General features: G+C 47.4%; 2 protein-coding genes and 1 long non-coding RNA gene across 19 annotated transcripts; 2 read left to right on the forward strand and 1 right to left on the reverse strand.

Annotated features, from left to right (window-relative positions):
- The first annotated feature begins 11,313 nt into the window (after positions 1-11,313).
- SCN3B (sodium voltage-gated channel beta subunit 3) lies at positions 11,314-38,344 on the forward strand. 5 transcript variants are annotated; one of them, XM_006041855.4, is made up of 6 exons: positions 11,314-11,452; positions 12,644-12,820; positions 21,329-21,492; positions 24,656-24,881; positions 30,725-30,863; positions 33,987-38,344. In XM_006041855.4, exons 2-6 carry the CDS (start codon positions 12,766-12,768, stop codon positions 34,048-34,050), a joined length of 648 nt encoding a protein of 215 aa, XP_006041917.1. In that variant the 5' UTR covers positions 11,314-11,452; positions 12,644-12,765; the 3' UTR covers positions 34,051-38,344. The 5 variants fall into 5 exon arrangements, with proteins under 5 accessions (XP_006041917.1, XP_025122519.1, XP_044785530.1 ...); XM_025266734.3 differs by lacking the exon at positions 11,314-11,452 and having other exon boundaries at positions 11,910-12,820; positions 33,987-34,066; positions 34,426-38,344; XM_044929595.2 differs by lacking the exon at positions 11,314-11,452 and having other exon boundaries at positions 11,910-12,820; positions 33,987-34,066; positions 34,594-38,344.
- A 1,036-nt stretch (positions 38,345-39,380) lies between these two features.
- Positions 39,381-226,859, reverse strand: GRAMD1B (GRAM domain containing 1B). Of its 13 annotated transcripts, XR_006545350.2 has the most exons (21): positions 225,988-226,859; positions 178,768-178,857; positions 87,765-87,975; positions 81,018-81,038; positions 71,426-71,510; positions 70,753-70,856; positions 69,576-69,671; positions 67,959-68,039; positions 64,507-64,622; positions 62,629-62,785; positions 61,173-61,362; positions 58,817-58,960; positions 57,724-57,842; positions 57,337-57,479; positions 55,178-55,281; positions 54,156-54,359; positions 52,904-52,994; positions 48,766-48,873; positions 48,373-48,490; positions 48,126-48,251; positions 39,381-44,540 (listed from the first exon to the last, which is right to left on the reverse strand). XR_006545350.2 is itself a non-coding variant. In XM_006041850.4 (20 exons), exons 1-20 carry the CDS (start codon positions 226,359-226,361, stop codon positions 44,451-44,453), a joined length of 2,634 nt encoding a protein of 877 aa, XP_006041912.3. In that variant the 5' UTR covers positions 226,362-226,857; the 3' UTR covers positions 39,381-44,450. The 13 variants fall into 13 exon arrangements, 12 of the variants coding, with proteins under 12 accessions (XP_006041912.3, XP_044785519.2, XP_006041911.3 ...); XM_006041850.4 differs by lacking the exon at positions 48,126-48,251 and having other exon boundaries at positions 178,768-178,845; positions 225,988-226,857; XM_044929584.2 differs by lacking the exon at positions 48,126-48,251 and having other exon boundaries at positions 178,768-178,854; positions 225,988-226,857.
- A 51,088-nt stretch (positions 226,860-277,947) lies between these two features.
- On the forward strand, positions 277,948-279,869 carry LOC123329629. Its single transcript, XR_006545161.1, has 2 exons — positions 277,948-277,997; positions 279,770-279,869. It is a non-coding gene; the product is annotated as an uncharacterized LOC123329629 (long non-coding RNA).
- Positions 279,870-288,358: the final 8,489 nt, after the last annotated feature.

Here is a 288,358-nt window from a genome sequence, read left to right on the forward strand (position 1 = left end):
GGCAGGAGGAGAAGGGGACGACAGAGGATGAGATGGCTGGATGGCATCACTGACTTGATGGATGTGAGGTTGATTGAACTCCGGGAGTTGGTGATGGACAGGGGGACCTGGCCTGCTGCAATTCATGGGGTCACAAAGAGTCGGACACAACTGAGTGACTAAACTGAACTGACTTTCTATATAGTCCACTCTCACATGCATACATGACTACTGGAAAAACTATAGCTTTGACTAGATGTGTCTTTGTTGACAAAGTAATGTCTCTGCTTTTTAATATATTTTCTAGGTTGGTCGTAGCTTTTCTTCTAAGGAGCAAGCATCTTTTAATTTCATGGCTGCATGAAATTAAATCATCTGCAGTGATTTTGGAGCCCCCTAAAATAAAGTCTGTCACTGTTTCCCCATCTATTTGCCATGAAGTGATTGGATTGGATGCCATGATCTTAGTTTTCTGATGTTAAGCTTTAAGCCAGCTTTTTCACTCTCCTCTTTTACTTTTACCAAGAGTCTCCTCAGTTCCTCTTCACTTTCTGCCATAAGGGTGGTGTCATCTGCATATCTGAGGTTATTGATATTTCTCCTGGCAATCTTGATTCCAGCTTGTGCTTTATCCAGCCTGGTATTTCACATGATGTACTCTGCATATACAGAGAAGGCAATGGCACCCCACTCCAGTACTCTTGCCTAGAAAATCCCATGGATGGAGGAGAAGGCTGGAGTCCATGGGGTCGCTGAGGGTCAGACACAACTGAGCTACTTCCCTTTCACTTTTCACTTTCATGCATTGGAGAAGGAAATGCAACCCACTCCAGTGTTCTTGCCTGGAGAATCCCAGGGACGGGGGAGGCTGGTGGGCTGCCATCTATGGGGTCGCACAGAGTCAGACACGACTGAAGCGACTTAGCAGCAGCAGCACTCTGCACATAAGTTAAATAACCAGGATGACAATATTCAGCCTTGACAGACTCCTTTCCCGATTTGGAACCACTCTGTTGTTCCATGTCCATTTCTAACTGCTGCTTCTTGACCTGTGTACAGGAGGCAGGTAAGGTGGTCTGGTATTCCCATTTCTTGAAGAATTTTCCACAGTTTGTTGTGATCCACACAGTCAAAGGCTTTGGCATAGTCAATAAAGCAGAAGTAGATGTTTTTCTGGAACTCTCTTGCTTTTTTGATGATCCAACAGATGTTGGCAATTTGACCTCTGGTTCCTCTGCCTTTTCTAAATCCATCTTGAACATCTGGAAGTTCATGGTTCATGCACTGTTGAAGCCTGGCTTGGAGAATTTTGAGCATTACTTCACTAGCGTGTGAGATGAGTGCAATTGTGTGGTAGTTTGAACATTCTTTGGCATTGCCTTTCTTTGGGATTGGAATGAAAACTGACCTTTTCCAGTCCCGTGGCCACTGCTGAATTTTCCAAATTTGCTGGCATATTAAGTGCAGTACTTTAACAGCATCTTTTAGGATTTGAAATAGCTCAGCTGGAATTCATCACCTCCACTAGCTTTGTTCATAGTGATGCTTCCTAAGGCCCACCTGCTTTTGCATTCCAGGATGTCTGGCTCTAGTTGAGTGATCACACCATCATGGTTATCTGGGTCATGAAGATCTTTTTTGTACAGTTCTTCTGTGCATTCTTGCCACCTCTGCTTAGTATCCTCTGCTTAGTATCCTCTGCTTCTGTTAGGTCCAAACCATTTCTGTCCTTCATTGAGCTCATCTTTGTCTGAAATGTTCCCTTGGTATCTCTGATTTTCTTGAAGAGGTCTCTAGTCTTTCCCATTCTATTGTTTATTTTTATTGCTTTGCATTGATCACTTCAGCCATCTCTCCTACACACAAAAACAGGACCAAGGGTGTGTCTCTTCCCTCCCTCATAAAAACAAAAGGCATCTTCTCCTCCCTCTGAGATCTGACTCCACCCTCATGGCCTTTAAGGCCCTCAGGGATTGCTGGCAAGGCACAGATGCTTATTTTGGGGTTGTATTTGGGCACCGTAAGTTGCAGTGTATGTAGGAGGACTATGTTGTTATTAGAATTCATAGACTATGTTTTTATTTGTCCTTTTAGGAACAAACTTCCCCCCAATTTTGACTGTTATGTCTTTCATTTCTATTCACTGAATCTTTTCTTACTTTCTCCCTCAGCTCTCATCAGTACTAATCTTCCTGGAATCCTTTGGAAGGAGGCTGTGTGCTCCACTTACTTCTATTCCCCTGGAAGAGAAGCTCCCAGTTGCCATATTGAGACCATAGTTTTATACAAATGACTCAACTCAACTCCTCCTTTATGGGGCTCATACAGGTCACTTTTCTTGTAGCCTCTTCAAAGTTCTCTGCTGACTTTAGAAATCATCTATCTTCCTTTCCATCTGAGAAAGGCTGTTCTCTTTTCTTATACCACCGTTGCCTTCACGAATGTCAGTAATCCATGCTGATAACCCTTCTTATATTTTGGCCTCACACGTTTTCTTTCTTTTAAATTCCAGAGATCTGCAAACATCCACCAGTTTTCAATCCAGTCCAGCTGACCATTTCGTGAATTTAGTCAAGAATTGTTGACTTGCTGACCTGCATATGAACTTGAGATCTCTTCCTCTGTTTCATTCCTTTGATGCTGTGACTATCTGATTTTTTTTTCTGCCTTGCAGTAATGTTTGCTTGTTGGAAAAATAATGCAAATTTGTAAATAAAAACAACCCATTATCCTGATCACCTTAACTCCAATGTCCTCTATCTACAATGTACCCTGGTCGCTTAACAGGATGCCCACTATACAGACTTGTTTATCCCTCAGTGTGGCTCCATCCCAAAGAGTCCAACCCCCAGTATATCTTCTCTGACAATTATCTCCTGCTCTTCCTTTTCTCTCAGCTGCTTGCAATCCCTAAAACTGCTTCTTATTCTTACTGTCATCACAAGTCACTCTATGATTCTCTTTTAATGTTTATTTTTTTGGCTGTGTCAGGTCTTAGTAGCTGCGGTGCACAGGCTTAGTTGCCCTGCGGCAAGTGGGATCTTCGTTCCCAGACCAGGGCTCGAATCTGAGTCTGCTGCATTGCAAGTTGGATTCTTAACGACTGGACCCCCGGGGAAGTCCCCTTCTATGATTCCTTATCGTCCTTTTCTATCCATCTGTTTGACTTGGCATATAATTTACCATTTCACAAACATACTTACTACCACTCTAGGATGCCTCAACACTTTCAACTTCTGTTCCACCTTGCCACTCCCAGCCTTTGGGAACAGTTGCCTATTGTTATTGGAGAAAGTCTTGAAGTCACTGGAACTGCATTCATCACAAATCCATTATATATATATAATTTATCAATGGCTGCACTGGGTCTTCATTGCTTTGCCCAGGCTTTTCTCTAGTTGTGACAAGCAGGGGCTACTCTCTGTTTGCAGTGCCAGGCCTTCTCACTGTGGTGGCTTCTCTGTTGCAGAGCACAGGCTCTAGGCACACAGGCTTCAGCAGTTGCAGCTCTGGGCTCTAGAGCCCAGGCTCAGCAGCTGTGACACAAGGGCTTAATTGCTCCGAGGCATGTGGAATATTCCCTGGCCAGGAATCTCCCCTAAATCACTCCTGTTATCTTCTGTATAACTTCTAATGACATAAAAAAATTTCCCCACCATTTCCACTGGTGGTCCAGTGGCTAAGACTTCGTGATCCCAATGCAGGGACCAGGGTTTGATCCTTGGTCAAGGAACTAGATCCTACATGCCACAACTAAGATGTGGCTCAGTTAAAAAAAAAAAAAAATATATATATATATATATATATATATATATATATAAAATTTCCCCATTGACCATGACTAGAATGACTTTTCCTCCCTTGCCCCATATCTGTGTGTGTTAGTTGCTCACTTTAGCTCACCAGGCTCCTCTGTCCATGGGGTTCTTCAGGCAAGAATACTGGAGTGAATAGCCGTTCCCTTCTCCAGGGGATCTTCCCAACCCAGGGATCGAACCCTGGTCTCCTGCATTGGAGGCAGATTCTTTACTGTCTGAGCCACCAGGGAAGCCCAACCTCACATCTGGTCATTTGCCAAATCCAATGCCTTTTACCTTCACATTTTCTCCAGGATCAGACCTCTCCCCCCTCACTCCCTCTTACCCCCTCTTACTTCAGCCCCTCCTTCCCTCTTACTACATCTACTGCAGTCATTTTGCCCATTTTTCCCACTCCGTGTCTCCTATTCTGCCAGATTAATTTGCCTAAACTCATTTCCTATCACCTTACTCATATACTTTGAAATCTCCAGTGACTCCCAATTACCTATCAAATCAGACTTTTTAAAAGAGCATTAAAGACTATTTACTTAACTTACTGTTTCAGCATTACCCACCATCATTTCTCTAAATGTGTCCAGTGTTCACATAAACTAAATTGTTCACTTTCCTCATCTCAGATCTGAAACTCTCCTGCCTCTGAGCTTTTCCTCCATTTTGTTTTCCCGTCAAGAATGTCTTGCTTTCCAATTACCTCCTGTTGAGGTCCTATCTTTGCTTTAGGAGGGTTTCAAATGTACCTCCATCATGTTCCTTTTACTGCTTGAGATGTAAACTACCTTGCATCTCTATACGTTACCTTTTTTCTTCTTTTGGCCTCACACTGTGGCTTGCAGAACTTAGTCGAGGAGGGATCAAACCCTCCCCCTCTGTAGTGGAAGCTTGGAGTCTTAACCATAGGACTTCCGGGGGAAGTCCCTGATCCTCTATACTTTACTCTTAATATCCTTTGTATCACAATCATTTGTGAACCCACCTGTTCTCATCACTGATGTCTTATCCTCACTCTAGATTGTATCTTTAGTACTTACCAAGTACTTTGCTAGTTTCTGCAGATTCAAAGATAAAACTTTTTCCTAATTTCCCTGGGAAATTCAAAATGTCTTTACCCAAAAGATATTGGTATTTATGTTTCTCATCTCCCATTTCCCAGCACAGGTTTCTCATTCACCCAGAATTTGAGTGAGTTCCTACTTTTTCTCACACACATAGACACACACAACATTTATCTAAGAACTTTCCATCGCACGATGAGTCATTACCTTTCTGACTGATTTGTACATAGAAGTGCCTTTTGATGGTCAATTTCTCATAGGAGAAGTTAAGTCCTTAAAGTTTTGGAGACAAAGAACCTTATGTTTGGGTCACAGTTCTACCATCTACAAGTTGAGTGAACAAGTCAATTCCTCTTGTTTTTATTTCTCCCAAAAAAGAGAGAGAGAATTATAACAGTACCTACTTCTTAAGATTGTTGTGAGGATTAAATGAATTAATCCATATGAATTACAGTAGCATGGCTCTGGGCCAAAGCATGCCTTCAAATACCATGATGATGAGATACTAATGCTGATGATGATAATGATAACCAAAGTGGTGATAATCATGAAAAGCAGATTATTTCTCACCCTGCTGCTGAAGTTTACAGCTGAGTACATCTCTGTAAGGATTAAAGAAATCATCTAAATAGGAGCCTAATACCTCTTGGTTTTATAGGATTTTACAAGATCCAGAACACATCTACACACACAAGTTCATGTGTGCTCACAGTAAATCTGGGAGGCAGACAATTAGAGACAATCAGTTCAGAGAGGTTAAATGAAAATGTCAGAACTATTCAGAGTACAACTAGGCAAGCAACAGGCCTGTGTCCCAGACCTGGGCCTCATTTTGTGGTTTCTTTCTCTTGTTTTTCAATAGTGTTTCTGATGAGTTCTGTCCCAAATATCAGAACAACAGTAGTATTTAGAAAAGCAGCAAAGGTGGTGATGATACTTATTTCTCCAAGAGATTTTTCTTTCCTACTTAGCTTGAGATTTCCAGCCACATGCCTGCCAGAAATGCATAAAAAATTATGCCAGGCTAACAGAAATAATTGAAAATACCTTATAAGGACTTCCCTGGTAGTTCAGTGGCTAAGAATCCGCCTGCTAACTTGTGGACACAGTGGGGGAAGGAGAGCATGGGACAGATGGAGAGAGTTGGAAACATATACCATATGTCAAATACATATTATATTTACATACACATATTATACATACACATTACATATACATACATATTACAATACATATACATATTACCATATGTAAAATAGATAGCTAGTGGGAATTTGCTATATAACGCAGGGAGCTCAAATCGGTGCTCTGTGACAACTTTGAGGGGTGGCATAGGGTGGGAGGTGGGAAGGAAGTTCAAGAGGGAGGTGAGAAATGTGTACTTATGGCTGATTCCTGTTGGTGTATCCCAGAAACCAACACAATATTGTAAAGCAATTATCTTTCAGTTAATAATAAATAGACTAAAAAGAGAGAGAGAATCCACCTGCCATTGTAGGGGACATGGATTCAGTCCCTGGTCTGAGAAGATTGCACATGCCATTGGCCAACTAAGCCCATGAGCCACAACTACAGAGCCAGCGCTCTGCAATAAGAGAAGCCACTTAATACGAAGCCCGTGCACTGCAATTAGAGAGTGGCCCTGTACAGCTGCAACTAGAGGAAAAAAAGTCTGCACACAGCAACCAAACCTCAACATAACCAAAAATAAAATAAAAAGATACTTTTTTTAAGTTGGAACATAGTACTTAAAAAAAAACCCAACAGAAAAGAAAATACAACTTTTCTTCTGAGGTGAAGTACCTAATCACAGATTATATTTTCTTTTTTCCCATTCAGATGTTTGGATTACCATAACTAATTATTGACAGCTTTCTCACTGATGTGCAACCATGAGTTTCCTGGAGATTGGTTAAGAGCAGTGTGTGCATGCATGCTAATGGCTTCAGTTGTGTCTGACTCTTTGTGACCCCATGGAGTGTGGCCCCGCCAGGCTCCTCTGTCCATGGGATTCTTCAGGCAAGAATACTGGAGTGGGTTGCCATGCCCTCCTCCAGGGGATCTTTTTTTGTACATCGGGTGTATTATGAGTGGTGGGGGGAAGGGTCCTGCTGGGCATCAGGAAAGTTCTGGCTTCCCTAATCATTCAGATGAAATTCAATTCTACTTAAAAAGAAAAAAATAGTTCGGGCCCCACCTTACCTGTCAGATTCTCTGCCATGCGCAGTTCCAGAAAGAGATTGCACAGTCTGGTCACCATGTCACTGTTTCCTGTTCTAATCCCAAACATCCCTTGGCTGGTGACAGTACCCACGCAGCTGGCAGGCTGGATAAGGGAAAGATTTGGGGAAGCTTGATATTTCTCAGTTCCATATGTGCTCTGTGGCCACAGTTTAAAATAAACAGTTTTCTCCCTCTCATCCCATGGGGTGTGCACTATTTTTCAAAATCCATTTAGAATAGCAGAAGCAGGTCACTTGACTTGCCTACACTGGGCTCTGATTTCCACATCTTGACTCTAAGTTCAGGTATGTGTAGATCTCAAAATGCTTCCCTTGGCATCTCTGGGTCAAGAAGGCTCCCGTGGTGATTCCACACCAGTTCTTTTGTCCCCAGTTCCCCTGTCCCTCCCCACCCCCTACTCTCCTGTTTCATCAAGATTTATGTGCATATATATATATATGTGTGTGTGTGTGTGTGTGTGTGTGTGTATGTATCTATTAAGATCTCAGGACTTCCCTGGTGGTCCAGCGATTAACACTCCACCTTTCCAGGGCAGGGGACCCAGGTTCGATTCCTGGTCAGGAAACTAGATCCCACATTCTGCAAATAAAGATCCCACATGCGGCAACAAAGATCCTGTGTGCTGCAACTAAAACATAGTAAATGTTAAAATAATAATAATTAAAAATTTTTAATTAAAAAAAACACATAATTTATCTTTACTCACAGGATCACTGCCACTACTGTTATTAACTCTTCCCCCATAATCTTAGTGAAATGGGTTTCTTTCCTCAGGAAGACTAACTTCTCCATGCATATCTCAGATGTCATTTTTTTCCCCTATCAGAATTATTCCTTCCCTCCATCTCAAAATCTCTGAGAACCTCAGGCTCAATCTGCCCCATTCCACCTCCCCAATCTCTGAGCACAGTTAGCTGAAGCCCCCTCTATGGAGGAGTGTCTCCCAAGTCTATTAATAGAGATTCTCTCTTTCCTTGCCTAGTGTGGCACTGTATCTTTCTACACCTTCTCCCATTCCTTTGACTATTTATCTGTTCCCTCTATTGAGTATGGCTTCTGCTCTTCACTCTTTTTGCACTATCCTGCCATCCTCCATCCACTTATTCATTCATTCATTCATTCATTTATTCAGGATTCCCAGAATATCCTCCTGGTACCAATCTAGGCATAGGGATCCCACAGCAAAAAGGACAAACAAGGTTGGTTTCATAGAATTTTGAGTTGGAAACAGAAAATAAGCAAGTACATAAATTTAAAATAAGATAAATTTGGAGAGTGAGAGAAGATGGGAGGAATAAGGAACAGGGTCATGAGATGCGAGTAGCTTCAGGTGGAGGTGATGGGTAGGAAGCCAGTTTAGACAGTGTGTCCAGGGAATGTTACTCAAGAAGTCATCTGAGGCAAGCGTGGCATGATAAGAAACCAGCCACAGGATGAAGAGCATTCTGCGTAGAGGGGACAGCTCATGCAAAGGCTCTATTATGGGAAAGAGCTTGATAAGTTTGAGGTACATATTTAAAAAGTCAAGTGTAACTGAAACACTGTGGACAAGACAGGGAGTGGTAGACCTGAGTGTGAAGAGACAGGCGGAGTTCAGGGCAGGGCTTGCTAGACCATGGAGAGGAGTCTGGATTTTAATTATTTTATTATCCAGTGAAATGCAACTGAAGGGCTTCAAGCACGAAATGTGCATGATCTCACAGGATACAAAGAGTGCTCTGGCTTCTGTCTGCTCTGGCTTCACCTTCAACTATAAGGGGAAGATAATCATCAAGTTGGAAAAAGGTAAAAATAAAGAAATAAATAAACAATACCACCACCAACAAAAAATAAAAACAGCAAAAAGGGATTGAAGCCAAAATGGCAGAAAGGAGGAAGGGATAACTTATTTTAAATGAATTAAAAACTCTTAGAACAAAGCCAGATGTACCTTAGGGAACTAAAGGTACTTGTGAAAGTGACTGAGGTCTACTGCCAAAAATCAAAGGAAATGTCGGAAGACTGAAAAAACCAAATGCTCCTGTTTTCACTAGAGGGGACACAGGGGAAGTGGCTTGTGCAAACTAGAGGCAAGCACATTCTTCTTAAAATCTCATGTAAAATTTTCAAGGTGGCTATTTAAAATGAGGTTGGAAAATATTTTAAAAAGAACATTGTGATAATTAGGAATCAGCACAAACATGAGACAAAATTATGTAAAATTAAGCCAGTTCGTGCGACAGTGGTGGTGATGGTGTAGTGTAGTGGTTGATAGATTATCAGACTGAGAACATTTCAATCACTCTATATATTTGGGTGAGACTTTCAATAAAATCATTGAATCTCAAAGATGGTTGGAAAAAGGTTTTTTAATATTTGTTTATTTGGCTCCACTGGGTCTTAGTTGTGGCATGTGGGATCTTAGTTCCCTGATGAGGGCTCAAACCCAGGCGCCCTGTATTGGGAGGATGGAGTCTTAACCACTGGACCACCAGGGAAGTCTTTGGCACTTCATCAACAATCCATACCAAAGTTCTAACTTATAGAAGATTTTTTTTCTACAACATCCCAGTAACTCTTTGCATAACAACTGCTTGAACATAACAAAAGGTAATTCATTTCACTCTGGAATGGTTTGAAATATATTGTTGAAAATCTGTTTTTATGTAAATGTAAACCTCTCTTATCTGGATCATTATAAGTCTATTTCCTCTCACATATACCCTTTGTTTTATTGATTGATTGATTTTTTTACCTGAACCTCAAGGCATGTGGGATCTTAGTTCCCTGACTATCATTGAGATGGAACCTATGCCCCATGCAGTGGAAGCACAGAGTCTTCACCAGACCTCCAGGGAAGTCCCATATACCCTTTGTTTTAAATTTTCAGAATGTGTTATGATACAAATATGGAAAATTTGGAAATATGTTTGAGTATTTATTTGCGATTGAGCTATAATCACAATACCAAATATAATCACAATACCAATATAATACCAAAGAAGCCTAATTAGTCAAACTAGAATAAGGTCTCTCAAATCATGCCAAAGAACTCTTTTTTGTTTTTTCCCTATCCATTAAAAAAGTCTATATTTGGATCAAGTGATTGTCAAGCCTAAAGATGAGACAAAGCTAAAGAAAAGAGATGTTGGATAATTAGATCTGGATTCAATACAAGTATTAATAGCATGGGATAATAAACTAATAAATTTTAATAGCAATAAATACAGAAATTTTTCCCCCTAAGATACCCTGTATAACTCCAAGATAACTCTGCAACAGGTTGCGTGAAAAATACTTATGAGAATTTAATTGACCATAGCTCTTTATAAGTGAGATATAGCTGTAAATATAATTGGACAGACACACCATCTAAAGCAAATGTGGCCATTATTCTCCTGGATTTACACTGCCCAGACCTCACAGAAAACATCAGTTCCTCTTCTGAATGTCACTTTGAGAATCATACCAACAAACTAAAAATCCTCCTGAGACAGCGACAGGGTAATTAAGAGCTGGAAACCGACCAGAAAATACACTGAAAGAAACGTATAAAGCTTAACCCCAAACAAAACAGTCTGGGGTGGAGTGTGGGGAAACATAACTCTATTTAAGAAAACAGTTTGTGGACCACTTAATGGAGTTTGGGGAGGAAGGAAGAGTGTACAGAAATCAATAGAATATAAAGAAGAACTTTCTTAAACATTCAAAGGAACCAACTTGTGAAGTAGTAAGCTTTAGCCACTGACAGAGGCCAAATTTGTTCATCAGAAATGTCCCTGAGGCATACAAGAATTAGAAAGGAAGTTGAATTAAGTTGACTTTAACTTCTCATCCAAGTCTAACACACTGATTCAGGGCAGATCTTCAAAGCAACATAGAGTTTATGGCCCGGTGGCTCCCTGCCCAGGAAGAAGGACACTGTTGCTCTGTGATATGTTAGGAGGGAGAATTTCCTGCATGTGGTTCACTTACAGTCAGCTGTTACCCTGCCATTCTGTTTTGAAATATCAATGTCAAGCTTCCCCTTTTGGAAAGCGAGCAGTAGGGAATGGGGGTGGGGTGGGGGGGGGTGGTGGACGGTTCTTGGATTAACCTTTTACTCGGTTCCAAGCATTCCTAATCTATTATGTCAATTGAGTTTATAACTAAATTTGAAGGTTCAGGTTTCCCTTCCAGAGATGGGGCGGGGCATTGAAACAGCTGCTAGGACTAGGGTAAGGCTAATAGTTGGGAGACGCCAAACCCCAATCTATCTGCTTTTAAACTGGGGAGGGGGCAGTGATTAGAGCGAGAAGGAGTTGCCCCACCCCCAACAGCACTGTTGAACCGACATCTGGATCACCTCACTGGGTGAGGAGGCGAACATGGGAACAGGTGCGCCTCACTCTTACCCCATTTCTAAGCAGCGATTATTTTGCTGGGTTCAGTGTGTCCGGAACCAACTGATCAAGGCTAGACAAAGAACACACCGGGAGAAAAGGAGGGGATGGGGTCGCGAGAGAGAAGCCAGGAGCCATGTACATTTCAGATGACGTCACTGATCATTGCCTGCGAGAGATTTGGCCCTCCTCTTCCCGGAGCTAGAGGCTAGCACGTCTGTGCAGGAAGCCGGAGTGGGGTTGTCTGGCGGGTGTGAATGGGTGGGAGGAGGCGTGCCCCTGCTGGGGAGACATGTGGAGATGTGAAAGGGAAACGTGGAGACAGCCGGCGAGCAGAGAAATCGCGGGGGCTGAGGTGTTTGCGCAGCTCCGAGCTCCGCCCCCGCGCTCAGCAGCCGTGATCTGCCCTGGGAGGGGCACGCCTGTTTGGGGGTGGGGAGTGTTGCACGAGGGGGTGGGTCCGTGGTGGCAGTGAGGGTGGAGAGCCGCCTGCGCATGTCAAGGCTGACTGAGCACACACGGTCTAGGGGGCCTTGGAGAAGGGCAGCTGGTCACCTGCCACCCAGGGTCGGGGCCCTTGCATGATCTTGTGGGCGAGCTCCCGGGAAGGGGTCTATCCCCCTTCCATGCCGCCCCACCTCTGAGATCGCCGGCCAAACAGAAGGTTCCACCTTCTTCCTGGCCGCTCCGGATCTCCCCAGGGAGCCTCGGCGGGTGTGGACGGTACCGAGGTGGAACGAATTTTGTAGCTCAGACGGCAGCTCCGTGTTGGTTTCGGGTATATGGGCACGCCCAGTTGGAGAAGCCGCCAGGGCGGATGAAGCCGGCGCTCCCGGGTCTGGGTGGATCCTGGTTGGAGCGTAACTGTTCGTAAGGAGGTGAGAGGTGGATTAACATGGACCCCTTCGACAGCCCAGCCGCCTAGAGCCTGCCGGCTGCTCGGTTCCGAGCCAAGCTTTCCGCGACGCGCAAACAGGAGACTGGAAGTTCCGGGGTGGGCGGGGAAGGCACTGTCCGTGGTGCTGATCCGGATCCCAGCAACGGGCTCTGGGGAGAGTGCCCCGAGCTGCCTATCCGCTCCTTTGAACTGGGGCGGCCCGCTAGAGTGGCTTGAAGCTGAAACCCTCGCTTGGCTCCAAAACCCCGCAGAGCCTCCCCAGTCACCGGCGCTTGGCCTTTATTTCAGTCAGAAAGTCGCCTCCTTGGGCCAGTTCGTCCCAGAGGGTTTCCTCGAAAGTCTCTGAAAGGGAGCGGTTGTTGACCCAGGGAACCTCTGTTTAGCCCCGGAAGCCACCCGCTGAAAAAAAGATGCCTGCCTTCAACAGATTGTTTCCTCTGGCTTCCCTTCTGCTCATCTTGTGGGGTAAGTACCAGCACCCTGCCATGCGAGATGCAGATAACAGTAATAATGTTAACAATAATAACACATTGATATCGTTGGTGACAACAAGGAGCCTGGTTGGCTTCCCTCTGTACATGTCTGCCAGACATGGGATCCAGAAGGATTCCATGAGAGCTAGGATTTTGAGATTGTCAAAAGGCCTCCCTATTCCTCTGATGCTTTATTCCCGAACCTCCCTTGGTGGTTTTCCCACCCTTCCTCCCGTTTCCTGCTAATTACAAAGTATTTTTTTCCCCTTTCCTGTTGCTGAAAGAGAATGCTGTCACGTTCATTATTAAAAAAAAAAAAATATATATATATATATATATATAGGTTGCAGTTGCATTTCATTTCTCAATGAGTTCTTCAAATTAATTTTTATACATTAAAAAATCTGGATGTGTGCATTTTGGGAGTGAAAATACTTTAGTTGTTGATCCTACTGTTTAATTTTAATAAAACTGGCTTCAGCCATTTGCAGTAATATATTAGATGAATAGGCACCTGGGAATTGCATCTTTTTTCTTTTTCATGAACATGGGGAACGAAGGTGCTTTGGTGTTTGGGGAGCTGGATTTTTTTGCCTTCAAAGATAAATAGGTTCTTGTTTATCTATTGTGAAGCAGTGAGGTGACCTTCTCTCTCCAAATAAGGGATTCCTATACTTGGAACAGTAAAGCTGAGCAGAGTGGTCTTAGAGATGGGCTTGAAGTGGGGTGCCTGCTGTGTATGGCAGAAGTTAATGAATCTACATGATAATGTCTGGATGTTCGACTGAGAGAATGCTTAACTGTATTGATGTATATCCCTCAGCGTCTGAATGTATGTGCTAGTTTGTGTTGGAGCATGTTAGCATGGGCATCTGAATGGATTGATGAGGATGTAGTAGTGTGTGTGTGTGTGTGTGTGTGTGTGTGTGCATGTAGTTGTGTGTAGTTGTGTAGTTATGGGCATTCAGTCTTGGTCAAATATACGTGCTCTCCAGTTGATATAATCCCTTGCCATCATCTTAGCTATCTTCCTCCATGCTAAAAATCAATAGCCAGGATAATTAGATGTGAGCATGCCCACCTACCTTACTGAAACTAGGTATGTGGGATTATGCTCTATGATTGGCATGGAACTCATTCTGCTAGTGCAGTGGCAGATATGCTGATGGGAATTGCCTCTTTACCTTATTATCTCTTTATTAAGCCTCCAGGACTAACTCTGGCTGCCAGTGTTATCTGGATTTTGCACGTGACCAGTAGCAGAGCCAAACTTCCTGTTGAACAAAATGCTTGATGAGACAGGCTGTGAAGGACAAAGAGGGAGAGTAAGGCCAGTCCCAAGGGCAGACTCACCGCCATCCATTCCCAGTAGAGTAGACCAGATCTGAACATGAAGCAGACATAATAGGTTGCCAATGATCTCACCTGTCTTGAAGACTAAAGGCTGAGATTTCCTCAGGGGAGGTGAAGACTAGGGACATGAGGCTTAGGAGAGGTTCTTTGGGCTGCGTAAGAAAGAACATGAGTAAAGCAATGACAGGTGAAGCTGTAGAGGAGCTTGGGTGATATTCTACAAAGCCTTTCTTCCCAAACCCTAATTTAAGTTTTTAATGTCTTTACCTGGATTCTAGTGGAGGGGAGAGTATGCTATAGTCTAGGACATTTTGACTAGGACTTACAAAGCCTGGATCAGAGTCTTAGCTCTGCCACTAGCTTTTCATGTCATAACTTGAGAATATTTGTTTCCTCATATATGTGTATTTGGAAATATGTAAGTCTGGAAGTTGGGGCAGATATCTAACATCATTTTTAGCTGCACAGTTGAATGGTAGGGAAATAATTTACAGAATATTGCTAAAATGCCAAAGTGCCCATCTTCCTCTCCACCCCTCAATTCCCCTGCCCCCCAAAAAAAAATCTGTGGAAGAAGTATATGTGTTACACCTATCCTTGTCCATCCTCAGCTTCTGAACATGGTTCACCAAGTTGAGAAGCTACATAAGGGAAAGAGGCACCTCACACCAGTCAGAATGGCCATATCAAATAATCTACAAACAACAAATGGAGAGAATATGGAGAAAAGAGAACCCTCTTGCACTGTTGGTGGGAATGTAGATTGGTACAGCCACTATGGAGAACAGTATGTGTGTGTGTTAGTCACTCAGTTGTGTCTGACTCTTTGCAACCCCATGGACTGTAGCCTGCCAGGCTCCTCTGTCCATGGGATTTTCCAGGCAAAAATACTGGAGTGGGTTGCCATTTCCTTCTCCAAGAACAGTATGGAGATTCCTTAAAAAACTAGGAATAAAACTACCATATGATCCAACAATCCCTCTAGTGGGCATATACCCTGGGAAAACTGTACTTGAAAAAGAAGTATGTACCCCAGTGCTCACAGCAGTGCTGTTTACAATAGCTAGGACATGGAAGCAACCTAAATGTACATTGACAGATGAATGGGTAAAGGAGATATGGTACATATATACAGTGGAATATTACTCAGCCATAAAAAGAACACATTTGAGTCAGTTCCAGTGAAGTGGATGGATCTTGAATCTTGAACAGAGTGAAATAAGTCAGAAAGAGAAAAACAAATATCATATATTAATGCATATATATGGAATCTAGAAAAAATGGTATTGATGAACCTATTTGCAGGGAAGGAATGGAGACTCAGATATAGAGAAAGGACTTGTGGACACAGTAGGGGAAGGAGAGGGTGAGACTAACGGAGAAAGTAGCATCAACCTATATACAGTGCCATGTGTAAAATAGATAGCTGGTGAGAAGTTACTATGTAGCACAGGGAACCTAGTCTGGCAGTCTGTGATGACCTGGAAGGATGGGATGGGGGAAGGGAGCAAGGCTAGGGAGGGAGGGCATGTATGTATAATTATGCCTGATTTGCAATGTTGTACGGCAGGAATCAAAACAACATTGTAAAGCAATTTTCCCCCAATTACAAATAAATTTTAAAAAATAAATTAATTTTAAAAAGGCACACACACCTAAAAAGAGAAAGAGATAGTTCAGGAAACTTTGCCATTAAATGTTAGAGAGAAGGCCTCACTTCACAAATGTGATCTCATTTTATTTGCATGTAATTCCAGTATTGGAAAACACTTAGCTTAGATGCATTCACCCTTCCCGAACTGATTTGTCACATGATGCAAATGTGAATGGAATTTTTCCATTCTTTTATTTTCTGCATGAATTGGGCAAAATTCCACATTTCCTTCATTAAAGTAAATAGTAGTAATAATAATAAATCCACACTGGCCTAGTGCTTCACAGTTTACAAAGCAGTTCTCAAATGAAGATTTGGTCCCCATAGCAATCCAGTGGTGTTAGTCAGGGAAAGTAGTGTCGTTTCCAGTTTAGAGATAAGAAAATAAGTGCAGGGAAGGAGAAAGGACTTGTAGAGAACTCTTATCTCGTGAGTTTGGTCTTCTAGTGCTTGTTGTAGCTCTTATGGTCACACCTGCTGCTCTCTGTACAGGATTGCAAGGTGGGCATCTGTCCTTTCATTTCTCTTTGGAGCCACCCTTCCACTCCTCTCCCAAGCCTAGGGCCTTACTCATCACCTCCTAGTATCTTCTCAGCTCTTCCTCTCCAGGTCTACTCTCCCAGATGTCTGTTGTGCTGGGGAATGTTTTCCTCTTTCCCCCCAGCAACCCATTTTGCATCCCATTCTCTCAAGGCTTTGCTAAGTGACTGGCTAGATCTGATAGACCAAGTCATTTCAGGGTGTTCATATCTACAAATAACGTCATTTATTACCTCTTTCTGGAAAGTTTTACTTTCTAATCAAAGCCTTTATTTTCTTAATACAAAGGAAAGCAGTGTAGAGCAAAGTCAAGAGGGGCAATATAACCAGATAACCAAAGAAGAGAAAGATTAGAGGAGTTGGTTACATATACATTACTATCCACTGCTTAATATAGATAGATTAATGCTATTCCTTAGTTAAATATAATCATAACAAATCTATTCTTCCTTCTCATGTTTCCACATTATTACTATGGAAACAGAAGAGGAGACCAAAGGTCAAATGATTTGGCCAAGATTATTCCAGGAGTTTCTTATTTATAGTCAGCAGGGTGGGTTGAATGTCTACCATACATACAGTCTTTTCTAGAATCTAGAGGATTTCATGAAAAGAGAGGAAGTAGTATACTGGAGACTCACAGGATGGAAAAATAGACTTTACCTCTGGATGGAAGGAGCTGTTGTTCAGTCAGTAAGTTGTGTCCAACTCTAACCACATAAACTGCAGCACGCCAGACTTCCTTGTCCTTCACTATCTCCCAGAATTTGCTCAGACTCATGTGCATTGAGTCGATAATGCCATCCAACCATCTCATCCTCTGTCACCCCCTTCCCCTCTTGCCCTCAATCTTTCCCAGCATCAGGGTCTTTTCCAAGAAGCAAGTCATATTGCAAAGGGAAAGCGAATAAGGATGAGTGGATTTTGTGGCCATTTTTCAATGTCTTATCTGGGACCTCATGAATTTAATTGACCTCATGAGCAGGGTTCTTTCTTAGGACTTCAGACTGGACTTTGGCAAAGAGAAGGTGGTCAGTGGGGCTTACTCTCTGATGATTGCATTACTCAGGGGCATCTCATAACAAAGAGAGGCTTCTATGCCCTGCTGACCATCCTGACTACATATATTCTGCTTTCCCCCCTTTTACTCTAAATGAACCAACTGTGTTTATAGTTAAGGCCAACTCATCCACATGTTCACTGGAGTACATCACCTCACACCTATTCAAGGATGTTAGTCCAGCACACTACATTTTCAAGCCCAGCAGCTCTATTGCTATCTTCATCCAAGCAGAATCACTGAACCATCTCTCAGTCTGATCCATGTACCAGCCTTTTAAGTGTTCTGTTTGCGTCCACCCTGTCCTTCCTCACCTCTTCAGTTTATTCTCAACAGAGCAGTCAGATCATGTTGTGCCGTTCTTCCACTCAGAACCTTGCAGTGCTCCCATGTCATTCAAAGCAGAAGCCAAAGTCCTAGTCATGGTCTACAAGGGCAGCCATGATCTGGTCCTGGTTTATTTCTTCTACCTTGTCTCCTTCTATTCTCACTTTGTTCCCTGTACTTTATTATTATTTTTAAAAATATCTTCGGACTTCCCTGGTGGTATGGTGGATAGGAATCTGCCTGCCCCCATTGTGGGTAACACAAGTTCGATCCCTGGTCTGGGAGGATCCCACGTGCCTCAGAGCAACTAGGCCCATGGACCACAACTACTGAGCCCAGCCTGTGCTTCACAAGAAGAGAAACCACCGCAATGAGAAGCCCAAACACCACAATGAAGAGTAGACCCCGCTCACCACAGGTAGGGAAAGACCACACGCAGCAACGAAGACCCAGTGCAACCCAAAAAAAATCTTACTTATTTTTGGCTGTATCCAGTCTTAGTTGCAGCACAAACCTGAGGCATGTGGGATGTTAGTTGTCGGACCAGGGATTGAACCTGTATTCCTGGCATTGGAAAGCAGATTCTTAATCACTAGCCCCCAGGGAAGTTCCTGTTCCCTGTGGTTTATTGTGCTCTTTGCTTTTGCCAGCACACTCCCATCCTAGGAATCTCGAGTTGCTTTCTCCTCTGTACGCTTTCACACAGATAATTCATTTAGCTTGTTCCCTCCTTTCTTTCATTTGGTGCCTGCTCCGTGTCATCTTCTCAGTGAGGCTATCTCTAATGATCCTTTGTACAGAACATGTTTGTAGAAATCATCCCATAGAGTTTTCATGACAAATTTATTCAATATTATTTCCAGCATTTTGTTGATGAATAAACTGAGTCTCATAGAGATTAAACCGTCTATTAAACTGGGATTTCCATAGCAGTCTAGTGGTCAGGACTTGGTGCTTTCACCGTGGTCCATCTCTGGTTGGGGAACTAAGATCCCACAAGCCACTCGGTGCAGCCAAAAAAGCAAAAACAGTCCATCAAACCCAAGCCTTCAGTTGCCCAGTGCCATCTTCCTCCTGCCTGTATAAGTGTAACTGTACATTACTTGGAACATTTTCTTATTTTGCTCTGAAGTCATCTTCATTGAACTAATTCATCTTTACCACATCTCATTAAATATACATGTGCCTCAAGACTCCCTGCTACATGGGGTTTTCAATGCATAGTCTCGACACTTCTATCCACTCACAAACTTTTGCATAGACCACGCTTTCTTTAAAAAAAAGAAAAACAGAAGAAAACAGGCCTATCCTCAAGACTTCAAATGTATCACATTCTGAAAATGTTTCTGATCAGTTCTCTCTGGATAAGGACCCTCCCCCCGTTAAAGTGATGACCCATATGCAGAAATGTGTGAAATGAATTTGAAATGAGATGAATTTAAGCAAATTCCAGGAGATAGTGAAGGACAGGGGAGCCTGGAGTGCTGCAATCCATGGGGTTGCAGTCAGACACGACTGAGCAACTGAGCAACAACAAATATGCAAAAGCAGGGGAGCCTCTTGCAGGCTGCCCACTAGAGCAGTCCCCTTGCTCAGGGTTTTAAAACCAAACCAATGAAATTTATTTTATCTCAATATGCTAAACTGTATCATAGTGCCTCTAGTTTTTAAATGCTATGTCTAAAAATTTAATTTGTTCCCTTCTAAGTCCGATATTTTCACTCTTAATTAGTTGGCCAATCTCATTTTAAGCTCTGAATACAGCTTTCCTCTACTTTTAGGAAGAACTATCTGACTGAAGAAAAGACTGGCCACTCACAGTGGACCAAGTTTTTAAATGACAGTGTGTATTGTTTCATTTTTAGGGGCTCTGTTTTTATCATTAATGAGAAGGTGGCCTCAGGAGGGGTTAGAAGTCCTAATATAAGAATCCTAGATGCTCCTCTCACTTTTGAACCTTCTGTATAAGATGTAAGCTCTCTTATGAAGAAGTTTTTTTGTATTTGTTAACAGCTTCAGCACCAGAAAAAAAATGTTTTTAATTGAGCAAGACTTACTTTCATGTAACTTTTGGAGCTGGTCAGAATCTATTTTCTCTTCCACAGAAATCTATTTTCTCTTCCTTCAAATATTTGAAGACAGATGTGTCAATGTCCAAGCTAAGCACCCCCAGCCACCCTGCTTTGTTCTTACCAGACTTCGCCCCAGACCCTCTCCATCTTGCCTTCCCCTGCACATGCAAACTTCCTTTTGTAAACTGTGACACCCGGAACTGATCCTCATAGTCCAGATTTGTTCTGAGCAGCACAGAGGAACTGTTCCTCCTTTGTTCTACAGCTACATCTGTTAACACAGCCCACATTTGCACTTGCTTTGTTGGCAGCCACATCCCACTTTTGATTCATTCTGAATTTTCAGTCTGATGTACTTACCCTCTTTAATGGGCCACAAGTTTCTAGGGGGCAGGAACTATAAGTCCAGACCTCCGAGTGGCATGCAAGGTGCCCTCCAATCTGACACCACCCCCTCCAATGTTTTTTGCTTCTACCACTCTGCATTTATTTTTCTATTTTATTTTGTATGTTTTTTGATATAGAAATAACTTACATTTTACAATTCTCTCCCTTTAAGAAATTTGAACATGTTTGTTACTAATCTCCTCTAATTTTATGCATGTCTTTTTTCATGTAATTCTTTTCTATATTTTTGTGTGTGGTGTGAGATTTTGTTACTGTTTGCTTGTTTATTGGAGTGTAATTGCTTTACAATGTCGTGTTAGTTTCCCCCTCTTGATTCTTAACTGTATCTCTCCTCTTCTGCATGAAGTGTCGCCCCAGTCCCACGGTCAGCTCACGTTGTCCTCCTTGCTGCTCTGCCCTCCACCATGCCTCAGAATTACCTACATTTCCCATAAAACACAGATATGCTTACATCTCTCCATGGCTTTGAAACATATGACCCCCTCCTTGTGCAGTACATATAGAGGTCCCCACAACATGGGTCCGATCTCCCTTTCTGGCCTCAAGTCTCACCATCCTTGTCTTCCTCTCTCCCCAGCTCAGCCAGGAATAACTGCCCCTCCTCTGGGAACAGAGCACATTACTAGTATGTCAGTCACCGCGGTCTGGTTTCATGACACTTAGGAGTGTGCGTTCCCTGCTAGACTATAAACGCCTTTGGGGCGTGGTGAGTGTTATGTGCAACTTTGAATCTCAGCATCAGGCCTGTCATAGGGTAGATTTCAGTGGGCACTGGTTCAGTGAAGGGGTGCATGCAGTCAATGGGTGGATGCAGAGGTACCCTGTTTGCACCTAGAAGCTGAGTCTTTGAGGGCAGGGCCAGATACGTGCTGCTCGCAGCTCACTGTTTCCCGTGAGCCTCTCGGTCAACGCCAGCTCCCCTGCCGGTCGGGAGAGTGGGTACTTGGGGAGCTACTTACACGTGCATGCTATTTTCCCGTGTGTCTCATGGTTCTTCCTTCTCTGTCTCTCCTCCCTCCCTTCTTGCTCTCCCTTCCCTCTGCCCAACACCTCCTGGCCCCTCCCTGTCTCCTGGCCTCTCTCTAGTCGGCGTCTGCTTGCCCGTGTGTGTGGAAGTGCCCTCGGAGACCGAGGCGGTTCAGGGCAACCCCATGAAGCTGCGCTGCATCTCCTGCATGAAGAGGGAGGAGGTGGAGGCCACCACGGTGGTGGAATGGTTCTACAGGCCCGAGGGCGGTAAAGATTTCCTTGTATGTCTGACTGCTGACTCTGGTCTTTGCTTTGCTGGCCTCTGCCATTTTGCACCTGGCTCCTGACAGTCTGGGGGAATGACGATCTGACAAACACTGGCTCCTTCTCTCCAAAGAGAGACAGCTCCTCTGCAGATAACTGACAGCTTCAGTGTAGCCCAGCCTCTGAGAAAGGGAGGGCGCCCAGCCAGCTCCAAGCACTCCTGGTTATAAACAGAATAAGGGGGGGAAGACATAAATAGTATTTAGAGCCCACTGTGCGTCAGTCACCCCACTAGGCAGGTGTTTTCATTTAATCTCTGCACCATCCTACTGGATGGATTAAATTAGTAGAAAAACTGAAGGACTTCCCTGGTGGTCTAGTGGTTAAGAATCCACCTGCCAATCCCTGGTCTGGGAAAACCCCACATGCTGCGGGGCAACTCAGCCCGTGTACCACATCTACGGAAGCCCCCGAGCCCTAGAGCCTGTGCTCTACAACAAGAGAAGCCGCTGCAGTGAGAAGCCTGTCCTCCGCTCAGAAGAGAAGCCCCCACATGATGGAACTAGAGAAAGCCCCTGTGCAGCAACGAAGACCCAGCACAGCCAAAAACAATACATTCATTTTAAAAATTAAAATAACGCTAAGTGTTATTAAATGGAATGACATGGGTTTAACTCATTTAAGTCTCACCGTCTCTTCATCTCACCCCTGAAGTGAGAATGTCGGGGTGACCAAAGCTGATGGTCAACTAGTACATGTACATCAGTGGGCAAAGTGTTTGAGCCATCCTGAGTGGTTACTTGTGCTAAACCTCCCTAGTGGCTTCACCACCAACCTTCCCACGAGGAACCTCTGACCTCCTTGTGGTCTGGGAACTGAGGGATCAGCCATGACCAATGTTAGTCTGATTGGCTGGTGCCAGTGCCAAAATGGTGGTTATATAATCTGAGTACCAACTTGGGGATGACAGTTATTCACACTTTCTTTCTCTCTGGGGCCAGGCTGCGTGGGATTGGTTCTTGACTCCACAGCTTATTAACCTGTGTCCTTGGGCAAATTGCTTAACCTCTCTGTACCTCACTTTCCTCATCTCTAAAATGGGGATGTAAACTATAGCTACTTCATAGACTTGTTACCAGGACTCTTGAGCTATAATTTTTATTTATTTCATTTTTGGCTGTATCATGTGGCATGTGGGATCTTAATTCCCTAAAGTGAAATTTGCTCTATTGTGTCCAACTCTGTGACCCCATGGACTATACAGTCCATTGAATTCTCCAGGCTAGATTACTAGAGTGGGTAGCTTTTCCCTTCTCCAGGGGATCTTCCCAACCCAGGGATTGAGCCCAGGTCTCCTGCATTGCAGGCAGATTCTTTATCAGCTGAGCCACAAGGGAAGCCCCTTAATTCCCTGACCAGAGGTCAAAATCATGCCCAGTGCAGTGAAAGTGCTGAGTCTTAACAACTGAACCACCAAGGAAGTCCCATGAGCTATAATTTTTAACATGTTTAAAATAGTTCTGATATAAGAAACACTATATAAGTGTTTGATTAAGAACACACACAAGCACACACACCCATGTGCATGCTCAGTCCAACTCTTTGGGATCCTATGTACTGTAGGCTCCCCCATCCATGGGATTCTCCAGGCAAGAATCCTGGAGTGGGTTGTCATTTCCGCCTCCAGGGGATCTTTCCAATCCAGGGATTGAACCCACGTCTCATGTGTCTCCTGCATTGGCTGGTGGATTCTTACTGCTGAGCCACCCGGAAAGCCCAATACACACGCACACATATACCCAAAAGGGGCAACTAATCAAAGAAGTTTAGTTAATAAAGAGAGCTTAGATATGAAACAGGTTGTCTGAGAGCAGATACAAAGCCCTTTTTACTGTACTGCCTCATCTTCCTGGAGGCAAGTTTTTTCTCCACAAAGACCTAATGGAGACAGCATTAGGATGAAATTGAATTTTGCTTGTTTTGTCTCTAGCTCTCCTAAAGCTGGGCTCATTTCTAATTCTAGCCTGGACATGTCATTCTGAAGTGGCTTTGCTCCAATCAGGTGCCAGGCCTGGGACAGTAGCCTTCCCAGTACCCAGCTCAGGGCTGACCTTGACCAAGGCTAGTGTCCAGGAGCTAGTGCTGCGGGAGCCTGGACATCTTAACCAGGTGGAGAGGTCCCCATGAGCCTCAGGCCTGGTTATATGCCAGCCACCTGCTCTGCTTCCAGGCCTGCCCAAAGTAAAAAGATGGCTCAGATGGAGGAAAAGAAGCTTTAACAGTTGTGCTGGAAATACAGAGTAATGGTAATAGAAATTTTTGCGAGGATGCAAACATCCCATATTCATGCTGTCCAACTCAGAAGCCACCTGGTACAGGTGTCGCTGAACATTTGACACGGGGCTGGTGCCACTGAAAAAAACAGAATTTTACATTTTATTTAATTCCTAGTAATTTGAATTTTAATGTAAGTAGCCATGTGTGGCCAGTAGAGATTAGATGAACTGCACAGCTGTAGAGGGGAAAAAAATAGGTATGTCGGAAGGTGGAAGTGTCAGAGAAAAGAAACATAGAGATCAGCTCTAACTCCACCCAGAGTGGAAGAGCTGATGCACGCACATCACTGGCATCTCTGTGCTCATCTGGGCCACTCGAGCAGCCTGGGTCCCCTTCTTGTGGCCTGGCCACGACTGCCCATGTCCCCTCAGTGGTGATCAACTCTGAGAGTCACATTTGGAGGCTGGAGCTCTCAGATCCTTCATGACAAATGAAGCTGCCTCTCTGCCTCCATCTCTCGCTGGTGGACCCCACGGCACACCTTTCTCTCTTGTTCTTTTTTACCATATCCTTCCAGTCCTTCCTTTCTCTCAGCCTCCTGTATGTGTCACTCATCTTCCTCTGTTCTCTTTCTTTCCACCCCCTTTTCCTGCCTACTCCATCCTTCCACGTCCACGTGCCCTGACCCCCCTGTGCCTTTGCCCGCCCTGCCTTGGCTCTCTTCCCTGCCCCGCTCTGAGCCTCCACCCCACTCCCACATTTGGGGGCTCCTGGTAACATCACCCCCTCCCCCTGTCCATGCACCATCTAGTCCTCTTCTCTGCCCTGTCCTCACCCCTCCCCTGTCCTCACCCCTCCCCTGTCTTCTCTCATGGCCCTCCCCCACCGTTTCTCCACGTACAGATCTACGAGTATCGGAACGGCCACCAGGAGGTGGAGAGCCCCTTCCAGGGGCGCCTGCAGTGGAACGGGAGCAAAGACTTGCAGGACGTGTCCATCACTGTGCTCAACGTCACCCTGAACGACTCCGGCCTCTACACCTGCAACGTCTCCCGGGAGTTTGAGTTCGAGGCACATCGCCCCTTCGTGAAGACCACCCGGCTGATCCCCCTCCGTGTTACTGAGGAGGGTAAGGCTGGGGCCCAGGCTCTCTCAGGGGAGGGAAGACAGTGGGTCTCCACACAAATGAGCCCCTTGAAGAATGCAAACTCCCATGTATTTGGAGTGGTGAGATCTAAAATTGCCACCGCTGGCTTGTCTTCCTGGAGTGGCCAGCTTCCGGCAAGCTGCCCGAGAGCTTGCCTCTCTCTGTGCCTTTCCTCAAAGCAGAAAGGCTTGGGATGATAACGCAGGAATCTTTACCTGGTCCGTGGCCTCGCACCTTCAGAGAAAAAGGACAGCCTCTGCGAAGCCTGAAACTGCCAAGTCAGCTCTGTCTTCTCTGGCCTGTGTTGAATCTCTGATTCCATGGGCTCAGAGAAATCTGAGGATCCCTAGAGGTCATCTACCTTCCTGTCTGTGATCCATACGGACCTCTAAACCGGTGGTGCTCAAACTTCAGCCAGCCTCAGATTTCCCTGCAAGACTTCTTAAACCCAACCTTTCTGAGTCCATACACAGAGCCTGAGAATTTACGTGACTAACAAATTGTCAGGAGATACTGATGCTGCCGGGGAACACGCTTTGAGAACCAGTGCTCCAGACCAAAGTCTGACAGTCTTTGTCATCTGTCTCCCTCTGAATTAATCATATGAGCAACCCCTCCTCCGTGCATGGCGTCTCTCCTTACATAACTTCATGCTCAGCTGGGAGAAGGGGAAAGATGTTTAGCTCTCTAGTCTTTACATTTTTTCAGATTTACCCCAGGTGGTTTCTTGTTAGGCTGGGAAGTCCTTTCATCATTCTAACTCAAATGTTTGTTGCGATTAAGTCCAGAATCGTGAAGGTGAACTTAGAACTGTTTTTGTTCTGCTTTTAATAGACTCGTGTTTGGGGCACCATAGCTCCTCACTCCTTGCAAATTTTCCTTCAGGTGTCAGAAAAGTGGTATATGCATTTCCCTCTCTGTTTTCTCACCCAGGCAAAATGATGATGCCACTGTACCTAGCTTTTCCTAGACCATCCATTTCCAGCACGTGCTCAGCACTTTGGCTGCCCCAAGATGCAGGACGGTGAACACAGACAAAAGCTGTGAGGCAGGAGAGGTGGGAGAGGTCACATTAAAGCCAGGCTCTTCCTATAAAAGGATGCCAGGAATCCTGACTTCCAGGCCACAAATGTATCATGTTATGGTGATAAAGTTCATGACACAAGAGAGTGAACAGCAAGAGAGCGCCATGTCATGATTTAGTCATGATTTAGACTAGACTAAAACGGAAGGTAGGTCAATCCTGATGGTGCACAGGGATGCTCAGGGCACTTGGCTCAGACTTGGTGAACCACTTGCCTTCTGCAAGCCCATCTCTTCTGTGTGCATGGAAGGGCTTGGGCTGAGACCTCCCTAAGGGATCCTCTTCTGTTTACACACTTTTGCTCCCTGGGGGAAGGGAGCCTGGCGCCCTCTACTGTTCACCATCGGGACTGTCAGCTGGTGACTGCCAGACGCTTGGAGACTGCCTCTGTCTCTACCTCTTGCTCTCAAAGGTTTTGCCTCCAGAATGGTGCAGCCAGTGGAAAGTGTGGCGAAGTGGAGCCTGTCTGCCTGCCAGGCACCAGAGCCAGCTTTGAGTGGGAACAGAGGGAGAGTAAGTTTGTTTTCAGAGCCACCGAGCTCCTCAGGCTCTCTTAGGGCTGGAAGAAAGCTTGGCTCTCTTTCAATCTAAGGGTTCTAACCAAAGAACAAGCATTGAAACCCCCCAGGGGGCTTTCCTTCAGTGTAAGTGGCTCTGCACCATTCCTGCAGTATGAGTTCAGCTGGTCGGGGTGCCGTCTGGCGTATGAGTTGAAATGACTCCCCTGGTGATTGGAGGGTGCAGCTCTGGTCCCCCATCCTGTGGCTGGGGGACAGAGCTCTGAAGAGGAAGGCTTGCCCGCACATGAAGCACCTTAGCGCCAGAAGCAGGACTGCAGTCCAGGTCTTTGCCTCTATTTGCTCTATTTCCACTACGTCTTTTCCCCACAGCACCATCCCACTCTCTGCCACTTTTGCTTTCTTCCCCAACCCCTGCAACCCCTTGGCAGCCCCCTCCAGCCCACCCCCAGATATTCACTGCTCTCATGCTGCCCCCCTCCACCATGACACATCCCCATCCACCCCCATGGTCCCAGACCCTCTCCCTTCTCTCTGCTCAAGCTGGACCGGCTCTAAGACAGACATTTTTCTCTTCCCCTAAAGGCTAATGAAGGTACTAAAGACAGCTTCCTACAGTACAACTGCTGGCTACTGCATTCAAAAAAATTATTTTTTTTTACACAGACTCAGAGGCTGCACAAAATGTGGGACCTTAGTTTCCTGACCAGGATCCAAACCTGTGTCCTTTGCCTTAGAAGGCAGATTCTTCACCACTGGACCACCAGGGAAGGCCCTGATTTCTGCACTTAAACAGAGATAGGGGACTTCCCTGGTGATCCTGTCGTGAAGAATCTGCTTGCCAATGCAGGGGACACAGGTTCCATCCTTGAACTGGGAAGATGTCATATGCAGAGGAGCAACTAAGCCTATGCACCAACAATTACCGAGCCCACGCTCTAGGACCCTCGAGCCGCAACTACTGAGGCCGAGTGCTTCAACTCTTGAAGCCTGTGCACCCTAGAGCCCATGCTATGCAAGAGAAACCACCACAACAAGAAGCCTGTGCAATGCAACCGAAGAGTAGCCCTCAGTTCAGTTCAGTTCAGTCGCTCAGTCATGTCTGACTCTCTCAGACCCCATGGACTGCAGCACGCCAGGCTTCCCTGTCCATCACCAACTCCCAGAGCTTACTCATACTCATGTCCATCGAGTCAGTGATGCCATCCAGCCATCTCATCCTCTGTTGTCCCCTTCTCCTCCCGCCTTCAATCTTTCCCAGCATCAGGGTCTTTTCTAATGAGTCAGTTCTTCGCATCAGGTGGCCAAAGTGTTGGAGTTTCAGCTTCAGCATCAGTCCTTCCAATGAATATTCAGGACTGATTTCCTATAGGACTGACTGGTTTGATCTTCTTGCACTCCAAGGGACTCTCAAGAGTCTTCTCCAATACCACAGTTCAAAAGCATCAATTCTTCGGCGCTCAGATTTCTTTATAGTCCAACTCTCACATTCATACATGACCACTGGAAAAACCATAGCTTTGACTAGACAGACCTTTGTTGGCAAAGTAATGTCTCTGGTTTTTAATATGCTGTCTAGGTTGGTCGTAACTTTTCTTCCAAGGAGCAAGCATCTTTTAATTTCATGGCTGCAGTCACCATCTGTAGTAATTTTGGGGATCCCCAAAACAAAGTCTCTCACTGCTTCCATTGTTTCCCCATCTATTTGCCATGAAGCGATGGGACCAGATGCCATGATCTTAGTTTTCTGAATGTTGAGTTTTAGGCCAACTTTTTAACTCTCCTCTTTCACTTTCATCAAGAGTAGCCCTCGCTTGCCACAACTAGAGAAAGCCCATTTGCAGCAAGGAAGACCCAGCACAGCCAAGAAAGAGAGAGAGAGAGATCGCGTGCTTTAAGTTGAGCACATTGCAAATCAGGCTGTAGCCAGCCCGTGAGAGGACATTTAATGTGTATGGCATTCTCCTGTGCCTCCAGCTCCAGTTAGAAAATCTGGGTGCTCCTGTAACACTTGGACTGCTTCTCTGAGCTGAAGGTCATGGCTGTGGCTATGCTGTGCTTTTAATGAGCTAAGCCTTGGGGATGACTTGGGTCCTATGAATAACCAAGGATTGTGAATCTAATTTGCTGCCAAGAGCTAGCAAAGGGAAATCTGAGTGCAGCCTTCCTTCCCACTAGGAAGGAATACATATCAGGACATTTGGCATGTATCATATTTTATTTATTTTTTAATTAAAATAATTTTTTGGCTGTGGCTCACAATTGCGGGATCTTAGTTCCCTGATCAGGGATTGAACGCCAGGCTATGGCATTGAAAAGGCTGAGCCCTAACCATTGGACCACCAGGGAATCCCTGATCATGTTTTAATTGTCATATTTTGGGTTAGGAAACATGGAAGATCAATATTTATTTATATTCTTTCATTCAACAGATACTTATTGAATAATTCAAGTATTCTAGGATTAGACAACAGGATGATCATTCAGAAATAAATATATTCTTAAAAAGCACCCAGTCAGTACAGAAGAGTGATAAAGACATCACAAAACAACTTGGGAAGTGTTATAATGGATGGAAAAGTGCCTGGAGAAGGACATGAGTGATAATTCTGCATGAGAAGTTGAGAAAGGCTTACAGAGGTGGGGGCTTCTGTGGAGCCTAGAGGAATCTGTGGGAGATTGAAAAACAGGAGACAATGTTGGCACAGAGGTAGCAGTGGGGTGTGAGATACAATCTAGGAAGAGGAAGAAGAAATGTTCACAGATTCCAGAAGACCACAGTGTGTATGAGTAGAGAGGTTTTTCTGGCCAAGAGAACGGAAGTGAGGCAAGGAAGGCTTCACGGTGAGTGGCCTTGAGCGCCCGTTGAGCGTTAATCGAGTCAGATCTCTGTCCTGAGGGAGATGTAGAACACTGAAGACTTCTCAACAGGGATACAGCAGAATCAGATCCGTGTTCTGAGGACTTCCGTGGTGGTCCAGTGGCTAGGACGCCACACTTCCAATGCAGGGGGCCCAGGGTCTGATCCCTAGTCAGGGAATAAGATCCCACATGCTGCAATGAAGACTGAAGAGCTCACATGTTGCAACTAAGACCCAGCACAGCCATGTAAATAAATAAACATTAAAAAAAAAAAAAATCTGTGTTCCGGAAGTAGAACTCTGGGGACAGCCTGGTTAATACACAGAATTCTCCAATCCTCATTTCTGTTTGGGTTTGGGATGACCTGAAAGGAAGCTGAGCTGGGGCCGTCCTTGTTTCTAATCCAGGCTTGCAGAGAGCACGCCCAGGAGACTGGGTGGGTTGACAGCACGGGCCTTGTCCCCATTTTCTGATACCCTGTGTCTCAGGACATGACCCTCTGCCACCCCAAGTTCAGAGGACAGAGTCTGTAGACCTATGACATGAGCCTCACACCTGTGCAGACTTTTACATGTTGTTGTTTTTTTTAATTTTATTTATTTACTTATTGTTGGCTGTGCTGGGTCTTTGTTGCTGAGGGCTTTTCTCTAGTTGTGGCGAGCAGGGGCTGCTCTCTAGTTGCGGTGCACAGGCTTCTCTTTGCAGTGGCTTTTCTTGTTGCGGAGCATGGGCTTTAGGTATGCGGGCTTCAGTAGCTATGGCACATGGGCTCAGTAGTTGCAGCTCCCGGGCTCTAGAGCACAGGCCCAATACTTGTGCAACATGGGTTTAGTTGCTCCGAGGCATGTGGGATCTTCCTGGACCGGGGATCGAACCCGTGTCTCCTGCATTGGCAAGCGTATTCTTTATCACTGAGTCACTAGGGAAACCCTTACATCTTACAGATATTCTTAAATACATTAGATGATGTATGGTGTGAATTCTTATCCTTACTTTACAAATTGAGAAGCTGAGTCTTAAATCAAGGAAATGACTATTCATACAGCAAGAAGTAGGAAAATGGGGACTCAGCTGTGCAGTGTATCTCACCCGGCTCCAGGATTCCTTCCGCTGCTCTACGACTTCTTCCCCAAGCCACCCTTCTCCCCCATGTCTCCCTCCAGAGCATCTGAAGAAAGTTAGTGAGAAAGCTGACAGACACAAGAGCTGGAGGATATTAAAGCTCTTTGATAACTTCTCAAGTTCCTTTAGACCATTGCTTATTTAAGACACCTAAAAATAGGCCTCATACATCTCGAAGCTCAGTGACAGCTCTGGGTTTGTTGGACTGTGCATTCTGAGTCTCATTCTCCCCCTTGCAGCTGGAGAGGACTTCACCTCTGTGGTCTCAGAAATCATGATGTACATCCTCCTGGTCTTCCTTACTCTGTGGCTGCTCATTGAGATGATATATTGCTACAGGAAGGTCTCGAAGGCTGAAGAGGCGGCCCAAGAAAATGCGTAAGTCCAAAGATGCCAAAATAGGGATAGCCTGCACCTTCAGAGTGCTTGCTCTCATGGGTAAGGTGGTGAGCGATTTACACAGTCCTCCACTTTCCCTCACAACAACCTTTAAGGTAGGCAGCAGGCATATACCCATTTTACAGATGTGAAAGTTGAGCCCGAGACCCTTTGCCCCAGACCATTATAAGAAGCAAAGCAAAGTTTGATTTCATGCCTTTCATTCTTAGCCATCAGGTAAGCCACCAGTTGCCACTACAATCCCATAAAACTGCATTTTATGACCATTTTCTAGATGCTGAAGCAGCTCACAGAGCCTAAGTGGTTTGCTGAGGCTGCACCTCAGCATGAGGTGGAGAGGAGAGGCTGGAATTTGAACCGAAGAGTATCTAATGTCCATGCTCTTCCCATCACATTCAGCTGTTTGCTGTAAACCACAGAGCTCATCAGGCTACCTGGGCCCTGCCCTTTATTAGCTAAGGAGCTCCAAACATGTTCTTCCCTCTGGAGCTTGGCAGTGACTGAATATCCAGAGAAGGGCTCTACCGCTTCAGTGTTCAGAGGGTGCCCTGGCCATTTTCACCAAGGCTCCAGTATATGGGACAAATGACGGGATCTGAGGGGCCACATTGGCCTCTTATTTGGAGAGAGGAAAGACAGAAAATAACCCTCACAGATGTACATAGCTGAGGTGATAATCAAAATCTAGGCTACTGTCACCTGGAAATGCTTGATAAGCTAAAGTACCATTTTTCATGATATCTGTCATCTCGGGAAAGTAAAAAATTACAATTGACCAAGATATAAAGATGGAAAGAAATGATATGCTGGGGAGGCTGTCAGTCTTGGTGACCTAGGCGATCAGATTTTAGTGCTAGAGCATAGTAAGTGGCCACACCTGGACAGGAAGCCCCACACTTGGACAGGAAATGGCCACCCTTGGACAGGAGGTACCCACAGTTGGGCTAGCATAAGAAACAGAGTTGGAACTGAGGTCACCAGAAGAGCTAGGATCCTCAGAGGGTTACAACTTGTGCAAAGTATTGATCTCAAAATAATCAGTGCACCAGCCCAGCAAAAGCCAAGGAAACATATCTACTTGGTCTGCCTCCAAGTACAATCATAAAAGATTCTTGAGAATTGATAACCACGGATCTGCTCTCACAGTGTTTGGGATTTAAATTTATACTGCCCACATGATCCAGGAGCCTGTAAGCTGAGAAAGTCAATAAAAAAAATTAGTCCCCAGACAGTGATAACTGTGTAAAAACAAATGAAAAACTATCCTGAAGGGACCCACTTTCCGTTGAGGCTTAATAGTGCTCTTCCGATAAAGCACTGCTGAATCTGATTCTACAGTCTGATCCAAAACTATAAGACACAGCAGGAAATAATTCAGCACGAGCAAGAGAAATAACAAATGGCAGGATTAAATCCCAGGAACTTCAGACACAAGAAGGGTCTGGTAAAATACAGAACATAAGTTTGTTTGAAAGAATGAAAACAATAAGAGGAGGAACCAAAGCGTAAGATTAGAATCAGTTGCTAAGAGAAAGGAACAAGCAGTTCTCTCCCAGATTAATCTGCAAGTGCAGTAAAATTCCAATCACAGTACCCATGGGATTGTTCAAGGCCCTCGATAAGCTGATCTTAAAAGTCATACAGGGGCCCAAAGGCTAAAACTAGTTTTAAGCCAGAGGATGGCCAGTAGTAAATATTTTAGGCTTTGCAGGCTACAGAGGGTCTCTTCACCTACTGCTCTTTCATTTTGTTTGTGTGCAACCCTTTAAACAGGTAACAACCATTATTAGCTCATGGGATATAGTTTGCCTATTTTCAAAGAGAAAGTTTTGGGGAAGGATAGGACTCTTCCTATCAGATACAAAGGTTACTTATAGAGCTGGACTGACATAGACATACAACAGGGGTAAACAGAAAAGGCAGAGAGCCCCCAAAAGGTTAATGCCTATATAATAATAATAAAACCCCACTGGAACTTCCTTGGTGGTCCAGTGGCTAAGACTCCAGGCTCCCAATGCAGGGGGCCTGGGTTCTATCCTTAGTCAGGGGACTAGATCCTACATGCTACAACTAAGACCTGGTGCAGCCAATAAATAAATTAAATAAATAAACAAATAAAATAAATATTTTTTTAAAAAAACTGAAGGAAGAATGAACTGTCCAGTAAATAGTATAAGGACAATTCTTTATCCATATAGAAAATAAAACAGACTAAACAAAAATAAGTTGTGAGAGGATTTAAGACAAGATAAAATGTAAAACTATAAAATTCTATTAGGGAATACAAGTGCATGCATGCTATGTTGCTTCAGTCATGTCTGGCTCTTTGCGACCCCACGGACTGTAGCCTGCCAGGCTCCTCTGTCTGGGATTTTCCAGGCAAGTGCAGTGGGTTTCCAAGCCCTCCTCCAGTGGTCTTCCCCACCCAAGGATCAAACTTGCATCTCTTATGCCTTCTGCCTTGGCAGGTGGGTTCTTTACCACTAGTGCCACCTGGGAAGCCCATAGGGGATATAAGAAAATATCTTTATTACCTGAGAAGACAGAATTTCTTAAAATACAAAAGACACAAATCAGAGAGGGGAAAAAATGATAACTTTTATTACACTATAAGTAAAGACAATCAACAGACTGGGAGAAGATATTTTTAGGACATGAAACCATCAAGAAAAAAGATAAATATCTCAGAAGAAAACCTGGGAAAGCAAATGAACAGTCATATCACAGAAGTACACACCCACATTGCTTATATGCTTATGAAAAAGATGCTTAATATCACCAATAGTCAGGAAAATGAAAACATTTTGTTTCCCATCCATCAGTTTGGCTGGTTTAATCTAACAGTATTAAGTTCTTGAGAACAATGTGGATAAATGAGAAGACTCGTGCATTGCGTATGGAAGGAAAAAAACCAAAACTCTTGATTCTAGTCTGCTGAAAGGGCCATTCTCCTTTTCTCTTGGGTAACACGGCCAGGAGGAGATGCAGAGACCTCCTGTTTGAGAGACATCCTTGTTCCTAGGCCCTCGCTCCTTCCCTTTTCCTGTTTCCACTTCTGAATACAAAATGCACTGATTTTCTTCCCTGTCTGTCCTCCAACAGGTCTGACTACCTGGCCATCCCATCGGAGAACAAAGAGAACTCTGCAGTCCCAGTGGAGGAATAGAAGGGGTCAACTTGAGGTGATGTACAGGGAAAGGAGGGGCAGGTAGATAAGGAGGCAGGTGTACAGGTGGCCTTGTTACGCACAGACCAAGGTGACTTGAGATTTGGTCCCTTAGATTTCTACTCTACATCGAGTCCCCATCCTTAGGGTCCATCTTAAAGTTGATGCCCAAGTCATAAAGCTCTGTGCAAGATTCAAGTCCTTCAAAAGGTGAATTGCTTTGGCCTGAGTGTTGGGGGCAACTTGAATTCCTTACACACAGTGACAGAAAGTAATTCCCCTTCTCCCTCGTATGTAAGGATCGTGGATTAGGTCAGTCTTTGGCTGGGATAGACTGGGCTGGCAATTCTCAGTGAGCCGTTTTACCACTGGTAGGTGGCCTGAACACCGAAGGGCTGGCTGTCCAGGTCCAGTGATGTCAACTGCATCAGGAGGGTGCCCCAGGGACCACATCACTTCCCTTCGTGCGTCCATCCTTTCAGTTCATTCTTCATACATCCACTCACCTCTGAACTTTCACCTCTGCCTTGCTAACTCCATCAGACCTCTACACACCTCAAGACTTTGCCAGAACTGAGGAGCCAACATTTCTACATGACTCAATCTCAGCCTGCCCTCACTTTCAAGCAAGTGGCTCTCATGCCAACTGGACCCCTCCTCTGTGCTCCATTCAACTTAGAACATGTGCTGGAGGTGGACACGTGCATCAGCTCCCTCTGGCTAGCGCTGGCTTACTCTCCCATTGCTGTGAGTGGATGTCTTCTTGGAAGGAAGCAGGAGTGATGGATTTGGGTTAAAGCAAAAGTGTCATGAAGTGAGATTTCTTGAAGGAGACTTGGGAAGTCATACAATGTGTTCATGACCCTCCTGGGGGATAACATGTGTGTATCTTCCCAGGTGAGCATACCAACTGAGATGGCTGGGTGGTAGTGGGCACTGGGAGTGAAATCTCAATGTTCTTCTCAAAATTTTTGTGGATCAGTATTATCACGCATTCTATAGGAGGCACCCGAGACTCAACTCTAAGAGACCTTAAATGATAAACTGAAGCAGATATAAGCCCAAGGCACTGCCCACTTTACGCTTCCCAAGATGGGGTAATTTTATGAAAAGACTTCGAGATTGAATTTGGCCATGGCCTTGTCTCTTTCATAAGCACAGAAATGGGTGGATTACCTGGCTGAGGTGAAGTCTGATTCAGGTAACTAGAAACTGGCCAGAAAGGCAGTGGACTTGAAGAATTCCTTTAGTGAAAAGATTTGTGAATCTGAGACATCTTCCAGAAGGACAGTGGATCTGGGAATGGTATTGAACTAAGAAATGTGTTTTTAGTCTGAGACGGATGATGGCAAATGAGTGAGGTGATGGGAGTGGGGCTAACCTGGGAATTCATAATGTCCAGGGTTTGGTTTTTTTTTTTTTCCTAGGTGTTAGGAGAGCAGATGAACACTGCAGAAATCTTAGTCGATATCTCATATTTCACTTTGAATGACTGGTTACGTGTGATGTCCTTCGGCACTCTGTGATGGGAGGGGGAAGGATGCTTTATGGGGGGTGAGAAGATGAAATGACTGGGATCTGATGAACAAGATATCCCCCAGATCAGAGGGAACTTCTGGGGGGAAGATCCTGCTCCCTTGGCCTTGGGTCTCACCTGAGAAACTCAGTTCATCTCTGCCATCCCAGGGAAGAGTACCTGAAATAAGTCCTTGTTCACATATTTGAGTGTTGGATTTTATTGAAGAAAACACGTTCCATAAATTCAAGGCCCTTCTCATTGATAATTTCCCACACAATCCCTCTGAAATAGGAGACAGAATATAGATTTTCCTTACTTTATAGTGAGGAAAATAGGCCTGGATTACTGTGAGGTTTTCCTAGTCATGTGGCTGGTGCATAGAAGCTCCTTTTGACCATGCATCTAACCTGTGATCAAGAGTGCATGTTTGTCTTTTTTCCTTTTCAAAAGCCCAACTCAGGTGTTCCCTGAGTGAATTTTAATGAAGTTGAATGGTACCTCTTTTTTTCTTATTTATCCTCGCAAGTAATCTCCTGATTTCTCAACTCTTCTCATCTTTAATACTTTATTAGGTTATATGACTTACCAAGCATTTTAATTTCAGTTATCTTATTTCTCCTCCATAACTAGCTCTGTGAGGTGGATACTGCAAGTACATTAACAAATGAAGGAATGGGCTGCCTGAGGCTGATAAGCTTTACCAAATCATAAGTTCATACAGGTGGTAATGAACTAGAACCTGGAGAATGAATGAATCTGGAGAACTAGAATCCAGGTCTTCTGAGCTCTCTGCCCAACCCTCTTTCCACAGAGACCACAGCTGCGTCCTTTCCTCTCATCTCTTTACTTCCACCTCATCTTTGCCTCTCCTGCATGTCCTGAGATATTAAACATCTCTCATCCCTAGTCCCACTCAAGCACTCCTCTACCACTTGGCTTCTTGAGCCATGCTAGAAACGTGTTTTCACAGGCTATCTCATTTTGCTTTTCCCCTTTTTGTTGGTTTGTACCTCATTATTTCCTCTGAGTTGCAATTAAACTCCTTCCTGGGAGACTTGATCATGACTATATATCCACAAGATACTGTGATCACCAGCCTACTTCAAATCCTCACCCACTTCCTGTTTCACCACATATCCCTACAAAGGACTCAGATAAATGTGCACTGCTCTGGAAGTTTTACCTGGCATGCTGTTCTTATTAAAGGGCTTAGAAATGTTCTCAAGGGCTATCATCACTCTAGGAACCCCATCTGTTGTATTGGTGCTGGATATTTCCCATGACTGATCCTTAATACAGTTCACTCATGGGCAGTTAGGCTTGGTCTGGTTTTCCCTTTCCGTAACAGCCAGTGAACGTCACCGCTCAACTCGGTTGGCCCTGTAAGCACCTTGCCCTACTGACTTATACCAACAGCTCAGCCTTGCCTCACAGCCCCAGCTCCTGCGTGGAAATAACCTTGAAGGTCTGTTCCCATATCAGCCTTTATTTTCAGTCCATTTAAAAGCATTATCCTTCAGTGCCACCAGCCCTCCAAACACGCACACACCCAGACTTCTGATTCTCTGAGTTTCTGGTTTCTCCTTAGAGGCCAAACTAGGAATGTTAGTCAGAATTTTTCAAAGCAGGAATAGGCTGGAAATATGTTATCGAGTTAAGAATGGTTAACAGAAGAGATAGCTCCTTTTCTTCCCCGCAAATTACTACATCAAAAAGAAAAACACACCCATCTCAGAATGTGGCAAAAATCAGAGAGGAAAGACCATAGAGCTATATCTTGGCAGGAAGAAGCAAGGAGCTAGATAACGTTTCAGAATATATCTTGGTTCCCCTTCCCTTGGGGACCTTGGGCTTCCCTGGTAGCTCAGATGGTGAAGAATCTGCCTACAATGCAGGAGACCACGGTTCAATCCCTGGGTTGGGAAGATCCCCTGGAGAGCAGAATGGGAACCCATTCCAGTATTCTTGCCTAGAGAATTCCATTGACAGACCACGGGGTCGCAGAGTCAGACATGACTGAACGACTAACACACCCCTTCCCAAGTGGAAATGGAAAAATAAAAAAGCACCGTCTTCGCCCCTCCTTTTGTAAATGAAAAACCCCTAACCCTGCGAATCCTCCTAGTTACTGCAAATGTATCCAGATAGTATAGTACCTGGGGCATCATTATGCCCATGATCCATTCATTCTGCATTTCAGCACCCACTCTGTGTCGAGTACCAAGAGAGCCCCTGAGTGTGCCCTGTGCTCTTAGGTTTTTGTTTTTTTTTTAATCATCACTCAGGCCTTTCCTAATCTCTAAAACTCCACCGTGGTAGATGATTCATGTCTAGCTACCCCTCCCTTTCCTTGAGTCTGCGGTAGGACCCAGTAGATGAGCACTTGAAGCAAGTCTGAATTGTAGATCAGATTTAACCCCTATCACAGCCCAGCTAAGCCTCAAAGCTGGTACTATTCTTTTCTTCCCCGCGTGGCAAGAGATGCGGCTGACGGGCAGTGTGTGTGACAGGGAGGGAGGCGCTGAAGGATGAGTGCTTGTAGGTTTGTGAAGCAGCGTCAAACACCATCAGCAAACTCGTGCAGCCGTGGACTTGACGGAACTTGTTACCACGTTATCAGCTTTGCGTGGCTTTTTCTTGATTTTCCACAGCCCATCTTTCCCCGAACTCTAGAAATGTTCTTCCTGACCACTCAAGATTTCAACAACCTAATGCCCGTTGGTAGTGTTTTTCAGTAAACTCCTTGTTCATGTCAATAAAGTATCTCTAAACATGGCTTGCTTCGGTTTTGCTTCACTTTGTCTGCTACACACATTCCGGCTTCTACTTGCTCTCCCAGCCTGCATCAATTCTTAAACTCAAAATCACTGGATACAAGCCCGGAGAATGCAAACTACATTTAATAGTCTAGAATTAAACGCATCATCTCCCCATCTCCCTTCCTTCCTTACCTATCCAAATACACAGGAATCCCAGAGTCTCTGTGTTCTCACCTGAATGACATCACACAAGTCTCCTGCCAGGTGGTGGAGGGGTTCCCAGAAAGGAAGACCTAGTAAAGGAGGGCCCCCCCTTACCAGGTCATCTAACATAAATAAAGTAAAGCTGTCCGCCAATGTCCATCTTCCTAGAAGGGCCAAGGCCCCCAAAGGGAGAAGTTACCCAAGAAACTGTCATTGGTATTCACAGTCTATCATATGCTTCTGTAATAACAACAGTACTGATTAATAATGAAATCAATATAAAATTATCTTAGTATAGTACTAGCCACTATACTAAGAAACACACATACATATACATCAATGTATTTTATATTATCTAAAAATAAACTTAGGCTTGGAGTAAGGGCTGGGGCCCAAGGACAAGCCTGATAAATAGTGATGCTTCAATCTGGACTCAGATCTGATTCCCAGACTTCTTCTCCATTCCACTTCATGAGGCTGCCGCCCTCCCCCTGGAAGGAGGTCTTAGATGTTGAGTGGCTGGCAGTGCGCCTGTCTGAGTGAAGGGGTCCCCAACCTTTCTGGCACCAGGGGATCAGTTTCATTGAAGACAGTTTTTCCATGGACCGGGTGGGGATGGTTTCAGGATGACTCAAGCACATTACACTTATTGTACATTTTATACCATTATTTTTACATCAGCTCCACCTCAGATCATCAAGCATTAGATCCCAGAGGCTGGGAGCCCCTGCCTGAGCTTGTCTGCAAACAGATGCCTTCCAGGCTTGCAGTGACACCTGGGAAGACCAAAAACATCTGGGACAACAAGCAGTGATGAACCAAGCAATGAACACACACACCATTAATGATTCGTAGTTCAGCATTTTTTTCTTTTAATTCATACTGTACTTCCATGGCTCTAGCTACTTTACATTAAGATTGGACCGGGAAGCCTTGAATGTTTCTAGGTACTAGCAGTAAGTTTTCAGACCTTGCGCACAGCGCCAGGCAAAGTAAGTTACAGATCCAAATGCAAATGGCCAGAGAATTCGACTGCAATCAACCTGCATTCCTTCCCTTGTATGGCCCAGTGCAGGTGTTGGGGGCTGCTCCCTCTGCCTCACCCCACTCCACCCCAGGTCAGGGTTATCCAGGGGCCGTGGTGGCCTCTGACCCATCCCTCCCCACCTTGGAGTCCAGGTTGAGTCAGGGGGAAAGCACCATGGGTTTGGGAAGATGATATCGTCCATGCAGAGAGTGGTCTGGCCCTGGAGTGCAGGACAGAGAAACGTGGGAGCCACACACTGGTGCTGGCAACAATGGCTGCTTTTATTCAGCAATCCTGGCGCGCGGCACCCAGGCCTACTCCCCAGATGGAGTCAGCTGTTCCTGCCTGGAGCAGAGGCCCCCATTTTGCTTCTGCAGCGTCTCCTCGTGTTGAGAGAAGTAGGCAGGGCTGAGGGGCAGAAGTGACAACGTCCTTTACGCCTTCACATGTCGGGTACATCATCCGGCATCAAACTCCTAGCAGGCAAGGTGCTTCTCGCCAGCAGCCAAGGCTCCAATCCGGGCTCCCAGGCCTGCTGAGGGCCTCGAGTTACAACAGAAAACAATGCCCAAGACCCCTGAGCTTCACACAGAACATCGGAACAGGGAGCTGGCTGGGCCCGTCATAGCCACGGCCGGAGCAGGAGTGAGGTAACGAGGTGGGCAGAGAGGTGCGGGGGGAGCTCTCTACACCATGTGCAAGTTCCTGCTCCACATCAGGAAAGCAGGGGGGTGAAAAGACAGCCTTCCAGAAAAATGTTCCTCCCGGACCCAAAACCGCATCTTCTGGAAGAAAACTAGAGGTGGAGGGGAGCGGGGCCAGCCCTGCTGGAAGTTGGGGGATGTGGGCAGAGGATGCAAGTGGTGGATGGGGTGATTGTCCCACTGCCTAGAGACGAAGGTTGGAGGAGGAGAGGGTCAGGAAGAGAGGTTCTCAAGCTTCCTAGTGGAGTGGGCAGGTGCAGTCAGGGGATGCCCTGCCACCTGGGGGGAGAGAGGAGAGTGCTATTCTCCTGGGGCCCCTGGGAGGATGGGCTGGCCTTGGCTGCTCTGCAGAGCTAAAGATGAAGCATAGAGGGCACAGGAAAGATCCTGCTGAGACCACACAGTCCAGAAAGATCCTTCCCTTAATCCCGCTTCTAGGATTTCACCCTAGAGATGCTGCCTGCAAACTTATAGACATGGTCAAGCTTGTGTCACAGACACGGCAATGAAGAGAATCCACTTCTCTCAAAGCATTCCTCTAGGTTTCTTGGTCCTCCGCCTTCCTGGTAATCTCAGGTTCTTAGTGTCAGCGTTCTAAGGCAACCCAAGGATTTTAGCCAAAGCTCCATACTTAATCCAAACCCCAGTGAGGTTAGAGACAAAAGAGAGGTGGTTGAATCAGGAATGACTTCTCCCCACCTTTTGCTCTAGCAAAGAGAAAGAAGGATGGACAGATGAAAGGCTTCACAGCCCAGGGATGGAAGACAAGGTTAGTTCAAGATGATGTCCTTCTTCCCACCCTCCTCCTCTTCCCAGCTTACAAAAGTTCCAAGGAAGGAACTCTTCGAAACTAAGACTAGGCCAACAGAGGAAGAAACATCCTCCCAGGTTAACACTGGACAACACAGCAAGCTTGATCTCTCTTTCTCATCTCCCTCTCCCACCCATTCATTGGACCTCCCTAGTCCTCTTAGCCCTTAGAATAAAATTTTACTACCCTGGATTCCCCGGGAACCCTGACACTACCCTACAACTCATCTAAACAGCAGAGAAGCTCTTGTCCAGAAGGCCTGTCCTCTCTTGGCAGGGCGCCTTCCAAGTTTGAGAAAGCCCAGCCTGGCCAGGCTCTGACCCAGCCTCCAAGACCATGTGAAAGCTAGAGCTGACCTTAGGATAGTCTAGGTCAGGCCCTGAAGCTTAGAGGGCGGGTGTGTATGTGTGTGTGACTTGTCCAAAGGCGGGGCCAGGACTCAGGCCCAGGTCTCCTGGCCCTCTCAGACCAGTGCCGTTACCAAGAGCTCCAAACTGCTGATCCTACTGTGCTGCAAAGCTACCCCTTTGTCCCAGGATGGGGACGGGGCAGCAGAGAGTCACAGACATGGTTGGCCTTGCCAACACCAGCCTCGTCAATTCCCCCCCCAGTCAGTGGGAGTGGACTGCAAACCTTACTATTGTTCTCACCTGTCTAGAAACTGCAAAACCTTTTGCAGAAAGTGCAAACACTCACATGTCTCACTACATGATGCAGAAAGACTCCTGTATGACTGAGTTCTTATGTAGGAAAGGGAAAAAAAAGCCCTGGCGAGGAGAAATAACATCAGAAATGGCAGTTTTAACACTCCCTTACAAGCCAGGCTGCCAGCCACAAGTTACCATGTCATTTACATGTTTCACTCCCAGACTGATCTGCAAGAGTGAGGTCCCTTCTCTTTGACAGGTTACCGAGTAAAAGGGAACAGCTTTTGTCTGGGAGTGAACAGAGGTGTTGGTTTTCTCCTGGTTTGAGAAAAGGCCTATAAATGATCCAAGATTCTTAGAAATGAGGCAAGCCAAGAGATGCTTCTCATGTGTACACACTGTCTCCTGCCCAAACCCCCAGAAATCCAGAGGGTTCCTTGCAGAGTTCCCTGTCACTGCTTCTGCCTGAGAGGGGCCTGTGAGCTGAAGCCAAAGTAAAACAATCCCACAGAGTCAGGCCTACTTCCACCACTTTATTGCCAGCAAATAGCCCTTTTCAAGTCACCCTGAAGGTCCCAATACACTACTTTTAATAACTGAATAATTTAAATAAATAAATATGCATGGCATAAATTAGAGAATTTACCATTTGTCCTTTCAAAAGTTTCTGAGAATACTTTTGACTTCTAGCTACTCCAACAAGAAAGTTCTTAGCAGCCTGCACTCTGCTGCTTGGGTCCTGTAAGCTTTGATGCTCATCAGGGTCTCCCATTCAAAGTCCTGGTCAGGGCTGATCTTGACGGGCTGGCCTGTGGGCACATGCACCCTTCACAAGGATTCCATGCAACTCCATTTCCTCATATCTCCTTTTCTAAATGAGGGCTATCAGTTCCAGATGACCCTCATGGAACCTTCTCATCCTACCTAGTTGCAGCATCTTTCTGTCTTCTCTTCCTACCCTTAGGGCAATAACAAGAACCTCTTTTTCAGACAGAATGAAAAGTTAAAAACCTTTTTTTAATTGCCAAAGTGGGATGCTCAGGCCAGTCTACGAGAATATAATATAGCTCTTCTTTTTGGCTAGGTGAGTGATCAACTTTCCCTTCCCTCTGCCTGTTCCATTAAGAGGTCTGCTAGAACAAGAAATCTGGAAGAGCTCTCCTTGCCAAATTGGTATAATCCCTTCCTGATAAGAATCTCTACAAGCCCTGCCTGGGGCTGGCAGGATTCCTTGGGTCATCACAGGAAGAAACAGCAGTTAGTGTGAAGGATGCTAAGCACGTGCAGCAGGGCCCCATGAGGTCAGAAGAATCACGGGTTCTGTAAGCCAGTTCCCAAAGGCCCTCAACAACTCACTTTCCTAACCCATGGCCTTCTTCCTATTCCTTAGTGATCTCGTACCTCTCTGGGGCCAGAGGCCAGGGAAGGCTTTGCTCCTCCTGCTAGAACTTCCATTCCTAACTCAGATAAACAGGGTCTGGAACAGCCCCCAGTGGGGCAGACTTGATTGGCTTTTTCCTGCCCAAACCCATACACTGGGGCCAAATTCATTCCTTCCAAGGCTTAGGTCTTCTTTCATGGGCAAAGTATCTCAGATAGTCATCTCCCTTGACTAAGTAGGTTCCTCAACGAGAGGAAATGATGCTGGCAGCCAGAAAGTGCGTGGATGTTGGTGCTCACTACTCAAAGAGGAGCTCTGTGGTGAGACCCTCCATTCCGTCCATGGCTAATACATTCACCTTCTCAAACCCTGGAGGTCCTAGAACACCCTGATTCACCCTAGAAATCAAAAGACAGCTCAAAGGGAAGGGGTTAGAGCCACAGACCTGACTTGCTTACAATCACTGAAAGAGAAGTTTACAAGATCAAAAACGCTCCACCCTGACTAATAAACAATGTGCTCTTAGGGCACAGAGGAAAAATAGGGCTTTAGGCACTAAAAAGTGACACTTCACCCAGATCCAGCCTGGGAAAAGACCAGAGAGAAGGGGGTGGGGTGGGAAAGGAAGGAACCCCCACCCTTACTGGGTCCACACCCCACGCAGGTTAGAGGAAGGTGCAGGGGGTAATGGAGGAGGATGCCCTTCATCAGAACACCAGCCCTTAGGAGCCTGCAGCCACGAAGCCCAAACCCTTCAGAGACGCCTGCCCAGACGGCCTGCGGGACCCCTTCAAGGGACTCGTGGTGCGCGGTCCACGCACATGGGGCGGCCTTGTACAGTGGAGCTTAGATCGGGCTCCTGCCCTGGACGCTTCCTCTTTCCCAAGAGAACATCTTGGGGGAAGCGTGGGGTAGGGAAGAAAAGATTCTCTTCTGTTTTGGAAACAAACCAAAAGGGGATTCGGGAATGAAGCACCTTAAGCAATGCCCCCCTTGAGACCTCTTCTCGCGACCCCAGGGTCTTCACAGGCATAACTTTGGCTCGACATCTCCCTTCTCAGAGCCGAGAGTGGTCAGCAAGGAAAAGGGTGGGGACGACAGGATGGGGAGCAGGAGGGTCGGGGGAGGTCGGTGCTGAGAGGCGGTCCCTGCCCTCCTCGGCGCTCCGCCGGCCAGCGCAGGGGGCGGCCCTGCTCCTTCTCCCTGGTACATAGGCATTAGCTCTTTTTAAAATCTGTATATAATATATATATTTATATCTGTATATATATATATTTATATATATATTTATATGGTCTCTGTACATGTATTGCACAGGCCTCCTGCAGCCACCCCAGCTCCTGCCTTGTCAGTGGTACCGGTTCCTCTTCTCTTCGCTTTCTGACGTGTAGTCTCGGGACCTGATGCCATTCTGAAGATTGATGAGTGAGTCCTTCATCTGTAAGACAAGGAAGCGCGCCCCAGCCCGGGTTTGTGCCCTCAAGTGGGCTTCTCCATCCAGCAGCACCCACCGTGCCTGAGTATGGGAGGTCCCCTGCCACGCCAGGGAGCTGAAGGGGGCAGGCTCCTAAAAGAGGGTGGTTCTCCAGGGACACAGCCTCAGGGCAAAGGGGGACAGCTGATCTATTAAGAGCACCGGGCACCCCCAGGGTAAGGGTCACTGTGTCACTGAGTCTCACCCTCCCCCTCACCCCATGGTCCTCGTCGCTCTGAATTAAGAATTCTCTCAAAGTTTCCACTGCCATCGGGACCTGCATACAAGGCCCCTGGCTTGGCTGGCTTGGTCTTCTCCTCACTCAAATTGGCTTCCTGCTGATCCCAAGTATACTGCCCTCCTATCCTGGACAGTTGCCACGCTGTCCTCCCCAGCTCAAACACTTCTCTCTTGCCCATCAATCTTATGCATCTACTATTTTTTTTTATAAAGTTTTTTTTTGTTTTTTGATATGGACGCCTTTTAAAAGTCTTTATTGAATTTGTTACAATACTGCTTCTGGGGACTTCCCTGGTTGTCCAGTGGCTAAGACTCCACACTCCCCATGCAGGGAGCCCGGGTTCGATCCCTGGTCAGGGAACTAGATCCCGCATGCCCCAACTAAGACCCAGCACAGCCAAATAATTAAACAAAAGTAAATATTTTTAAAAATATATTGCTTCTGTTTTGTTTCTTGGTTTCTGTGCCATGAGGCATGCAGGATCTTACCTCCCTAACCAGGGATCGAACCCTGTACCCGCTGCGCTGAAAGGAAAAGTCTTAACCACTGGGCCACCAGCGAGGTCCTTCACCCATCTACTGTGAAGGCCCAGAACAAACCCAACTCTCTGTGGCTCACAGCCCTCTCTGTCCCTCCTGGCCTTTCATGTACCACTCCCTAGGGTTCTGCACTGCGGTCATCTTGAATGCCTTTGTTTCAGGCGTGTTGAGACGGCACTGTCCTATCCTTCCTTTATTCACCACGGGTGCCACGCAGGGAGCTGAGAAGGCTCCTGGCTGTACCCATATCACTGAATTAACGGAATCCTAACTGAATTTCTTAACCTCCTGTAAGAAACACACGCATCCCACATCACAGGATGGAGTCTACACGGGGCAATTCCAGCGAGAGAATCCTAAAATGAGGTCCCCCACAACACAACATGTTTCAACCCTGGCTCTGGATAAGCTGCTTTGTTACAGGCCAGGACAGAGGACATTTCACGGGTCAATAGTTAAGGATTTTGAGAACCTCTGATTTCTCTGCTTAATCCACCACTTTCTTCTCTTTAGTTCTCCTGTATCCTCTGCTCAGTAGGGATGAGGGGCTCCTTAATGTTCTTTTAAAGGGAATGGAATGATGGGAATCCCCTGGCGGTCCAGTGGTTAGGATTTGGTGCTTTCACTGCCAGGACCTGAGTTCAATCCCTGGCTGGGGAACTAAGATCATGCAAGCCACAAAGAGTGGCTAAAAAAAGGAAAAAAAAAAAAAAAAGGGGAATAGAACAAGATACTGATTTTTTTTAAAGATTTTTTTGATGTGGACCATTTTTAAAGTCTTTATTGAGTTGCTTCTGTTCTATGTTTTGGATTTTTGGCTGCAAGGCATGTGGGATCTTAGTTCCTTGATCAGGAATGGAGCCCATAGCCTCTGCATTTGAAGCTGAAGTCTTAACCACTGAACTGCCAGAGAAGTTCCAAAACACCAATCTTAATGCTTGTAGAGTCAAGTCTGCATACATACTAAGTCGCTAAGACTCTGCGACCCCATGGATGGTAGCCCTCCAGTCTCCACTGTCCAAGGGATTCTCCAGGCAAGAATACTGGAGTGGGTTGCCATTTCCTCCTCCAGGGAATCTTCCTGACCCAGGGATTGAACCTGCATCTCTTATGTCTCTTACATTGGAAGGCGGGTTCTTTACCATTAGCACCACCAGGGAAGCCCATAGATACGAGTCTACCAGGCTACAGATCTGATGGTCCCAAGCTCCTCCTGAAGGAGACCTGCCCTGAACAGGATTCCACGGCTGGAAGAGGATCAGGTCATCTAGTAACTGCCCCTGCCCCTTTAATCCCTAAGTCCCTCACCCCACGCATCACCTCGTCACCCTGGGAGCACTTTCAGAGATGGAACCACAGTTCTTCGAAGCAGCCCATCCCATTTCTGGACTGCTCTAACCATAAGGCGGAGAAGGCAATGGCAACCCACTCCAGTACTCTTGCCTGGAAAATCCCATGGATGGAGGGGCCTGGTAGGCTGCAGTCCATGGGGTCGCTAAGAGTTGGACACGACTCAGCGACTTCACTTTCACTTTTCACTTTCATGCATTGGAGGAGGAAATGGCAACCTACTCCAGTGTTCTTGCCTGGAGAATCCCAGGGATGGGGGAGCCTGGTGGGCTGCCGTCTATGGGGGTCGCACAGAGTCAGACACGACTAAGCGACTTAGCAGCAGCAGCAGCAACCGTAAGGAGTCTGCTTCTAGTTGATGACTCAGAAATCAGATACCCTGTAACTTCTGGCCCTAGTTCAGTCCCTCTTCTAGCTGTTAGAGCCCAACCTCTGAGACCGTCCTCTTCTGCTCACCCACCCAGTCTTCCCTGTTCCCGAGCACATCTTTAATTCTATCGATCTTCCTGATGCGCCAGAGTTCCAGACTCCTTGCTATGCTGTCTACCCGCTTTTGATAAAAAAAAACGCCTTCCTTAAACGTGGCTCCAGTACTCTAACATGTGATACTTTAAACCCAATGGGGCTTCCCACATGACACAGTGGTAAAGAATCTGCCTGCCAAGGCAAGAGATGCAGGAGACTCAGGTTCAGTCCCTGGATTGGGAAGATCCTCTGGAGAATGAAGTGGCATGGATTCTTGTGAATCCAGTATTCTTGCCTGGAAAGTTCCATGGACAGAGGAGCCTGGTGGGCTACAGTCCATGGGGTCACAAAGAGTCAGACACAACTGAGCGCAGGCTAAACCCATTAAGCTGGATCCTGGTAGTTGAATTAAAATTCTCTCTCCTTAATTGAGAACTAAGAGACCAAACCATGAAGGAGAAAGAAAATTTAATATTAATGAGTGCCTATGTGCCATCAGAGCAAATGTGCAATTTCATGAAGCAACGATTACAATTTCCATTTTATAGATGAAGAAATGGAAGGTCACCCATACAAAATCCTTTACTTAAGGTCAAAAAACTAGTTAGTGGCAAGGGGAGGATCCCACCTTTGTCTGATGAAATGAAGTTAATGATTTCGCCCCAGGAGGACTGTCTTAAATAGATGCATTTAGGTTTCAGATAGCAAGAAGCAGGAAGAAGATGTTACAAAAACAAGACACAGTACAACCTTCTTTTCAGACTCGCAGCACAGCCTCGGAGGAGAAGCCATGTCCTGAAGGCTGGGTGTCGCGTCTGTGTTTTGAGGGCAATAGGTGGTGGAGGACGGATGGAACACATCAAAAGGAACTAGAAAGACATGCTCTCTGGGAAGATAAATCTCAGTAAAAAGGGAGCTATCTCTTTAAATGCCTGTCAGATGGCTATGGCTTACCAAGAGAAAAAAAATAGCTCTCCTTCCATCTAATCTATAGTTTTTTCCTCTTGCAAATCCACTGTGTTATTTCACTGACGTAACTTTGGGGAACCCGGGTGTTTCCAACAGCTCACTCAAGCTGGCCTGGAGAAGAAAGGATGGAGGAGGAGGTCTGGTGGAGGGAGACGGTGCTCCTCTCAGAGCGCAGGGAAGACGGTCTGTGTCTAGAAGCCCGGGGCAAGGAGGGCAGGTAGGGGCCTCTCACCTGGTCAAGAAGCATCACTGAGGATTTGATGATCTCCCTCCATTTCTGGAGCTCAGTATCGTGGTACTTTTGCTGGGACTCTAAGAGCTGGGCCCACTCTGTCTGGGACTGGGGTAACCTGTGGGGTAGGAGAAGGGGTGCCCCAGCAGCTGGAGTTATGTCCCGTGTGCCCAGAGCCCACATCAGGGTGCTCTGTCCTTCGCGTTTCTCCTGCCCCAAACCAGAAACGGACTGAACTGCAGGGACAGCTGTCAGAGCTCATCCACGGGCTCATCCCAAGGGCTACACACCCCCACCCCCACCAAGGGCAGCAGGGCCGTCCCAGAGGCTGAGAGGCAGGCGCTGGGACATGCAGGGGCCAGGGAGGGTGGCGAGGGAAGAGGCTGGTGTTACCTTTCCTGGAGCCGGAGACCCTGCCAGGCAGTGAGGGTCTGGGTGGTGTACTCCAGCATCCAGAGTTTGTAGAAGAGCATCACGTTGAGGATGACCAGCAGCACCAGACTGAGGAGGAGATTGGGGGAGGGGGCAGGGGGTGGAAACAGCAGCCATGAGGAGGAGTCTACGAGGGCACCCTCCCTCTCAGAGGCAGGGATGCGCCCCACCCCAGAGGCCACTGTCCTTGACCACTGGGTCACCTGAAGCACTGCAGTGAGTAAGTGAGCTGGGGAGGTGGGGGGAGGAATGCAGCAAGGGGGAGAGACAGAGAGAGAGAGAGAGACGCACTCTCACCTGCAGGGGCTGGGGCACAGCAGGAGGACCGTGGAGGGGTGTGTGGGGTGCAGGCCTCAGGAAGGAGAGACACACAATCACCCAGAAGTGGGTGCTGGGGGAAGAGAGGTGGATGGAGAGGAAAAGAGATGAGGGGGTGAAAGAAGCGATCAGATAGCACCTGAAACAGATCCTAATGGGAGCAAGGAAGAAAAGTGGGGAGGAGGCAGAGGTTGGAAATAGACTTGTTCGGGGAAGGGGAGGCTGCGCCTAACTTGAGCCAGAGAGAGTGAGAAAGAAACACCAGGAGCAGAGAAAACAGCAGATGAGGACAGTGAGCGAGGAAGGGGTGGGGCAAGTTTAAGTGGACCTTTGGTATCTCAAGGGAGATCAACTGAGAGGAGGTTCCTCCTACCAACCCGAACCGCGGGAGGAATTTCAGGGGGGTTCCCAGCTCTGACCCCCGACACCTCCCAGGTGTTAGCACAGCTGCCCGAGGGCTCCTGGCTCCTCTGTGCATCTGCCAGAGCCCCGCGGGGGGCACAGGGACCAGCCTAGGCTTCCCAGGGATAGGCCAGAGCTACGAGGAGACAGGGAGCTGGGAGGATAAGCAGGGGTCGGACCCAGTGGGGAATGGAGAGTCAGCGAGGGCCTGAGAACTCTATCCTCTCGGCCTCAGCGGCCTCAAGGTTCATGGGATGGAGAGACAGGACATAGACATGCAGAACTGGGCACAAAGCCTGGCTCCCGGCTTTGAAGGCTCTTAACTTCCTATCAAGTTTCCCAATAATACCCACTCTACTGGGGTGACTCTGTGCACAGAGGGGGTGTATGTGAAGCCCCCCATGGAAGGGATGTATGTGAAACCCCTTACGAGGGGTGTGGTTACTTTCATTAAAGGAGGAGGTCCAGACACACAAAATGGGAAGATAAATAGATGGAAAAAAGACCAACAAAGAAAAGAAAATCTTTGCCATGTCTCTGACCTTTCAAAATGTGTGGTACATATGGCATGTGTTTCTGTGTTTCTCACCCTGGCTTCCCGGAACTCGGGAAGGCTGTCTTCCTTAAAGGGGTGCTACAGATCCCTGGGGCTACGCAGCTGTGTTCTTGGGGCTCTGAGCTCTCCACAAGGACTTCTAAGCGATGTACTGAATCTCAACGATACCACCTTTAATTGCACCAGACACCTGGATCTTCTGAAAGCCACCTCTTGAAGATGCCCTGCAACCACTTCAGCACCTGCATTTGGGACTCTGCTTACAGTCTGGCCTGTGCTCAGTGGAGGCCAAGGGACACCCCTTGACGTGGCTCAAGTGAAGGCCTGAGGGTGGTCTAAACAGAGAAAAGATGCGAGGGCTGGATGGCCACAGGGCAGGCTTACGGTGGCGTGGGCCACTTAGACAGACACCCTGCATTGTTCTCGAAGGTTCCACTTGCACACTGGGAGCAGACCCACTGCCCGGACGCTCTAGGGTTGAAAGATGAGGTCTGAATATCCTAAACTATCAGAGCTCCAACGTGACTTAATCCACTATACAATTTACTCAGGCCACCTGATCTTCTCTACTTGCAACAAAACACAGAAAGAGCTGAAACACAGCTAACCCAAGGTTAGAGTTTTCTGTTAAGCAAACCCAACATCAGAGATTCAGTTTTGACGGTGGTAGTAATGACATTAAAATGCTGCTGCTGAAAGTGGATTTTCACTGGTCTTACAGTTGTCTTTGTATTTACTTTTATAAAAATATGTGGGCTGCTTATACATAGTCATAGTCAGAAGACTTGCATCTATTTTTACGCTGCATATTTAGGTGTGGTGAACAAGAGCACCCCCCCTCCTGACACTCACGGGCCCCCTCTTGCCACCTGGTCCCCGGTCTGTCCTCAGCCCGTCCCCCCTCTCGCGCTCCATACTCGCCGCCATGATGATCTCGTGCACACCATGGCTCTGATGCTACTGACAAATGGATCCGCAACTGCAGCCTAAACTCCCCCTCTAAGCTCCAGGTCCACACTGACAGCTATCTGTCTGTCATGTCCATTCGGACAACCTCAGAAACACTGGGGACTGACAGTATCTTCTGCAACATCTTTTCACTAAGTTCCAGGTTTCTGTCCACGACACAACCCTCACGGGCATGTGGACCCGAAAGTCCTCACTTCGCTATGTAACCAGGTGGCACAAGCCTTAACCTCTGGGCCCTCTCAGCCCCTGGCCCTCAGCCCGACCAGCCCCTCCCGCTGAGATCACTGCCATCTGCTCCACTGGCCTCCCCGCCTCCCGCCTGTTCTTGTCTATTCTGTAACAATGCTGCCGTCAGGGTGATATTTTTTTAAGTGCAAATCCAACCATGTCAGTGCAGGGCTTCTTTCCCAGTTTCCTGTGGGCAAAGCTGTGTGCCTGCTTCTGTGTTTCTGAACATGCCTCAGTGAAGGCATGAAGGCTGGGGCGTGGGGTGGGCGTCACAGAGCAGGACAGAGCTACGGACAGTCTAGTGCCTGGTACACACCTGAGAGGGCAGCATCTGGGCAGCTCCTGAGTCCCCAACTCCCTCAGCTGTGCCCCCACATCCCCCAGCACAGCTCCAGGCAGGAAGGGCCAGGCTGTCAGGCAGTGGCCCAACCAAGGGGAGGAGCGGTTAGCACTCAGCTGTCTGAGCTGCTCCTGCCCAAGGTGTACGAAAGTCCTTAGAGCAGGCTCTGGGCTTACCCGTCAGAGAGCTGTGTCCTCCCACTTTGTGTGTGTTAGTTACTCAGTTGTGTCTGACTCTTTGCGACCCCATGGACTGTAACCCACCAGGCTCCTCTGTCCATGGGATTTCCCAGGAGTGGATAGCCATTCCCTTCTCCAGGGGATCTTCCCTACCCAGGAATCAAACCCAGGTCTCCTGTACTGTAGGCAGATTCTGTACCATCTGAGCCTCCAGGGAAGCCCTCCCACCTTACATCCTCATTTCTCTCAATGAACTTCCTGTGCAAGTTACTGAGCCCACAGTTTTATAGCTTATGGCAATGAGTATACATTGCTTACAATAAAATAAGCACGCACTTTTCCTGGACTCCAAAGTCTTGACTTTGTCTGGCCACCCAGTCAAGGGTGGGCCCGTAAGTGCACAGTCCCAATGCCCAGCACAGAGCAGACACCCAGAACACCAGCCACAAACAAAAGGGTGGGCTCCTAAAACGTCTGTGGCATCTCTGTATTAGCATTTATCCAACACTGCTGCTGCTGCTGCTAAGTTGCTTCAGTCGTGTCCTACTCTGTGAGACCCCATAGATGGCAGCCCACCAGGCTCCCCCATCCCTGGGATTCTCCAGGCAAGAACACTGGAGTGGGTTGCCATTTCCTTCTCCAACGAGTGAAAGTGAAAAGCGAAAGTGAAGTCGCTCAGTCGTGTCCAACTCTTCGCGACCCCGTGGACTGCAGCCCACCAGGCTCCTCCGTCCATGGGATTTTCCAGGCACGAGTACTGGAGTGGGGTGCCACTGCCTTCTCCGATCCAGCACTGCAGTAACCATCAATTCCTGCCCGTCTGACCCACTTGAAATTGAGTTCCTGTCACGGATGCTGTATGCAGTGTTTTCTTCTGAGTCCTGAAGGCCTAGCACACAGTAAAGCACTGAATCAAACAGAAAAAAGCAGCAAAGAGGCAAGGAGTGACAGACAGAGCAACGGATCTGGAGAGAGACTAGAGGAGAAAGCAAGAACCGGGGCAGCAGCGAGGCTGTTTGGACGCCTGAGGAGGACAGGTGGGGAGGAGGCGGCAGGCGAGAAAGGAAGGGGCGGGAGCAGGGCTGGGGGAGAGCTGGAGTCCCTTACACACAGCTGATAACCAGTAGCAGCTTGGACACGCTCTGCAGGTGGAAACCGCTGGGGCTGTCCTCGGGGATGTGCCGCGTCTGCGTGGAACCTGTGGGGAGAAGGAAAAGGCCATTATCACGCGGCCTGCGAGCCCACTGCCAGCTGACACGAGGCTGGTCCTGCACAGAGCTGTCTCAGAAACCACGTGCTTCGTGGATAGCCCTCTGCCCTCTGCAACTAGAAGGGAAGTGACTGAACGGATGAGAAAACCACCCTGTAGCTGGGACCTGCAGATGCAGGACGGAGACCTGCAGCCGTGGAGGGCAAACAGCACTGGGCTGGGCCAGAGGCAGCTTTCAGCGCTGGCTTTATCCTTAACCGGCCACGTGATGCTGAGAAAGTCACGTGAACGCTGAGGGTCAGTTTATTCAAGTGAGAAGTTAGTCAGAAGTCCTGTATGTAAAACATACGAATAAGATGGGAGTGCTCCGGCTAAAGCTGGTCGAGGGACATGGAAGGCTGACACCTCCCTCCTCCCCCTGCCTCAACCTGCTCTGATCAACACCCCAGTATCCGGGGAGGGAGGAGCAGAGCATAGCCTGAAAAACCCCTGCTGCAGGTTTCCACGACTGAGCAAAGACAGGAGAGTGTGAACAGTTCCATGGGAGGAGGGAGACACACCGAGGAGGGGGCCACCTTGGACCCCCTGACCTGTTACGAGGTAACACTGGGGTCTGAGCTTCAGCTTCTCCAGGAGCCTTTCCTGAGAATGCGGAAGCTTCAGGCCCAAGCTCATTCAGGGAGCCATGGAGCTCAGGGAACACGGAGGCAAAAACTCAAAAGACACTTTCTGTTCAACAGAGCACATAAGGGGTACAGCAGGGGCTGGGGAGCTTACGGGCAAAAGGAAATAGTGGAGCAGGGGTCCCCAACCTCTGAGATCTAATGCCTGATGTTCGGAGATGGAGCTGATGTAATAATAGTGGAAATAAAGTGCACACTAAATATGATGAGCTTGACTCATTCTGAAACCACCCCGCCCTCCACCCTAGTCCATGGAAAAACTGTCTTCCATGAAACCGGTCCCTGGTGCCGAAAAGGTTGACGACCACTGCAGTACAGCATCCAGAGCCTCAGACTTTGTGAGTCGTGAGCCAGTCACACCCAGTCTATCCCAGGCTGCAGGGTGAGTGTGCCTGTGTGCCTGGTACAGGCTGGGAGCTCTGCCCACAGCCCTGAGACATCCACCCCGCCCCCGCCTCACACGCACCTGCCACATGTTTGATCCTGTGGCCCACGTCCTCATCAGTGGGCGTGGTGACGGGGCTCATCACCTCCTCCAGGTGTGGCACCCGCAGGTGGGCATGGGGCCGTTTTCTCCTCCGCACCGTCGGGGGCTTGCTGGCCTTCTCTTTAGGAGACTGTCTGTGCATCTCCGCCAGGTAGGTGCTCTCTGTTTTGGTCAGCTCACTCTCTGTCAGGGTCAAAAGACCACATAAGAGGCCACGTGCCCTCGCCTCCAACCTAATATACTGACCTCTGGAGCAGCTCTGTCCACTCCTAGCTGAATGCCCTCTAAAAGTACCATGTTCCCATACCGGACTCTGGGGTGTTGCCTGGAGGCCGGAGGTCCCTCAGGCATGCCCCTGAGCCCTAGAAAGTTCTCCTGGGACCCAGCCCAGCCCAAAGCCCTCTTCTGGGTCATTTGACAGTGTGTAGACAAAGGCTTCCAACGCACACCCTCACATATGCAACCCAGGGCACAGCACATTTTCCAGTGGATGCCTTCAGTGGCTATTTCCTTCTCCTAACACTATTACCATCAGTGTGTCTAGATCTCAGGCTCATTCTGGGAGGGTCATGGATCCTTTCAATTGTGGTTTAGTCGCTAAGTTGTGTGCAACTCTTTTGTGACCCCATGGACTACAGCCCTTCAAGCTCCTTTGTCTATGGGATTTCCCAGGCAAGAATACCAAAGTGCCTTGTCATTTTCTCCTCCAGGGAATCTTCCTGACCAAGGGATTGAACCCATGTCTCCTGCATTGGCAGGCGGATTCTCTACCACTGAGCCACCAGGGAAGCCCACCCGTCATGATTACAATCTCATAAAGGCTGCAGTCAGAGTCTCTTGAACATGCACACATTCACATACATGGACCCATTTCTGGGCAGACTCAGGGACCCCGTGAAGCCCCCCTCACCTCCTCCATATCTCCCTGTGTCCCAGGCCCCCTCCTCTGCATGAACGGGGACAGAGGGACGGTTCACCCAGCAGCATCGACAGGTGCTCACCCAGGTGGCGGAAATAGTCCTCCAGCCCACTCCAGAAGTTCTTCTCGATGAACGTTTTCACCAGCCCCCAGGGCTGTTTCCGATAGCGCAGCTCCGTGGAGACCCTGAGGAGCAAGCCAGAACCAAGATCAGCCCTTTCCTGGTGGACCCTCCTCTGCTGGGAACAGGAAACTTCAGGTTTAAGGTCAAAGCAGCCTCATGCTGCCCTTTACAGGTTTGCATCCATGACCTCATGTGACTTTCCTGGGCACCCCGGGAGGCAGGTGAAGCTAGTGGGGTTATCCTCATTTTAGGGATGGGAAAACTGAGTCTGAGAATTTGTAAGCGGACCAAAGACTAACATGAAGGGCCCTGACTCCCAGCTTAGAGCTCACTCGTGACACCATGGGGCCTCCTCCTGGGAGGGCCCAGGGCCCTTCTGTCTGTCTCCAGAGACCTCGAGCCCAAGGCAGAGTCTTGGGCTTCATAGCTTCCACCGTTAAGAGTTTCACTGGCTACCACCCGCCTCCTGCCTTTCCACCTCCCCAGCATTTTGCCAGCTTCTGCTCTGCCTGTGGGCCTCTCGCTGCCTGGTCTCCTGCAGCATCAGCTCCTTCTGCTCCTGCTCAGCCGCTGCTCTGCTCTCCTGAAGGTTCACTTTTACTGCCAACACTCCCCACATCTAAGGCTGCCGGCTCTGCCCTCACAAGGAAGAAGAAGGGACCCCTCCCCAGTCCGATGTGTGCACGCCCATGGCCCCTCACCCCACTCCCAGCAATCACTTCCTGGACTAAGGGTGGGCTCTGTGGGGGGCTAGCTGGACAAGCAGCTACCTCTAAGGGAGCTGGGCAGAAAGGACATCCAGCTGGAAGACCCCCTCCCCAAGGAATCTAGAAGCAAGGAACACAGACCCTGCAGGAGAGGAAGAGAGGGGCTGGAAGGAGGTGAAAGAAGGGAGAGGGTGCGAGAGAGGGAGGAAAAAAGGAAAAAGGAAGGGAGAAGAGAAGGGAGCGGGGAGGGAGAAGAGAAGGAGAAAAAAGAGAAGAGCGGGATGGGAGGGGTTGCTCTCAGAGAAGCCAAAAAGGATTTTTTTTTTGTTAATAAATAGATGAGAAAGATTCAGACCCTTTTCCAAAGTGTGGGTATTTATTTGACCTTCCTGACTCCCCAAAGACCCCTCTGCAACCTTTTATCAAACTCCTCTTCTATTTGAATGAGACGAATGAATTTCTGCTCCATAAAAGATTTTGGTTTAAGATACAGGTACACGACCCAGCTATTCTCAGATGGGTGTGTGTCTTGGCTTTTCAGTCCAACTACAAGCTTCTTGAAATGTCAGAGTCTAAATTTCTTCCATCCTCGAAACGCACATCACAGTGCCCTGGACAGCCATAAACAGCATCGGACTAATCACTCAATCAACACTAACTCCGCTGTGTGCAGGCCCCATCCTGGGCGCTGGGAACAGAGTGATGGGAGGGCTCCTGCTGGCCTGGACGGCTGGAGCCACTGCCACCGGGAAGATGCCTGGAAACTCGCCACATGCCCAGCATTCAGCAGGACAGGAAGGGCAGAGATTCCCTTCTCTAAGACCTGGGTTTCAGTGCTTGTGACTCTTGGAAAACTTACTCATCTTGTAATGAACCTCAGTTTTCTTACCTGAAAAGTGAGGACAAACTCACCTCCTAGGGTTACTCTAAAGAATCCAGTTCATGGAGGTGAAGTAACTACACAATGCTTATAAACTGCAGACAATCAGCAGACAGCAGTGGTTCTGATACCTTTACTAAAGAGAGACACAGAGACTTCCCTGGTGGTCTGGTGGCCAAGACTCCTCCCTCTCAGTGCAGGGGCCTGGGTTTCATCCCTGCTCAGGGAACCAGATCCCATATGCTGCAACTAAGGCCTGGTGCAGCCAAATACATATTTTAACACAAAAGAGACAGAGATACACAGAGGAGTGAAGGAAACGTGGTGGAGAAGCAGGAGCTGTCAGGTTGGGCGGAGGCATGGGGTGGGTCTTGAGGTATTCAGAGAAAGGACAGAATAAAGAATGAGCTCACAGCCAACACCCCCCGCCTCCCTCCTCCTCCTCAGGAGCACATCAGTGCTGTCTGACGCAGCGTCCCCCAGGAACACCAGGGACTTGCTCTGAACCTGCCCGCCCAAAGAGACAGCACCTGAGTCGACTCTTGTTGCGGGCCACGCGGGTGAGCGTGTAGCGGTTGATGGTGTAGAAGTAGTCGTGATACGGCACGTCGTGCGTGAGGACCTCGGCGTCGATCACATAGCACTCACTCTCCTGGCTCGCCTTGTACATGGTCTGCAGGGAAGAAAGGGCGGGGGGACCGGGCTGAAGAGGAGCAAGACAGGAGAAACCCCTCCTTCCCGATGACCTTCCCCAGCTCGCTCCTGACTTCTGAACAGGGACCCAGAACCGAGGGAAACGCAGCATCTAAGCACTGTTTCAGACTGAACATCACTCACGCCCAGATGTTCATCCTGACGTCTCTGTCCTGAATCCTTTACAGCAGAACAGAGGCCATCTCTGCCCGACCTCAGCTCACCTGTGTCTCCCTGACGGTGGCAGTTTTGGGAGCCAGAGGGTTGGTAAGGGTGATGGTGTAAAGGATCACTCGGCTCTGGTTTCCATTCTCCTCCTTCTTCCACGGATGGAAGATGATATCTGAGGGGAGAGGGGAGCCGGGGGATGAGGGAAGGAAAAAGGCCTGCTGTCCCCACCTCTGAGTGGCCCCCTCCAGCGACCTTCTCTCGGCCTGGTTGCCAACTGGCCCCCCCAAAGGAAGTCAAAGGGCCGGGGGAGGAGGCTGAGAGGAGGGGGCCTCCGAGCAGAAAGAGGCTCATTGTAGACTGGCCGAGGACCTACACAGGCTCCGGAATGCGGATTGTTCTGGACTAGGGCAGGAGGTCCTGCGGGCCACCTACAGGGGTGCTGGCAACACTGGAGCTACTGTGATGGGGGCCTGGGATCCTCGGGAAGAAGCCCTCTCCTCTGAGACGCGACCTCCCATTGCCCTTGGCACTCCCCTCCTCCTGGCAGAGGGCTGCGCTGGTGCCCAAGGGCTCCTCCACAGGCTTGGACACTGAGCAGCCTTACTGTTCCCCAGGGAGCTGCAGGGCAGGAGCAAGGAGCATCCGGTGCAAGGCACTGACTCTGAGAGCCCTAGATCTGAATCCCGGTTGGGCCCCTTCTCAGCTGCATGATCTTAGGCAGGTGACAGGGGTCTGAGATCCACCTTCCTCCCTGGTATCATGGGGACCACAATACCAGCACCCAGGGCAGACTGGAGGATTGAATGAGACAAGACAGGGTCATGAGCCTGGTGGGTGGAATGTGCCAACCAGGACATGGCAGCTGCTGCTCTCAGCTAGATGGTGAGCCCTGGGGGTTCCTGTTCGCTGCTGAGCCTTTGGGGGCTGGTACTGAAGGTCCGGGTGCAGAGGACAAGTACAGCCACAGTGGTGTGGGGAGGAGCAGCTGGCAGGGCCCCGGGGAGCTCCAGAACCACGTGCAGCCAGAGAGGGAATGCCCTGGGCCATCAGGTGGCTGGGAAAAGGAGGGTGCATCAGAGGGGAGGAGAGGAAAGCAGAGCAGAGAGGGAAGGGGTGGGAGGCACCAGCCTGGGGAGGGGCACGGACCTGAGAAGCGTCGCTGCTCCATAAAGTCCCGCTGGAAGGGTGAGTCGGTGAACAGGAGGTCATAGAGCTTGTCCACGCTGAAGTTGAAGACTTCGTTCACGTACTGCCGGCCACTCAAGTCCTCGTAGAAGGCCTGGACCTCCCCTGCACAGAGAGGATGAGGAGGGTAGGCAGGGAAGGTAAGGGACACCCCAGGGACACCCCCAGGGTACTTATGTCTCTGTGGCTAATATGGGAATGGCCGCCAAGGCTCAAAGGAGGCCTCGGGTGGGGCGGGGGAGTCCTGGCCTCCACTGTCTGTGGCTTCGTGTCAATTGGCCCCGTTCCTTGGCTGGCACACACACTGGATGCCAATGGGACTAGTGCAACGGGACTCTAGTTGCATCCCATTCACTCATCCTTTAGCTCGTGAATCCACTGTTTGCCCTTATACTTTCAGCCTTCCAAATAAAGTGGTCTTTCAGACCTAAGTTTAAATATAATAAATGACTATTCCCTGGGCCTGCCAGACGGAACCCAGAGGATCAGTTATCAACCATCTGTAAGTTAAACCATGAGTGACAGCAAATGTCATCGCAGCCCAGGGCACAGGTGTGTCCAGGGACGCTTATGAGTCTGTTTATATAAAAGCTTCTAGGTTGGACTACGGGGCGGTGATCTGTGATGTGTAAGGTCTGGTCTCCTTCCATAAAGCAGCCTCTACCCCCATGACTTCATAAACTTCATTTTCTACAAGAAGAAAGTTTCAGAGTACAGGTATGTGCATGCTCAGTCGCTCAGTCATGTCTGACTCTGCAATCCCGTGTATATACAGACTATAGCCAGCCGGGCTCCTGTCCATGGGACTTTCCAAGCAAGAATACTGGAGTGGGTTGCCATTTCCTTCTCCAGGGGATCTTCCCGACCCAGGGATCGAACCCATGTATCCTGCATAGGCAGGCGGATTCTTTACCGCTAAGCCACGCAGGAAGTCCCTCAGGGCACAGGAGAGTTGCTCAAACCCCAGCACTCCTCCTGAGCCCTCAGCACCGCCCAGGCCCTGATCGAGGGACCCGCAAGGGCTGGAGTCTGATCTCAAGCAGGACGCTGACATTTCTGGCATCCCTGTGACCCTGAGAAGGTCAGGGCATCCTGGAGGGTCCATGCCCACGACTGTGCAGGATCAGGACTGTGGAGCACAGTCGGGAGGGACACTCACTTATCAGTTTACAAGAGCGGCACCCCAGTTATCACACAGCGACCACCCGTGCAGCCCTAGACGGCAGTGGCAAACCAACCACAGGTGAGATACTGCTACAGGTGACTCACAGGAGAGACTGACCCCAGACGGAGAAGTGGGCCCTGCTGGCCCAGCCTCACAAGTCCGACCCCACCACCAACTCACGGTGCTCGTCAACCACACTCATGAACACTGAGCATCTGGCCTCTCGCCCCGGAATGTAAGAGGCACCGTGTTCCTGGGTGAGGGTGAGAGGCCAACCCTCTGCAGGAGGGAAGTAAGAAGCCACCTACTTAGAAATGCCAGAGAAGCACCGTCTCCACAGTCTATCTGATGGCAACAGACTAGGTCTGAAACCCTCATGCTGGAGTCAAAGCAAGTGTCTGTTAAAACCTAACTATTTTCCAGGGGCTTCCCTGGTGGTTCAGGTGGTAAAGAATCCGCCTGCCAAGACAGGAGGTGCTGGTTTGATCCCTGGGTCCGGAAGATCCCCTGGAGGAGGAAATGGCAACCCACTCCAGTATTCTTGCCTGGGAAATCCCATGGACAGAGGAGTCTGGGGAGCTACAGTCCATGGGGTCGCAAAAGAGTCGGTCATGACTGAGTGACTAACTTTCTCCATTGACAGTGTTTTTTTTCAAGGCTGCCACTAAATCCCACAGTCAGCTCCTATGGTTGATCAGCTCTTCCTGTCTGAACGCTTTCTACTCTTAGTCTCTAGGAAAACAAGCTCTCAGGTCACAGCTACTTCTTCTCCATCTCTCTGTTGGTCAGACATGACCATGAATTTCCAGGGGCAGAGGGCTGGTACTTTGCTGGTGGCATAAACACTGATGGGCAGAGCTGTAGGAAAGCCAGTGCCAACATGCAATGACAAGACTAAACGGCAGGATAAAGCACTGCCCGCTGAGCAAAGACAGACAACTATGAAACGACAAGGATCCTACACTGAGTACCCCAAAAAAGGGATATTTGCTAATAACAAGAGTATCTTTTTTAAAAAAGAGCTCTATTACCCACACACCCTTCTGCCGGGAAGTCACACTGACTTCCGTCTCCATTATGGGAACATCTGTTAAGCCTTCAAAAACATCTGGAGAGAGGAAGGGCCACAATGCCCCCACTGTTGACGCCCACCTTCGTCGTGGGTGTCTGAAGAGTCACTGAGCTCAGTGGGGAGGTCCTCGTTGTCGTTGAAGTCCAGCGAAGGGGAGTTCACGGGTGCGATGATCTCAATCTTCTCCCCGATGATGTTGTCGATGGCGAGCTCCTTCTCCAGAGACCCGTCGCCCTCTAGCACCTCCTCCTCCAGGGGCAGGCCGTCAAACTGGGGTGGAGACAGAGCAGTCAGCCTGGTTTCCTTTCCAGGGGGAAGTCTAAGAGCTGGCCGAGGAGGCCTGCACGTTCAGAATGCTCAGGAACTGGGGTGTGGGGGCCAGAGTTCTCCCCAGTTCTGCTGTGGAAGACAGAACCCATCAGGAGGCCCTGTCCTTCTCCTGACCCCAAGCCCCACGTGTGGGCACAGCTGGATCCTTTAGTCCCGCTCTTCTCCTGGGTTCAGGCCTCTACCACGTGAGCCTGTCTCCACTATTGCCTGTTTCCTGCGAGGTTCAAAAGGCTTCTCAGCACTATTTGACTCATTCTCCCTTTAGCCCTTCGAGGGAACAGGTACACCTCTTTATATTTTAAAGTTAACCTCAGGGACTTTCCTGGTGGGCCAGCGGTTAAGAATCTGCCTTCTAATACAGAGAATGTGGGTTCAATCCCTGGTCAGGATACTAAGCTACCACATGCCTCCTCAGAGCACCTAAGCCCACACGCTGAAACTAGAGAGCCCATATGCCACAAACTACAGAGCCTGGATGCTGCAACAAAGACCAGTGCCAGTCAAAAAAAAAAAAAAAAAACAAACTCAGACACAATGACTTAAAAAAACAAGTTAACTTCAGAGACAGAAAATGGAGACTAGGCATCGAATGGATGTTTTCATTCTAAGGCCAAGTGGTCTGACTCCTAAACCACTAGAACACAAGGCTCCCTTTTCTGGGAACACTTTCTTCGACCTGCCAGCTCACACCCAGACACTTCCTTCATCCAGCTTCTCCCACTCCATTACCAAGTCCCAGAGGACAGACTCCTTTTTCCATACTGTTATGTCTTTTGCAAAGCCAGCACAGCAGGTAGGTAGCAAGGAAGGTAGCCTTGAGTGTCCATACCAGGGGCTCCATCGCGATTTACAGAATGAATGAACAGAGAGCAGTTGTGCAGTCCTGTACTCATGTGTGACTTTGACTTCAGATCAAGGCAGTGAAAAGAAGACCTGGAATAGTTCTCCACCAGCGGGCTGATCACGGCAGGCCACCAAGGGCAAAGCTCATACAATGGACTTGAAATGAGTCCCATCTGCTAAGCCAAACAAAATCGGTACGCAGACGCACTGAGAACCCAGCTCTGGATTCTACACTCATTCAAATGTGGAGCCTGTCTGCATAAACTGACCATGGTGTAACCAGCCTCCCCTCTACCTGCTCCCCAGGCTGGGAAACACCATCGCTGGGCTGGGGTGGAAGCAAAGTGGGGTCCCTGCCCGCACCGAGACGGGTGCTTCACTGCTCCCCGTGGACGTCAGCGTGCTGTTGGTGATGGATTTCTTGGGCAGCTGCGGACTGGCATCCGGCTTGGTCTCTATGCTGCTTTTGGACGAGCTGTCGTTCACTTCATTCTCCTCTACGGGGATCTCCTCACAGTAGCTGAAAAGAAAGGCAACATGAACCTACGTTAACCTCGGTGGCCAAGACGGCCAGCTCACGAGAAACTCACACTCCTAAAACTATACGGGCGCGTCTGTTTCTTTGCTGTGTCCATGGCCTTCCTCTATCCACTACTTGCCTGTGAACTGACTTCTAAAGCCTCCTTCCCACCCTACCCCTCCTTCCCGTGGTAAAATCTCTATCCCCAAATTCACCTTTTCCAGGCATTCTCTTAAATGTGACCATTATTTGTCTTAAAATTCCTTTTTTGCCCATTGGCACCCCATCCCACCCCAACCTGACCATTTAATGAAACATCTGTGCTCTGAGCATACATCTGATTTCCCATAGCGACTAGGACAGGACTCTGAACGAGTACCCTTTGCTGGTGCTGCCCAGATTCTGGATCATAAATAGCAAACTTCTCTGCATCACACACTGAGGAAAAACCCTCCTTGAGATAAAGGCGGGCACCCTTCTGTGGACACCACAGGTATGCCATTGTAGCTTCTCCCAAGGCAGAGACCATCATTACCATTCTCATCGGCATCTAACCTCTACTCATTACCACATCTGGATGCATTACAACTCTGCGTCAATCATGATATGCGTTTTAGAGACAATCAAGTAGATACACAGTGAAGTGATAATACTATTCAGTGTGAGAAGTGGTACCTGAGCATAGGCCTATGCACTGCACATCTGATGCTCTTTCCTTGCAGTCTATTCTTCTGTGCCTCTCACACGACCATGACATCTCTACCTCAAGCCTGCCTGCACCGCTTTAACCCATCAGTAGCACATGGTACAGCAAAAGCCCCTTCTCTTCACAACATACTTCCCTTGGCTTCCAGAACACGAAATTGCTAGCATCCTCCCACCTCAATGGATGTTCTTTTGTGTTTTCTTTTGCTGCCTCTTTCCCAGGCCCAGTCCCTGAGCTGCTGCTTATGTTAATTCAGTCACCTGGTGATCTCAGCCACTAATAACCTCCGAGGTTATGGCCCGAGCCCAGACCTCCCCACACTCACACACATAAACACCCACGTGACATCTCCACGTGGCTAACAGTCATCCCAAACTCAACTTGCCTAACATCAAGCTCCCAATCTTCCCTCACAGCTGCTCTGCATCTAGTATTGTCCATCTCAGTTCAGAACAACTCTATCCTTCCAGCTGGTGGATCCTTAAAGCCACTTGTGAGTCCTTTCTGACTGATCAGCAAATCCTCCAAAATATGTCTGGTTCTATCTTCCAAATATATTCAGAAACTAACTACTTACTGCTGTTTCTACAGCTACCCTCCTGGTCCAAACCACCATCACCTCTCATCTAAAGGATCTAAATTATTCAGCAGCCTCTTAGCCAGTCTGCCCTGGTTCCCCTTCAGCCTATCTTCAACCCAGGAGACAGAGTGATGTTAAAATTTTAAGTCAGGTCTCATCAGTTATCTATTTGAAGCCTTCCCTGGCTTCTCATCCTCCTCTGAAGAAATCATGCTGGCCCAGCAGCCCTCAGAGTCCAGCCTGACCTCCTGCTCCCCACCTGACCTTGGCTGGCTGGCCCAGCCACCCACTTCCTCCATCTGGGAGGGGTTTCCCACAGCCCCGTCCCAGGTGCCCCCTCGCTTCCCTCAGGGCCTGACTTAGATGCCAGTCTCTGGCCATCCTCGCCCCTCTGGAAGGGCTCCCTGCAGGCGGCCTGCCCCCTGCCCCGCTCACCCCATCGTGTTGAAGTCGTCATCGGGGGGCACGTAGTCCTCGTCGTCACTGGTCAGGCCCAGCTCGTTCCCGTAGCACTGGTGGACAAAGTGCCACAGCTCCTTGGGGCACAGTGGCTGCAGGGGACAGCAGAGAGGCTTGACCCTCCCTTCCTTGGGACTCCACTCTCCACAGACGCACTGAGTTTACCTGGACTCCCTCGAGGGATGAGAAGCCAAACTCTACCCTCCTCGGCTGGATAAGTGGAGAGCGACAGCTCCCTGAAAACCCCACCCCTGCCCTGCCCTCTGCTCCGGATCTGTTTTTCCCCTAAGAACATGGCTTTTAGCAAAGCCAGGAACTTGACCTGTTTCCTCTATTCAGGTCTGCACAGCAGAACCAATGGACCCTTGAACTGCCCGCCTCCTGTTCCTGTGAGTGAGGCCCTGCATTAAGCAGCATAAACCAAGGTACTCTGGGGCCAAAATGATCACAGAGCTTTTGAGCTGGACTCAGAATGAGACAACCTTGACCCAGTCTCCCTAACTCAGCAGGAATCTCCTGATACTAACAGTGGCCTCACAGGCCCCAGTGGATCAGATCCAGGAAAGACGTGACACCTCCAAGGTGGCCCATCCTCAGCTGGGCATCCTGTGCTTGGAAAGAAGCTGCCATTCTCATAGCTTCAGGGGCCTCAAAGGTCACTGCATCCAACTCTCTCTCCACTGCCTGAATACTTCTTTCTTTATCCTTAATCACAATCAGTTCGTCTACAGGTCTATGTATTAGTTCCATATACGGTTTTTCTTATTTCACTGGATGTCTACATATTCTTCTCAAAAGCACTGTCCTAAGAAAAGTTAGCTCTCACTGAGGTTCAGAGTTTCAGGCAAGAGGCAACAGAATGTCAAAGAACAAAGGTCAAAGGTGGAGACCATGGATGAGTCTTGGTTTGCAGAGAGGGAGAGATGCTGGGAGGGATACATATGTGAAAAAGAAAAGTGTTAAGAAAAACAGAAACAGTAAAGAACGTTCCCACCAATAGATCTGATAAGGAATTAAGAGCTTTCTGTTGATGTCACCCTTTTAAGGTATGGGCTTCCCTCGTAGCTCAGTCGGTCAAGAATCTGCCTGAAATGCAGGAGACCCAGGTTCAATTCTTGGGTCGGGAAGATCCCCTGGAGGAGGATATGGCAACCAACTCCAGTATTCTTGCCTGGAGAACCCCATGGACAGAGAAGCCTGGAAGGCTACCGTCCATGGGGTCACAAGAGTCGGACACATCTTAGCGACTAAACCACCACCGGTTTTAAGGTATAGTTTAAGAAGCAGGCAGCTGGCAGGATGCCATGAGCCAGGGTTCCAGGATCCAGTGGAGAAATGCCCAGCATAGCAGGTGGAGTTCTCTCTGAGCCAGCAAGGTCCAGGGTGCACATGTGTGTGTGTGTGTGTGTGTGTGTGTGTGTCGGGGCAGCTCTCTGTGTTCGCTCTCCTGGTCCCAGAGGAAGGCACTTGCTTCTCCTGTACCTGGACCTCCTCCCTCCAGCTTTCATGGACACCGTCCACTGTGCCTGGGACATGCCTGCCTCCCTGCCGGACCACACCCTCCCCACGCAGCCTTCCCTGCCTGAGTTCACCGGGCTCAGCTCATCTGACCATAGCTGGGGCAAGCACAACTGGCAGACTCTGCTCATCAGGCGGAATTCTTGATTATTTTGTGAGAGGTTTTGCAAACCATATGGACGATCCTCTGTCTTAGAAATGACAGTAGTTGTGAGCTGAAAATTCAAACCTGCCAGTGGAGACCCAAATGCATTATCATTTTACCACTATCCATGGCTGATAAAGGTTGGTGATCAACTCAAGTTATCAGGATTTACATGAGGGCTACAGACTTTCAGGTTAGAAAAAGCTCTAAATAACACATCTGTTCAATTTCCTTTAGATGATGGTAAGTCTGGGCTGGAGTCAAGGTAGATACACACATTATACCTAACTATATACATGTCATACATATAATTGGAATTATTATGTAATCATACAATTTCCCTCCCTAAGTTTCTTTCTCTGGCAAGGAGGCTGTTTCTTAACCCCTGCTCCCCGCGCCAACTTTGGCATCTGCATGGGAATTCTCTAACACCTTCAGCCAGGTCTCCTTCATCTACATTTCCAACAGAGTCCCCTTCACTCAGGTGGTCAACTGGTGGCTGTATTAACTCTATTTTCCTACTTTCTGTATTTTTTTAAAAAGGTTTATTTTATCGAAGTATAGTTGACTCATAATATTGTGTTAATTTCTGCTGTTCAGCAAAGTGATTCACATATACCTATATATCAATATGCTCTTTTTCATATTCTTTTCCAGTTTGGTTTATCAGAGGATATTGAATAGAGTTTCCTGTGCTATACAGTAGGACCTTGCTGTTGATCCATTTTATATATACATGATACTTTGCATCTGCTAATCATAAACTTCCAATCCTATTTTCTGTATTTTTTATGTTCTGACATCTAAGGCCTTGCTGACTGTGGAGGGCCTGCCCCTTGCAGGATTAGCTAATTTCTACAGATAAAAATCACCCCATGAGGAAGAACACCTTTTCTAGGTAAAGCCTCCAAGCCAAAGCCACACCCCCAAGGAACTCCCTTTATAGCTCTTACATTCCAGGCCAATTCTCTCTTGCACTAATTACCCCTGGACGGTCTCTCTGGAGAGAAGTCTCTCTATCCTGAAGCCTGATGAAACATTCAAACTAGCCAGTCCTAAACCTGCTTGGGCTTCCCAGGTGGCTCGATGGTAAAGAATCCACCTGCCAATGCGGAGGTGCATGTTTGATCCCTGGATCAAGATGATCCCCTGGAAAGTGAAATGGCAAACTACTCCAAGATTCTTGCCTGGGAATTCCATGGACAGAGGGGCCTGGGTGGGCTACAGTCCATGGGGTTGCAAAAGAGTAGGACACAACTGGGTGACTAAGCAAGAGCAACACTCATTCGTTCCTGTGAAATGAAGGCTCTTGTTCTGCTGTCCCCCCTCACTCTCTCTGCCTCCTGACTAGGAGCTTCCTGTATGGTATGCTGGGCCTCTGCTCCAGGGATCTGTGAGTATAAAACCTTCTTCCTCATGACAGTTATTCCTATTTCTGTGTGTTTTACCATACCTGATTGAAACAAACCCCAGTACATTTTAAAACAGCAGAACTGAGTGCCCTAAGTCAACAGGGCCTCGCTCCAGGCAGCCAGGAGGTTGTTCACTTAACAGGACATGTTACTCCCAGCACCTGAGTCAACAGCAGTGGAGGACACGTTACCGCGAGCCTGGAGGAATTCCGGAACCAGGGGGAAGCAGGGGCTTCCTAAGAGTAGGCCAATGCTGCAGCAAAAGCCATCACCCCAGTGGCCCCCACCCAAGGGGCAGGGACATTCTAGTGGGTGTGCATCCTCAGGCTGAGGAAGGAGCGGGCAGGACTTACCTTTTCCAGGAGAGCATTCTGCCAGAGCCGGAACATCATCATGTACGTCCTATCCCGGGCCCCGAACGAAGTGAAAAAGTGCTGGATTGAAAGAGAGCATGGCAAGAAATGTCTGTGAAGACTTACAAAATAATGGATGGAGACATGGGACTCCTTCCTTTAAAAAAGCTACCAAGGGATCTTCCTGGGGGTCCAGTGTTTAAGACTCCATGCTTCCAACACAGGGGGTGTGGGTTCGATTCCTGGTCGGGGAGCTAAGATCCCACATGCTGCGTAACATGGCCAAAAATTAAAAAAAATATATATATTTAAAAAGCTACTGATCCATCCTCAAATACTGCACCCACGATGACAGCACAGGGCTCTGCAGTGAAAGGGGTCAGTTCGCTGAGTCACCCACTGTCGTCAAGTCCTTTGCCATGGCCCAGGCACCTGGGACCTCTGAGTCACCCACTGTCTCTAAGTCCTTCAATGTTCATCCAACTCAGCTCAGAGCTTCTCTTTCTGGTTTGAAGTTTTCACCTCCATAAAAAGCTTCCTTTGCCTCCGTACATAGACTGGTAAGTGGTGAGCTGGGAACCAGCCCAAAGGAAGGAGAAGGTAAACCCACTAATCACCCTTTGATTCATTAATTCAGCAAACACTTGAATATCAGTGTGTGCCCTCTTCTACATGTACATACACTAACGCATGTGCAAACACTTTTCTACATATTTTGAGCTTAGTAACAAAACAGAAAGAAACTGCTGCTCTTAAGAAGCCTACACATTTGTGGGGACCTTTTATAATATGCGGGAAGAATGCGACAGAAAACCAGATTTTACTGAAGACATTCTAGGTGCTTCACAAATACTACTTCATTTAAACCACACTAAAACCTTGGAAAATAAACACGACTGCTAATATTCAATAAAGAGAAATAGGGTGGTGATGGTAGGTGATCCCTGTAATTACAAAGCTGCTTCATGCTAGAAGCAGAACTCGAAGCAGAGACTATTGGACTTTGAAGTCTCAGGGCTCTTGATCCTGAAGTGCCTGAAGTCAAAGGGTGTTATAGACCTGTGTTCAGTCCATCTCTAGCCCTGAAAGTATCAGTCTTCAGGGCCTGGTTAAAGGTCAAAGATCACAGTGCATTCTCCACTCTAGATTTTATCTACCACATTGTGCCCATGGCAACAATATAGACAATCCGTTTCCTATCAGACTCCTCACTCCTTTTGATGAGCTGTCCTGATACATAATGACACAACTTCCGTTGTTTAGTGCTTTACAATTTAGTGTTTTCAAATGTGGGAGGTCATTCCAAGATTCTGACAAATAGGCATCGCTGGCTCCATTTCACACATAAGAAAACTGAGGCTCAGGTTACATAATGTAGCCACGGGACTCTATTTCAGGTGTTCTGGCTCTAAGTTCAATGTCCCAGCACTCCACTCGTTTCTGCTAGACTCTAAGCACCTGCCCACCACAGAGGTGGTTCCCACAATCCACCTCACTTTGCCACCTCTCACCCCAACCCTACTGGTCTCCCCATTAATGCGACTGAAGGGCAGGAATCCAGGAGTAGAGGGACTGGGGTTTGGGGGAGTAGTAAGTCCAAGATCAGACTCTACTTACCTTTTCTGAGTCAGTGCAAACTTGGATGGCATTGGGGATGAGGCGAGCTGTCTTTTCTTTAGTCATGGAGCAGATGTCTTTCAAACGCACAGTTAGCTGGCATCCACACAGAAACAGAGAAAGGAAAACAAGCAAGAGGCAGCATTAATAGAGTCAGGTGAAGAGTGTTCTCCAGGCACCAGTTCACACAGAGGAAGTCAGATCACAGGCTATATGCTTCTCAACTGCGAAGGAACCTCCTCAGAGATCACTTGGTTGAGTCCCTTATTTCAGAGGCTGTAGAGCAACCCTCATTGGGAGCTCAAGGGTCTATTGATTCTTGGTCCAAGGAGCTTGCTTTCTCATTTCTACACAGCCTGATAAACATGCATGGATCCCATCAGAATCTGCCACTTACAGAAACACAGAACCCTGGCACCAGATGAGACCTTACAGTCACTTATCTATCATTTCTCCCTTTACTTTGTAAGACTAGGAAATAGGCAAATGAAGAATAAAGACTAGCTTCAAATTGCACGGCTAATTGGTTGCAGAATCCAGAAAGTACAAGCCAGTTCTGCTGAGTTGCAAGGTCAAGGTTCCTCTGACTCTTAGGATTCTGCTTCTGTTGTGGTTTAGTCACTTAGTCATGCCCAACTATTGGGACCCCATGGACTGTATAGCCCGCCAGGCTCCTCCATCCATGGGATTTCCCAGGCAAGAATACTGGAGTGGGTTGTCATTTCCTTCTCTTGGGAATCTTTCCTATCCAGGGATCAAACCCGCATCTCTTGAATTGCAGGCGTATTCTTTACCACTGAGCCACCAGAGAAGCCTAAATATTTACCTGCATTTCCCCCAAATCAAATGGTCTCCACACTCTCTTCCACATCCAAGAAGGAGGGAAGAGGGAAAGGCACGGTAGAGAGACCTATCCTTCAAGACTCATGCTTTTGTGAATTATACAAAAGCTTGGGTAGAGCATGAAGTCAACCAAAGAACAAAAGTTGAGGCCACTTCCTCAGCCACAGCCCAGGGGACAGCCTCGGGGAGCAAGTCTCAGGGTTTGTTTGTTTTTTTCCTTAATTTAGTTTTTGGCCGTGCAGCTAGTAGGAGCTTAGGGATCGAACCCATGCACCCCAGCAATGGAAGCTTGGAGTCCTAACCACTGGATCACCAGGGAAGCCCCAGTCTTTACCAGAGTTTCCCAGCGGAAGATGTTGCTGTAGAAGCAGATCCAGTTTTCGGAGAGGTAGAGTCGGCCCTGAAGAAGAATGTCTCTTTGGAGTGCACAGGAGTAATCTGTAGCAGAATATGGGAGACGGAGCTCAGGGACAGGGAGGCTTCTCAGTAAACCGCTACAATTAAGCAAGACACCTCCCACCCCCACCCCACCCCGCACCCCCACCCGCCCGCCTGCCCGCAGCCCCAGGGAGCCCAACTGCCCACCACAGACTAGGTGTGAGAGATACCAGCCTAGCGGCCCAGGGAGTCCCTAGCAGCGTCTGATTGGGAACATGAAGGGTGTGCAACAGGCTACTGCCTGGAGGCAGAGGCAGGGATGAGACAGCAGAGGAAGCAAGAACATTAGAGGCAGAAAGGCCAACATAATTCAGCTAACGCCACTCCCCCTCCATGATTTCCCCAGTCCCCTGCTGGGCCATCTGCAGACACAAGAGTGGCAATGACTCCTCCCAGGCGGGGCTCTCTGGAGACCATCACACACGGGGCTCAGCCCTGAGCCCCCATTACTGGGTCAGCACTCTGGATGTCTCCTCTCCCGGTTCCCAGACAGACGCTCTCACTTGGGGACCCTCTAGTCAGAGAAGCAGCCTTCCTTCCTGCCCCCACACCCAGGTCACCCCGCTCACCAACAATGAGGCGCTCCGTGTCTGGAAGTTGCTTAAAGAGCTTTCTGAAGTCTTCATTTCTCTGCTTGTATGTGGGGCTTAACACCTGAGTGACAATGGCCAAGGTTAGCGGATGCTGCTAGGTTCATGGGCGGGGGAGGAAGGTGCAGGAGGAGAGCCTGCTTGCATATTTAAAGGCAAAGTTGAGGTTCCAGTTAAGGCAGAGACCCCAGGAGGCCAGGCTAGGCAAAGGGGGCTCAGTGTGGAAAAACATGGTGGAGAGAATTTGAAGCTGCCAAGGGCTTCGTACCCAGTGTTACCCAGCATCTATCAGTGAGAAAATGTCAACCCTACTAAGCAGGGCTCACATAACCACATCCCAAGTGGAGAAAGGAAGAGGGGACCACTCTGGGCTTCTGCTGTCCTGCCTTCTGCCAGCAGGAAGCACCAACTGACAGTGAAGTAGGGGCCCAAGGGGACCCCCTACCCCCACAGCAGGACCCAGGATATATGATGGTGCCTAGTGCAGCTTTCAGAAGCTGCCATCGTGAGTAATATAGTAAGCACTTGGCTGGGTCTGAAATTTACGACAGGAAAAAAAAATCATAAAACGTAAGACCAGTACAATGTTATGTCAATTATATCACAATAAAACTGGTGCGGGGAGGGGCAGAACTGCCCTGGGTTTTTAAAAACCCATAAAACTAGGACCGAAAAAGGCACACAAGTAGAGAATTAAAAGCCTAACGCAGCTTGAGGTACTCAAACTTCATTCGCTCACCATCGCGTACAAGACTATCCAATTCAACTCTTTTACATTACCACCAAGGAAACCAAGCTCAGAGGTCCCTGCCCAAGGTCCCCTGGCCAGTCAGGAGCAAATCTCTGGATCCCTGGTTCCGAGTTCACCTCCCGCCACCACCTGAGCTGCCAGACGTCCCTGCATCCACCAACCTTTTTGGTGCCTCAATGCAAACTCCTAATGATAGCAAATCATTCCGGGAAATCCCATAAACCAGTCGATCAGACAGGAATTCTGCTCTTTCTAAGTTTACAATCGTGTGCCCGTAGATGAAAGGAACCCAAGGACAAGCGCACAACCCGGGAAGGTCCAGGTATCATGATACAGACCATCTGAACTCCACTCGGGTGACCTGCTGACCGACTTATGTCAGGAGCACACCCAGGGAGGCAGACTGTCCTGGTGTTGCTGACTGCCGGGTCTTGGCCATTTACACTTTCTCGCCCACTTTCCTGAGAATCCACTAGCTGTGGCAACAATGGAGTGAGCTTCACACTGTTAGCTTTTTGGCTTTTTTGCAGAACCAACAGCCTGCAAGACAGGGACTGCTGCAGTCTGGCCACCCTGGCAGCAGGTTCTGACTCCCTCAGCTCAGTTGACTACCTGTGCCAGAGAGAAGAGGATTTTAGGAAGCTGGAGGAGAGAAAACAGCACGACTTCAGTTTGGGAATGTTTTCCACGTAAGAGAGAAGACAGTGTTTTCAACTACTTTGCCCAGAGTTAATTTGAAATTTAAACTTCTGTTTTGGCTCATGTATAAAATGAGTTGTATTTCCAAGGGGATCCTCTGTTACCTTCCCCAAATAATGACATGCTGTAGAATCCCAAACTTCAAGAATCAGGATCACTCACTGGGAGGGAAAATCTGGAAGCCAGCCCACCCCGTGACTTCGATAGCTAGAAAAGACCTCAGAAGACAACACTCCTCTGACCTACATGTTAGTTTCAAAATGACACAGATATCCAACCTCAATGTGAGGCTCCCTGGCCTCACAGAACAAGAGTCCACACGTTGAAAACCCTTGCCTGACCACCTGTCTGTAAGTTCCTGACCGACCTCGTAGAGCTAACACGGAGTGAGAAATGACCACGCTCCAAGCTCTGTCATAAGCCTTTCACATCCTTTCACCTGACTACAGGGTCGTCTTTATTACCCCATTTTAGACTTGAGGAAACGGAGGCACAGAATTTAAGCAACTTGCCCAAGGCACATGGTTACAAATGAGCGTGTAACCATGGTACTAGAACAGTGTGGTCCACAGCTCCTGGTCTGAGCCGTCACTCTGCACGGCCTTGGGGTTCCTGAGCCAAGAAGGGAACCACCGGGATGCCCCAGCCAAGCACAACCTCTTGGTGATGAGATACTAACTTATGTGGGGGTCCCCACTAGCCTTCCATGCCTACAAGTGGATTTTTTTTTTGGGGGGTATGGTTTCAGTTTTCCAAGTTCCAGAAATTTTATGTACAACAATGTGAACCTACTTAACACTACTGCAATATACATTTAGAAATACCTAAGATGGTAAACTTTATGTTACATGTATTTTAACACAATTTATTTGTGGGTTTTTTTTGCTACACTGTACAGCTTGCAGGATCTTAGTTTCCTGACCAGGGAATGAACCTGGATCCCTGGCAGTGAAAGACCCGTGTCTAACCACTGGACTGCCAGGGAACTCCCACAATTAAAAAAACAATTAGTCGAGTCAGTCTTTATATTTACAAAGTTCCAATATCAGCCTGAGGACCAGCCTACCAGGTGGCCCCAAATCCCCCTCAGTTGAAACTGGACGTCAGACACGCGATTGCCCCCAGCCTGGAAGTCCTCCTGTTGCTAATGCTCTCTCCAAGGAGCTTTGTCAGCCCTGCTCCTCTCACATCCAGTGAGGACTCAGATATCAACAGAGATGCAGGTGCAGGGAGTCGGGCCCTAACCTCCAAACAAGAGGCAAATTGAGGGAGACACCCTCTCCCCTCCTCTCCTCAAACACAGTCCTGGCTGTCAGGAGGGGAGGGCCCATCCAGCCCTGGTCTTGGAGGTCTGCCAGTGCTGCGAGGGCTTCCTGGGGTGTAGGAACCCCTTAACCCAGGCCTGCAAATCAGTGGCCTGATCTGAGCAGGCTGCCAGCATGGAAGGCAGGCCAGCTAGCCTCCCAGGGTCTAAAGTACAGAGATATTAGTCAGCTGCCACCAGCTACCTTACTGACGTGGGAGGCGATGACCCATTCTCCCTGGCGTCCTCGCACTCTTAAAGCCATCTCCTCCCGCAGAAAGAGAAGCAAGGCTCATGCATTTTCATTTTAAATGGCCAAAGAATTTTGGTCCAAGGATTGTCAAACCCAGGGCCCCCAGAGCACAGAGAAGCGAGGACATGCACTCACGGCGGGGATCTCCTCAGACCCGGGCCGGCAGCAGAATTCCGCACCGGCAGGTCCCTCCGTCAGCTTCTTCAGGTGCTGCTGCAAAGGCTGGCTGTCCTGCTCCAGCAGGAGGCTCCAGAGGACCCCCGATTCCGTCAGAGATTCCATCGCTCCCACAGGCTACCTCCCCACGAAACGCTGATCCTTGAGCTCAGATCTTTCACTGTGCTCCCAGGATGCAAACGGTCAGTCTCGCCCGGACTGGACGTGAATGGGTGGCTTCAGGCTCCTCGGCAGAGGGTCTGTGTGACCCTTGATACCTCCTTGGCTTCCCTTGAGCTTGGTTCCCAGCGCCAAGCTTCACAACTGGGCGGGTGTGGTCAGCATGGTTCTCGGGACAGGCTGGCTGGCCAGCCTCCTGTGGCTGGGCTCTGTTTCATCCCACTTGGCCCCCAGTGCAGGTCTCTGGGCTAAGGGTGACCCAGAGAGGACATGATGAAGCCCCTTCTCCAGGTCGGTGTGGACAGCTGCTCTGAGCAGCCGGCAGTGGCCAGGATGCAGACGACGGGGCAGGTGCACGGGGCCACTTGCAGGTCCACCCTGCTGCGGCTCACTCACAGCCCAGTGGCTCGTGGCGGGTCTCAAACTCCCAGGAGGACGGACACCCAACTCCCCAGCGCTGTCTGGCCAGTCCCACAAGGCAGCCTGTTCAACGTGCAATCGCTCCTCTGGGCGGGCGCTGGTGGCTATGACTCACGGTCCTCACCCAGGCAGCACGGCCACGGCTGGCCAAGGCACCACGGCCTGCTCCCACCCCCACCCGTACACACCCCCCTTTTCCTCCCAGGCCGAGCTCCTCTCGGCTGACCAGCAAACAACTTCTTTGTTAGAGTCATCCGTGGCAGGAGGGGGGCGGGGTGGCTGGGCGGGTGAGCGGGCAGGGCCAGAGCCCTACACATGCCTCAAGTTACAGGACCTGGGTGATGGTACCGGCCAATGTCCTGCAGTAACCCCCGGCCGAGCCTGGCCTCCCCAGCAGATGTTTCCTGCAATGGAAAGTAGCTGGCCAAGGCTCCGAGCGGGGGAAGGGTGGGGAGGAGGTGCCAGGGGCACTGCTGTTATGCTAAAATCTAAAATTGAAGACGCAAAACAGCCAGGGACTTCTTGGAGACACATTGGCCCCTCACTGATCCATCCATCCACCGACCTCCCCAGAGCAACAGCAGGAGCCTGGAAGTTGAACTCATCCCATTTCAGAGGTGCAGGTGGGGAGAAGTTGAGGTCAGCAGTTTCCAGGTCCGTCTGAGGCATCTCCTTCCTTCCCGGGGACGCTGTCCTGCCTCCAGTTCTAGCAGGATGGGGATCAAGGCCAGGATGAGGATTCCCAGACAGCCGCTCAGACCTTGGCAGCCAAGGAACCATGCTCTGAGCAGAGAGACTGGGCCGGGTCAAAAGGAGCAGGGAAGTTGAGATCTCTGGCAAGGATGGGAGCCAGGCAGATGGGAACAAGGAGGCCTCCAGAAAGAGAAGCTGGGGGCAGAGGTCAGACAGCACTGGGGCCGGGAAGGTTGGATTCCCAGGAAACGTCAGAACTTTGAGACAAACAGGGCACCTTCCTCGCCCTCCCCAGCTACGTCCAGCCCAGGAGGCTCTCCAGGCTGCACATGATGGAGAACGTTGCCTTCGTCCTGTTTGACTCAGACGTGAGTGTACTTAAAAATGATCTAACAAATGTATGCAAGATACAGATTCTTGCTTCTAGATCCCAAACTTCTGATTCAGAGGAACCTGGCGTCTCCCAGTTATATGGTGCTGGAGGAAGCAGAGGGAGATTCTGAGTCCTTTCCAGGACTTGTGTTCCTGTCTCTCTCTGTGCACACTCTGGATGCAGCCACCATCTCCACCTATCATATCACACAGGGCGATTGTTCCATCAGACTACCACTGTCTCCAGGAACACGCTACGCCTCAAACGATCTCCTCCAGCACTCCGCATGGTGAATTTCAAGTATCAGCTGCTCAAGACCTATTTACCAAATGAATGCATTCCTTATACACCTCTGACACTGTTCCTGTTGACATGGCATCTCGTGTGCACACATCCATACACGTCCTCACTCCTATTAGGCATGGCACCCCAGCACCTAGTCCATGCCAACACTCTCCAAGCCACATATCCTAGCTTCTCTCCACAGTATCATCAGCAGTGGGACAGAAGAACCCAGCAATTCCATGTTACAGGGTGACGGGAATGCCCCTCTCCTGGGCCACCCCAGATCCAACGATCTAGGCAGTAACCAGGACCCATGAGGGCTGAATCCTGGAAACGCTTGAGTATCTCTGGAGCCAGATGAGGGGATGACTGGGCTCCAGCGGGGTGAGTCAGGGACAGGACACACCCAGAAAGATAAGCCCCGGGACCCTTTGTCTCCTACACCCCCTCAAAACTGCCGCCGGGCAGGGCACTGCCAGCTTCCAGCCTGAGGAAAGGGAACTGACCTGGGCTAAATATTAACTCGACGGCAAACACTGGGAGCTGGGACCAAGTGGTACCCGCTCCCTGGGTAGAGCAGCAGGAGGGAGAGGGTGGAGCAGCCCAGGAGAAAAACAGATAGATTTTGGTAGCATGTTGGCCTCGCCTAGGAAGAAAGCCAATTAAGACCCTCAGAAGAAACACTGGACTTTCAACCAAATCCAGGTAGGGAGGAGCCGGATGTGAACTAAGGGGAGATGGGGGAGGTGACTGAGCAAAGGGAGACGGGGAGGGCGAAGGTGTGACAGAGAAACATGAAGGAGCAGGACTGGGAGAGTCTCAGCTGGAGACGGATCACTCCGCAGAGTCAAGATGGCTACTGGGGACACAGGGGTCAGCATGTGGAGGAAGCGGAGTCCATCTTCCCCGGAAAAAAATATCAGGTTGCCAAGGTGTCGCTGGGGATGCCTTCAGCACTCACTCCCACTTTTCTCACCGACGACCTAATCTGAGTTTCATTCCTACAAAGCTCTGTCCTCTTGCTCAGTCATATGTCTGCCAGACATGCCTGGTCACTCCACAGGACTGGCGCCATCCCTCTTCCTCCCAGATGGCCAGCATTGCCCCAACCTGGACCAGCAGGCAACTTGGGCCCCAAAGCCTCAGGGCAGCCACCAGGGTCTGGGCTCCTTCCCTGGGTTGCCTGGAGACAACTGATCCCAGGAAAGAGGCAAGGTACCTCTGTCTACCTGGAGCACCAGGAAGAGACTTCTGTGACTTGGCTTCCTCCCAGATTTGAGTCTGCTACATCCAGCAGGGCCATCTTTGGGGGGCAGATTATTCCCCCTCCTGCCCCCAACTCTCCCCTTGGCTCCCTGTTTCAGCTTATCCCTCCGTGAACTTATCCCCCAAACTAGGCGCCTTGACTAATAAAACTGCGGCGGTCAACGGTGGGTCTGGCGGGGCGGGGAGCAGACGAGGGACTCAGGGCAGCAGATGTGGTCAGCCCTGGGAGGGACTCAGGGCAGCTGCCGACAGCCCCCTCTTCAAGCCCCATTCTTTTGGGCCATGCCGCACAGCATGTGGGATCTTAGTTCCCTGACCAGGTATCGAACCCATATGCCCTGCATTGGGAAGTGCAGAGCCCTAATCACTGAACAGCCAGGGAAGTCCCTCAAACCCCACTCTTGATCTGAAGAGCCCTTGCTGGAGACCAGAGGCTCTTGTCTCAGCATTTCCATGTCTCCCTGGGGTCCAAACACCTCCTTCCACGGGACCCACTCTTTATAAATGCCAAGGTGGTTTGTCACCATGGTGACAGTTCCTCCCCGGATAAATAGAAGAAGAAAATGCAGAAGAGAGGCAGGTAGAGGGGGAGGCTGGGGCAGAGGGCAGGGACGCGTTGGGTTGGCTTCCTCTCTTATCAGACCCAGGCCATGCCAACGGGCTGGAGACATTCTTGCAGCAGTCAGCAAGTCTGCACTGACCCTCCCTGTCCTGGATCCGGCCAGGCACTTCTAACTGTCCCCAGGGCCGAGGACGACAAGGCCTTTGCTCATCCGAAGACTTCCAGAGCCAACGATGGCGCCTCGGGCAGCAGAGCAGCCGGAGAGTCACCAGCGGTGTCAGGAGAGGGGACAGGGAGGGCTGAGGACAAAGCTGAGGAGGAGACACCCACCTCCTTCCTGAAGGTCCGAGTCTAGCCACCTCAGGGCAACGCAGAGGTGGCACAGGAGGACCAAGCAGATGCAGCAAAAAGAGAACCGGGTCAGAGCAACAGAGGCCCAGCAAGCACCTCCGGAGAAACCAGGAATGGAGCACTGGGGGGCAGTGCTGGGGAGAGGGTGTTGAAGGGAAGCTTCCTGGTGGGGCCTCGGCACACAGGCACTGACACAGCACAGTGCTCTGCGGGGGACGGGGCCTGCACGCCCGTGTGCATGGGCTCAGGAGGCTGAGCTCAGGCTCCAGTCGGGGAAGCCCCAGGACCTGGCTTCCTGATCAAGCCAGATCATTCGTCCTGGGAGCACAGCCACGCTCAGGCTGTGCCCGTGGATAAGCACGCTGGTACATCTGAGTGGGCTTCCCAGGTGGCTCAGTGGTGAAGAATCTGTCTGCCCAGCTCTACCATCTCTCACTCATCTGCCAGCAGAACCCCCTGACCCTACAGGGCAGCTGGCCCACCTCCATCATCCAGCCCAGCGGCAGCACCTATTTCTAGCCTGTCACTCTGCTGAGGGCTCGGACACCAGGTCTTCTGAGCGGGGCTGAGGGAGAGATTAGAGGTAAAAGGGTGGGAGGGAGGAAAATCCATTAGAATCAGAGAGAAAGAGACAGCCAGTTGGGATAATCAAGCCAGAAAGGAGCGGCAAGCGGAGGTGGAGAGACGAAAATGGGGGAGTCAGCCAGGAAAGGGGAGGGAAGGACTCTAGGGAAGGCAACGTGAGAAAGAACGGAAAAGCCTGCTGGAAAGAAAAGAGAAGAGCAGGGGAGAGGGAGTGCAACAGGGACGAGGCCCTGCATGTCCAAATCCGGTCGTTTTAACGGTCTCGTGGGTCTGCAGCCACGTGTTTCCTGGTCCCCTGTGAGGCACTAATTTTACAATAGCCCCTCCACCCCTACCCCGGGTGGTGGAAGATTCCGTGAGGGAAAGGATGCTGGAGGTCCCACCCACTCCCAGGAAAGCATTCTCCAGCCTCACCTCCTCCCACAGACAGCAAGCTCCTCTCTCCCCTGGGATGTCAGCCCTAAGCCACGTGAGCCCAGCTGAAGACCACAGTTGGCCCAGGGGGCTGAGGGGCTGCAGCCCCAGGCAGGCTTCTCCTCCAGGTGGGCCATCTCAGCCCTCAACTCCCCTCCCACCCGCGCAGCCCGCCAACCTCCTCCTTTTCTGTGCCATTGTGATGCCAAGGCGGGGATCCAACAGTCCTATCTCAGGGCCAGTCCCCTGAGCAGCAGCGGATCGGAAGCTATAGGGCTGACTGCTGGCTGCTTGATTCTGGGGGAACTGCTGAGCCGTGTGGGAAAACTCCCCCCCGCACCGCCACACACACACACACACACACACACACACAGTGACTCTGACCGGAGCGTCTACGTGAAACCCAAGCCTCTCCCCTCCTCCCCTGACCCAAAGCATCCTCCAAGTCTGTCTCTCAGCTGCCCCCTCTCATATCGTCCCCAGGTCCACCATGCAACAGGCCCTGGTGTCAGGGGAGCGGGAAGCTCGGGGAAGAGCAGGCTCCGGGATGGAAGACAGTGGCTGGAGACCAGTTGGCGGCTATGAACTGCCTGTCCATCCACAGGGCAGGAGGGTGGAGTAGCACGGGGCAGGCGGCTGAGACTTCAGCCTGTGGCTCTTCAGGGGCGAGTTCAAGACCCAGAGGATGTGGCCTCTGCAGGGGGCTGCTTACTCCATAATTGACCTCCCGGTTGGAGCTCCTGGCTGGAGCACCCCCAGGGACGGAGGATGTGTTCTGGGTGGAGCATGCTGGGGTCGACTGAGGTGACCCTGGGGCAGAAGTCACATTCTGTTACATAAGCCAGCCTCTGCTAAACGAAAAGGTTTCTGGCTGCTTGGTTTTTCCTCCAAATGTCTTGGTAAAAGGAGGAAAACTTGGCCTTAAGATCAGGCCCCAGGATGGTGGTCCCCATCCCAAGTCCTGTCTGCACTTTGGGGGGGCCTCCCCAGCCTGGTCTCCTCCATCAGGGCTGGAGGGTGTCCAGGATCCGGGGGTTCGGGGAGACAGTCCACCCCTGCGTGGTCTCCGGGAATTGCACACCCTCCCTCACCAGCAGTCCTGCCTTGCTACAGAAGGTAACTGTGGTCTGGTTTTTGAAGGAGGGGTCTGGTCAGGGGCAAAGCCCACTGTTCTAGGCTCCAAGCCCACAGGGAGACCACAGTGCGCCCCCACGACTCCATCCCCTAAGCACAGCCATCCCCACCCACGCGCCCAACAAGAAGAGAAAAGGGATACTTACATTATACCAGCTCTGGCTTTTCTGAAAGAACAAAGTAAAAGAGAAACAAAGTTAGTGGGGGGAGAGGTGGCAGGAGCAGCCAGAGTGCTCCTGGCTCCAGGGGAAGATACACAAGACAGCGGAGGGCGGGCGGGGAGGAAGAATCCCAAGGCAGCTCAAGGCCCCCCGTGCTGCTGCTCGGGGCAGGGGGCAGGGTCCTCCTTTCTCAAGACAGCTCCCGAAAGGAGGCCCGGGGAGCAGTCCATGCTGGAAGCCCCCATGGCTGGGGTGGCAGGCAGCGCAGCACCAGCGAGAGCTTGACTGGGAGGGAGTCGACCCCATCACAAGGCTCCTCTGATGGGGGTGGGGTGGGGGGGAGGGATGCGCTGCAGGCATCCGAGACCCAGTCCCCAATGGTCCCTGATCAGAAGCAAAGTACCCATGGAGACTAACACAGCCGTCTGCTCCATGTCAGCCCCTCGGAAAGGCTGGGTGGGACGCTCTGGGGTCGGGGATCCAAGGGATCGCTAGAAACTTCCTTCCAACTGGGCAAATTCCTCCTTCCGCCCAACTGGCTGATCCGCAAATAGTGGCCAAGGAGTGATTGGGGCTCTGCCTTGGGAGGACAGGTGGAGCATGTAATTGCTAAAGGTCCTTCCTGACTTTGTGAGGCTCTAAGTCAATACCAACACAGCGGATCCGACCCAACTCCACCATGCAGGTGCCCTCCATTCCCAGCCCTGCTAGAAAGGCTGCTCGTTTTCACGGGAATGGGAAGTTTCTTAGGGAAAGAGGAGGGATGAGTAAGATTGTGCTTGGTCCATCTTCCATCTCACAGGCCAGGAGTCCCTCATACACGGCCCACTTGAAGACAGACAGACAGGCAGACAGAGATAGACAAACACACACCTGTCTAGGCCCCCTGCCTCGAGGGGCTGATCTGACAGGGTCAGCTTGGGTAGACCAGAGTATTTTCAGTTTTAGAAACTTTGCCAAGGGTGTGGTTCTGGAGGAGAACAGCTGGGTGCAAGGAAGCTTTGCCTGCAGGTCCACATCTTAACTACACACACATCTCATTTGATTGCACTTTGAAGATATTGCTTTTTTTTTTTTTTTTAACAAATTGAAGGTGTATGGCAGTCCCATGTCAAGCAAGTCTATTGATGTCATTTTGCCTACAGCATTACATTTTAATTAACATTTTATTTTTAATTATAATTTAATTAAACGTACACTGCTATTTTAAACAGAATGCTATTGTATACTTGACAGGATGAGGCACAAGGTAAACATAACTTTTATACACACTGGTAAATGAGAAAAGCCGCATGACTTGCTGGACTGTAACCTTTGCTTCACTGTGGTGGGCCCTCCGAGGTAGGGCTGTGCATGCAGAGGTGTGGACGCTGGGTGCAGTTAGCAACCTTTATCCCGTCCACCTCGTCCTACGGAGTCTGACTCATAAGGGAAGGAGGAGGCAGTCCCAGGAGGCCTGCTGTCTGGTGGAGCCCAGGGGGTGAGTGTGACTGCAGAGATGAAGCCTGGTCATGCCATCGCTCCCTCTGCTGGTGACCCCATCCTGCCAGAAGAACTCCGTAGAGCTCTTCACCTTCACTCTGAAGAGGAAGAGTGTCAGCAGGAGAAGGACAGGCATTGTGGGGGTGCCGCCTCTATCTGCTCATCGCCACACCCTAGCTCACTGGCCAGGGGGCAGACGGCAGGGCAGGATCTCAACCCTCTTCTCTCTGCAGGATGCTCTCCGTAGTCATCTTCCAACAAAAGCTGTCCCCATGGCCCCATCTGGGAGTCACATATTCACACTATAGCCTTGTCTTCTCCTCCAACCCAAGTCCAAATGTTCAAAACTAATGATTCCATCAAGAAGAGAGTTATTACCACAAGGGAGCTGGGGACTGAGAATTAGCCTCTAGTCATCCTGGAGGAGAGAGGATGGGGCAAGGAGGCTGTGTCAGACTTTACCTGCACCTTGTTGTGGTCTAGTTGCTAAGTCGTGTCCAACTCTTTGTGACCCCATGGACTGTAGCCCACCAGGCTCCTCTGTCCATGGGATCTTCCAGGCAAGAATACTGGAGTGGGTTTCCATTTCCTTCTCCAGGGGATTTTCCAGACCCAGGGATTGAACCCACGTCTTCTGCATGGCAGGTGGATTCTTTACCATTGAGCCACCAGGGAACCCCTACCTGCATCTTAGGGCACCGAAATTCCTGGGTCCTGATTCTGAGCTCACAGGGCATGAGGCTGTGCAGGGATCCATGAGAATGCCTCTCAACAGTGGAAAGGCACATTCTAGGAGCCGCTGGCCTCAACTGCTCGTAGTGTGCCTGCGTTTCACCAAACCAACCCTTCTGAATCTGTCTAGAACAAGGAGATTCAGGACAACTGAGAGCCTGCACCAGGGAAGCCGGGCCCCTCTCTTGTCTCGCTGGGTGGCACCTCTGTATGTTACCTGCTTGTGTAAATTGGGGATAAGAATATGGGTTTGCAGGTACTGCCATGTCGGATACACAGAGCAAGGACTTTTGTCCCTCTGTCTAAGACTCTGCCTCCATCTAGTGCTCCCTGGGCAGCTGGTTACCCGTCACCACTGAGGGTGTCCACCCCTCTGGCCAAATCCACAGCAGCCCCTGGGAAAGAGCCATGTGGGCGTGAGTCCCTGAACTCCAATCAGCCTTGCAAGGGCAAGTTGAATCCCCATGGCTCTGCTTTTGAGGACCGAGTCCTAAAGGAGCTGCTGGGCCAGGAGGGCCTGACTCACAGGGCAGAGAGGCCAGGCCCAGTGGACCTGGAGAGTGCCCCCTGGCACCCGTGAGGTCACTGGCCAGCAGGTTCTCAGCCCCCTCTGTCCTCCGGTGCAGAGAGGGCTGGGGGCGGGAGAAGAACAGAACGAAGGAGTGGGCAAGGACTTTCTAACAGGTTATGTATTAGTGGATTTAGCCAGGAGGGGAGGAGGGGACATCAGGAAAACTGCCCAAAGACTGTTGGGTGAGGGCTGAGCTGAGCAGGCTTCTATGCTTTTCCTAGAAGTCTGCAGAGCAAGCCCCTGGGGGACCCCAAGGCCCCTGGAAACAGCGACTTCCTTACACATCTCCCCAGTGCAAAGGCCCAGGAGTCTGGAGATGGGATGGGGGCAGGGGAGGGACAGAGGAGCGCTACAGTTCTAGGAGTAGGGAGCAAAGAACAGTTTCTTACTTTGATCAGGTAAAGTCTGTCGTACTGGAAAGGAAACCACAAAAATTAGGATCGAAAAACAGGGCAAGGGTCAAAAGGTTAAAGGCACACCAGAGCTACAGAGCCCGTGACACTGCACACCCAGCGCAGGGAGCCACAATGCGGGGCCAGGCAGGGACCGGCCTGGGTCCTGGGTCCTACCAGACAGCTCGGTACCCAGTTCAGGAGCTGGTGGGGCAGGCGACGGCTGCGGGGCTCCCCCTGGTGGCCGCAGGCCAGCACTACAGAGCAGAAGCTGGGAGGTGGCACCAACTAAGGGGTCCTGGAACAGAACTGGGCCTTGATGTCCAGCCCTGGGCTCTGGGCAGGGCTGCCCCAGCCAGGGTCAGCTGCACCAGGATAGCTACAGAGTCACAGGAGCGAGACCTCCCTGGCTACCTAGTCCAACTCCAACTTATTAACACACAAGGAAACGGGGGTGTGGAGAAGGGGAGACAGACACTGTGAGTGAGGTCTGGCTCCAGGGAAAAGTGGGGGCACTTTCCAGTCCATCTGAAGAGTATATGAGGTCATCTCCCCTAAAAGGTGCAGGTGACACAGGGAGAGAGGTGGCCTGGCTGTGAGAACAGTGACGATAGTTCTAGCCGCCAGACCCTCCCTGTGGGTACATGTGGTCAACCTGAGAAAATGCTCCATGGGGGGATGGGGTGTTCCCACCACAAGACCCTCCTCCTCTCTTTCTCTCCCCCTTGTAGCTTTCCCTCGCTCTCTGCTCCAGGCACTGACCTTGCAGAACCTGATTTCTATACTGGTCCTTAGGTGTCATCTTCGAAGTCTGTCCCAGACCGACCACGGCCGCAACCACGTCTCCCTGGGGTGGCAGGGTACCCTCCCCCAACAAGTCAGTCCTTGTTAACTGCTGGGGTGTTGGTGATGAATGGGGTGGGGAGGCGGGGAGCTCGTTCCTTCCCCCTTCAGCTCCTCAGCAGGAAAGGGGCTGAGATGCATTCTGGGTTTACACTCAGGTCCTGGTCCCTTCTGAGGCCCCCTTGTGCCCCTCCACAATCCTACTGGGAGTTCTAGCCCAGCTCTGGGCACCAGCTCCCTGCCTCAGACATGAGCTCTCCCCTGCCTTTGAATTCACGGAGCATCCCAAATACTCCTGTGGTCCTTAAGGTCAGGTTTGGTTTGTGGATAATCTGGGAACAGACAATGTGGATAATCTGTGTTTCTTATCTCTCTTCCCAGACTGGACGCTGCCTGGGGGTGAGAATCTGGTCTTCATATTCCTTTCTTACAGAAGATCTACCACTTACAATTTAAAAAAAAAAACCCTTATTGGATGCTCCTTTCAACCTCATCACCTGACCAAAAGAGGCACTCTGTGAGTGCTATCGACCATAAGTAAGTGTTCTGCTCGCTGAGTGCCTTGGCACAGGGGTAAGAGGGTGAGGAAGCTCAAGGCTTGACCTTAGGATGGCAAAGGTATACGCCCTGTGGGCAGAGGCAGAGGAACAATAACCAGACGCCTTGTCCAGCAGCATCTGCCCTCTCCCCAGCCAGCGGGCTGAGGCATTCTGGAGGGGTGGACAGAGGTCATCTCCAGACCCCGTCCGTCCCACAGCCCTGCACCGTTAAGTCCCAAACCCACAGCAGACTCCTGGGGGCCTGCTCAGTACAGGCACGGTTTCCTCCTCCTGCCCACAGCCAGCAGCCGTCGTTCAAAATCCTTAGAGCTAAGATGAGCTTTTACCCTCAAGGTCACAGACTGCAGGATTAGCCCTGGAACCTCTCGTTCACCCCTCAGGAAGCGGAACAGCTGTTCATCCCGCTGCTCCCCAAAACAGAGGCTTGAGACTATGATTAAGTTCACCTCTCAGCTCTCTTTTCTCCAGGCTGTAGCCACCCGCTTCCCCTGTGGGTATCATTTCCTGAGCCCCGCTGTTCTGAAACACCTACTATTCACCCTCCACTCCCTCTAAGTTCTCCTTAGGCTTCTCAAATCCTGGGGTCCCGGGTAGGCTCTTGGCACAGGCTCCCTGACCTGATCATATCTATGCAGGGCCTGGTAGGGGCTGTCTATGTCCATGACCTTCCAGTGTTGGCACCATGCCCTCTGGGAGAAACGTTCCCCTCTGATCACGAGCCAGGAACCTAAGAACACCACGAGCCGCAGGCTGGACGGTGGGTGGAAGCAGTGAGGAGCACTCAGGCTGAGCAAGCAGAAGGAAGGAGTGGCTAAGGTGAGCTCCTAGGGTCGCTCTACTGCATCAGGGAACTCACGTAGGGGAATCTGTGAGCCTCAATCAACTCACCTGAGCAGCAGGCAGCAGGTCCCACTGCTCCACCAGATCCAGAGCCTCCCTTCCCCAAAGGAATGAAACTAAGCCCCGGCAGGACTCTGCTTCTCAACGGCACCATGTAAGGAGGGGACAGACTCCCTGCCGAGGCAGTGTTTGGGGAGCAGGCAGAGACGGGGTTAGGGGTGGGGTGGGGAGGACGGGGGCGGGTCTGTTCTCTGACTCCAGGTGCAGTGGGAATGGTCCCTTGGTGACATCAGCCAGCCTGCCAGGGGCAGTGGGGCTGGCCCTTCTGGGAAAGGGACCAAGCAAGACACATGGGCCAAACTGGGCAGGGGGCGGAGGGTGGGGTGCGGAGCACTACAGACAATTCAACACCGGAGGGGAGACCGAAGACAGAGACAAAAGATGGCTTACTTTTGAGAGGCGCTTGTGAGACTAAGACCATGCATGCAAAGAAGGTATTTGGGGGATGGTGGGGAAGAAGAGGAAGAACAAGAAATCAAAAGACAAATTCAGCTGGGATGCCAGCTCCCGAGCCTCCCAGGGTCTCCCCACCTCCCCAGGGCCTGTGAGTCAAGAGGGAAAGAGAAGCTCTTTTAAGGAGCTTCAAGGCAGAGACATCGTCTGCCTCCCAAAGGACTAAAGGCGAGGGCGGACGACTCTTTGTGGAAGCATAAGTAGCCCAGGCCCCCTTAGGCAAACGGGGGCTCAGGTGGTAAAAAGGACATACTTGGGAGGGGTGGACAGCCCTGTCGCCCTCTTCTTGGCCAGGTGGGTACCAGGTGGATTATTACCGAAGGTAAGGCTGGGTGATGGCCAAGGCCAAGGTCAATACAGCATTCTGCAATGGTCCCTGAGGACTCCCTTCCCAGCACTGTATTTGTCCCAAATAATGTTCCCTTCCACACCAAATTTGGAAATGGTAGCAGTGCTGAAGAGATGACCCCCGCCTAACCCCCAGAGCTCACCTCCTCCAAATCTCAAGGCTTGTGAGCCTCCCTCGCCCCTAATGAGAGACAGTGGTCATTGTAGAATCCTTTTACTAGCTCCTGGGGCCTCTCTGAGGGCTAAGCTAAGAAGATCAAGATTTAATAGGGGTTCTCCCCTGCCTCCCACTCTCACCTCACAGAACAGAGGCTCTCTCTGGTACACTAGAGCTGGTCAATCACGTCAGGTCCCTCCACGAAGGGGTTCTCTACCTCACTGTTCCCCCAACGCCAGCCTCCCTGCAGCCAGCTAATGAGCAAGGACAGAGTGGCCGGCGGGTCAGGCTCACCTTGGAGTTTTTGCCACCACTGCGGCCGGACTGTGAGGAGCAGCTGCGCTGCACGCCCTGCTCCGGAGTGGACGGCGACTTGTCCGAGGAGTGATCTGAGCCCTTCTCCACCATGGTGTCTCCGTCTACGTTCTGCGGGGTTGGTGAGCGAGACCGCTTTCGGAGGATGGGGGAGCAGGCTGGTGTGCTGCGGTTGGAGTTACTGGCAGTGCTGCAGGGGCAGACGGAGAGAGGGAGTGGGGTGACAGGGAGGGGCAGGAAAGACAAGCTGTCAGTAATTGAGGGCCAAAGACAGGTCCCAAGGAGCCAGCTCAGGGAGCCAGGGTTTGGGGCTGGGGAGAAATAGGGACGAAAGGGCCCAGCTATGGCCCACCTATGGACTGCACAGTAATACTGCTGCTGGCCAGGAGGGGGCGGTGGTGCCCACGTGAAATGGAAATAGCAGTAGGAAGGGGTAAGTAGGGCGATTAGACATTTAGAGATTCGTTCATCCAGCCATCCATCTGTCTGTCCATCCACCAAATTTTGTTAGGACCTACCCTCTCCCCCCATTATATGCCAAGAATTGTCTAGGGAAAACGGAATATAAGAGCTGAGAGACTCATTAGAGATCATTTATCAATACTATCAGCTCATTTTATACATGCTGCAAAATTCAGGTTCTACATTTTTTTGCCTCAGAGATATCTGCCCATAAAAAAATAACAAAAATAATCCCACTTTCCAAAGCATTTAAGGAATCATTTCACCAAGGTAGTAAGGACCAGTGCCACAATTCCTATTTTTAAAATAAAGACCAGTACATGGCAAAGAGAACCAAGTGTCCTCTGATCACAGAGGGCTGAGAAACGAAATCGGGGTCTTCTGACTTGTAACTCGCCCACACGTCTATTTTCTTGCAAGCTATGTTATCTCCCGGAGAAGGCAATGGCACCCCACTCCAGTACTCTTGCTTAGAAAATCCCATGGATGGAGGAGCCTGTTAGGCTGCAATCCATGGGGTCGCTAAGAGTCGGACACGACTGAGCGACTTCACTTTCATTTTTCACTTTCATGCATTGGAGAAGGAAATGGCAACCCACTCCGCTGTTCTTGCCTGGAGAATCCCAGGGATGGGGGAGCCTGGTGGGCTGCCGTCTATGGGGTTGCACAGAGTCGGACACGACTGAAGTGACTTAGCATGTTATCTCCTGCTCCCCTTGCCCAGGGCAAAGGTAAACACAGCGGAAGTTCTTACATGCTATGTCCCCTCCCCCAAATTCATTTCCAACAACTACCTTATACACCCACCAAATCCCCTCATACCAAGGCTTGTGCACTTTATAAATATTTATCTTGTGTTCTTAAAGGACTAGAGGAGATGAAGGAAGGAAGAGGAGAGGAAAACTCGATGCAGCCAAGTTCTAACAGGTGTTTGCTTTGCTCTGAGAAAATGGGGAAAGGAAAGGTTATGTAGGAAAGAGATGGAAAACACACAGGAGACAGGAAGGCCAAAGAAGCACAAGGGGAGGGGCTGAGAAGTGGGCAGTCAGGGCAGCGTCAGGCTTTGGGCACTGCCAGATCCAAGGTCATCGGGGCCCCAGGAAACACTCTGGGCCCTCCCTAAGCGAGTGGAGTGCAGGCTGGGGAACTCTGCTGTTTGCATGAAGATCCAGCTGCAACCTCAGATGGCCCACTGGACCCATTTGCAATGAAAACCATCCGCTTTGGGCAGAACCTTCTACCTGGGGATCCTCGGCAGAGAGGACAGGAGGGGAGCCCCAAAGCCCCAGCCAGCAAGTGTGGGAGGAGGGCAGCAGTGGGACCGGGTGAGCCTTTGCCTCCTGGAAGGAAGCTGACGCAGAAACAGAAGGGAAAAACCAATCGCGAGAGGATGTGTGGAGACACTTGTGGCCAATGCTGTGCTTTATCCCCAAACAGAATTTGAAACTCGTTACAGTACCAACAACAACTAGGATTTACAATAAGCGGCTCTTCCAGGTCTCACCACATTGCCAACATCCTTACCCTCTGCTTCCAAACTCATCCACTACGACAAAACCTGGAGAAAGGAAATTACGTTCCTTTCCCTCAGCTGGAAAAGCCGAACATTAAAACGGTGGCAAGTGGATTCTTGGACCCATCCAAAGAGCGGACTCAGGCGCTCATCTCCCTGGGGCAGCCCCCTTTCTTTCAAGCCAATTTCAACCCATGGCCAAGTACTCCAGGGCTGACACCATCTCCTAAGACTGCTCTGCTGGAACAACAGCCAGGAACTCTGCCCCTAACCTCAACCAGTGTGCTCAGAGAAGGACTAACTAGAGAGTGGATGACACCTTGCGCAAGCCCATCTAAAACATACAAACCCACAGGTGGGCTCCCATCTTTTTCTGAGATAAGACATCCTCACACACGGTCATTCCAGCCTTGGGAACAGAAAGGAGGTCCCTTTATCCTTCCTCAAACTCTGCATCCCTGCTGATAAGTGGCTGTTGAGATTCAAGCAAGGGGTGGGCAAAAAATCCCAACCTGGAGGAAACGTACCCCAACTATCCAAAACCTCCTGACTCTCAGGCACCCAGGATGGACATGTCCATGAGATATCCTCCACCCTTAGTGATCCCATGTCAGCTGACCCTCCATATGTCACCCAAAGATGCTGCTTTCAACATGTCAATCAACAGACAATTTACATGCTCATGTGCCACTTCCATCTCTGTGCTTATAAGGCTGTTGATCATTTGCGTTGCTCTTGAAAATCTCTCCCCTTCTTCCTGATGACACACACCTCTCCTATTCCTCTTCCTGTCTCAGCAATTAGTTCCACTCTCGCCTTTCTGCCTATAATTCAGTTCCTCTCCAAAGGCGGGCTCTTCACCGCCCAAGCCATTTCCTGTTTCCTGTGACTTCAACTATGCCTGGAATCAAAGGACTCCTCTACCTGCTTCTGACCCAAATCACACCTGTTAGCTTCAGCCCAACAACCTGCTGCCAACAGGACAGCTCCTCTAAACAGGTATCTCACGAGCACCTCGGATTCAGAGCCGGGCAGGTGGTCTCTCCTCCCAGCCTCCTCCCACTACGGCCCGTCCTCAGTGGCACCACCACTTCCTAGTCTCTCAGGCTGCAAATTCACCACTTCCATGTTCCCCCACAAAAGGTGAGTCGCTGAATCCCATCAATTCCGTTTCCTTAAAGTTCTGGAATGCATCCTTTCGTTCTTTTCCCAGGGTCCTAGTTCAAGTTCTCAATGCTTCTGCCCCAGAGTTTTCTAATAACCTTCTGAGTGGTTTTCTCCTCGCCTTCCCTCTTTTGTGACCATTCATACCTTTGTCCTTTTTAAAAGTCTTCCTAAATAAAAGCTTGATACTACCTATCTGCCCTCTTGAGACATTCATATGAAAGTCTCAAATCCTCAGAATGGAATTCAAAGTTCTCTACCAAAAATCCTTTGACAGTTACCTAGACCTTGATACTTTCTCTCTGTACTCACTTAAAGAGTCCCCACTGGACTTCCCTGCTGGTCCAGTGGCTAAGAGTCCACCTGCCAACGCAGGGGACATGGATTTGATCCCTGGGCCAGGAAGATTCCACATGCCTCAAGGTCACCAAGCCCAGGGGCCGCAACTATTGAAACCTGAGCACCTAGAGCCCGTGCTCTGCACCAAGAGAAGCCACAGCAATGAGAAGCCCGCACGCCACAACAGAGAGAAGCCCCTGCTCAACGCAACTAGAGGAAGCCTGAGTGCAGCAACGAAGACCCAGATCCAGAAAAAAACAAGAGTTCCTATCTTCCAGGCCTGCTTTCTCCCTCTAGTTTTCTCAGCATGCATCCTCTTTCTGACTCCCCACCTGTTCACCACCTGCGCGGGAAACACTCTCCCTTCACATCTACCCAGTGGAGTCTCATTCATCATTTAGGACCCAATTCAACCCCACCTTCTCCAAAAGGCTTTTCTAAATCTTCACCAATGAACTCACCAAAGCACTGATCACACTCTGCCTGGTGTTAAAGCGAAGACCTGCCACTCCTGGGGGCACGTGCCTCTGCACCTTCCCCACCGTTCACCAGGATGCTCTGTAAGTATTAACAGCATGAGCTCAGCTAACATCTGCACCGAGTCTCCTTCCGGGGCAGCTCTCCACACCACCCACGGCTTTAACAGCCCCCAGGATCACGACAGCTCCCACGTTTGTACCGCCAACCTGCTACTATGAACACAAATAGCTAAGTTTATGAACATTTATGAGCTCCTGGCATAATGGAAAGCACTTATTAAGCATTATCTAATTTAATCTTCCCAACCACCCTGCCAAGTATTTAGGGCTGTTGCTAGTCCTACTTTTCAGGTGCTAAACTGAACAACTGACAGAGTAAGTAGTTCGCCCAGCGTCACACAGATGGGTAAGGGGCAGGAGAGGCCTGATCAAATGTGGGCCTGCTGATTACAGAGCTTGTGCTCAGAACCAAGCATTCAATAATGCTTGTTTATTGAGTAAAGCGAATGTAGGATAGATCACAAGGACTGATAGTGAGCTGGGTGAATGGAAAGAAGAATCAACTTTTTGCCTCCAGGCTTCCATCCATTCCCTATGTTGCTGTCAAAATGAACTTTTTACAAAAAGTAAAGCTGTCATTTTTAGCCACCCTCCTCTCTCTGGTTTTCTACCCTTCTTGGAATAATGTGAACTTCAAACTATGGTCAGAAATTCCCCAACTATCACCTCCAAGTACCCTTGAGAGCTCCTGCTTGGCCGCTCCTCCCCGCACACGCTCTGCCTCAGCCATTGAAGCCTGTCCTCAGATCCCTCCCGTACTCGTCCACCCGACACCAGACCTTCCCACACAATGCTCACGCTCAAGACGAGCCCAAAAGCATTCTTACCCCCTACCCCACGCTCCTCCTCCACTCTGATCCCTCACTAAATGAGAAGAAAATGCTTGGAGTCACTAGAGCCCTCACTCAGCAAAACCACCACCAGATTTGCTAGACTGGAAGGACTGGTGCTGAAGCTGAAGCTCCAATACTCTGGCCACCTGATGTGAAGAGCCAACTGACTAATTAAAAAAGACCCTGATGCTGGGAAAGATTGAAGGCAGGAGGAGAAGGGGATGACAGAGAACAAGATGGTTGGCTGACATCCTGACTCAGTGGACAGGAGTTTGAGCAAGCTCTGGGAGATGGTGAAGGACAGGGAAGCCTGGTGTGCTGCAGTCCATGGGGTCACAACTGAGCAACTGAACAGCAACAACAAAACTCTTTTACTAAGCTTCCCCCCCGCCCCCACTTTGGCCACACTGTGCAGCTCGTAGGATCTTAGTTCCCTGACCAGAGATTGAACCCAGGCCCTTAGCAGGGAAACTGCTAAGTCCTGATCACTGGACTGCCAGGAAATTCCTCCTAAAACTCTTATTTTTTAAAAAAAGTTTTACTGGAGTATAGTTGCTTTAAAATGTGTTAGTTTCTGCTGTATAGCAAAGTGAATCAGCTATACATATACACAGTCCCCTCTTTTTATGGATTTCTTTCCTATTCAGGATACCACAGAGCATTCAGCAGAGTTCCCCCTGCTCTACAGTAGGTTCTCATTAGTTATCTATTTATATATAGTATCAATAATGCGTATCTGTCAATCCCAATTCATCCCACCCCCTTCCCCCACTTGGTGTCAATGCATTTGTTCTCTATGTCCATGTCTCTGTTTCTGCTTTGTAAATAAGACCATCTATATCAATTTTTTCAGATCCCACATATATGCATTAATATACAATATTTGGTTTTCCCCCTAAAACTCTTTTACAGGCACTCCATTCTACAGATTCAGCTGTCCTGCTGAACAAATAAAACCTATTCTGATGAATCTTATAATCTCTAATATTGTCTTTCCAACAAACTCTACAATTTGCCTTTAATCTGATACGGCCATCCTTATTAACAATAGTAATACATTATATTTCAAAATCTGCAGGTTTTAAAGCTAAACATGACTGTAGATTTGCTGTAGAAAGAAAAGGAAGACAAGGATTGGAGGAGCTAGTGGACTAAGAACTCCCCTTGTAGATTTTAGAGTTAATATAACCAACTCTTAATTTCACGTAAGCAACCTGAGCAATAGAAGTTATGTGCCTGGCCTAGGTGACAGAACTTCTTACCTGGGTCTTCTGTTCTACAAACATACACTGAGCACCTGGCATAATCCTAGGTGTTCAAGTTCAGGTTCACACTGGTGAGTGAGAAAGGATCTTTATGCTTGGGACACTGCCATCAGGAAGAGCTAGACACATGTTCCTCTCATTTTAATAAAAGCAACAAGCAGTGTGACAGGAAAGAGGAAAGGCATCTTAGACAGGGGTCCATAAACGCTGCCTTGAAGATATGGTCCTTGGGACTTAAGCTGGGTCCTGGAAAATGTGTCAGAGTGAGCCAGGTGAAGGGCATGGTAGTAGGAAGAGAAGGTTCCTGAAAAATCAAAATATGTAAATAAATAAGCCAAAACATCAGCAAGAACAAAAGTATGAAAGCCTAAAATATAAGAGAGCACGGAGTACATAGCACATTACGAGGAACTGTGTGCCTCTGAAGCATGACGTATGTAAGTGAATACTTAGAAAAAGATTCTTGTCATCATCAGCTTTCCTCAATATTAGGTCAGCTGAGACGACCTCCCCTAGTCACTTTTAACCCATTGCAAGGGGCCCAGAGGTCATTCACTCACTTCCCATCTCTCCTGTTTTAAAACCTCCAACAAGACTATGTTAACTCCTCTCCCGGTTACCTTGCTAACAAACAGTGCTTCCTAAAGTCTGACCACAGTCCCACATGCTATAGTGTGGTCCTGGCTTCCCACAGCTAGGTCTGCCTGAAGTCCCCAAGAAACAGGGGCCCAGGGAAAGAGGACCAAGGCCCTTGGCTTTCTGCGGCGACTTTCCTGGCTGCATCTCCCACCCCCACTGGAGACACGGGAGCCACAGCCCCCGTCCTCTTGGCATCCTGTTCCCATCCTCCCACCCGGTGTGGTTGTGTTGGCCCGGGTAGACAGTACCAGCAAGCCAGCTTCCTGATCAGCTACCCACACAGTCTCAGATCCCCGAGCAGAACAGGTCTGGTGCTCCTCATCTAGGTTAACTCGTTTGCTTGCAGCGAAGTCAACTGTTTCTACCCCAGAGATTTCAAGGTATGTACTGGCCACCCCACCCCCAGCAGCTCCATCCGGGCTCTCTGGCCACAGAGCCTTCCAGCCCTGGCTCATTGCCAGTCAGACCCCTCCTCCCCACCCCGATTCTTCATGTTCACTTTCTGGTTCCCCCTGGGCCCAGTTCTGCAAATACCTGGCTGATCAAACTTAACGGCTGTCACAGTTTCAATGTGCTGTATAGGCAATTTTTAAAAGACTGCCCGATACATTCCAGGGCACCCTACTCTGATACAGCACTGGATTAGAAATTTAGAAAGCCAGTTTCAACTGAAACAGTTTGCTGAAGGCCTGCCTGGGCCCTGCAGGGTCAGGATTAATGCCAGGGTGTGGAGTCAGCAGGCTCAGGGTTGAGGCCCAGCTCTGCAACTTGCTGTACAAACCTGGCCCCTAAGCCTTATTTTCCTCATAGGACAAATGAAAAACATGGATACCTATCTCAGAGGACTGTTGTGTTAAATGAAATAACACAAGTGACATAGATCTTTAGTACAGTGCCTGAGACATAATGAATGCTCAATAAATATTTCTGAGCTGATAGTATCAAGGTTTTTGTTCCTCTCTGTAAAAACTGGAATATTATTCTTGCCCTTTTCCCTCAGAGTGGTCTATGAACATGCTTTGAATGCTCCCAAATATTACTTCCCATCAAAGTGAAAGTGTTAGTTGCTCAATCGTGTCCGACTCTTTGCAACCCCATGGAGTGCAGCCCTCCAGGCTCCCCTGTCCACGGGATTCTTCAGACAAGAATACTGGAGTAGGTAGCCATTCCCTTCTCCAGGGGATCTTCCTGACCCAGGGATTGAACCTGGGTTTTATACATTGCAGGCGGATTCTTCACCGTCTGAGTCATCATGGAAGCCCTATTACTTCCTAGTGAAAATTGCTCAGTCGTGCTAGATTATTTGCGACCCCTGGACTATATAGTCCATGGAATTGTCCAGGCCAGAATACTGGAGTGGGTGGCCTTTCCCTTCTCCGAGGGATCTTCCTAAGTGGGAACCAAATCCAACTGGGATGCTTCCTTGAAGTGCAAAATCCCAACCGCACCCCACTCAATAAATGACAATTTCCAGGAAACTGTCTTGTGAATCTGCATTGGAAACAAGCACCATAGCTCATTCTGACGCACTCCAAAATTTGAGAACGAGTGTTCCCATGGACTAATCGTGTAAGTATCATGGGATAAATCTGCTTATAATTCTCTTAAGTATATTAGCTGTTCAGTGTCTACTGGGTGGGTGGACTCGCTGGAACAGAAAATCAGCTGAGCTTGTCAGTTCAGTTCAGTTCAGTCACTCAGTCGTGTCCGACTCTTTGCGACCCCATGAATCGCAGCACGCCAGGCCTCCCTGTCCATCACCAACTCCCGGAGTTCACCCAGACTCACGTCCATCGAGTCAGTGATGCCATCCAGCCATCTCATCCTCTGTCGTCCCCTTCTCCTCCTGCCCCCAGTCCCTCCAAGCATCAGAGTCTTTTCCAATGAGTCAACTCTTCGCGTGAGGTGGCCAAAGTACTGGAGTTTCAGCTTTAGCATCATTCCTTCCAAAGAAATCCCGGGGCTGATCTTCAGAATGGACTGGTTGGATCTCCTTGCAGTCCAAGGGACTCTCAAGAGTCTTCTCCAACACCACAGTTCAAAGGCGTCAATTCTTCGGCGCTCAGCCTTCTTCCCAGTCCAACTCTCACATCCATACATGACCACTGGAAAAACCATAGCCTTGACTAGATGGACCTTTGCTGGCAAAGTAATGTCTCTGCCTTTGAATATGCAATCCAGGTTGGTCATAACTTTCCTTCCAAGGAGTAAGCGTCTTTATTTCATGGCTGCAGTCACCATCTGTAGTGATTTTGGAGCCCAGAAAAATAAAGTCTGACACTGTTTCCACTGTTTCCCCATCTATTTCCCATGAAGTGATGGGACCGGATGCCATGATCTTCGTTTTCTGAATGTTGAGCTTTAAGCCAACTTTTTCACTCTCCACTTTCACTTTCATCAAGAGGCTTTTTAGTTCCTCTTCACTTTCTGCCATAAGGGTGGTGTCATCTGCATATCTGAGGTTATTGATATTTCTCCCGGCAATCTTGATTCCAGCTTGTGTTTCTTCCAGTCCAGCGTTTCTCATGATGTACTCTGCATAGAAGTTAAATAAGCAGGGTGACAATATACAGCCTTGACGTACTCCTTTTCCTATTTGGAACCAGTCTGTTGTTCCATGTCCAGTTCTAACTGTTGCTTCCTGACCTGCATACAAATTTCTCAAGAGGCAGGTCAGGTGGTCTGGGATTCCCATCTCTTTCAGAATTTTCCAGTTTATTGTGATCCACACAGTCAAAGGCTTTGGCATAGTCAATAAAGCAGAAAGAGATGTTTTTCTGGAACTCTCTTGCTTTTTCCATGATCCAGCGGATGTTGGCCATTTGATCTCTGGTTCCTCTGCCTTTTCTAAAACCAGCTTGAACATCAGGAAGTTCATGGTTCACGTATTGCTGAAGCCTGGCTTGGAGAATTTTGAGCATTACTTTACTAGCATGTGAGATGAGTGCAACTGTGTGGTAGTTTGAGCATTTTTTGGCATTGCCTTTCTTTGGGATTGGAATGCAAACTGACCTTTTCCAGTCCTGTGGCCACTGCTGAGTTTTCCAAATTTGCTGGCATATTGAGTGCAGCACTTTCACAGCATCATCTTTCAGGATTTGAAATAGCTCAACTGGAATTCCATCACCTCCACTAGCTTTGTTCATAGTGATGCTTTCTAAGGCCCACTTGACTTCACATTCCAGGATGTCTGGCTCTAGGTCAGTGATCACACCATCGTGATTATCTGGGTCGTGAAGAGCTTGTCAGAGGAACTGCCAATGGAGAAGACCCCAGGGTTGCTGGGACTGGGCATGAAGGTGTGGTTCTCAAAACCATGGACCTCCCTAGTGGCTCAGTGGTAAAGAATCTGCCTGCCAATACAGGAGATACAGGTATGATCCCTGGGTTGGGAAGATCCCCTAGAAAAGGAAATGGCAATGCCTTCCAGTATTCTTGCCTGGGAAATTACATGGACAGAGACGCCTGGTGGGCTACAGTCCACAGAGTCACAAAGAGTCAGACACAACTTAATGACTAACCAATAACATGACACAACACACCTTCTTTTGGTGCAGGAGCTTGATAATTAATCATGAGATCCCATGCCCACAGCCATACTACAAGCACCTCACCCTTCTCTGCCCTTAGTATCATCAAGTTAAAGCTGATTCTGATATACAGTTGTCCCTAATTCCCAACAGCTGACTATTCTGTTAACCAGCCATGCACTTCCCATCCCCATGACAATTCGGAAGTCTCATCAGTAATCCTCCTCACTTCTTTATAATAGCACTGCAAATATCCATGCAAATTAGCCAGCTCCACTTTGAATTTTCCTATAGCACATGTTCGAGTGTCTGAGACAGGAAGGCCCACAGGTGTATTTGCATAACATTTGCATGAAATTTCCATGCTACCTGCAAATGCCTCCATTAGATCTGTCCACCTAAAATGGATCCAAATTCAGAATTTAGGAGAATTCCCTGAAGATGGTTGATTTTCGATTCCTTTCTGTGTTCCTGCTTGTCACATAGTGGCTCTGTACCCATAAATGCACACAACACGGAAGATGGGAAGGGCAGACCCAATCAGAACTTTGTAAAGAAGAAAAATGGCCCAGATCACAAATCCTAATTGGGCTCCACGCTCCCCTTGGGCTCTCCTCCCTGGAGAGCAAAATACCAAGTCATTTAGGAAAAAAACAAACAAACAAACAAAAAACTTCCCAGGCCTGTTCAGTTCTTGTTACAATGTCCTGAAGCTCCTGGTCTTGGCCTTCTTTACCCATGAATACAAAACCACAGTCTCAGGGATGACTGTTCCAGAGTCAGAAGGGCTCATCTGATCCAGTCCTCTCTCTGTTATGGATGAAGCACAGGTCCAGAGAGATGATGTGACTGTCCACCAAGGGGTTAGCAGGAAGCTGGATGAGGTGCTCAGTAGGGGAAGTCTCAGTGACATTCCCCCCCCTCCCCACGCTTTTTAGGATAGCAGATGGGGTGGGGTTTTGAAAGGACAGAAAATGTACTACAGTTCCCCTAAGAGGACCGCCTGGTGACCATGTACAGAGCTCACTATTTGAGAGCCTAGCACTTAGAACCTAGACCTGGCAACAACTTTGCCACTGGGTCCAATTCCTTGTTTAAGGGAGAAAAAGCCAACGGTGCCTTATATGTCACACTGGGATTACCTGGTTGAAGAGAGGGGCCAGACAGCCTCTAAAGAGATGCCCTTTTGTTGCTGTTGGCACTTTTTGCTGGTCTGTTTTATTCTTGCCTGGAGAATCCCATGCACAGAAGGAGAGCCTGGTGGGCTACAGTCAACAGGGTCACAGAATGGGACACAACTGAAGCGACCCAGCATATACAGCATGCATTGTTTATGGCATAGAAGCTCTCTTACCAACTTACGCTAAAGCAGGTCTCTCTCAGCCTGGTTCCAGCACACCACACTCTGGCCAGAATGTAGCATCATGCTACATTTCAGCAAGGTTAAGGATAATGCTCTTCCTTCCTGCCACAATTCATACAATACAACTTCACACCGTGACACAGAGTGGGTCTCCCTCCACTGCCAGAAGACCAAGATTCTGACAGAGATGAACAGCTCGTTCCCTCTTTTCTGTCCTAGTAACTTACTGAAATGCCCTGGGGGCTTTCCAAGTTGGGCCTTTGGGTGAAATAGACACAGTGTTCAGGGACAGGCTCTGTTTGAAATATGGAACCAAGAACGCAGAACTAGATTGTTGCCAGATCAGACCAAGGGCAGGGACACTTTACAAACGGAAGCTCGACAATTCTCCAGACTCACTATCTGGCCAATGGTCACCCCAATATTGGCTCAAAGCGTCCACATGGCCCAGCCCCCATCCCCTCTCTGCACTGTCCCTCACTGGTCCCCATCTCTGTAGCTACTGTGTAAACAATTCAGGGCACTTTTTATGGCCAACAATTTCCACTGACTCATTCTTCCATCCCTATCTTGTTCAAGTACCTATGCGAAGTTAATTAAAAAAAAAAAAAAATCCTACAAAAGGAATGAAAGGTAGCAGAGCCCATCCAAAACATCTGCAGCCAGCTGTCTAATACCTTCTAGGTACATACTAGATGGAGGCTTCCCAGGTGATGCGTGGTAAAGAATCCACCTGAAGATGCAGGAGATTTGGGTTTGATCCCTGGATCAGGAAGGTCCCCTGGAGGAGGAAATGGCAACCCACTTCAGTATTCTTGCCTGGGAAATCCCATGGACAGAGGAGCCTGGCGGGCTACAGTCTATGGGGTTGCAATGAGTAGGACACGACTGAGCACACAGCAGGTACATACTAGATACATTCTCATTAGGGAGTTAACTTAAGCCTGGAAGAATTACTTGTGGATAAGATCTTAGCAGTGACTTCAGTTGTTGATGAATTTATTAATTGACCAGTTAACAAAAAGGCAAGGTCTATGGAAAGTCTTTGGCCAAGGAGAAAGGCAGAAGGGTATCAGTTACCCTTTTACTGGTGTTTCTGGTTCAGAGAGGTGATGGGTGAAGAGAGGGTCAGAGACTAGGCAAAGGTTGCCTGCCTTTTCCAACACAAGCCAAGGAGGACAGATTCTCATCACAGTGGCCACAGGCTCCATCCACCCCACTCCCCCACTCCCTGGCTTTCCTGAAGCTTCTGTTCAGCCCAGAGTTTGGAATTCAATCCAGGAACAGGCATGACAAACACTATTTTTCATTTCCATGGAGACCAGGGCCTGCAATAAAACCAGGACTCCATGCCTGAAATGCCAAAACAGCCTGACCCACTTTCCCCCTTCCGACAAAAACAAAGTAAGTTCATTTGAGTCCTGCCAGAGCTGAGAGACAAGCCAGAGCTCCAGTCATCTCTATGGACATTTCAAAGAGGAACAAATGACGATAACCTCTGAAAATTGATGACGCTACAGAACCAGTGGACATGAATTGTTTTGCCCAAAGGGTGCACAGGCTGCACCAAATCCATTCTGTGTCCTTGTCCTCACCTTCTGGAGGGAGGGACTTGACGGCCAGCAATCCATTCCTGGGATCCACACTCAGGGATCTCCCTCAACTTCTATTGTACCACTTTCTCCTTCCCTCTGTTCTGGCCTCCTTGGATCTTTCTGTTCCTCAAACACACCAAGTTCACCCCTGCCCCAGAACTCTCCCCCTACAGTTCTGAACTCTGATTCCTTTTCAACCTTTAAGTCAAAATTCAAACGTCCCCTCCCTAGAGTAGCCTGTCTTGAAGAACCCCTGCATCTACGGTGCCCTCCCTGTCTCCAGGAGGTCGTCCTCACATCATTCCACTTCCCCACCCCATGGCACTTGTCAGGACTGAGAGTTGTCTTATTTGTTGTTGTTGTCATTCAGTTGCTTACACTGGACTGAACACCCCATGGGGGCCAGGGCCTTGTCTACTGTGTGGTTCCCCAGTGCCTCTAGCTCAGTGGGATCACAGATATGTATTGCATGAATAAAGGAATGAGCTCTTTCAACAACCACTGTTCAGCTACTCCGTTAAGAGATTTCTTTCTCAAGCTTGCCCCAGATCTGCCTTCTGAGAATACCAGCCCATTGGTTCTTATTCTGATTTCTGGATCCATGAAAACTAAAATGTGACATCACTTCCAGACTTTGCTGGCCTGGTCACTTTGTCTAGACATAAGCGTACATGTCTGAGTTTAAATTCTGTGCTGTTTCGTGTACCCTTGAGAAAAGTCCCTTTATCTTTCCATGTATCTGTGTTCCTTGCCGGTTTGATGATCACAACCTAGCTTACTAGGATGGGGGACAGAAGCGTAAAAAAAAAAGCAGCACATCCCCAAAGTAAAGGGGTCCCTATAATCTGTTTACGGAGGGAAAAGGGGGGTTAGAAGTAGAGAGTGAATTTCCAGTTAAGGAACTACATCCTGTTTCTACATTCCGTCCTGTCCACGAAGCAAAGACCAGGAGTAAAACACAAACTGCCGCTATTCACAACTTTAGCTAGCCCCCACTTCCACAGGGCTAGGAGGACAAAGACTTAGCATGAAGCAGAAGATGCTGAAATGAAACACAGGCACTTACTGATGACGGACAGGTTCCCTTCTGAGGCTGTTCACAGCAGGACAAACCTAAAGTCTGGGAGAGAGTCCTGCGGGTTTGCAGGCAGTGCTGGCTGAACGGATCTATAATGACAGTCTGCAGTCTGGAAGCGGCCTTAGTGGGCATGCAATCCCACCCCCCACTGGATGCAGAAGCTCCCTCTTCGAGGCCCTGACAACAGCCACCCAATCCCCACACTTCAGGTTTCCAAGGAGAGAGCACCCACTAGGTGGCTGTGTACATGTTAGAACAGCTCCAAAGTTTTAAGCCCCGTGGTCCTTAGTTTTCCACAATTCTTGGTGATCATTTTCCATCCAGCTATCTCTGAGCTTTACAGTCTTTAGAAATTAAGCTAACTTTGCTGATTGGGTGTCGTTAAACCGGCAATTACTGAACACCTACTACGTATGTGTCTCCTACTGTGTTTTACACATTCTCCCTGAGGGCCCCACGGGACAGCAACTGTGTTGTGGTTCTTTGTAGATACACGGGATTAAATACACATTATTAAACATGATACTGAATACACAAGAGGAACTTAATACATTTACACTTGACTATCAATCTCAATCAAATATAAGTACAATCCACTCAAAATATTTCGGAAGCCTCAATACCACAAACCACTGGGACAAGGCAGGGAATTCAACTGAATAGAACTTCTGGCTTCGTCTAAGTTTGATCCACAAGGGCCCCACCCCCAACTTCTGCAAGAGAAATGTTGCTACTAAAACTACAAGGAGCTTGTGCAGAATCCATCCGTTCCTTCATCTGTTCATCCATCCATCCATCCATCCATCCAATTAACAGCTGAAGAGACACACTCCAAGCCAGATAATGCTCTAGGCATGAGGGACTCAGTCTTTTTCTCTAAGGAATCTATCACCTGTGAGCGAGACAGACGTGTAATTAACTAACCCTGCAGTAAGAGCTACATGCTGCTGCTAAGTCGCTTCAGTCGTGTCTGACTCTGTGCGACCCCATAGATGGCAGCCCACCAGGCTCCGCCGTCCCTGGGATTCTCCAGGCAACAACACTGGAGTGGGTTGCCATTTCCTTCTCCAATGCATGCAAGTGAAAAGTGAAAGTGAAGTCGCTCAGTCATGTCCGACTCTTAGCGACTGCATGGTCTGCAGCCTACCAGGCTCCTCCGTCCATGGGATTTTCCAGGCAAGAGTACTAGAGCTACATGGAGTCAATCAAAACAGTTCCCCCAGTCACCTGTCAAGGAAGCCAGGCAGTCCTGGTTTGGCTCCTTCCCTGTGTGTGAAGTGAAGATTGCTCAGTTGTGTCTAACTCTTTGCGACTCCATGGACTACATAGTCCATGAATTCTCCAGGCCAGAATATTGCAGTGGATAGCCTTTCCCTTCTCCAGGGAATCTTCCCAACCCAGGGATTGAATCCAGGTCTCCTGCATTGCAGGCAGATTCTTTACAAGCTGAGCTGAGCCACAAGGGAAGACCAAGAATACTGGAGTGGGTAGCCTATCCTTTCTCCAGTGGATCTTCCTGACCCAGGAATCGAACTGGGGTCTCCTGCATTGCAGGTGGATTCTTTATGAACTGAGCTATCAGGGAAGCCCTCCCTGTGTGTGATCTGGGAGCAAATCCCTCCTCTCTGCACTTCAGCTTCAACCTGTGAGAAGACTGGGTGTGAATGTGGCCTAGCCCCCCACAGAGAAGTGGGGTGGGGGTGATAAAAAGCATATACAGGACACATGGTGAACTCCTGAGAGCAGAGCGTTCTCTCAGAGGAACCCAGATCTAAATCCAGCAAAGGATCCAGAAACAGGATCCAGGCAGTCTAGGGGGTGTGTGTGTTAGTCGCTCAGTCATGTCCTACTCTCTGCAATCCTGTAGACTGAAGTCCGCTAGGCTCCTTTGTCCACGTGATTTTTCAGGCCAGAATACTGGAGTAGGCTGCCAGTTCCTTCTTCAGGGGATCTTCCCGACCCAGGGATCGAACCCAGGTCTCCCACAATGCAGGCAGATTCTTTACCATCTGAGCCACCAGGCAGTCTAGGCCCCTAGTTATTTCAGCATCACCCGTTTTCCCTCTGGTCAGGGCAACGCCACTGGAGGGACCAGAGGCCGGGGCTGGCTGTCAGGACAAAGTCCCAACCAGGCAGGCAGTCCAAGTGGTGTGCAAAGTGTAGGTGCACAGGGGTACAGAGCAGCATTTGGCATATTTTTCCCTCCTGCGGCTCCTTCCTAACCTTGCTGTCTGAGCTAAGCAAGTGGCTAAACCCCTCCAGACCCTGTGGATTCAAACCCGGTTCTGACTCACTTTCTGGTAGAGAACAAACAGAAATAGAGCTGAAGAAGAACCATTACGTTGGGCTTCTCAAGTGGCTTAGTGGGTAAAGAACCTGTCTGCAATGCAGGAGACACAAGAGATGCAGGTTCGATCCCTAGGTTTGGGAAGATCCCCTGGAGAAGGGCATGGCAGCCCACTCTAGTATTCTTGCCTGGAGAATCCCGTGGACAGAGGAGCCTGGCAGGCTGGAGTCCATAGGGTTGCAAAGAGTCGGATACGACTAAAAAGACTGAAGGAAGTAAGATCATAGAAATTTTAGAACCAAGAGGTCTGTAGGAGGCTCAGCCAATCTGTCCATTTGCTGGCAGACATCTATGTCACCCAGAGAGGCTGTACCCTCATATAAATATATTCAGAAGGGGAGTGGGAGGGGCTTCCCAGATGTTCACAATAGCTTTGTATCCTGGGTCTTGCCTGGCGGTCCAATGATGAGGACTTAGCCTTCCAACGCAGGGGGCACAGGTTCGATCCCTGCTCAGGGAGCTAAGATCTCAGAGGCTTCATGGCCCCAAAAACATAAACAACAGAAGCAATGTTGTAACAAATTTAACAAAGACTTTAAAAAGGGTCCACATTAAAAAAATCTTAAGTAAAATGTATCTTGAGCTGGTGCTGGTTACACGGGTGTATTTAGTTTGCAAAAACTTATCAAGCTCTATGCTTGTGATATGTGCAATTTTCTGCATATATGTGTGTGTATATTATACTTCAATAAAAAGTTTTAAGCACATAAAATTTTAATAAAATTTTTTTTTTTTTTTTTGGCTGAGCCACATGCCTTGCAAGATCTTGGCTCCTTGACCAGGAATCAAACCTGGGCCATGGCAGTGGAAGTGCAGAGTCTTGATCATTGGACTGTCAAGAAATCCCAATTTAAAAAATTTTTAAAGAACACAGAAACTGAGAGATGAATGTCTGCTCTTATCAGTAGCCTTCTTTAAAATAAAATATATTCAGAGTACAAAATTCCAGGGCTTTCCTCTATGATCCTTCTCATTGTCTCCTGCAACCATCAGGAAGTTCTTTGTGATTAAAAAAAAAAAAACAAAAAACCTTGTTATAATGCACTCAACGCCATTTTCTTTGATTCCAGCTTTCCCAGACTTGAGGTCCGTTCATTAACTACAGTACCACCTCTGTTCCTATTCTCCCTCTTTGGATGGAATGCATCTAAGGCCTCAAACCTATTTTTAGAAGTTTAAAATCATTTCTCCTACATCTCCACCTAATCTTTGTTTAGAGTCTACCTCAAGTGACAGGGAGAGAATTAACTGATGATGTAACTCATTTTGCCTTTGGACAACTGTTCTTATTTTATGCTCAATCTGTTTCCTGTGGCTTCCCACCAAAGGTCCCACATATCTGCCCCCTTGGCAGGTGTAGAATAAATCACATTTCTCTTCCAAATGCACTTTTAAAGTGGCTTTTGTGCTCCCTCAGCCTTTTCTCCTTCAGACTTGCTAGTCTCTCCAGCCTACCCCTCAGCCAAGGGGTTCACTCTCCTCTAAATGAATTCCAGTTCATCTCAATCCCCCTTTAACTATGGAGCCCAGACATGGTTGTAGAACAGCAAATAAGTTTTCTGATGAGCTCAGAATAGAGCAGAACCATCACTCCATGTGCTCTGGAAATGAGACTGCAAACATATATTTTTGGAGTCATCTTCTGAATCAGAGGAATCTAGAATTAGTCACTGGTCTCTTACATATCTCTGGCTACAGCCTTGGGGCTACGGAGAGTGCATGCATGCACAAAGTATGCTTGTATCCCTACAAGAGACACTCCCTGCGCCCACCATTCCTTCCCCCTACTGGACAAACTCAAGTTCTGGTGGAATGATGAAGAATCCACTCAGCTCTCAGCCCAACTCAGGTTATATTCCAATTCTGAACCTTTATATGAGCATCTCCAGGACAGATACGGAACCACAGCAATGCTCTCAAGTGCAAATGCTTTCCTCCTTCCAGTCCAAACACTTGCTCCTTGGACCCTAACTGCCTGACTTGCAGAAAAGCTAAGGTTTCGCCTGGCTGGCCAAGAGCAAAACGGTGAGGTTCCGTCTGAGGTCACTAGGAAAATTGAATTCATTCAGCCCTCTGTCTGTCACCATATAGCAGGGTGTGTGTGTGCAAACATGAGCAAGGTGAAGGCCGCTCACGTCTTTCACACTTTCTCAGGGAGGTCTCAGGTGATCATCAGGCCATTCTAATCAGGACTAATTCACAGGTCAGCAAATCATGACCCAAGGGCCAAATCCAGCCCACCACCCATTTTGTGTGACCCACGAGCTAAAAATGGTTCTTAACATCTTTAAATGGTTGGGGGAAAAAAAGCATATCTTGTGATGTGTGAAAATTGTATGAAATGGAAATTTCAGAGTCCATAAATGAGGTTCTATTGGGAACACAGCCATGTTCGTTTGTCCTTCTATGTCTGTGGCTGCTTCTGCTGTACAAAGTAGCGTTGAGTCATCGCAACGGAGACGGCCTGGGTCACAATGCCTAAAGTATCTATGCTCTGCCTCTTACAGAAACAGCTGGCAACCCCTGGCCAAACAGTGTGTGACCTTGAAAGATCAGTGCGGTGCGTCTGCCTCTCCTCTGTCAAGCTGGGGAGGAGGGTGTGTCTGTGACCCACCAATAAGGCACCTGTGCTTGACAACTCCGAGGCTGAGGAAAGGGGCTGCAAGTTGGCTCCTGCCTGCACAGGACATTCGTAGGGCCAAGAAAGGGAGGAGCTTTTCTCCCAGGTAGGATGACAGAAGCTCCCACTCCTTCATTCTCTCCCAGTAGACACGGACATACTCCTGCCAGGGCAGCTCCCTGAAACACCCCTTTCTCCTCCCTTCCTTCAAGGCCAGCTCCTTCCACCCGGGTCCCAAGGCAAAGGAGGAAGGCATGCCCACCTCCAGGCTAGCCGGGAGAGGGAGGCGGGAAGCGGAGGAGCCAGGGGGTGTCCACACAAGCAGTTTGCTGCAAAGTGTCACAGAAGGTAAAGAAGCGAAGATCCCTTCCCCCCAGCCCTGGCTGAGCGCCTGGCTGAGTCTCTGAGGAGACAGAGCTTCAAATCCTCCCCCACCCTCCACTTGCCTAAATCAAGCAAATAACTAACAATGCAAGGAGGTGTGGGGGAGTAAGGCCCAGCCACTGGGTATCTATTTTCTGAAAACACATGGCAAATCTCTGAGCCAAATGCCGGCTAAGCCAAAGAATAAACAAATCCCTTTATTTCCCTGAGACTGGAGCTATCAATTTGCCCTCTCATCCTCTCCTCCCATTAGCCAGAGCCATCCATCAAAGAAGCAGGATCTGTCTGTATGTGAGAAGGTGGCCTCACCTCTGCTCTGGTCACCTCTCCCCCACCAGGGGCACCCCAGAGTTAAGTCAGTGGGTGGAGACCTGGAGGAGCACATGGCCTGTCCACACCTCCCCCAGAAGCTCCGGCCTGGTCGCCCCAGAATGCAATCCTCTGCCCTTTTTTCTCCAAGTTACAGGACCTTGAATAAGTCTCTATGGCCAAGGGGACTCCATCAGCCTGAACCCCACCCCTCCCTCCAGCCGCCCTGGGCCCACCCTTCCCGGCTCTACGGCTCAGCTCAGGCAGTGCTGCTCTGAGGAAGGTGAGGAAGGGGGAGAGAAAAGAGCCAGGGAGGAAAAAGAATGAGGCATCTCTGTAGCATGATGTCACACCGGCTGCTTTTGGATCCCCCCAACACAGGACAGAAGCAAACAACATGGACTCCGGATTTACTGTGCCTGGAAAGGTTTGTGTTCTCGGCGGTTCCGGCGGCCTGCGCCAGCTGGAAACAGCTCGGCAGCCAGAGAGACAGGCCCTTGCTCCAGCCCCCGGGCCCCCCATCCGACCCCTGGGCATAGGCCCCCCTTCCAAAAAAAAAAAATGCGCGGAGGAAACAAAGATGGACTGACACATACATACACGCACACACAAGCGTCAGCAAGAGTGAGCACTAACCTGGCAGCCATTGGGAAGGTAGTGGAGCACAGTGCAGAGCTCATTCATTCATGCACTGGGCAGTGGGGGGCGGGGGCGGGGAGCGGGGGCCCTGGGGGCGTCGGAGGGCACGCACCTCCATGACCATCCCACGGCCCTGTGGCTAACGGCGGGGGGCAGGGCGCTCACAAGCTGGGGGAGCTTCCTTTCTCTGCTGTTGCCAACCGCTCTGGAATGGTAAGCATGACTCCCCGTCAATTTCTACCCCCCTCCCTCCCCTGCGGCCGATATTTGGCGTGGTCTTGCAGTCGAACCAGAACACCGCCGAGCCCCTCTCTCCCAGCCCTCACTCGCTTTCTCTCTCTCCCTCGGACTCCCTCCCAAGACAGCTGTTCCCGGATCCTGCACGCACGCGCACAGCGCACAGACACACTCAGCCACGCACCCCTCCGGCGCGCGGACACACTCGCACACACGCACGCAGACACGCGCGCGCACACCCCGCCGCCGCCGCCGCCGCCGCCTGCCGCTTTACATAAGCAACTCTTCGGTGCAGTCAGCTTGCTCGCTCTCAATTATTCATGCCGCCCTGGAGGACCGAGCCGCTGGGGCGGCGAGCGCCGTTATTTCCTCTCCATCCCCCAATCTGACAAAACACCAGATGATGCTCCCGAGAGATTCTGCTCCCTTTGCTGCCACCAATTATTTCCCAGGTGTTGCCTATTAGGTCAACCTGTATCAAGGAGGTGATACTAAATCAAAACACAAGTGCCTGGCTCAAAATAGAGCCTTGCACCTTTCAAAGGATGACAGCTGCGGTTATTGCCTGAGCCTTGGGAACAGAGGAAGGGAAGGCGGCGGCACTGGAGACCGCAGAAAAGGACTGGGACTCTTCAGGGAAGCCTACCCCGGACTTCCAAGGCAGCAGGCCGTGATACCTGTGGGTCAGAGCCTTAACAAATAAAACAATTACATCCACGACAAAGCATGGTCATCTCAAACTCTAAGCGGCACCTCCAAGAAAAAAAATTTTTTTTTCTCCTCTCCAGTCACTGGAATGGGGCTTCCCTGGCGGCTCAGTGGTAAAGAATCCGTCTGCCAATGCAGGAGATATGGGTTCAATCCCTGGGTTGAGAAGATCCCACAGAGAAGCAACCCACTCTAGTATTCTTGCCTGGAGAATTCCGTGGACAGAGGAGCTTGGTGGCCTACAGTCCATGGGGTCACGAAGAGCTGGACACAATTGAGTGACGAAACAACATTCACCAGAATGCAGCACTGGTACAGAAACAGTCCAGATGAATATTCTTTCGGATGAGAGGTATTCTATTCAACAGTGACTTTAATGGAATACTGTGAAAGTCATTTATGACTTAAAAAGCACTTTCATTCACATTAATTCATTTGATTTCCACAAGAATCACCTACAAAGGCTTTGTTAGGATCACAGCTAACAAAAGGATGCTGAGCCCTGGAAAGGTGGGAGGTCCCATGACAACAAAGGCTGAGCTGGGAATCCAGACCACCTGACTTGAAATCCCATAAAACCCCAAGGATGACTGTCAGAATTCAGAGTACCACCGGTATTTTTTGAGGGGAGGAGCAAATGGATCCAAAATCTGGACCAAAACAAACATCAAAAGCCATGGTGACAGCTCACGGTTTCTCAAACTTTAAGGATCTTCTTAAACCACAGATTTTGATGTACTAAGTCTAGGGAAGGGCCCGAGAGTCGACTGTTATAACAAACTCCCAGGTGACGTCCATGTTGCCATTCCATGGACCACACTTTTGAGTAGCAAAGGATTGGTTTATGCATTCTCATTCTTCAGGTGTCCCTAAAGGGCAGAGTTTGGTTTGCCTGCTGCAGCTGCACAGGATAACATGCTGAAGGTGAGTAATAATTATGATCCACTGATGCCACCTGTGTCCTCACCAGACTCAATACTTCTTGGGCATCTGTTGGCAAAAAGTCTCATTCTGGGACTGCCAAGCCCTATCAGCTCATCAAGAAAGGTCTTTCCGGGATTGTCTGTACCTGCAACCTGTCGAGAGAACAGCAGCCTCACAGCGTCTAGGGAACACCTAGGTTTGGACAGTCTGGCCCCCACCTCATTTACCTAGAGGAATTTCAGTGCCAAAGAAAGGTGTGCTGGCAATGCCCTGGGCCGCAAGCACTGTCCCAGTTCTACCCGTCTGCACTTGTCTGGTCAAGTCTGGCTTTTTCTGAAATGCTGACCACCTACCTACCTCCCCTTCTGTTACTCTAGAAAAAGATCTCAGACTCTGGGGTCCAGTCTGCATTCAGAGCTATGTTTTGCTGCTTTCTGGCTCTGTGACTGTTGGTTGCCCAGCTACCCTCTTCTCAGACTCATTTTCTTCATCTGCAAAAGCCAAAAATAGGTATATGTCCTCTTGTACATGGTTGAAAAAAAATGATAGAATAAAGGTACAAGGAGGCTGGTTATGTCCCCCACCTCTGAGCTTATAACTGTAGTACAGAATATAGAATTTAATTGTAGCTTTTGTTGTTCATGCTGTTGGTTTTATATCCCTAAGCTTGTAGGCGACTTCTTTCATGTCCCTCCAACACGTAGGAGTACTGGGTACAACAGAGGTATCAGCAAATATCTTTGCACTGACTGTCCCATCCTCCATTAAGATAGGCAACAAAAGTGTTAGTGAGGCCAAGCTGCCCACACCCTGGTCTTACCTTCTCTACTCACTATGTGACTCTGGACAAATCATACTTTCTGGAGACTTTGCTTCTTCCACTATGAAATGCAGAGATTTCACCTTTCTTCTGAAAGAGCTCTGCATAGCCCGATAGTGTTAGTATCTACATGATTCAGATCAACAGCAGTGGGTTAAAAAGGCAGATGCAGAGATCAGACAAAAGTCTAGTCAAAGCTATGGTTTTTCCAGTAGTCATGTAAGGGTTGGACTGTAGAGACGGCTGAGCACTGAACAGCTGATGCTTTCTAACTGTGTTTTTGGAGAAAACTCTTGAGAGTCCCTTGGACTGCAAGGAGATCAAACCAGTCAATCCTAAAGGAAATCAACCCTGAATACTCATTAGAGGGACTGATGCTGAAGCTCCAATACTCTGGCTAAGTGATGTGAAGAGCCAAGTCATTGGAAAAGACCCCGATGCTGGGAAAGACTGAAGACAAAAGAAGAGGGTGACAGAGAATGAGATGGTTAGATAGCATCACCGACTCAATGCACGTGAATCTGAGCAACTCCAGGAGACAGTGGAGGACAAAGGAGCCATGGGGTCACAAAGAGTCAGACACAACTTAGCAACTAAACAACAGTATAAGGTTAATGAACATTAGAGCATGTTTCTGAAACCTAGGCCCTCTTAGTCGAGTCCTATTCTCAACCATTAATTGTGTATGAATAGAAGGCTACTGACTTGTCATGAGGCGGGAAGGGGCCTTTTCATACTCATGGTGTTTACAGATTTGCACTGCTGTGCTCATCCTTCCTCAAGTCACAGTACAAACTCCAAAGAGGCCAGCTGAACCTCAGAGAGTTGGCAGTGACCTGGACAAAGCTGACCGGGCTTCCCCAGATGGAATTCCTGCCCCTGACTCAAATCTCCACATTTCAAGGGCTGAACAATTTGCTGCCTAAATTCCCAAACTGGTTTTTTGTAAATGAATTTAGGACACTGAGGAAAGAGTAAGTTATCTTTTTCTGAATTAAACCTTTCCCTCAGAGATATGGAAAATTCACATGAGTTTCTATTTTTGAAAGGAAAAGCGGTTTCTGGGAGCCTTGTGCAGCATCAAAAGCACTTTCCAGAGAGCACCCTGGAGGGATTGGGGGAAGAAAAAGAAGTTAAGGCATCTGCAAATCCAACAGAACCAAGTGGTTCCATTCAATCCAGTCCCATTCAATCACATGCTATAAAAAGGTCAGTGCCTACACGGTATCTTGTTCATCTCAAGTGCTGTTTCGGATAAGAATGGAAGGTAGGGATGATAAAGATAAGGTCTTATCTCTGAATCCTATGCCCACCCCCAAGGAAAACAAAAGAGTTTTTAACATAGCAAATACTTCAAAGATTTTAACTAAATCTGAATTTGTTGAATAATGGGCCATGCATGCATGCTCAGTCCCTTGAGTCGTGTCTGACTCTCTTCGATCCTATGGACTGTAGCCTGCCAGGCTCCTCTGTCCATGGAATTTTCCAGGCAAGAATACTGGAACAGGTTGCGGTTGCCATTTCCTCCTCCAGGGGACCTTCCCGGCCCAGGGATTGAACCTGCAGCTCCTGCATTGGCCGGTGGATTCACTAGTGCTCCCCACCCGCCCGAAGCCCATTAATTACGGGGAATGATAGACTAAAGGGAGCCTGACTCTTATCATCTAAAGCACACGTGCTTTTCCAAAGCATAAACATCTAGGAGATTCTGAAATGTGTGGGGGTAAGTCAAAGAAGGAAAAGGAACAAAGATCTATAATGTTTACTGAGAATCGACCATGCACTGGTCACATATTTTATTATATATTTTCTTATGAAACTTTAATCAAACAGATGAAGAAACTGAGTACAGAAACCCATCCTTACCCAAGATCACAGAAATATTTCTAAAATCCACGTTTTCAAACCACACCATGCTACTTCCATAAATAAACCCCTTACTAAAGAAAAGGTACTTTTAAGTCCCCTGCATTTAATCATAATTGGTTAGCAGCAGCAGCAGCAGCACTGCGTTTAGTCCTCAACACAACCCTGCAAGGTTAGTTCTATTCTTCCTACTTAGGCGAGTTGTTCATTTATTGCTCCTCAGCTCCAAATCCACCCTTCTTTGCCTCACCTTGTGATGCGGGATCTGTACCCACTTTGCCAGCCGCCCTGTGAGCCTCCCTGGCACCCCAGCCTGCAGTCTCTCAGGAACTTTCTGTGCCATACACTGGGTGACAGCCACACCCATCCAAAGAGCTCCAAATCGTACTCCTGTGCTGGGAGCACACTTACAAATCTGTTCCCTTATTGGGTGTTCTGCCTCATTCCTAGAGGCCATGGCTGCTCCCTGCCTCTGTTATTCCTGCATTCTTTAGAGTCTGCTCTACTCATTTACTCATTAATGATTCTTCATATTCAATTTTCCCCGTTTAGCGTATTGGTCTCAGTCTCCTGACTTCTCACTGCTCTATAGGGATGAGCACACAGCAGCTCAGAGGAATAAGACACTGCCCTTGTCAGTAATAATAAAATGGCTAAAAGCTTATAGAGCAGGGGTCGTCAGCCTCCGGGATCTAATGCCTGATGATCTGATGTGGAGCTGATATTTTAACAATAATACACACAAAGTACACAATACATGTAATGGACTTCTGCTGTGATAAATTGTTTCAGTTGTGTCCAACTCTTTGAGACCCCATGGACTGTAGCCCACCAGGTTCCTCTGTCCACGGGATTCTTCAGGCAAGAATACTGGAGTGGGTTGCTGTGCCCTCCTCCAGGGGATCTTCCTGACCCAGGAATTGAACCAGCGTCTCTTACGGCTCCTGCATTAGCAGGCGGGTTCCTTACCACTAGTGCCACGTGGGAAGTCCCAGTATCAGTAACTGGCTGTGATCAATTAATTGTAAACACCATGGTCCTCGGACCAGCTTGAATGCCCTTAAATCATCCCCAAACCATCCCCTCCATGCCCCCTCCCCAGCACCTGTCCATGGAAAAGCTGTTTTCCGTGAAACCGGTCCCTGGCATCAAAAATGTTGGGGACCATGGCTCTAGGGCATTCTATGAGCCAAATCGTTTTTATACATTTACTATGTACTCCCTCATTTAATCCTCACATCAACCCTCCTTTACAGATGAGGAAACTGAGGTATCTCAGAGATTAAATAATTTCCCTGGATTACACAGCAGAAAGAGAGACCAGAGTTTCTGACCCCACAGTCTATTCTTGGCCAGGCTGCCATCAGTTGGCTGCAGTCAGAGAGAAAGGAAGTCAAGGAAGCACAAGCGGGACATAGAAACACAACAGTCTTCCACAAAGTTTGGAAGAGAAAAAGAAATTAAATTGTTAGCTGGAGAGGCCCACATATCTCTGAAGAATTCAAAATATGAGGGGGTACCATTAAAGGTCATTTAAGTCAGCCTCTTAGTGTAAAAGACTTGGTATACCCTGGTCATCAAATACCCAGGAGACCCTATTAAATATCTCTTTGGGAATTAATGCTTGTCCATGTTTTATGAACCATTAATGTAGGAGAACGGATGATTCACAGGTCCCCACTCTGCCCTCCCTGAGGTCCCAAACCCAGACTTTAATCCAGGGAAGCTGGGTTGGGGGCTCTGAATGAGTAGATGGATTGCCTGTGACCCAGCTGTAACCCAAGACCTCTCATGAATACTGCATCTCTCACATGAGGGGCAGTGATGTCTACATAATTAAAACCTGAAGCAAGAAATGGTCAGAAGGGTGGGGAGAGAGGGATGAGGATTCAGATAGATCCAGCACCACTCACACCCTACCGTACACCAACACCTCCTCTAAAACCGTGTCACTGGTTAGGTAGACTTCAGCAGGATACAAGCTTTCCCAAGAGTCAAACGCACTCGAGTAGGACAGAAAGATCCATCCCCTGGCCCACTGAGAAGAGAGCTTTCTGGGGAGGGGCTCCCTCTACGTATCAGTCACAGCGCACGTCGCCATGCCTGCTGACACTACCAATTTTCTTAGGTGTGTGCTCAGTCTCTCAGTGGTGTCCAGCTCTTTGTGACCCCATGAACTGTAGCCTGCCAGGCTCCTCTGTCAATGGGATTCTCCAGGCAAGAACACTGAAGTGGATTGCTATTTCCTTCTCCAAGGGGATCTTCCCGACCCAGGGATTGAACCCCCGTCTCCTACATTGGCAGGTGGATTCTTCACCAAGGTGCCACCAATTTTCTTGTAACTCTATCCAAATAAAATAACTGACTCCTGAGTATCACCGTCTTCTTTTCTAAATGATCCTGACCATCAGTCCTAGATTTTCAGCCAGGATCAAATATAAATCCACAGAATGGTCTATACCAGTGACTCCCAAACTTTACTACACCTTGTATTTTTTACATATCCCAATGTCCGGTCCCAGCGTGTACCAATTAAATCAGCGAGTCTGGGGGGTTAGAGCTGGGCTTCTGTATTTTCTAATGATCCTGATGTGCAGCAAAGTTTAAGAATCACTGGTGTATAAAATTTTAATCTTAATTCACTTTTAATGTAGTACAAACATTCTTCTGAAAGAATAGTGATCTGTATTTTCCAAAAGTCAAACTTTTTTTTTGAACCAAGACATTTTCCCCTCTCTTTTTAGAATCTTCAGAATTAGAATGGGTGCTCTGTGGCCATGGCAAAAATCTACACACGAGAACAGTCCTTGTGTCCTGCCCCAGAGAGAAAGAAAGCCCAGACCCCCACATTACACCTCGCATGTGGAAAGGACTGGGGGCAAGGAACTGGAGTTGATTCCTGGGGCGAAAAAAAATGGGATTGAGGCCAATGAAGATAATCTATGATCATGATTCAATGGGAAGCAGTTGGTAAGAAGAGTCTGTGTGGATCCCAGGAAGCACTGGGAAGTGAAAGTAGAAAAAGTGAGGAGGCCGACAGATCTGATCGGCAACTCAGGGGAAGGACTTGGTCTCACAGAAGAGGGACCATTCTAAGGCAAGGTGTCCTCTTTCCTGGAAAACCGAACTGCCCAAGCAGGAAGGCCCATGAAGAAGAAACTGCCAGGAGGGTGGCTGCAAGTGGGGTTGGAGACCTTCAAAACACAGGCACAGAGATAAGCTAATTATTTGATTATGCAAATGAAAGTTGTTTAACTTGCCCACAAACCCCAGGGTTAACGTGGAAGAGGATTAAATAATAATGTACCTGCTCTATAAGAAGCGATTATGAGGAAGAAGAGACTTAAGACCAAGTGCAACGTCCTCGACGACGAGACACACATAAGAACGCCACAGTGTGCTGATTATCTGCACACGGCTTCCCTTTCAGACTCAGGCACTCATTCCTGGCTGCCTGCCTGCAGGAAGCGCTGCCGATGGGTCACACCTGAGCTCCTCCAGGGGCCCTGCCCTTGAGAAGGCTTAAGGAAGAGGGTGCCCCCTTCCTAAGAATGTGCTCAGTTGTTCAGTTGTGTCTGACTCTTTGCAACCCCATGAATTGTAGCTCGTCAGGTTCCTCTGTCCATGGAATTTCCTAGGCAAGAATACTGGAGTGTGTTGCCATGCCCTCCTTCAGGGGATCTTCCTGACCCAGAGACTGAACCCTCATCTCTTGCTTGGCAGGCTGCTTCTTATCACTGAGTCACCAGGGAAGCCTCCCTGAGAACAGACAGAACCAAACGGCTGGTCCATTGGCAGGATACGGAAACCGGTCCCTTTGCCTTGGTATGGAATAATTCGGTAGAGGCATCCAGAACCAGAGCTTGGGCCACCCGGGACTGGCCCAAGTGCGTCAATCTTGAACTTCTCCATCTATCCAATCCCGATCCCCTCACCCACTTACAGGCTTGTTCCCAAGAGCACTTTCCAATAAACCTCCTGCAGGAAAATCTGTCTCTATGTCTCTTCCAAGGTCTCTTTTCAACCTAAGACACACACCAATTACTACGAAGGAACGTGCAAGTAAGGAGGTCATAGCCCTGTCACAGGACTGTCCCCTGAAATTTAAGAAAAATGCCAAATTTCAGGCTCAAGAATTCAGTACCAGTCTAGAATTGAGAGAGAGAGAGAGACCTGGCTACCTGGGACAAGTGGGAGCCCATGCTATGGTTTCTATCTCTGTCCGCCTCTGGGGAGACTAAGCCCCCTTCCAAACCATCTCTTTGTGGAGGTAACTGACCTCTCCTTAATCCTGGATTAAGGTTTTAGAGAGGGACGCCTGTTCGCTGGTGCCCCAGTTAAGATGTTGACACGTGGTACTTAAGGACAGATCTCGAGTCCTTCTGGCCGCTGGCCTGAGGCTAAAGTCGCATGACCAGCCCTCCGTCTCCCTCTCCCCACCGCCCACTCTTCCTTTAACCTAGAGAGAACCAGCCAGCTTTGGCAGCTAAGAGCTCACACCATGGTTAGGCGCCTGCACAGCACTGGAGCGGTAGGGAAGGGACGGGAGGAACTCTGGGCTGGAGCAGGGTGTGTGTGGGGGTGTGGGGGGGATGGTGACGAGTTGGAAGGATCCTAGTCACAACAACGACCCTGCCCCAGCTCGGGGTCCCTGGTGTGTGCCAGGGAGGCTGCAGTTGCCTCCTGGCCCCACTCCACACGTCGTGTCTCAGGAGTTTGGTTGGTCAGTGGAATTGGGACAGAAGAGCCAAGTAGAGAGAAAGCTCAAGAGCTCACCGGTCACGCCCCAGCTCCTCTTGAATTCACTGCAGACTCTCTGGAGGGTAACTTCCAGAGGGTAACTGAGCGGGCTCTCACAGAGGCGCCGAGAACTCGTCGCCTCCCTTTCCTTGGACCCTGGAAGTGCCACCTCCATCCAGTCTAGCTTCTGCAGGTCTGTCCAAGCTGCTCTGTGAGGCTGCAAGACCCTGCCTGGGATCCCCGATGATGTGAGTTGCTCACATCTGTGGACATCTTTTCTCAGTGTCCACTTCTCTATACACGTCCAGCCCTGGCAGCCAGTCTGCTCAGCCACCCTCCCCAAGGGCAGCACTTGGGCTGCCCTTTTGGCCATTGTTCCCAAGACAGGCCTCCTCCTGGTTATGGACACAGAATATACTTGACTCTCACTGAGGATGATGCAGGCTAAGGGAGGAGTTACTGACCAGCCCCAATCCCCAGACTCACTTTATAAGACAGCACCCTCCTTCACAAGGCACAGGCGCCCAGAGGACACACCTTCAGTGCATCCTACCTTTTGTCCAGGACTCAGTTTCCCAATTTGTTATAAGAAGTGGTTGGTCTAGGGACTTTCCTGGTGCTCCAGTGGTTAATAATCCACCTTCCAGTGCAGGAGACATGGGTCTGATCCCTAGTTGGGGAACTAAGATCCTCCATGCCTTGGAGCAACTAAGCCCGTGGGCCACAGCTAAGATCTAATGCAGCCAAATAAATAAATAAATGAATAATTTTTTTTTTTAAGAGAAGGGGTTGGTCTAAATGACCCCTTAAATTATTTCCTGTTCTAGAGGCCCATGACCATTCTTTACCCTTACACATCTCCAAGTGCTAATAATTTCCAAGAGGAAAAAAAAAAGAGCCCTGTGGCCACAGACTGAAGCAGAACAAGGCAGCAAGGCTGACCAGAGCAGCCAGGGCCCGTGACCGGCCATGGAGCCTGTTCTCTCTATACTCTGTCTCTTCTGAACACATCATTGCCTCAAACCACCTGCCTCTTGGCTCCCTTCCCCTGCATCTCCTGTCTCTCCAGAGAAGAAGAGCTGAAACACCGTGAGGGCCGCTGTGCCCGGCAGCTGGGAGCCAAGCCTCATTAAAGAGTTCGGACCTGGCCTTGACCCTCCAGTCAAAACCTGATGAGAGCTGGAAAAGAACAGGTAGGGAGCGAACTAAGAAAGTGAGTAGCCACGGGGCAAGCTGGGGATGCTGACTCACCACACGGGCATATGCTGTGACCTCCCAGCGTTACCACGTGATCCAACCAAAATCAAATCCAACCAGCACCAGCTTCCTTTCTCACGATCCACGCGCTGTTATTCATTCAGCCATGCACCCCAGGTGCTGGAGAGTCCTTGATGTCAGGCGTACTGCAGAATAAGCCCCGACATATGGTAAGAGCCTTTTTCTACAAAAGGCCGAAGAATATACAAGTAGCATGGGCGGAGATCACAATGCTCAGCATGGACCAAAACGACTGGGTTGGCCAAAATGTTCTTTCGGATGTTACAGGCAAACCTGAACGAACATTTTGGCCAACCCAATACATAGTGGCTGTGAGAGGAACTCTGGAGACAAGGGTTCGGTCCCTGGGTCAGGAAGATCCCCTAGAGGAGGGTACAGCAACCCACTCCAGTATTCTTGCCTGGAGCACCCCATGGACAGAGGAGCCTGGCGGCTACAGTCCATGGCGTCACAAAGAGTCAGACTGGACTGAAGCGACTTAGCATGTACAGTATGCACGTAAGAGTAACTACAATACACCCGGGCTTCATCCACAAAAGCAAGTGAAGGGAGGTAATAACCCCTGCAAATAATACCTAGAAATACGACCCCTCTTTACAAGGTCCATTGTTCAGATAAGATAAATAAGACAGTGTGGGTCTGGACAGCCAGCCCTAGACAAAGTGTAGAGTAACCAGGAATGTTTAGACTAAAGGAGACATGCCTTAAAGCAAGCAGGACAGCAAATATTTGACAAAAGGAAGAGAGAGAAAAAGCCAAAGGAGAGAAGAGTCCTATGTTTCGTATTTCTAGAGAGAAGTTATCAGATTGCATAACTGGGTTTGAAGGAATAGGGAGCTTTCGTAGAGTAGAGGGTGTGCTTCCAGGCAAGAGGTTCATTTCATATCCTGATCTCCAGGTTGGTCCAGGGATCTTATGAAAACTCCCAACTCTGAGACATCATCTGTGGCTGAGCAATGCCCCATCGCAGATGACACCCAGTGAGCCTACAGGGTAGGGATGAGCACGGGGCCTTCTGATTTCATCCTGGAGACCAGTAGGGAATCTCCATCTGCTCTTATTCTATAGATACTTCTCCAGATTGAGAGGGAAGGTGTCCTCTCTCTTATAGGGACCAGAGACATATCCACAGACTCCAAGAATCTCCAAAGCAGAAGGTCTTTTGATCTCACTCAGCCCGATTTTTCACCCAAAGCACTGATTTCCTCTGCAGCTTCCCCGGAAGAGAAGAAAAAGAAACCAAAGGATCATTTCCATAAGCCTCCAAAATAATGAGTCAATCTTGTTAACTAATGGGGCAGGTGGCCAAATCCTTCTCTCAAGAGAGGTTGATAATATGTCTCCCACAATCCCCCGAGCCCCACCTCCTGCCCATCACTGCGGGTCTGAGAGTCACCGGAGGTACCAGAATCCCCACCAAGAACAGAAATGCGCCTGTGAAGCTTCCTGGAAACCTTGAGAAATATGCTCAAGTGGGAGTGAGTGGGCAATAGGAAAGCTCTGCCCACTGCTGGGTTCCCTGTATGCTGACATTTGTGATCAAGATGGAAAACATCCATGAGACGTGCCCCGGAGACTGGCTTGTTTTCTTCTAAATAATCTAGCATTTGACTCACCAAAAACCTTTGTATTAGGATCTATAAAATACCACCGCCTGGGTGTACAGCATTAGAATTCTCTACTAGACCAATGGCCTTTTGTCCAGCCTTGGTTATTTCCCAGAACTCCCTGGGATGGTGCGGGTGCGGGCTGGGGGTGGCGCAAGGTAGAAAGCAACTGCTCAATCCTGCCAGGTTGGGTGTCTCTCTCCCACCCTCCTTCAACCGTATGCCAGGCCCATAAGCAGTTGGATAAATGTGACTCCTGGGTAATGAATGCAAAGAGAAATTAAAGAGCACAGGAAGAAAAAGAAGCCTTGAGCTGGATACTAAACATGGAAAAATGTAGTCCAACAGAATAGTTTTCAGAAAAGTAAGGGTTGAGCAAAACCAGAAAGTTATAATAAAATCTTGGATGCATGCTGAACGGTCCATTCTGGCTCCGTAGCCCTCTGCTCCTGAGGGTGGGGCCACCCACACACCCCAATTACACACACCCCCGATCTCCCACGGATGCTTGTGTGCGTGTGTCTGTCTCCCTCCTTGAGGTCAGGAAGGCTCTGCAGAGGGTTCCATTTAACTCAGGGCCTGGTGCTGGGTGTGGGTAGTAATTAGCATACCTTGTATTTATGTCTAGCTATTTCTGGCCTGCAGCTTGTTTTCTCCTTCAATTCCCTCTGAAGAGGTCAGTCAGCCTTACACATGTGGCTTCTGGCCTTCCTGTGCCAGTGTTCCAGTGCTCAGCAGCATCACTTCGCCCAGAGGTAGAAATGAGGCCAGGATTTTTCTCCTCGCTCTACTGGCCAAGGGACAGTGAGAGCAGTTGGCAGGGCCACCTTCTCAGAGCGAGTCACACAGATGCACCTGAGAATTGCCGGTCATTTACAAAAGCATATACGGCTCCCCTCCCCTAGGCCAGCTTTAGCCAGGGCACGCCACCACTAAAAGACTATACAATCTCCTGTATGAAACTTGGATAACCAGTTTACCAAAAGGAAAGATTTCGCAGAAAAGTCTACTATACGGATGTGCTAGCTTTGCTGTGCTCTGGCGGCTCAGTGGTAAAGAATCCGACTGCGATGCAGGGGACAATGCAGAAGAAACGGGTTCAATCACTGGGTCGGGAAGATCCTCTGGAGAAGGGAATGGCAACCCACTCCAGTATTCTCGCCTGGGAAATTCCATGAGCAGAGGAGTCTGGAGAGCTACAATCCGTGGGGTTGCAATGAGTTGGACATGAGTTAGTGACTGAACCACCATCACCATTTTTGCAAATATCATTCCTTCCATCCTTTTAGCCACCCTGTACCATAGGTTCGAAACCGTCCCTATTTTCACAGGTGAGAAAACCAAAGCACATGGAGGTTGAGAAACTTACCCAAGATCACAGAGATAATAGCTGGTGGGCCCCAGAGTCAAGGCCAGTGGGTCACCTCCAGGATATCCACCCTTAACCATTAAAGAGAAGCAGCCTTGCTTCAGCCCGTGGGCCTCACGCAGATACTCTGATTCACTGTATTCCCACATGGTCCTGAGGGCCAGGCAGGTGTGGAGCTCGCTAATGAAGTTAGCGGTTCTCAAACCACAGCGTGCGCGTGGATATTCAGATTCCTGGGTCCCGGAAGTTCTGGAATCGGAACCAAGAACCTGCAGTTTTAACAGGCGCTTAAGACGAGGCCAGTGCAGGTGGCTCACAAAAGGCCCGTGGGCAGAACTAGCCCTGCCACCTCACTCGGTTCAGCTGGAACGAGGACACGGAGCCCTGGGCCCCTCAGCGGCGCCCACATCGGCCCCGGGGAAGGGGAGCAGGTGACAGGCCTCATTCAGATGGTGGAGCAGGTGAGGGCACTGAAGGGAGCTCGCCGTCCCTCGGTCCTCGACAAGCCGCACATCAGAGGGGCACACGCGGTGGGGGACGGGAAAGGGAGAAAGGACTGGGCGGCCTGGGCCCCCATCTCCTGTCGCCAGAACAATGGCTTCTTCAGATCCCTGGCATCTGAGCTGGCAGCTGGCCACCAGGGAAGAAAAGAGCCCGCTGTCCCTTTAAGGACGCCCTCTCTCCACAAAGGTCAGAAATGCCAGCTCAGCCTGCCTGGCGGCTGCCTTTTTTTCCACTTTGGTGCCCTGAGGCCCTGGGCCATGCGCCCCGTTCCAGCTGGTTCTCTGGGCACCTGCTGTCTTTGGGAGGAGGCAGACCACCTGCGTGACAGCTGGGGCTCCAGGCGAGGTTCAGTGATGGAGCAGGAAGTGCCGATGCAGAGGAAACGCAAGACCTCATTTGTTTCTCAAACTCATCCTCCAGGGAGAGCTGGCCCCGAGGAAAGGGGACTTGGGGAGCCAGGTCATGGACAACTCCTGGCAGGCGGGTGCGGGGGGGCGGTCCAAAAAGAAAATGGATGAGGAATGGGTGCTCCAAGAATATTTCATCCAAGAGAGGAAAGGCTGACAGATGATTGATCCAGAAATCAGAGAGAAGCGGGGTGGGGAGTGGAAGCTGGCAGGATATGCAGCGGAGTGGTTGGGGTTTCCTCCTACACTTGCCATGCACTTAGTCACTCAGTTATGTCCAACTCTTTGCCACTCCGTGGACTGTAGCCCACCAGGCTCCTCTGTGCATGGGATTCTCCAGGCAAGAATAGTGGGGCGGGTTGCCATTTCCTTCTCCACGGGATCTTCCTGACCCAGGGACTGAACCCACGTCTCCTTTGTCTCCTGCATTGCAGGTGGATTCTTTACCCGCTAGGCCACAGGGGAAGCCTTCCTCCTCCAGAATGAGTTCAAATCCTGCCGTTTAATGTAACCTGGAGCACAGGCTTCCTGGAGTCGCTGAGCTGCAATCCTCTGCAATACTGGAAAATGGGGGTGGTGGTAGTTGAGGTGCTGTCATGTCCAACTCTTTGCGACCCCATGGAGCCTGCCAAGCTCCTCTTATCCATGGAGTTTTCCAGGCAAGAATACTGGAGTGGGCTGCCATTTCCTACTCCAAGGGATCTTCCCGTCCCAGGGATCGAATCCATGTCTCTTGCATCTACCTGCACTGGCAGGTGGATTCTTTACAACTGCGCCACCGTATCAAGCAGTAAATACATGTTAGAAATTAATAATGTCTATTTTCAGAGTACTAGCCACTCAGTGTATCCTCAAGCGGCCTGAACCCCAGACCACACCACTGGTTCCAGTAAGTCATCTTGCAAATGTGTACCATGAGGAAAGGGGGCCTCATTTAGGAAACTGTGTGGGTTGATGCAAATCATGACTCGCACTGGAAAACGATTCAAAATTAGTCATCTATTCATCATATAATGCCAGGGTCGGTGAACTCTTTCTGTAAAGAGCCAGAGAGTAAGACCAGACAGTCTGACAATACTACTGAACTCTGCTGCTGCAGGTTAAAGCAGCCATAGACAACATGGATGTGAAAGAACATGGCTGCGTCCCAATAAAACTTTATTTAAAATACAGAACAGGCAGCAGGCTGAAGCTGGCTGACCCTGGAAATAAAGGATGGCATTAATAGAGGAAATGATGAATGCTGATAAGGAGGCAGAAACCCATTTCTTGCTCTTCTCTTGGGACTGAGAGTACTGTACCCACTTACTTGATATTCAAGAACAGTTTTTAGTCAACTGCAATGACTCCCATATGCTGGTTTCCTCAGCATCTATGCCCAGAGTTTGCCAAGTACCTCTCTGCATTTCAGAGGTTTCTTTTCCTTGTTCTGCATTTCGTCTAATGCCTGAGACTGGGAGGTCACAGGGCAGCATCTCATCCTCCTCCAGCAAATGTGGTGGGCCTGGCTGAACAGCCACCCTTCAGGGTGTCCTCCTCGGAACCCCTCATCACCAAGACACCCGCCCCTCACCCAGTTCCCCAGGCCACAGCTGGCTGGGTCCTCCAAGTCTGTTCTTCGTCAGCTTCCTGAACAATTGTGCATTTTAGGGAACCCATGCAGATTTTCACTCTTTCACTGATTTATTTAAATTGCGGTGTGCCCACCATGTGCTAGGTAAATCTTAGAAAACACAAATTGCCCCTCCACTTTGACTGAAGTCGGAGAGAGGCTGTTATGGCTGGAATCTTCTCAAAAGGCTGCTCTGAGACATATTTATTTCCTGCTCCCTGGTGTCTTTCTACCCAAGAACTCAAGTGCTTCAAAAATAACTTTCTCAACTGTACTAACAACTTTTAACATGAGATTTCTAAATGACACTAAAAGCAGGAAGGGTAAGAAAAGCTGAGAATAGGGGAACGGTGAGATCCAAAGCAAAGGTAGAAAGGAAAGAAGGAAAAAAAATCACTATTTCAAAAAAATATATTGCTTGCTTACTTACATCAATCTCTCTGCATCAAATGACCTCATCCCACAAATCCAATCTGTATGTTTCCAGCTTCCTTCAAAGCTCTGCTCCCAGTGCATCTTCCCCAATTAGATTTTCTTGATAAACTCCCCCCCTCAAACCTCAAACTCTCCAGCATTCCTTGGAATTCTCTAACACTCTGTGGAATTCTCCAGCACACCTCCCACTTGCTTATATACCTTAAGTGTGATGTATGAGAGCCTATGGACTCTGCCCTAATCCACGGACTGTCACCTTCTTAAACCCCTATCAGGAGTCCTCCTCCTTCCACATTCCCCAGGGCACACTGTCATGGCAAATGCTCTCCCTACACTGTTGCTTGGCCAAGGTCCCGCTGCATTGGAGGAGCTGCTTCTATCTCACGGTATCCTCAGCAACCTGTCATCACTGCTCAAACCACCATTCATTCATTCACTCAGCAAATCCGATGTGAAGTGCTCATGTGCCAAGCAGTGTGCTGTAGCTTGTCATACATCTCAATTTGCAAATTTATTTAATCCTCAAACCAGCGTACTGAGATAGGTATTATTAACATGAAACTGGCACATAATAACAGGTGATTTCAGAAAGCATGATGGAAAATGTGAGTGACGGATGGGAAGGAGGAGACTGTCATACTCTGGCAAAGAGGTCCCATCTGCCAGGGCTGGTGCTCCGATGCTAGGAAAATGAATGTGACTTATGATAGTCCCTTCTCGTCCCATGACTGAAAAATGTAGTCAGAAGTACAGTATCAGTTTTACAGAAACAGATACAATGTTACATGAAATGGACCAATGTATTAAATTTAAAAACAAACCACAGAAGAACCTAAAGAAAGCACACATGCATATGTATATTCTAAAGGTTGGGAGGGACTTTCTATGAATAATACCAAGCAGGGGAAGAAAGAAGGACTTGATCACATTTGAACAAACAAACTTCAATATGCTGAAAATCAGCCTGATGTGAAAAGGCAGAAATTCCGGGGAAAGTACTGAAAACACGTATGATAAAGGGTTAATAGCCTTATTATGATAAAGAGTTGTGAGCAAGGAGAAAGACAAACACCTCAACAGGAAGGTGGGCAAAGAACAAAAAAAGGCAATTCATAGAAGAAATATACGTGGGTAATAAGGACATTAAAAGCGTATCACCAGTGATCAAAGAAATGCAAGTTCATGCAACCCTGAGATACCAGTCGTGGAGTATCAGATTGGCAAAGACTAAAAAGAACGGTAATGCCAGGCAGGCAAGGACAAGGGGAACAAAAGCTCTCATAACTTGGGGGCGTGGGTTGTATATTGGAACAACCTTTCCAAGGGCAACTTGGCACATGTGTGATACAGGCTGTTGACCTAGAAATCTGGCTTCTAAATTTTTATCTGAAGAATGTTAACATGACATTATGTTTAATCCTGAAGAATTAGAAACAAGCTAAATGTCAAGTAAGAGGAGAATGGACAAATACTTACAAATTTGTAATAATACCCTTAAAAGGAATTAGGTAAATCAATGTTCATGATTACAGAGAGATCAGAAATTAAAGAACTTAAGAACAGTGTATAGAATGAGCTATAAATTTCATCTATTTATCTTTCTATGAACAATAGCTCAAAGCATATAAAGTAAAATGTTAACAGTGATTATCTCTGAGGGGTGGTACTATGATATTTTTCATTTTATATTTTTAATTTTTCTACAATATCCACAATATTTGTTGCAAAAAATAATCTAACAAGTTAAAAGGACTCATGATTTTTTTCTTAAAAAATTTCTTTAATTTTGATTTTCAAAAGAGAAGACATCTATAAAAGAACTTTGAAAAGCAAACTGTAAATACAGGAATACAATCAATTATCCAGCAAGTATTTTTTGGAGCACCATGTGTAAAGCCCTGTAGAAAGTACAATGACAATCAACAGGGACCTCCTGCATAGCACAAGGAACTCTCCTCAGTATCCTGTAGTAACCTATATGGGAAAAGAATATGAAAAAGAACGGATATATGTATATAAACACGATTTGCTATACACCTGAAACTAACACAATACTGTAAATAAGCTATACTCCAATGTAAAATAAAAATTAAATTTAAAAAGTACAGTGGAAAAAAAACCCCAAAATTAGAATAACTCTCTACTTTCAGAGAAGACAATATTATAAAGACGTCTAACCCAACACAATGTGATTATAAGAATCCTAGCAAAGTACTCAGAGAATGGAAAAGGACTAATTAACTCCTATTTGAGGATAAGATAAATCTGGGAAAGGCTTTTTTCAAGGAGGTGATAGTAAACCTGAATTTTGAAGGATAAGTAGGATTTCCATAGGCAGGGAGGAAAGGAGCATGAACAAAGGAGCAGTACAATTAAGACTGTAGTTCTAGGAAAAGGTATTTGAGATCTCTGTAGACAGTAGGTATGTTAGGCTCGTGGGGACAGCAGATATCTTGGAAGGATGGAGTGGATGACAAGGCTGGGCAGTCAGGATGGAGCCAGATTGAGAAGGCCCTGAGCGACATACCAGGGTGTCCACTGCATTCTGTAGGCAACACGGAGCCAAATTCAGGTTTTGCAGAAGAGTTGGGAATCTGACCTGCATGATAGCTGAATGAAAAATGGATCCCAGAGTTACAAAAGAGATTAGATGATTCAGCTATAAGAAAGGAATGAAGTACTGATACATGCTACAACTTGGATAAACCTTAAAAATATAATACCAAGTGGAAGAAGTCAGTCACCAAAGTGTATGCATGTGAGTATATATACATATATTTCACAAATGGAAAGTACGTATATACATATATGTGTATACATGTATGTATGCATATATGTTGTTGTTTAGTCATGAAGTTGTGTCCAACTTTTCTGTGACCCCTGGACTGTAGTCCATCAGGCTCCTCTGTCCATGGGATTTTCCAGGCAAGAATACTGGAGTGGGTTGCCGTTTCCTTCTCCAGGGGATCTTCCCAAGCCAGGAATCAAACCCGCATCTTCTGCATCACAGGCGGGTTCTTTACAGCTGAGCCACTGGGGAAGCCCTGTATGTATATATACATATACCTATATTATATAAAATCCAGAACAGGGCAATCTATAGAGACAGAAAGTAGATCAGCAGTTGCCCAGGACTGGGCTGGGAGGGCTGGGGTATGCCAGCTAAAAGGTATGGGGTCTCTTTTTGATGTGATGAAAATGTTCTAAAATTGGCTGTTGTGATGGTTGTATGTATCTGTGAATATACTAAAAACTGAACGATACATTTTAAATGAATAAACTGTATGGTATGTGAATTACGTCTCAATAAAACTGTAAAAAAAAAAGAAGAAGAAGATGATCAACCAGATGGCTACTGCAACAGGCCAAGCAAGATATTCAAAGGTTCTGAATTAAGTCAGTGGCAGTAGTCACGGGAAAGACTGGGGGATGATCAGAGAGACACTACAAAGACGGAAGTAACCGTGTGGGGAGTGAGGAAGAACAAGTAAAAAAATAGCTCACAAGTTTCCAATGCGAATGACTAAGAGAGGATGTGAGGGGAAGGCTGGAAGGGAGATTGTTATAAATTTGCTTTTCGTGTTGTGAGTTTGTGGAGCGGAGCCCATTTCCAGAACTGAGGGAACAGAAAGTGGGATGCAGATCCAGAGTTGACAGTCCTTCTCCCAGCAATGGTGGCTAAGGGTCTTTTGTGACTGGTAATGAAAATTATTAATTATATTTAGCACTGGTGGGTGGTGTGTACGTGCTCAGTTGTGTTTGACTCTTTGCAACCCTGTGGACTGTAGCCTGCCAGGCTCCTTTGTCCATGGAATTTTCCAGGCAAGAGTATTGGAGAGGGTAGCCATTTCCTACTCAAGGGGATTTTCCTGACCCAGGGATTGAACTTGTGTCTATTGAGTTTTCTGCATTGGCAGGCAGAGTCTTTACCACTGAGCCACCTGGGAAGCCCATATTTAGCACTACTGACCAATTTAAAAGTGGTCCTAACTTATGCCTACAAATATACTTAGGAGAATTTAGCCAGAGAAAGACATTAAGATTGCAGCAAGCAAGCAAAACCAATTCTATAGCTACACATACAATATTCCAAGCATTTAACAGAGCTGAGTATTTACTGCTCCACGTACAGACTTTTGTAAAAGGGAGTATAATCATTGCAGTTATAAATGTAATGGTTTATACAAAGACTACTCAAAAGCTGAATGGCAGTAGTTAGCTCCTATTACTAACGGGCCTCACAAGGGCACAAATCTATTTTTTCATTTGTTTGTATCAAAGAAGGCAAGAACCTGAAGTAGAAACCTAGGTTCATAAAATCAGAGGGTTAAAAAAATATCATTTGAACATGCCAGAGTCAACAGATGCAAAATAAATATATAAAAATGGCCCATTTTAGACCAAAAAGATGACTAAGGAAAATGAAGTGCACTGAGCAAAGCAAATCAACTTCTAAAGCCCAATGGTCAGAGTTCCCAGAATTTTTATCCCCAGGCTTGTCAAGTTAAGCTGTGGAAAAACAAAGAGGTTTTGCCTATCAGGTCATAATGCCACAGGATATAAACCATGGCCATTCAGTTAGGATAAAAAGTTGAGATCGCCGCAGAGAGGCTATTATGAAACAATGAGGCTCGCAGTCTCAGGAGAAAGGGTCCAAAAAAAGATCTTAACTGGAAGATAAATCTATTTGCACTACAGCAGGAGAGGCGTCTGAGTCCCTCTGTGGAATTTTCCTATAATATGCAGCGTTGGCGAGACCCTACAGGGCAGGGAGTCCAGTGCCAGCTCCCCCTCTACTTTGAGCCCCACTCCCCTGGTCGCTCAGATGGTAAAGAATCTACCTGCAGTGTGGGAGACCTGGGTTCGATCCCTGGGTCAGGGAGATCCCCTGGAGAAGGGAACGGCTACCTGCTCCAGTGGTCTTGCCTGGAGAATTCCATGGACAGAGGAGACTGGCGGGCTACAGTCCATGGGGTCACAGAGAGTCAGACACGACTGAGCAAATAATACACACACACACACACACACTCTCCAGGGCCGGGACCCGTTCTTACTGCTTTTGGTGCTCCTACCACCTAGCCCAGTGAAACGGTCATTGAGTCAACAAATGAATAAACGAATTCAAGAGACGTTAGGAGGAATCCAGTGGGAACCTGGCAAGAATTTTTTTTTTTTTTGGTGTGGACTATTTTTTAAGTCTTTATTGAATTTGTTTTCATATTCTTCTGGTTTTCTATGTTTGTTTTTTTTTTTTTTTGGCCCCAAAGCGTGTGGGATCCTACCTCCCTGAACAGGAATTGAAGCCGTGCTCCTTGCATCAGAAGACAAAGTCTTAACCACTGGACCACCAGACAACTCCCATGGGAAGAATATTAAAAGGTCCTGTACTCTAAAGATCCTGGCCTGTAGTCCATGGGGATTCAAAAGAGATAAAATCTGCTGCTGTCATCTTGCCTACCATCTTAGGCACGATGGCGCTGGTGCCTCGCTGCAGGCCACACACCCAGTGAGTGGCAGAACAAGTTCCAGCCCCCAGTTAAGTATCCAAGTAACCATATCCACCTGGCACAGGACACAGAAGAGCTCCAGCAATGAGACTAAAACATATGATTTAGGGAGTTGTTAAGTTGAAAGGAGGGGTGAAACTGACCGATAGTGGCCTGAGCAGTAGCTCCTGGGTACCCAGGGAAGATAAGGATCAGAGTTCTCTCTGTCCATCTAAGGCATGAAAACAATCTTGGACTTTAGGTGTGGAAAGCAAGGACCATGACCATGCACTCTTTGAATGATGCCAAACATAGAACAAAGGAGATTTTAACAGCAGCTCAACATTTATAAGGTGGTTACAATGTGCCAGGTTTCCTTCTGAATGCATTAACAGGAATGATCTCGTGTAATCCTCCCAGTCTTTACAACAGACCTCCAAGGCAGCTGTGATAAGTCCCATTTTGTAAATGAGAAAACCAAGGCTTGGGGACAGTAAGAAGGTGCCTAGAATCATACAACTAGAAAACAGCAGAACCATCTGTATCTGTCATTGGGGTCCACATTTATACCCAAATGCTTAGCTGTCCAACTCTTTGCAGCCCATAGACTGTAACTCACCAGGATCCTCTGTCCATGGGATTCTCCAGGCAAGAATATTTGAGTGGGTTGCCATGCCCTCCTTCTGTGAATCTTCCTGACCCAGGGATTGAACCCGAGTCTTCTGCATCTCCTGCACTGCAAGCAGATTCTTTACCAACTGAGCCACCAGGGAAGCCCGATGGAGCAGCCACTTATGCCAGTGTTAGAACAAAGAGGTGCCAGGTGAGAAGCAGCGCCTGGCTGCTCTAGGAAGGAAAGTCCCAAACCCAGGTTCAGGAAAGCAGTGGGTGCTCCATTCCCAAGATTTGCATTTTGCTTGCCCTCCCCGCCTATGAATATCTCCATAAATCTTACAAAAGGAACAAAAACTGAATGGCTTTCAAAGGTTTACGTAATGTCCTCATGGTTAACTGGATGGTGACAAGGTTTTTCTTTGTCTTTGCAACTCACAGACTGTAGCCTGCCAGGCTGCTCTGTCCAGGGAATTCTCCAGGTAAGAATACTGGAGTGGGTAGCATTCCCTTCTCCAGTGGCTCTTCCCGACCCAGGGATGGAACCCACGTTTCCTGCAGTGCAGGTGGATTCTTTACTGTCTGAGCCACCAGGGAAGCCCAATGTTCTAATGGGTAACTGGCTGGTGACAATGTTTAAGTATTCTTCTTTAAGTTATACAGATACTTTAATACACTTTTTTTCACATGCATGATACACTTTATAAATTAAGAGAAAAAAATTTTTTAAGGAAACCCTGACCCAGCCCTGAAGTGACAGCCACCAGAACAGATGATAGGATTACAGCTCAGCCTGCGGGGGTGAGCGCACTGGAAAAAACTATTCTACTGCATGACTGAAGGACGAAGGGAGCACCACCACCAAGAAAGGCTGTCCCACCTGCTCTGCAAACCTCTGCTGAAATGCAAAGTATAAAGCATTTCTACCAAATAAACACTTTTCATACCATCGTCAAGAAGCAGAGTATGGAGGTTAAGGGCACAGGCTTTAGAGCTAGCATCTTTCGTTTTATTCCAGTTCTGCCACTTACCACGTGGTCTTAGGCCTGTGATTTAAACCTCTCTGAGATTCAGTTTCCTTACCTGTAAAATGGGATGAGTATCACTTTTCCTGTAGGGCTGCGTGAAGCTTATTGTGAGAATTGTTTAATGAAAACCTCAGAGAAGTACTGTTATTGTAATTTCTAATGCTAATCTTCACACACGCTACCAAACTTATTCTAGTTCTCAGCCAGAACGGCTCACCTTCCAAGTTGGGAAATGGCATTTCCACACGTGGGTCACCCTGAGCTTGAGGGCTTCTCACAAAGTAAGACAGCAAGCCCGCAACCTCAGCCTCTCTTTGGAGGCTGTGGGCAGGTGAGCCCCGACTTGCCTCCGAACATTCAGCTCTGTTCTGATCTCTTCATCCATCAGGCTCTCATTCTGGTTCTGTGACCCACTTCTTGCTTCTTCCTTGCCTGAGAGATCTGCTATACCCTCTTGAGATCTCAGTGGCCTCCATCCTTCAAAGATCAACTCACATCCCACCTGCTCCATCCAGCCCTTCTCCATTGATTTTGCCCATTACTACTCTTCCCCATCTGTTCCTGCACATCGTTAGTGCTTATAATTCATATCATTAAATGTCTTCATAAATTATCTTGTAATATTTCTCTACCTTTTCATGGGTATTAGTCTTCTTTCTTTTTATGGGCAAAGACCTGTCTTCCAAGTGCTTTGTAATTGGGCTCTGGAGTCAGATTGTCATCTTGAACACTTTTGGGCTGTGTGATCTTGGAACAATCATTTTACCTCTCTGTGCCTCACTTACTAATTTGTAAAACCTACATAATAATAGTACAAAGCCCACATAATGGCCATGAGTTAATATACAGAAAACACTTAGGCTCCTCTGTCCATTGGATTCTCCAGGCAAGAATACTGGAGTGAGTTGCAGTGCCCTCCTCCAGGGGATCTTCCTGACCCAGGGATCGAACCTGCAACTCTTACATCTCCTGCATTGACAGTAGGTTCTTTACCACTGGTGCCACTTGGGAAGAATTATTATATAAGTACTAGCTATTATTATTGACATCTTTACCATCATCACTATTACTATTAAGGTGCTTGGAACAAGACGGCTAGCTAGGATGGAGCCAGTAAAAACATCACTTCATTGTACTTGAGTGGCATCTCTATTTGCCTAAACTAGGGGCAAACTTTGAGTCAAGGGCCAGATGATAATTATTTCAGTTTTGGGGGTCACAGATCTTTGTTACAACGCCTTATCTCTGATGCTAAGGCATGAAAGCAGCCACAGACAATGCATAAACAAAGCTTAAGTCATGAACACTGAAATCTGAATTTCATAATTTTTACATGTCATGAAATATGACTCTTCTCTTGGTTTTTTCCAACCATTTAAAAACAATTTTATGAACACCAAAAACATTCTTAGCTTGCCATCTGTATAAAAACAGGCAGCAAGCTGAATGCGGCTCTTGGCATCCACACAAGGTCACACAGGGTCCTCCATGGTATCGCAAATTAAGGCCCTTGTTCTACAGGCGGTAAGAATACATTGTAAGGTTTTGAGCATGCGCCCACACCCACACTCTCATAAAAACAGCTGGGGTGGGCATCACTAGTGTCAATAATACCTCTCTTCCTACCATCAGAGGCCTACATCTCCCAGCTTTCCTGCAGCCAGGCAGGGCCACGTGACTACTTCTGGCCAATGCACTGAAAGGGCAATGACAGTGTATTAGCTTCCAAGGGGAAGCATTCAAGTGGCATGCTCCCTTCCCCTGCAGTGCTTGTAGAGGAGATGCCAGGAGATTCTACAGCCTGGATCACAGAGCTAACCACATGGAGGATGGATCCCTACAGAGTTTCCCAGAATCTCGGGAGGACACGGATGGTCAAAAACTAACTTACAATGAGAGCTGAGGTGCTGAGTTTGCGGGTGGGGAGTGGGATGGTGGTTGTCATCGCGGCATAAACCTAGATAATCCAGTTTAATTCAACAGCTGTCTGCAAATACCCACCAAAGAACAGCACTAAGGATAAGTAAACACAAAAACATCTAGCCAATACCTTGTTTATCCTATGCTTTCTTCTTGATGGCTCATTTAGGAGACCACTGTCCAGACTTCTGGACAACTGAGCAAGAGATCAGAAGTATTCTCTTCCTCAAGTTCTGTCATGAGAAACCCTAAATCATCTCTTCCAGCAGTAAAAGGCAATGACAACAAGTCTTGGAATAGCCAAGAAGAAGAGTTTCTAGCCAGCAGCAAACACTGGCATCCACACAACTGCTCATCATCAAGTGCTCATCATCTGATTTGTTTGACATAATCTCTGCCATCCAGAGGCTTACATTTTAATATAGTGAATCTTTCTTCCTAAGTAATAATGATGATGACAACAACAAAAAAAAACAAAACAAACACAAGGAAAATAATGTTTAGTACTGCTGATTTCAAGCCAGATGCAGTTTCCCAAAGTAGAAAAAAAAAAAAAAAAAAAACCTGGGTAAGAGGTAGGAAAAGGCCTATCCTTTTAGGAAATCTGCAGAGTCAGAAGATTTGGTCCTTGCCCTAAGCTCTCCTGATCACTCAAGGGATTTAATGTCTATATGACGAGTCCTCAGTGCCCCGGAGTTACCAAGACCATGGGAAAATGCCACTTCTCCCATCCTACCAAGTAATAAGTAACTCTCACGCTGTTAGCAAGAGGTGTACCTGCTGGGGGATGTTTGTAAATGAATATTTAATATTTTCAAGTGAAGGTTTATTTTCAGGGTCTCCTGCTGGCTAAAGAAGTGCACCAATGGCCCACATCACAAGTGACCCGCTCTATGGGGACTGTGGCTTTTTTTAAACCATTGGTCAAAGAAAGCTGAGAGACCCTCTAATCTGCCCAGCACTGTTACTTAATCCCACTTTCATGACGGCTATACTGGGGGCAAACGGAAGTCACCTAACAAGCAGGTCACACAGTAGGTCAAAAGGTGATGACAAGGACTTCCCTGGTGGTACAATGGATAAGAATCTGCCTGCCAACACAGGGGACACAGGTTTGATCCCTGGTCTGGGAAGAGCCAACATGCCCATGAGCAACTGAGCCCGCGCTCTAGAGCCCAGAAGCCACAACTATGTGAGCCGGCATGCTGTAATTACTGAAGCCCGTGTGCCCAGAGCCTGTGCTTTGCAACAAGAGAAACCAATGCAATGAGAAGCAACTGCAAGAAGAGCAGCCCCGACTAACTGCAACTAGAGAAAGCCCTGTAGCAACAAAGATCTATCACAACCAAAAAATTAATTAATTAAAAAAATTTTTTAAAGGTGGTGACAAGATTCAGACTTCTGAGTTGGCTTTCCAGAATCTCCACTCACGAAGCAACCTCAATCTTGACTGCAGCTCACCTCCTGGTAAACTTGAGAAGAGCTGGGAAGCTCGGTTCTAGAGGGGGTATGCAGACGCCATGCCCAGGGTCCTCCTCCTCTACAGCAGACCTCACAGAAAGGACCTTAAAAGATAAATACACATCCTGATCATGACACTCCAGAAATTCCAAACTTTACCTTACATCTAATTTAAATCCTTCTTGTTTCAATCCAACCATTTCTTCCTTCCTGGGTCTAAACCAGAGCTGAAGAAGGAACAAGGCTCCATGTGTTAACAGATTTGAAGAGAAGGCACATGCTGGACCAGTGACCTTGTATCAAATAAAATACGGCTGGCCATGCATCACCACGAAAGATGGAGGTGTGCAAAACAGATTCCCTCCCCAGTTACCCGGTAAGAACATAAGTGACTGGGTTCTCTCACGCGGCATTCACATTCCTAAATAAACAGTGTGAAGCCACATGACTGCTTGCTCACCCACTCAAACAGAGAGACGAACTCGAAGTTCCTCTCCACTGGGGACCAAGACCTGGCCACAGAAATGCGTCCCCCAGCTACACATCAAGACCTAGGCTCTGTCTCAACTCTGTTTTTTTTTCACTGAATGCAATTCTTCCAGCACACGGACTTTTCTGAAGGTCTGTCACAGCCCCTAACAGATGTGAGGACTAGGAATGTGAGGACAGAGAATCAAGACAGATGTCACTTCAGGCTGCCAAGCCCTGTGGAGGCCAAAACAATCTGTACAGGGAGCAGCCCCACCAAACTGGAGACTTTTTTAGTGACTGAATTCCTAAAGCTCTGCAGGAATTAAGAACAGCTTTACATCACACATAATGCAAAAGAAAAAATTAACCACCACGTAGAAGCTAAGGAGGACTGGTGAAGTGGTCTTTAAATCACTTCCTTAGTTTCCAAATTACGTGTGCTGCAGTTCTGCTCGGGCACAGCCCTATCTATTTATGTATGTACCTCCTCTCCCGGGGGGCTTCCCTCGTGGCTCAGATGGTATAAAGAACCTGCCTGCAATACAGGAGACCCTGGGTGGTTTGGGAATATCCCCTGGAGAAGGGAACGGCAACTCACTCCAGTATTCTTGCCTGGAGAATCCCATGGACAGAGGATCCCGGTGGGCTACAGTCCATGGGGTTGCAAAGAGTCAGACACAACTGAGTGACTAACACACACTCCTCTCCCAATCTCCTCTGTGCCACCTTCACCTTGCTCACCAAGTTAGCAGGAGATGGAATCACAGAATCATCTCTCAAGAGAGCCTAAAGCCCCTGGCCCAGAGAGAAGGAGGTTGGACTGCAAGGAGGATTTCTAGCTCACGACCCAGCCACTTGTCATTCACAGACGTGTATCTTGATCAGCTTTGTCCAAAGGCACCCCCTGTGATAACCTCGTAACTCCAATAGGTGCAGTGTTAACGCTGTACAAAGGACAACATCCACTGACCTAACACTGTCTGGCCTTCACACCCCCACTAAGTGCTAATTACTTCAAGAAGTGTCTCTGCCACCCCAGCTGAAGTCAGTTCCAACCCCCTCTGAGTTTCCAGAGCACTCGGTGTTCACTGCTTTAGTACTTCCTGACTTGCTCTGCAGGTTGTGTGTGTGTGCATGTGTTTGTGTTGAGGGGCATCAGGTCTCATTCTACTGGTGAGGCTAGGTCACATGAAATGTCCTTTCATTTTTTCATCCCCAACAGTATCTAGGCACAGCACTGTGAAAACAATAATTACTTGGCCAGCATTTGTAGAATGAAGGGATGGATGAATTATGAATTTACAGACCTTGGACCTTGCTCTCTAGAGAAGTGGGTCTAACCAGATACACTGTGCTGTCGCTGTGACAGGTGCAAAACTGAAATCATGGTCAAGTAAAAAAAGTTTGCATTCTGGCTTTTCACTAACTAGTTGCAAGAATTTAGTCAAAACCCTTTATCGCTCTGTAGCTTAGTTTCCCTAGCTTGAAAATGGAGATGCCAGCCACTTCATGGCATTATAGTGAGGACTGGATGGGATAATGCATTTCCATACACTTTTAAAAGACTAATAAACTAACAACAACATCAACACAAAAGTAAGGCAAAGAGACAGCAAAATAGAAAAAAAAAACCAGCCAATATGTGCATGCTCAGTAGCTCTCAGTCATACCCAACTCTTTGAGACCCTGTGATCTGTAGCCTGCCAGGCTCCTCTGTCCATGGGATTCTCCAGGCAAGAATACTGGAGTGGGTTGCCAAGCCCTCCTCCAGGGGATCTTCCTGACCCAAGGACTGAACTGGTGTCTTCTGCGCCTGCTGCAATGCAGGCGGATTCTTTACTCACTGAGTCCCCTAGGGAGCCCATATATTCACTTGTATATACATAAAATACAGAAGAAAGAACAAGTGAATCACTGGGGAGAATTTCTGCAAATCCAAAGCCAGACTCGTATCTGTACATCTCGAAGCAGGTTACTTAACCTCTCTGTTTGTATTTCCTTGCTCTGTGAAGTGGGGGCCTTAATTATAATTCTACATGAGTTAATACATGTAAAGTGCTTCATATGGTGCTTGACACACAGTAAGCGCTCAATACATGTTAGTTTAATCACTAACACATAGCAGGCATTTCAGAAATGTATCTAGAAATGGTTCAAACATTAGAGAGTTAATTCATTCCATCCTCTTCCATAGACACAGAGTATTACCCAAAACAAGGCAGCAAAGGTATCTATCCCCTTGTTTCCACCAAGTCCTGCCACTGGGAGAGAGAGAGTACCCCGACACAAGATTGTACCAAACGGAGCCGCATCTCCAGCCCAAACAGCCATAGCACAACTACAGGGTCTGGCCCCAGGGCCAAAACGGACCGATAAATCTGTACCTAATGAGATGGTGAATCACGGGGTCTGAGAGTCCCTGGGGCAGACACACACACACACACACACACACACACACACACACACCATTTCCCTATCCTGCTAACATTATACATTATACTTGGCTGAAAAGGACAAGGTTACCCCAATTATAGTTCCTAGCCTAACACTGCACTCTGGTTGAAATGCATCAAGAGATACTGGAGGCAGATTTTTAAAGGCAAACATCTCTGCATGTCCCCAAGGGACCAGCCCGGGCTGGGCAGAGAAACACTCTGCGTTCAAGTGATGTCTCATCTTGAATGACAGCCAAGCACCCCTTGGCCCCGACCCCAGCAGGGGCGCAGGGGAAGCTGAGTGATCTCTGTGACGAGCCAGCGTCCCTGCTCTCCGGGCGGCACCCATGCTCACCTTGGAGGCCTCATGCAAGTCATGGGCCCAGCTCGGCTCTGCTGGGGAATAAGGGGCCAGCTCTGGATGCTGACTGGGCCTGCTAACCCTGCCAACCCAGGAGGAACAGGGAACCTGGCCCCAAGAAAGCCAGGGCAGGAAAGGCACCACGGTACCCCCACCTCCCTTTCTCAAACTCAGAGGGGGCTTTCCTTGCGCACAGGAGCCAATACACGAGCAAGTGAAACCAAATGCTGAGGAGCAGAAGCTACAGGCTGGGTGGTCACTGCTGTGTACCAACTGCCCCAGACCTCACAGTTATGAAGGGTTAAGCCACCAGAAACTAAGTTCCTCCACTTTCTTTCCACAAAGTATCTTTTCACTGAAGGACCCTCTTGCCTAAAGGAGGAGGGCTAGCCTACAGTGACTCTTCTGGGGTTTAAGCTGGGGTGGTGGTGGTGTTGGGGGAGGGGGTGGTTCTGCAAAGCCAGATGTGGCCAAGAGCCAGACCAGGACTCTCTGCATTAAACAACTCAATAGCCAACTCACCCTCCATTCTAGGGAAGTGACCCAACACCATCCCACCCAGGACCTCCAGCCACAGGGAGCACTCCCAAGCTTCCTCCTCCTCCCACCTCCACAGCCTTCAAGAAGAAGCTCCATCTCCAGCCAGGGAGTCTTCTTCCTCGGAGCTGCACACGCCACCTTGCAGGGAATGGCGAAGTTTTCCGAGCAAAATCTCCAGTTGCTCAACCAGAGAAAAAGCCAAGTCACCCACCCATCTAATTCAAAGGAGAAGAGGGAGAGGTAGGGTTTTATTTTTAAAATGGAAAGCAAAAATATTCTGAGGACTTTGGCGGCTACAGTACAGATACCCACACCCCAAGCAAGAGGAAGAAGGGCTTGCAAAGCCCCAAGGTGTGTCCATGGTGGGCAAGGGACACCAGGCATGTTAGAGGGTAGAACCTGCAGCACCCCCCGCCCCCCAACTCTCTTCTCAGAGAGAAGCCTCTAAGAGGTCAGAGACTGCTCACCAGGGGTGAGAGTGCCCAAGGAGCAGGGGGATAAGGGCCCCCTGGGATGCTCTCGGGTAAAGAAAGTCTGCACCACCAGCTTAATGCGGACATACGGGATCCTGTGAAAGGTTTCTTTCTTTATCCAGTTCCCTCAGCGTTCGCCAGCCCTCGGCCCCCTCAAAGTTGGAGCCTCTTTTTCAGCTGTAGTTTGATTCTCTCCACAGCCCCTCAACTTCCACCAAACGCCTCCCCCAGGAAGAGGCTGGCAGAAAATACTGCAGCGGTGCAGAAGCTGGGGGGTGAGCCAGAGAGGGCAACCCAACTTTGCAGAGTGTGTGGACCCCACCTTCACCCCTCGATACCCGGCTCGGAAGAGGGGGCCTATCTGAAGGAGACCTCTCCTGAGGACATGGAGGTGCTGGGGGGGAGCAGGGGATGGGGGGGCAGGAAACACTGGGGTGAAGAAAGACAGCGACAGGGGGAGCTGCCTGTTCCCTGCTCTACTCACCAGGACAGCTTGAATCCTTTCATTAGTACAAGTCACGATAATCCACTGACCGTGTCCTTAGCATCCCGGGCACAGCTCCGAAGGTCCCAGAACATATTTGAAAAGATGACGAAGTCCCAAAAAGAACAGAATCCCATGAAATGTGACTTGAACCCAGAAAGAGAAAGGCAAGAGAGAGAGACAGACACAGAGAGAGAGAGGCAGCGCCAGCCAGAAGAAGTATTCCACTGTTTTCTCTCCCTCCCTGTTCCCAGCTGATAGCTGGGCGAAGAGGCAAAGGACAGCTTCTGCAAACCCAGCCCGGGGCTGGAGCTGCCTGCCCGCCTGCCCGAGTGGCCGCTGCCACTGCCAGTTTCTGATGAGGATGGGCACGGCTGGCAAGGCTGCAAAACAAGCCCTGGAGTTGCTGTCAACAGGCAGGCTGGCCGGCTACCCTCCCACCCTCTCCTCACACCGGCTCGGAGCAGCCTAGGGAAAGGACCCCCAAGCAGAGCCCCGGGAGGAGAGCAAAAACAAGTAGAACCTGCACCTCTCTTCCCCCAGGCGGCAGCTCCCGCAGCTCCATATAATCTCCTAATCAATGCAGTACCCAAGCAAAGCCCTGCCAGCCACTTCCGCCCATTTAAAGACACAGCACACGTTTTGTCCCAGGATGGCAGGATGGGACAGAAAGTCAGGGAGAGGATGGGGGAGCGATGTGGCTGCCGGAGAAGGAAGAGGACAGGGCAGAAAGGTCTGAGGACAAGTCCTTCCCTGGGCATCCGTCAAAGGGTTAAAATGCCCCACACTGGGAGTGGGAGGGGGGCATGGCCCCCAGGCTCTCAGTAAGCCCCGAATCTGCAGCTGAGCCAACTTAAGAGGCCAGGTGCCTTGGTGTCCTAAGGCAGGTGAGCTGCCTGGGACCACCTTAAATAGAGTCCTCGCCCTTCCCCAGCAAGACGGGGCAGGCACAGGGCTGCGAGGTCCCCAGCAGTTCACAGCACTCAGAACTCTCAGTTCTCTTCCCTGCTGGGGACTTCGCCTCGCCTCTCTGGGCTCAGGATGAGGCAGCTCCTTGTGGTGGCCCAGCAGCGCCCCCAGTCATCTGGGGCCAGGAAACCTTTTAAGGTGGCCACAAAGGCCTGGTGCAGGATTTAAACATTTTATCATCATACAGGGCCCCATGAAGATCCAGACAAGACCCAGCATCAAGTAAGGAGGGACTGAGATTTTTCAACATCAACTCGAACACTGGACTCCCAGGAAAATGAGACATGGCTCTTCTTACAATCCTCCAAGCTGAGGTCCAGGAGTTCCAGCCCCAGCAACTCCTCTGACCATGCCATTCCTTTTTGTCCTCCCCTAGATTACTGACTATCTGGGTCAGTAATGCGGATGGGTGAGAATGAACAAAGAGGAGATTAATTATGACATAGCAACCGTCAACTGAACCATAATAAGGCTTTACCCTGTAACCTGCCCCAAAGCAATCAGGATATCCATTTGTGCTATAGGCACACACCATCTACACTTGACCCTCTAAGGTGACACTTAAGAAAAACCAGAGTGCAGATAATTACTTGTTCATGATCTGCCTTCCTCCTTTTAGATGATCAGCTCCACGAAGGCAGGGGAAGTATATGGGTTCAGCTTTATCTCTCCAGTTGAGTAGGAATGCTTGCCTAGTAGGGGTCTGATAAGCCAGTGTTTAATTGAAGTGACCTCATTCAAACCTAACTCAAGCACTGTTGTCTCTCTCCAGCGTCCAGATGGTTCTGCAGAAACACTGGTAAAGATATCCTTGGGTGATGGAATTATTCTCCATCCATAGTCCCCATATGGGACACGACACTGAAACACTTACAAGACTTCTGAAGACATCTGCGGTTATGTTTCTAAAGCTCCTTGAGCTTGTCCCTCGGCCATACTGTCAGCCTAGGTATTATAGGGATGCAGAAGATTCCAGAAGTGCATACAGTTCTCCTTTACAACTGAGATAATTCTCTCAAAGGACTTTCCAGGACCTGTGACCCAGCCCCTAGGCTAATGTCACTTAGAGGACTCCAGGAAGATGCTTTCATTCTGCCCATCAACTGCTCTGATTGCAGGTGATACATAAAACCTGAATCAAAGCTTTCCAAGCATTACATTAGAAACACTATTGTAATGGTCAAATTCTTTAGCTTTTACCCTTTACCTATTATTTTTCAAACTCCCCTTTGCTTCACAATTATTAAGTAAGACTTTACTGAGGGCAAGCATTATCTCACTGAAACCTCACACACATTATGAAGTAGTTAACTCTCATTATTTTCCAGGTAATACAGCTAATGGAGAGGTGCAAGACAAGACCTGGTAAACTAGAGTGTAGTGTCTCGATTTGTCTAATGCCAACCAACAAGCTGCAACCTTGGTATTTGAATGCAGGCATGGCCAACTCCAATATCCACTCTCTCCATCATAATGTACGCTGATGAAAGAAAAATCTTCTCAATCATCAGACAAGCTGATGATAAGGGCTAATGTGCTCCCAGAACAAAAAGAATCCAGGCCACAGGTAAAAGGAAGACTGAATCAAGCTAGCTTCCTCTTCCTTTAACTGATGAGTTAGCTGGCTTGCATGTCACTGTGTGTATGTGATGTGAGGAGCACCCTGAGATGCCTCATTCAGTATATGTTCCCTCTTTTATCTTCTCATAGAGGACAGTCTGATTTGTACGGTTTGAAAAGTTCCCTGACCGGTAAATTATCAGCACCGACGTAATTCTACATTCATCTGTGTATGATCAGGCAGGTGCGTTAGACTCTCCTGTTTCTGCCTGACTGCAATCTGGCTGGCCACTCCTTGATACCCATATTTCAAGAAGGGCAAGAACTTCCAAAAAAAATTAAACTCAGAGGACTTCTATTTCTGGCAATATGGTAGACTAGATATCCTGATGGTCCTTCCTGCTAACAACTAAAAAATGCTGCATAAAATAAAACACTAACAAAGAAAGAAAAATTCTTTTCAAAAAGCTTGATGAGCTATCAAAACAGGAATATTTAGAGGCACAAATGTAGTGAGTGCAGAAACCCAGAAAATCAAGGGATGCCTTGAGGATACATTTTTAGAACCTGTGAAACTGGTTTTGGTTCTGATGGCCCCACAGAGCACACTGGACAAGGGACAAAGTCAAAAGCCCACTTGTGTGAGGCCATTTCCTTCTCCAGGGGCTCTTCCCGACCCAGGGATCAAAGCTGGGTCTCCTACATTGCAGGCAGATTCTTTACCACTGAGCCACCAGCGAAGCCCTATGTGATGCCAAAAGCCCGCTAATGTGAGAAAAGACTTGGTAAAGCAGGTCCTGCTAACTAAACTCTCACCACAAGGGTGAACTTGAAAGACACGGTGCTGCTGAGGATATAAAAGGAAAACTGTCTTCAACCTTGACAGTGAGTGAATGAGGAAAGAAAAACAATCTCCCCAATAAGTCATAATTACAAATGGATCCTCACACAGATCGTTGCCTAAGAATTTCCTAAGAAATTCACCAAAAAAAAAAAGTCCAGAAAAGGAAGGCTGTAACCACAGTAAGATTTAGAACATATGATCATCAGCATTGACCACAGAAAAGACAAGATTTTTCTGAGAGAAGACTGCACAATATATGTAACTGGACTGTGTAATAACTGGAGTTATTCAGTTTATTTTTTAAATTCTATAAATTAATAAGAAAAAAAACACAATGAGAAAAATAGACAAATGATTTGAATAAGCACTTTCAGAAGAGGAAATGATCAATAAATATACGAAATGGTGCTCAAGTTTATGAGTACTTAGGAAAATGCAAATTTAAACTTGGGTGAGATACCACCTCATACCTAGATGATTGGTAAAATTTTAAAAATCTAACAGGGACTTTCCTGGTGGTCCAGTGGTTAGGACTTCGCCTTCAAATGCAGAGGGTAAGGATTCGATCCCTGGTCGGGGAGCTAAGATCACACATGCTTCACGACCAAAGAACCAAAACATAGAAACACTATTGAAAGAAATTCAATGAAGACTTCAAAAAATGGTCCACATCAGAAAAAAAAATCCTAATAAAATAAAATAAAAAGTCTAAGTCTAACAATATCAAGGTTGGAAAGGAGCTATGCAAGTGTGTATTAGTCTGGTTCCTAAGGAAACTACTTGGTACTATGTGGGCAGGCTGAAGACGTGCCTCCCCTAACGTCTAAAGTCAGGGCTCACATGAGAAACGTCACACAGCACTGAATGTGACAGCATGGTTTGCAGGGACCCCCCAAAACACTGGGGAAAAAATGTCAACAACAGGAAGGAAAATTAACTGCTATTTTCTTGATCTGGGATAGTATACAGCAATACATGCCTGCATGCTCAGTGGCATCCAACTCTTTGTGACCTCATGGACTGTATGTAGCTCGACAGGCTCCTCTGTCCACGGAATTCTCCCAGCAACAATACTGGAATGGGTAGCCATTCCTTTCTCCAGGAGATCTTCCCAATCAAGGGATCAAATCTGTGTCTCCTGTGTCTCCTGCACTGGCAGCTGGGTTCTTTACCACTGAGCCACCTGGGAAGCCCCAGTATATAACAATAGCATACAGAAAATGTGTACACTACTGTCACAAGTGGATGACTCTCAGAAACAATGTTGAACAGAGGAAGTGAATCAGAGAAGAATACCTACAGTATGATGATATATATATATAACACACATGACAGATAGATGACAGTGAAAAGTGAAAGTGTTAGTTTTGCCCAAGTAACAGTTTTGTCCAACTCTTTGTGATCCCATGGACTGTAGCCTGCCAGGATCCTCTGTCCATGGCATTCTTCAGGCAAGAATACTAGAGTGGATTGCCATTCCCTTCTCCAGGGGATCTACCTGACCCAGGGTGTCTTCTGCACTGCACCCAGGTCTCCTGCATTGCAGGCAGATTCTCTACCATCTAAACCACCAGGGACGCCTGAGATCGATAGATTGAAGCCAGACATTTTATAGCCAAATAGATAGAAAATCTGTATAAAGAGATACTCTGTACCCATAAAACGAAAAGTCACGGGGATGACACAGCCAACATTTAGGGAGGTGGTCACCTCCATAGGGTGGGAGGACAGTGTGGTCAGCAGGATGGGTAAGAGGCACAGCTGTGTTCACCTGGCACCAGCCTTTGCCTATTTTTGTGAACAGACTTGATGAAAGGGCAGGACGGTGGTGGGGGAAGGACTGACAATGACAACCTTTTGTGTTATATGCATTTTCCAAAATCTCAGTTCAAAAATTTGATCTTCCCAGTCTCACAAATATTCACAAGTTGGCTGTGTGGCCCAAGGTTCGGTTCGCAGAAGAAGGTTGGTTTACACGACTCTAAGCTTCTTGCTACAGTGGTTCCTTCCAAATGTTACTGGGTTTGGAATGAAGGCTGGAAAAAACTTCCGTTCTGATTTTAGCTGCCCTGGCTCCCTTCTGGCCCCCAGGAGCCTGAGGTCTCACCCACCCTCATGCTGTTCCTCTGCTAACCCGACAATATCACAACTGGACTTTCTGCCTCATCTGTGAGTCAGGGCCAGAATGGTGAGAGAGGCCTTTCAACCAGAGCACACAGCTGGTGACCAATAACCGGACACCGAAGGCCCCCAGCCAAGGGACGCCTTGCATCTGTGAGCCCGAGAGAGAACTCAGCCCTGTGACTCCCACCTCCCCACCAGCGGCTCTTTCCTCTTTCCGGCAGCAGACGCACATGCCTCCTCACGACCTTGGGAAGTCACTGGGAGTGGAGCGTATGTGGAGCAGAAAATAGATGGACAACGTGGTCCCCGCGGGCCCGCCTTCTCTCGTGCTCCGGGATCTGCGCTGCCCTCGCTCTGCCCCTGCTCCTGAGGAGCGCCGCAGCTGCAGGGCAGAGCCGCATGCCTCCAGGAGCTGGCAAAAACCGGGGCAGACTGTGCTGCAGTCACACGCTGGGGAGACAGAGAGCTCCGCGCTCAGGCAGAGGGCGTCGTCAGGCGCCCAGAGTGTTATATTTAAGGAGCCTTTTGGAGGTCAGGAAGCTAGCGGAGAGGAGCAGTGGGGGGAGGGGGAGCCTCCTGAACACTTGAACAACAAGCCCCCACACCTCGTCCTCCAGCCAGAATTCCACGCTGCGGTCAACAGAGGCTGTGTGAGGGGACGGCAGATGGCCAGAGCTGCGCCCATCAGGTGCTCCCCACCACTTCCCCGTGCCTCCTCCCTTCCTCCCTGCCCTCCCTCCTCCACTCTCCTCTCCCCACCCTCTGCCACTATTAGTCACTGGCTCTGGGGTGACGGTGTGGACTGCAGGCATTGGCCTTGCCCTCTGGTCGGCACCCAGCCTGGAGCTTCCTGAGCCCGCCCCACCCCTCCAGTGCATGGACCTCTGCCCTCAAGCCCCGCGGGCCACTCTAGGGAGGGGCGGCTCAGGCCACGGAGTAGCTGGGGTAGAGAGGCTCGTGGGGAAGGCCAGCCAGGCTCTGATCATTTGAACGATGCTTCCTTCTGCCTCTGCACCCCAGGGATTTGCTTAGGGTGCTGGACAGACAGACTCACCTCCCCCCCCACCCCCAGCCTTCTTCGCTCCTCCTTCACAATCTGCTAATCCAGAAGGTTCCTCCAGGCAACCAATAGGATGGACAAGGTCAAAGTCAAGCTCTGGTAGGCTTCATCCTACCCCCTCTTCATCAGGACCAGAGAGGAGGGAGGGAGATGGGATGGAGGCGGGTGGCCAGGGGTTCCACACAGCGGCGTCTGTCCACGTGAGTTTCGGACGGCCTCCCGTGCGTTAGGTCTGGGGTTCTCACAACAACCCAGTGAGGTGTCACTAAACCACACTGGATGGAAGGAGAAACTGAGGCCCTGGGAGGCCTCGTTCTGATCCTACTCCCAACCCTGAGATAAGGTGGGGGTGGGTGAAGAGAGCAAAAGCTAGGGAGCAAAGCCCTGTGCCCAGAAACCACAAAGGCCTCAAAACCGTCTGCACTCTCCAGCCCAGGCCCTTCTCCCTCTAATCCAGGCCAGGATGGGAGCTGCCTCCCCTGCTCTCCTGGGTACAGAAGCCAGTTAAGCTTTCCCTCCCTGTCTGCTGAAGCAGCTCTTGACATCCCCTCTCCATGATTACTTCCCAGCTTGATCAAAGGAGACAGGACCATCCTGGGTTCTGCTCTGTATGGCAATGAAAACCCCAAAGGGGACTGGACTCCTGCTCTTTATCCTGCCTTCCACTTTTCCTCCAAAGTCCCTCCCTGCTTTCCAAATCTGCCTGCCTGACTCAGTGCTGCTTTACCTGTAGGGCTCCTTCATCAGCGGCTTCCCTAGTGGCTCAGAGGTAAAGAATCCGCCTGCCAATGCAGGACTCGCAGGTTCGATCCCTGAGTCGGGAAGATCCTCCTGGTGGAGGAAACAGCAACCTGCTCCATGATTTTTGCCTGGAGAATCCCATGGACAGAGGAGTCTGGTGGGCTTCAGTCCAGAGGGTCACAGAAGAGTAGGACACAATTTAATGACGAAACAACAACAACTCTTTCATTAGCAGGTCCTGGATCACAACTCCTTCTGCTGCTAGACAGACGGGCGGCCTCTAGGAGGTAAATGCCCTCCTGTCGGGAAAGACATCGCACACCTCGGAGAAATCCCACCCCCTAGGAGAGGGGGAATGTGGCCTCATTTCACTCCTCATTCTAATTACACTCATAACAAAAGGAAACATGTCTGCTGCCAGATGGAAGAAACAAGGCAGATTTCTACTTACCCACCCTGCTCCTTCCTGGTTTATTCTCTGGAGAAATTCGGGGTGACTGATGGTGTGGTGTCAGGGACCCTGGAGGATGCGCATCAACATCCTCAGGTTTTCTCAGGGAGGGAGCCCGAACACCCATACACCCACAGCCAGCTGCTTCCTGCTCTCCTCCCACCAAATGGAGATTTCTCCTTTCTCAACTAAGTGACATATGAGAATTGCCATTAACAAACAGCTGAATCAAGTGTTAACTCATTTTCACAGTGGAAGTCTCCAGGCCAAGGACAAGACAAGAATCTCTTGCTGGCAGAGAAACTGCTTGCTTGTTGAGAAGGACCAGCAGAGAAAAGCTGCATTCTTAACTGTCACGGGCCTGACACCAGTCCTGGAGATATGGTTTTGTGGTTCAGCACAAGGATTATGAAACTAGACTTCAGTTCAAATCCGTATTGAACAAGCTGCGTGACCCTGAGCAAGTCACTTACGCCTTGGCTCTATCTATAAAAAAGCCATGATGTCAACAATCCATGACAATGACACAAGGCGTGACATAATATCCAGTAAGTGCTCAACACTTTTTAACCCTTATTTTGCTTATTCTCAACCAGGGACCGCAGACCACCACTACCCACTGCAAAAGAACCATAGGTTCCATTTCTATGCTTCCTGATCTACTTTTTCTTCTTTGCCAAAGTTTCTCACGTTTCCTATTTTTTTGGAGATGTTTGGATGGTTCTATTTTGTGATGTTTCTGTTAGGTCAGTCAGCTATTTATTTATTTATTCAACAATAGCTGTACTCATTGAGTGGCTCATGTGTTCATAGCCCAGGCAAACCAAGATGATATTTCAATGATCAATCCAATATCATTCTTGAGCTCTAAAAGCTCATAAGCTAATAAGGAACACAAGGCATGGGCATTAAGTAGTTATAATAAATCTAACATAAAGTTTAAAGCAATAAGTCCCATTAGAGAGACACAGCTAATCAGAACGGCAGAGTACTTCTGTTTTTCAAAATGAAGATAGGTTTGTAATCATTATGCCAATTTTTCAATCAACTAATGAGTAACGGTGAATGTTCTCAGCTAAGCCTATATTAAATCTGTGTTAATTATTTCTTGATTAGCATGGCCTTAACTCAAAAGAGTTAGCCAGAAAAAGGATCCAATATTTGTCATCATCCTCTATGGAGACCAGAACTTCCTCTTTGCATGACAGGTGTCTAGAAATAGTGCCTTCAGAACATATTGCTACGATCGCTGCCAATAAATACAGGTTTATTTGGATGGAGCAGGCAGTGTCTAAAAGGATGCATTCTGAAGTTTCACTTCCTACATCAGTATATTTTCTCATCAGCATCTTAAAGTGAAAATTAAATGTTCAAAGATGATTCAGGCTGCTATACCTACGATATTCTCAGATCACGACAGACAGGAGACTGGCATAATCATGAGTGAACCTAAGAGCCCAGGTTGCAGGGCTCCTCAGTAAATGCACCTGTGTCCTCCCGTAACTGTAACTCAGCCCCCAGTTACCTGTGCTGCTTCAGGAGCGCCCAAGTGCTGGCCTGCACCATGATATATCCATGCAGATCCACAGACAAGTGAGAAAAATAAGGGCAATGTGGTTAAGCTCCCCAAAACTAAATATACTGAATCTTTAATTTTTAATAATTCATCCTTTAAAATTTTGTGTTTAGATCCTCACTAAATACTGGGTTGGCAAAAAGTTCATCTGGGTTTTTCCGTAAGCTGGTACAAAAAATCCCGAACCAACCTTTTAGCCAACCTATCACAAATGGTGGTAGTGGTAGTTTCTACACTTTAGTTCAGTTTAGTCTTGTTGTTACCGTTTATGGGTTAAAAAAAAATATGTGGCAATTCTGGGTCAGTCCATCGACACTTTTCAATCTCTCTACAAAACCCACAAGCTCAGACTCTCCTATGAAGAAGGCCTTCTCAGTTCCAAGATCTCACACTGCACTTGAAAGAGAGCCTCCGCCTCGTAACTGCTGATGAAAAATCTGAAAAGCTTCTCCAGTCCAAGGGGGCTGTCCGGGTCACAGAGGTTCCTAATCTAGTCTTTTTTTTTTTTAATTGAGATATAATTGACAAATAACATTATGATAATTTCAGAAGTACAACATAATGGTTCCATGTATGTAGGTACTAAAAAAGATCACTACAGTAAGTCCAGTTAACATCCATCTACACACACATAGCTACAACTGTTCTTCTTATAAGGACCTAGTCCAGTCCTGGCTGTTTGAACAATGCCTTGGAGCTAAGACTGTGCCTCCCAAATATACATGTGTACAGCTATGACCACTCCCCTGGGCACTCATACAAATTCCCAATTGTTCCTGAATACCTTCACCTTTATGTCCCATGGGCACCTCAGAGCCAGACCAACAAATGAAATTCCGCATCACTACATCTCCTCCTGACCATGATCTCCTGAGCCTATCCCAATAGATGGCACCACCCAGTCAGAGACCTGGAATTCATCCTACATGCTTCCTGTCCTGCCTCCCATTTAATTAGGCATAAAGTCACATCAGTTCTGGGGCTTCCCAGGTGGTGCTAGTGGTAAATAATCTGCCTGCCAAGGCAGGAGACGTAAGAGATGCAAGTTCGATACCTGGGTTGGGAAGATCCCCTGGAGGAGGGCATGGCAACCTACTCCAGTATTCTCCTCTGGAAAATCCCATGGACAGAGAAGCCTGACAGGTTATAGTCCATGGGGTCGCAAAGAACTGGACCCGACTAAAGCAACTTAGCACATGAATCGGGGAAGACAGACGTGGAAAACATAAAAGTGTCAGAGATGGCACAAAATGAGGAAAATTCTAATGATCTGTCTACCCTGCAGTCAAAGAATACTTTTTCAAAAGCAGACCTGAGGCTATCTTAAATAAAGTCCTTCAACTGCTCCCAGTATTTAAGCAGGGCTAAGGCTGTCCTGGAGAAGGCGATGGCACCCCACTCCAGTACTCTTGCTTGGAAAATCCAATGGACGGAGGAGCCTGGAAGGCTGCAGTCCATGGGGTCTCGAAGAGTGGGACACGACTGAGTGACTTCACTTTCACTTTTCACTTTCATGCACTGGAGAAGGAAATGGCAGCCCACTCCAGTGTTCTTGCCTGGAGAATCCCAGAGACGGGGGAGCCTGGTGGGCTGCCGTCTATGGGGTCGCACAGAGTCGGACACGACTGAAGCGACTTAGCAGCAGCAGCAGTAAGGCTGTCCTGATGGGTCAACTCCTGCTTCCTTCTCCAGTTTCATGATCTGCCTCCCATCTCCCACACGCATCCTATGCGCCGATCAGGCACAACTGCTTGTGGTGGCCTGGGCTTTGCCACATGCTTCTGCCTCACAACTGGTCAGTGAACATCTCCGACGTGCAGGCATTTTACCGAAGGTATTTAATCCTCACAACAATCCTGTAGGGGGGATGATATCACCCTCATTTACAAAGGAAGAAACTGAGACTAGGAAAAGTCAAGATAACTCGCTCAAGTTCACTGAGCCAGAAAACATGGACTGCCAGCATTTGAACTCAGACCTGTCCAGCTCCAAATTATTACCAGACCATCTCTCTCCCCTTGTCCATGCAATAAACTCCCACCCATGCCTCAGATCAAATGTCACTTCTTATAGAAAGCCCTGATGCCGGCACCGGCAACATCCAATAGTTCTTTTGTGCTTTCCTGGTGACTTGAGCTTCTGTTACAACCCTTATCACCTCTGTGCCATCAGAATCTGTCTATTCATCTGTCCGCCCCAAGAACCCATGAGGAACTAAGTGCTCACAGTGATCCTGTGTTACTCATCAAAAACTTCCACATATTGAATCTCTGCGGGCGTATAATCGGCATTTAATAAACATTTGTTGAGTGAATGGATTAATGAATGCTTATCAACCCGTTTTCTCAAGGCTGAAATGGAAACTCTCAGGACACAATTTATCATCTACTTATCATCAACAGTCATGTTGGGACATCTGATGACCCCAGTCTGAAACTGCAACCTTAGAAAAAGAGTAGCACCATCTCAATGCAATAATGCAGACTCCCAGAGATGAAGTCACACCTCTAAAAGCCCCTCTCCAGGAACTGAATATAGTCTAAATAGGCAGGGCTCTCATCAAGTGACCACACCCTCCACCAAAAGTTATTTCAGTGGGGAGTAATTGAACAGAGGAGCCTGGTGGGCTATAGACCATGGGATTGCAAAGGGTCGGACACAACTAAGCAGCCTGACAACAACAATAAATTAAACCCAATATATTGGGAGCTGATGGGATTCAGGGAACAGGATATCAGATATTACAGAGGAAAGGTAAGGGAGATGCATTTACATGTATTTAGACATTTTAAGGTCTTCCCAGATGGCTCAGAGGGTAAAGAACCTGCCTGCCAATCGAGGAGACACAAGAGACTTGGGTTTGATCCCTAGGTAGGGAAGATCCCTGGAGAAGGAAATGGCTATGCACTACAGTATTCTCGCCTGGGAAATCCATGGACAAAGGAGCCTGGGGGGCTACACTCCATGGGGTTGCCAAAGAGTCGGACACAACTTAGTGACTAAACAATAACAAGACATTTAAAAATGACATCCACATCATATTAAATCAGTTACCACTGAGTCACATTATGAAATTTTACTCCATGGTTCCTGCATGTGCACAGCTTCCTCCAGTGTCAGCGTGCCAACCACAATGTACAGGTTTTCTTTGTAGCTGGGTTGTAAAATGCAAGCAGACTCTCTATGGGAGTTAAAAGAGATTTAAACTTTCCTGAGTTATGAGCCCTCTGAGATCTGATGAGAGCTGTGGATATTCTTTCCAGAAAAATACAGAGATAGGAAATTCTGTCTACAAATGATTGAAGCTCCTGGACCCTCTCCTAAAGTGCATCCAAGGACCTTAATGGTTCATGGACCCAGACTGAAAACACTTGAACTACACTCTCCCCAAAAGATTTGGGCTAGAAAAGGTTAAAGAAAAAGAACGCTAGGGTTAAGTGTTGTCTGTTTCCTTGACCAATCAGATTCCCTCTTGTGGTCAAGGTCCTGAACACAAATGTTAGCCTCAGAAACTGTTCAGCTCCAAGGTCTGTTTTGTTTTTTTTTTTTTTTTTTTTTTTTTTTTTTGCCTGATTAGATAATCCACAATCTAGACAAAGGAAGGGCAAGAACCCAAGAAAAATGAAGCCCATTCCGTTTCTACCTCCATAGGCAAATGCGAACACAAATCTCCAAACTAACTGTGTAATAACTCCCCCACCCCTGCAAACCACACCTTTCCCAGAGCACTCACCACCACAGCCCCTTGACAGCTGGCTGATTGATCCCAAACCACTTACAACTGTAAGAGCGAGTTGACTAGCAGGTTTGTAAAAGGTAAGCCTGGCGAGAAATGACACTTGACATCACAGAGAGCACCATTACAGCCAGACAGCAAACTGCTCGGAGCACACTGTTTTGGATCCAAACACAGTTGCAGATGCCTGCTCCCACAGCTGCCACAGCACACAGCCAAGGGGATACAGCACCTTGCACCATGCATGCTCGATATGGGTGCTCAAATGTTTGTGGAAGGAAGGAAAGAGACAGGAAGGATGGGGGCACTGAGGGGGGGCAATGTGGTCCGAGAATCCAGGGAGGCCTGTTCCCATTCAGTTTTGCTCTCCCTAGCTCCTGTCTGCAAGAAAAAGGAAGTATTTGACAGAATCTAAGCTCATTAAAACAACACATGCATGTCATTTGCACCATTATGCAGATGAGGAGATGAAAGCCCAGAGAGGTTAAGTAACTTGGATCAGAGCACACAGCACGTGGAAGTGGGAGGAAGGGGCTGAGAACTGAGCTCTGTGGGTCCCAGAGACGCGTCCTAACCGCTTTAACACATTACCGCCCAGAGCACTGTTGCTGGCTGGAGCTCCTACCTCCCTCTCTCTGCCACACGCACATGGGGTACCCAACCTGCTCCAGAAGTCTGAACCTCGTCCAATCGTCCATCTCTAAGAGAAAGGAGACCCTGCCATCGGCCAAAGAGGAAGCTCCCCAAACCAACCCCTGAGATGTTCTGGAAGGACCACAGGGGCTTACACACTCAGCCTCCTTAGCGCCCCCATCCACGCTTAATGGCTCAAGCTGCTTGTTTGGAAAAAAACACACAGAAAAACAAACTGCAAATTGCAAGCAGGAGTCAGGAGAGACTCCAATCTCAGGGACGCCCTCTAGCGTGCCTACAGGGTCCCCACGACACAGCACCTGGCACGATTTCCTAGATGCCCAGACCCGCACTTCCATTGGGGCATCAGACGAATGGTGGGAGGGGCAGCCGCCACCTCCACCACTCAGAGCCAAACCCCTCGCCAATCCCAAGGCCAACATTTGCTGCAGGATGACAGGCAGTCTCTGCTCTCAAGACTGTCCAGCCCACGTCGACCCCACCCGGTCCTTATACAGCAGGCAGAGGGAAAAGAGGAGCAAAGAAAGGTGAAAAGAGAGTGTTGAGGTGGCACAGATGGGTTAAGACAGCACTGCAGTGCGGGGAGCAGGCAAGGAGAATAAGGGAGAAGGGTGAGAGAAAAGACACAGGATAAAGGTCAAGGAAAACCGAGGCAAAGCTAACAAGAAAGACATGCACACACTCGGGTCAGCCCAATCACAGTCACAGGTCACCGCCCCCACCCGCCAGGCTTCCAGGGGCACAGAGGTGAGGCGAGTGCACTGGAGGGCCTGGCCTTCCTCCCCTCCGCAGGTCCTCACTCTTGCACCATTTCCCTCCACTCTGACACGGTCCCTGGGTACTCTCCCGGAGGGATGGGCTGAGGGACAGGAGGGGAGAGAGAAGTGAACCGAAGGTAGAACTCGCCAAGCGAAGCCACTTACGCACAGTGCGGCCGGCAGCATTTCCATCCTACCTTTGCTGTCGCCATATCAGCCGGCTCCATGATCGCGGCTTGGCCTAAGGGGCAGCGGCGCCGTCCAGAGAGAAAAGGCAGAGTCACAAAGGTCCACCCGGAAAGAACAGACAGCCCCTTTGAAGGTCAGGGGAAATGAGAGACCTGTTTTCAAGCTTTGGCCCCGGGACCTCCTTGGCTGGGGGCGGAGAGCAGAGCCTTGGGGTCCCCCCCGCATGTCGGGGGCCTGCCCATGTTCCCACAGATGCCCACTTTGGGCTGAGTCAGGGGGCCCTTCTTCCCAGAAGTTAAGTGCAGGTCTCGCCAGGGCTCCCCCTACTGGGGGAGAGCTCACAGAGATGAAGGCCCTGCCCTCCCATCACCAGGCCAATTGGTACCCACAGGTCAGGGCGAGGGGAGCTCGTGGGAAGAGGCCAGCTGGCGGGTGCTGAGCAAGTGCTGGGGGTAGCAGGAGGGGAGAAGGCTGGGGGGCGGTGGGGTGCGGGTGTGAGAACCTCAAGAAGAAGGGGCAGGCCCTCAGATGGAAGCAGAAGGTGCTGTGCAAGGAGGTGCCAGAGCCACAAAGCCAGAGCCCGGCAGGCAAGGCTGAGAATGCAGAGGGAGAGGAATACGCCCGGTGAAGCCACTCACCTTGCAATAACATTCAGACTGACTGAGGCCTACACAGGAGCCGGGGCGGGCGGCTCGCACCCCCCCACTCCACTCCCAGAGACTCACAGCCTGTCTAAAGGTACATGAGAGCAGCCGGCAGCCGGCTGGATCTGCAGAGGCCCCTGGCTCTCTCTGGAGCAGCCTGATTGGAGGAGCAGGATGACTTCATCCGGCCCCATTCATCACTCTAGGTTTCCTGCCCAGCAGGGACAGGCCGCTCTGCTCGCAGTGACTACCGCTTCCTCTCTGGCCCATTTCACCCAGGCAACCTGGGATAGGCTGTGGCAGTCAGGGCAGCCGCGGGGAGAGGGATCAGAGCGCCCTGGGCCCTAGGGGGAAGGGGGCATGGGCTGCTCGCATTTGTGGGGAAATGCAGAGTCTCTACTTAAAAGCACAGCACACGTATCCTTTCCTTGGAGTCTGCCAGGTGTCAGCAGCAGCAAGAATGCAAAAGAGCAGCTCAGCTCCTCGGAACCAGCAAGGAAACAAGCTTGTGCGCTCTGGTGAACCACCAGTCTTCCTGCTGGAGTTCAACCTAACACATTGGCATCTTTAGATCTTTCTCCCAATCAGAGAGAACCACCTATGGATGAGCAGGTCAATATCCCAGGGCATCCCTAAGTACCTCCTTCCATCATTCTACAGCAGCGCTTCTAATGTGCTAACCTAGGCTTGCTGTTAGGGACACGGATTCCTTAAAGTCTGTAATTTCAGAACCGCAAAAAGTTATAGGTAGATGAGACTTTAAAGTTTCAGCTTCTTTTAACAGAGAAGAAAACCAAGGCCCGGCAAAAAAGCAAAAGGATCCAAGAAAGGTCTCCCAGCACTTGTTCCCCAATTCCACACAGATTTTCCCTCAGGGGTGGTGAGATCCTGACAGAATTGATGCCCTCGTTCCCCAACTTTTGCAATCCAGCCCCCAGAGCACAGAAAACCCAGCAAAGCAAGAGTTAAAGGGAGAGATTAAAATACAGCAAATAGAAGAAGAAGGCAGTGACCCAAGGTCTCAATCCTTACCACCTGCACCTGCCCTCATTCTTTCTAGTACCTGCTTCTGTTTGTTCAAGCCTGACTTCACAAGGAATCCAAGCAGTCAGGTAACCAGCACATCAAGGAAAGAGCTTTCCAAAAGAATGATTACATCAACAATTCCCCTAGTTTATTTTACCAGCATCTGTGGGTCTGGCAGGAATAATAACAGTAGCAATTCCTACTGGTACAGTGCTCCATAATTTACATGTTTGCAAATCCATTACCTCATCTGACACTTTCAGGCATCCAGTGAGGCAATATTGTTTTCCCCATTTCACAGATAATGAAACTGAGATTCAGAGACTTTAGGTGACTTGCCCAAGGTCACACAGACAGCACAGCAGAGACTCAAACCCATGTTCACTGACTTCAAATCCCCTTCCACTAAACATTATTCTATCAAATTTTTCACCCCTCAGTCCCCAACTCCTGCTTCCCAGGACTACAGACTCACATAAAACCTCAGTTAATTTGCAACTTCCCTTTGCGACTCCACCTTTCTGTTGAAGATGGCAAATTAGAAAATACACTATCAAACGTTAGGAGAAAAAAAAATCCTGGATCCATCTAGAGGGTACTGTATAAATTTAGCAAATCTCCTGTGTCCGATGGAAACTGCTTTTAAAAAGAATCATCAATGGGCTTCCCTGGTGGTGCAGTGGCTAAGAATCCACCTGCCAATACAGGGGACAAGGGTTCTATCCCTGGTCCGGGAAGATTCCACATGGCTCGGGCTACTAAGCCCATGCTCCAGAGCCCTCGAGCTGCAACTACTGAGCCCATGTCCTGTAACTACCGAAGCCTGCATGCTCTAAGGCCTCGACCCACAAGGAACGAGCCCCTGTGCTGCAGCTACTGAAGTCCAGCCACCACAGGGCCAGCAAGTTGCAACTACTGAGCCCAAGTGCTACAACTACTCAAGCCTGTTCGCCTTGCACCTATGCTCTGCAACAAGAGAAGCCACTGTGATGAGAAGATCGTGCACCACAGCGAGAGAGTAGCCCCTGCTCTCCGGAACCAAAAAAAAAGGAATCATCAAAGATTCATTCATGATCACTTTATATAAGCAAAAAAGCAGACCAAGACACTTGACCAAATTGGTCAACCATCAAGATTAAAATTAAGGAGGGGGAAAAAAGATGCATAGCCTGGTTCTTGGAGGTACATTCTTTTCCAACCATCATCAACACCAGACAGATGACTGCTCCCTTCCCTTTCCCATCTTAACTCTATTAGCCAAGGGCCGCCAAGTTCCATAAACCTAAATGAAAAAGGACAAGGATGCGAGTAAGAGAAAATCATGCAGGTCAATGAATTGTTTTTCATTAACTCATTGCCTGGTTTTCATAAGCCCTAGACTATTGTCACAGATACCTATTCAACCTGAGGTGAGTAAGGGACTTGGTCAGTATCACAGTGGTGAGATTCCATCATATTCCCACACCTTTGCGTGTGAGGCGTGCCAGACCCACATCTGTTAGCTCTGCTCAGAGGCCTGGAATGTGCCTTCTGGCTATCGCTGTGGCCTGCAGGCCTCTCTGTTCCTGGGCTGACAGTCAGATGTACAAACAGATGGAGAGCAGAAGGTTGGTACCCACGAATGAGGACGTTCTGTTTCATAAGAATCACATAAAAACCGGACCATGTTAATGGGACGTCACCCAGTCTTCCCAGAGACCAAACACATTCACCTACTCAGTTCTTAAAAGCATCCACCTCACACAGCCCTGGATGGTGAGCTTGGAGACAGCGTGTGGAAGGGGTGCTTCACCAGAAGCATTCATGTGTATTTTATCAAACAATTCATAGGCCCTGAAGACAGAGCAGGGCAGAGGAGAGTGCTACTAGCTATAGAACAGACAACCTGGAAGCCGGGGCAGTGAGGGGATGTAGGGGATAGTGCTAAGCTTTGATGAGAGAGAAGAGAAGGACTGTGTCCCTGAGTCCAAAGACACCTCCAAAGAAAAAGACAGAAAAGAGAATGACATTGAAGGAAAAAAGGAAAGAGAAGTTAATGCAGAGTATCTAATTAAGAAGCCACTGAGTCTGCACCTCTGCTACTTACCAGCAAGAAATTGATCTGGATGATTCCTTATAGGATAAATAACTCCTCTATTCCATGCACTTGCTTTCTGAACTAGGGACCAGAAGTTCTCCAACAGCTTCATCTCCTTACATTTTGCCTAACATTTACTGAAAGGATAGATAGGCCAACAGATAGATATATAGACAGACCAATAGGTAGACAGACAGATAGGCAGAGAAAGGCTTGGGGGGCCTCTTTATAACATCATTACAACATTTTCTCTCCAGGGCAATTACTCATACTAATTACGCGCATGCTGCACGCTCAGTCACTCAGTCATGTCCGACTCTTTGCGACTCTATGGACTGTGGCCCACCAGGCTTCTCTGTCCATGGGAGTCTCCAGGGAAGAATACTGGAGTGGGTTGCCATGCCCTCTTCCAGGGGATCTTCTCAACCCAGGGATCAAACTTGCATCTCCTTTATCTCCTGCACTGGCAAGAAGGTTCTTTACCACCAGAGCCACATGGGAGGCCCAATTACTTTACCGTAGATACTATATTCTAACTTCTTAATCACCATACTTATGTACAAAGTTAAGGAGGGGAAAAAAAAAAAAAAAAAAAAAACCCAGATGCTTGAAAAGAAGCAACAGTGACCCTGGGCAGGGGCCGGTTAGGGCGTGGGGTGGGGGGTCCAGGCACCCAGTCCTAGAGGACAGCTCAGAGGCAGGTACTGCAGCTGCTTTTTAGGAAGCGCCTCCTTGGGCACCTGCCTTTGGGAGGAGGCACTGCCAGGAAGAAGCAGGACTGGCTGTTTCAGACCCTGGTCAGATAAGTGAGCCTGCTGCACCATGCGGCTGTGAGGTTCCCTGAGTGAAGGGCGGTGGGGCAGCCTTGTCTGCATTGCTTATAAAATCTGCAGCCGGATCACTGTGCCCGTCCTAAGACCACAAATACGGATCAGGTGCCTGCGCCAAAGAGGTGAAATCCCTTCTCTCTAGACTGCCGACACTTCCTGTGAACCGAAGACGGCGATGAAACAGGGAGTCTCCCAGCACGACAGACCTTGAGAGGTCACTTGATGTGTGCTCTCCTCGTACACAGAAAATGGCAGCTTCTCTTGAGAGACGAAGAGACAGAATCGGAAAGAGGGAGACAGCGCAAGTGAAAGGGGGCAGTGTGTGTGAGCTCCCATGACGGCGACTGTGTGTCTGACGGTTTGGAAGGTGCCAGCCTCTCCTTTGCTCATTAGCCATCAGCTCTTCAGAGGCAGCTGAGCCTCACGGCAAGCCTGCCTCTCAAATCCTCCTCCTGAGGTCTGAATTCTGACTCAACCGCCCACCCCGCTGTGTCACCCTGGGGAAGTTACTGCCCCCTGTGCCCCATTTCCTCATCTGTGAGACAGGGGTAACACTATCCCGCAACTCACTGGCTACTATGAGGATTAAATGAGATAACATAGGGAAGGGGTTGAGAAATGGGGGAGACCTGGGTTCGATCCCTGAGTTGGGAAGACCCGCTGGAGAAAGGATAGGCTACCCACTCCAGTGTTCTTGGGCTTCCCTGGTGGCTCAGCTGGTAAAGAATCTGCCTGCAATGTGGGAGACCTGGATTCGATCCCCGGGTTGGGAAGACGCCCTGGAAAAGGGATAGGCTACCCACTCCAGTATTCTTGGGCTTCCGTGGTGGCTCAGCTGGTAAAGAATCTGCCTGCAATGTGGGAGACCTGGGTTGGATACCTGGGTTGGGAAGACCCCCTGGAGAAGGGAAAGGCTACCCACTCCAGTATTCTGGCCTGGAGAACTCCACTGACTGTATAGTACATGGGGTTGCAAAGAGTCGGACACAACTGAGCGACTTTCACTTCACTTCACAGGAAATACTACTTAAACATTAAGAGCTTTAAAAAAAAAAAAAATTTCAGTGGTTCATTTCCTGTCTTCCTCCATCCAAACGACCTCTCCTCACCAGAGCAAAACATTTTAAGACCCCTGCAGGGGTGACAATGGTGGAAGTAGATTGGACAGAAAACAAGCCCCGCCCCCACTGCTTTTTCAGTGGAATGAAAGCATTCGAGCAGTGGGGTGAGGCAGTCACCAGAACAAGGAAAAGACAGAAACGCAACAGGAAAAGACCACCAGGAGACACTTGCAGGTAACGCTGAAGGGTCATGGACTCTGTCGGGACACATAGGGGAGTTTAGCGGAGAAAGCCATCAAAGAACAAGGAAAGACTCCACATGAAAATAAGAAGGGAAAGAAAGATTCACAAAGAAAATCCAGGGCTTCCCCGGTGGCTCAGTGGTCACCTGTTAATGCAGGAGACACGGATTTGATCCCTGGTCCAGGTGGATCCCACATGCCACAGAGCAACTAAGCCCATGTAGCACAACTATTGAGCCTGTGATTTAGAACCTGGGAGCCGAACTACTGAGCCTACACACCCCGACTACTGAAGCCCGTGGGCCCTAGCGCCCGTGCTCTGCAACAAGAAAAGCCACCACAATGAGAAGCTGGTGCACCGCAATTAGAGAAAAGCCCGTACAGCAATGAAGCACAGCGAAAAACAACAAATAAATAAATAAAATTAGAAAAAAAGAAATAAGAAAATCAGGAAACCAATCCGACTGGAAGTGGGAGAAGAAAGGAGACTAAGCAATTCCAAACTCAAAGCGGAAATTTCCACTAGAGGGTTTAACCGAAGTGTCTGAGAGGAGCCGTGGCTGGAAAGTAACTGCCCAGCATGAGGGAAACTCGGGAGCTGGCAGCTAATCCTGCCAAGTGCAAGTCTGACTTGGTCTCGCGAAGCTTAGCTGCTCCCTGGACAGCACCCTCCACTGGCTGGATAAGGGACCATGCCAGGCCGCCCACCTCCCACGGGGGCTCACTTAGGGAAACCCACAGCTCAGGCCAGACTCCAAGGTCTTTGCCAGGACCACTGCGGCTTCACATCAAAGCTCCTCAAGGTACAAGACATCCAAAGACTCATCTGCCTCAGCCACCAGCACTTCCCGGGACCTCACAAGTAACAGGAGTATCAACAATACTGCCTGGACATCAGCCTCTAGAACTGGACAGGGCAGTGTCGCATAGTGGTTAAAAACTAGAGTCAACTTACCTGGATTTCAGCCTACCACTTAGCAGTGGTGTGTTCCTATGCAAATTCTGATACCTCCCTAAGCCTCAGTTTTCCCATCTATATGGAGGCAATAGTTATACATTTCATAGAAAAGTGGGGAACCTGAAACAAGAGCACAGTGACTGACACATAACAGGCACTTTCCACAAACATCAACTAAAATAATGTCGCCTGTATGATGACTATTTTAAGGATGCTCGGGAGTTGGGAACAACGGGAACTCCCCGAGTTCCCTCAAATCCCTAGGCCATCTGCACTTGGTGCCAGTGCAAAGCTGGCACTGCTCTGGTTACACCAGTCCTGCCCTGACTCACCATCTCCAGTGGAGTCACACTACTTCCAGCCAGCAGCTGGTCCCTGAGTGAGACTTCCACCTGACAGATTTGTGCAAGTGCTTCAAAAATAGGAAGGGTCATAAATGCCTAAGGTGGGAAATCCTCCCATTCCTCTTGCTGGAGGTTGACACCTATGCCTGTATCAATTTTCACACAAGACTTCCAGCCAGCCAGGTAGCAGAGGACCCCAGAGCCCTTCCCATCAGGGTTCAGGGTGAGAGATGAGAAGCCACGGGATTATCTGAGCAGGGGGGTCAGCAGCCAGGGGAGAGGGGAGAAGGCCAATCACACTGCCTGACCTTTTTACAGTACATGTTAACAGGAGCTGCACACGTTGCCACTGTACAACCACACACTCTACTGAGGATGGAGGCAGTGCTGGTGGAGGTCAGGGTAGGAGAGCCGGGGGCCCTCCAAAGGTCACTAGGACATCCACTGGACACGGGATGCGGTACCTTCTAGCGACTACTGCTGAAACCGAGAGGAAAACAAGATGAGGAGACAGACGGAGGTCACAGATCCCTGGGAAGGCCTACTGAACAAGAGTGTTTCACTCCCCCATTGTTGTTCTCTGCAACTGCCAGACCAGGCCAGTGGGAGAGGTAAGGGAGAAACTGAGGGCAAGTTCCCGAGGCCGGGTATCCTCCTCTGGGTCCCAGGTTTCTCCTAAGGGACCAGGGTGGGGGGTGGGGGCGGACATAGGGAAGGCTTCAAGATAGTGGAGGGGTGGGAGGCGGGGATCACCTTCCTCCTGGCAAATACATCTCCTAAGAGGCTGCAAACGCAACTGAAAGATGCATATACAGAACCGCGTCAGTTCTTGGACCAGGGGCTGGGGAAGAGATGCGAGCCAGCAGCACACAAGGGAAAACATGGAGAGCATGCCTCCGGAGCCGACCACCCGCTACAGACTGTCCTTGGCTTTTCTTCTGAAGGTGACTGGCTCCGGTGCATCCTTGGAGCTGCCGCTGCAGCGCTTACATCCAAAAACAAACAGACCATTAAGCTATGGAAGCTGGGTGGGGTGGGAAAAGAACAACCACGGAACCATGCTATTTAAATGTCGAAGGAAGAACTCATGGGCCCCAGAGGGATCTGAGCCGAGGGTCTAAGAAGAACATACAAACCCATTTGCACAGCAACACCAACCAGCAGTTCTTCCTTGGCATTGGCTGTTCCCTTCCCCCAGTGTCCTCTCTCACAGCTACGAGGTGGAAGGTGTCCTGCCAGGCAGACACCCCAGCCCTCCACAACTGAAGGAGTGGAGTCCAGGCCACTCCCTTTGCCGTCTCTGCCTGCTGACTCACCACTGAGCTCAGCTACCATTGAGGGATCAGATGGCCACTCCCTCCTCTCCTGGGAAGTCACCACCAGCAGGGGGTGCTGGCGAACCCACAGGGAAGTGAACTTTTGCCGGTCCTGCAGATGACCACAGGGGGCTTCACCTGGTACCTGCTGGGAGGTAAGAGTAACAACAGTTCTGTTCTGCAGTTGAGGCATAATGGTGAAATGGAAAGAAAGCTGTATAAAGAGATACTGTCAAACAGAGATGTACAGAAACTTTTGTGCATATAACTTGTTAGTTAAAATCCTAAGGCGCTATGCAAAATCAGCATGGTATAAGAAGCATAGGATTCCCAGATGGCTCAGTGGTGAAAAATCTGCCTGCCAACGCAAGAGATGCAGGAGATGTACGGTTTGATCCTGGGTTGGGAAGATCTCCTGGAAGAGGAAATGGCAACCCACTCAGGGAAGATCCTCTGGAGGAGGAAGTAGAAACCCACTCCAGTATTCTTACCTGGAGAATACCATGGACAGAGGAGCCTGGTGGGCTACAGTCCATGGGGTCACAGACATGACTGTGTTGGACATGACTGAGCACGCACTCGCATGCATGCACAGGAAGTATACTGAAAAAAAGATTAAAAAAAAAAACAAAAATCTATTTGGCCTCTGGGCATATTTGACTGTATCATTCAGAATCACTGTGGTCTTTTCTCTCCCTGTTTGTTTCTTCTTCTGTCTGATTTTGAAGCTTTCTGAGAGATAAACTTCATTAAAAGACTAGCTCATACACTTCCACATCTGACGCTTCAATTCTAGGAAGTTGATAACGAAAGGTCCACTAGATCTAAGAAAAAGCAGAGGGTCCTGCACCAGACCCCCATGTGTATCCTCTTTTAAGGGGAAGTCATAAAGCGATGCAAATAAAACTTGAGCTTTGAAGTAAAGTGGTCAGCTCTGCCACTGACAAGGAAAGACAATGGACTTTGTCTTATCTAGAAAATGGGTAGAACAGTAACTTCCCTTCCTGGGTCACTATTATGATTAAATAAGAACAGCACATGCAAAGCACAGCATTGAGCACATAATAAGCTCTCAAAATAGGAGCTATTATTAGTAATAACAAATAATACCTCAGATATTGTGCCCACAAACTAAGCACACAGACACTCCGTGTTGTCTTGCATTTGCTCTTCTCATTTGTAGATTTGCAGTAACGTCTTATTAATTATATATTTCGTTACTGAAAAAGACCCCAATGAATGTACTTAGCCGATTTCCCATTATGGAAGTGATTCATAGAGAGGCAGATAACCACTTGACATAGATAGTGAAGAAGAAATTCATGAATTAGTAAAGAATAGAGTGTCTGGCGGAGAGGGCAATGGCACCCAACTCCAGTACTCTTGCCTGGAAAATCCCATGGACAGAGGAGCGTGGTAGGCTGCAGTCCATGGGGTTGCTAAGAGTCGGACTCGACTGAGCGACTTCACTTTCACTTTTCACTTTCACTTTTCACTTTCACGCATTGGAGAAGGAAATGGCAACCCACTCCAGTGTTCTTGCCTGGAGAATCCCAGGGACCAGGGAGCCTGGTGGGCTGCCGTCTCTGGGGTTGCACAGAGTCAGACACGACTGAAGCGACTTAGCAGCAGCAGCAGCAGAGTGTCTGGCCCCTCAAATTCTTTGTTGGGGCTCCTTCAATAGGTCTCTACCCTTATTTACAGGGACAACTGATGTTAACTCTCAGCCAGAAGGGAATCCACGCCAGGAAAAGGAAATGTGGGTAATAGCTGCTGCACTTCCAGAGGGAAGGAGTTGAGCAGGTCAAGTGTTCACTTTGCGGATCCCAAAGCAAGTCTGGCATGGAGCCAAACGAATAAACTTAAAGAGTTTTAAAAGTCAACCCAGAATTCTACTTACTAACTCACCCATCACACTCACACAAATAATGACAAAGGGAGCTTTTGTGTTTGTGTGTGTGTATGTGTGGGGGGTAGGGGGGTGGGGGGTGAAATACTCAGACTTCCTCCACTCCCTCCAGCTCCCCCAACCCCCAGGACCAGTTCCAACCAGGGCAGAAATGGGATTCTCTGCATCTCAGTGGATGAGCTGCCTCTTTTGGATTAAAGAGTACTGGCAAAGAGAGGGAGAGAGCTCAGCACTTAACTGCTTGTGGTTCCTGTGTCTGAGGATAAGAAGAGGCAGGCACTGAGCAACCCGAAAAGTGATGACAGATAAGATGAAAACGATTAATTACACATCCCAACCCACCCACCTTTCTCCTTGCTGCACAGTGGTGATTCTTGGGCTATGCAAAATGTAAGGGAAAAACACAAGCCAGACACTGACCCAGCATCCCAGGTAAAAAGGGACCAAGGGTCTGCCAGAGATTCCCTAAAACTGACGTCACCAGTCAGGACAGACACCTAGGTCTTCCCTGTTCCAGCCATATTAAATTGGGTTTTTGTTTGCTTTGGTTCCTCTGGGTCTTCCTTGCAGCGCATGGGCTTTCTCTGCTTTCGGCAAGCGTGGGCTCTAGGGTGTTCTAGCTTCAGTAGTTGCAGCCCATGCTCCACAGCCCAGCCCACGGGCTCCACAGCCCAGCCCACAGGCTTAGCTGCCCTGCAGCATGTGAGATCTTAGTTCCCAGACAGGGGATTGAACCCATGTTCCCTGCATTGGCAGGTGTATCCTTACCCTCTGGACCACCAGGGAGGTCCCTTAAATTGGATTCTTGATACAGCTAGAAGGTTGCAGGTTACAGAGTGTGTTCTCAAAGACCACTGGCATGGAAACCACTTGGGAAATGTGTTACCTGTGCAAATTCAGAATTGGAGAGAAGGACCCAGGACTGTGAATACTGAATTAGCTCTGCAAGTGATTCTGCTGCTAAGTCGCTTCAGTTGTGTCCGACTCTGTGCGAGCCCACAGACGGCAGCCCACCAGGCTCCTCTGTCCCTGGGATTCTCCAGGCAATACTGGAGTGGGTTGCCATTTCCTGCTCCAATGTATGCATGCATGCTAAGGCGCTTTAGTCGTGTCCAACTCTGTGCGACCCTATGGACAGCAGCCCACCAGGCTCCTCTGTCCCTGGGATTCTCCAGGCAAGAATACTGGAGTGGGTTGCCATTTCCTTCTCCAGCAAGTGATTCTGAAACCTGTTAAAAGGATGAGGACCACTGCACCCTGGGCTCCCAAGCTGGCTGCTCTTTATCAAGCAGATATAAACACTTCCCATGCAGTGAAGGAAGGAGCTATTAGAACTTATATTTATACTTTTTAGCTCATCCTTTTAAAATGGCCACTTGTTTACATAATATACAGAATACTTCATACAGTAGTGCAAGCACACAACTTCTGTACGTACATACATTCACACATGACATTAGTGATACCACTCAAAGATTTTTTTACTGATGGGGTTTGCCACCAAGCTGGAGTATCAAATAATTCTGGAAAAGTATTGCTTCAAAACAAGGAGTGAACTCTGCAAATAGCTGCTCTGAGCTTACAGTATTCATCAGTGTCATGTTGAGAAGAGAATCCAGGGGTCTGAGCCTCCAACTGCATTTTAGCTCTAGAGTAGAGAGGAAGACAAAGAATGCAGCTCAGAGCAGGACAAGCCTGATGGTGGGGTTCCGGCCTGAGCCCCGAGCTTCACCCACTCACATTCCTTCCTCACCCCCACTGAGAGGATACCATTTCTCCCAGCAGGAGGTGGAGATGCTGGGGAATGAAATTTACTAGCCAACCTGCCAGTGATCCAAATCTAAAGCCCAGCGATGGTATCCACAGAGAGAGAGAGTGGTATGCTGAGCTATAATTAATAACCCCTCTTTCTCAGGCAGAAAAGGAGAAATGCTGGAGTAGGAGAAACACGGAGCAGGTAACGGCTACACCTGCAGACAGTTCTGCTGACAGCAACAGAAGCGGCTGGAGCGGAGCTACAAACTGGGAACTTGGGCGGGGACGGGCGGTGCAGGCAAGCTGGAGAGCCCTGCCCCCAAAGTCAAGGCTGAGCCCAAGCGCCTCTGTGCTGTCTGCCCCAGACCGCACATCCTCTGAGCATACATGTCTGTGGATCAGAGAAAGGGGCATGTGTGAGAGGCAGTCACAGATCAAAGCAATGTCAGGACCATGAAACTGTCACAAAGGGTAACAGATGTTAAGGGCTACAGCGGCCCTCTGTCTGGGCCACAGTCACAGAATCCCATGATCACAGAATGTAAGAGCTCGCAAAAAGCTTCAGACAGGTATTCAAGTTCCAGGTAGTCACGTCACAAATATTTATTGGGCACCTACCATGTGTCAGGGCTTCCCAGGTGGCGCTAGTGGTAAAGAACCTGCCTGCCAATGCAGGAGATGTAAGAGATGCGGGTTCAATCCCTGGGTCAGGAAGAGCCCCTGAAGGAGGGCATGGCAACACACTCCAGTGTTCTAGCCTGGAGAATCCCATGGACAGAGGAGCCTGGTGGGCTACAGTCCACGGGGCTGCACAAAGTCGGACACAACGGAAGTGACTTGGCGCACACGCACACACCATGTTTCAGTCACAACGCCAGGAGTTGGGTACAACTAGCAAATAAAACAAACACAGTCCCTGCTCTCACGAAGGTTAGGACAAGCTGGGGAGACAAACAACCAAGTAAACAAATAAATACAATTAAGAAACCATTAGTGCCAAGATGTAGGAGAAGGCGATGGCACCTCACTCCAGTACTCCTCCCTGGAAAATCCCATGGACGGAGGAGCCTGGAAAGCTGCAATCCGTTGGGTCACTGAGGGTCGGACACAACTGAGTGACTTCGCTTTCACTTTTCACTTTCCTACATTGGAAAAGGAAATGGCAACTCACTCCAGTGTTCTTGCCTGGAGAATCTCAGGGATGGGGGAGAATGGTGGGCTGCCCGTCTATGGGGTCGCACACAGAGTCGGACACGACTGAAGTGACTTAGCAGCAGCAGCAGCAGTGCCAACATGTAAAGGAAGCTGGGCTTCACGGGTGGCTCAGTGGTAAAGAATCTGCCTGCAATGCAGGAGACATGGGGTTCAATCCCTGAGTCAGCAGGATGCCCTGGAGAATGGAATGGCAACCTAGTCCAGTATTCTTGCCTGGAAAACCCCGTGGACAGAGAAGCCTGACAGGCTGCAGTCCATGGGGCTGTAGAGAGTCGGGGACACACACACACACACACACACACACACACACACAAAGAAAGCTGGGAGGCTGAGGACTGGAGTCGACTTGACTGGCTTCCCTGGGTGACTAAGGAGTCATCAAACGCCACCTCTCCTAGACTCACTCTGACCAAGTCTCCAGCTATGGTTCTCTGAGTGCCAAGCTGACCTTCCTCTCAGCTCCCAGGGGTGGCCTGAGCCGACGGCAGTTCCAACAGAAGCTACCATTTCCTGCATGCCAGACAGAGTACCAAGTGTTTCTCCCATTTTATCTCATTGTGATCCCCACAACCTCCATAAAGCAGGTACAGTTATCTCCACTTGATGCAGAGAGGATAAGATGATGCTGTGAAGCACCACAGCCAGTAGGTGGTCGAGTCCGGATTTAATCTGAGGTCATCCTTTCGTCTTCAAAGTGCAGTCCTGAGTCCCATGTGACCACTGGACAGAGATTGCTGTCCCTGCCACCAACACCACAGGGTTCTGCCACGGCCCGCTGGGGGTCTGCTGCGCGCCCACAGCACTGGGTCCTTGGTACCCGGGGGACCACCACCTGAGAGTGAGGACTGGGTCTCTCTGTTCCCCAGCCTCAAACCTCCACCTGAAAGCTCCCTGGGAAGAGCACCCTTGTCAACAGATGGCTGAACACTCGTGGGCATCCACGCTGGAGCGCAGGTGCGTGTGGGAAAGAATCCAGACCATCACTGACCACTTCCAGCCCGTACCTACCTCTGAGACGCACCGAGCCTCTCCCTATCTCTGTTCTCCCTGTCCTCCCCTCACCCATCTGCCCTGTCTTTCCTAGTCCTCACTACTGTGTTTCTCTTCACAACAAATCACAACTGTCCATAAGCTTACATGCCTCCCCTCTCTCTCCAATGTCCACCAGCCCCTGAATTTAACTCTGATCCAAAAGTCAGGACCTATTTCTCCTCCAGAAAACCTCCTCCCCTCTTCCTGTCACAAAGCCCAAGGTACAGGGTGTTTGGCAATGAGACACCACCCCACGATTCTGCCAGGTTCAAGGCCCACATTAGCACAACGAGCCACGCACCTGGCTTAGGCTTGGACCTCCTCGGCACCTTCTCAAGCGAAGTCCCCGGTGAGCAGATATGATGTGAACACACAAAGGCAACACCCCCAAAGGTCCCTATGCACAGGTCCCTATCACTGGAAGGAAATTAACACCCCCGAAGACCCCAGAGATCACCCCTAAATCAGGCAGAACACATCGTTCTCTCTCCCACCTTTCTTTCTCTTGGGAACCCCGAGTTCTTTACCAAGTGAAGTAATTTACCATGAAAAAGGAAAATAATGATCCCTGGCTGGGCATGAAGAACCCAGAGAGCGAAGGAAGCTGCCTGGAGACAAGGTCCACTCAAGCAAGGCATTCTCCAAGGAGCGCACAGCCTCATTCATTGCACCCCACATCCTTCACCTTCAGCCTCTGCCAACACACCATACTCCTTCTTGGGGACCTGTCACCCAGCAAGGAACTGCAACATCCCCAAGCACGGCAGACAACCCCACAGCACTCCCGCCTCTGCGACGAGCCCCGGGTCACCCCAAACCAGCCAAGGGCCACATCCTCGTGCCCTGATCTCCATCCAGGGGCCCTGCACCTACTTGGCTCGTAGAAAGGACAGCTTCTTCCTCAAGGAGGAGACGTGGTGGTGGCAGGCCTGCTTCACAGCCGTGCTGCAAGACACCGTCTGGGAGCGCAGGGTCTGCACCATGCTGGGCTCAGGGGGGAGCCCAGCACATGGCCACAGGGACCTCGCGGGCTGGGGGCTCGCTCTAGGGCCGCTGCTCGTGCAGCTCCTCCAGCTGTCGACCTGGCCCCTGTAGCCGAACTCTCCCCGCCCTGAGGTTCCACACAGAACACAGGCGGGTGGAGGGCCTGGGCTGGGAGGGCCTCAGGCTCCGACCTAACCAGGATGCCCCCTGCCCGCGGCCTGAGCCCTCCTCCACCCTCCCACATCTGGCAGCGCTCCGGGCACTTGGTGAGTCTCCTCTCCTCCTTTGTCCTCAGACAGGGAGGATGGAGCTGTACCTGCATGTGATGTCAGCTGCTGGAAGGGGGGTCGGGTGGGGGGAGCATGGGCACTGCTCCCAGAGGGTTTGTTACTCCTGGCTCTTTCCTCCCGGTGAGGGAGCTGACCGGGGAGATCACCTGAGTGTCCACGGGGCCATGGGGAATTCGGCAGCCACGGGCAGATGGGGCTAGAGTGCCCTGGAGATACAGGATTTGGGAACAATTTCTGGGACAGAAACTGAAAACATCTTTCCTTCTGATAGGAGGCTAGCTATTCCAATGGCCAGACCTGAGCTGGAAGAAACGGGCTTGCTTTCTGGCCTTGCTCCAACCCCAGGAGCTCCAATTCCAACTGCGTTGGTTTCTTGTTGGTTCATTCATCCATTCCACAAACATCTGCTGCTGAGCACTTACCCTGTGCCACATACGAGATACCGTTTGTGTCCTCCAGGGTCTCCCAGGCTAGAGGGGAGATGGATAAGTGAACCAAAGAGTGCACAGCACAGGGCACGTGCCGGGCAGGATTAACCACAGCCTGCTAAATACTATGCCTAGAAAACAGATGTGATGAAACCTGCCTTCCCTACCTTAACTCGGAGAAGTGAGGGCAAGTTCTAGTAAGACATGCACTTCTTTGAAGCTCATCAGAGAAGAAGTGATATAAGAAATCCATAAATTAACAACACCCAAGCCTCTTACTATACTCCACCTTCCTTGATCGTAGGAGCTGATCTTTTTTCCTATTACACACAGAAAAGGGGTGCTGCTGTTAGTAACCTCCTCACCTTCCTCCTCACCTCCTCCTCACCTGTGAACTCACCTGCACCCACATCCACTATTCTCTCCTATTCTAGACTAGTCCTCTCACCTCTGATCTAGATCAATCTCTTCTCACCTCCTCCAAACCCGTTTCCTTATCTTTCAGCAGAGGCACCACCCAGCAGAGCACGACAGAATCCTAGGACCAACTCTGAAGACCTCCCCCTCTCACACCCCTTGTCCAGGGCATCACAAGTTGAGGACGTTTTATCCCCTAAATGTGTCTGGAACTCACCTACTTTCCCCCCGACCCCCAACAACCAGCATCCCACATCCAAGCCACCAACATCCAGCCCTTCGTCTGAACTATTCTAACAGCCTTCTAACTGTACATCCTTTCCCCAAGTTGCAATCTATCTAGAATCAGATCTGACCCCATCGGCTCCCTTCTTAAAACTTCGATGGCTTCCTAGTGCTCTGAGCATAAAGACTCAAGTCCTTGTCCTGGCCAACCAAGCTCCTCTCATCTCGTCTCATCATCTGCCTCCTCTCACTGCTTCCCTCCCATCTCAGACTCATCCTTCTGGCCTTAGTTCATCCACCACACTCTCTCACCACCCCCACTTTGGTCCTGGCCCAATTTATTTGATATGTTTCCTCATGAAACCATGTTCCCTTTCTTCAATACACATATAAGCTTGTATTTTCTCTGCCATACACTCACTTTGCCGACAGAGGTCCATATAGTCAAAGGTATGGTCTTTCCAGTAGTCATGTATGGTGTGAGAGCTGGATCAGAAAGAAGGCTGAGCGGTGAAGAAATGATGCTTTTGAACTGTAGTGCTGGAGAAGACTCCTGAGAGTCCCTTGGACTGCAAGGAGATCAAAGGAGTCAATCCTAAAGGAAATCAACTGAATATTCACTGGAAGGACTGATGCTGAAGCTGAAGCTCCAGTACTTCAGCCACCTGATGGGAAGAGCCGACTCACTGGAAGAGACCCTGATGCTGGGAAAGATTGAGGTCAGGAAAAGAGAGCAGCAGAGGATGAGATGATTGGATAACATCACTGACTCAACTGGACATGAGTTTGAGCAAACTCCGGGAGATGATGAAGGACAAGGAAGCCTGGCATGCTGCAGTTCATGGGGTCACAAAGAGTCAGACACAACTGAGCACAACAACTTTCCTTGTCTATCTGCTTCCAGCGTTTGTTCCTTGAATCCACCTCTCACACAAGGACCAAGAGGATTTTTCTCACAAGGATACCCCGGAGAGACCTCACTCTTTTCCCTCTTCTATAAATACAGTCCACTCCATCCTGGCAGGATGATACATGATCAGGCACCTGCCTACCTGTACAAAGATGATCTCCAGCCACTAGCTAGCTACCCCCACTCCTGGGCCATTGTTGGCATCCATACTGAAGTATTTGCCATTCCTGAGCACGCCTTGCTTTCTCACACCTCCGGCTTATGTACATCTTGTTCCCACGCCTAGGAACGCTGCCATGTGACAGACTCCTACTCCCCTTGCAGCTCTCAGCTGAAGCACAGCCCCCTCCGTGGAGTCTTTCTGGATACCACCGCCCTCTCCCTCCTTCCTCCCCCATCCTACCCTATGTGGAGGACCTACATTGTTCTATTCAGGCAAATTTCTTAACTCCACCGAGCTTAAGTTCTCTAAACTCCAATATAAACATAATAATAGCATCTATTTGAAAGGGCTGTTGAGAGGTTTATATTTAAAAGTGTACGTAAGAGTCTCTGCACAGATTAGGTACATTAGAAAACAAATTCTTTAGTTCTATTACAATGAAATTCTATGAGACAAAGTGCCATCTGTCAATTATTACATTATACTTACTTTCTTATAGATATGTGTCACTGAAAGATAAGAAGGTTCCTGAGAGCAAATGTCATGCCTTATTCTCTTTATCCTTAGGATCAGTATCTGATATTTTGTAGATGATCAATATTCTACACATTCTTTCTGTCTCTGTTTCTTCAACGACAGAAGAGCATAGATCTGCGAAGAAAGTGATAGTAAAGGGACTTCCCTGGTGGTCCAGTGACTAAGACTCCGTGCTCCCAATGCAGGGGGCCTGGGTTTGATCCCTGGTCAAAGGACTAGATCCCACATGCTGCAACCAAGACCCAGCACAGCCAAATAAATAAATTAATATTAAAAGAAAAAACTGACAGTAAAAACTCACAATAGCCAAAACCATCAGAGTACTGGCAGCTACCACTTACTAAGCACCTACTAAGCACCAGGCACTCAACACATGCTATCTCATGTACTCTTTACAAGAAAAGGCTTTTACAAGTGATGAAACTAAGGTTCAGAAAAGCTGAGTAAAATGCTTTTAAAAATGCACAGTCAACACAGAAGACAAAACTAGGTCTGCTGACTGAGGCTCTCGCTCTTGCCTGCATCTCTCAGGGCCAAGCGGCAGAGGGCCAGGCTCTATTCTTCCAGCAGCCTGACTATGGCAGGCTCCAGCATCTTGTAAACACTTCACGTAGGTTTGTGGCAACCAGGCCGGCATGTGAATGCATGTAGCCCTGCCTTGGTCCTCAGCTGCACTCCAGCCCTGTCCACGTCTCATTCTCCTACTATGAAAAGGCTTCCTGGTTCAACTGAGATCACGTTCTGTTGAGACTAACATCCTGTACAGAAACGGTCCTTAGTGAAACATCTCTTTTTTCTATGCTTGTGGCTTTGTATGAAAGGTCCTGACACTGGGTGAAATGTACTAAATAAAGACTTAGTGGGGACTTCCCTGGTGGTCCAATGGCTGAGAGTCTGTGCTTCCAATGCAGGGGGCCCAGGTTCCATCCGTGGTCAGGAAACTAGATCCCACATGCCGTAACGAAAGACCTCACAGGCTGCATCTAAAAGATCCTGTGTGCTGCAACTAAGACCTAGTACACCCAAGTAAATAAATATATTAAAAAATATTTTTATCAATGGTGTAGTTTGAATAAGCAAATAGAGAAGATTGAAAAAAAAAAAAAAAAAAAACTAGGGACCTGGGAAACCTTTACCAACTGGTCCAGTTTGGTCCTGAGAACTACTGTTTTGTAAATGCACCCCTGGCTTCACCTCGAAGCATGAAACTGGATCAGCATCCCAAAGTCCATGGTACACATACTTTGAGGAAGCTAGATCTAGTCTGCTTTCATACAGAAACCTGAGGGGATTATTCTTATCTCTGAGACAATCTCTGTTTCCAACAAACTGATTCTCTAAAATCAACACTTCTCCCTGGCACTCCTGCCCAGGAAGTGACTGTCTCTCTGCAGCTACTTCCTGGGCTGGGGACTCTGCCCCCCATCATGGTTCCAAAGGCTTTTTTCCTTTCTGGATAGAAGCTGATGTGAATGAGGAAAATAAATTCTCAGAAGCCCTTCCGTTTGGATGTCTTATTAAGGCATTTCCCTCTCTGCAGTATACAGACTTAAAAAAAATATTTATTTTTATTTACCTGCTTGTTTGGCTACACTGGGTCTTAGTTGAGGCATACGAGATCTTTAGTTGAGGCATGTGGGATCTAGTTCCCCGACCAGGGATCAAACCCAGGCCCCCTGCACTGGGAGGTTGGAGTTTTAGTCACTGGACCACCAGGCAAGTCCCAATGTGGATTTTATAAAGATTACAGTACAGTAGCTATTTTATCTCTAAATATGATATCCATTCTAAACCTTTTACAAGAAAAAAGAAAAATCAATGTTTCATTTAACCAGTGGAAAGTTATTTCATACTGAAGGATTATAATTTTGATCTTTAAAACAGAAAAATCAATTTTTTTTTTTGTCTGTTCTATGAAACAATCCTTCATTCTGCAATTGACAATGTGGTTTGCAGAATTAGAGCAGCCACAGAAAAGGGTCCGTATTACCCACTGCACTGGCCAGGCACTACACTGGCCGGTGTGGGAAATGCCATCGTAACCATCAGGGTGCGCTGTCCATCAAACTGGGCCCAGAGCAATGAGCACAAGTCAGGTTCCCTCTCCCCAGGGTTCAGATCTCACACTTGCTCTAGGCCAGCATATCACAGGCCAACATCTGAAACGCCCCAGAGAGTCTCTTAATTGGTCAGAAACCTGCTGGAGGAAGGATTAGGTGCAGGGTGTAAAGGTTTGTTCCGAGCTGCGGCTGAGTGATTAATTAGCACTCTGAGGACTCGTTCTCTCCAGGAGAACCCACTGACTGTGAAGGAAAAACCGAATTCATTCAGAAAGACCATGGTGAGCACACACCAGTCCTGAGTTTCCAGGGCAGGGGTCCACAGGGACCACCACAGAAGCATCCTTCAGCTCGTGGCCTTCTCTGTTTCCCACACTGCCCAAAGTGAGCTAGGGCAAAACTATATCCAACACTACCATGAAGAGCTCAAGGGGCTGTCAGTGGGCCAGGGATGAGGATGAAAGGACCAGGGAAGACATTTAAAGGATTTTTCTGAGCAGAGGTTTGGAGGAGAGATCATCCATAACATTTCATTTGGGTTGTGGGAGGGGGCAGAGAAACAGCTAAAATATCACTTTTATCAGCGTACAATCCGAAGTACTGAACAAAATCAAGGCTGACTCTAGTTAGCAAGGAGCCGTGGGAAAAACATGCTGTAGAGTCTGTGCAAGTCGACACCTATTCATCTCTCCCAGGAACATAGCAAGCGGCAGAGATAAAATAGAGAACTAAGAAGTTGCCAATCAACTGAAGGCATGATGATGAGAAATGGACAGTTTCCGGGGATGTTCACCGCACAACATGGGGAAGGGAGTTGTGCTGGGGAACTCTACGACCCTTCCAATTTTGGAAACATGGGTTGTTGAAATCCAGGGAGCACTGAAAAGAGGGTGAAGGCCACTCTAGATGATTTCAGAGGCACAAAGTAGTGACCAGCAGCTGGAAGCAAGACCTTAATTCCCTGGTCAGGAATCAAAGCCTGGTCACCTGGGTGGAAACCAGGAATCTTAACTGATAGACCACAGGGACTAGTGGCTAGAATCTAAGTCCCCAGTCCTTGTCTACCTTGAAAGGAGAAATCAGGCAATGAGGTAGAGGAAGTAAAGTGTTTATTAGAAAGGCAGAGCACATGGGCAAACTCCATTCAGTTGCTAGAGTTGTGCCTTGGGAGGTTTAAATCCTTTGTGAGGGGCCAGTCTTCCTGGTCTTTGTCTGCTTCTTAGTCAATCTTGTTTTGACCAGCCCCAGCCCACCCCGCCTCCCCCCACCCCCCGCAGCTAATTTGTCTAGGGACCCTCCCCTAGGTGGGATCATACCGCTCAGTGAAGATGGAGTTCATCCCAGAGGCATATGGGAGGCAGACCGCAAGAACTCTTAGAGCCTGGCACCCCCTGCCTTTTTGGCCTCGTTACACCTCTTGTGCAAGTGTAGTTTCTCCCTTGCCCCAAGGATGGAAATGTATGACGTCTTGATCTTCTAATAGGGCTTAGCTCTGTTCCTACCATAAAAGCGTCCAATGTCATGTTATTCACCCTATTCCTGTCGTTTCTTTTATCGAGGTGTAGATCTCAAAATGTAGATAGGAGTCTGGCCACAAACTTGTAGCCTGGAGCGCATCTGTCTCCTGGCTCAGAAAATGTAAACCGGGGCCTGGGAATGAGTGTTGGGCCTGCAGCCCATCTTTTTGTCACCCCGGGGCACCCAGGGGCCAGTTGTAAATGTCTAACCTGCAGCCCATCTAATATCTCCTGCCTCATAGAGACTGAGGGAACTCCCATCGGATCATAACTGATCAAGCATCTTGATGAAAGTGATTAGTCTCTGTCCCTTGGAGACCCCATGAAGAAAATGAAAGTGTTAGTCGTTCAGTTGTGTACGATTCTTTGCGACCCCATGGACTAACCCCATCAGGCTCCCCTGTCCATAGAACTTTCCAGGCAAGAATACTGGAGTGGGTTGCCATTTACATCTCCAGGGGAACTTTCCAACCCAGGCAGTGAACCCAGGTCTCCTGCATTACAGGCAGATTCTTTACCATCTGAGCCACCAGGGGTGTCCCATGCTGCTGCTGCTAAGTCACTTCAGTCGTGTCCGACTCTGTGCGACCCCGTAGATGGCAGCCCACTAGGCTCCTCTGTCCCTGGGATTCTCCAGGCAAGAATACTTGCCTGGAGTGGGTTGCCATTTCCTTCTCCAATGCATGAAAGTGAAAAGTGAAAGTGAAGTCGCTCAGTCGTGCCCGACTCTTAGCAACCCCATGGACTGCAGCTTACCAGGCTCCTCCGTCCATGGGATTTTCCAGGCAAGAGTAATGGAGTGGGGTGCCATTGCCTTCTGCGGGGGTGTCCCATGCCTCCACCTAAATTGATGAGCTTAACTGTCAATCATGGTTGGTAATAAGCACAGAACTGAGAACTATAGCAAGAGACATAAAGCTTTATAAATCTAAAGAGAAGGTCCCAGCCTCTTAAGCATGCGTGTTCTGTTGTATCTTGACTCTTTTTGTGACCCCATGGACTGTATGTAGCCTTCCAGGCTCCTCTGTTCCTGGAATTTTTCAGGCAAGAATATGGGAGTGAGTTGCCATTTCCTCCTCCAGGGGATCTTCCCACCCCAGGGATCAAACCTGAATCTCCTGTGCCTCCTGCACTGTAGGTGGCTTCTTTACCACCAAGTACCCTGGGGTCCCAGGAATGGCTTTCTTGACATTAAGAGAAGCCATTCTGTGATCCAAGAAGCTTAAGAGAAGTAAGGGAAGACAGGGACAAAGGAAAATCAGTCAGGAAACACAGTCCTAGTTTCCAACCCCCCACCCCCATCAAGGACTACACATAATCATCTGATACAAGTCTGCAAGCTCTGCAGGAACTAAGGCCCCCCACCCAGGTGGAGGATGGAAGGACCCTCCTGACTTCATTCAACTAGAGCCTGAACTCTGTTGACCTTTGTCCCAATTCTATGCTGAATTCTCCTCCATTCAAGCGCCTGCATGAATATGCATGTACCCCTAGCTTTAGCAGAAGTCCCCTTCTCCGGATCTTTGACTTGGCAGTATCTTTTGGTTGACACCCAGCAAGAGGCAAGCCCAGCTTTCAGGTACCACTCTAATGACACACACACCATCCCAGGCCATGCCGTTTCCCTCAGGCTTGGAAACACCCTTTCCCTCTCCAGATCCACAGCATTCCCAACCTTTACAGGGCACCTCAGGTCCCACTCCGACATCTTTCCAACAGACTTGGTTTCCACACACTGACTTCTCCCTCTGCTGAGCACCCAAAGCCTTTAGAACCAGTCCCCTTTCAGGTCGAGGGGGCAGCGTTCTCTTTCTGACCCATGTTAGAACACAGAGGTCAGGCCAGCTTCTGTTCCTCTGCAGTTTCTCATGGTTCTCACTTCTGGCAGAAACTTGATCTTCCTCAAACATCTTCCCTGTCCCCTGTCATTGCTGGCTTCCCGTCCTCCCCGGCCTCCCGTCCTCCCCGGCTGTGTGATCTCACCTTTCTTCCCGCACGTGAGGACTCAGGAACCTGCTGGAGTCATCGTCATGGCTGCTCTGCTGGCTGCTCTGCTGGCTGCTCTGCTGGCTGCTGAGGAAAGACAGGATGTGAACCGTTAACGTTTGCCTCCTTTCTCAACCCTGGGTGAGCACCGAGACTCCACTCGACAGGGAAACAGGGTTACAACACTTTAAAGGTATACGTTCCCTCCCCCTGCCATGGAAGTTGACACAGAGGACATAACTGGCAGGCAGTGGAACTGAGACCTTCTGAAAACCCCACCCATCCTACCTAAAGCTCCTGGGAAGATCCTGACCTATTACCTGGTTCTTCCCAGGCCAGGTTCATGGAGCAAGTGCCTCTGGCATTCTCTGTCCCTGGGCCTCTAGATCTGCAGGAGAACCCCGTCACCTGAGACCCACAGTTGCGGGCACAGCCAATGGGGCAGGAAGGGAAGGGGTGGCAGTGGGGGAAGGAGAGGGGAATTCCAGCAGGAGAAAGACTTGAGACCTGATGGGGCCTGGGGCCACCTGGCAGGATTCTTCGCCTCCTGGGAGGGCCGGCAAGGAGGGTGAGCAGAGGGATTAGAAGGTGGAGTCTCTTCACTCCTTAAAGCCCTGGAGGCATGATGATTATGGAGCTTCAGTTCACAGAGTTCTTAAAGTGCATACCGTGGAGCCCTGTACTAAGGTCACAAGATAAAAATCTCCAGAATTTCCCAAGCCCCATAGCAACTGTTGCCAGGAGCCTCCGGATCTAAACCTGCTAGGCCCTTGACCCCGTATTAGGTAAAATATCCACCCTTCCAGTAGGAATATTCTCTGCCTTGTTGTTCAGTTGCTAAACTGTGTGACTCTGCAATCCTGTGACCTGTAGCACACCAGGCCTCCCTGTCCTTCACTATCTCCCAGAGTTTGCTCAAATTCACGTCCATTGAGTTGGTGATGCTATCTAACCATCTCATCCTCTGCGCCCCCTTCTCCTGCCCTCCATCTTTCCCAGCTTCAGGGTCTTTTCCAATAAGTTGGCTCTTTACATCAGGTCGGCAAAGTCCTGGAACTTCAGCTTCAGCATCAGACCTTCCAATGACTGTTCAGGGTTGATTTCCTTTGGGATTGACTGGTTTGATCTCCTTGCTGTCCAGGGGACTCTGAAGTCTTTTCCACCACCACAATTCGAAAGCATCAAGGCTATAAAAACTGGCTACTAGCCTGTGAAAGGGGTCAGTTCTCCCATGAGCTGGTCAGCTGTTCAAAGACCAATAAACTCTATTCTCTCATTCTGCCTCTGTCTGGAAATTCTCTTCCAAACAGTGCACATTCCATGCATGACACTTACTTTAAAGTTATGTGGAATTCAACAGTCATTTATCTTACTCAAGAGAAAGAAAAGCTGTTTGGACATCTTATGATACTAGCTGAACCCAAAGCTGGTGATCAGTCATTGTACTAACTGCTAATTATTAAGTACCCCAGGTATCTAATCAAGAGTCCTTAAGCCATAGCCCCCTGGCCAAATCTGGAGCCCCTGCAGGCTAAGAATGGTGCTTGCTTTTTTAAATGGTTGGGAATTAAAAAAAATTTTTTTGATGATAATAATATTTCATGACACATGAAAATTACATGAAATTCAAAATTATATGTCTTAAATACAGGTTTACTGGAACACAGCCACCCTCATTTATTTACATAGTAGGACTGCTCTTGCTACAAGGGCTGAGCTGTGTAGTTAAGGCAGAACTGAATTAAGTGCAGCAATGAGGCCATTAGTCCCACAAAGCCTGAATATTTACTGTATGACCCCTTACAGAAAATGTTAGCAAACCCCTGTTTTGTATAAATTCTATTAATAATAAATTGTTATTACCATACATGTCACTCTAACGCAGGCCCAGTAGGACCAATATTGTTCCCTTGTTCTGCTGGATAGTTTACAGCCATAAAAAGCACTGATCTCTACACCGTATAGTCCTTAGACTAGATCCCCAGCAGACAGCAAACTCTGAACGTTCTCACAGGGTACGTGCTGGTCGAAGTGCCTTCTTTCAATCAAAGAAGCAAGTGATTTTATAACCATGCTCTCATGATCCCATCTTTCAGCAAGAAGTAAATGAACTCAGAAGCAATTTACAACACATTTTCAAATACACACTCACGCACACACACACACACACACATGCCAGAAATCAGAAAAGCACCACATACGAAGCTTCCAGTTGCCTGGCAGAACAAAGTGTGTGCACAGAGCACTTTTTTTTGCCACTCATTCCCTACAGAATGGCTCCTCGTCATTCGACTTGCCGTTTAAAAACATACACTCCATCATATATAAAATAGAGAGCCAGTGGGAATTTGATGTATGACTCAGGGAGCTGAAACAAGTGCTCTGTAACAACCTAGAAGGGTGGGATGGGGTAGGAGGTGGGAGAAGGGGACATGTGTATATCTGTGGCTGATTCATATTGATGTATGGCAGAAACAAACACAAGACTGTAAAGTAATTATCCTTTAATTAAAAATAAATGAATTAAAAAAAAACTCATAACAAATTATGCTATCATGTTGCTGACCCACTGGACTTTTTTACATTGGGACTGACCTGTCATATGGATCAAGTATCCTCCTCTATACAACCTAGGATAGGTGTTAAGGCTACAGCAGGCAACCCACAGATGACTAGAACTCAAATTCCAAAGCAGACCCATTATCAAGAGAGGAATACCAAAATAATATACTAAAAAGAGAGAGAGAGGAATATCAGTCTACATCTCTGGCAGCACATGTGGAGAGTAGGGAGGAGGGGTGTCTGGAGCCCCATGCTTCACACTATCTAAAACCCAAAGGGGCTCCACCAACTCAATGACCACGCTCAGCACTACAGCCTCTTCATGGAAGAAATTAAACTTGACTCCATTTAAACTATAATGGGCTGTTCTTCCTTCTCACTCTACCTTCCCTTGGGCTATCAAAACTGCTCAGTCGTATCCGATCCTTTGTGATCCCATTGACTATAGCCTGCCAGGCTCCTCTGTCCACGGGATATTCCAGGCAAGAACAGTGGAGTGGATGGCCATTTTCTCTTCCAGGGGATCTTCCTGAACCTTCATTTCTGGCATTGGCAGACAGATTCTTTACCACTGCACCACCTGGGAAGCCTAAAAAGGGAGCTCCCAGAACCAAATGGCAAGAACCAGGGTTTCAGAAAAATAACTGAGCTGACATTAACAAGTTATCCCACTAGATGGCACTGCCGTCTTCCAAACCAGAACCTGAAGGCAGCCAACCCCATCCAGCCTCTGAAACCAAAACTAGAACCAACCTTCTGGCGCCCCCTTCTGGCCTTCCCATTGCTTAGAAAACAGTTCAGAAAGTGGAGGTAAAAGCAACCATGGATCACCTTCAAACTATTTATTGGTTCTAAGCAACTAAGAAATATCAACTGCATGCATTCAACAACTATTTATAATGCCCTCTAAGTGCACATATATGAAGAAGAGGCAGCATCAAGGTTAGGTTTAGACCTTAGAATATTCTGCCTCAGATTATCTTCCACTTCCTACTATCACGACTCTGAGCAACTTATTGAACAGTGTTTTCCTTACCTACAAAATGAAGACAGATGTTATGGCAGTTCTTAACAATCATAAGGATTAAAGAATACAAAGCTATTCCAAGAATTAAAGAAATATCAAGAACAGTGTTTGGCACATATTAACGGCTGTGTGTGTGCGTGCTCAGTCGTGTCCGACTCCTTGTTACCTCATGGACTGTAGCTCACCATGCTCCTCTGTCCGTGGAATTTTCCAGGCAAGAATCCTGGAGTGGGTTGCCATTTCCTTCTCCAGGGGATCTTCCCAACCCAAGGGTCAAACCCTTGTTTCTTGCATCTCCTGCACTGGCAGCCAGGTTCTTTACCAGTCAGGCAACACCGGAAGCCCATCAAATGCTATGATTATGTGTAAGGCATCATTTTGTGGGTCATGGAAAATAAAGTCATGAATCAGACAAGGATCTCTGTCTGATCTCAAACATCTCTCAACATGCTTACAATCTGGAAAGTAAGAGTCAATATAAACTACATTTAAAAGTAGAAAATGACAGCTCTTAGAAGTCAATATTAAATGCTACAGAAACAAAGACCAGAGGAAGATCATTTCCTTCCGGGGCTGGTAAGAGAAAACTGACTCAACAGCAAGGGTTTTTTGCTGACACTTGAAATTCAAACAGATTCAGGATGAGCAGAAGAGAGGGTTCTGGTTCAGTTCAACTCACCAAACACAGACCACATATTAATTAATTAACCTTCACTGAGTACTGCGATGCAGCAATGGCCACAGGGTGAAAGGCCACAGGTCGCAGACACTTGTCCTGGGGGACTTGAGGCAACACAGTGAAGAGGTGAAGGTGAGACAGGAGGCCTCCAGGTAAACCCATGGCAGCAACCGCTGCAGAGTGCACAGGCTCCTCCTCCAACAGAAGGAGCCTGGTCCTCTCTCCTCCCATTTTCAGAACATTTTTTTCACCACCATCTTTAAAGGTGAGATAGAGGCCAACCACTCCCATCCTCCACTCAACTCCATGAAATGATCTTTGTTGAGCAGACTTTCCAGAGATTCAGATATGGCCTCTCTCTCAGAAAACAAAACAAAACAAAAAACCTCTCAGCTCCTCTCTTATATGAGCCTTTTCAAATGATACAGGCTACCTGGACACTGGGCAGCTTGCCCTGCCCTCTACATCAATCTGCCAGGCTTCTGAGGTCATGAAGAAAAGCCACCACCAGAGCAGAGTGTTTACAGAGGAGTGTGGGAGGCTTGGGGCTTCCCTGGTGGCTCAGTGGTCCATCTGCCAACGCAGGAGACACAAAAAAGACAGGAGTTTGATCCCTGGGTGGGGAAGATCCCCTGGAGGAGGAAACAGCAACCCACTCCAGCATTTTTGCCTGGAGAATCCCATGGACAGAGGGGCCTGGTGGGCTCCAGTCCAAAGAGTCAGAAGATTCCTGAAGTGACTTAGCAGGCATGCATGCACGTGGGAGGCTGGAGGGTCAAGGGCTACATCCACAGTGACTCCATTTCAGTCAAGGCCTTGGAGGGGCAGGTGACCAGCATGGGTTCTGCAGCTTACGGAAGGTAAGAAGAACTTGGAGGAAGGCCAGCAGAGGTTGCTCACAGATGAAAATATTTTGTCAGAAAGTCTGATTTGGGGTGATTTAGCCTGGGCACCAGATGACCCAAAGTCAGCTTAACAATGCAAGGAAGCAGTTGTATAAGCAACCGTGTTTTGCCTTTTCCTCAGAAGACCTAGAAAAGGCAGGAGGAAGACTAAAAGTCTCTCCTGTTATAAATTCAAGCTGCTGATAAAATTCACTATAGAAATTCAATTTTGAAACACCAGACGGAGTTACCAAATAAGGTGGGGGAAATGCTTCTTTACATTCCTAAGGGAAACTAGCTGAAGTGAATCAAATCCAGAGTCCTGGTTTTGTTTCTCTGCCAGCAAGTCAGTGCTGGGAGCTTATCCTAGGTCACACTAAACCAGGAACGTTGGCTGGAAAAAATCCACTCCATCTGAGGCAGTGTACACCCCAGAGGCAGAAATTCACAGGCTAGAGCAGGAAGCTCTGCAATGCAGTCTGGGTAAATTCCCATGATTCCACTGGTCTTCCTTCCCCACCCACCTTCATCCCTGGGCACTGGAGGAAGGGCGTTCAGCCTAAACACACAAGCTACTGGGAAGGTGTCCTTTTGTCCTCTATAAAGTACCGCCTCACTCTGAGGGAAATTAAATTTGGCACCTTTTTTGAGCTGGTGCTTTGTAAGTAGAAACAACTCTTTCTTACCCAGATGACACTACTGTGATTCCTAAACCCAGAAGGGGTTTGAGAAATTCCAGAGATTCCAAGCAGTTATGGGGATGTGTGAGCTGTCATTTAGTATTTCCAGAGCCTGGTGGAATCTGTACATTTACCCACACTAAGGCTGTGCCTCATTTTTCGCATTTGTTTTGGGCTGTAATCAGAGCAATTTAGTGTGTTGATACCAATTATCTTATGCTAATTAGAAGCTCTGAAAAGCTCAGAGTGGCTTTGATTGATGTATGTCTTTGGTTAATAAAAGTGGGGGAAGAAATTATTTGAAGCAGTGGATGTAACAGAATTACTCTGAAAGTGAAAGTGTTAGTCGCTCAGTAGTGTCTCACTCTTTGTGACCCCAGACTGTAGCCTGCCAGGCTCCACTGTCCATGGGATTTCCCAGGCAAGAATACTGGAATGGCTTGTCATTGCCTTCTCCAGAGGATCTTCCCAACCCAGGGATTGAACCTGGGTCTCCCACAGTGGCAGGCAGATTCTCAGCCATCCGAGCTACCAAGGAAGCCCTGTCTCTATAGAGACAGACAAACCTAGGTTCACCCCCGGCTTTGTTTCTTTTTGGCCCTATAAGTTTGACAAGTCATTTACCCTCTCTCAGCCTATTTCCCTGGAAAATAAGAACAATAACACACCACTTGTAGAACTGTACTGAGGATTAAGTTGTGAGTAATCTAATCACAACATCTGACTTCAGGATTTGGAGTCTGGAAGATTCAAGTTTTGCCACTTAGCACAGTGACACTGGGCAAATTACTTTACTTTCCCAAGTGTCAGACAAGGATATTCTACATGACTTTAAAGATTGTAATGAGGATTAGAAATGGTAGTAACCATTTACCATGTGTAAACATCTAGGGCCATGGCAATGGCAACCCACTCCAGCACTCTTGCCTAGACAATCCCATGTGCAGAGGAGCCTGGTAGGCTGCAGTCCATGGGGTCGCTAAGAGTCGGAGACGACTGAGCGACTTCACTTTCACTTTTCACTTTGATGCACTGGAGAAGGAAATGGCAACCCACTCCAGTGTTCTTGCCTGGAGAATCCCAGGGATGGGGGAGCCTGGTGGACTGCAATCCATGGGGTCGCACAGAGTCAGGTCCATGGGGTCGCACAGTCAGGTCCATGGGGTCGCACAGAGTCGGAAACGACTGAAGCAACTTAGCAGCAGCAGCAGGCCCATGCTGGGCTTCTCAGGTGGCTCAGTGGTCAAGAATTCCCCTACCAATGCAGGAGACCCAAAAGACTCGGATTCGATGGCGAAGTGGGGAAGATCCCCTGGAGTAGAAAATGACAACTCATTCCAGTATTGTTGCCTGGAAAATTCCATAGCAAGGCCCCAGGCCACAGGGTTGCAATGAGTCAGACACAACTGAGCACACACAGGTCTATGCTGGGGCCTTGGTAGGTGCACCTGAGATGTTGGACACTCATTGGACTTAATATTCACAGTTACTTTGGCAGATAAATACTTTGAAACATCCAATATATGGAAGGGAGCAGCAGAAGAGACCTTTATGGTAAAAATGTTGAGAGCCACTGACTTGAAAAGTAGACTCACGCCATCACCGACAAAAGCCTGAGTTTTCATGTTGGATTATATGCACCTGCGAAATGACTCTGGCACCTACCATTTTAGTTTAAGTAAGAAGGGTGTCTGGGGGGAGAAAATAAGTAGAGGATAGCAAATAAGCAATAAATAAATAAATAAGGTAGCAAATAAGTAGAGGATAAAAGGGAACAGTTTCTGTTTGTCATCTGGCAAGCGGCTATAAGAAAATCTAATAATAGAAAGAAAGTAAACAGATGTGATTTGAGACACTGCCAAGGACTGCCAGCTTTTTACACAACATACCTGAATATTCTCAACTACTACTTAGAAAATTACATGCTATGCATGAAAATTAATGATATGTCTGCAAAGATAGCAGGGACTGCTTCTGCTTAATGACTCCCCCGGGAACAAGTAACAGAGTGGGTAGCTGGTCAAAGATTCAGGGATTCAGAATCCAGCTAAATGTCTTTTAACTCACTATAACTCACTATACTCCTCTATTTAGGTTTTGCTGTTGCTTTTGGCTGTGCTGCCCTGCTTATGAGATTTTTAATTCCCCAACCAGGGATCCAAGACTCTTGAGAGTTCCTTGGACAGCAAGGAGGTCAAATCAGTCAATCTTAAAGGAAATCAACACTGAATACTCATTGGAAGGACGGATGCTAAAGTTGGAGCTCCAATACTTTGGCCACGTGATGCGAACAGCTGACTTACTGGAAAAAGACCGAGGCTGGGAAAGATTGAAGGCAGAAGGAAAAGAGAGCAAAAAGGATGAGATGGTAGGATGGCATCACCGATGCAATGGACATGAACTTGAGCAAACTCTGGGAGATGCAGAGGGACAGGGAACCATGGCAGGCTGCAGTGCATGGGGTTGAAAAGAGTTGGACACGACTGGGCAACTGAACAGCAACCAAACCAGGGATCAAACCCACGCCCTCGGCAGTCAAAGCACAGTCTAACCCCTGGACAGCCAGGGAATTCCCAATACTTCTCTATTTAATAGCTTTTTTGTCTGTAAACATACCCATGTCTCTGACTTTAAAAAAAATCTCTCCCTATCTCTCCTTTATGCTTCCTTCCTTTCCTTCAGGGCCATTTTTTAATTGAACGAACACATTATCTGGTGATTGCCCAACTTCATCACAATATCACAGATTTACATCTAACGTGTTGTGATGATTAAGCAGTTATTAATAAACAAAGAAAAGATACTTATCTCCCTATTTCAAGCATATCTCATTTATTCTGATTTTTCTAGGTAATTTAAAATTCTTTATCTTAAAACATTTAAAATATTATCACATCTAAGGCTCCTTTGTGTGTGTGCCTGTGTGCTCAGTCGTGTTCAACCCTGTGCGACTCTATGGACCGTAGGCCGCCAGCTCCTCTGTCCATGGGATTTTCAGGCAAGAATACTGGAATGGGTTGTCATTTCCTCCTCCAGGGGATTTTCCCAATCCTGGGATCAAACCTGTGTCTCCTGCATCGGCAGGTGGATTTTTTACCACTGAGCCACGTGGGAAGCTTCTATGGCCATCAATAAACTTTAAATTACTTAAAAAAAAAAAAACTACCAGGATAAGCTGGGAGCTTTACTATGCAGATTCTTTGGCCTCTTCCTCCAATTTATGAAGTCAGAGTCTGAGCCTGCTCAAGAATACATATTTTTTAAAAGTGTCCAGTGATTCTGGGGGGCAACCAAGATGGAGGCCTCTGCTTCTACTTCACCACTGACTCGTGAATTAGTTCTTGCAATCTGGACCACACCCTTACCCTGCCTTGCCATCAACCAGGACCTCTGTTACTGCCAGCCAACGACAATAGTTATTTATCTATCCTAACCTCATTTGACCACCCAGGCAGTTCTGCCACTGATGATTATTCCCATTCTTTAAACTTAACCCTTCTTGCCTCCTATGACACAACCATCTGCTGGTTCTTGGATTTTATCCGGTTTATGGGTTTCTCTTCTTTTTTTAGCAAACTTTGTGGACTCTTCTGTTTGGTCCTAAAATGTTTCCGAGGACTCATTAAGCCACTCATTTAATAAATTATCTGATACCCATATGAAAGCGTTAGTGGCTCAGTCGTGTCCGACTCTTTGTGGCAGGTTCCTCTGTTCATGGAATTCTCAATATGGAAGCGGTAGCCATTCCCTTCTCCAGGGGATCTTCCTGACCCAGGGATTGAACCTGGGTCTCCTGCATTGCAGGTAGATTCTTTATTGTCTGAGCCACCAGAGAAGTCCATAATACTAACTATAGATAGGGCATTATTCTAGAATTTAGATACGAAATACAGAGTAGTAAACAAAACTGAAGAAACCTCTATGCCCCAGTTAAATTCAGTTCAGCCACTCAGTCATGTCCGACTCTTTGCAACCCCATGGAGTGCAGCACGCCAGGCCTCCCTGTCCATCACCAACTCCCAGAGTTTACTCAAACTCATGTCCATTGCGTCAGTGATACCATTCAACCATCTCATCCTCTGTCGTCCCCTTCTCCTCCCACCTTCAATCTTTCCCAGCATCAGGGTCTTTTCCAATGAGTCAGTTCTTCACATCAATAAATAAATCAATAAATGAAATATATTTGTAAATTCAGTACTTTAGTTGTACTAGTTACATTTCAAGACTTGATAACTACATGTGGCTACTAGCTTCCATATTAGTACAACTAGAAAGTTGTACTAATCAAACCTAAGATTTGAGTTCCAGCTCTGCCTCTTGTAATCTGAGTAACCCAGAGCAGCTTGTTAACCTCTCTTTACATTCTTGCCCCCTTGTCTTTTAAAATGTAAGTCACTTCACAGACCTGTTCGGAGGACTATGCAAGTTTATGATATAAAGCACTTAATAGAAGTCTTGGCAAAAAAAAAAAAAAAAAGAAGTCTTGGCAAGTAATAAGTACCACAAAAATGTTAATAATACTTTAAAATATATATATATATATATTTATTTGTTTGTTTGTTTATGTATTTGGCCAGCACGTGGGACCTCTGATCTTCAATGTAGCCCTATGGGATTTTTACTTGTGGCATGTGGGATCTAGTTCTCTGACCAGGGATTGAACCCAGGCCCCTGCATTGGGAGGGTGGACTCTTGGCCACTGGACCACATGGGAAGTTCTCAGTAATACTTATTTTTATTATCATACATTTGCCATGGGGCATCCCTGGTAGCTCAGCTGGTCAAGAATCCACTGAATGCAGGAGACCCCAGTTCTATTCTTGGGTGGGAAAGATCCCCTGGAGAAGGGATAGGCTACCCACTCCAGTTTTCTTGGGCTTTCCTGGTGGCTCTGATGGTAAAGAATCCATCTGCAGTGAGGGAGACTTGGGTCTGATCCCTGGGTTGGGAAGATCCCCTAGAGCTGGGCATGGCAACGCACTCCAGTATTCTAGCCTGGAGAATCCCATAGTCAGAGGAGCCTGGCGGGCTGCAGTCCGTGGGGTCACCAAGAGTAGGACACAACTGAGCAACTAAGCACAGCACAGCACATTTGCCGTGGTACTGGACTCTCTTGGGGGCAACAGGAATCTCAAACTGAGCATGGCCCAAAATGAATTCACCATCTTTCTGTCCTCTCCCTTTGACTCCACAACTAAGGGTGCAGTCAAATTAGAAATGCACGTCCTCAAAAAAAAAAAAAACAAACAGAAATGTACGCCCTCATCAACTTCACACCAGGTCACACAGATGCTACCTTCAGTTCAGTTCAGTTCAGTTCAGTCGCTCAGTCGTGTCCGACTCTTTGTGACTCCATGAACTGCAACACGCCAGGCCTCCCTGTCCATCACCAACTCCCGGAGTTCACCCAAACCCATGTCCATCGAGTCGGTGATGCCAACCAGCCATCTCATCCTCTGCCGTCCCCTTCTCCTCCTGCCCCCAGTCCCTCCCAGCATCAGTCTTTTCCAATGAGTCAACTCTTCGCATGAGGTGGCCAAAGTACTGGAGTTTCAGCTTTAGCATCATTCCTTCCAAAGAACACCCAGGGCTGATCTCCTTTAGAATGGACTGGTTGGATCTCCTTGCAGTCCAAGGGACTCTCAAGAGTCTTCTCCAACACCACAGTTCAAAAGCATCAATTCTTCGGCACTCAGCTTTCTTCACAGTCCAACTCTCACATCCATACATGACCACTGGAAAAACCATAGCCTTGACTAGACGGACCTTTGTTGGCAAAGTAATGTCTCTGCTTTTGAATATGCTATCTAGGTTGGTCATAACTTTCCTTTCAAGGAGTAAGCGTCTTTTAATTTCATGGCTGCAATCACCATCTGTGGTGATTTTGGACCACAAAAAATAAAGTCTGACACTGTTTCCACTGTTTCCCCATCTATTTCCCATGAAGTGATGGGACCAGATGCCATGATCTTAGTTTTCTGAATGTTGAGCTTTAAGCCAACTTTTTCACTCTCCTCTTTCACTTTCATCAAGATGCTACCTTACTATCGCTCAAAGGGGCTTCCCTCATAGCTCAGTTGGTAAAGAATCTGCCTGCAATGCAGGAGACCCCAGTTCAATTCCTGGGTCGGGAAGATCCCCTAGAGAAGGGATAGGCGACCCACTCCAGTATTCTTGGACTTTCCCTGTGGCTCAGCTGGTAAAGAATCAGCCTGCAATGCTTGAGACCTGAGTTCGATCCCTAGGTTGGGAAGATCCCCTGGAGAAGGGAAAGGCTACCCACTCCAGTATTCTGGCCTGGAGAATTCCATGGACTGTATAGTCTATGGGGTCGCAAAGAGTAGGACACGACTGAGCGACTTTCACTATCCCTCCAAGGCATCCCATCCTCCATTCATCACTCTGACCGCCATTGCCTGAGGTCAAGCTCTCATCACTCCTGGCGGGGATTAGTTTAACCGGCTCCTAACTGCTTCGCCCATTGCCAACCCAGCCCTGCTCCAGTCTATCCTGACACTGATACAACAGTCTTCTTCTTGAAATACAGATTTGATCATGGCTCTCCCCAGCTTAAAATCCTTCAGGCGTCCCCTAATTTCAGAACAAAGCTCAAACTCCTTACTTCAGACTTAAAACTAAGTTACAAAAGCCCAACAAGCTGACTGCCATCTACTTCCCAGTGCCCACATCTCGCGCACACACTCCAGAATTTCACTTCCCACTCTGGTCCTTCCAGTTGTCTGGCTTTGCCTGTGCTCTTCCCCGGCCTAGTATCAATATATCCTTTCCTTCACGCCCCTCTTTGCTTCACTCATTCCTATCACTGAGGTAGGATCTTCAGGAATTAAGACTGAGGGCTCTAGTTTTAGACGGTCAATGTACGGATGTGAGTTGGTCTATAAAAGCTGAGCGCCGAAGAATTGATGCTTTTGAATTGTGGTGCTGGAGAAGACTCAAGAGTCCTGTGGACTGCAAGGAGATCAAACCAGTCAATCCTAAAGGAAATCAATCCTGAATATTCATTGGAAGGACTGATGCTGAAGCTGAAGCTCCAATACTTAGGCCACCTGATGCAAAGAGCTGACTCATTGGAAAAGACTCTGAGGCTGGGAAAGATTGAACGCCAAAGGAGAAGGTGGCAGTAGAGGATGAGATGTTTAGCTAGCATCACTGAGACTCAATGGACATGAATCTGAGCAGACTCTGGGAAATAGCAGAAAGAGGAGCCTGGTGTGCTGCAGTCCATGGGGTTGCAAAGAGTCGGACACGATTTAGCAACTGAACAACAACAACATCCAAATCTCAACTTTCCACCTGCTCAATTTCATCCTCTGTAAATGGGGATGATACAGGCATTACATATTCTGTTCCTGAATTTGCCATGTGGTTTGGGGTAGGTAATTTATCTTCTCCATCTCTCCCATCACATTCACTCGTTTGTGAAGTACTTTGTACTCCTTAAATAAAAGATGTTATAAATTTTAAAAAATGGGATGATAAAAATATCTTTTTCAGCGCAGTGTTGTAAAAATTAAATAAATTAGTACCTACAAAATACTTAGGTATCTGGCATTGAGTGATACTCAACATTAAAGCTATTATCATCTTCCCAAAGTAGTACCTTCTCAGGGAAATCTTCCCTGACGGCCACCACCCACATGGTGGTCCTGTATCACACTGTACTTCCCTTTATCACGACACTTCTCATCCTCCCTGGATACCTTCCACCACACTGTTAGCTATTTGAGAGCAAAGATCCTATTTCATGTGTTGTTTCTGTTCAACCCCAGGGCCGGGAACTGTGCTTAGCACATATTAGAGGTACACTATGTGTGTGATAAATTAACACACAAGAGCTTCCCTGGTAGTACAGTGGGTAAGAATCCACTGGCCAATGCAAGAGACACAGATTTGAGCCCTGGTCCAGGAAGACCCCACATGCCTTGGAGCAACTAAGTGTGTGCGCCATAACTCCTGAAGCCCATTCGCCTATAGCCTGTGCCCCGAAACAAGAGAAGCCCCCGCAATGAGAAGCCCGTGAACCACAGCTAGAGAGTATCTCCCACATGACCGAATAGAGTCCATGCACAGCAATGGAGACCCAGCACAGCCAAAAATAAACAACAAAAAAATATCAACACACAAATATCTAGGCTTGTCCTTCCTTTGACATGTCCACTTCCAATGAATACTCCCCAGCCAGTCCAGAAAACACTTTGCTGAGTACAGTATTACCCGCTTCCTCTGGATTACAATGTGCTTCCACATGTTCATCAACCTTTCCTCAACACCTGTGTTCAAAGTATTACTGGATGTGTAAGGCCCAGCCTGAGACCTCCAGAAGCCCACCAGCCTATACAAATTCCTCATGGGTCACTCACTCATTCATGCTTGCAGCAGACCAAGCTTCAAGCTTTGGTGCCCTGGAGACGCCAACTTGAATTGGATGCATTCGAACCTTCCACATAAAGCCGCCCCTGTAAGAAAACCCACGGGGGCTGGCATGGGCCTCCTAACACCAGCCCCACCTCTGTGCCAAAGCTGAGACCCAGCTCTCAGATATGTGATGTGAAGAAGCCATATCTCATGCTTGACAGAGCCTCCATCAGAGGGCAAACAGGAAAGAACGTGCCCCTCCAATTAGACATCACAGGTAAACATCAGTGTGGAAAGATTTTGGAGTCTAAGCCTCCAAATTTTTGTTTGTTTCTTTCTTTCTAAGATGCCATGAGCATTAAATTTTCTTTTTTTATTCAAAAATTTTAAAAATTTTATATATTTTACTGAGGTATAATTGACATAAATCATTATATTAATTTCAGGTATACAACATTCAGTTTTGTATGTATTGCAAAACAATCAACACAGTAAGTCTAATTAATATCCATCACCTACATAATTACAATATTTTTCCTGTGATGAGAGCTGAATGTTTATGATTCACTCTCTCAGCACTTGCAAATACACAATATAATGTTGTTAACTACAGTCATCATGCTGTAAATTATACCCCTGTGACTTATTTGTTTATAACTGAACATTGTACCTTTTTGGGGGCTGACATTGGTATTCCTTTTTTTTCTTAATTGTTATTAAAGCATAGTTGATTTACAATGTTGTGTTAGTGTCTGGTATACAGCAAAGTGATTCAGTTACACATATGTATATAAATGTATTACATATATGTGTACACATATGTATTCAGTTACATATATGTATACAAGTACATTCTTTTTCTTTTCAATTATGCACATATGTACAAAAGTACATATTCTTTTCCATTATAGTTTATTACATGATATTGTATAAAATCCGTGTGCTACACAGTAGCACTGTGTTATTTACCTATTTCATATACAGTAGTTTGTACTTGCTAATCCCAAACAATGAGTTTTAAACTTTCATGCTCATCTCCAGCTCTCATGTATACAGAAAATCAAGCTTTGATTGAAAAAAAAAAGTTTCTTCTCTTGAAAGCTTTGATTGGAAAAAAAAATTTTCTTCTCTTGAAAGCCGTGTTCTGAGATAGTTTTCACAAAGGGTAAAGAATCCCTCACCCATGATAGAACCCTGGGCCTCTGGTCTCACATAATGAAAAGAACTACACTCACCCCATTACATCCCTCGGATGGAGCCTGAAGAGATGGGACAAGGAGAACTTGGGTCAGCTTAAACTCTCTTCAGTTGCTCTCAGCTAAAGGAATATACTGCCTGTTCCCAGTTTCCCACATTCCAGTAGTATCTTTGGCTTCAATCACTACTTAGCTTCATAGTGAAATCTTAGGTCCTCTGAAGAGAGTAAATACAACCTCACTACGTCTCCTATTGGTAAACTCAGGAGGTCACGGGGCCGAACAGTTGTTTTCCAAGACTTGAAGTCTCTGAGAATTCACTAAGACCTTGGGCAGCACAGTCTCAAAGGCCAGCCAGCCCACTGTGGCCCCTCTGCCTTTAGAAAATCCCCTCGTTCCCAATCCAGTTTCAGGAAGCTGCTGAGGGCTCTCAAACCCCAGGAGAGCCAGAAGCCATTTCGTCCACAGATAACCCCCAAATATGATCTTCAAAAAAAAATTTTTGCCACACTGCACAGCTTATGGGATCTTAGTTCCCCACCAAGGGATCAAATCCAGGCCCCTGACTGTGGAGTCCTAACCACTGGGCCACCAAGGAAGTCCCTTGGACAATCCTCTTGATCCTGGTTCTTTTAAAGTGCTCAAAATGAGAAGCTAAAGTTCCCTCTCTGATGTCAGAGGGGTAAGTCAGGAGATTTGTCCTGCAGATATCCTTACTTCCTCCTCACCAAGAACCCTTACCCACATTCTCAACTATCACATTTTGAAAGAGATAACTGATAAGAGACTATCTGTCTCCTGGCTAATTTGCATGTGTGTTTTTAGTGAAAGGCACTCAACTGTCATTCAGCTCAGCACCCAATAACACACCTCAATACCCTGGGTTGATAGACTTTGAATCAGACAATGTGTGGTTTCTATTAAGCCTTTGGATATTTTGTAGATGGAATCCCACCCTCCAAGGAACCACTGACCTTGGTAATCAATATATAAACTGGGTTTGCTGGATCTCCTCTGGCTTCTCTTCTGTTGTTATTCAGTCACTCAGTTGTGTCCGACTCTTTGCAACCCCATGGACTGCAGCACGCCAGGCTTCCCCGTCCTTCCCTATCTCCCAGAGTTTGCTCAAATTCATGTCCATTAAGTTGATGATGCCATTCAACCATCTCATCCTCTGTCGCCCCCTTCTCCTCCTACTCTCAATTTTTCCCAACATCAGGGTCTTTCCCAATGAGTCAGCTCTTCACATCAGGTGGCCAAAGTACTGGAGCTTCAGCTTCAGCATCAGTCCTTTCAGTGAATACTCAGGGTTGATTTCCTTTAGGACTGACAGAGTTTTGTACAGTCCCCTTCTCAACTCTACAAATTCTCTCTCAATGATCTCATGCAAGTCCATGGCCTCAACAACCCACATGTTGACTCCCAAACCTGTACCACTAGCTTGGATCATTCCACCAAGCATCAATTCCCTGGATCCAGCTCTTTACAGAACATGACCAAAACCCTGCCTCCATGGACTCCTCAAGCAGCATGTCTAAAACTACCCTCTCCTTTCCTCACTCTCACCTGTACTACCAAATAACTCACATCTGCCTTCCTTCACTCAGCCACCTGTACCACGATCCATCCACTTAGCTGTACAAAGAAGAAACTCAGAAATAGTTCTGGCAATTCCCTCTCCTCCACTCCCCACCTCCAAGCTGTCACTGAGTTCTGCTGCTCCTACCTTTGAAACACCTACTATATCCATCCCCTTCTCCCTCCCTGTCCTGTCCTTGCCCTGGTCATACCAGACTGGCTGCATAAGAACTGACCGAAAACATTTTAAAAAATAGGTTCCTACTCCCTCACTTGCCAGATTCTGATGCTGGGGGTCTGGGTGGAGCTTGAAGGATTTTTAAGGCATATCTTAAGTCTGCAAACCACTTAAGTCCTACCCTACTGAAATGGTCTCTTAACTGTGCTGAAAAAAAATTTTTTTAACAACCAATCGGAAAAGAGACCGATTTGTATCATCTGCTGAGTTTTGTGCTGTAAATACTCCCACAGCGGTTGATTTCAAGCACCAATGTGATGCCACTAAAAAAAAAAATCACAATGGGGAAGCTAAGTGCACAGCTGGTAGAGGCAAAGTCATGCCGCAAAGAATGCACCTAGACCATCACCTTCATCTTCTAAAACAACCTCTTCCCAGGTTAAAGTCTTTTGAAGGTTTCCCCTAATGTCACAGATGACAGTCCAAAGGTCTTACAAGACGAAACCAACTTCTTCTCAACTTACCCGACAGGAAGTTCTGCCTAAGCCCCAAAGTTCTGTTGACACTGAGTCAGCTGTGCCCCCAAAATACACTATGTCCACTCACTCCTCCAAGCTTTGTCCATGTTGTCCTCTAAATGTCTATTCTACATGGGCCCACAATGTGTTAGTCACTCAGTCATGTCCAACTCTTTGCGACCCCATGGACCACAGCACACCAGGCTCCTCTGTCCATGGAATTCTCCAGGCAAGAATACTGGAGTGGGTTGCCATTTCCTTCTCCACATGAACCCACAGACTCCACCTCAAAAACTGCATTTCCCAATACTTCCCTGGTGGTCCAGTGGTTAGGACTTTGCGCTTGCAATGCAAGGGGAGTAGCTTCAATCCCCAGCTGGGTAACTACGATCCCACATGCCTCGAGACATGGCCAAAAAATAAAAACAAATAAAAAATAACAATAATATTGCTGTCTCTCCAGGGTCTAGCTTGTTGGTTTTCTCTTCTTATCTGACCCAAAGTTCTGTTCCCTTTGAGCCACAGAGCTAGGACAAGTCCAAACCTTAGCAGTTATGCCAGTGATGATGGTGGCCCTGCCCTAGCCTTGGAGATAATCCTTTGGCTGCATCAGAGAAACCCTTCTTTAGCACAGACACTGAGTGTTATTTCCAGTGTATTCAAGCTATTGCACACGAACATGTTGTGTTTAATACTAATGGCAATCCGTAACATTTAAACAGTGCTTTCCAGTCTACAAAGTGCTTTCTTGTACATTTTTCCATCTGACCTTTCCAACCTTATAAAGTAGATAAATATATATATATATATATATTTATCTACAAGTATATATACTCTATACATATACTTTATCTACAAGTATATATACTCTATATATATACTTTATCTACTTTATATATATCTACTATATATATATATATATATATATACACACACACACACACATACATACACACACTCCGATCCTCATTTTAAAGATGAAGGGGACTTCCCTGGTGGTCCAGTGGCCAAGACTCCACACTCCCAGTGTAAGGAGCCTGGTTTGATCCCTGGTCAGGGAGTTAGATCCCACATGCTGCAACTAAGAGTTGGCATGTAGCAACTAAGACAAATAAATAGTTAGAAAATGCAGCCAAATAAATAAATAATAAGTATTTTTAAAATAAATAAAGATGATGTAAATAAGGACTCAAGGGAATATATGACATGTCTAAGCGTAAACAATTGGTAAGTCAAACAGTGAGGATTTCAATCCAGGTTCTCTAACCCTGAACTCTTTATTATTTCACCTTGAGTTAGGCCATAGCTTTCACTTAAAACTGGGAAGAGGTGGGTGGCAGGAATGACTTCAGTGATGAGACTGGGGAAGATATGAATTTGGGGGTGGGTTTGCTGGGAAGGGCCTGAATGTTCATTCTGTTGAAACTGTCCATTGTTTCTCTTCTGCAGGAGGCAGCCCTCAGCCAGAAAGCAAGGCCATCTGGGAAGTCCAAAGCCGCAAAAACCTTGAAATGAGAAGTGATAAGAGTTAGCCCTAACCAGTCAATGGACACTGACATGAGATGGGACAGATAATGCAACTTGCCACAACGTCTCAAGGCCACAAGTGAAACCACAGAAATAAACAAGTGTTTGATGATACCTGAAAAATACAACTTATGCTTCAGAGTTGAGCTGTTTCATCAACCAGCTGGTGAAAAAGTCACAGGCACGCCAAATAAGCCAGAGCAACGTGCCTAGAAAGAGAGTAGGACTTCCTAGAGCCAGAGCCTGGCTCAAAGACATTTCTAGGAAGCCAGTGGAAGGTTGGCCTGAGCCCAGGGGGGAGGCTTGTAATACCAGAAAGGCCAAGACCATCCCATTTAGGTCTGAGAGCAGGACTCAGGAGGGGCGGGCCAGCCACAGACCAGAAATTCAGGTGCCCTGAGGGCCTCTGCACAGAAATAAGCACAGGAAACACTTGGCAGTGCCGCCCTGATTCTACTGCCAGCCAAGGTAGGAGAAGCTTGATTTAGGAGCCAGTGTGGAGTAGACTGGGCAGCTGATGTTCCAGAAACAACTGGTGAATTCCTACAGGAATATTTCAGATTCTCCCCCCTCCCAAAAATGAAAAAGGTGGCCAGGGTTTATTTTACAGCTGATTAAAGATCCAACTGAATTAAAAATAAATATGTTTTTAAGACATTTGATTACGTGGCTTCCCAACTGGCAGTTAATTTTGTCACCACCTGTTTCCCTCTAGTTAACAGAATTCAAACCCCTGAAGCTGAAAGTGTTTGAGTCCTAAAGGTTACAGTAGGCAAGATACAGAAGCCTTGGGTTCTGCCCCAGGGACTGAGGACAGAGGCACCTAAGGGAAGAAAGGACAAGGCATCTGGAAAAAAGGTCAAACTCTTTTGAGTCCTACAGGACAAAGGACACATGGGGGAGGAGGGATGTTTATGCAGAAACCCTATTGCAAATAAACAGTCAGATGCCACGTAGGGACCATGGCCTTTAAGGACAGAGTGAGGGTGTGCTCTATTCCAGAATCAGTCTTTCCAGTCTCCTTGTCTCCCCCTTCCCTGACCCACCTCCACTCCCATCCCCAAATTCATTTGTCCTTAGCCCCAGGAAAAACTGGTTTAAGGTATAACTGTTATCGTGGTTTTTTATATATTTTTTCCAATTAAAAGAAATAAAAACAGTCCTGTTTTTATTTCAGTTTCTCAGTCATGTCCAACTCTTTGCTACCTAAGGACTGTAGCCTGCCAGGCTCCTCTGTCCATGGAATTCTCCAGGCAAGACTACCACCTGATGCAAAGAGCCAACTCATTGGAAAAGACCCTGAGGCTGGGAAAGATTGAGGGCAAGAGGAGAAGGGGGTGACAGAGGATGAGATGGCTGGATGGCATCACCGACTCAATGAACATGAGTCCAGGAGATGGTAGTGAAGGACAGGGAAGCCTGGTGTGCTGCAGTTCAAGGAGTCCGAAAGTCGGGACACAAATTAGCAAATGAATAACAACAACAAAAACAGTCCTAACCAAGAACTCTGGTCATTTACCAACTCAGACAGCCCCTCAGGGGCCTGGGAAGAAACAGCATTGACTGGACCTGGACTGGGGACACCTGGGTGGACTGGGGACACCTGATCTGTTGCACAAATGATTTTCCACCCAGGAGATAATGCCTATCTTTTCAGCTAAGCACTCTTGACAACTTTCTGATAAGGTATACGCCACTCATTGCTCACTTTTTACTAGCAAGAAGGCAACAAGTACTGGAACACCTTGAGAATATGAGAATTATGAACAAAATTATATGAGAATATAATTATGAGAATTATATAGTTATGAGAATAGTGAACAAAAAATAACAGAAGTTGAATAAATCATAAATCATTAAGTTTTCATATAAGGATGTTAATGAAACAACCTCCCACCCGCCCATCACATCTCCTCTTTATTTCTGCTCTAGGAGTCACATACATAGACAAAGGCATAAAATAGATTTTGATTTACAAAGTGGATAATTCATTCACTCAAAATTTATTTAAAGAACTCTTTAAATGGCAGCGTGTAAACAGGGAAAAGATGAGAAAGCAGACTTTAGATGGACCAGGTACTGTGCTGAAAAGTATGGGACACAAAGTACCCTAAGATCTCACCCTCAAAAATCTTAATGTGTGCTGAGAAATGGAGCAGAAAAGTTAATGGTAACTGTTTATGAGACCAAGTTTGTTTCATAGAGGAAGGGGAAACTAACATGTACTGAGTGTCCTCTATGTGCATTTTTCACATGATCTCACCTAAAAGACAGTATTTGAAGAAAATGTATTTTAATTCAAATTCTAATCTATTCATCTTATTTATAGCAAGAATACAAGTGTACCATTTCATGTTACCAAGTATCCCCATCTGTCCTAATTCCATTGTAAATATAACTCACCTGTGATTTTTTTTATTATCCAGATTCTATTTGTATTTCCTGGGAATTTTCGTTTTTAACTTTTTATGTATTGGAGTGCAGCCAATAACAATGTTGTAATAGTTTCAGGTGGACAGCAAGGGACTCAGAGACACATATACATGTATCCATTCTCCCCCACACTCCCCTTCCATCTAGGCTGCCACATATTGAACACAGCTCCATGTGCTATACTGTAGGTCCTTGTTGGTTATCTATTTTAAATATATACCGGGGTTGGTGCAATAGTAAAGAATCTACCTACCAATGGAGAAGCTAAGGGTTCAATCCCTGGGTTGGGAGGATCCCTTGGAGAAGGAAATGGCAACCCACTCCAGCATTCTTGCCTGGAGAACTGAATGGACCAAGGAGCCTAGCGGGCTACAGTCCATGCGGCCGCCAAGAGTCAGACACGACTTAGTAACTAAACAACAACATGTTTGATCTCAAACTCCCTCACTATCTGTCCCCCCCATTCTTCTCCCCGGAAACCATAAGTCACAATGACATTCTTTCTGACCAACACAGCACCCCCGAACAAACTTCTTTAAATGCTTTTCCAAGCTCAGGGCTAGGCAGGCGATTGCATTGACGATGCCAGAAGCTCACAAGACTGCTGAGTCCTCTACGTAACTCTGCTGGGCTAAGAGCATTAAGATGCTTATACACTGTATGGGAGCAGAAATCAGCGTCCTAAAATACATCTCTTTTAAGGGTGGTTCCCCGGTAGCGCAACAGTAAAGAATCCACCTGTAGTGCAGGAGCCGCAGGAGACATGGGTTCAAATCCCTGGGTTGGGAAGACCCCCTGGAGGAGGAAATGGCAACCCACTCCAGTATTCTTGCTTGGAGAATCCCAAGGACAGAGGAGCCTGGTGGGCTACAGTCCATGGGGTCACAAAGAGTTGGACACGACTGAAGCAACTTAGCACGCAGGCACGCACACTGTCACATAAATATTTTAAGCTGGTTCTTTTCTGAGAAACAGCAGACCTGGGAAGGACTCTAAAAACCAGCTAGAAGTTGCCCTTTTGAAGAGACACTGACATCTGTAAGAGAATTCTCCATCTAGAAGGTTGTCTCTGTCATCACCTGGAAGAGGAGGAGAACAAATCTCTAGAAACTCTTACTAGTGGCGAAGATAACAACGTGAATCTACACCACCATCACCCTTGTTCACTGTGCCTTTCCTGTGACTCTCCCACCCTCAGCATCCTCTTCTGTCTTTAGATGAGGATGGTGTTTATGGAGAGGCCTTGGGGCCACTGTGGCAAATTACTGTTTTCCTGAATCTCTCCCATGTGTACATGCTATTAAACTTTTGTTTGATTTTTCTCCTGGTTTAGCCTTTTCTTTTGGCTGTGCCAGCTTGTGGGATCCTAGTTCCCCGACCAGGGATCAAACCTGGGCCATGGCAGTGAAAGCACGAAGTCTTAACCACTGGACCACCAAGGAAGTCCCTAATTTTCTCCTATTATTCTGTTTCATGTCAGTTTCATTCTTAGGCCAGTCAGAAGAACCTAGAAGGATATAGGAAATTTTTCTTCCTTCCCCAACAATGCACATCACTAGTTAAGGAGATCTGACTCGGAGATGGGAAGAAGTTACAGGAGCCCAGAGGGCTAGTCCAGAAGCTCCGCTTTCATTCTGTAATCACCCATCTGCAGAGCTGAAACCTTGAAGTATCCCACCTGTACATACACACCCTATACACTTTATCACTCAAAATGCTCCTATTCATTTCTGTCTTTTCTGCTCATCACCCACATTTCAGCAATAAATAGTGTGTGTCGGGGGGGCTTTCCTTGTTTCATTAGCTAGGCTCCTTGAGAGCAAAAAAGGAGGTCCAGTGGTTAAGAATCCACCTGACAATGCAAGGGACACAAGTTTGATCCCTGGTCCAGGAAGATCCCACATGCCACAGAATAACTAAGCCCCTGCACCACAACCACTGAACTAGCGTGCCACAAGTACTTAAGCCCGAATGCCTAGAGCCTGAGCTCTGCAACAAGAGAAGCCACCACAGTGAGAAGCCCGCGCACAGCAACTAGAGAGTAGTCACAACTAGAGAAAGCCCGAGCACAGCAATGAAGACCCAGCACAGCTATCAATCAGTCAATTAATTAATTAATTAAAAGGCCATCTGCTCCAGACTCTGTTTTACATCCAGTTTCTTCTCCAGGGAATTTTAGTAAGAAGGTAATGAGTGATACTGCATGGGCAGGCTCCATTCCTGACTCAGCTGGGAGAGTCTCATTTGCATCAGATAAGTTGATATCCAGTTGCCCTCAAGAGGGCCAATATTCACCCCGAATGGGTCAGACTATTGTGGTTTCATCATACTTCTTGAAGTTAAAGCATTTTCCCTTTGATTATCCCCCTCTCCTAACTGGTGGTCTCCACCAGCTGTATTCACTTCCTCTCTATTCACTTCACCCCACAATCAAGCTTCCAATTCTACTGCTTGATACAAACTGTTCTCTTATCAAAGGTCACCAATGACTGCCTCGTGGCCTTTTTTCCTATCTCAATTCTTCCTGACATTTCTACAACATATGGAATCACTATTCCTTCTTGGGGTAAAAAGTACCCTTGGCTTCATTTCAGTACTTAGTGAAATAACCTTGGGCATTCAAAGTGGCATTTCCGGGGCACTTATTATATGCCAGGCTCCATTTGAGGGAGAACACCAAAATTAAAAAGGAAAAAGATACAGTCCATCCTTAAGGAATTTACCACCTAATAGAGAAACAAGACAGTCCATTGGATACTGAGATCACACACAATGAAATAACTGTTGCAAGCGGGCAGGGTTCGGGAAGTATGTGTTCAAAGTTCAGGACCCACAACCAGACAAAGAACACCTGGGGTGGCATGGGAACACAAACAGCGCTTCACAAAGAAGGAAGCATTTGAGCTGACATTTGAAAGTAAAATTTTACGAGCAGACCATATTCCAAATGGAGAGGCTGGCACAGGGCAAGAAACAGAGGCAAGCTCAGTCAAGGACCTTGACTTCATCATGAGCTCCATACTGCTGGAGACAGAGGAGGAGGTGGGAATGGCCAGAGATGAACATGACCAAGTAAGCGGGGTCAGCATCATGAAGGGCCTTGTCTGTCCCAGCAACAGGATGAAATTTCATCTTGTAGGTCAGGAGTCCCCAACCTCCAGGATCTAATGCCTAAAGATATGCAGAAGAGCTGATTTAACAATTATAGAAATAACATGCATAATAAATGGAATGTGCTTGAATCATTCCAAAATCATCCTTCTATAACCCCCACCTGTGGAAAAACTGTCTTCCACAAAACCAGTCCCTGGGTAGTGAAAGTGTTAGTCGCTCAGTCATGTCCAACTCTTTGTGACCCCCATGGACTGTAGCCGCCAAGCTCCTCAGTTCATGGGATTCTCCAGGCAAGAATACTAGAGTGGATTGCCATTTCCTTCTCCAGGAGATCTTCCTGACTCAGGGATCAAACCTGGGTCTCCTGAATTGCAGGTGGACTCTTTACCGTTTGAGCTACATGGGAAGCCCCCATGGGTCCCTGGTGCCTAAAATGTTGGGAACAGTTGCTATAGGTGACAAAGAGACACTGAAGAAATCTGAAGAGGGCAGTAATTTGTCTATTAGAGGAAAAGTAGAGGGTTACATGGGAGACCTATAAAGAAGCCCTCTTGGAGGGACAGCAGTTAAGACTCCATGCTTCCGATGCAAGGAGTGTGGGTTCAATCCCTGGTTGAGGAAGTAAGATCCCACATGCTGCATAGCTGAGCTAAAGAAAAAGAAAAAAATAAAAATAAAAAAGGAAGCCCTCTCAAAAAAGCAGAGGGGATGAAGGCTCAAGCTAAAGAGATGATGGAGAGAATCAATGAGCAGGGAGAGGTGCAGGAGATGGGAACAGGCATGGGAAAAATCTAGGAGGCCTTGCTTCCTCTGCTTGCCAGACCTTGGCGGCACTTTCAGCTTCTTCTTGGGCATCCCCACCACTTTAGCACAGGGCAAAACAAATGTGAGGCAAGCAATGAATACCTGCTGACTAGTTCACATCTACCACCTTCATCAACTAAAGGCAAGGTAAAGTGAAAAAGTCAAAGTGCAAGTCGCTCAGTCGTGTCCAACTCTTTGCAATCCCATGGAATATACAGTCCATGGAATTCTCCAGGCCAGAATACTGGAATGGGTAGCCTTTCCCTTCTCCAGGGGAATCTTCCCAACCCAGGGATCAAATCCAGGTCTCCCGCATTGCGGGCAGATTCCTTACCAGCTGAGCCACAAGGGAAGCCCAAAGGTAAGGTAAAGTGAAATGAAAGTGAAGTCTCCCAGTCAGTTCATAGCGACCCCATAGACTGCAGCCTACCAGGTTCCTCCGTCCATGGGATTTTCCAGGCAAGAGTACTGGACTGGGTTGCCATTTCTTTCTCCAGGGGATCTTCCCGACCCAGGGATCGAACCCGGGTCTCCTGCATTGTAGACAGATACTTTACTGCCTGAGCCACCAGGGAAGTCTGAAGGTAAGGTAAGTCTGTAGCAAATCTTTGGTGATCCTTGTAGCAAGGATGAGAGCAGGATGACTGCTAAAGTGGATTATAAAAAGACTTCAGAGCACCCGACTGGGTTCTCTAGAGCATCCACATACACTCATCTTGGAGTCATGTGTAAAGAAACACTCACCTGTCAAAAATAAAAACATATGGAAGACACTGCAAACAGAGTGGAGCAATTGCTCTGGAGCTGGTCTCAGAAGTCTGGGTCCAGCTCTGGCTCCCTGACTCGGCAGCATACACAGCAAAAAGCATCACTGTTTTGAACCTCGGTTTGCTGGCTGTGTTGGGCGACCACCTTCTGGCCTTAAACGTGCAATGAGGCTAAGGTTGGGCTTCCCTAGTAGCTCAGCCGGCGAAGAATCTGCCTGCAATGCAGGAGACCCCGGTTCAATTCTTGGATAGGGAAGATCCCCTGGAGAAGGGATAGGCTACCCACTCCAATATTCTCGGGCTTCCCTGGTGGTTCAGACAGTGAAGAATCCACCTGCAATGTGGGAGACGTGGGTTCGATCTCTGGGTTGGGAAGATCCCTTAGAGGAGGCTAAGGTTTAAGTAAGGAAGGAAATCTGCAGGGAAAATCAACTTGAAAGCTCAGTGAGTGGCAGAGAAGGGTGTTGCATGAACTGAACCAGGAGGGCGAGGCGGCCTGGGCTGTACAGCAGGGAGCCGAGGACCAGAGTCACTCAGACACCTGGAGTGGCAATTCACAGGCAGAGAAAGAAACCTGTCATCCTCACTCACTTCTGCGGACTTCCATTAAGCCCTGCTTCCTTTCACTGTCACTCTGTCTCCAGCTTATCATTTTATCATCATCTATAACTTTACTAATAAAACCATGGACCAATCCTTACAGCAAGAAGAGGCCAAAAAGATGATCTTCCCACCTCCTTTCCCCTTCAGAACAGGAAACCAAAGGCCAAAGAAGTTAAGAGATGTGTATAAAGCCACAGGGCTATCTAATAGCATTGCAAAAAAAACACTCCAGTTGGCCTAAGAGCAGAGTTCTGCCCACAGCTGCCCTTCAAGTCTGAGAATATAAACTCCTGGGGTGAAGAGGAGGTATTTTACTTTTTTTCTTCACCCTTCGGTGTTCTCACTCATAATGAGGATTAACTTACTAACCGCTGTTCGTTCCATAAAACGTGGGCTCTGTGTGCCCTTGTTGAGTGTTTTCTTAGTTCCAGTTCAGTTCTAACCAGAGACATAACCCTGCTCCTAAACACCTTAGATTCTAATGGCTCAGCAGCACGGATGCTGAGATGGGATACAGATCATCAACAAAGAGACAAATTTTAAAAATTAAGACAATTTAAAAAGCGAAAATATTATGAAGATAATAAAGCTGAGTGGTGCGAAGTCTCAAAAAAGAAAAAAATATGTCCAGGTCACATCACTATTAAGTGACAAAATTTACCAGATTAGACTTAAACGTTTGCTTTCCTACTTTCCTAAATATTAAACATCTCTCTTACACAGTACATAGTCAAACAATATTTACCATTGTTGCTGATGAGGACAAAACAGATCTCAATATTCCTACTAATATAAGATTAAGTGCTCATAAAACATTCTATGTTTCTCAAAATACAAGTTCCATAAATAAGTCTCATGAAAGACGGCACAAGCACCACAGAGTACACACAAAACCAATTCTAATCTCACAAACGCCTCATATCTTTTTTAATCTAATTTTTTTTTACTTTTTATATAATTTTTAAAGGTTACCTTCCATTTACAATTATTACAAAATATTGGCTGCATTCCCCATGTTGTACAATCCATCCTTGCGCCTATCTTATCCCACGTATACTGTACCTCCCACTCCCTCCAAATCTCTTTTAAAAACTGTCTTTAAATCTTACCTTGGCTCCTTCTTACAAGTTCTTCTCATTTTGCTAAGAGTTTTCTCTCTGCATTGTCTCCCTAGCACCAAAAGCATCTTCTCTCCTTATAATCCTTCATATCAAAGACTGACTCATCTCAAACTCAGAAGACAATCCTGCCCTCCATCATCTAGCGTCCTCCAGCCGAGCCTTATGGCAGCACTGATTAAGCTGAAATCACAGGTTCACGAAGCCACATCACAGGAAATTCAGTGCTGGGAAAAACACACACAACACCTTTGGGGCTGGCTCCTCGGTCCCCTCCCTCTCCTATTAGAAAGGGGATCAGGTTTCAGAAGTGTACCGGGAAGTACGGACACAGGACAGGCTGCCTGAACTGATCACACAACAGCCCTAATCACCTTCTGGACCACTCACTGTTTTTTCCAGGTCCACCAACCCCAAGTGACTCAGCAAAGATGCCGCAATGACAAACAACCACAAGTCCCAGGGCCTGTCCTTCGTATCAGATAAAGTTGGCCCCAAAGGACACCAATTGGAAAACACCTCTTTCCCTGGAAATGAAAGGGGAGGGAGATAAAGAGAAAATAATCAGAAAGTGACCATGCACTGTGCATAGAGAGATGCTTTACCTTTCCTAGTTCATCCTCAAACCAACCTACAAGGTGGGTATTACCAGGATCCTCCATTTATAGAGGAGGAAACTCATGACACAGAGCAATCTAAGGGAAGACAACTTGCTGTGGGCTGGAATTTTACCCCATGGAAGCAGGCTGCAAATTACTACTGGGATAAAAGTCAAAGGGGATCCATGGAAAGCCATTTGTGTAGACACTGAGAGGAACAGTGTAGGCCTGGGAAGTTAGCGACAGTGTTTTGCAAAGAGATGACACATGCTCCTCCTCAGCTGCCCCCATCACGCTCTAATTCACAATCAGTGGCCACCTGTGACTCCAGATGCGCCACCACTCAGCTGCAGGTGGGCTTACCTGCCCTCACTCAGAACAGGCCAGGCCAAGTCTCTAAGTCTCTCTGAGGTGGATGGAACTAACTTGAATGCTGACATCAAGGCAAAGATAGTATTCAATAGGCAAATTAAATTTTTTTTTTGTTTTGCTGGTTAAAGCTGAGTCACCATCCCACAGCCAATGAGGACCTCACTTGTTCAAGGGCAGCGGTCCCCAACTTTCTTGGCACCAGAGACCAGTTTCGTGGAAGACAATTTTTCCAAGAACGGGGGAGGGTTGTGGTTTCAGGATGATTCAAGTACATTTCATTTATGGCGCATTTGACTTCTGTCATTATTATATTGTGAAATCTGTTGTTCAGTCACCAAGTGTCTGACTCTTTATGACCCCATGGACTGAAGCATGCCAGGCTTCCCTGTCCTTCACTATCTCCTGGAGTTTTCGCAAACTTATGTCTATTGAGTCAGAGATGCTATCCAACCATCTCATCCTCTGTCACCCCCTTCTCCCACCTTCAATCTTTCCCAGCATCAGGGTCTCTTCTTATGAGTCGGCTCTTTGCATCAGGTAGCCAGAATATTGGAGCTTCAGTTTCAGCATCAGTTCTTCCAATAAATACTCAGGGTTGATTTCCTTTATGATTGAATGATTTGATCTCCTTGCAGTCCAAGGGACTCTCAAGAGTCTTCTCCAGCACCACCACCTTTTTTATACAACTCACCATAATGAAAATCAGTGGGAGCCCTGAGCTTATTTGTTTCCTGCAACTAGACGGTCCATCTGGGGGTGATGGGAGACAGTAACACCCAAAGTGTATTGCTGATGTCCAGTCTACTCTGTAATCTCATTTTGGTTTGCACCCCTATGAGAATCTAATGCCCTCAGGTGTAATGTAAGTGATGAGGAGAGGCTGTAAATACAGATGAAGCTTCACTTGCTCACCCACTGCTCACCTCCTGCTGTGCAGCCTGGTTCCAAACAGGCCATGGACCGGTTGGGGACCCCTGCCCTAGGGAACACCCAGGGTTTAAAATTATATGTATATACAGGGACTTCCCTGTAGCTCAGATGGTCAAGAATTTGCCTGCAATGTAGGAGACTCAGGTTCGATCCCTGGGTCAGGAAGATCTTCTGGAGAAGGAAATGGCAACTCACTCCAGCATTCTTGCCTGGAGAATCCCATGGACAGAGGGGCCTGGCAGACTATGGTCCATGGGGTTGCAAAGAGTCAGACATGACTGAGCAACTAACACTACCACTATATAATATGTATAATTTAAAATTATATGCAAAATTATATGTATATGTATATATTGAGCTGTTCAGTCATGTCCAGCTCTTTTGAGGCCCCATGGACTGCAGCCCACCAGGTTCCTCTGTCCATGGGATTTTCCCAGGCAAGAATCCTAGAGCAGGTTGCCATTTCCTTCTCCAGGGGATCTTCCCAACCCCAGGATTGAACCCTCGTTTCCTACATTGGCAGGTGGGTTTTTTTTTTTTTTTTTTACCACTGAGCCACCAGGGAAGCCCCTGTGTATATATACATACATACACATGTAATGTTTATATCTATTAAACATACATTTATTTTTAAAGGCTCAGTCATTCATTCATCCTCCAGTACTGATCCACTTAACCTGGAGGAGTGAGATTTGCAGTTTCCTGCATTGTGCCAACTATTTCTTAGTAAGAAATTCTAAGGACACAACTGAGCTGATTAAGAAGTGAAAATGACTTAATAGCACCTGTCACCCATAGGGGCCTTAATCTAGCTGGAAATGGGAGGTAGAGGTTCTAGGACTCCAGATTCTCTGTGGCTATAAGGGAGAAAAATGCATAGATAATTAAGCCCCAAATGCCTAAGTTCTGAATCACTGCATCAATGATGCTTGTGAGAAACAGAATTTTTAGTTTTCCGTGCCCATGCTCTGCTGTAGAAACCAAAGCATCAGTGGTTCCACGTCCAATACAAAGAGGGAGGAGCAGAAAAACCCCTGGTTACCCCATGTCCATAGCCAGAATTCTCCAGCCAACAAAACATGGGCCACCTTCGCCTACTCTGAGATGAATGAGCTAGGTCCTTCGCTTAGAGGAAACTGCTTCTGCTCTCCTAAAATAAAACGTCCATCCAACCCCACTTCCTCAGGAAGACTGTCCACAGAGAGGATGTCCTTCACAGCAAGGGCTGGCCAATAACCAGGACTAACAAGGGAACAGCTACTGCTGTCCCCTCTGTGGAGGCACCAGTCACATTTTTAAATTTTACATTTATTTCTATGATTGGCATTGACTGCCTAATAGACGCCCAATTAAAACCTGCTGTTGAACAAATGAGGGGATGAATAATAAATATACTAGACTGAACTCTTCAAAGGGCAGAGGCCAGTCAGAGCTCAGTGGCAGGTACACTGCAGACAAGCTGTCAGATTTTTGTAGAATTTGGACTCTTCTCACTGTGCCAGCCTAAAGAAGGTTTAATATGTGTGTGAGTCGCTCAGTTGTGTCTGCTGACCCACACTGTCAGCACATGAACATCAGCTTGGGTACAGTACCAGATGCACTTATGTTTGTACAATACGAAAAAGGCCTGAATTAAAGGTGCCGGGACACCACCTTTCTGAATCAGGTTTCCATCATTACTCAATTGTATGGACGTGAGCACATTTCAGAGCTTCAATTCCTTTCCAAGTGGGCATACTCATTACATCCACCCCATAGGATGTGAGGACAAATGAAGTGGTAGGTTGTCATGCCAAAAGCGTATTGTGTGCCAGGCACCATGGCAGGTGCAGCAAATACAAAGAATAATTATATCCTGTGCCACCTTCCAGAGCCCAGGGCCTTGTAAATCACACTGAAAAGGATCAAATGCTCCCCCAGATTAAGAGATGATTACATCACTATGACGAGCACTGTGTTTCTTCATGTCCAAGTGGGCACCACTGTCTGCCACTCTGACCGGAATCTCCCAAAAGCAGGCATCAGCACCCCTTCTTTCCTCTGCACCACCCTCCTCCCCAGCTCCCAGTTCAAGGCTCCACATTCTAGAGTGCCCCTATCAATGGCATTCCCGACCTGCCTTCAAGGCTGTCAGGACTTGGCATAAAGAAGGGCCATGTGTTATACTGGCCCTGATAAAAAATAGAATATAGCAACTTTCATATGATAGGAACCAACAAGGAAACTTTCCTTTAATTCCCTTTTTACACTTTAAGTAGCAGGGGGGAAAATGCATATATAGATCATTTCTAGGCAAAACTGTGAAGCTAACAACCAACCTATTTCTACCTATGTGCAGTCTCTTTTATTTTACTAGAAATGGGAATCATGGCCTCTTGAAAAGGAAAAAAAGTCACCATTCTGCATTTAGCTGTATTCATATATTACAATTCTGTATTTTTTTGTTTGTATTGTAAAAAGTTCACAAAATAAACAATGTTGTGATATAAAAAAAATAAAAAAGAAGGGCCATGTGTATTGGCAGCCCTTTGGCTCTTGGCTTCCATTAACAGTAAGAGGAGGAAAGAAGCAAATCACCCAGAGAACAACTGCTCTGGCGCCTGACAGCTGCAGAGAGAGGCCCAGCTTCATAGCGTGTCTCCCGAGGTCTTGGGAGAGGTCAGAGCAGCAGGTGCATCTGCATTCTAGAACTGAATGAAGTTGCACTATCACGGGGAGGGGAGTCGGGCCCCAGCTCAACCCCATCATCTCTCTCTCCAGAGTGGGGTGGAAGATGCTCCTTTCACAGCTCCTGATTTTCCAGTTTCAGAAAACACACGGATTCTTCCAGGGCGGTCCAGTGGTGAAGAATCCGCCTGCCAATGCAGGCATCATGGGTTTGATCCCTGGTCTGGAAGGATTTCACTTAACAAGGAGCAACTGAGCCCATGCACCACAACTACTGAGCCCACGCTCTAGACCCCTCTCAAGTGGCAACCACTGAGCCCACGTGTTGCAACTACTGAATCCCACGCACCCAAGGTCTGCTCTGCAGCTAGAGAAGCCACCGCAATGAGAAGCCTGTGCAACTAGAGACTGGACTCCTCTCGCCGCAGCTAGAGAAAACCTGGAGGCAGCAATGACAACTCAGCACAGCCAAAAATAAATACATTAATTAAATAACAATAATAAATAGGGATCAATGTTGTTAACAAACACATGTTTATCATCTCTCTCTCCCCTCCCTAGGATGCATACTCTGCTAGGGCAGAAACTGTTTTGTTCTCTATTGTTTCTGGTGTCTAGAACAGTACTTGGCATGTCCTATGTGTTCAATAAACACTGACTGGACTAAGTAGGGGGAAAAGGGGTAGAAGGAAAGGGTGCATCTATCACAAAATCCTTCTCTCCTGCAAGTAGAACACCTGTTGCCCCGACCTGGAATTAGAAGACTCAGAGAAAACTAGGAAAAGGAGTATTATCATGGCAATCACAGATCCAAAAATAAAAATAGCCTTCAAAGCTGCCATAGGTCCTCAGTGGGAAAAGGCTAGTCACTACCTGGGCCCCATAAGCCATAAGGTTGACCACAAGCCAAAACACTGTTCCCAAAGTGCCCTTGCACTCTGGAGTCTTGTTTTGGGAGAGGTCAACCTCATGATGCCCAAGTTTGTCTCCTGGAATAGAGACCACCCTTACAATAGCAGCCATATCTGGTCTGTGAGCACTCAAAGTCTGAGGGAAGACACAGCACAAAGGAAAAACCGTGAAAGAAATCAACAGGCTTAAAACAGACCAACAACATGCAGTGATCCAGATTTACATAAGTGGCATACAAGGGCATAATTATTCAACTTCAAGAGGACTTCTTGCTTTATAACACGATTTCCAATAGAATTTCATGAAAATCAAATTTCCTTACAGCTCTTCATCCATTTGACTATTCACTCTATAAGTATATGCTTACTGGGCTCCTACTAGGATCCATGCAAAGCGTCCAGCAGGTACTGAATAAAACAAGCACTGAACAAAATTAACTCAACCTTCATAGCTTCTGATCCAGTGAAGGATACAATGAGACCAAACAGTCACAACTTAAGAACACAGATTTGTAATAAATACCCCAGTGAGGAAATACTTGCCAGAGGAGAGGGTAACTGAGCTAAGATACAAAGGAGATGAAGGGCAAGATGGTCAAGCAAGTCAGTGTTACAAAGGAGGAATTCCGTGTGGAAGAACGATGTCTGTGAAGACCTGGAAATAAAAGGAAGCATCCCTGGGACTTCCCTGGTGGTCCAGTGGTTAAGAATCTGCCTGGCCACGCAGGGGACAAGGGTTCGATCCCTGGTCAGGGAACTAAGATCCCACATGCCCTGAAGCAACTAAGCCTGTGCACCACAACCAGGAAGTTCATACACCTCAACAAAAGATCCCGTGTGACACAACTAAGAGCTGACGCAGCCAAATAAATAAATTAATAAATAAACAGGAAATAAAAGGAAGATCTCATCCGTGGCACTGAATGGTTACTCTGGCTGGAGGCCGAGGACTGGGAGTGGCAATGAAGGAAGCAGGAAGGGGAGTAGAAGTGAAGTCATGAGGACCACTCTGGCTGCAGATGCCTGAAAAATATATGTGAGAGACGGTGGCGGCCCAGGGAGCTGCAACAGTGGGAGAGGTGAGAAGACAGACTTCCTTCCAGGGAAGGAAACCTCGTGAAACTGAAGGGTACCAACCCCACCACTAGGGACAGAGGGGAACTGGTCTGGAGGGAAAGATGAAGAGTTAAGTTACGGACTGCCTTGAAGAACATTCCAACGGACATGTCCATCAGCCAGTTGAAGGGCTGAGCCTAAGGCTCAGGAATCTGAGATGTGTATGTGAGACTGCTCATCATGAGAGAATGACTGAATTGAAAAGAGTGAATAAAATAGCCCAAGGATAATATGTAGATTTTGGAGGAGGAGAGAGGTGGGAGAGTGAGGGGAGATAGAGAAGGAGAAATAAACCTAGATTCAAAACCTTAAGCAGACCAACACCGAAGAGACGAGACAGCCAAGAGCAGACACAAGTTATAAAATTATAAACTCATTTTCAGTGCCTATTAATAGATCAGAAAAGTGACATCTCATCAAAGAAACAACAAACCACTACTCCATCTTACCCTAACCAGAGGAGCAGACTCAGAAGCCTCATAGACCACCAAAGAAATCTGTGTTATTAACAGATTAAAAACAGCCTGATTCTTCAGACACGTGTACTTAATTCTGTCTCACAACTCCATATTACAAACAAGAAAAGACACTGTGGCCCAGAGAGACTAAGTAACCTATCCAGGCTCACATAGTAAAAAAATAAAAATTAAAGCAGAGCCTCCACCCCCATGGTGCCTCAGACAATCCCTTGGACTGATGTGAGCGAGGGCATTCGTCTAGGACAAACCATCATCCTGCCCCTAACAACAGACAAGGCCTGCCGGAGCTTCCTGGGTTCACTGATGAAGATATGGCTCCATCCTGGGCAAAGACGAGCTCCTTGGGACATGGAGTGGGGGGATCACACAGTAAGGTTGCAGATCTCTTCTACAGCTATCTCTGCCACTGACCAGCCTCCTGGCCTTGGGCCTTTTCTGTCTGCTCAAAGTTGAAATGACTGGAGACTTCCCTGGTGGTCCAGTGGTTAAGAACCCACTTTGCAATGCAGAGGATAAGGGTTCGATCCCTGGTCAGGAAACTAAGATCCCACATGCCACAAGGTAACTACTGAGCCCATGAACTCTGGAGTCCATGCGCCACAACCACTGAGCCTGTGCACTACAACAAAATATCCTGCGTGACTCAACAAAGATTCCAACTGTTACAGCTAAGATCTGATGCAACCATATAAGTAAATGCTAAGTCACTTCAGTCGTGTCCGACTCTGTGCGACCCCATAGACGGCAGCCCACCAGGCTCCCCCGTCCCTGGGATTCTCCAGGCAAGAACACTGGAGTGGGTTGCCATTTCCTTCTCCAATGCATGAAAGTGAAAAGTGAAAGTGAAGTTGCTCAGTTGTGTCCAACTCTTCGCGACCTCATGGACTGCAGCCCACCAGGCTCCTCCGTCCATGGGCGTTTCCAGCCAAGAGTACTGGAGTGGGGTGATATAAGTAAATAAATATTTTTTAAAAAGAGATAAATGACTGAACAAACCTCACCCACCATGAAGACTAGATTCTCTGACAGCAAAGGAGAACCAGAGCTGCAGGTACTAACAGGTGGCAGCTGGGTGCGAGAGAAGTCCCAGCAGGAGTGAAACCTAGGTCCCAGGACCCTCTTCCCTTCTCCCTCCCAGCAAATCTTTTCCTCAGACCTACTTTTTATGTTTTAGTCAGAATTCCATATGCTACTGAAATTATTTTTTGCACATTGGTCTCCCCCAAAGGCTATGAACTCCTCAAGGAAGGGCCACTTGTCTCCATCTCTGTGCCCCAAGGATACAGGACAGCAGCTGATTCTCTGCAAGTGTCCAAAAGTGTTTGTTGAACTTGAGAATTACTTCTCCTGAATTATCTACATTTTTAGCCTGAACTGTCTGGTGTCGACAAACAGAGACATTTTGGGGAGCAGTCCAGGCATGGAGAAGGCACTTCGGAGAACTGTCCAGTGTTCCTGAGAACTTTCTGAATGGGCGGGCCACTTCCTGCCTTGTTCTGTCTGATTCTGGCTCTGCCTTTTAACACGTGTGGCCACCAGTCCCCCCACTGCACCTGCAGGGTCCCAGAGTCCCCACCGGAGAACCAGTGAGGACCAAGTCACTGGTAGTGCAAACCAAGCTTCTCTTAGAATCTGGAAGCAACAGCCCGAGTTGCTAATAATAAGTCTCTGAAAGAATATTCTCAAAGGACACTGACCAGATAGTCTTCTCACCTTCCCTGAGGACAAAACAAGAGAGAACGTGTTTGAATTATACCATGGAGGATTTCAGTTAGATCTTGGGCTTGAAAACACAGAAAGAAGTGACCAAGAGAGGAGAGGTAGTACAATCCTCCTTCCTGGGGCTATCTTTTTTTTTTTTTCTAATGGGATCTGCACATGTCAGGAAGACGTGCTTCATTATAGACACAGGGAAAAGGCATGGTATCACCCAAGCTAAGGGCAAACTGTTCTCTGGAGAAGCTCCACCCTGTTCAGAGTAACCTTTATTACTGCCATTCCATCCAATCTTGAGAATCAACAGAAAGGTCAGGAAGCGCTCCGGAATATAATGACCCAGCCAGGAAACAAATGGTTACTGGACCAAGGCAGACTGCTCGGAGGGGTCAGACTGGCACTCACACCAAGCTTGGGTCATGGAGGAAGAGGTTAAACAGCATCTTTTTGATGAGAGGGCTCACATCCCCCCACTTCAGAGAAATATCTCATCCTGATAACTCCTCCAGAAACAATGCTTCAGAAATTCTTCTTTTTCCTTATTTCACAGACTTACTTGTCCTTGACCTATGGGTTTATGTCCTCCCTTAACCTTCCACTGGTACAAGATACAGAAGAGCTGGTGAAAAGCCTCTCAGTTAAAAAGAAACTCTGAGAACTTCCCTGGTGGTCCAGGGTTGGGAATCTGCCTTCCAATGCAGGAGATGTGGGTTCGATCCCTGGTTGGGGAACTAAGATCCCACATACCTTGGGGCAGCTGAGCACATGAGCCACAGTGAAGAGCCCACATGCCACAACAAGGCCCCAGCACAGTCAAGGATAAAATAAATTAAATAAAATTAAAAAAAAAAAAAGAAACTATGAATGAGAAAAAAATACTGGGAAATAATATACCAAGCATACTACTACTGGTTGGTTTAGCATAGTATTAATAAAATGATGAGCTCTTTTCCTTTTCCCTACTATCCAAAAGTTTTATATTAACTAGCTATTTGACTACACACAGTAATCACTGACTTTTTCTTTCAATCTTTTGGTCAAACCATGTGGCATGTGGGGTATCAGTTCCTCCATACATTGGGAGCATGAAGTCTTAACCACTGGACCACCAGGGAAATCCCTTGTGGAGTTCTATACTTTATTCACTTAATTTTGGTTGTGCTGGGTCTTCGTTGCTGTGCGTGGGCTTTCTCTAGTTGCAGTGCAAGGGCTTCTCGTCGCAGGGGCTCATTTCTAGAGCACATGGGCTTCAGTAGCGGTGGCGCAGAGCTGCCCCACAGCTTGTGGAATCTTCCGGGACTGGGGTTCGAACCGGTGCCTCCTGCGTTGGCAGATTCTTAGCCACTGGACCACCAGGAAAGTCCCTCATTGACTTTAATAATGTAAAAATTCCTTTTAAGGCAACAAGCTATAAGACACTTAGATTCAAAAATGTATCACTAAACTAACTGTCCATTGTCTTTTTGTATTTCCCGAGTTCCTGGAACAAACAATCAAGGGTTAACACACTCACCCCTGCGCAAACGGGGCCCCAAGGCAAATTATTTCTGCATAGTGGCAAAGAAAAGGGAAAAAACAAGTAGGTTGTGGATTATTTTTTTCAGTCCCCTTGCTCAGCCCCCTCATTTCCTGACTAAACTTGTGAACCAAAAACAGAAAGAGCAAAAAATCTCTGTGGTCAGACCATGGAGGAAGGAGGCACCAGGTTGGAAGAAGTTCCAGAGATGTGACAGATAGAAAGTAGCCCAAACTTTAGAGGTTAAAGTCAGAGGCCTGAGTTCCAGGCTGTAACCCAGATCTGCTGCTGAGATGTGCCTAATCACCAGATATCTTTATCTCATCTACAAAATCAGGGTGGAAAACCAGAGCCAGTTAGAGTACGTGCAAAGGACGCAGAAGAAAGCGCTTCACAACCATCTGACCCAAAAGATGTATCAGGGCCTCAAATGAAAAAGCCATGGGTTTCCACCTCCCTCTCCTCTTTACCACTGGTCATAGTGAAAGCACAGCCACATCTTCCTGGCGATGACTTTGATCAGATTATCGGAATTGAAAATCTGGACACAGGGTCTGAAAACAGGGGAGAATATTTGACACCGGGACTTTCTTTTTTTCAAAATATTTATCTATTTATTTTTGGCCGTGCTAGGTCTTAGTTGCTGCATGGGCTTTTCTTTTTGCGACAAGCAGGGGCTTGCCATGTGTGGGCTTCTCATCACGGTGGCTCCTTTAGTTGCGGGGCAGGAGCTCTGGGGCACTCGGGCTTCAGCAGGCGCTGCTCCTGGGCCCCAGAGCACAGGCTCAAGAGTTGTGGCGCCCAGGCTTAGATGCTCCGAGGCATGTGGGATCTTCCTGGACCAGGGATTGAACCCATGTGTCCTGGATGAGCAGGCAGATTCTTCACCACTGAGCCATCAGGACTTCTTCCAGGAAGTGGCATGCAGCTATCCATCCTGTGTCCAAGTGGCCTCTGTGCATCAGCTTGAAGCCTCTCCCATCCTGCCTTCCTTCCACATTCCATTTTCTACCCTGTGTTCTTCATCCCTGAGAACCCTCACTATCTCCTCTGAAGAAAAAAGTTTCCTCAGGCTCCAACACAGGACAATGGTTCATTAAGCTCCTCCCATGCTGAAAAGCATCTCTCTTCACACGAGGTACCAACTGCCCCTTGACAAGTCACCATACCAATCTGGGCTTCAGAGGGAAGCACCCCAAGAGGCCAGCAGCTCCAGGAAAAGCCTGCAGACATCACAAAGCTCTGGTACATACAGCAAGCCTGCAATCACCCCCAGCTCTCAGACCAGCTTGGCTCTGTATCTGAACACCTGCTTCAGGAGCCAGTGGCTCACTCACTGGAGTCAGGAAGGAAATTCCCCACTGGCAGCTCTGCCCTTCAAGTGCCTTAAGGAAAACTCCCGAGTTACCCTAGAAGCAATGATCAGTGACCAGCATAGCAACTGGTGTTGCTGGGAGAGACTAACCAAGCCAGGCAGAATTATCACCTGTTAATCTACCCCACGGAAATCCCAGTCTCTCCCCTTATATGGAACTGGCACCCCCTGAGTGTATAACCACCACAGAAACTGTCAAGGTATCAACTGCCGTGATGGAAACTGGCCAGTGTGAATCAGCCCACAGGGCTTAGATCTACCTTCTCAGTTTCCGCAAATTGTCTGAATCCGGAAACCACATCTACAGCCCAAGGCCGGCTGTTTCTCACGGAGCAGTTCACCTACACCAGGTAGCACCACCCTCACACATCCCCATGCTGACCTCCAACCCCTGGCCCCTCCACACATCTCAGCATCCTATCCATCCTTTAAACCTCCTTCCCACCTCCCCCTCCATGTGACGTGCGTGCGTGTGTGCGTGCTAAGTCGCTTCAGTCCTGTCGACTCTGCGACCCCAGGGCTGTAGCCCTCCAGGCTCCTCTGTCCACAGGGTTCTCTAGGCAGGAATACCGGAGTGGGTTGCCATGCTCTCCTCCAGGGGATATTTCTGACTCAGGGATAGAACACATGTCTCCTGCATCTCCTGCTTTGCAGGTGGATTCTTTACCATTGAGCCACCAGGGAAGACCCCCTCCTCATGGATGGGATCTCAAATACACAAGGGCCAACCATTCCCAGGCCCTGGGGAGATGGTGCTATGTAGCTGCGAAGAGCACGGGTCTCTGGAATTAGAAGAACGTGACTCAGATCTCACCCCTGCTTCTGTGTGACCAGAGCAAACGAATCTCTGAACTTCAGGTTCCTTGGCTGTAAAAACCCACCTGGGGCTTTGTAGGGAGGATTAAATGCATACTTAAGGCGCTTAGCAGAGAGTAAGATGCAGTCCCGCCCTCAAGGAATTAAGGGTCTGAGTGAGGTTTAGTTTAACCTTATCCAGCACCAATTACTTTATCTGCTGACAAATCCCAGGTCTCCTCTTTGATGCTCTGTGTGAAGAAAGACATGAATTCTCTCCTTCTCACACTCTCTGTGCTTCTCCCATATGGCGGGGTCCTCACCAAGGTGATGGGTGTGGCATCTGGATGCACTCACCAGATTGCTCCCTGGAAACTGAGCTGAAACTGGAAGCAAGACTCCCTCTGAAGGTCAGGGGAAGGGGATGAAGACTCAAGATAAATAAACCAAGGAGGGACTTCCCAGGTGGTCCAATGGCCGGGACTCCAGGCTCCCAATGCAGGGGGCCCAGGTGCAACAAAGAGTCACACGCCAAAGACCTGACAGAGCCAAATAAATAAATGAATATTTTAAAACAGATACATAATAAATACACCAGTGATGGGTAATCATTACCTGTAAACACGCATGTCAGCTAGGCTGGCACCAGACAGATAACCAGGCCCACCAGGCCTGCAGAATCAGTGAGAGGTACCACCTGAGATCAGACGTGCAGCCGGGCAGAAGACATGATGGGGTTGCTACGTCACAGAGAAGAGGAGACAGAAATGCCGAGGGAAAGCGGTGCAAGAGGTAGTGCTAAGGAGGATGTTCTGGGGAGACAGAGAGATGTTCTGTGTCCCCCAGAAAGATAGCCCAAAGTCAGCCAGCCACACCTACTCACCCGCTCCTTGGCACTCTCCCACCCTCCTCCACAGAATGACATCAGGATGCTGTCAGAAAAGTTGTATCTCTGTCCAATTCTGACCTCTTGCTGTATTCCAGCAGGTGAGAGGGACTCTGGTGCTCAATTTGGGTTTTGGGGTTTTTTTTTATTTAATTTATTAACTGTGCTGGGTCTTTGCTGCTCTTGGGCTTTCTCTAGTTGCCGCGAGCGGGGGTTACTGTTTATTGTGGTCCCTGGGCTCTTCAGCGCAGGCTCAGTAGTTGTGGTGCATGGGCTAAGTTGTTCTGGGGCATGTGGGACCTTCCCGGACCAGGGATCGAACCTGTGTCCTCTTCATTGGCAGGTGGATTCTTATCCACTTTGCCACCAGGGAAATCTCTCAATTTGGGTTTTAAATAATCACCACAATCAGTTATGGCCAAGGGATCTGGGGAGACATGCAGGTATAGTTCTAAGAGCCTTCCTCATCAACTTCAGACTTCATTATTCACAGAGCTCAGAGGGCAACATGGCCAGCAAAAAACTGTGCTACCTTATGTCAAACAGTGGCCAAGATGACAATCCCCAGCTGTAACAGTAACTGCTGGAAGAGCTGTGCAAGGCTCCAGCCTCCACCTCACACTTGGTTCACACAGAGCAGCAAGAATTCACTGCCTCTGATACCACTCTGCGCATGTCTCTCTCAGGTTCCAGAACCTACAATGGCTCCCCATTGAGTTGAATCCTCTCTGCAGACAAAGCACACTGTCCATAAGATCTCAATACATCTTTGTCGACTGACTGATTAATTGAAATTCAAACTCTTCAGCACACATCATAGTCTGTCAGCCCATCACATCACTACCCTCATTTTCCCACATCCCTCATCAAGACCATCCCCATCTTCAAGCCAACACATCGAAACTGTCTTCACTAAGAAGCATCTGGTTCCCATTCAAAACTCAGCTCCGCATAGAAAAGACTTGTGATTGCCTAGTCTGGAGGGGAGAGGATGGAGGACTGGGGATTGAAGGTGATATATAAAGGATATGGGTTTCTTTTCAAGGTCATGAAAATGTTCTAAAATTGGGGTGATGACTGCACATATTTGTAAATATACTAAAATATACACTGAATTGTGTACTTTAAAGTTGACTGAATTGTATGGCATGTAGATTATGTGTGTGCCAAGTCACTTCAGTTGTGTCTGACTCTGCAACCACATGGACTATAGGCCCCAGGCTCCTCTGTCTATGGGATTCTCCAGGCAGGAACACTGGAGTGCGTTGCCACGCCCTCCTTCAGGGGATCTTCTCCACCCAGGAATCAAACCAGAGTCTCTTATGTCTCTTGCATTGGCAGGCAGGTTCTTCACCACTAGGATACCTGGGAAGATTATGTCTCAATAAAACCATCCTACAGCAAAAAACTCAGTTCTGGACTCTTCTCCTGCAGGTTATTTTCCCTGACTCATGAATAAGGATACTTTCATTATAAAGAGTAGAGTAAAAGTGATCATTCATTCACCCATTATTAATTTATCCATCAATGAACACTATTGATCATAACAAAAGGCCAAGTACAGTGCTAGACAGTGAAAATACAAAGATGAACCAGAAAAAATTAGACTCAAAGTACTCCAAGGTCCTTGCTAACTTCATCATTTTCTCTACTTCTATCTTCCCAAAGGAGAGGAAAGAGGTCTCCTGATTATATTTTTATCTTTGTGCAGTTAAAACCCTCAAGCTGGGACTTCCCTGGTGGTCCAGTGGTTAAGAATCTGCCTTCCAAAGCAGGGAATGTGGTTCAACCCCTGGTCAGGGAATGCAGATCCTGCATACTGCAAGGGAACTAAGCCCACGTGCTCTGGAGCCTATGTGCTGCAACTAGAGAAGTCCAGGTGCCACAACAAAGACCCAGTGTAGCCAAAAAAAAAAAATCCACAAGTCGAGGCCCTCTCAGCCCTGTGCCCTCTACCATATGGGATAGAATGGCATCGAAGGCCTGCAAAGTTCTTTTCTTTGGTGTGGAGAGGTAGACCTGGGGTGAGGATCACGAAGAGGAAAGATGCCCTACAGGGCATGCTGTGCTCATCCCCTTATCTGAGCCAGACCTGGGTCACTTCCCCATCAGCATCTCCAAATCCTGTAACATGTGAGGAGCCCCGGGTTGCTGCTCCAGGACATGTGGGTATGTAACCTATACTCTCCAGCACACATCCCCTTCATGTGAGCCACTCACAGGAAGAGGACAATACTCCTTCCCCCTTGCACAGCAAAGGGACGTTTACAAAACATGTCCACACATATCACTCTTGAGACCGGCCATTAATCCACAGGTAGAAAAGATGAAAGGAGTTGTGCAAGGTTCCCCAGCTAACAAAGGACAGAACTTCAATTTAAACCCAGGTCTCCTGACATGGGGTTTCCCTGGTGGCTCAGATGGTAAAGAATCTGCCTGCAATGTGGGAGACTTGGCCTTGAGCTGGGTTGGGAAGATTCCCTGGAGAAGGGAAAGCCATCCCACTTCAGTATTCTTGCTTGGAGAACCCCAAGGACAGATGAGCCTGACAGGCTACAGTCCACGGGGTCCAAAGAGTCAGACACGACTGAGCGACAAACACTTCACTTTTTCCTGGTATGAGATCCAACGCCCTTTGGGCCCTATTGCCTCTAAACGCCAATTCCTTCTCAGGGAACCATCCTGGCCATCTACAATTACTCATTCACTTGACTGCTTCTTTTCTTTCCCAGAAACCTTCTACTTTCAAGGCCTAAAATGGATGGGCTTTTGTTTTAGCCACAATCGAGACAGATTCCAACAGGAGGCAGTTCCACAGCAGTTAAGAGTAGAGACTGGAGTCTGCCAAATCTAGGTTTGAACTGCCTTTTTCTGCATATATACCAACATTCTTCTAACCCAACAAGTCACCACAGAAAACTATTGTCAGTTTTTAAACTATTCCTAGAAGGTGAAAACCCTTCCTGATTTAAAAGTATATTCCCTGGGACTTACTGGTGGTCCAGTGGCTAAGACTCCACGCTCCAAATGAAGGTGTCCGGGGTTTGAACCCTGGTCGGGGAACTGGATCCCAGAACTGGATCTTGTGACACAACAAGAGCTGGGATGCTGCAACTAAAGACCCCGCATCTCACAGCAAAGATCGAGGATCCTGCATACTGAAGCCAAGACCTGCTGCACCCAAATAAATAAAGAAATACGAATACTTTTTAAAATAAATAAATACAAGTTTATTCCCTGCTCCAACAAAAATGAAGATTCCACTGAACCGTTTTTTTTTTTTGGAGGGCGGGGACAGGCTGTGCCTCGGGGCTTAGAGGATCTTAGTTCCCTCACCAGGGATCAAACCTGTGCTCTCTGCAGTGAAATCGCTGGACTGCCAGGAAATTCGCTGTACTGCACCTTCAGAGAACTCATAACCAAGAGCAACATCTCAAAACCGAGACACTACATTTTCCTAAAATAATCAAATCCACCCTATCCCCTCCCTGACTACCAATGTAAGACTGTCCTTAGTACACATGGCAGAATCTCAGGGTCAAAACAGGGCCTCTTTTAGGGTCTCTCACATTTGAGGGGAAGCTGACAAACGGGGATGAACTATTTTAGTTCAAGAGTAGCTCCCATCAGGCTTCCCTGGTGGTTCAGTGACAGAATCTGCCTGCAAATGTAGGAGGCACTGGTTTGATCCCTGATCTGGGAAGGTCCCAAATGCCGTGGAGCAACTAAGCCCATGTGCCACAACTCCTGAGCCTGTGCTCTGGAGCCCGGGAGCCACAACTACTAAAGTCTACACGCCCTAGAGCCTGTGCTCTGCAATGAGAAGCCCGCACACCAGAACTAGAGAGTAGGCCCCCGCTCGCTGCAACTAGAGAAAAGCCCACACAGCAATGAAGATCCAGCACCGCCAAAAGTAAATAAATAAATAAATAAAATTACAATTCTTTAAAGTACAGCCTTAATCTTTTTAAAAAGAAAAAATTTAAAAATTAGCTCCCACCAAGTTTGTCCCATTTCCCTCCACTCTCTGGGAAAGGCGGAAAGGCGGCAGGATGATGGACAAGTACAGAAAGAACTGTTATCCTCAGGTTCCCAAAAAGCCCCAGAACAAAGCTTTACATCTTCGCCTGCAGAGATAACCACATCCAGTCATTACAACCAAAAAAAAAAAAAAAAAAAGAGAGAGAAAGAGAGACTGGCAGGCTGAGAACGCTCATCATCCATATAACCCGGCCCAATTTCTCAGTGTCCTCTCAAAGACACACCTCATCCTGTTCTTATGTTCGTAGGTACTGTTCCCCTTTCCTGATCTCATGTCCCCGATATACTCTTTCTGCTGTTTTCTACTACCTGTCTGTATGTGTCATGGTTTGAGCCTCTGCCTTCCAGGAGTCTTCCTCCTCTCTTTGCTATACAGTCAGTGCCACGTGGCATGTGTGTGTGCTCTGTTGCTAAGTCACATCTGACTATTTGAGACCCCAGAGACAGTGGTCTACCAGGCTCCTCTGTCCAAGGGATTTTTTAGGCAAGAATACTGGAATGGGTTGCCATTTCCCCCTCCAGGGGCTCCTCCTGATGCATGAATTGAACCCTTCTCTCCTGCGTCTCCGGCGGATTCTTTACCACTGCACCACCTGGGAAGCCTCCACCACGACACACACAGTGCGTGACTTCTAAAGATTCCATCTCCTCAATACCAGCGAAACTCACAGGCCTTAATTTCTTATCCCAGTCGCCTCCCATTCTCCTTCTTAACTACCACATCCCCACACTCTACCCAGCCCCCCTTACCTCCTGCCTCCTGGCCACAGCGCCATCAGCTAATATCAGACAACTCCTAAGAACATTCAATCAATACTTGTTGAACTGAAATGAATGGAATTGAACAGACTGGGAGCAGGTGTCCAGGAAAAGGTGGCCAATTGCTCAGCTGCCTCACACAAAGGCACAGACCATTGTTAAGATACAGGGCCTTAAGAGTCTGAGAGTAAATGAGTAGGGTACAAGATATCAATGAGCCAGTAAGGACAGCCCCCTGTCCCTCCACCAGGCAACTGGCTTGGCTTAAACCTCCCTTCTTCCTCCAAGGCTGTGTGGAGCTGCCCTACCTGTCTCTTATACAAATTCTCCGCCTAGGGAAAGCTAACTTCCCAACTACTCAAACGCCACATCTACCCAGGCAAAAAATAGCTGGCACAAACTACAAAGGTGTGGACCCCCCCTAGCTGTCTAAAGATTCTCTGTGGTAGGAAACCTGACTCACTCAATGTGAATACACCTCCTCTACACGTGGGGGGCCAGGAAAGACAACCTGGGGTGGCCAAAAATAAAATAATCAACATTAAAATGGAGCTTACAAACTGAAGTTTGAGTGGAGGAACCACTTAATTTCTCTTGCCTTCTACGATCTCCATCAGTGGGACTGAGAGTACCTACTTCAAAGAGGTTCTGTGAGGATTAAATGTGGAGATGGTGAAGTGAGCATCCTACTGACCCGAGTTTGCTAAGGGTTCAGTAAACACTAGCTGCTAAGGTTTTTACTGTTCGTGTTGCTGTGAGGATCCGATGGGTTGGAACGCAGCGTGAAGCCCCGTGTACACGGTGTACTGTAAAGTCACCGGGCCCCACCTGGGCTGGGAAGATGGGTGACACGTGGGCAAGCCGTCCACTCGGGCGAAGGGCTCCTGCAATCCTCTGCTTAGTTTCCCGGGCGCCCTGGGAACGCCCCCCGCCCCTTTCCCCCCCGCCCCGGCGGCTCTGGGGAGGCTGGAGAAGGAAAGGGGAAGAAGGCGGGGACGGGACGGCACGTACCTGCTTTCGCTGCACTCCTTCCGCTCCCTCACCCGCAGCCACTTGCGCAGGAGGAAGCGTTTGCGGCGCGGGGAAGCGCTGGGCGTGGAGCAATTGGACCACGGGGTGTCCTCGTCGCTGGAGGGCGTGATCTCGATGGATGGCAGCTGCAGGAACTCCTTGCCGGGCGCCAAGACGCCGGGCAGGTCCCCGCTCAGGCCGGCCTCCAGGCTCGGCTCCTGCACGTTCTTGGTGCGGCGCATTTTGAAGCGCCGGCGGCGAAGCGTGGGGGTCGACGAGCTGGACCAGACCGGGCTGCCCTCTGGCGCGCCCCGCGGCTCGGGCACCTGCAAGGCGGGCGGCTGCAGACTCTCCATCATGTTGGCCGCCGGCATGGGACCCGCTGCTTCCGCGCTGCCCCGGCGCCTCGCCGCCCGCTGGCCCGGCTCCCCGGCCCTCGCCCGCGGGGCCCGGCCTCTCACGTTAGGAAACGCTCGCCGCTCGAGCCGCGAGCGGAGCCAGCTCGTCCCCCGGAGCGCCGCGCGGGCGGAGGGGGCGCGGGGGCTGGCGGCGCGGCCGCCCGGATTCGAACTCGGCGGCCCGCCGCCGCCCAGCCACCCTCTCCGGGGCTCCCCTCGCGCGCCCGCTTGTTTTCCTTCGGCGGCGCTCCCTCGCCGGCTGGCGACCGTGCCGGAGCGGGACTGGGCGGCCCGCGCCCCCGGGGGAGGCTCGGCAAACTCTCAGTGGTTTGCGTTCGGCAGACTAGGCTGGGGAGCCGGCTTGGCGCTGCAGGGAGGCAGAGAGCGGGAGGAAGGGGTAGAGGAAGGAGGAAGACGGGGAGAGAGAGAGAGAGAGAGAGAGAGGAAGCAGACGCTGGATAAAAACAAAAGAGGAGGAGCAGGGGGCGAGGAGCGGGCAAGGGGGCGGGGGTCACGTCTGTTCAGAAGGGGCGTGCACGGGCGGCGACAGCTAGTGTAACAGAACCCGGGATCCCTGGGGAGGGACTCTACCTTCGAGTCCCGGCTGCTCCAATCAGCCTAATGAAACAGGATCACGGCCCAAACTTTCTCAAAGCGACGATTGGTCAGGCAGCTCTCATTAGTCTTAACTCCCCCTAGGAGGGGGAGCGGGGCGGGGTGGTGGTGGGGGAGAACCCGAGGAATTCAGTCCGGAATCGCCAGGGCCACCCAAGGATACAGGGTTGAGGCGGGGAAACTAGGAGACTCTTGGGGCCGGATTTCCTCTACCGAGAAAGGTGCTTTCTTTCAATCACTTGGGGTACAGATGGGGGCACAGGAAGCCCGGACACAGTCAGAGGGGGGTCAGTAAGGTTCCTAGAGGCTGCTTCCAAAATGACAAGCTGAGAAGAGAGGACTGCTCTGTGGAATAAGCTGAAGACAGCAGACATGACATATGGGGGAAGGACAGACAACAGGACCAGGGAGACACAGGGCACAACGGGACCAGTCAGGAAAAGGGGGGTGGTCTCTACATCTTGACTGACCCTCTCCATATCAGAGCCCCATTCCATGCACAGAATAAAATTAGAGGAAGGTGAGCATGAAGGGTGTCCCAGGGAATTGAGGGTACTCCCTTTACATTTCTGGGGGTTGGGTCAATTCTGCTTCCACTTGCATGGACTGGGTCACAAAATATGTCCCCAGGTCATGGAACCTAGAAAGTCTGCGTCAGTCCTGTAGTTCCCAAGCTATGCTGAACCCCTCACTCTCTAGACCCAGGTTCCACCCTAAGAGACTGGCCCTAGAACTGATCCACCTCACTGAGGAGTCCTCTGTCAAGATTGAGTCTAAAGAGCCCAGTTCCTATAGCAAAGAAGTTAACACACACCCTCCCTCCCAGCCCAGCCCATCTGCCTCTCCAGTAAGTCTTACCTGTAAGAACCAAAGTAGAGATGTGTGTATGTGTGTGCTCGGTTACTTAGTCATGTCTGACTCTGTGACCCCATGGACTGTAGCCCACTAGGCCCCTCTGTCCATGGGACTTCCCAGGCAAGAATACTGGAGTGGGTTGCCATTTCCTCCTCCAGGGGATCTTCCCAACCCAGGGATAGAACCCACGTCTCCTGCACTGGCAGGTGGATTCTTTACCACTGGGCCACCGGGGAAGCCCCAAGTAGAGATGGGAGCTTTCAGACAGACCAGGAGGCACACAGATAATGCACCTTGAAGTCCAAGACGCGGTTCACCTTGTCTTTTCTGCCCTTTGTATGAGTCCAGGAGGGAACCGATGCCTTGTTTCTGTGCCAGGATGAAAGTCACAAAAGCATGTCACAAATGTCCCTAAACTGAGGAGAAACCACATTCCTAAAGACCACCAGAGCTCTGCGAGAAAACACACCCCTTCATGTGACAGCTGGCCCTGGGTCCACCATGCCCTGTAGTGACACCTGGGGAGGGGGGCATGGCTCCAGGCATCCTGACACTGCACAACCTCCCCAAGGCCGGGAATCTGGGGGAAGTACATTTCGTTCGGGGCGAGAGAGACCGTAGCCAAAAAAACTAGAGCCAGTTGTTCAGTCACTAAGTTGTGTGCGACCCCGTGGACAGCAGCATGCCAGGTTTCTCTGTCCACTGTCTCCTGGAGTTGGCTCAAGTTCACGTTCATTCAGTCGAGGATGCCATTCAACCATCTCATCCTCTGTTGTTCCCTTCTCCTCTTGCCCTCAATCTTTCCCAGCATCAGGGTCTTTTCCAATTCCTGGCCAGAGCCAGACCACTCATAAACGTCTCCCTGGAAGAGTGGCCTATCTTGTTTCTGACTCTTTTCCACATCCGATCACTGGCTCTCTCAAGGGGGCTCAGTGTCACTCTATTTTCACTCCTGGATGTGTCACGGAAAGGAGAAACCCCTTGCCATCAGGTGTCAGGCCGGGCAAGCAGCTGGACACTGCATCCGGCTCTGGGAACGCCAAGGAGGCCGGGCTGTAACTCCACTCTTCAGGCTCCGGAACTAAGCCATGGAGTTGCTCACTGCCTTGGATTTCCTCCAAGGATGAGCGCTCTGCCGGGGATCTGATAACTTCTTGGTACAGGGAACCTGCTTGTTGAGGGGCTGTTGAAGTCAGAGAGCCGGGTCTCGGGTGTTTAGCAGGCAACAAGAAGGTGAGTCACTACCATTCACCAGGAAGCCACAAAACACAACGAGACAAAACAAAACAGGAGGGTCCACAGACAGGTGCCCAAAGACCCCATGGGTACTTGGAGGAAAGGGAGAGTCACCAAGGGCAGCCCCCTTTGACGTTGACTGTGAGCCCTCTGAATTTAAACGTAGGCTTCTTAAAAGGAAGAAAACTCAGCAGTTTCCTCTTCCCACACACCTCAGCCACTTTTCCACCCACGAGAGATTCTGGATCTAAATTCCTGTGAGATTTATTTAAGCCTTGTGCCCAGCAGTCCTGGAGAATGATCATTTACGTCTCTTCTGGCCTGAGGGAAAACCTCCTCCACACTCAATCTGTGAGTGTTTCACTTGGCTGGAAAGCAGACACGTGAAGCCCTCAACCACTGCCCTGGCTCACCTCCACCTGCACTCTTGGCTCAAGAAAAGAAAGTACTCGTCACCCAATAAAACCCAATTTTTTTAGGTCCAATAGTTAAGCCTTCACCTTCCAATGCTGGAGATGAGGGTTCGATCCCTGTCGGGGAGCTAGGATCTCACATGTCTTGCGGCCAAAACTACCATAACATACAACAGAAGCAATAGTGTAACGAAGTCAATAAACACTTTAAAAATGGTCCACATCTAAAACATAAAAATTAAAAAAAAACCTTTCTCAAAGCACATCCACCAGAAACTAACACAACACTGTAAATCAACTCTGTGCTAAGTCGCTTCAGTCATGTCCGACTCTGTGCGACCCTATGGACGGTAGCCCACCAAGCTCCTCTGTCCATGGGATTCTCCAAGCAAGAATACCGGAGTGGGCTGCCATGCCCTCCTCCAGGGGATCTTCCCGACCCAGAGATGGAACCCATATCTCTTATGTCTCCTGCATTGGCAGGCGGGTTCTTTACCACTATCACCACCTGGGAAGCCCCAAAATCAACTCTCCTTCAATTAAAAAAAAAATTTTTTTTTAAAACACATTCCTCATTCCACCACCCTCAGCTGTTTACTTGTCCCTATCAAGTAAGATGATAAATGGGACATTAGTTTGAAAATGAAATGCCCTCCAGCTACAAGTCATCATTACAGTGAAAACTCTACGCACATTGAGGGAAGAATGAAGTTTGTCCTTCTTTGGATTCTGTCCAGGGTCCTGTGTGTTCTGTTTGTAGAGTAACCTTTACACTTTCATAAAGAGCCTTCATACATAATATTTTATCTTCCAGTGACCCTAGCAGATGTTATTACCTTCATTTTGTAATTTATTAAAGTGAGACACAGAAAGATATCCAAGGTCGCAGATAAAAACACAATAACTGATCCATGACAAAGCCTGAACTTGAGCCAGGGTCATCTGAAGCTAGTTAGAGGCCACCCAAATCTCATCAAATGAATCAGCTCTGGACAATCAGGTCCCTTGGAAGCAACATAATTTTACCAGCCCTGATCTTAGTTGGCTATATCACTAAACGACATGAAGCCATTCAGTTCCAACCATTATTTTACAAGTGAGGAAATGGAAATGCAAAATTTTGAAAAACAATTTCTCAGAGGAGCTGGTGTCAGGGGGTCAGGACTAAAGAGCTTCAGTCACTGCATTTTTCCCCAAGTCCCCCCGGCCCCCCAGCACTCCTCACTTCTCCCCCATATTTGGCTCTCAGCTGACTCAGAGGTGCCCTCACCTCTGGACCTCCAGACAGGTGGTGCCGAAACACCCAGGCCTCCCTTCCCCCAGCTCACAGCCAGGCTTCTGACTTTAATGAAAGGAGCTCATATTACCAAGCAACTGTTGTTTATTCTCAACTGTTCAGGCTCCCTTTTCCTGCAGACACAAGACACCCAGCACCTGTCTTATTACTCTGGGAGACCCACAAACTCCAGAGTCCATTATTAAGCAGGAAACTTCCAGGAGGGAACTGAACTGAAACATAGCAGCTATGAAGCTAGATTCCTCCCGGATGCACATCCAGGTGAGTGGGAAATGGAAGGAGCAGGCCCCCACAGACCCACATCCCTCCAGCCCCAAGGATGCCAAGGGCAGGCAACTCCCAAGAGCATGTACAGGTGTGTCCCCTCCAACACGGCTGCCACAAGACAGTCAGTCCCCGCCCTCAAGGAGAGGACACAGAATCTCTCTCCCGCCTGGCATCAGAGTAGCCAGACCCAAGGGCTCCCATGGAGCGGAGAAAGAAGCAGGAAGTGGGCGTTCACAAAGAGGAACTGGCTGCCATCAGAGAAACTGGAAATTCTGATAGAACTGTGGATGAGGCCGTGAGAGCAGTATAATAAACTGTCTTCAGATACAAAATGAAGCATGGCTGGGTGGGACACGGAAACTCTCCTTCTGTTACCGAGCAAGCAAAAATGAGTTTGGGACTTTCCCTGTGGCTCCAGTGGCTAAGACTCTGTGCTCCCATTGCAGAGGCCCGGGTTCAGTCCCTGGTCAGGGAACTAGATCCCACACGCCACAACTAAGAGTTCACGTGCCACAACTAAAGATCCTACATGCCGAAACTAAGAAATCACATAAATAAACAAAAGGGGCAATGAGTTTGTGTAGCACTCAGGGTGGGAGATTCAGGTTAGATGATAAACATTTCCCGAGAGGAAGGCCAAGTAAGGGCTGTGGTGGATGATCAAAGATGGTCCTAGGGCAGCTTTCTCTGCACGGCTCCAAAGGTAACTGGAATCTGATTAGAGGCAGAGGCAAGGAAGAATTTTCTGGTAAAGGCCCAACCATCATGGATCTGTGGAGCCCAGATTCTCTCTCTTTTAAATAAAAGCAATTCACTTAGGCCTAAAACAAAGTCCATCTGAACTGATACATTTCTGACTCCAGCCATTCTGATTACCGGATACTAAACACCTCTCTGAAACTCACAGAAAGCTTTTGTATCTTGCACCATGACACAGAAATACAGGGACCAATGACCAGGTGGTGAGGGACAAGAAGCTGGCAGTAGGGACTAGGGAGACAGGTGGAATTGGAGACCATAAACGTCAAGCTGTCCCCTGGTGGCTTGAATCTGCTTCTTCCTCTAATCCCTACCTCATTGCCCCAAGCACAAGCTCCCTACTGAAGCCATCAGTGCGGTTTCCACATTCAATCTATGTAGTTAGAAGGGGTCGGAGGGTGCTGGCTAAACACAACCTAAATAAAACCACGGTGGACCAGCCTCACTTCTGGCTTCTGACGAAAAGAAAGAGCTTCAGGACTTTCCACAAGTTTCAGCTCCCAAGGACTGTGCACTGGCAAGGCCTCTCAGCCCTGGGAAATGCACAAGGTTGACGGCGTGCTTCCGCCAGCCTCCGCGGGGGTCAGGGTGAGCAATGACGTCACCCCAGGAGGACTGTCGCCAGATAAGCCTCCCTGGTTTAACTGCTCATCTAAAGACTTAGGGGTCAAACCAGACTCTTTTGCACAACACTTGGCTGACCCTGTTTTTTCAGACAGGCATCATCACTTGTCCTCTAAATCTTCCAAGGACATCAGGGCTGGAAAAGACTTCTGCAGTCACTCCACCCATCCATTCCCAGGGGAGGCAGCTGGCCTGCTTTGGGTGGTCTGCTGCTTTCCTCAGAAGGGTCCTCAAATACTGTGGGTGCTGTAAACAGTGACCGCGTGCACAGGCTCACATGGCTGCTCTCTGCTCTTCTAAGCCCTTCCCCCACTTACCAGCTATTAGATTGGGGGTGAGTTATTTAATTTCTCGGTGTCTCTGTTTCCTATCTTAAAAAAAAAAAAAATCAAGATAATTAACAATGTCTCCCTCCTCCAGCTGTGGTGAGCCTCTGAACAGCATAGGTTTAGATTAGTGCTTTGCACATAGTAAGCGTGCTATAAATGTCGGCCTTTTTGTACCTAATTAAGTCTCCGTTATAAGACCTGTATTAGGAAACATGACTACTCCTGTTGATTTTCCATCCAGTTTAATTCTAAGAGTCCTTGTTAAGCTAGAGAACCACATGAGGTTGCTTGGTAAGCCCTGGGGAGACAGCAAGCTAAGAAGGACAAAGTGTGTGCATTGGAGCATACAGCCTAGCAAGGCAGAATTAATGAAGTGCAAAGTATAAGTGCAAACAGGTGTGAGCAGAAAATCAATTTTAACGAGAGGGAAAAAGGTGGTCCAGGCAGGCTCCATGGAGGCATTAGTACTTAAGACTTAAAGTATGAATTTCACTAGAAAAGATGAATGGAGCACTCTGGAGTAAAAGAACTGTTTGAGTAAGGGGACTGAAAAGAAGAAGAAGAAAAAGAAAACCCCTGGGGAGTTTTGGAAAATAGAGAAGTCAGGGCTTATGGAAGGACACATAGAGGAGGCAAGACAGGACAAACAAGAGGGTCAGATTGGTGAGTATTCAAAGTTTAGTTCTATTCTTTATTTTTAAAAAATATTTTATTTGTTTATTTGGCTGTGTCAGGTCTTAGTTGTGGTGTTCAGGTTCTCTAGCTGTGGAGTGGGGGCTTAGTTGCCCCATGGCATGCGAGATCTTAGTTCCCCGACCAGAGATGGAATCCACGTCCCCTGCATTGCAAGGCAGATTCTCAACCACTGGGCCACCAGGGAAATCCCTAGTTCTATTCTTTAAACAAAGGGATGCTATTCAGGTTTTGCTGGGGGGTTTTTTTGGGGGTGTGATGTTATGGACCTGTGTTTGAGGAACATCAATTCTGGTGACAGTGTGAAATACATACCGGAGAAGCAAAAGCTGGGACACACAGAGGCCAATCCAGAGACTGTCATTCAGTCAGTCTGTGTTTTTGGAGTATCGACTACATGCATGCATGGCAAATACTGCAGGTAAGAGATGGAGACAATCTGAAACAGGCTGGGAGAAAAATGTGGAATGAGAGGAGATGGGCAAGAAAAGAAGAGTTCTACAAAGATTTATTCAGAGATGTAGACTGGAAGAAAACCAAGAATGCGGGATGAATCAGAAGTTAAGAAAGGGAAGGAGCCTACTACAAGCCCGGCACCAGGCTAAGTGCTTCACACACAAAATCCCATTTGACCCTCCCAACCACCCCGAGAAATAGACATCAAAAGCTCCATGTTAGGAGGAGGAGAGATTTTAAAAGGTGCCTGACTTGCCCAAGTTCATACAGGGAACAAATGGAAGAGGAGCACAAATTTAAACCAGGGTCTCTGTGTTTTAAAACTCATGCTTTTTCAATTGCACCACATTTCAGAAAGGTAAGTGATGCCAAATGCCATCACAAAATCAGGCAGGAGGAAGATGGAGAGAATCCCATTTTGTAATGGGTCGGTGGTGTTCTCTGTGGGAACAGTGGTGGTGAAAGCAGGAGAGGAAACGTGACTGCTACAGGTGGTAGAGTGTGGAGTGAGGCAATGCACGGAGGCTGCAAAACGAGACCACGAGTCCCAGAAACCAGGCAGTGAAAGGAGTGTCTTTCATTACCATTCATTTTTAAATAGTTATTGAGCATTTTCTATGTGTTCAAGTCTCTTCTAAGGATCTGGAATTAGACTGGGAAAATTGTGTGTGTGTGTGTGTGTGTGTGTGTGTTATTGTTGGTAGATGTTATGTTTCAGAGGAACAAAATGTGACTGTATGATTATGCCATTTAAAATGGAGTTCTGCCTATATCTAAGAACCTGAAGCTTGGAGGTGTACCTGGTAATCTAACAAATCAATCAAAAAGTATTTAATATGCCCAGATTCTAAGTATACCATAATACTGGGTACTATGAAACAGTTCTGAAAAGTTTCTGTAACACCATTTATTTCTCAAAATAATTCTTGAATGTTTATCAAAGATGACCCTGGCTTCAAAACTTGAGGTGGCGGTGTGGGGAGAGCAGAGAACCAATTTAAGGACTACAGTTTAGTACGAAAACCTACTTTGATAGAGGCATGTATCAAATGCAGTGTGATCCCAGAGGACAGAGAGTTTGATCCAGAAAGAACTTCATGAAGGAGGCAGTATCTGCGCAAGGTAGAAGGTTAGCAGAGGAGTTTTCTAGCTACGCTGGGGCAAGGGCGGGGGCATGCTTCCAGGCAGAAGGACCACCTACACAAAGGCACAGAGGTATAAAAGAGCGCAGGATATATTCTTGGAATCACACACAGAACAGTCTGGATCATAATGTTAGGTGATGGATGAGAGAGAGCAAGAGATTACATCTACTATAAATCTTCCTTCTTGCCCATTTAAACACAGATTAATTGAGCACGCTATGTTCTAAGTGCTGGAAAAAGGGTGGGGGAATTTGGGTATGCACATAACCAAGTCTGTGCCCTGGAGGAGTTTACATCCTGTTGATTACAAAATTCCAGAATGATGGAAGAGATTTCAAAGATCTGACCTAGCCATCACTTTACCCTCACTGTTCATTCTGTTTTAGAGATTAGAGAAGGAGGCACAGGGAGGTTACAGACAGTTAACTAAAGTTGTACAGCAGGCAGGTGAAGTTTCACAGGTGACAAGGGGCTTTGCATGCAAAGGCCAAGACAAAGACTTGGAGGCTGAACTCACTCAAAGAGAAGGGCCCCAAAGGTCTAGGAAACAATTCGGTTCAAGCGCTTAATGGAACCACTTAAGGCTTTTATTTCCAACAGGAACTCGGCAGTTTCACCTCCCTTACATCAGAAAATTAGCCTCCTTTTACAGACAACCCTGGATCCCATGGACAGAGGAGCCTGGCAGGCCACAGTCCATCCAGTTGTAAACCACTCAGACATGACTTAGCGACTAAACAAAAATAATAAACCCAGATCCAGAGTGGTAGAGATGTTGGAGCAGCTCGTGTGTGCTCCATTGCTCTGTCGTGTCTGACTCTTTGTGACTCCATGGGCTGTAGCCCACCAGCCTCCTCTCTGTCCATGGGATTCTCCAGGCAAGATACTGGAGTGGGTTGCCATTTCCTTCTCCAAGGGATCTTCCTGACCCAGGGATGGAACCCGCGTCTCCTGCATTGGCAGGTGGGTTTTTTCCCACTGAGCCACTTGGGAATTAGCCCAGATATTAGAGCAGTGGGCTCCAAATCACTTCCAGGGTAGAGCAGAACCGTGATAACTTCTCATGCTGGGGTATGAGGCTGAAACTGTAAAAACGGCCCAGTTTGTTCTGATGGGACATAACGGCATGTTTGCCAAGCATGACGGAGACACTGGCCTTTACATACCACTTCAAACAAAAAATTGAATTATTTTGTTGTGACACAGGAAGGCTTTTCAGCCATGGCTCCTATAATCCAAGAACATAGAGTACATTCCCATTGCAGCCCCAGTCGTTTATCCTTCTGCAAGAAGGGAGCAAGTGTAAACAATTCATTCCTGTAAAATTCTGCATTTAGTGGGAGCTGTTGCCTTGAAATGAAAGTCACACTTTCCAGTGTTCCCACTTTTCATGAATGGCCCACCAGCCTGGACCCTGGCTGTACTCTGGCCCCAACTGCCCCCTGGTGGCAATTCCGTTGCTCACATTCTCCCAACTCCCGTTCTGGGAGCTGAGATGCTGGACCACTGCCCTTCCGATTCACCTCAATTCAGTAACTGCACAGTATTTTAAACACCCTGAAATTGGAATTGGAGAATTGGTTATGCTGGGTAATCTCTGAAGTCTCTCACAGTCTATGAACTGAAAAGGTTTACTTCACTTTAAGCAATCCTGGTATATGAAAACACAGATTTTAAAAACATGAGTTGGGGCAACTCCCAACTAGTTGGGGCAACTAGTTGGACTAGTTAGGTTAGGTCCAGTTAGGTTAGGACTCCAGACTCTCACTTTACAGGGCTCAGGTTCAATCCCTGGTTGGGGAACTAAGATCCCTCATAAGCTGCATGGCACAGTAAAGAAAAAAATTATATATATATACACACACACACACACACACACACATATATATACACGAGTTGGAATGATCATCATTTAATAAAATCATTTCTTTTACCAAAATAATTCATTAAAATAGACCGTTTCCTTATGGGTAAGAACACTTTTATCCTTAAATTAAGTGACTTGAATAAGGCACATTCAACAAGGAAACCTCCCGCTGAATATCAGATGTCCACATGAACATAAAACATCACTGAATGCTGAGTGACCTCATTTCTTTATATTTCTAGGAAAAGAAAGCTCCATTTCTCATAACCTCAACCACTCCCATGATGTAAATTAGTACTTTGAGAAGACATATTAATTCTGTCTGACAGTTGGAAAGTTTTATGAGCAACAGACCTTCCTTAGGCAATAGAATTATAATCCTGAAAGAAACATCAGATACTTAGTCCAATCTCATTAAATATCTGGTCCATTCTTCCTCTGCCCTGTCCCACCCAGGGTCACAGATGAGAAACTAAGGCATTGGTGAGATCAACCCTGGACCAAGGTCATATAGCTGAAATGGAAATTGCTTTCTGTACATCAAATATCTTTTGGTCAAATTCTACCTTAATTGCTTTCAGGGTTATTCTGGAGGTCGTATTTTGACCTCAAAGAATAATTAAAATACAAATGGTACTAATAAGTCCAAATACTCATTCTGCTTTTGTCCACACACATTCTGTGCGCATCTAATTCTCTCATAAGCCCACAGAGAGCAAGAAGTTAGACACAAATACCTCGCTAGAACTGATCTCAACACATGAATGATCAGACTTGCACAAAAGACATAACAATGTTTATTTACTTTTGGAAAAGCCTTTATGCTTTACACAAATAGAATCCCTTTCTGTGGGAAATTCCCCTCATGCATTTTAAATATTACTTGATGTATACACAACTTTGCAACAACACTACTACTTAGTAAAAGTATGTGTGTAAATAATCAATGTACACGTTCATATCCTTTCATTTCAAAGCAAATATATAATAACAATGGCTTGAACCATATGAAAAATCTGTTTCAGCTGAGCATAGATTAGAAATGTTCCAATGTCCTAAAAATTTGAAGATTGATCTAAAACTTCTTGAGCCAGGCACTCTGTTTTCTCAATTAAGCCTCACAAAAATCCTGAGGTTGTGCCAATTTCCCCATTTTAGAGATGTGGAAAACGAAGCCCAGAGAAATTAACTTTAGGTATTAAACTATGATTCAAACCCAAGTAGTTTGAATCCCAGTGTTTTCTCCACTCCTCTATATTACTCTATTTCAACTTCCTGTAAAAAATATACTTTCAGCCACTATTCAAACTGGTTCTCTCTGCCATTTTTTTGTGATGGCTTTCATTAGATTTGCAATCTGGTAAATAAATTGATATCTGGGGTTGAAATTCTGCAAACTAAGACATTCTGCTTTCCTAACTCAGTCAGTTTCTATTTGTTCCCTATTTAAAACACACCACAAAGCTAATACCAATTTCCTTGGGCCTTCCTACTGAATTCTAAATATTTTAAAAAGAAACTCTATCCCCAGTATTTGGCAGAACCCCCTTTGCCAGAAGTGCTTGCAAGAAATACTTTTCTTTGACATGTTTAGGCCACCTAAACAGATTCTCATTTGCAGTGAACGATGTCCTAATTCCTAACTGGTACCCAAGTGTCTCTAACACCCCTTACCTGTTACAAAGTCCACCTGTAGATCTCAGGTAGGTCAGCAGGGCTCTATAGGTGCCTGGAGGCGTCCATCACTGAGACCTGTCCACCCAACACTCTAAGCGGGACCTGCGCACAACAGCTCCAGACTCCACTAAGTTAGTTTGCTTAAAACGAGGCTGGCCACCACCTGCTGAAATGGTAGCTTAGCAAACACTAAAGGCTTTTAAAAGTAAGTTCTCTGAGATCTTTGTGTTCTAATTTAGCTTCCAAAGGTAGATCTAACTTGTTTTCAGGACTTTGGAAGGCAATGGTTTCAATCTTGTCAGCCAGGGCAAAGTCTAGGTTCTTGAAGGCTGGCTCACATGATCTCATTCCCTGCAAGTTCAGCCCTGCATCCTTGGACCTTGGAACCAGGACAGTAGGTTTCATTCCCGCCAAAATAAAATCTCCCCAGCTTAACCAAAGAACAACCAGTCAGCGCTCATGGTCCCACTGGCCTACAGGAAGGGTCCCACCAGGATACTGGAAACCTAGGTTCCTTCCCTGCCTCTTTCTCACTCTCCCCTTTTCTTTCTTCCCTCTTTCTGTCCTTCTCTCTCTTTCTGTGTCTCTCTTTTGCACACACACACACACACACACACACACACGAGCAATTCTCCCCACTTCCTTAAGTAATCAGACACTGCTCAACCAAAAACAAATGGTGAGTTTCCCATCAGGGGAGGTAAGCAAGCAGAGACTGACCACGTTCTTGCACCGAGGTTGAGACCAGACGACACTGCAGGGCACTTCTAGGTCGAAGGCTGATAGTATCCTAGAGGTTCTGAGGTTCTGGAAAAAGCCCATACGTGTTCTTCTAATTGTTCTTTTATGACTTCTTCTCCTTTTCTTTTTTGAGAATGTCCTCAACACTCATTTAAATCAATCCTTACTTGTATATGGGCTTCCCTTGTGGCTCAGCTGGTAAAGAATCTGCATGCAATGTGGGAGACCTGGGTTGGATCCCTGGGTTGGGAAGACCCCCTGGAGAAGGGAAAGGCTACCCACTCCAGTATTCTAGCCTGGAGAATTCCATGGACTGTATAGTCCATGGGGTCGCAAAGAGGCAGACACAACTGAACGACCTTCACTTCACTTACTTGTATATATGTATATTAAAAAAAACCCCTTGGTGCACTTTACCCACACTGTTTTGCAACACCTCTTTTTCCACACCGTGTCATAATTACTGGCATGCGTTTTCCACATCCTACCTCCCCTCAGACTGTATCGTCATCAAGGCAAGATTTCTGCCCCATTCATCTCTGTCATCCTGTTACAAAGCTCACTGCTCCACACGGTGTATCTGCTCAGTGAACGTCCGAGAGTGAAGATATGGTGGGTGGGGCAGTGCTGGGGGTGTAGGGGGGTGGTCTGAAGAGGCACCCAGTTAGCTTCCCATACATGCTCTCTGGGGACTGCCTGCCCTTCTAGAGAAACGGAGGCTGAAGAACACGGTCCGTTGCAGCCCTGCAGTGTCCCTTGGGACAGCTCTGACCATGGTCATTCCTTCCCTGAGATCATCACTACACTCAGCCTGCATCACATAGAGATCTCAGGAGAAGTCACCTGGGAAGATAACACTCTCCACCCAGAACATTCATTCCTGATTAACTAAAAGCTCAGGTTTCTTAGGTAAGGGTGTTTGGACTGTGGATCTCTGGACAGCCATTAAAGGAAGGAACCAGAATGCACTTGGAAACAGCTGCTTACCTATCAACTCTTAAGAAAACACCCTGAAATAGAGTTTAATCAGTTCTTCCTCAGTTACTGGTGAGGGCCTCAGTTTAACCATTGCTGCAAGAAAGGAATTCATCCTACTCTCTTCCAAAGATCTGCAGACAGGCCAGCTTCCCTGTGTGGGAAGCCCAGGCCCTCCTGAGCTCTGGAGCTGCCCTGCGCTCCAGAAAATAACCATTCTCTGCCATGATTTCCTGTCCAAAGAATGTCTGCCCATCTTGATTATAAGGCCAATGTTAAGTCACAATTTAATTCCCCTTAAATGACTACTCATTCCATTTGAGTTGCAAATCGGAAAAAATACTTAGAAGAAACCAACCCCCACATTTTATAGATAAGGAACTTGGTTCAAGAAGTGCCTCTCTCTGTTGGCTGCCTTTGATAGCCTGTTTATTGTGGTATAAAAACGAATTTAACCTATTAATTACTGAGCAGGTGAGTCCAGAAACACAGTAACACACATTTTGTAAAATATATATATATATATAAACTTTATTTTAAGAACAGTTTTAGATTTACAGAAGTTACCACGTGCTTGTAAATGCTAAACTACTTCATCCTCCCTGTTACTGTTTTACTAACAGTGCTCCCTACAGCACATTGTCCAAATAGCTTGTTTTCCATTTTATGGGCACAAACCACCTTATATGGGTAAGGGTTTGGCCTAGGTTCCAGGAACAATTTGCCTGTTTTCTCAGGGAGAAATGCTACAAAGAGCAATTTATGTACACAGGTTGTATGCTGAAGGTGCGGAGGGAATTTTAAATCCTATCAGTCCAAACACAATCACAGTAAGAGTAGCTAATATTTACTGCACACTTACTATAAATCAGGCATGATCTCAATTAATCCTCAAATCACCCCAATGAGGAAGTTGTTCTCTCCATTTTCAAATAGGAAAAGAATGAGGCTTGGAAAGGTCGTGTAAAAGACACATAGGGACTTCCCTTGTGGCTCAGTGGTTAAAAATCTGCCTCTCAATGCAGGGGACGTGGATTTCATCCCTGGGCCAGCAAGATCCCACATGCCTCGGAGGAACTAAGCCAGAGAGCGGAAACTACTGAAGGCCACGCACCCGTGCTCTGCCACAAGAGAAGCCACCTTGATGAGAAGCCTGCACATCGCAACTAGAGTGTAGTCCCTATTTGCTGGCAACTAGAGAAAGCCCTCGTGCAGTGAGGAGCTGGCGCAGTCAAAAATGAAAAAAAAAAAAAGACACCCGGCTAATCAGCAGCTGGACTGGGTTCAAACTGCCAAACTGAAACTAAGACGACTGTGTGGGACTCCTGGGTACAGAAGCCTTTCTATGTCCTTCCTTTCTTGTTGGTAGGAAACAGACTCCAACTTCCATGACCTTCCCTGAGTTCCAAAGGGCAGATTCAACAGTTGCTAATCAGGGAAAGGGCGGGTGATGCAGAGACAAGGGAGGAGGCCATCGAGGCCAGTTAAAGGAGTGCAGGCTCTGCACGCATCCTGATTCTTTTTTTTTTTTTTAGTGCCTAAGTGACACTGATTTTTTCTTATTTATTGGGATATAGTTGCTTCACGACACTGTGTTCGTTCTGCGGTACAGCGAAGTGAGTCAGCCAGCCACACGTGTACCCATACCCCTCCCTTCTGGATTTCCCTCCCACCCAGATCAGCACAGAGCGCAGAGTAGAGTTTCTGGAGCTACACAGCAGGCCTGCCCTAGTTCTTTGTTCCGTGCATAGCAGTGTATACGGGTCAATTCCAATCTCCCAATTCATCCCTCCCTGCCTTTTCCTGCTTGATGTCCATACATTTGTTCTCTACGTCTGTGTTTCCTCTATTTCTATTCAGTTTATGAGCAACTCCACCCTTGAACCATTGCTATAAAACTCCTCACCGAATCAAACCCAGGGTTGGGACGCACAGTTTCTGAGGGGCAGGAGCCCACTGTATCCCCCTTTGCCTGACAAAGCAATAGAGCTATTCTTTCCTACTTCACCCAAAACACTGTTTCAGAGGTTCGATTCAGTACTGGAGCACAAAGGCCAAGGTTTGGGCATCACGATCTGATGTCAGAGCTTGTGCTCTCTCCTGGTTAGCTCCGTGGAATGACCTCCATCTTCGATGTCAGCATCTTGGTTCTAAATTGGTACCTGATTTGATAACTAATTTATAAGCCTATACTACACACTTATGGCAACTGCCTTGTAAAAATATGCATTTTTAATATCCATCACATGACCTGTTTGAGATAAATGTCAATATTGGTATGTGCAGACATGAACTCTCAAAGCTGGCAGACATACCTGCATATCCTTGACAATTACAGCATACTTTCCAGTTATAGTAAGCGTCTAATACTTGGACTTGCCTGGTGGTCCAATGGTTAAGAATCTGCCTGCCAATGCAGGGGACACAGGTTCTATCCTGGTCTGGGAAGATTCCACATGTCACAGGGAAGCTACTGAGCCTGAGCACCTAGAGCCCGCAATCCACAAGAAAAGCCACTGCCGCGAGAAGCCCATGCACCGCGAGAGTAGCCTCTGCTCAGAGCAACTAGAGCAAGCCTGCGTGCAACAATGAAGACCCAGCGCAGCCAATAAATCAATAAGTAATTTTGTTTTAAGAAACTTACAATACCCCCTGATTTCCTCATGCATCGCTGACAGTATGATCAAGCAGTTAAGTGCAAGGGTCCTGGAATTACAATGGTTGGGTTCAAAGTTTGGATCCACCATTTATTAACAAGTTTTAGCTAATGTCTCAGTGCCTCAGTCAGCCCTTGGGAAAGATCAGACTGTTAACAACAGCGCCTGTATTACAGGCTTGTGGTAGCCGATCAACAAGGTTATATACATTAAGCACTTGGCACAGTCCCTGCTGCTGCTGCTGTTGTTGATTCGCTTCAGTCGTGTCCGACTCTGTGCGACCCCATAGACAGCAGCCCACCAGGTTCCGCTGTCCCTGAGATTCTCCAGGCAAGAACACTGGAGTGGGTTGCCATTTCCTTCTCCAATGCATGAAAGTGAAAAGTGAAAGTGAAGTCGCTCAGTCGTGTCCGACTCTCCGAGACCCCATAGACTGCAGCCTACCTGGCTCCTCTATCCATGGGATTTTCCAGGGAAGAGTACTGGAGTGGGGTGCCATTGCCTTCTCCAGCACAGTCCCTAACACACAGTAAATGCTAAGAGAAGTCAAAGCATGTATCAGTTTTGCACCTGCAATCGTGTGTATAAGCATTGATACTAATCACTAATGTAATAAAGTGCACTGAGCATCAAGGAATGTCTGGTTGCACGAACACACCAGGGAGCCTGATAAAAATCCACTTCATACAGTGCTACACAGCTGCTCATTTGAGCAGCTCCCCACTTACAAAAAAAAAAACATGAATAAAGATGAGGTCAACATAATAGCTTAAAATACAGGTCTGCTTCTCTTAAGGCCTGTAGAGAAGAGGGGGGTGGAAAATGGTAACAATTGGTACAATTATGATCACGATCATTACTATTATCACTAGTATGAATAGAACTCTCAGCTTCCAGCATCTCAGATTTCTGTGCTTGCCTTTTCTAAGGGAACTAGAGAATGCTTGATTGCTTCCTTACAATGGGAATAGTTTTACCCTTTCAATTACCATCTCCATCACACTCCACATAAGTTAAAAGATGGCATTTGGGTCTTCTATTCAAGTGGGTGATCTTTCTATCCTTTTCATTACAGGAGAGGCAACTGGTAAAGCTAATGCAATGTACTGTAACTAATGCCTTGGAAATGCCCAAAGCACGACAATCTTAATCCACTTTGAAGGCTAACTCTGTTCAGAATGTGAGGCTTTATATTAAGCTGTATGTTAGAGCAAAATCAGCTGCAGGGGAAAATCCTCTTTGAATCAGAGTGAAACCATTTATATTTATTTCGAAAACTAAGAAGAGTCTGATGACAGGAAAAAACCCCAAACAAACGTCAACAGTAAGATACTAATTTAACCCTTGGCTGGGCTACAGCAATGGCAGCTTTGTGAATTCTGCACCAAGTCCAAGTATGTGCGCCTGATATGTGGAACCTTTACGGGCATCACAGAGCCAACAATTAACAGGGACTCAATAGAAAACATTTAAGTCTCAAAGTCTACTGTTTTACCAGGAAAGCAAAATGGCAAAAGTCAGTGATTAAACGGTGACTAACAAGAGAGGACTCTCTCGGACTTCCCTGCAGGCTCAGTGGATAAGCATTCACCTGCTAATGTAGGGGACACAGGTTCGATCCCTGGTCCAGGAAGATTCCACATGCTGCGGAGCAACTAAGCCCGTGCACCCAACTACTGAGCCCACGTGCTGCAACTGAAGCCCATGTGCCTAGAGCCCGTGCTCAGCAACAAGACAAGCCACCGCACTGAGAAGCCTGAACACCCCAGCAAAGAGTAACCCCCACTTCCGCAATTAGAGAAAGTTCTTGAAAAACAACAAAGACCCAGCACAGCAAAAAAAAAAAAAAAAAGCTGAAAAAAAAAAGAAGGTCTCTTGCTCATCATGCAGGTTCTCAGCTCCTCAAAGAGGAACCAGCAGAGGGGGAGCCCCAAGTTTCCCCTCTGATCTCTCTTTCACTGGAACATTCCATTCATTCTCAAAGTTCAAAGGACAAAACAGGATGTGCAAATGACTCCTGAGCTCTTGTGGAAGCTTTCCAATGCCCCCTATCCCATGATTACATATTCCTCATATTGGTGGATCGGTTCTCCATTCCAGACAGGTTCCCCCAGCACAGCCACTGGTGCAATGAGAGAGAGATCACAGCGAGCGCCCCATAGCTCTCATTTTGACAGTATATGATGTGCTGCATTTCTCAACGGTAGAGAGGAGTGATACCGGATAAAGCGGAACCTCTCTCCTTTACTGGTTTGGAGGGCCGGAAACCACGTGTGCCCCACCTTCCAGTAAAGGGGAGAGCCCTGACCCTCGGGTGAACTCAGGGCACACTGTGATATAATCGGTGCTCTTTTCCAGGCAGATAATACTCAAACTCAAGGTGGATTCTGTCTAAAAACATACTTCTAAGGTGAAAAAGACAACCTAAAAAAGAGTGGACATACATGTATGTATAACTGACTCACTTTGCTGTACAGCACAAACTAACTGCAAATCGACTATACTCCAATAAAAATTAAAAAAAAAAGAAAGAGAGTGGACACAGGTCTTTGAGTGTCTTGGCTTAGAAAATGAAGTCGGGGACATCCCTGGTGGTCCAGTGGTTAAGACTCTGTGTTCCCAATACAAAGGATAAGGGTTTGATCCCTGGTTGGGAAACTAAGATTTCACATGCCACATGGTGCGGATAAAAAAAAAAAGTTAGACAAGTTATGGGGAAAATAGTACACTTAGGGAGTGGGGCTTTATCTAATAGCACCAAGATTTTGTGAAGTAACGTGGAAAAACAGGTAAGAGCCATCAGCTATTAATTTTCCTGCGTCTAGGAGTTTTGTGATTTGGAGGAATGGGGTTTAGGAGTCAGGGAGACCTGAATATAAAGAGGCTTGAATTTCTGCTGGTCTTAGAGTCGTGCAGATGGAGCATCTCAGAAACATCTGAGCACAGTTGATTTTGTTCTAGAATATTTGTTTCTGCTCCGTCTCAGTAGGAGACTGGAGCAAACAAGTCTTCTCCTAGACCCTCATCTTCCTCCTTTACTCCATCCTGATACCCTCACTCCCCTTTTCCTCCTCCATTTCTTTCTTTTCTCCCCCTGCCTTTTTACCCACTTCTGCTTCTGCTTCTATAAACTCCTTTTTTCCTTGTCCTTGAAGTTCCCTAAAGGTCTGGTCCCTGTCTCCAGAATCACCACCCTCCGCCTGCCCATTGGCCTCCCTGAGTTTATTAGAATGAGAAATGTCTGGTGGGCAGTGGACATGGAGCACTCATTTCTAAAATCTCATCTTGAGACTCAATAATTCTAACTCCATCATAGCTTGAAACTAATTGGAACCCAGTAAGGCTAAGTCACACACCTGTTTTTGACCTCGAAATACAGCTAACTACCTTTAAAGAAAGAAGACTGTCCACGCCCTAAAAGTCTGTTCTGAGTTTTGCTGCTCTTATTAATTTGTTCCTGATGAACAACATTGTCAGGCACCTAAGTCACCAACTTTTTTTTTCCATTTTAGCTTTTCATTTTTTATTGGAGTAAAGCCAATTAACCATGCTGTGATAGTTTCAGGTGGACAGCAAAGGGATTCAGTCATACACATAATGTACATATACATATACATTCTTCCCCAAACTCCCCTGCCATCCAGGCTGCCAAATAACATTGAGCAAAGTTTCCGGTAAGTCACTAACTCTGAAGGCAGAAGTAAGACCCATTTCTCACAAGTAGATATTTACAGGAAGCCATGTGAACTGCAGGCAAAGGTCCTAGAGTTTCAAGCCAGGAGGTAATTAGGCTGTGTTATGGTAACTCAGGACAAGAGTCTGGACAAAGGGCGTATTCTAAAAACCAAAGAAAATAAACAATTGACCGTCTCAGAAACTCCCGACTGGTTGTCAGGGCAAGAAAGGGCAGGCCAAACAGATAAAATCAGAATTGCCTCAGAAGTTCACAGGTGTCAAGATAAGATCCTGAGAGATGGCCACCAAAATAAAAACTCATGTCTCCATAGCCCTTTTAAGTAAAACACTTCTACACCAGTGAGCAATATGATTTTTACAGCCCTCTCAATAAAGGAGGAGAAGGCAATGGCACCCCACTCCAGTACTCTTGCCTGGAAAATCCCATGGATGGAGGAGCCTGGTAGGCTGCAGTCCATGGGGTCGCTAAGAGTTGGACACGACTGAACGACTTCACTTTCTCTTTTCACTTTCCTGCACTGGAGAAGGAAATGGCAACCCACTCCAGTGTTCCTGCCTGGAGAATCCCAGGGACGGCGGAGCCTGGTGGGCTGCCGTCTATGGGGTCGCAGAGTTGGACACGGCTGATGCGACTTAGCAACAGCAGCAATAAAGGGAGTAAAACAGGCATACTGTTACTTAATAGACAACAGAGCAGGATCAGAGAAATTATGGGACTTGTGTGAGTCCCATGGTAAGAGGCAAAGGTGGAATTTTTCAGCCAGGTGGGCCCCTTCCAAATTACCATAATTATGGAAAGTGCTTACCTGGTAGTTAGGTGGTAAGACAATGACATGTTGGGTCTTCTTAATTCCCCTTCCAAGGTCTGTTCACTACCTAAAAATGTCTAGGTCATCAAATTATGTAATGAAATTTCTTTTTCTCTGGCTTTTGGTAAAAAGTACTCCACGCAAACACCAGAAAAAAATTAAAACAAGAGCAAAATTTTATAATAAATATAAAATTTATTATATAATTATGGTTATATTTCAAATATATAATCATAGTTAGACTATTATATAACTATATATGTTGTTGTTTAGATGCTCAGTTGTGTCTGACTCTTTTGTGACCCCATGGACTGTAGCACTCCAGACTCCTCAGTCCATGGGATTTCCCAGGCAAGAATTCTGGAGTGGTTTGCCATTTCCCTTCCTAGAGGATCTTTCCAACCCAGGGATCAAACCCGAGTCTCCTGCAGTGGCAGGAGGCTTCTTTAACACTGAGCCACCAGGGAAGCCAATATAGTTAATTACATAATTATATACCCATCAATTCCTTGTTGCATAGGGAATCCTGCCAAACTTTTTCAACATGACCTATAGGCAATAGCCACCCAAGAAAGTTTGGGGTGGGATAAGGGTGTCCCAGAATTCTTCTAATTTCATCCTATCTTTAGGAAAGCAGTGAGCTATGTCATCCATTTACACACTCAATTCATTCAATTTGTGAAAAATAAAACAAAATCTGATCCCTTGGTTGGATAATTATTGGTTCTGTGTTCCAATACCATAGCTTAAAAAAAAAATTCTGCAAAACATTTTATTTAATCAATATATGACCATGTATTACATTTTTTCTTTTGCATTTTTAAAACTTTATTTTTAATTGGAATATAATTGCTTTACAATGTTGTGTGAAGGTTCTGCTGTACAACATGAATCAGCTATAAGTATATATATGTGTGTATATATATATATACACACACCCTCTCTCTTGAGCCTCCCTCTCACTTCCCCTTCCACCTTTCTAGGTCATCACGGCGCACCAAGCTGAGGTCCAGGTGCAGCAGCTCCCTACGAGCTATCTATTTTACACGTGATAGTGTATATATATCAATGCTACTGTCTCAATTTGTTCCACCCTCTCCTTCCACCACTGTGCCAACAAGTCCATTCTTTACATTTGCATTTTTATTCCTGCCCTGCAAATAGGTTCATCAGTACCATTTTTCTTGATTCCAAATACATGAATTAATATATGGTATTTGTTTTTCTCTTTCTCACTTACTTCACTCTGTATGACAGACTCTAGGCTCATCCACATCATTACAAATGACCCAATTTCATTCTTTTTTATGGCTGAGTAATATTCCATTTATATATGTTCCACATTTTCTTTATTCATTTGTTAGTGGACATTTAGGTTGCTTCCATGTCCTGGCTATTGTAAACAGTGCTGCAGGGAACATTGGGGTACATGTGTCTTTTTGAATTATGGTTTTCTCAGGGTATATACCCAGTGGGATTGCTGGGTCATATGGTAGTTTTTAGTTCTTTAAGGAACCTCCATGCTGCTACTGCTGCTGCTGCTAAGTTGCTTCAGTCGTGTCCGACTCTGTGTGACCCCACAGACAGCAGCCCACCAGGCTCCCCCGTCCCTGAGATTCTCCAGGCAAGAACACTGGAATGGGTTGCCATTTCCTTCTCCAATGCATGAAAGTGAAAAGTGAAAGTGAAGTCGCTCAGTCATGTCCGACTCTTAGCGACCCCATGGACTGCAGCCTACCAGGCTCCTCTGTCCATGCGATTTTCCAGGCAAGAGTATTGGAGTGGGGTGCTATTGCCTTCTCCGAGGAACCTCCATACTACCCTCCAATACTACAGTTCTAACATAACCTAGACCCTGTATCTATACCAAATAAAAGAAGTGGCAGGGCGAGCTACCAGTTATACAACTAAATAACCAGCTGTAAACACATAGCAAAAGGGCAGGCAAAATCCCCCTTGGGTTTTTATTCTGGGGTAATGCCCACATTCTCTTCTGTCTCACAAAGTTTTCTATTAGTGTCCTGGTCTTTTCTGAAAGCAGCTGGGAAAATCTGGGTCCAGAAAGATTGATCAGTCCTGCAAGGTTACCCAGCAAAACAGTGATTCCTGTCTTGGGGTTCATGATGAGGCTCTACAGTCAGCCCCAACTCATGTTCCAAAGTTTAGCTATAATACCAAAGGCAGTTCCTAAACCTCATTCACAGAGATGTACATTCTTTCATTTGAAATTGTCAAGATTATGATCCTAACACCTGAACCTTCCCCTCATTATAAGAAAACAGCCTTAGAACCTTGGATTCATGACCATGTGAAACCACCTTGGGGGCAGCAAGCCCTTGTCTCTCATTCGTGGAAAAACATAGAGTGTGAGTCTTGCAGAGCAGAGGCTTTTCCTTGATGAAGGCTGGATTGGCAGTCTAGTGCAGTACTAGATACATAAATGGATTCCATAGATAACTTTCAAATCAGTGAATGGCCCTGCATGTTCAATTTTGGGAGATGAGAGACAGGAGTGTCAGCCAAATGACTGATTATAGCCTCGGCGTTCAGGGGCTCTGACTTGGCCGGGTATATTTTCAAAAGGTCATTTTGCCAGCCTGTAATTGCAGGCTAAAGTAAGTAAACCAAGTGCTTACTGCCCCCTGGTGGTCAAGATGATTTCGGATTCTAAAGTTCCTGGCACTCCTAATCAATGAATTTAAGTATCCTGGTAGCCAGGAGTCTGCAGGTTTTACCCAGCCCCTTCTCCAAACAGTAGAGTTTTGACTTAAGGGCCAGAAAGATTTCTCCCCAGTCCCAAGGTCCACAAAGGAGGCTTTTCATGTCTATACTGAAAGATGAATATGTCAAGGAGCTGAAACAGAACCTTTTAAATGAATTATCTTTCAGTGAATGGTCTGTGGTTTCAAGAGCTCCTAGGAAAAAAGAAAAGCATTCAAGGAAAATAATAATTTCCTGTCTGGAACACTGAGATTTCTATCTATTCGAGATTATCAGGTCAGGTCACCCTTCGAAACAAACAAAAAACACATCCAGGAACTCTTTTAGACTTTGAATTCCTAGCATTTCAAGATTGCATTCCCACTTCATGGAAGGAAAAGCTGAGGGTCCAAACCAATTGCTGGAAAAATGCTAATTATCCTCTCAAGTCTAAAGAAAGGTTTTCAGTTTTATTTTAATGTATGGTAAGTGAAAAAAAAAAAAAAACAACTGCTACAGAGGTTTCCTTTTTTAAAAAATGTTTTTTTTGATGTGGGACATTTTTAAAGATTTTATTGAATGTGTTATAATATTGTTTCATTTTTTTTTTTCAATGTTTTGATTTTTTTGGCCTCAAGGTATGTGGGATCTTAGTTCCGCACCCCCTGCATTGGAAGGCAAAGTCTTAACCACTACACTGCCAGGGAAGTCTCTGCTGCAGAGGTTTCTAAGGAAACATCACATGTACAGGGTTTTCTGTGTTTTATCCCACTTGTTGGCTCTCTGGGATCTAGAGCAGTGTCTGACATATCAATACATAATTGGTGAATGAATGAAGCTTAAAGAGAAGGAGCTGCTTTTTAATGGAAATTATTGCTTATTGGAGAGGATGCCATCTCCTTCCTTGAGAATCACTGAAGACAAATTAAAATCTCATTTATCTTAAAAATCATAGAATCTTAAAAAAATTATAGACTGTGACGCTGGAAGGAACCATAGAGATCATCAATTTAATCTCTTCATTTGGTTTCTTTCATTTACATCACACATGAGGAAAATGAAAATCAGAGAGATTAAACAACTCACCACAGGTCAGACAGCAACTTTCTGGCGGACCCTACAGTGAATCTAAGTCTTCACTCCTGACACTTTCTAAAAGAACAATGATGTTCCAAGTTTTCGGCTGTGATTTACTGTGGAAATACATCATGACCCAGTACACATCCACATAATTACACACATAACACTAAAAAGAATTTCATGAAACAATATCCACCTTCTCCATGTAATTAATGTACCCTGGACTATTGTCTACTCCACTTCATTTTTTATATATTATTCTGATCACAACTCACTAAATTAATTTCACAACTAACAATTTAAAAAACATTCTGCTAGAGCATCTTGCCTATTACGACTTTTCAGGCTGAAGTCCTCCAGAATCTTCTTCCATGCAGAAAAGAACTAGAGTGAGCAGGTCACTTGGCCCAAAGAGCCCAGTTTTATGACTCGGTGGAGGCAGTAATATCTCCCACTGTCAAGTTTCACTTCACTTTCAAGAATGCAGTCCCAGTGACCCTGCTCTCCAGCCAAAGTAAGTAACCACACCAGTGTGTTCCAGGACACAGACCAGGGCCATGGGCGGCAGCCTTGTCCTTGGCCTTGACTGGCTCTCTAACCCACAAGTTAGCAGGGATTTTGGATCCTTACATAAAACAGCACGTCCTTATCTCTGCTGCTGTCATTCCTGGGGGGAGGGGGCGGGGGCAATCGGAAGAAGAGCAGGGAAGGGGTAGAGCAGGACAAGTAGGTGGGTCTGAGGTCATCAGCTACATGAGTAGGTGTGAACAGATGGAGTGCTTAGCAGTCTTCAGGAGCCAGGCAGCCTCCGCCTCCCTTGCACACAGGGTTACACATCACCTTCCTTCTCCTAACCCCATTTGATTACCTCCTCTCCCTCCATCTCTTCCCCTGACCTCCTCTACCAAACAGTCTCTCTTTATCCCTCTCTCTCATGCTGAGATCATTAACATGATGGAGAGATGGTTTCTCAGCTATTTCCCTTCTGACAGGTTGGAACCTTCTCCTCTGACTTCCCACTTCCCCACTGAGAATCAGCAAGACAGGATTTGGCAGGGGGCTGCCTTGCGGCAGCCATGGCTGAAAGCTTCCCCATAGCAACCTGGGCACATTCCCACAACACCAGGCGGGATTTCCAGGGCTGGCAACTCACCCTTTCAGAAGCCGTGCACAAGCTGCAGGCTGCCCCAGTCTCTTCCCAGTAAGACTCCAGCTGGCTGCGGGGCTGTGTACTGAAGGCAAAGAGCCAGGAGGGGAGCTGGACAATGCTTTGAATATATATTGGCCCTTTCAGATATTCTCAGACAGCTTTGGAGCTTAGGGCTCCAGGTCTTAGGTTCTGCTTGTGAAAGGGGAAGATTAGAATGAACTGGGAGGCGGGAGAAAACTACCAGCTCTGCCACCAATGTGCTGTGAGATGTTAAGTCAGTTACTTAACCTCTGGTTCTCAGTTACCTCATTTTTAACATAAGGATTTTTTTTTTAATGATTTCTCAATATTTATTATATCTCTAGTAAAGCAATATAATAGCGATATATACTATCACTATATATATATATATATAGAGAGAGAGAGAGCGCGGAGAAGGCAATGGCACCCCACTCCAGTACTCTTGCCTGGAAAATCCCATGGATGGAGGAGCCTGGTAGGCTGCAGTCCATGGGGTCGCTAAGAGTTGGACACGACTCAGCGACTTCACTTTCACTTTTCATTTTCATGCATTGGAGAAGGAAATGGCAACCCACTCCAGTGTTCTTGCCTGGAGAATCCCAGGGATGGGGGAGCCTGGTGGGCTGCTGTCTGTGGGGTCACACAGAGTCGGACACGACTGAAGTGACTTAGCAGCAGCATAGAGAGAGAGAGAGAGAGATACAGAATATTTAGTAAAGAATATTTAGTAAAGAATCTGCTTGCAATGCAGGAGACCCCGGTTCAATTCCTGGGCCAGGAAGATCCCATGGAGAAAGGATACGCTACCCACTCCAGTATTTCTGGGCTTCCTTTGTGGCTCAGCCGGTAAACAATCCACCTGCAATTCAGGAGACCTGGTTCAATCCCTGGGCTGGGAAGATCCCCTGGAGAAGGGAAAGGCTACCCACTCCAGTATCCTGGCCTGGAGAATTCCATGGACTGTATAGTCCATGGAGTCACAAAGAGTTGGACACGATTGAGCAACTTTCACTTTCACATGCTTCAGTAAAATTGTAATATCATTCTAATATACAAATCCCAGATTCACAATGAAGACATACATCTTTACCAAATGAGTGAAAGTTGCTCAGTTGTGTCCAACTCTTTGCGACCCCATGGTATGTCCACAGAATTCTCCAAGCAAGAATACTGGAGTGGATTGCCATTCCCTTCTCCAGGGTATCTTCCTGACCCAAGGATGGAACCCAGGTCTCCTGCACTGCAAGCAGATTCTTTACTGTCTGAGCTGCCAGGGAAGCCCACCAAACTAAGTACAACATAATTAAAAGTTTCCTGCTAGAATTGGGCATTTCCCCCATAACAAGATTTTATTTTAATTTAATTATTTTAAAAACTAAAGTATAGTTAATTTACAATGTTGTGTTAATTTCAGGGGTATAGCAAAGTGATTCATATATATATATATATATATATATATATATATATACATACCCATATATTTTATATATATACATGCTTTTTCAGATTCTTTTCCATTATAGATTGTTATAAGATATTGAGTATAGTTTCCTGTGTTATACAGTAGGTCCTTGTTGTCTGTCTATTTTACATATAATAGTGTGCATATGTTAATCCCAAACTCCTAATTTAGGTAGATTCAAATTTTAAAACAACAAAAATTAATCGATCACCTTCAGTGGTCCCCTTCAGTAGTTCAAGGAATTAATTATCTTGAAAGTTGGCAAATAAATGAAGAGTCAATATTTATCATTTTTTCTATCTAAAATATCAACTACAACAGTCATCAAATAGTCACCAAGGGGAAGCACCTCTTTTTTAAAGTATTGCAACAAATACATAAAAAATAAATAAGGAGACATCAGCGTTTTGCAACATCCAATGAATTGATGAATCTAGCCAATGAGCATCAGCGACTACTAAGATTACAAAAGGATGACAGATGCCACATGCTCCCTGCGGTTGAACCCACCAACAAGATCTACTCAGATCAAACCTATTCAGGCCAAACTTCTGGGTCCAGCAACCAATTTGCAGGCAAAAAGTGGACAGATAACTAATATCAAACCTATTCAGGCCAAACTTCCGGGTCCAGCAACCAATTTGCAGGCAATAAAGTGGACAGAGAACTAAGATCAAACCTCTTCAGGCCAAACTTCCGGGTCCAGCAACCACTTTGCAGGCAGTAAAGTGGACAGAGAACTAAGATCAAACCTATTCAGGCCAAACTTCTGGGTCCAGCAACCACTTTGCAGGCAGTAAAGTGGACAGAGAACTAAGATCAAACCTATTCAGGCCAAACTTCTGGGTCCAGCAACCACTTTGCAGGCAGTAAAGTGGACAGAGAACTACTGAACAGTATTATGAGTGTGCAGGCAGCACCATCCAGACTGAGAAACTCCAAGGTTGTATGCCCCGAGTTCTGCATAAAATCAAATGTAAAGAAGAGAAACTGATGAAAAGTGAACCTGGAGAGGGACAGACGTGTCGACTTATCAAAATGAAAAAGACTACACTAGAATGTTGGGAGAGTTGCAGCTAAAAGATAAAACTACAAGGAAACACCAGGAAGTGATCACAACAAGAGCCAGCAGGGCGTTACTCAGGGTGGGGAGAGTCCGTGATTGGATCAGGAGACAGAACAGAGGAAGCCAATCGAGTTCTATTGCTTGTGTATCATTCCCTGTATTTTAATTCAAAATAAAGTGTTTCTTAATTTTTTAAAGCAGAAAATAAATTTATTGATTCAAGTTTGCAAGTATCATGATATCAGGTGCAGCTTGATCAAGGGGATACAAATGATGTCATCAGGGCTCACGTCATCTGGTTCATGCTTAGACAGGTAGGTAACTCTCAGGATTTCATCCTTCCAGTTGCAAGTTCAGCAAAAACAAACAAACAAACAAACAGCAAGTGTGTGCCCCAGGCAGAGTTTTTTTTCTGTTTGTTTTTAAATGTTTATTGGAGTATAGTTGCTTTGGGTCTTTCCGGGTGCCTCAGATGGTAAAGAATCTGCCTGCAATGCAGGAGATGTGGGTTCCATCCCTGGGTCAGGAAGATCCTCTGGAGAATGGAATAGCAACCCATTCCAGTATTCTTGCCTGGAGCATCCCATGGACAGAGGAGCCTGGTGAGCTACAGCCCAAAGGGTCACAAAGAAATGGACGTGACTGAGCGACTAACACACACACACACACACAGTTGCTTTACAACTGTTAGTTTCTACTATAAAGCAAAGTGAATCAGCTATATGTATATATACATCCTGTCCGAATTTCCTAAGTTGTTTTTTTTTTTTTTTTTTTTTTTTTTTATGAGCGAGGAGAAAATCACCTTCACTTCCTGACAGAGATAGAAGGATGTGTTCTGGAATTCTAAATCTGCAAAGTGACATGGGTTGTGATGATAAGGATGGTTGTCGGGCCACAAGTGGCAGGAAGTGGGGGAGGAGGCAGAAAGGCCAAGGCTGCTCTGGCTGCAGAGCTTTGGAGACTTGGCCTTAAATCTTGACTGCCACATCCTGGCTGGGATGCCAGGAAACTCGGCTAACCTCTCTCATCTCATTTTCCTCATCTACTAAGTAGAAATAACATTTTCTGCCTTGTCATTGTGACAATCAAGTAAGAGTTCACAGCACAGAATCTGGCACACAGTAAGTACTCAAAACAAGCATTCTACTGTTATTATCATTACTACTATTCTTATTATTACCTATCTGATTATTGTGCTCAGTTGCTCCTCAGTCACATCTGACTCTGTGCAACCCTTCAGACTGTAGCCCACCAGGCTCCTCTGTTCATGTTTTTTTTTTTTTTCAGGCAAGAATACTGCAGTGGGGTTGCCATTTCCTCCTCCTGGGGATCTTCTCGACCTAGGGATTGAACCCAAGTCTCCTGCGTCTCCTGCATTGGCAGGCAGAGTCTTTACCTGCTGAGTCATCAGGGAAGCCCATCTGATTATTAGGATGCCCCTAACATTGTGACCCATGAGCAGGCTGGAAAATAATTTCCAGACATGGGGCAGAATGAGAGGAGAATAAAGTCAGGCGTGGAGCCCTGTACCAAGGTCACAGGGCTCCACACCTAATATAGATAGAAGTAAACCAGAAGGTGGATTTCTCCTTCAAAAAGGGAAAACAAGGGACTTTCCTGGTGGCCTAGTGGTTAAGCCTCTGAGCTCACACTGCAGGGGGCACAGGTTTGATCCCTGGTTGGGGAACTAACATTCCACCCACAGGACACCAGGCCAAAAAAAAAGGAATACGAGAACATGGTCCCTTAGAGACACTAGTGACGGGGCGGTTATAGCAACAGAAAGCACAGCTCCTCAAACCTTGCACTGGCTGTCCCCAGTGTGACGTGTCCCCGGTGGACACACTGCCTACTTGATCCACTCTTTCTCTTCCCTATGAAGCAAGCAAGCAGGCTTCCACTCTAAGCCACTCTCATCAGAAGTCGCGCCCATTGGTCTGACACTTCACATTCTTGGTTCTTCTGGTCCCTGCAGCGTGGAAAGCTCGGGGCACCACTCACCGTGTCCATTGGTCACTGGAGCCGCTGTGTGTGAGGAAGCCTCCAGGACAAACACCGAGGGAGACAGCAGAGCCCGGTGCTTCCAGGTCGCCTTAAGGACAAAGCCTTTGGAACCTGGGAAGCACCGGACGGGAATGGGCTGTGAAGCCTCCAGCATCCAAATGGCCAGCTGTCTTCTGCTCTCCTTACTTTAACGTCTTGGGCATGAAAGAAAGAGCCTCCTGTGCCATATGGAGCTAAGCTTAGTCAGTACCCCTTCAAATTATTAGTCAGTTTCCCCTCATCCGTGAGACCATGGCAAGTTACTTAACCTCACCGTGCCCTCTTTTCTTCATCTATAAAATCTACATAAGAGAATCTGCTTCATATGGTTGTCATGGAGCTTAATTGAATTAGGAAAGAGATTGCTTTAAACAATTCTTGACACAATGTCTGTTTAAAAAAGGCTGCGTTTCGTAGCTTTCTGAATTCGGGTACTAAATTCCATCCTTTATTAGTTCAGTGATGCCGGGGAAGTTGCTTTGCCTCTCTGCATCTCTGCTTGTTCATCAATCAAATGGGGATAATAATAGTGCCATGCTTGCTGGATTGACGTAGATATGAAATAGATGATGCAAAAAAAGATTCTGGTTTACACAAAATATTTAATAAACATTAGACATTATTATCCCCATAATGCCAGATAATAAGCAAAGTCTTTTTTCTTTCCTGGCTATCCAAAGAAGAGCAAAATGCACAAAATATTTTGACAGGATACTGGGTAGACAGACATCCTCTAAAGCAAAGTCCTTGTCTTCAGGCACTTTGTTGTTTTCGGTTGCTAAGTCATGTCTGACTTTTCAACGCCATGAACTGCAGAACGCCAGGCTTTTCTGTCTTTCACTATGTCCCTGAGTTTGCTCAAACTCATGTCCATTGAGTCAGTGACGCCATCCAACCATCTCATCCTCTGTCGCCCCCTTCTCCTCTTGCACTGAGATGCTCCTTTTTTTAAAACATGTATTTATTTGGCTACATCTGGTCTCAGCTCCAGCATTCGGGATCTTCACTGCATCATGTGGGGTCTATTGTTGTGGTGCACGGGCTCCAGAGTGGATGGGCTCAGCAGTCGTGGCACGCAGGCTTAGCATGTGGGATCTTAGTTCCCCAACCAGGGATGGAACCCTCACTCCCTGCATTGGAAGGTGGAGTCTTAACCACTGGATCACCAGGGAATTCCCCTATTATGGGGTTTTTGAGATGAAAGCCCATAATGTGTTGAGAGGAGGTTGCAATAGCAGCTTTGAGAAGAGGCTGGAGTCAGTTGGAAGTGGAGAGGCAATTCCATTTGGACGGAACAGTACACGTGAGAACAGGAACGTATGAAAGTCTATGTTTGGGTATGACTGGGTATCACTGGATGGAGCAGAAGAACTATCAACACTGAGAGAGAGAAAGTGATGAAAAGAGAAAGCTGTTGACATATGAAAAGCGATGGACAGAATAAGGTTCTTCTTCCTAATTGGGAGGCAACGGGAGTGACAGGAAGTCTGGTTTTCTCAAGACAGTTTTCATTTCATCTCTGCTTCATGCATAATTACTAAGAACACCCTGCTTCACTCTCAAAAGTACTCTGGCTTGGATAAGAATTTATATGATCATCTCAGCAACAAGAAGCCTTCGTCGTTGTTGTTTAGTCACTGAGTCGTGTCCAGCTTTTTTGTAACCCCATGGACTGTAGCCCTCCAGGTTTCTCTGTCCCTGGACTTCTTCAGGTAAGAATACTAGAGTGGGCTGCCATTTCCTCCTCTAGGAGATCTTCCCCATCTAGGGATCCAACCCCCATCTCCTGCTTTGGCAGGCGGATTATGTATTGCTGAGCCACCAGGAAAGCCCCAAGAAACCTTCAAACTCTTTTAAAAACAGAGAGCAAAGGAGTTGAATATGGATGGTATTATCAGAATTGTATTTTATCAAGACTCAGCAGGTACTTCGATGGGATTTGCGCTCAATAGGGAAAGAAATTAAACAGGGATGGGATGATCATTCAGAGGCTATTACAGCTTTATTGGAGGCAAAAGTAAAAACAGTCTCAACTGAGGTGCTGGCCAAACACGGAAGGCAGCCTGTGTGCTAAGTTGCTCAGTCGTGTCCGGCCCTTTGCAACGCTGTGGACTATAACCCACCAGGCTCCTCTGTCCACGGAATCCTCCAGGCAAGAATACTGGAGTGGGAGCCATTCCCTCCTCCCAGGAGCTTCTCAACCCAGGAATGGAAGCCGGGTCTCCGGCTTCAGCAGGCGGCTTCTATACCACTAGTGCCACCTGAGAAGCCCCCATCAAGCCACAGGAACACCCAATATAAGAGAACAGTGTTGTTTTTCCCCTTCAGAAAAAGGGTCTAGCCCCAGTGAGCCTCACCCTTCCACCTGAACAAGGGCCGAACCTGTGTCACTAACAGGCTATCATAGAAATGATGGGGTGTGACTTCTGATGCCAGTTCATAGAAGATGCTGCGGCTTCCTCCTTGCTCTCTCTCTTTCTTGGATCACTCAGTCTGGAAAAAGCCAGGTGCCATGTTGTAAAGATCCCAAAACAGCCCTATGGAAAGGTTCATGTGATTAGGGACTGAGATTTGTCATCTCCAGCATGAATTCACAAATTCACCAGCCCTCTGTGTGAGCCACCCTGGCACTGAGCCCTCCAGCTCCAGCCAGCACTTCAGATGCCTGTGGCCCCAGCTGCCATCTGAGTACAATCTCATGAGAGGTGCTCAGCCAAACCACCCTGCCAAGCTCCTCCTGACTTCCTGACTCACAGAAACTGTGTGAGATAAAAATGTTTATTACCACTTTACCCTGCGAGGTTTGGGGTAATTTATTATGTGCCAACAAACAGGAGATCATAAAAATAAAAATCAAAGGATAAAAATGAATTGCATGTAGAAGCCTAGAGTAACTGGCATGTGGATGGGTTCTGTTCCTAGTTTCTCCTTCAATTACCACCAAGTGATGTTGGTGAATTTACCTAATATACAAGTCTTGGTTTCCTCAACTGTGAAATAAGCAGGCCCACCAGTGACCTTCAGCATCCTTTCTATTAACACCATTAAAGTGTGAAAAAGTGAAAGTCACTCAGTCATGTCTGACTCTTTGCAACCTCTTGGTTGCGGGCAACCAGGCTGCCTCCTTTGCAGGCAGATTCTTTACCGTCTAAGTCACCAGGGAAACCCCAAATTAAATGATCCCATTATTCGAAAAGCATACTTATTAGTCGCTGAGCAGAGTTCAGAAATTATCCCATTTGGGACTTCCCTGGTGGTCTAGTGGTTAAGATTACACACTCCCAAGGCAGAGGCCCTGGGTTTGATCCTTGGTTGGGGAACTAGATTTCGCATGCAGCAACTAAAGATCCCGCATGCCACAACTAAGATGGAAGACTCTGCTTGCCGCAACTAAGAAGACCCAGAGCAGCCAAATAAATACAATAGATAAAAAAGAAATTATCCCATTATTTGGAGGGCTCTCCATGTCTCTGACCTCATCCTGTTCAACCGTCTTATCAATCACTGAATTGAAAATATGCAAGGCATTCTTGTCAAAATCAAAGATGATGGAAAATCCTTGAGGGAAAGCTATTGCACTGCTGAAACCAAATGCTTGAGAAGCTTGAAATTCAGGAACAAGGAGCCAAGTATAACAAGACACAATGTAACAGACTCATAGACAGTCTCTGAAGGTCTGAAAACTCATCCCTAGGAGCATAAGAGTGTGGTAAGAAGAACATTCTCTGTGAGTCAATCATGTGGACCAGCTGCCAAGGAATGAGTCTACCTGTCTTGTGCTAAATTTACTCAGCAATCACTCAGGCAGGGTACTAAGCATCAGGGCCACAGCAATGACTAAGACACATATTTAGGTTACATTTATAGAATTACAGAACCCAAAAATAAGCGAGGAGAGAGCCCCAGGACGACCTTGCTTGACCAGATTGTATTTGATCTATAGAAAATTATAGAGTTTAATCTGAGAAGAGTTAACCAGAATGAATATGGAACTCAACGTAACCAGAATCAAACAACATTTATTAAGTGGCTGCTCTGTATGTCCCGTCCAAGGACAAACTGTCCAGAGAGAAGAAAGGGTGACTTAGGATAAATCTTGTCAAACTCACAACACATAAAGGACAGGCGGAAGAAGAGGATCTGCAAGGGACCAAGTGGGAGCTGCAAGAAAAGTGGGAGAAACATCTGGAAGCTAAACCAAAAATGTGTTTCCAAGGTCACCAGCATGTGATCCGGTACTTGCCTCTTCATCCAATCTCCTCTACTACCCTTGTAACTTATTCACTCTAGCCCAACCATATGGGTCTTAGGGTTGTTTCTCAAATATCCCACACTCTTTTCTCTGGGTCATTCAGTGTCTTCACTATTCCCACTATCCAAGGACAGTCCAGTCCCTCACTTCATTCAGATCCCAACTTACGTGCCACCTCCTCAGAGATCTTACCTGGTCTGACCCTGATTGATTTCTCCTCTCATCACTTATCACTCAACTCCCAACATTTTATAAATCTACTTGCTCCTTTATTAATTATTTCCTCATCTCCCCCAGCCCCATATATACACGTTGATCCCACCTGCCTCTTTCCCTGATGAATCCACACTGCACAATATGCAGTGTGTCTGGAACACTGTAGGTGCTTTGTAAATATTTGCTAAGAGAATTAATTAAGTCAAGATGCCGAGGAGGAATTCAGTAATCTTGACAAGAACAATTTCAGTACAGGAACAAAAGGTCAGGCACATAGGGGACAATAGAGGAAACAAGGTCTGAGAAAGCAGGAGAGGATGAGATCTGAAACACTGATGGTGTAATTAGCTTGAGATGAGAGACAGGAACCTTAACAAGGCAGGAAGGACAATGAATAGAGCTCCTTGATACGGGGTTAAGAAATTGAAAGATTCCTCATTTCATGACTGCTGGTTTTGTTTTTTTTTTAAGATTTTTTTTAATGTGGACCATTTGTAAAGCCTTTACTGTATTTGTTATGATATTGCTTCTGTTTTTATGTTTTGGATTTTTGGCTGTGATGCATAATCTTAGCTCCCTGAGCAGGGACCAAACCTGTACCTTCTGCATTGGAAGGCAAAGTCTCAACCACTGGACCACCAAGGAAGTCCCATGACTGTTGTTTTATTTTTAAAGTAGTACTAAGGAGTCACCCACTGCGATAAAGTGGGGAATGTGGTGGGACCAGGGTTTGAGGACACTGGAATAAAGGAAATTTGAAATGCTCCCTGTGAGCAAAGCCAGGCTGTAAAGTGAGTTCAATAAAAGGGCAATGAGCACAGGAGGACAGTGGCTGAGTAAAGGCTCAGAGAATTAAGTGGGGGAAAAGGTGAAACCAGGAGGGAGTTTATAGATGGGGTTGTGCAAAGTGGTCAAGAGACTGACCTCTACTTGGTCAAAGAACAATGACTCCCCCCTCCCCACCCCATCACTAACCTGTGGAAGGGACAGTATCACATCTATACTGTAGAAGACATGAGTCACAGGGTGGGGGAGAGGAAGAAGCATCTGTCTTCAAAAAAAAAACAGAAAAAAATCATGGAGTTTTCCCTGGTGGTCCAGTGGTTTAAGACTCCACCTTGCAATGCAGGGGACATGGGTTCCATCCCCGGTCAGGAAACTAAGATCCCACAGGCCACAGAGCAACTAAGCCTACCCATCACAACTAGAGAGAGTCCTTGTGCTGCAAAGTAAGATGCTACTAAGTCAACAAAGACTCCCCTTGCCACAAAGAAGACCCCACGTATGGCAACTAAGAGCTGACACAGCCAAATGCATTAATAAGTATTTAAAAAAAAAAAAAGAAAAATCACCATGGAAAACTGTATCTGACATGATTTGTGTGTGAGACTAAAGCCAATAGGCAGCAATTATGAACAGATCTGACCCAAAGTTAAAAAAAAAAAAATGCTGAGAATCATCAAAGTTGTGAAAAGTCATAGAAAGATAAAAAGCTGTCTCTCGGGTGGGGGACACTCATGTCCAGAGGTGCTCAAGGACAGAGTGGGATGTTACAGGGTGAGAGGATCTGAGGAGAGCAAGAGGTATGATGGAGATGCTGGTGAGCCTCAGGGTTGCCTCATAGGCAGGTGGGAGGGAGAAAGGGGGCCTACAAACAGCTGAGGGCAGGGGTTCCTTCCCACTTCTTCCAGAGCAAACTGTGGTCTGTATATAATTTGTATATTGTATACAAATATTATATATATTATAAACAACAGAAATTTCTTTCTCAGGGTTAGGGGGGCTGACAAGTCCAAGGTCAAGACACAGAAAGATTCAGTGTCTAGTGAGGGCTTGCTTCCTGGTCCATAGACGGCTGCCTTCTCCCTGAGTCCTCACAAGCTCTCTGGGCTCTCTGGGATCATTTTCAGAAGGACACGAATCCCACTGATGAGGGCTTTGCCTTCCTAACCTCGTCTCCTCCCAATGGTCCCACTTTGAAATACCATTACTCTAGGGATTAGGTTTCAAAACATGAGTTGGTGGAGGGCGGGGACGCATGTATTCAGTCTATAGCACTAGGCCACACAGGGTACTCTGAGGGTTTGAGCAGGTTGATGCTTGTCTATATGCACACCAAGAACCAGAAAACAAAACTTTGAGACCTCTGAGGATGCCAGAGCTTGCATCCAAGAAGTCGAGGAATCTGTTTCCTCCTATGTTTTGTGGAACTCTTAAGGGGAGAAGAGAAGCTGGCATGAGTGCTGTGTCCTCAGCGGTAAGTGTAGTCACTCAGTCATGCCCGACTCTTTGCAACCCCATAGACAGTAACCTGCTAGGCGCCTCTGTCCACGGAATTCTCCAGGCAAGAACAGGGGGGTGGGTTGCCATGCCCTTCTCCAGGGGATCTTCCCAACTCGGATCAAACCAGGGTCTCCTGCACCTCCTGCCTTGCAGGCAGATTCTTTACCATCTGCGCCACCAAGGAAGCCAGTTCTGTCATTAAGAAGCCTTCAAAGCCCACTCACCATGGCACAAGACCCCAAGCTCCCTGAAATGACCATCTTTGATTTGCTGTGCAAAGAATGCTAACTCAGAGTCTTTGGGGATTTTCTGCTTTCTCCTTTCCTTCCAAATACAGTCTGTCTGTGATGATAAACACCAGGCCTCACGTGTGTGTGTGTAGGCCTGTGTGTCAGCAAACACGCTGCCTTTCCAAAGTGTGTGGAAGCGGCTGTGAGCCGTGACTCCACCAGAGGGCTGCGCCAAATCAACCCTCCTCTGGAAAATCTTCCTGGGGACACTTCGCATCCAGCCATTACTCATAAAACCAGACGGTGCTTCTTAAAGTGCCAGCATCCTGGTACTCAAGAGCCTCGCACACCCAAACTGGGGTGACCTGTAGTTCTTCCAGGAGGCACAGGGACTGCCTCTGGCCACCTCAGACTCTCTAATCTCACTTGCCTCCCCAAAAGGACCCAAACACAAAAGACCTCTGCCAAAAGGCCCTCGGAGCATGTAGCAAATGATTACAATCTTGGTCCAGCTGGCACTGAGCAAATGCATGGTGTACTCATTCAATACACACAAAACAGATTAGACATCCCTTCTTGCTTCCTTTTCAAGTTTCCCAGGTGGCACTAGTGGTAAAGGACCTGCCTGCCAATACAGGAGACATAAGAGATGTGGGTTTGATTCCTGGGTCCAGAATATGCCCTGGAATAGGAATGGCAACTCACCCTAGTATTCTTGCCTGGAGAATCCCATGGACTGGTGGGCTACAGTCCATAGGGTTGCAAAGAGTCAGATATGACTGAAGCAGCCGAGCATGCAAGCATGCCTCCCTCCTTTTCACATACCTGAGACCAGGGCTGATGGGACCAGCTCCATTTAGATGGGCCCAGAGGGGTTAAAAGACCTGCTAAACATCCTGCAGCTGATGCAAGGGATTTGCCTAGTGCCCATTGAGAAGGCTGACCACCAAAAAATTGATGCTTTTGAACTGTGGTGCTGGAGAAGACTCTTAAGAGTCCCTTGGACAGCGAGATCAAACCAGTCAATCCTAAAGGAAGTCAACCCTAAATATTCATTGGAAGAACTGATGCTGAAGCTAAAACTCCGATACTTTGGCCACCTGCTGTGAAGAGCCGACTCACTGGGAAAAACCCTGATGCTGGGAAAGACTGATGACAGAGGACGAGATGGTTTGGATGACATCACTGACTAAATAGACATGAGTTTGAGCAAATTCCAGGAGACGGTGAAGGACAGTGAAGTCTGGCGTGCTGCAGTCCATGGGGTCACAAAGAGTCAGACACAACTGCATGACTGAACAACAACCAACAAGGCTGTTGCTACTTCCGGTCCATTGAGGCCAGGAGACACTGGGCAGCTCTCTGTGTTTTAAGATAGAAATAGGCCAATAGGAAACCAAGAAGGTATACCAACCAGCACAGAAATCAAAGATGAAGCATATTTTAAGAAGAAAGATGGAACCGGGCATGTCCAACACTGTAGAGTGAGCTCTTTGGAAACAGGCCACCTGATTGGGCATTTGGGAGTTAAGAGAGTTCTGAGATGATTTGTGGTGCAATGGTAGAAAACAAATCAGTCTGAAAGGAGTTAAGAAGTCAAGCAGCAGTGAGGGACTTGGTGAAATGAGCATGTGATGATTTTTAAAGAAAATCAGAACAGAAGGAGAGAATAATAGCCAACCTATGGCAGGTTAGAGAGGCATTAAGGTTCAGAGAGAGGTTTCTTTGTGAGTATATTTATAAAGATGAGAGAAGCACTGAAGAGCAAGGGATGGAAGATTTAGGAAATAATTCATTACCCAAAGCACAGGCAGAAGATTTATGAGGGAAAGAAAAAAGGCAGCATTATTAGACACTTAGCATGAGCCAACTACTACACAGGGAGATAACATTGATATAGATAGGTAGAGATAAGCAGTCGTTAGATCTCAGATCAACCACGAAAGTTTAATATTACCCACCTTTTATAGATGAAGAAACTGGAAGTTTAGTAACTTGCCTAAAGCTCACATTTAATAAGTTTAGCAGAGCTGAGATTTCAAGCTACTATTATTTACCTCTAACAGAAGCAGAAGATATTAAGAAGAGGTGGCAAGAATACACAGAAGAACTATACAAAAAAAAACCTTAATGACCCAGATAACCATGATGGTGTGATCACTCACCTAGAGCCAGACATCCTGGAATACGAAGTCAAGTGGGTCTTAGGAAGCATCATGATGAACAAAGCTAGTGGAGGTGATGGAATTCCAGCTGAGCTATTTCAAATCCTAAAAGATGATGCTGATGAGTGCTGACTGCATTCAATATGCCAGCAAATTTGAAAAACTCAGTAGTGGCCACAGGACTGGAAAAAGTCAGTTTTCATTCCAATCTCAAAGAAAGACAATGCCAAAGAATGTTCGAACTATCATACAATGGCACTCATCTCACACGCTAGCAAAGTAATGCTCAAAATTCTCCAAGCCAGGCTTCAACAGTACATGAACTGAGAACTTCCAGATATTCAAGCTGGATTTAGAAAAGGCAGAGGAATCAGAGATCAAATTGCCAACATCTGCTGTATCATCAAAAAAGCAAGAGAGTTCCAGAAAAAAATCTACTTCTGCTTCATTGACTATGCCAAAGTCTTTGACTGTGTGGATCACAACAAACTGTGGAAAATTCTTAAAGAGATGGGGATACCAGACCACCTTACCTGCCTCCTAAGAAATCTGTATGCAGGTCATGAAGCACCAGTTAAAACCAGACATAGAACAACGGACTGGTTCCAAATTGTGAAAGGAATACCTCAAGGCTGTATAGTCACCCTGCTTATTTAACTTATACACAGAGTACATCATGCAAAATGCTGGGCTGGATGAAGCACAAGCTGGATCCAAGATTGCTGTGAGAAATATCAATAACCTCAGATACGCAGAAGACACCACCTTTTGGCAGAAAGAGAAGAGGAACTAAAGAGAATCTTGATGAAAGTGAAAGAGGAGAGTGAAAAGGCTGGCTTAAAATTTACCATTCCAAAAAATGAAGATCATGGCATCTAGTCCCATCACTTCATGGCAAATAGTTGGGAAACAATGGAAATAGTAACAGACTTCATTTTCTTGGGCTCCAAAAATCACTGCAGATGGTGACCACAGCCCTGAAATTAAAAGATGCTTGCTCCTTAGAAGAAAAGCTATGACCAACCTAAACAGCATGATAAAAAGCAGAGACATTACTTTGCCAACAAAAGTCCATAAAGTCAAAGCTATGGTTTTTACAGTAGTCATGTACGGATGTAAGAGTTGGACTATAAAGAAAGCTGAGTGCCGAAGAACTGATGCTTTTGAATTGTGGTGCTGAAGAAGACTCTTGAGAGTCCCTTGAACTGCAAGGAGATCAAACCAGTCAATCCTAAAGGAAATCAATCCTGAATAGTCATTGGAAGGACTGATGCTGAAGCTGAAGCTCCAATACTTTGGCTACCTGATGTGAAGAACTGACTCATTGGAAAAGACCCTGATGCTGGGAAAGATTGAAGGCAGGAAGAGAAAGGGACAACAGAGGATGAGATAGTTGGATAACATCACTGAATTGATGGACGTGAGTTTCAGCAAGCTCTGGGAGTTGGTGATGGACAGGGAGGCCTGGTGTGCTGCAGTCCATGGGGTTGCAAAGAGTCAGACACGACTGGGCAACTGAACTATTTACCCCTAGAGCCCACGTACTTTCCACTTAATCAAGATGCCACAGTTCAGAAACAAGGTTCCTCATTGCTGTGGGAAGAAAGAAACAAAATCAGTGGAAAGAGAGACAGATTCTGAAGTAGAAACACTCTTTTTTAAATATCTTTATTTTATATTGGCATATAGTTGGTTAACAATGATGTGTTAGTTACAGGTATACAGCAGAGTGATTCAGTTATACCCATACAAGTATCCATTTCTTTCTCAAATTCTTTTCCAGTTTAGGCTATTACAGAATATTGAGCAGAGTTCCTTGTGTAGAGTAGGTCCTTGTTAGTCATCTATTTTACATATAGCAGTATGTACATGTCAATCCCAAGGGGCTTCCCAAGTGGAGCTAGCGGTAAAGAATTCGCTTGCAATGCAGGAAACACAGGAGACACGGACGGCTTCGATCCCTGGGTCCAGAAGATCCCCTGGAGGAGGGCGTGGCAACCCACTCCAGTATTCTTGCCTGGATAATCCCATGGACAGAGGAGCCTGGTGGGCTACAGTCCATGGAGTTGCAAAGAGTTAGACACGACTGAACCGACTTAGCACACACACACGTCAATTCCAAATTCTCAATCTATCCCTCCCCCTCTCCACCCTTTTTCCTCCTGGTAACCGTAAGTTTGTTGTCTAAGTCTATTGTAAGTGTGGGAACAATCTTAGGTACAAAGCCAGGTGAACACCTTAGTGTTCTCAGGAAACAATCATATCTTACCTGAAATTACACATTTATCTCTGGCCAAGTGCTGGAAAATTTCCATGTGGCCTCCATATCTACCATCTCTATCTCACCGTCTTGCTCTGTGACCCTGGAGGCTGACACTTGGGAACCATACACCTGGTTCCCTTGCCTTCTGGCTTCTGATTGGGTCCTGCCAAGGGAGGCGATAAAGACCATAAAGAAGGCTGAGCGCCAATCAAACTGCGGTGCTGGAGAAGACTCTTGAGAGTCCCTTGGACTGAAAGGACATCAAGCCAGTCAGTCCTAAAAGAAATCAACCCTGAATATTCATTGGAAGGACAGATGCTGAAGATGAAGCTTCAATACTCTGGCCACCTGATGCGAAGAGCCGACTCACTGGAAAAGACCGATGCTGGAAAGATTGAGGGCAGGAGGAGAAGGGGACGACACAGGATTAGATGGTTTGATAGCATCACCGATTCAACAGACATGAGTTTGGGCAAACTCCAGGAGATGGTGAGCGACAGGGAAGCCTGGTGTGCTGCCATTCATGGGGTCACAAAGAGTCGACACGACTTGGGGACTGAACAACAAGGGGAGGTGATGGCTGGAGACAGGAGAACAGGGAATAGGGACACGGCTTGGACCACAGCTTTCTCCTGCCACATCACCACAGATCAATCGGGTCCTTGTAAAAAGGCCACAGCTCCGGTCAGGAAGCCCTCTTCTAGCAGTTGCCACCCTTCAGGGTGCTTCATTGTCCCGTGCTGATTTCTCTTATCTCTCCCACGTCTTTGCAAAGAATCTCTATTCAATTCTTCCCCATTACTTTGTCTGAGGGCACCCTCCATGTCCTGCCAAGCCCCAACAAGCCACCTGACCACACATATGCTCCTGGATGCTTCCTCACATACGATAACATGGTCACCCCCACAAGCATCCACTTTCCACACACTTTGATACGTACATCACACTTCTATACGTACATCAGCCAACTGCAAGGTCTTCAGAATGGAAAAACAGAAACATTTTTCACAATGTAAGCTGAACCTTGGAGTTGAGTATCAGTTGAAACCTCACACCCCAAATAACTTAAGAACAGATGACATTTAATCACGGATCTCAGCATTCTCAAGTCCTCTGCTGCTGCTGCGTCGCTTTAGTCGTGTCCGACTCTCTGCGACCCCACAGACGGCAGCCAATCAGGCTTCCTGTCCCTGGGATTCTCCAGGCAAGAACACTGGAGTGGGTTGCCATTTCCTTCTCCAATCTCAAGTCCTCCAAGCCTCCCCTAAAGAAACGAATCCTGGATGTGACTGACCCAGGTTCAGAAACAGAAGAAATATACCAGATCTGAAGCTACAATTAGATTCAAGTTCAAAGCTCTTCCTGCTTCTGGTCTTGAAAGGGAGGCTAGCCAATCTTTCTCTTATGATTCATACTCTGTGATAGAGACTTAGTTTAAAATATTAATTTGCCTTTCAAAAGGGTAATGACACATAGGACAGCTTCTTCTTTGCCCACCCCTCTCTTCCCCGGGCCCCAAGGGAAAAAAAAATACCCTGAGTTTTTCTTACTGATGTCATTCACTTATTTGGGGAAGGTGGAACCACCCAAGTTTTACTTTTCACGTGTAGTTTCTTTCTCAGGCCCTGAGTGAGCACTGCCGGGTGCTGGTCAGAGGAAGCTCCCTTTGCACCAGGAATGCCTGGCCCCCCACCCCAAGCAGAGCACTGGGTTCCAACACCAGCACTGATTCTGCCCCAAGCCTCCAGGTCTAGTCTGTGACTTCCGGCCAGTCACCATCGCACTCTTTCTTTCTCTCTGAGCCCCTCTTTACTTCCTCTGTGAACGAACAGGTTACATTAAATCAGCAGTTCTTTTTCAAGAATGGAGTGGGTTTTTTTTTTTTTTTTTTATCCTTTAAAAAGTATCGTAGTCCTGAGAGGTGGTGGTTATGTTTATGTGTCTGGTCCAAGATCATGTTCAAAGCAGGTCTGGCTTTTGTGAATATTTATAGTAACTCCACAACCCTGTGGCAACCTTTAATACATGTTTAATACATCTTCGCCACATGCTGGGCTTCCCTGGTAGCTCAGATGGTAAAGAATCCCCCTGCCATGCAGGAAACCTGGGTTTGATCCCTGGGTCGGGGAGATCCCTTGGAGAAGGGAATGGCTACTCACTCCAGTATTCTTGCCTGGAGAATCATGGACAGAGGAGCCTGGCAGGCTGCAGTCCACGGGTCACAAAGAGTTGGGCATGACTGAGTGACTAAGCACGAGCGCTAGTTACACATTAGAACCTCTGTACCCCAAAATCTCCAGCTGCTGCTGCTAAGTTGCAGTCATGTCCGACTCTGTGACCCCATAGACAGCAGCCCACCAGGCTCCTCTGTCCCTGGGATTCTCCAGGCAAAAATACTGGAGTGGGTTGCCATTTCGTTCTCCAATGCATGCATGCATGCCAAGTCACTTCAGTCGTATCCAACTCTGTGTGACCCTATGGACAGCAGCCCACCAGGCTCCTCCATCCACAGGATTCTCTAGGCAAGAATACTGGAGTGGGTTGCCATTTCCCTCTCCAAAATCTCCTGCATGTTGTTTTTTTTGTGAATGCCTAAGACTTGGCATTCATATACAGGCCCAGCATGCAAGAATCTCAACATCTTCCTGGGGTGCCAGGCTTGGCCCAGGACACTAAAAGAATGACCCTAAATCTCTGGGGTGTAAGGCCCGAGTTAGAGGCTGAGGTAATCTACTCAAGGATTGGGTCAGGTTTTCCCCCAACTCTGGACCTCAGATCTAACCAAAGCAAAGACTGGCATCTCTGAGGCAGAGATTTTAGAGAGAAGCACTGTAGACACCTTTTGCGCAAGGGCTATCCAATACCAAGGACAAGGCCCCATCCCATCCCAAGCCACATATTCATCTGAATTTGCCCTATATCTGTGGGAGAACAGTGGATACTGAGGATTGACCTATATGGCTCCTACTCAAAATAGCCCATTAAAAAAAAAAAATCTAGTCTCCCAGAGGACTAGATTCTTAATCACAGTTCAAGGTTTGATCAAGCCAGGTATCATCACCCAAACTCCAACCCCACCTTAGGATTTCAAGAAGACCTTAGCCTATACAGAGAAAGGAACCCAGGTAAATTAGCTTAAGTGTCAAACTGCATGCAGAGCCATCAAAAGGTACAGGAATGACTGTGTGAACCTTTAGAAGGTCTGTTGGTCTGTGCAATAACCTGAACACAATGGGGCTTCCCTGGTGGTCCAGTGGTTAAGAATCCATCTCGCAACACAAGGGACGCCGGTTCGATTCCTGGTTTGGGAAGATCCCACATGTCGTGAGCAACCAAGCTTGTGTGCCACAACTACTGAGCCCAAGCTCTAGAGCCCACGAGCTGTAACTACTGAAGCCCAAGTGCCTTAGGGTCTGTGCCCTGAAACAAGAGGAAGCCACTGCAAGAAGCCTGAGCAATGCAACTAGGGAGTTAGTAGCGCCCACTTGCCACAGCTAGAGAAAGTCGGTGCCCAGCAATAAAGATCCAATGCAGCCATAATAAATACATTAATTAAATATTTTTAAAAACATGAACAGAATGGTGGTGATGTGGGACCTAACTCTTCTAAATGGGACTTGCTTTATGACATTATGATAGGGAGAACCTGGACTATCGCTAAGAACCTGCCCTTTTCCTGTGAAACACACCAGATTCAGGTTTTTCTGAAACTGCCAGACAATCACCCAGAAACAGTCTCCTCCTGGAGCTGCAACTTTCAGGGCCACTGTCACCACCATCTGTTCAGTCCTAAGGCACAAGGCTCTGGGCTCCTAGAGCGTCACGTAAAACCAGATCCAAGAGCTGCCCAGGGAAGAATTGGGGAGGGAGAGGAGAGGAGGTGAGGAAGCCCCACAGAAATGAGCAAAGCTCCATCATCTCACCCCTGTCCAAAAGTCCCCTACCTCTGGCCAGGAGTTTCCATGGAAACCTCATAAGTTCTGTCTATAGGGAAAGAAAAAAAGGAAAAAAGAAGACACAACCTGAGGTATGTACAGATTAGCTCCAAGAAAGGCAGGCAGAGGAGGAGGGAGTGAGGGGCTCGCATGGGAGCACGCAGAGCTGATCATTATCCTGATCCGTAAAAAAAGGGGTGGGGACTCTGTGAAAACTAGGCTGCCTTCAGTCACAGAATCAGGAGGGAGGTGGGGCGGACAAGCAGGTATGAGGGCTAGGAAGTTAAGTGGGGAGGGCTAGTGTGTGAAAGCAGCTACATGGAAAGGAGGGACTAAGATCATGAAAGGGATCTCAGGCCAGAGGTTCCTCCCAGAGGAGGGAGAGGACAGAAGGCAGAGAACAGAGCGGGTGGGAAGTTCAGACGACAACAGACAGTAGCCTCTTACGCTCTTTACACCTCAGACCACCTGCAGAGTCCATCAGTCTAGCACTCAAAATTTCCAGGTTGTAACACCTTAAAATACTAATAAAGTGTCTGGAGGTGTCTTGTACATCTTTGTCTTATAAAATCCCAATACCTTGAGGCACTAGTAAAGAAGAACTCTGTTAAACTCTTTTTCTCCTAATCTCAACTTTAAAATGAAGTTTGAGGGAGGAAGAGTCTCTGAGACTTAAATGTCACACAATTTGGTTTTTTAAAAATAGACCGCGAGGAGCAAAGAAATAAATGTAAGAGTGAAACTTTTAAAAACCTCAGAGGAAAACAAAGGCATAAATCTTTGTGACCTTGAATTAGGCAATGGTTTCTTAGATATGACACCAAAAGCACAAGCAATAAGAGACAAATAAATTGGACATGATAAAAACTGAAAGCTTTTTGTGCTTCAAAGGACACTCTAAAGAAAGTAAAAAGAAAATCCAAAGAATTGGAGAAATGTTTCATAATTCATATGTCTGATAAGGGACTTGTATATAGAATATATAAAGAGCTCCTGCAATTCAATAATAAAAAAGAAACAATTTTAAAATTAGCAAAGGATCCTGAATAGACATATCTCCATAGGAGACATACAAACAGCCAATAACTATATTAAAAGGTACTCAACATCATAAGCCATCAGGGAAATAAAATCAAAATCACAATGAAAAGCAAAACTACAGTGAGATATCACCTCAGAGTGCTCAGAATGGCCATCATCAAAAAAATCTACAAACAGTAAATGCTGGAGAGGATGTGGTGAAAAGGGTTAGGGTTAGGGTTCCTCTTGCACAGCTGGTGAGAATGTAAATTGATACAGCCACTATGGATCAATCCCGGGGTCAGGAAGATCCCCTGGAGAAGGAAATGGCAACCCACTTCAGTATTCTTGCCAGGAAAATCCCATGGCCAGAGAAGCCTGGTGGGTTACACTCCATGGGGCACAAAGAGGCAGATGACTGAGCGACTAACACTCACACACACCCCAGTGTTCGCTGCAGCACGAGTTACAACAGCCAGAACATGGAGGCCACCTACATGTCCATCAGCAGATGAATGCATAAAGAAGTTGTGGTACATATATACAATGGAATACTACTCAGTCACAAAAAGGAATGGATTTGAGTCAGTTGAACTGAGGTGTACAGAGTGAAGTAAGTCAGAAAGAGAAAAACAAATAGCGTGTCTTAACACATACGTATGGAATCTAGAAAAATGGTACTTATGGACCTATTTGAGGGGCAGGAATGGAGATACAGATAGAGAACAGACTTGTAGACCCAGCAGGGAAAGAGAAGGTGGGACGAACTGAAAGAGCAGCATTGAACATATACACTGCTGCTGCTGCTAAGTCACTTCAGTCGTGTCCGACTCTTAGCGACCCCATGGACTGCAGCCTACCAGGCTCCTCCATCCATGGGATTTTCCAGGCAAGAGTACTGGAGTGGGGTGCCATTGCCTTCTCCAAACATATACACTATGCTATGCTATGCTAAGTCACTTCAGTCACACTCTGTGTGACTCCATAGATGGTAGCCTACCAGGCTCCACCGTCCCTGGGATTCTCCAGGCAAGAACACTGGAGTGGATTGCCATTTCCTTCTCCAATGGATGAAAGTGAAAAGTGAAAGTGAAGTCGCTCAGTCGTCTCCGACTCTTAGCGACCCCATGGACTGCAGCCTACCAGGCTCCTCTGTCCATGGGATTTTCCAGGCAAGAGTACTGGAGTGGGGTGCCATTGCCTTCTCCAACATACACACTACCATATGTAAAAGAGACAGCCAGTGGGAAGCTGCCGTGTAACACAGGGAGCTCAACCCAGTGCTCTGCGACAACCTAGAGGGGTGGGACTGTGAGGGGGTGGGAGGTTCACGAGGGAGGGGATATATGTATACTTAAGGCTGATTCAGGTGGTTCTAAGGCAGAAGCGAACACAACATTGCAAAGCAATTATTCTCTAATTTTAAAAAACCCACAATGAGGTAACTTCACACCCACTAGGATGGTTATAATAAAAATGATGATAACAAGTATTGGTAAAAATATGGAGAAACTGGAATCCTCGTACATTCCTGGTGTGTATAAGATGATGCAGCCACTTTAGAAAACAGTCTAGCAGTCCTCAAGAGCTTTTACATAGTCACCACTGTGCGTGAGCATGCATGCTCGGTCGTGTCCAGCTTGTTGCGACCCCATGGACTGTAGCCCAACAGGCTCATCTGTCCATGAAATTTTCCAGGCAAGGATACTGGAGAGGTTGCTATTTCCTATTCCAGGAGATCTTCCCACCCAGGGATCGAACTCGCATTTCTTGCATCTCCTGCATTGGCAGGCAGATTCTTTACCACTGCACCACCTGGGAAGCTCTCCATGATCTGCCAATTGTTGTTGTTCAGTCATTAAGTCACATCTGACTCTTCTGCAACCCCACGGACTATAGCCCTCCAGGCTCCTCAGTTACCCAGCTACATACCCAAGAGAAATGAAAACATATACCTATACAAAAACTTCATAATAGCCAAAAACTGCAAACAACCCACGTTTATCAACTGATTAGATAAGTAAAATGTGGCATAACCATATAACAGAATAGAATTCAGCCATAAAAAGGAATGAAGTACTGATACATGCCACAACGTTTCTAAACCTTGAAAACATTATGTCAAGTGAAAGAAGCTAGTCACCAATGACTACAGATTGTATGATTCCACTTATAAGAAATGCCCAGAACAAGCAAATTCAATCCATAGAGACAGAACGTAAATTAATGGTTGTCCAGGACTGGGGAGATGAGGGGGAAATGGGGAGTGACTGCTAATGGTTCAAGACTTCTTTGAGGAGTGATGAAATGTTTTAAAATTGGTTGCGGTGACAGTTGCACAGCTCAGTGAATAGACTAAAAACCGCTAGAGTCTACACTTTAAACGGGTTAATTGCACGGAATGTGAGTTACAGCTCAATAGAGCTGTTATTAAGAAAAACAGACCAAGAGAAACTGTAACATACTGATCTTGTCCTTTTGGAGTTTTGATATTCAGGAATTTTTTTTTGCATGATTATTATTTCAAAACATATACTGCACTGATGCTAATATATTATTCATCTTGATTACTGAGTTTTTTGCTACTTTCTTAGATTTTGTGCCCAAGGCCAGTGCTTCATTTGCATCAGCCTACAAAGCCCTGAATTGGGTGTGGTAGCACAGACAGAATCCTTTAAAGAGCCTTGCCTGATCCCCAGAGTGTCAGCTGGAGGCTCCCTCCCACATTCCTGTTTTCTTCCGCTCCGCAACCTGAGTTGTCAAATACATGCACCGTTAACTCTCTTGGGGCTCGTTTGCTGCTCCTTCATAAACACTTTCTCCCACTGGCTTCACGTGTGCATATGTATATGTGTGTGTGTGATTATGAAGAATAAAGACGATTCTGCAAAAATGAAAGTGGGCAACTACCCCAATTTTCAAAAGATGAGAAGAAAGCAGATTCTACAAAGTATAGACCAGTGAGTACGAACTGATCTCTAGAAGATTTCCCAAACTGGATTATTTCACAAGTTTATAAACATTCAGAAAGCAAAGCTGTTTCCAATAGCAGCCAGCAAAGTTTCGCTAAAGCCAAGGAATGTCAAATGAACTTGATTACCTTTGTTGACACAGTTATTAGACTACAATAATAGATTTAAGGACTTGCAAAACACAGTGAATACTCAGACTTTAATAATGCATCCAGCAGTATCTGTACATCATTGCTAACAGGATAAAGAAATATAGGCAAAATGATTGCATATTCGTAAGAGTTGTAGCTATTTGATTGATGGTGCTATGCTAAGTCACTTCAGTCGTGTCCGACTCTGTGCGACCCCATAGATGGCAGCCCATCAGGCTTCCCCGTCCCTGGGATTCTCCAGGCAAGACCACTGGAGTGGGTTGCCATTTCCTTCTCCAATGCATGCAAGTGAAAAGTGAAAGTGAAGTCACTCAGTCGTGTCCGACTCTTAGCGACCCCATGGATTGCAGCCTAACAGGCTCCTCCGTCCATGGGATTTTCCAAGCAAGAGTACTGTGCCAGGAGCCGGCATATTGCATATTGAGTGCATATTGCATATTGAGTGCAGCACTTTCCACAGCATCATCTTTCAGGATCTGGAATAGCTCAACTGGAATTCTATCACTGCCGGGAGCCAGCGTGAGGCACTCCGCCCGTGGCAAAGGTCATGAGGAAGGAGGCTCGGCATACGCAAAGGCGGGATCGAGCCTCAGGAGTCCCCCTGGAAATTCTCTAGCATCTACCCCCAAAACCAGAGTCTGCCTACTTTCTGCTTTGTGCTTTCACCTACACCTCTGACTTTACGGGGGGCTGTCCCCCACTACCTCTCTCTGAAAAAAGAGTTAGCTTACAGCTCCAGTTAATAATTCCTGGGTGTGACAGTGTTTCAACCTACAAACTCCTTTGGAAATCCTCTAGCCTGCCTGAATAGGTTTTTCCGGCCACATGTGATTGTTCAGAGCCTCCCAACTGTGAGAGGCAGGAGATGTTCTAAACTGTCTAAACACAGATTCTTCTGAGTAGTTAAAATATTGATTAGAAATTGTATTGGTGAAGGGTTTTTCACTTATTGAGCCAATGTTTGCTGCTAAGTCTCCATACTCCTTACCTACTGTGTCCTTGGCAGTGTATTGATTGATATAATGGGTGTATAGAAATGTAAAATGCAGCTTTGTCCAATGCTTTTTTGGAGGCTGGTGCCTGACTTTGGAATAATCACCTTTAGAGAAAAATAAGTTTCTTAAAATGTTAACAGGCCTCCTGGCCAGAAGATGATGTCAATCACCTGAACTTTTGCATATGATAAGTTTGAAAGCCTGGCTTCGATTAGGACCAGGAACTGCTGTCCTTGCATGACTCCACCCCTTCCCCCATTATCCTCTATGCATAACTTAAGGTATAAAAACTACTTTGGAAAATAAAGTGCGGGCCTTGTTCACTGAAACTTGGTCTCCCCATGTCGCTCTCTCTCTCAAATTCTTGCTGAGTCTCCATCTGGAGTGCGGAACCCGCCATGCTTGCTAATTATGCCTGGGCTTCTAAGATCCGACCGGGGAGGCCTCAGTGTCTCCTCTCCTTCGGGAGAACGGAAGGATGCCTGCGGACTACGTAAGTGGTGCAAACTTCTTGTCTTGAAGTTTTATTGGTCTCCCGTGTAAACCAAGCTACTCAGCCTCTTTTCTCCACTGAATTTTCCTACTGAGCTATCCTCATTCTATTATTCTTTATATCCTTAATTAACGTTTAATTAAGCAGTTGTTTCCTGACCCTCGCCTACGCCGTCTCTCCTTCGAATACCCTGGATCAGCCGGGGCTGGACCCCGGCAGTACTGGAGTGGGTATGTGAATTTAATTCACTCTAAATAAGCTGGTGTGTGCATACTAGGTTGCTTCATTCGTATCCGACTCTTTGTGACCCTATGGACCGCAGCCCACCAGATTCCTCTGTCCATAGGATTCTCCAGGCAAGAATATTGGAAACGGTTGCCATTTCCTCCTCCAGGGGATCATCCCAACCCCAGGGATCAAACCTGTATCTCTCACATCTCCTGCATTGCGGGCAGATTCTTTACTATCTGAGTCAAAAGAGTAAAGCAGCTGCAAAAAAGATGAAGTTGACCTTGGGCTCCATCCATGTTCAAATGTCTGAATGCCTGCTCTACTCTTCAGCTGGTTTCCCAGGAATATGGTGCTCAGTTCTTGGGGTTCCACTTTTTAAGAGGTCACCACCAACAAGAGTCCCTGTTGGCACAGTGTAAAAAATCTGCCTGCAATGCAGAAGACACAGGTTCCATCCTTGGGCCCAGAAATTTCCTGAAAAAGGAAATAGCAACCCACTTCAGTATTCTTGCCTGGGAAATTCCATGGACAGAGGAGCCTGGTGGGCTACAGTCCTATAGTCCATGGGGTAGCAAAAGACTCGACTGAGCGACTAAACAACAACCAAGTGAAGTGCTTCCAGAGGACAACGAGGCTGGGGCAGAGAATCAAAAGCTTACAAATCATGTTTAATTAAAAAAAAATCAAGGTTGGGTTTCTGGTGCACAGTAGTGAAGCCATAGGGGAACATGGTAGCTACTTTGAAATACTTGAAGGACTCAAAGGAAATGAGAAACAAAACCGGAATCAACTTAACGAAATCCAGAAGGGCCAAATTAAAGCCAGACAATAGAAGATTAAAAAAAAAAAAATCAGCTCAACTGAAAGAAGGGCCCCTCCCCTGAGCCTGAGCGGTGCCCCCAGTCCAATGGCCTGCCTTGGGAGGTAGACAGTTACCTCCAAAGAAAGCTTTCAAGTTAGAAAGCCTCGCTGGGATATTGTAGATGGGATTCAAGTAATTAGAGGAGGTCGGAGCCCATGTTTTATTGGGTTGCTTCCAAATCAGAGATACTATGAATCTGTGTTTCTTGTCTTCTCTCCCTTCTAGCCTTACATACCCTTTCTATTGCACTGAGTAATTGAAAGATGTTCTTAAGCCATAACCCATGGATTTGACCTATTCCATTCCCCTAACACTGCTTTCCAGCCCTGCTCCCTCCCTCCCTTCCTCCTTGTTGCCATCTTCCCTCGTCCCTCTTGAGGCTGACACAGTACAATGCTTCATGCTTTTCCCACAACTACCCCCTGAAACTAGGTTACGTGAGAAAAAAAGAATAGGAAAAAAAAAAAAAGGACAGAATAATAGGAACTGAAGACAGCATAGTGTGCCTGTTACACTGTGCTGTGAAAACTCTAACACATGCTGGCTTTGGGAAACATGCAGACATTCATGGAACTGACTGGATCGGGTTCACGTGAATTAGCCTCAGCAGTGTCTCATACACTGTTATCTTTCTGCATAACACTCAATGCTTGTAACATATTCCATGTCTGTTTTCCAGGCTCTACTGCTACATTCCAAAGGCCAGACCATGACAGCTTGGCCTCTGCTGTATCCCCATGGAGGCACTCCATTGCTAGCAATTAAATAAATGAAATTTCTCTTGGGACTTCCCTGGTGGTCCAGTGGTTGAGAATCCACCTGCCAGTTCAGGGGACACAGGTTCGATCCCTGGTCTGGGAACTAAGATCCCACACGCCACAGTGCAACTGAGCCCTGAGTTGCAACGACTGAAGCCTGAGAGCCCTAGTATCCGTGCTCTGCAACAAGAGAAGCCACCACAATGAGAAGCCTGGGCACCTTAACTAGAGAGTAGCCCCCACTGGTCACAACCAGAGAAAGCCCATACAGCAATGAAGACCCAGCACAGCCAAAAATAAAAAAAAAAAAAAATTTTTTTAAAGAATTTCTCTTATCTTTCCCCCTACATCTAGATTGATTAAGACTATGCTGATGAAAATCTTGCTTAAGGACAGAGTGCACAAAACTTGAGAGTTAATAGAAATGTCAGGAAACACCTGGCCTAACCATCCCTACCCCACCCCACCCCCATTTGACAGATGAATAAACTAAGGCCAGAGAGAGGAAATACTCGGGAAGTAGCAGAGCTGGAAACCCAAATGAACTCTTCTGGTTTCTGAGACACAGAGTGTTACAAGACTAGAAAACATGGTCTTGGAGCCACCTGAAACAGGGCTCCAATATGCCAAGTCTTCCTCTTACAAATGCCATGATTTTGAGCAAGTTAATCAGGGTCTCCAAGCCTCTGTCTTTAGAAGCAAGTGGGAAAGATGATAGCTTCCACCACGTCACTAGCACACAGAATATGCTCAGTAAGTGGGACCTTTGATAACTATTATCAAGTCCAGAGTTCTGTCCACCACAACAAGAGTCCCCATTCGCGGGGACCAAGGGTCTGTGCCGTCCGCTGCCTATTAAGAACCAGGCTGCAAAGCACGCGTGAGCAGCTGGCAAGCAAGCGAAACTTCATCTGCCACTTCCCATCGCTCCTATTACCTCCTGAACCGCCCCCACCCCCACCTGTGGAAAATTGGTCTTCCATGAAACCAATCCCTGGGCCAAAAAAGGTTGGGGACTGCTGCCATACAACACACAGGCCCTTGGCTTTGTGCCTGTAGGAAAAGCCATGCATCTGTGCTAAGTGGAGAAAAAGGTGGTGACACAGCAGCTCTGAGTGTCTGCTGTATGCGTTTCCATTCTTAATTTAAAGTGCCTGCTGTATGCTTTTCCATTCTTAATTTAAAGCATGGAGGAGGGATTTCCCTGGCGGTCCCTGGCTAAGACTCCGTTCTCCCAATGCAGGGGGCATGGATTCAATACCTGGTTGGGGAACTAAGCTCCTGCATGAAGCACAGAGTGGCCTAAAAAATAGTTATTAAAAAAATAATAAAGCACAGAGGAGTGACATTCAAATGGTCAGAACAACTGTGATTCACACAGATGCCCTCTTTCAGCTAGGAGCACATGGCTGAGAAGGAAAATCCATTTCATTCAAGTTTAGTATCTTTTGTGAGTCTTGCCTTTGGATAGCTAACCTTTCCGCTCCATTCCCTAGCATAGGGGGCTTCCCCAGTGGCTCAGCCATGGGTTTGACCCCTGAGTCAGGAAGATCCCCTGAAGGAGGAATTCTCCTCCAGTATTCCAGTATTCTTGCCTGGAAAATTCCATGGACGGAAGAGCCTGGCAGGCTATGGAGCATGGGGTCACAGAGTCAGACACGACTGAGCGCACGCACACCCTGCGTTAGGGCCACTCATATAGAGAAAAAGAGAGAATCATTAAGTACACACTGTGCTGCGCTGTGCTTAGTCACTCAGTCAGACTGACTGACTCTTTGTGACCCCATGGACTGTAGCCTGCCAGGCACTTCTGTCCATGGAGATTCTCCAGGCAGGAATACTGGAGTGGGTTACCACATCCTCCTCCAGGGGATCTTCCCAACCCAGGTATCGAACACAGGTATTCCGCATTGCAGGCAGATTTTTACCATCTGAGCCACCGGGGAAGCCCATGACTACTGGAGGGGGTATCCCATCCCTTCTCCAGGGGATTTTCCTGACCCAGGAATCAAACTGGGGTCTCCTGCATTGCAGGTGGATTCTTTACCAGCTGAGCTACCAGGGAAGCCCAAGTATATACTGCTGCTGCTGCTGCTGCTAAGTCACTTCAATCGTGTCCGACTCTGTGCGACCCCAGAGACGGCAGCCCACCAGGTTCTCCTGTCCCTGGGATTCTCCAGGCAAGAACACTGGAGTGGGTTGCCATTTCCTTCTCCAATGCATGAAAGTGAAAAATGAAAGTGAAGTCGCTCAGTCGTGTCTGACTCCTAGCGACCCCATGGACTGCAGCCTACCAGGCTCCTCCGTCCATGGGATTTTCCAGGCAAGAGTACTGGAGTGGGGTGCCATTGCCTTCTCCGAAAGTATATACTAGCTCCCAGCTATTCTGGGTGGTCCTTGAGGACACAGGGCAGGGAGCATGTCCAGTTCAGAGGTCCATCACTGAGGGAACTCAAGACAACAGGGCGTGTTGACAATGCCCCCTTCCCTTACAGCTTGCTTCCCTGCCTCCAGAACTGCTGCTTCTAATGTTCCCAGACCAGCACCTCACTTCCCTGGTGACAGAGACCCCTTCTCCTCTTTCGTGATGATGTTACCACTGAGATGTCACACTCCAGAGGCCCTGTGACTCAGTTCCTCCCATGGAACCTCCCTGCTTCCTGCAGGCAGCACACACTCCACCTTCCCAGCATTAATGCTTGGTCTTCCCAGAACGACTCATCAAACTGGAGATTGATCATTCGGTTTGCACAAGTGAGATAAATTCTGGAATTTGGCTGCCGACGTTTTGAGCCATTTATCTTTGGATTTTCATAACAGCTATCATCCTGGTGTGACATAGACAAGACAGAGGAGGTGCTTCCCAAGATAAATCAGCCTAAAGGAAATGAATGCAATAATTTTATCTTATTGGATCTATTTATTATACTGTCAGAGGAATTCAGAAGCTGAGGAGGAATGATCGAAGGGAAGTGAGGTTTATTTGTCAAGGTAGACACTGGGGTTCTTTTAGAGCAGTTCTTGGGAATGATCAAGAAGTAGAAATGGGTGGGAGGGAAAACGATCACGCTGATTAATATGGTAGGTGGAATCCCACGCAAATTCTGTGGGTGTAACAGTTGCAGAACTGAACCTCAAGAATAGTGAACTGCAATAATTCCACACATGTTACTTTAGTTAAGTAGCAGTTACTGAGTCTCCAAAACCCCACGGTAATTCTAAAACACAGCAAGACTTGGACACAGGATGAGCAGAGATAGCAGCCCAGACACAATCCCTGTGGGAGGAAAGAATTCAGATTTAAAGGACTTGGTCCAAGTCCCTCACTTCCCTTACCCCAGAAAGTTCCTGTTCCTTCAACGGCCACGAGACACTGCCCTTCCCCATCTGGCTTTGTCTCGTCTAACAGCTAAGAGACGTGTCCACCTCTTTGCTTTTTTCTAAGAATCATTGTTTTTATTTTTAAAATTTTTGGTTGTGCTGCACATGGGCTTTCTCTAGTTGTGGTGAGCACGGGCTACCCTCCAGTGGGGGCACAGTGGCTCAGCAGCCTACGGTTCATGGGCTTAGTTGCCCCAGGGTATGTGGGATCTTCCCAGGCGAGGGACGGAACCCATGTCCCCTGCACCGGCAGGTGGACTCTTAACCACTGAGCCACCAGGGAAGCCACTGCTTTTCTTGGGGTTGGGTATTTTGCCACCTCTACTGCCTGGCACAGGTTGCTATTAATGGAAAGCAGTCTAATCTCCAAGCCTCCGATAGAGACAAACCTCTGTGGCACACACTGTAGGTTGGCTACTTCAACACTCATTTCAAATGCCCTCTTTCCGTGCCCTTACGTATTATGGAAGCTGAAAAGAATAAATACTTTTTTCAGCCTCCTTTGCAGCCAGTGGTGGGTCTTCCCAGCTCTGGTCAATGACACAGGAAGGCAAGTGTCCTGGGAAGCTTCTGGAAAACCTAGGCTTCCTTAAAAAGGGACAGACAGCACTGGCACCACCACATTCCCCTTCTCTCCACCTTGAACATGAACTTGATATGTGAGCTGGAACAACCTTCTCATGACCACAAAGTAGCAGCGTGAGGATCAAAGGCAAAACTGGAGAGGATAGTGTAGTGGAAACGACCCTGGGTCTTCAACTGCCTAAACCAATGCCAGGAACCACTTTTTCTCTGGGCTTCTTATTGCATGAAAAATACCATCACATATTTGTGTAAGCTGATATTGATTTTTTGGTAAACTGAAAACAGACACTTCTAATTGGACTACTTTCTTGATGCAATCATTTGCAACCAGACTAGATCTGCACATAAATATGATTATGACATTACCTTGCTCAAATTCCTCAATAGCCTTCCCTTGCCCTTAGAATAAAGTCTAAGGATCTTAGCATGTACATAAGGTCCCTCGTAACCTTATCAAGTGTACCTACCAAGACATCTTATCTCCTTCAAACCCCCGCTCATATTTCACTTGTGTAATTCTAAAACCCTTAATGCTTCCTATGAAAACCACACTTTCTTTGGCCCCTGTCACTTTGCTTAGGTTTGCTCTGCCTAAAAGGTTCTCCCCACTTTTCTTTGCCTGTACTCTCTCTCTCTTTCTTTTATGGCTATGCCAAGTCGAACACAGGATCCTAGTTCCCCGCCAGGGATGGAATCCGTGTATCCTGCAGTGGAAGCCTGGGGTCTTAACCACTGGACCACGAGGGAAGTCCCTGCTCTCTATTATCCTACAATCGATCCTAAACGCTTAAGCATCACCCACTCCAGGAAATGTTTCTCCAGACTCCCAGGAGGGCTGGGTGCCCCTCTTCTCTATTACTAAAGCACCTGTACATATTTCTGTCATTGTCCTACTCCTATCAGAGATGCTGCTGCTGCTAAGTCGCTTGAGTCGTGTCCGACTCTGTGCGACCCCATAGATGGCAGCTCATCAGGCTCCGCCGTCCTTGGGATTCTCCAGGCAAGAGTACTGGAGTGGGGTGCCATTGCCTTCTCCTTATCAGAGATGAACTGAGTGCAAATCTAACTTCTTCCCTAAAGAGTGAATTTGTCTGACAACAGGGCCTATGACTTTACTCTTCTTTAGTAAAGAAGTAAGATTCTTTCCTTTACTTTTTATTCTTTCCAATTTCTTTACTTACTTTTTCTTTAATTTACTTTTTTACTTTACTCAACCCAACCCTAATATTTACCAGAGATGTTATTGTGTTTCAGATGTACATATATGCACACATATACATATATGTTCCTGAGTGGGCACATTTTTGTCTCAACTATTCATTCATTCATTCATTTTTATGAAAGAAAAGAAGAAAAACCTCAGTAATCCAAAAGTCCTAAGTCGTGAAGATAGAAATCTGAAGAAAAACAGCCAAATAGAAATCTCTTTACAGTGTTGTAAAGACAGCAATGTGTTCACCTGCTTGAGGAAAAAGATGGTTCCAAAGATAAATGAACAGTCATTGCCATCCAGTCAACATCGAGGTGAGCTTAAGGATAATATGGACTTTCGCGTTTAAGGGTAGAGAACTGAGTTGGGGGGGAGCAGGGAGGGTATGGGAAGGAGGTAGTAAATGCACCAATGAAAAGAGCCGGTTTTTAAAAGTTGTTCTCATCCAGGTATCATTAGAATATGATGCTATACTATCCCAGTGGACTGGCAGAGCTCCCTTCTGTCTTTGCAACAAAAAGTTGCTACATCTTTTCTTTCCAATTTCTTCAGTTTATTCTTCTGTCTATAAGCTACATCTTCAAGAATGTTTAGCCCACTTTGAGAAACCAGAATTTTGGGTTATTTCTCTGCCCCTGTTACTAGTATTTTCATTTTCCTCTGCTTTGGCCACTGACCTTGTAAAATGGGCAGCCTGTGCTACGGTGACCATCATCTCTCCTTTTGCTCATTATTCCCCTGCAATAGGGCTGCTGTCCCACTGCATTACGGAAATGTGTTTGTTCTCTGAGATCAAATTCAACCATCAAATTCCTCTTGGTCTGAAGTCTCCTTTTCTTCTCTGTTGCATCTTAACACCCATGATCACACCCATGATCTCCTTTTCTCCTCACTTTCTTCAAACTCTCTACTTCTGAGCTTTGGTGACTTGACAGTAACCCAATTCCCCGGTCAGTCATTCTTTGACTTAAAAAAGATATATTTATCTGGTTGCACCAGGTCTTAGCTGTGGCACACAAGATCTTTAGTTGTAGCATGCAAGTCCTTAGTTGCGGCATATGGGATCTAATTCCCTGACCAAAGATGGAACCTAGGCACCCTGCATTGGGAGGGCAGCATTTTACCCACTGGACAACCAGGGAAGTCCCTGACTTTTTCATAGGCTTTCCTTCTTCCCCCATCCCTTAGACATGGGCATTCTCCATATAGATAAATGAATGTCTTTGTCAGAGGAACACCTACCCCTCGATGTGAACTCCAGAAAAACTTAAGATAGGGGGACATGACAGAGGCAACCAGTTTGAAAATTTATCAGAGAAGGTTTTAAAATCCATCGATAACTCCCAGACAACAGAGTGAATATTTTGAGTTTACAAGAGAAGGTCCCAGCTCCTGAGCCTGATATCAGTGAGGCTATAATCTACATTTTCAACCTTATCTCTCACTCTTTTCTTCCAGAACACCTCTGAAGAGTAGACATTCTTTAAACACCTTTCTTTTTTATAAATTCAAATTTCATTATTTGCTCAATGTGGGAAATATCTGAATCACAGAATTGAGGAAAATCAACTTTGTTTTATGTAAACTATAAAAAGCCAACCAAATCATGTTTGATAAAATGAACAATTTTAAATTAGAAGCCAATATATAATGTCTCTCTCCCAGAGAAACCCTGGATATATAATAACTTTCATTTTGTCTTTTATTAACAATATTTGGGCATAATAATTTTATCTTTTTTCATGTTATTTTCAAAGCAACAACAGAGGTAAGAAAATATCCTTTACTCTTGAAAATATTTTTGGCATGGTCTTAGCTGCTAAGTTGTGTCTGATTCTTTTGCAACTCCATGGATATAGCCCACGAGGCTCCTCTGTCCATAGGATTTCCCAAGCAAGAACACTGGAGTGGGTTGCCATTTCCTTCTTCACATCAAACATCTCTGATAAAACAGATGAGCACACAAAACTTTCATTCATGGATAATACCATCTGCCCCAACCCCAAATATTCTCTACTCTTCAACAATATAACACGCCTTGAACTTGCTCATCCTTATGTTTTGTTTGTATCACCCTCCTTGTCTGAAACACTTTTCCCACTTATTTTTCATCTATGTAAACCTTGCCCACTGTTCAAGATCCCATGTGAGTTTTGCTTTCTTTGAAACCTCCCCTCCTTATTAATACAATATTTATTATGCTTCACATACTGGGTATTTAGTGTTTTCTTAATTATTTTTAAATGACCTCTTGCCCAGCAACTCTTAAAGTGACGTGAGGATGGGAGGCATCTTATGCTTCTCTGTACCGCCACCTCCATAAGCCTAACTTCAAACCTTTGACGGAGGCAATGTCCAGTAAATAGTTTCCGAGAGCTTTATTTCATGTCACACAGTTGTGTTGGAAGCTCAGGCTTGAAATCAGACCTAGATTAAAATCTCAGCTCTGAATGCTAGTTAAATAACTTTGAGGAAGTCCTTACGTCCCCCAAACCTTGGTTTTCTTATCTGTGAAATTAGAAAACTACCAGTACTGACTCAGGATGGTGTTGTAAACTAAGTGAGACCAGGACTGCACTGTGCTTAGCAAAGGGTTTGGTCCATGATACAGTTTTCAATAAAAATCACTGATGACAATGATGAAGAGGATGATAATTCTTCAGGTATAGACCAGATCTGGATCAATGCCAAGGTCAAATGGATAGCTTTTATTGACACTGTGTCTTCTCTGAGGGAAGTTCACTCACAGAAGAGTATTTTCTTGCTGTATGTGACACGGAGAAAGAGAGATGCCATCATGTCCCACCTAGGCTGTGGCAACTAAGCGACAGAGCTTTAAGTAATGTTTTATGCAGTTCCTTCCTAGGGTTGGCTCTCCCACATCTGTTGCTAAGCACTCAGCACAGAGTGACAGTCCATCAGCCCTACACTGGGGTGATCTGGAAACAAAAGCAGAGGGTACCTGGTAGCTGCTTTGCAATAATTTAATCAAATGGCAGACAAGTGCTCCAGGAGGCTATTAACCAAAGAGAGGTACAGGCTGTCATACCTGTAGGGTCAGCGATCTGAAGGATGCCAAGACTGTCTTTAACTTCCCTTCCTGCGTTAGACGTGACTTAGGCTGCTCTCCAGCTTTCATTCCAAAGATAGTAAATCTGTGGTTGGAAATCTCTGAACTTTAATGATATCCATGTTTGAGAGGTGGCTCCTTGAAACTCTGGACTGTGGTTTCAGTTAAGAGTTCAACACAGACAGTGGTTTCTCATGAGAAAAGAAGGGGCCTCTGGGTAGTAGAGTCCTGTTTGTGTTTCGTCTCTGAGACTCCACAGTACAA

The sequence above is a fragment of the Bubalus bubalis genome, chromosome 16 (genome assembly GCF_019923935.1).
Source record: "Bubalus bubalis isolate 160015118507 breed Murrah chromosome 16, NDDB_SH_1, whole genome shotgun sequence".
In the NCBI taxonomy this organism is placed as follows: domain Eukaryota; kingdom Metazoa; phylum Chordata; class Mammalia; order Artiodactyla; family Bovidae; genus Bubalus; species Bubalus bubalis.

Excerpts from the sequence above, each read along its gene's own strand:
- SCN3B (XM_006041855.4), top strand. The coding sequence starts at position 12,766 with ATGCCTGCCTTCAACAGATTGTTTCCTCTGGCTTCCCTTCTGCTCATC. Across the intron at positions 21,493-24,655 it reads AGGGCGGTAAAGATTTCCTT|ATCTACGAGTATCGGAACGG; the intron begins GTATGTCTGACT and ends CTCCACGTACAG. Across the intron at positions 24,882-30,724 it reads CCTCCGTGTTACTGAGGAGG|CTGGAGAGGACTTCACCTCT; the intron begins GTAAGGCTGGGG and ends TCCCCCTTGCAG.
- GRAMD1B (XM_006041849.4), bottom strand. The coding sequence starts at position 226,361 with ATGCCGGCGGCCAACATGATGGAGAGTCTGCAGCCGCCCGCCTTGCAG. Across the intron at positions 62,786-64,506 it reads GACGACTTCAACACGATGGG|CTACTGTGAGGAGATCCCCG; the intron begins GTGAGCGGGGCA and ends CTTTCTTTTCAG. Across the intron at positions 55,282-57,336 it reads CGCAACAAGAGTCGACTCAG|GGTCTCCACGGAGCTGCGCT; the intron begins GTGCTGTCTCTT and ends CTTGCTCCTCAG.